The sequence below is a fragment of the Acanthochromis polyacanthus genome, chromosome 14, assembly GCF_021347895.1.
Source record: "Acanthochromis polyacanthus isolate Apoly-LR-REF ecotype Palm Island chromosome 14, KAUST_Apoly_ChrSc, whole genome shotgun sequence".
NCBI classification, from domain to species: Eukaryota; Metazoa; Chordata; class Actinopteri; family Pomacentridae; genus Acanthochromis; species Acanthochromis polyacanthus.
This window is the reverse complement of record NC_067126.1, coordinates 22,145,604-22,384,970: the sequence shown is the minus strand read 5'-3', so window position 1 is coordinate 22,384,970 and position 239,367 is coordinate 22,145,604. Positions and strand designations below refer to the sequence as shown.

Sequence of the window (239,367 nt, the reverse complement as noted above, 5' to 3'; positions counted from 1 at the left end):
GCACATGACTACATCCAATATTCCAATATGGCTGTAAGAACAAAAAAACAGAGGGAAATTTTCAATATTAAGAGTGTTTATTGATACAATGAGAACAGCCATCCATCCATTCTCTATACATCGCTTTATCCTCACTAGGGTCGCAGGGGGTGCTGGAGCCTATCCCAGCTGACTCGGGCGAAGGCAGGGGACACCCTGGACAGGTCGCCAGTCTGTCGCAAGGCTACATATACAGACAAACCATCACACTCACATTCACACCTACGGACAATTTAGAGTAACCAATTAACCTCAGCATGTTTTTGGACTGTGGGAGGAAGCCGGAGTGCCCGGAGAAAACCCACACATGCACAGGGAGAACATGCAAACTCCATGCAGAAAGATCCCAGGCCAGGATTTGAACCAGGGATCTTCTTGCTGCAAGGTGAAAGTGGAAACCACTACGCCCACTGTGCAGCACTGCAATGAGACCAATAGAACAATTTTTAAGCAACCTTCTGGGTTCTCCTGTTGATCTTTAACAGATCGGGATTGCTATTGCCTCATTCACGCCACTCTGGGGGGAAAAAAAGAAAGGAGGGAGAAGGAAAAGGAGGAGGAATAGTGGCCACTAAGCAGAGGAGGAGGAGTTCTTTCACATAGTTGTTGTTGTTTGTCCCTTTTTTATACGGCACAACGAGGAATCCTCTGTCATTTTCCAAAGCAGTGAGTTCTCAGTTCAGAGAACTGACTGGCTGGTTTAAAGATCCCCAACTGTCTCTGTGCTCTATACTAGACAGAGGAGAGAGGAGAGATCACACACCACCAGGCTACGCATTACAGAGAAGTAGAATGAAGTTTTCCAACCATCATGGCTAATGTTTCTGTAATAACAGTGTTTGTTCTTTCAGGATTCAATGAAACAGTGAACCACAGATCTATTATCTTCTTTCTCAGCTTGCTGTGTTACTGCACAATACTTCTGGCGAATGTTTCTCTGATTGTGATCATCATCTTGGATAACAGCCTCCATGAACCAATGTATATTCTGCTGTGTGCTTTTTGCATGAATGGACTTTATGGAACGACAGGTTTCTACCCCAAATTTCTCTGGGATCTGCTCTCTCCAGTTCATGTTATCTCTTATTCTGGATGTCTTGTTCAGGCTCTGGTCATGTACTCTTTTGTCTGCAGTGATCTGTCCATTCTTGCTGTCATGGCCTATGACAGGTATCTGGCTATATGTCGACCACTGGAGTACCACTCTGTCATGTCCAAGAACAGAGTCACTAAGTTAGCATTTTTCTCTTGGTTTACACCTTTCTGCATTATAGCAACAAACATCTATCTAACATCCAGGGTAAAGTTGTGCAGCTCAAATATTGGCAGACTGTTTTGTGTGAACTGGAGCATTGTTCAACTGGCATGTTTTCCAGAAGAGACCACCATTAATGGCATAGTTACAAACATTACAGTAATCATTTATGTGCTTCATGGTCTTTTCATAGTGTGGTCCTACTTGTATCTCATCAAAACTTGCATCAGTTCTTTAGAAAACAGAGCAAAGTTCATGCAGACATGTGTACCACATTTAACCTCCTTACTCACTTTTCTTTTCACTGTGCTCTTTGATGCTATGACTTTGCGACTTGCTTCAAAAGATTTCCCTCAAATGCTTTTAAACTTCATGTCGATAGAATTTCTCATCATACCTCCCATTATGAATCCTCTTATCTATGGTTTTAAATTGACCAAAATTAGAAACAAATTTGTTGGTGTGGTTTATTTTAAAATGAATGTAAAGTAGTATTTTATTACATTCAAATTAGTGATTTATTTTGAATTTCATGCTTTTTTAACGATGTGTTAAACTAGATGTATACATTGTACAATATATTTTTGTACTAAATGTTTTAGTATGTAAGGTGACTTGCCTGAAAATTGTTTTGCATTTAGAAATAAAGTTAATGCAAATATAAAATCTGATATTTATCACATTGTTTTTTGATCATGTCAGATACTTGCAGTGATTTTGCTTTTTAAATGGACTGGACATGCACAAGGAACAAAAGACAGGCAGACCCAAAACCTGTCCAATAACATGTAGGAGGACTATCTGAAACAAAAACAGTCCACTAGAGGACTCTAGTGGCATAATGAAAGATTCAACATGAGCCATTTTTCACACAAAGAAAAAAAGATTTTCTTCAGCATGTATACATTCTAAAGAGTGCAACTGTGTTGTATAACATTTTTTTGTGTCACTTAGACATGGGAGCTCTTAGCGGAGTTTCTCTCTGACATATAACTTGGTCCTTCGAGCCGGATCTTTTTTAACAGCGTTTGGGCTGGTTGTCCTTCAGCATGCTCAGAAATGTCATAAGTCCAGTAATAATGTAGGGGTCTTTTGCCCTGCATTATATTGAGTCCGCCATCTTCACTAGAGACAACAGCTGAAGTCATTCCTTTTTTTGTAGGAATAACACAGATTTTTAATGCTGTCATTACATCTCTGTCCAATAGGTTGACTGGGCAATTGTGATCCACCAGAATTGCTGAGGTGGTTTACACTCCCGTTTGTTTATCCCGTATATTGACCGGGTTAGAGAGTGGATAATGACCCAATTCACCGTTCGCTGTTTTAATTAGGACTCCTTTGGTTGAGAATTTTACTCCAGGAGGTGATTCTTTTAGGACTGTTCCACAGGCTCCTGTATCACATAAACAGTTAAATTCTTGGCCATTTATAATCAATCTTCAATAGGGCAAATCTTCATTTGCAGCTAATGCTTGTAGTGCTGCGAAAACATCTACTTCTGGTGTGTCTGTGGTCGGTTGTATCATAGTTTGATTTTTATTTCCTTCGTGGGAGGTGTCAACCCCTTCCTCTTTTGGCTCCAAGGAGCTTGTGACTGGTTGTTAATTTTGTGTACTACTTAGATTATCTACACGCTTTCCTGTACGGCAATTGCGTGCAAAGTGGCCTAGCTTGCCACATATATAGCATGCGTCACCTGAGGTGGTGGGGTCTACCTACTCTACCCCTGCCTCTACCACGGAACTTTCCTCTACCTCTGAAACCTCCTCTGCCTCTGTACGTTCCATATATTGGATAGTGGAATTAATCAGAAGATTTTAGTTTGGCTACTGGGGAGCAGTGCAGTAAATAAAGACAAACAAGAAAATTAAGTTGCGTGAGATTATACCCGTTAAACTTCAGCGGCCCGTATTCGGGCCGTTTTGAGATGTGCAAAAGAATTTTGCTAAATTGACCCAAGCTGCAAACTCCATGATAGAAACATTATACACCCATGGAAAGCTTAGATTCTCATGAATCCGCCGGTAAACCACTTTCAGATGTGATTACCACAGCGGGTAATATAAACACATTTGTCCAACAAACAACAAATAACGTAAACAGCACAACCCCCCTTTTAAGGCTCATAACTAGTCACAGATGAAAATATTCCACAAGAAACGGCCATAATCCAACCTTGGACATCCAGACAAAACAAGCCAGTAAAATAGTTTGTCCAAAACATGTCTTGAAATCAGTAAATAATCCACAAATAGCTAGTTTTCGTGCATGCGCACCTCGCGCTGCGCATCCCATATCCCCTGTATTTCTCTTCATATCTTTATGTACAAATAAACTAGTAGCGATCTTTTGTTGTCAAAATGGCCGCTGAACTCTAACCTTTTGATTGACACCTCATTTCAACCAATCTCTTAACTTTGGTCGGCCTTCCAGGGCTAAACAGCCAATGTTGACTACAATGACATAATGGGAAACGACCCGTTTCCTTGGTAGTGACTGAGCAAATCACGTTTGAGGAAACTTTTGATTGACAGGTCTTGTCGCCAATGAGCTGCTGAAAAGAACGATATGCCACATGAATGAATTTTTTCAGCAGATCTGTGCGTAACACAGACACATGTATCTAGTTACTGCTGTGCGCCACGTGCATCCTGTGTTACCAATAGTGCTTTAGTTTTTCTAGTTGTTTGAGTGTTTTTTGAGTTGGTTTTGAGTTTTTGGAGTGAAAATGTCCAAACGGACTGAAAAACGAAAATACCATTTTTTATCCAGTGTGCCAAGTTGTGCCAAGGCTGTGCCAGAGTGTGCCAAATGTGCAACGCCTGGGCATAGCCCTACAAAAACATGTGTGAAAGACTCATTTCTTGTAGTATTGCTATGAAATTTTGACCTGAACTAGGCAAGACCTCAGGCTGTTGTACTATTGTATTTTCAAGCTCTCACAGTGCTGCCACACTTATCTTCAGGTGTTGTATTAGGGAAATAATTTAGGCGGAAAACAAATTCAACCTAATTCAGTGTGTTCCAACTAGGGATGAGCGCCACTAGTCGTTTAATCGTTTAACCGCCTACTCATTTATTAAACGTTTAGTATCTTACTAGTCGGTTAAACGCTAGTGTGCCCCCCCGCAGCCATGCAGCTCTATGCTCTGGCGTGCGCCTCACGCTCGTCCTGTCTGGGCTACCTGGTTGATCCTGCCAGTAGCATATGCTTGTCTCTTTTTTCAACCCCCACTATCCCCCTCATCATTAGCGTTTTTTTGACCACTCCAGCTACACCCACCACGTCCCTTCCTGCCACCCCGAAGCAAAGCATCGGCTCCAGTATGTTCTGCTGGTGGACTGTCATGGCGCACCGACCCGCTGCCATTACGCACAGACGCAGCGGCACTTTCTGTCTCAGTGGACGACTGAACATCTTCATCAGAGGGTGAATATTCCTCTTCAGAATATGAGTAAGCCATTACTTGACAAAGTACTTTGTCAGCGTTGACCAGACCTCTCGGTATGGTGAGTTTTCTCACTCTAAAATGCGCCGTCTTGCGCTCTGATACGCTCCGACGGAGAGTCTCGTCTCCTCGGTTTACAAACTCTAAACTCCAAAACTTTGAATGAAAACATGCCCACAACTGATGCTCAGACTGATGCTCAGATTGAAGTTCCAGATGCCCGCCATCTCCTGGTGTACAGTACATGAGGTACACGAGGCAGTATATTTGAAGCTATGGCTTGTTATGTTCAGCAATGTTGCTTGTCGCAATATTGCGACTTTGGCGCTTAAAGGGTTAAATTGCAAGTTTTCCGAACCGACTAGTCGCCAATAAAATTAGCGACTAGTCGGTTCGGAAATTATTCCAAATTCCCATCCCTAGTTCCAACATAGAATACTCTGTCCCAGTAGCACTTAGAGTGATTCTGACTGCACTGGGTGAAAATTCAGGTTGTCAGCTTTCAAATGAGACCAGAACCATACATGTACTCCAAACAGTTCAAGAACAGCATTCAATTTTCTTTGGGTACATCTTCAGTAAAAATTTCAGGCGGAACTGACTGCAGTTAATGGAGTTAAAGTGATTTGACAAAGGAACATAATATTTACAAAGTATAGAAATTTTAAACCAGCAAAATCATATGTGCACAATAAGAAACAGTTCATTCCAGTTCCAGGTTTAAATAAAAACCAAGGTCCGGTACACCTGTCCCATACGAGCGAAGTAGTTATTAAGAAGAGTGTAGTTGGAGGCAGAGCGCTGAATGTTCAGGAAGAGTTGAGTGAATGGGGGAATATGGCTCGATTGAGGAGGTGAGAGAGTTTGAGGAAGGCTGCAGAAGCCTCCTACCAGACCATTAATGGTGGAATTGGGTCAAGTCGTTTCGGGCTTCTGTAGGCTCCTGGCCTTGTTCAAGCTCGCCATCAGTGGTTGGACCGCATGGCAGGGTAAGGCAAAGCAGGGGCACCTGACCTGTACAGACCAAACCACAAAATCAAACAAAGCTAACTGAAGCTAAAGCTAAGCTAACATTAGCATGCCATAATCTATCCAAATTTACCAAAAAGTGAATTCATAAGATGATCACCATTATTATTCACCATAATTAGTATCTTAGCCATACCACGCTAATGTCAGCATGCTAGCATCTAAACTAAAACTAAGGAAAATGAAAAATGCACACATAAAAATGTTCAATAAGCCACATGTTAGCATTAGCATTGAGGCTAAGGGCTAATGCTAACACGAGCAATGACAAAACTCAAATTCAAACTCACCAGTTCAGATAGCAAGAGTGCACACAAAAGAGCAGAAGTCCCCAACGAGCATGTGTTCTGGTTCTAAAGTTCTAGAAATATAAAGCTTAGTCACCAAGACATGATCAGTATTTTGCCAAACAATTTGTTTGAAGGACTGACCTGCAGCTGCTTCCTTCCACCACCATCTTACCTCTTTTATCAGTGACTTTTCTGAACTTTTGTTAATCATACACACCAACTATATCAGAATTTTAATATCTGGTGATTTTAATCTACATGTTGATAATAGCTCTGACTCAATGTCCAAGGAATTTTTAAATCTTTTAAGTTGCATGGATTTTAAACAGCACGTCACACAGCCGACTCACAATAGAGGACACACCCTGGACCTGGTCATAACCTATGGCCTGTCCACTGGTGTGTCCTCTGTCGTAGACCTGGCTGTGTCTGACCACTACTGTGTGTATTTTAACATCACCACTTTTAACCACCAGGTGGCCCCAGTGGGAATGGTGAGGAAACGCTACATTACTTCTGAAGTGGCTGCAAATTTTATGGAGACTTTAAAGAGCACTCCTGCCGAAATTTTACCTGCATCTTGTGATTTTATTGTTGACAATTTTAACAGCAAACTGAAAACAACACTGGACTCAGTTGCTCCACTTTTAACCAAAACCATAAAAACAAAACCTACACCACCGTGGAGAAATAATGACGAAATCAAAAAACTCAAAAGAAATTGCAGGAGTGCAGAGAGGAGGTGGAGAAAAAACAAGCTGACAATTCACTATGAAATATTACGTGAACAACTGAAAATCTATAATAACACAGTCAAATTGGCACGAATCTCTCATTTCTCAAGACTCATTACAGACCACAAAAATAACACCAAATTCCTGTTCTCCACCATCGATCTTTTAACAAATAGTAATTTTAAAAAATCTTACAAACCCCCATCAGATGCCCTCTGTGAGGACTTTGCAGACCACTTCAGAAGTAAAATCGATAATATCAGATTCAGTCTTTTACCTCAACAGAATTCATTTTTTAACATGCCTGTACCACCACTTTTACCTGAGGAAACACTGGAGAGTTTTGCCCTGGTGGACACTAGGACACTTGGTCGAGTTTTCTCCCAAGTACACCCAACAACCTGCCTTTTAGACCCAATTCCCACATCACTTTTAAAAAAATTTTATGGCTTCTTTGAGGAACAGATTTTAAATATTGTAAATTGCTCTCTTCAGACGGGTGTCTTCCCCGCCGCCTTTAAAACATCAGTGGTGAAGCCCCTTCTGAAGAAGAGTAATTTAGACCCCAACATTTTAATAACTACAGACCTGTGTCCAACTTACCATTTTTAAGTAAAATATTAGACTAGCTGGTTTTTAATCAAGTAAATGATTTTTTTAAATAGTATCAATATTTTAGAGAAATACCAATCTGGTTTTAGGATGAACCACAGTACAGAGACAGCCCTTTTAAAGATTTTAAATGACATTAGGTATAACACAGATTCACAAAAAGTTACAGTCTTGGTACTACTGGATCTAAGTGCTGCCTTTGACACAGTAGATCACCACATTTTATTAAACAGACTGAGAAACCTTGTCGGCCTCTCTGGTACTGTTTTTAACTGGTTCAGCTCCTATCTCACAGATCGATATTTCCGTGTAAGTTTGGACACATGTTCCTCCAGAACTCATAAAATAAATTGTGGGGTGCCCCAAGGGTCAATTTTAGGTCCAATTCTTTTTAATCTATATATGCTTCCCCTTGGGGACGTCATCAGGGGACACGGCATCAGCTTCCACAGTTACGCAGATGATACACAGCTGTACATCGCCGTGTCTCCTGAAGACACAGGGCCAATTGATGCTCTTTTTAAGTGTATTTTAGATATTAATTCATGGATGGCAGAGAATTTCCTACAGCTCAACCAGGACAAAACAGAGGTCTTAGTCATTGGTCCTGAAGGCAAGAGAGAGAAACTTATACCAAAACTACAAGATTTTAAACCAACACAATGTGTAAAGAACCTGGGCGTCATTTTTGACTCTGAGCTGAATTTTATTCCACATATTAAAAATGTAACAAAAATAGGTTTTTATCATCTTAAGAATATAGCCAGAATCCGCCCATTTCTCTCTCAAGCTAACACGGAGGTGCTGATGCATGCTTTTATCTATTGTCGTTTAGACTATTGCAATGCCCTGCTCTCTGGTCTCCCCAAAAAGACCATTTCTAATCTGCAGTTACTACAGAACTCAGCCGCACGTGTGCTGACGAAGACCAGAGGGCGGGCTCACATTACACCGATTTTAAAATCGCTGCATTGGCTCCCCGTGTGCTTCAGGATCGATTTTAAGGTTCTTTTATTAGTTTTTAAATGTCTTAATGGTCTTGGGCCCTCTTATTTATCTGACCTGCTTTTATCATATCAACCCTCGCGGGTCCTGAGGTCCTCCGGCACTGGACTTTTAATTATTCCTAGAGTCAATACAAAAACCCACGGGGAGGCTGCTTTCAGCCATTATGGCCCTCGACTATGGAATAGCCTGCCGGACAGCATCAGGACTGCAGAGACTGTTGATGTTTTTAAAAGGAGGCTCAAGACTCACCTTTTTGGTTTGGCTTTTAACTAATTTCTTTTAAACTTTTAATTCTTCTATTATGTTATTTTTACTTCTTATATTCTTATAGCTCTTCTGCACTTCTGCATTTTATCAGTATTATATCTTATAACCTTATTATTATTATTGTTTATTATTTACTATTTATTTTTATTTACTATTTATTATTTATTTATTTGTCTATTTTATCTCTACATTTTTAACTTTCTTAAAGCTTTTAATTTTTATGCATTATACCTTCTTTTTTTTTTTCCCGTTAGTCTTTTAGTTTTTAGCTTCAGTGTTTCCTCATGGGAGGCCTCCACACTGGGATGTATGTCCGGTCTGCCCACGGGGGGCGTTGCCCTGGAGGCCTCCTGGGCCCGCGGGGCTGGGGCGGCTCTGCATTCAGTGCGGGGTCTGCCCCTGCCCATCGGCGTCTGGGTGGTCTCTGTGGCGGCACTCTCTGTGGGCTGTGGCGCATATCGGTGTGGAGGGCTCCCATAGGTGTTTCCCCACATGGTTCCTCAGTGCCCTGCCGTGTCTCAGCACCGTGTTATGTGTATGTGTGTGTGTGTGTGTGTGTGTTTTGTGAGTGGGTGTGTGAGCGCATGTGTATATACATTGTATGTTGTGTATGTGTATGTGTATATATATATATATATATATATATATATATATATATGTGTGTGTATGTATATATGTATATATATATGTGTGTGTGTGTGTGTGTATATATATGTATATATATTGTTGGTTACACTATGTTTTTTATTCTGTCTGTTGTTTTATTCTTTTATTTTGTGAAGCACTTCGTGTTGCATTTTAAATGGATGAAAGGTGCTATATAAATAAAGTTTGATTTGATTTGATTTGATTTGATTCCTTGCTTCTCTCCCAACAACTGAGGATGAGAGGAACAAGGGGAGCTTCAATATGCTCTGGTGGCACAAGATTGACTCCCATGGTCATGTGGGTGTGTCACATGACCTGGTGAGTTCAGGGTCTTAAAAAGTGTGGGGAAGACAAAAGTTTGGGGAAAATAGTGTGACGTTTACCCCCTGTTACATGAAGCTGAGCAAAAGAGATGAACCTCTATATGAGATGGAAATCCAGAGACATCTACACGAAAACCGGAAAGAAGGAAGCATTTCCAGAGGACCAACTAAATAATTACGCAAAGCCATGCTGGAACTGCAAGCTTCTGACAACGCTGCAAAGAGACAGCCAGCGATGGCATACCAAAAAGACTGGGACAGCTTGAAACTTTAATGATCCAGATGAAAAGAATAAAATGGACCAATCCCATTTTAATCACACCATCAAATACAGACCCACAAGGTGTCTACTAATTCTTAGACCTTACACCAAGTAGACAAGGTGTACAAGTACATAGAGTTAGGTTCCTTAGCAAACCATAATCTGCTACCAAAGTAAAAAGCAAGTAAATACCAGACTGGTGTCATTAAAGATTTAAAAATTTGACTTGAGGGTACACATGAAGGCTACGCTGCCTATACCATGTCATATCTTCTCTAATTCCAATTTTCTGGTTGGTTATACCACCCCTGTTAGCTGTTTGATGGTGTTATGCACAGTCTGTGGGCATCCATACACAGGAATGAACTGAACAGCTTAAATCAGAACATTTAGGAAAAGCAGCATCACTGGAGTGACTCTGACACCAGGTTGATCAGGACCAGTATGGAAGAAGAACACATCGAATCTGAAGTATTTGTGGAAGATGCACACACATGATACACAAACACCCTCCTTCTCCAAAACATCAGTCCAAGCTATGCCAGAACTACTGTAGGAAAAAGGAACAAGATGGAGTGGTCAAGCACAGCCTCCAGACTTCAACCCCATGGAGCTGGTTTGGGATGAACTGGACAGAAGAGTGAAAGCAAAGCAACCAGCTACAAGTGCCACACATTTATGGGAACTTCTGTAACAGAGTTGGGAAGAACTTTCTGAAGAATATTTGATTTCCATTGTGGAAAGAATCCCACGAGTGTGTTCAGCTGTTATATCTACCAAAGAAGGCTACTTTGATGAGTCAAAAGTTTAGAAAGCATTTTGTTTTGAAAATAGTTTTTTTTTTGTTTAACTTCATTTGTTTATTTGTTCTATGCTTTCATTTCAGAGTACAATGAGACCTGAACATGCAAAATATCCAATAAAAAAATGGAAAAATCGAGGTGTTCTAAAACTTTTGACTGGTAGTGTATGTACGATAAATATTCTTGATATACCATCTCTAAATGATTGAAATGTTTGTGCTGCTTGGACTGCAGCATATCTGATTCAGTTTCTGATGCTTCTGAAAACCGAGTATTTGAAGATGGCAGTGAACTGCTTTGATTCCAGCATGTTTTAGGCCTCCCTCTTTTTTTAATGTTTGTCTGCTACTGTACCGGTATCATGAAAATTGGCTGTAGAACTTTGATCTTTGGTGTCAATCTAATTCTAAAATGTATGAACTGAAAATTGTGTGGTATTACATAGCAAAGGAACCAGTCTACTAAAATGTATTTGTGATGCTGGAATAAGTTTTTGTTCTCTCCTAATGCTTATTTCTGTAGAAGGGTTCTAACCTGCCTTAGGTGGTCATCTGCACATGACTACATCCAATATGTATGTATTAACACAAAAAAAACAGAGAGAAATATTCAGTATTAAGGGTTTTTGTTGATACTATAAGAACAACAGAAGACTTTTTAAGCAACCTTCTGGGTTCTTCTGTTGTTCTTTAACAGATCAGGATTGCTATTGCCTCATTCAAGTCACTCTGGGGAAAAAAGAGAAAGGAGGGAGAAGGAAAAGGAGGAGAAATGTCTGCCACTAAGCAGAGGAGGTGGAGTTCTTTCACATAGTTGGTGTTGTTTGTCCTTTTATTATACGGAGAGGATTCTCCAGTTAAAATGGAGAATCCTCTGTCATTTTCCAAAGCAATGAGTTCTCAGTTCAGAGAACTGACTGGCTGGTTTAAAGATCTCCAACTGTCTCTGTGCTCTATACTAGACAGAGGAGAGAGGAGAGATCACACACCACCAGGCTACGCATTACAGAGAAGTAGAATGAAGTTTTCCAACCATCATGGCTAATGTTTCTGTAATAACAGTGTTTGTTCTTTCAGGATTCAATGAAACAGTGAACCACAGATCTATTATCTTCTTTCTCAGCTTGCTGTGTTACTGCACAATACTTCTGGTGAATGTTTCTCTGATTGTGATCATCATCTTGGATAACAGCCTCCATGAACCAATGTATATTCTGCTGTGTGCTTTTTGCATGAATGGACTTTATGGAACGACAGGTTTCTACCCCAAATTTCTCTGGGATCTGCTCTCTCCTGTTCATGTTATCTCTTATTCTGGATGTCTTGTTCAGGCTCTGGTCTTGTACTCTTTTGCCTGCAGTGATCTGTCCATTCTTGCTGTCATGGCCTATGACAGGTATCTGGCTATATGTCGACCACTGGAGTACCACTCTGTCATGTCCAAGAACAGAGTCACTAAGTTAGCATTTTTCTCTTGGTTTACACCTTTCTGCATTATAGCAGGAAGCATCTATCTAACGTCCAGGGTAAAGTTATGCAGCTCACATATTGACAAACTGTTTTGTGTGAACTGGAGCATTGTTCAACTGGCATGTTTTCCAGAAGAGACTGCCATTAATGGCATAGTTACAAACATTACAGTAATCATTTATGGGTTTCATGGTCTTTTCATAGTTTGGTCCTACTTGTATCTCATCAAAACTTGCATCAGTTCTTTAGAAAACAGAGCAAAGTTCATGCAGACATGTGTACCACATTTGATCTCCTTATTCACATTTATTTTCACTTTGTTCTTTGATTTTATAGCTTTGCGACTTGCTTCAAAAGATTTCCCTCAAATGCTTTTAAACTTCATGTTGATAGAATTTCTCATCATACCTCCTATTATGAATCCTCTCATCTATGGTTTTAAACTGACCAAAATTAGGAACAAAATTTCTGGTGTGGTTTATTTTCAAATGAATGTAAAGCAGCATTTTATGACATCAAATTAGTGATTTATTTTGAATTTTAGGCATTTTTTAATGATATACCTTTAACCAAATGTATATATTGTACAATATTTGCACTAAATGTTTTTCAGATGGTCATTTGCCTGAAAATTGTTTAGCAATCAGAAATAAAAGGATGTAAATATGAAATTTGATATTCGTCATTATGTTTTTGATCATGTCAGATACTTGCAGTGATTTTGCTTTTTGAATGGACTGGACATGCACAAAGGACAAAAGACAAGCAGGCCCAACACCTGTGGAATAACATGTAGGAGGACTATCTGAAACAAAAACAGTCCACTAGAGGACTCTAGTGGCTCATTGGGAGATTCAACATGTGACATTTATCACACAGAAAAGGAGAATTTTTACAGCATGTATGCATTCTAAAGACTGTAACTGTGTTGTATAACATTTTTTTCTGTCATTTTGAGACTTTATGGACATGTCTTTGTCTGATGATCACCAGAACTATGATTTTACTGATTGTAATTTGTTGCTGATAATTATAAGCAATAATTTCTACACTGATGAGATCCTCAGTTTTAAATATGTTGGCTGAAACCCAATATTATTTCTTCATTTTATCTCCTGAGTTTGACAGCTACTGTTTTCACTGTTTTTTCGGAAAATCATTTTAAGATATTTCCGTCTTAAAAAGTTCACCTCAAAGAGAATTAACACTGTAAATTTCAGCATTTTTTTTTTTTTTAGCAATTTTAGAGGTGTGTTCTATGTGTCAAATGAGTTAAAAGATCTGAAATCCTTCAATTTATCAGGATTCAGTTCCACTTCTATCTATTTTTCTTAAACAAGTATTTTACTTGTTTAAACTAAAGCTGTGTTGAGCTCATTGGAGTGTTTTCCTGGTTGAAATTGCCTGTGATATTTGCATTTCTTCATTTCTTCAATGGCTGTGCAAAGTTGCTGATATTGGTGGCAACTGGTACACGCTGTCGTATACGCTGATCCAGAGCATCTCAAACATGCTCAATGGGTGATATGTCTGGTGAGTATGCTGGCCATGCAAGAACTGGGACGTTTTCAGCTTCCAAGAATTGTGTATAGATCCTTGCAACATGGGGCCGTGCATTATCCTGCTGCAACATGAGGTGATGTTCTTGGAAATATGGCACAAAAATGGACCTCAGGATCTCGTCACAGTATCTCTGTGCATTCAAAATGCCATCAATAAAATGCACCTGTGTTCTTTTTTCATAACAGACGCCTGCCCATACCATAACCCCGCCGCCACCATGGGCCACTCCATCCACAACACTGACATCAGAAAACCGCTCACCTACACGACACCACACACACTGTCTGCCATCTGCCCTGAACAGTGTAAACTGGGATTCGTCCGTGAAGAGAACACCTCTCCAACGTGCCAGAGCATTTGCCCAGTCAAGTTGGCTACGACGACGAACTGGAGTCAGGTCGAGACCCTGATGAGGATGACGAGCATGCAGATGAGCTTTCCTGAGACGGTTTCTGACAGTTTGTGCAGAAATTCTTTGGCTATGCAAACCGATTGTTTCAGCAGCTGTCCGAGTGGCTGATCTCAGATGATCTTGGAGGTGAACATGCTGGATGTGGAGGTCCTGGGCTGGTGTGGTTACACGTGGTCTGCGATTGTGAGGCTGGTTGGATGCATTGACAAATTCTCTGAAATGCCTTTAGAGATGCCTTATGGTAGAGAAATGAACATTCAATACATGAGCAACAGCTCTGGTTGACATTCCTGCTGTCAGCATGCCAATTGCACGCTCCCTCAAATCTTGCCACATCTGTGGGATTGTGCTATGTGATAAAACTGCACCTTTCAGAGTGGCCTTTTATTTTTTTTTAAACTTTATTTTTTATTTTTGACAGAGAAAATAAAATAATAAAAAAAAATAATAATAATTTAAAAAAATTGGGCATTCACAATGTAAAGGAAACATAAATAGCAAAACAATTCGCAGGTACACATTCACATCTTGTCAATGTCTTTATCGGAATGTTGTATATAACTGTCCCATTTTCCCCAATATTTTCCTGCCTTGTGTAGTTGTAGGCGGAGTCTGAAGGTCATGAACTCCATTGTTCTTATGTCTTTGACAGTTTGAATCAGAAGGGCTATTGAGGGAGTATCTCTTTTGAGCCAACATTTTGTGATTGCTTTTTTTGCAGCAACAAGAATTATCCTGAATAAGTATGCATCCCTTTGACTGATTTCCTCAGGGGGTATACAAAGAAACAACACAGAAAAAGAAAATTCCAATCGAATACCAATCACAGAATACATTAGATTTATCACCTTCTTCCAAAAGTCAGTTATACCTGGGCATGACCAAAATATATGGACCTGATCCGCCTGGGCAGATCCGCACTCTCTCCAGCAGGGAAACTGGATGGCCAGAAGTTTAGATTTTCGTACAGGAATCATAAAAAAACGGGTCAGGCTTTTCCAACAAAAGTCTCTCCAGGTAAGCGAGTTAGTGGTACGGCTCTGAGATTTCCATCCCTCCAACCAATGCTCTTCTGGTATATCAACTTTCAGATCTTTCTCCCATTGTTTTTTCACATGGAGGTACATTTTATTATCAAGCAAGTTTGAAACCTTATATATTTTACCAACAATTTTTTTGTTACTAGATCCTTTATAGACATCCAGAAAAATTTGAACAAGGTTAGAGGGGGTTTGAGTCAGGGCTCCTTGTATTTCCTTAACAAAATAATATCTGAGTTGGAGGTACCTGAAGAAATCATGTTTTTCAAGTCCAAATTTAAGCGAGAGATTTTGAAAGCTGTCTATTTGACCTTTTGATATTATACTACCACATGTTGTTATACCCAAGTGTGACCATTGTTTAAATCTGGTATCATGTACTGCTGGTTGAAAGTGCGGATCACGCACAGGCCAGCTCAGTATTCTGACCTGCCCATGGAGGCCAAACATCTTGATAACTTGTAGCCATATTCGGATAGAAGTACTCAAACAGAAATTCCCAGATTGTAGAATTGATTTGGCGCAATTTACACACCCAAGTACTGACTGTAACGGCACTTCAGTTTGGGAAAGTTCCAAACCTTTCCATTTAGCCTCATAAGACTCATCACACCATAGGATAAGTGGTCTTAACTGGGAAGCAATATAATAGTGTCTAAGACAAGGTAAAGCCATGCCCCCCCTGTCCCTCGGCAACTGGAGGATACTGTATTTAATTCGTGGTTTCTTTGATTTCCACACAAACCTAGATATGGATTTGTCCCAATCTCTGAATTGTTTCAAAGGTATCTCAACAGGTAGCGCATTGAATAGATACAACAGTTTAGGTAAAATAACCATTTTAATTGACCTAATCCTGTCACCAATGTCCAGGGGAAGCAGAGCCCACCCGTCCATATCCTTATTTATTTTCCTTGTGATATTTTCATAGTTAATAGCAAAAAGAGAAGAAAGGTCCTTTGGTATGAATACCCCCAGATATTGGATATGGGACAGGTTCCAGTTAAAATCATATTTCTTTACCATTTCTGGGGGGGGGGGGGCAAAATTGAATAAAAGTGCTTGGGTCTTATTGGCGTTGAGAGAGTATCCAGAAAGAGAGCCGAACATATCAAGGGCATTCATAAGCAAAGGTACACTAGAGCCTGGGTTTAGGAGGGTAACCAATACATCATCGGCGTACAAGCCAATTTTATACTCAGTACCATGTATAGTTATACCTTTAATATTGTTTTCCTGTCTGATCATTTGAGCCAAGGGCTCAATAAACAAATTAAACAAAAATGGGCTAAGGGGACAACCCTGCCGACAACCTCTTTGAAGTTTTATTGGGCTAGACAAGCTACCATTTATTTTAATCATTGCAGTTGGAGATATGTACAATGCCCCAATACACTGTATGAACTGTTCTGAGAAACCAAAACGACCCATTGTTTGGTACAGAAACTGCCAACTAACCGAGTCGAAGGCCTTCTCTGCGTCTAAACTGAGAAGGACGGCACTGGATTTTGTTTTGGAGATATGGTCAACAATATGAATGGTTCGACGTATATTGTCATGTGTTTGACGATCTTTAATAAAACCGGTTTGGTCTTCATCTATGAGAAATGACATGGCCTCTTCCATTCTCCTAGCCAGAATGGAAGCAAAAAGTTTATACTCAACGTTAAGAACACTAATAGGTCTATAAGATTTACAGTCTAATTTGTTTTTGCCTTCTTTGTGGATTACCAAAATAAATGCCTCCTTCCATGAGGGTGGAGGAGTTCCACCCCTCATGATATTGTTAAAACACTCTTTCAGCAGAGGGAGAAGTGGTTCTCTCATCACCTTGTACCACTCTGCTGGATATCCATCCATCCCAGGAGATTTGCTTGTTTTTAGGGCCGAGATTGATTTATTAATTTCCATGTCTGAAATTTCAGCAGCAAGGATGTCATTATGATTCTTACCAAGGGATGGAAGATCTAATGAATTCAAAAATTGATCAATTTTGTCATTGTTGGCTTCCCCTTTTTGTGTGTAGAGTAACTTATAATATTTTTCGAATGAATTATGGATGTTGTTTAATTTGGTTCTCAGCTTATTTGTAATTGGATCCCTGATTTTATGAATTGCTCTCTCTTCTTGTTGTTTACGGAGTCTCCATGCTAATACTTTTGCGGCCTTCGGCCCGGCCTCATAATACCTCTGCTTCATGTACCTTATATTTTTCTCTATGTTTTCACCGTAAATTTTATCTATCTCCTGTTTGATGGGTCGCATTTGGGTAAGCAGTAAAGGATCTTTCTTTTGGCTATGTAATTTTTCTAGAGTTTTGAGCCTATTTTCCAAATTGTTGAGACGTTCAGATTTTGTTTTTTTTTGGAATGCAGCTTGAGCTATAAGCTTGCCCCGAAGATATGCCTTAGCTGTGTCCCATAAAATGGATGCATTGACTTCCCCATTGTCATTTGTGGATAGAAAATCCTTGTATTCATCTATTATAGTTTTTTTATTTGCCTCATTGTTTAACATACCAATGTTCAATCTCCAGTTTGTTTTCTTTGTGCCTTCGTCCAAATGTAATTTTAAAAAGAGACCTGCATGGTCAGAGAGATCCCTTTGTTCAATTTTACAGTATTTCACTCTGTCAAGCTCACTTTTAAACATTAAATAGTAATCAATTCTCGAGTGGATATTATGGCGAGCTGAGTAAAAAGTGTAGTCTTTCTCTCGGCCATGCAAGTCTCGCCATACATCCGTCAGACCCAAAAGCCCAATGGTCTTATTTACCCAAATTTCAGTGGGGTTCTTTTTCCTTTTTTGATTGGTTGTGTCGAGAATAGGATTCATCAGTAAGTTAAAGTCCCCTGCGCATATCATAGTGCCACACCTCTCTAAAGCTAATAAGTCAAAAACCTTTTTAAAAAAGGAGATTGGACTTCCCGGAGGAGCATATATATTGAATAAAGTTATTTGTTTACCCTCTATTTTACCCTTGACAAACGTAAATCTACCTTTTTTATCTTGGATTTCAGAAATTAATTCAAAGTTAACTTTATTTGAAATTAATATGGCAACACCTCTCTTATTACCTGATTTATGTGACGAATAGAAGGTATTACAAAAACCAAACTTTTTGAGCTTCTCATGTTCAGTATGTGACAAATGGGTTTCTTGCCAAAAAGCGATATGAACTTTCTCCCTTCTCAGTTTTGCTATCATCTTGCTTCGTTTTATGGGACTGTTTAAACCATTTGCATTTAATGACAAAAAATTATAGTACTGAAACATTTTCCTGTAAGTGTGTCTTTGGTACCTGTTACGTGTACTATTTTGCCCTTCAACATAAAAAGAAAATGAAACTCAAAATGTTTGTGTCCATAACAATAAGAACCAACAAATGTCTCAGAACTGAGCATTACTTCCAACAGAGAGGAAAAACTCACTCCTCTATATAAAAAAAAGAGGGGGTGCGGCCACCAGGTGGGGCCCCTCCGCAGCTTACTCTAAGTAAGACAGAAACTGGGTAAATATCCCAGAAAATGGGTGGCTGATGGAAAACGCTCTGCAACAGCCTTGTTTACTAAATTCTTAACGTCACGGGAAACTTACTAATAACAGATCAATATTATGGTAGGGTATTTTCTGATTGATCGTGATTCATAGCCCTTATTAAGCAACAGTTCTATACTCACGTATCCAGTAAGGACATAGGAGAGAGAAAAAATAAACCAAAACTTTCCCGTCGAGAAAAAAAACAAAAAAACAGCACTTCAATCTTCCATTGCGGTGTCCTCTCGGTCGACTCTTCTAAACTCCTGCAGACGCTCTCTGATGGTCTCCTGGTATTCGTTGTGGGACCGGCGGGTCCCTCCTGCCACACGCCACGGTAGGAGCTGAGATAGGGTCTCCGCGTTGTGTTCAGCTGGCCTTTTCGTTCGTATTGGTCCTACCGGGAAGCCTCGTTTCTCCATCTCTGCAGCAGCTTCATGAGCGTCGTTGCAGGTGACGGTCCCGTTGTGGAAGTGTATTCGCATCTTAGTCACAGTGTTTGGAAGCGGATGTGGTTCTCTTTCAGCACTTTCTTAATCGGGGTGTATTCTTTTCTTTTCTGCAGTGTGTCTGCTGCATAATCGTGGTCAAAGAAAATACGCTTGTTCTGCTCATGCACCTGTTTTTTCCATGCTGCTTTGAGAACATTTTCTTTTGTAGTGAACTTCAAAAAGCGGACCACAATGGAGCGTGGTGATGCCTCCTTGGGCGGTCGGGGTCCCAATGCTCGGTGCGCCCGCTCGATTCCAAGGTCTGCTCCCCGTTGGATATTCAGACTGTCGCCTAGCTCAGTCATTATTAAGTTCTCAACAAACGATGTAACGGAGGAGCCCTCGGGGATCCCGCTCTCTGGTACCCCGTGTAGCCGGATGTTGTTGTGGCGCGACCGGCTTTCCTGGTCCGACAACTTGTTCTGTAGTATACGCTGGTTATTCATAAGGTCTAGCAGAACGTCCTTCACGGCCAGGTCCCATTTTTCTCTCCCGGTCTCATTTTTCTCGATCTCCTCTAGGCGTTGCGTAACCTCCTCAATCTGACCAGTGGCAGTTTGTATTTTCTGGTTGATAGAAGTGCTTAATTCGTCCATTTGGGCCTTCATGTCGTCTTTGATTATCTCCCGAAAGTCGGAAAGATCCTTCTTCATTTGTGATTTTAGTTCGTCCAGCCCCTTAGCCATAACTTCGCTTACCACAGAGCGGATTGTGCTACTTGTGGCTACTAAGTTAGCTTCTTCGGGGTCGTTGCTATCGTCCGAGCTAGCTAGGCTAGCATGGCTGGCTTCTTGTTAAAACTCATATCAGTTTTCTTGTCCTTCGTCCCGGACCTCAGTAATCTATCCCCGTTCATCTTCGATGTGTTTTCAGTGCGAGTTTTAGTAGAAAGCCCTCGAGTTTGGGGGGTTTAAAAGGCTAATTTCAGAGCAACGTTTCTAAGCGTCCATCTTGTTCGCTGCACCGGAAGCTCCTCCTCAGAGTGGCCTTTTATTGTGGGCAGTCTAAGGCACACCTGTGCACTAATCATGGTGTCTAATCAGCATCTTGATATGGCACACCTGTGAGGTGGGATGGATTATCTCAGCAAAGGAGAAGTGCTCACTATCACAGATTTAGACAGATTTGTGAACAATATTTGAGAGAAATGGTGATATTGTGTATGTGGAAAAAGTTTTAGATCTTTGAGTTCATCTCATAAAAAAATGGGAGCAAAAACAAAAGTGTTGCTTTCATATTCATGTTGAGTGTAATTAGCTCTAGTGATGGTGCCGACCTCAGATGTAAATATCTGTTTGTTTTGTCTGTTCTCTGTAAAATCAGTGTCTAGCCATAATGTGAAGCTGTGAAAACACACCATATTTATTAGCATCTATTACGATGTGCTGAAAGGATTTAAAATTCTCTTTACATCTAGCCTGTTTGTTTTAGTGAGAACTGCTTCAGTTGATCTTACAGCAACTTAGTTTGAAATGTGAAGTAATCAAAAACATGTTCGGTCTTAGGTTTACTTCAGGATATTTTTTTAAAAGTATCAGCTATCTACAAGTGAAGAGGTTGAAAAGTAACTGAACAGGTAGTCTACCAGCAGTTGAAAAAGAATCCTTCACTTCACAAGTACAAATGCAACACTATGAAAATTCTCCACTACAAATTTAAATATCTGTCATCAATATATTTAAAATTATTATATCAAGTATCAATATTAAACACAGTCATTGTGCAGTAAAAGGTTCCCTGTCAGATTTCTGATTAATAGTACTGCTACAGATGTTGCATTTTCAAGTCAAAGATGTTTAAAGTTATGCTTGTTTTAACTACTTTCTACACTAATGGGTAGGTTCATCAACAGCAATGTACCATATTATAAATGATCATCACATATTTGTGGAGTTGCTGCCTTTTGAGAACCACGTGTCTCTAAAAAATCTGCTCTTTATGAGCTCAGAGAAACACCCATTTTCAGCTTTGTGACATTGGTGCATTTTCCAACTAATCTAAGGTTTAAATAGTTTATTTAGCTGACGCAGTGGGACAATTTAGTCAAGCCTATAAAAATGTATTAAATCCTTCAGTTGACCACAGATTTTCAAAATCACCACCTTGGAAGTTTATCTCCAGAAAGAAAAGGCATGGAATGTCACTGGCAACGAATACTACCAGGCAAATGTAATGGAGTACAATATGGGCCTCTCTGAAATAAGGATTAGAAGTCTCAAGTTGCAGAACATGAAATTACTTAAGTAAAATTAAAGTGCAGTGCCTAAAAAAGTATTCACCCTTACTGGAATTTTTTCCCCTTTTCATTGCTTTTTAACATTTAAACATGGTCGATTTAATTTGGCTTTTTTTTTCTTTTACGAGAATGCACAAAAAGACTACTTCATGTCAAAGTAAAAACAGATTTGTACAAAGTAATTTCAATAAATTCAAAATATAAAATGCATAATACGTGACTGCATCAGTATACACCACCTTCAAGTCAGGGTTAGGGTTGAAGTGTGTGTGTGTGTAAGTATCTATGTATATGTGCACTATCATTCAAAAGTTTGGGGTCACCAAGACAATTTCATGTTTTCCTCACACTTTCATGTGCTAACATAATTGCACAAGGGTTCTCTAATCATTAATTGGCTTTTCAATATGATTAGCTAACACAATGTAGGACTAGAACAGTGATGGTTGCTGGAAATGTAGATAATCCATTAAAGATCAGCCGTTTCCAGCTAGAATAGTCATTCACCACATTAACAATGTCTAGACTGTGATTCTGATTCATTCAATGTTATCTTTCAAAAGTAAGGACATTCATAAGTGACCCCAATCTTTTGAATGGGAGTGCATGTGTGCGTGTGTGTATGTATGTATGTACACACATACACATAAGCACATATTATGTTGGCCCTAAGCACCAGTAGAATTAAATCAGAATAAAACTCAGCTGGAGTTCCTAAACTATGTTGTGATATCATGCATATAAGAAGTTCACGATCCTGCAGGTTTCTGTATGGACCAGCTGAGACTTCCACCAGTATTTGGACTCCCTGTGGTAAAAATGCTCACATTCCCTCCTGCACCGACCAACTCAGATTTGCCCCTCCGAGTCAACAAATTGCTGGCAAAATACAGTGAAATTAGGAATTAAATATCATCATCAGCATTGTTGAGGCACCATATTGAAATTATTTTTATTTAAATAACACACACACACACACACACACACACACACACACACACACACACACACACACACACACACACTGTGTTTTTCTATGATTGTGGGGATATACCATTGACTGCCATTCATATCTAACCCCTAACCCTTACCCTAACCTTAACCAACACCAAAACAATGCCTAACCCTAAAGAAACGTTTTTGCACTTTCACTTTTTTCAGTAACAACAACATGGCCAAGAAAACAATGTTTCCCCTCATGGGGACCCAAATGAGGTCCCCACAAATGACATTTCTTTTGGTTTTCCTATTGTTGTGGGGACATTAGGTCCCCACAACAATAGCCACCACCTGATCACACACACACGCACGCACGCACACACACACACACACACACACACACATAGACATATATATATATATAATATCACTCATTCAATCTGATGAAGTGATGCCATTCTGTCATTCTGACAATTTTCTATTAATGCTCCCTGTTTCATTCAGACATACCCACGTCAGTGATGGAGACAGCCATACACAACATTTGTACACATGCAAGACTGAACAATAAACCAAGTAATGAATGATCCATTACAATGCAAGCCCCACAGTTGCGATTGAGCTTAGGACTGAGAGAACCAGAGAACAGCTGCTATGTAACAAATGATTGAACTGCAGCTACGAACTGTGACTCTGTGTGTAGGAGCTCACTTGTCCGAGGGACAAAAATTCCACAGTGTGACTTGCCGCTAGGTCGTGACCCAGACTTATCCGATCTCCAAGTCAAGGATTTATAGGTAATCAATGAATTCGCTGCCACGGTTGCTTCACATGCATAAATATGGGCAGCTCTCTCTCTTTGGCGATGCATATAGTGATCCTGTTTGATGCTGCATATATTTAACAAAGTCAGAGGAAAACCTCCTACAAATAACTGGAAACAACAACTTCAGCTCCTTTAGTAAAAATATAAAAATTAAAAAAAATCATGAACATTCATTGTTGGTGAGTCTTATTAATCTGACTTGGTAAAGATTATTTTCAATGTAGTAAAATGCTATTTTTATAAAAATTTTAGTTTGCCACTAATACATCTGACATTGTAGAGTAAAGTCAATAACAAAACTGGTTTATTACCTAGCTATCAGGCAATGTTCATGCCACATTGTCTAAAATTAATAACAAGTTCTTCTAATGTTTTAAAGAAAACGTTTTATCTTCTGATCCAAAGCACCGTGTTGGTCCAGTTGCATTGTTACTCAATGTAAACTCATTTTTTTGTACGGCAATAGAAAGTCCAGAAGACCAGTAGAAACAACTCAGAATGTCTTTTGTGGAGTATGGCATAGTTATAATGTAATAAATCATAAACTGACAAACAAAAGCCAAATCTCTTTATTTATTTTACAAAATAAAGAAGAAAAAACCCCAGAAAGGATTCAGCATTTAAAATATTCTTCATCTGTTACCAATGTGTGAAAAGAAAAATTGTGGCTTTACACAATATAGATATTTTACTAAATTATTTTTGTTGCTTTCATTCTTGTCTTTTCTCTGATCTGTGGAAACACAGTCTCCTGAATTTTTGTCATGTTAGTTGCAACTGAGTCAATCATGGCTGCGTGATTGCACTGCAGAGTGTAGTTTTTAGTTTTTAAAAAAAAAGTTTTTTACAAACTTTATTTAATGCAAATAAATTATTGTTCTTGCAATAATTTAAATGAGACACGTAAAATAAAGTGACTTTCATGACAAGCTGAGATTCGGTTAATTTTTTTTTTCCAGAATGCCACGATTCATTCAAGGACTGCCAGACAACTGACAATTCATTCTGTTTTTCTAGTCTGAATGGCCACCAGCCTCGTTTTCTTTCAGTTTAGTGGGTTATACTGTTATTCAAGGATATTTATCATTTTAAAAAATCCTTGTCAGGTTCAAAGTTAACAGAGACACAGTATTTGAACGTCAACATTCAGAGGATGTAGAGGATGCACAATTCATATTCCGTGACAACAAAAGAACTACATTCTCAAAAAGACATTCAAAAAAATGTTTTCATGTTTTAATATGATGTCTGTTGATTTGAACAAAATGTTAGTGAAAACTGATATCTTAGCAAACATAGAAGCTTTTCCCTGCAATATTCTGCAATTGTTTTATTTTACTCAAACGAGGTAAAATGTTGCAGAATATTTTTCTGACAAAGTTACACAACATTATTTTGTAACAAAAGAAGGACTCAATGTAACATTGTAACAATGGTTTAATAATGCGACGGCAGAATGGCGTGACAGAGACATCACGAAACATTCGGAGAAGAGAAAAAAACAACAACAAAACTTTGTTTCAAACAAGAAAAATGTTTCAAACAAGGAAAATGTTGTGATAATATTTAAAGTTTGCTAAGTCTTCAATTTGGCCACATTTGGGATGTTGTCAAGGCTGTCCCATTGTGCTACATGATGATGAAAGAAGAACATTTTCAAACCAACATTCAGGAGTTTATCTATAGTTATAATAGTTTAATAGACCCTTTAATGACCCACGTCACGAATGACGTCACAGCTTTAGCTGGAGGCAAAAGAGGAAGCCCGCGGCCGTGACCGAAAGGCGAAAGACTGAGGGACTACAAATGACGACACGCTGGCGTCTCCCATCAACTTTTCTAAAATGTCCTGCTGTGTTTTTGGATGCCAGAATAGGAAGAATGACATTGGCGAACGCAAATTAAAGTTTTATAGGATTCCACCGAACACTCGTGCTCAGAGGAAACGCAGACAGTTGTGGTTAAATGCACTGAGGCGAAAAGACTGGACAGAGACGATCAGCTGCAGTCAATTCCAGCCATTTTCAGTACAAAAAATCGCTAATATTCTATTTGTAAATAAAAAAATATTCAATTCAATTCAGTTCAGCTTTATTCCAGACACTGGGTCCAAATACACACACCATAAGAACAAGGACACAACAAGACACAGAAAAAATACAATCAAAAACAATAACCCGTTAAATATGACGACAAATACAGGGAATATTGGACGCGCATCGCGAGGTGCATTTCCTTGAAAACGACCGATTCGTGGATTATATACCGACTTCAAGACATGTTTTGGACAAAATAATTTACTGGCTTGTGTCGTCTGGATGTCCAAGGTTGGATTATGGCCGTTTTTTGTGGAATATTTTCATCTGTGTGTAATAATGAACCCGGAAATGTGAGTCGCGCTGTGTACGTTAAAGCCGCGTACAGAGAAAGGATGGATGGATATTCGTTGTTTGTCGGACAAATGTGTTTATATTACCCGCTGTGGTAATCACATCTGAAAGTGGTTTATACCGGCGGATTCATGAGAATCTAAGCTTTCCATCGGCGTATATGTTTATATAATCGCGTTTGCAGCCTTCGGACATTCTTTAAATTCCTATGCAAATTAGTAAGTGTACCGCCGGCGGTACACTGAAGTTTAACGGGTTAAAAATGCTCGAGTTTGCAGCGCAAACTCCCAGCGCAAACTATATAGACCTTTTTCCGAAACGTCATCATCGAACGTCACCGCCGGTCACCGGCCCTAGCAACGTGATTCCGCCATTTTAAGAGGGGTATGCTTTGCCTTGACGACCATTACTTTCCCACGTTTCCCTCCCGATTTGAACGACCAAAAGCAGATATGCCCAAAACCTGCGCTGTTTTTGGCTGTAGTTCTCAGTCATGGAGCAACAAGAACATTTCCTTTTACAGGATTCCGACTGAAAAGGGCCAGAAAAGGAGTTTATGGCTCACAGCATTGAGGCGGATAAACAATAATGGAACCACATGGAGCCCACAGTCAAAATGGTCCTATGTTTGCAGTCAGCATTTCGTCAATGGTATGTTGTGTTTCATGAAATTATTACCCCTTAACTGATTTTCTGAAATTATTAATTAATAAGCTTAACCAGTTGCGCTTCAGTGTCCCGCCCGTGGTACACTTTGAAATCTGCATAAGCAATTTGCTAAATGTCTGAAACTGCAAACGCGATTATACAAACACTATACGCCGATGGAAAGCTTAGATTCTCATGAATCCGCCGATATAAACCACTTTCAGATGTGATTACCACAGTGGGTAATATAAACACATTTGTCCGACAAACAACGAATATCCATCCATCCGTTCTCTATACCCAGCTTCAACATACACAGCGTGACTCACATTTCCGGATTCATTATTACACACAGATGAAAATATTCCACAAAAAACGGCCATAATCCAACCTTGGACATCCAGACGAAACAAGCCAGTAACATATTTTGTCCAAAACATGTCTTGAAGTCGGTATATAATCCACGAATCGGTCGTTTTCAAGGAAATGCACCTCGCGATGCGCGTCCAATATTCCCTGTATTTCTCATCATATTTTTATTTACAAATAGAATATTAGCGATTTTTTTGTACTGAAAGTGGCTGGAATTGACTGCAGCTTATGATGTCTATAATTATCTGAAATGTTGAGGGCTAGCTACTTAGCTTAGGCTAGTGCTAGCTGTGCTTCCCACAAAAAGTCAGGGGTCTTTCTACTCACACTGCTATTTTTAAACCTTCTCTCCTCCCTTTCGTTCTGCTAACTACTATGCTGTAATCAGCAGCATTGTCCTCATTATTGTTAGCACCTCATACCCTTGGGCCTGGGTGGGTAGAGCTCATTTACAGGTATCTGACTCTTAGTTTTGATAATGCACATCTAACTAATATACGTACACTACTTCCACTTGAAATTAAAAGGTGTAATGGCTCACCCCGTTAGCTTAACTTTAGCCTAGCATAGCGGAGCTGGTGTAGCCGTATCTTACAAGGCATTTATCATTCTGACATTGACCTGTATGCACAAAAACGTATAAATATAAGCATACCTCAAAGAAAACGTATGAGTCCAGGCTTTTATAAGTCTTCACCTTCTCCATTGTGTGGATGCCTGGGCTGTTGATAAGGTACTCGTAAATGGAGTGCCAATGAAGATCTGGACACGTAGTAGGGTCGTTTTCCCATGATCCCAGTGCAATTTGGTACGGACATGACTGCAAACCAACCAGTTCTATTTTTTCTTTATACCGTAGCTTGGCTTTTGGCTCAAGATTTCCGAAATAATCACCAGACGTTCTTCTCCGGGTCAAAACCGCGTGGTTTCGGTGGTCAAATCACGGTTGCTAGTGACTTTGTTGCCCCCTCTTAAAATGGCGGCGTGCGTTGCTAAGGAAGGTATGGTCACATGTCCCAGACTCTGACGTCACTGCGAAAAGGTTTATTCACCTTATTCAGGAAGTGAGGCAGGGCGGCGCCATTTTTGAGAGCGACTTCCGGTTGACCGTCTTCGCACTACAACAACATTGAGTCCTCTCGCTACTGTAGCTACTTTTAACTGTTCTTTTAAGCGATTTTAACATGTTTGGCATCAATTGCACTGTCCGTGGGTGCCACAACAACTGGGGAAAGATGAAGCTTTCTCTCTCTCATAATTGTTTAGAGCACGGAAAGGTTAGATCTGAATGCTGCGGACCAGCTCATGGCTATGTAAACACACAGCTTGCATTGGTCACTGTCAGCGCAGCTACAGCGATTCTACCAAAGTTCAGTTTCCACTAAAGACCTAGCTATGCCATCAGTGAGGTAAAAAGCTATTTTGAAACGTTGTTATGACTGCAGTTTGGTCAGAATCAGTTTTTTGTTGCTCCAGGGAATTAGCATTAGCTTGTGACAGGGCTAATAACACAGTAAACCGCAGGAGCTGTTTCAGAAATGACAATAACAACCTCCGTTTGCACAACCATATCGTATATACCTGAATCAAATTAAGTTTTATTCAAATCAACATACCTTCCATAATATCGCAGCAGCGTGACTGCAGGACCGTCCCAACCCAGCGATACAGGAGCATCCCGTGGTCTCCACCACTCCATCAGCTGTCACCAGCACCCACGCCATGTGTGAAGAGGTACTAGACTGACTTGGGCTGACATTAGCTTTAAGAAACGTATATTCCCGTTCTTGATGTAACAGAACAGGGCCGACTTTACCACTGTGCAAATATTGATAGGCTTCAGTGCTCTTATAATTCCTCATAGCTGAGCGATCAACGCCAAGAGACAACACGAAATAGTTAAAAAATATCGCCATACATGACTTGTGGCCACTTTTTCATGTCATCCTCCCACTCTGTAATAAGTCGCGGATGAGGCAGACTTGATCCATTTCTGTTTTTTAAAGAGGTTTTCGTTTCTTCCCACATCACTTTCTCAGTTGTAAACGCCGCCATGACCGAGTTACCGGAAGTGCTACTCAAAACAGGAAGTCCCGCCCGTTGGAAAATGGGCGGAGCTGAATAAGGTGAATACTCCCTGGCTGAATCCCAAACCGCCCCCTACACACTATCCCTACACACTACCCCTCCGTTTGCGCGTTCCTGCGGAGGGTCCTCCATATTAAGGGCCGTCCCAAACCGCGTAGTGCGGAGGGGGAGTGGACTGTTCAGCCCTTAAATAGCGAGTCTGCATCGATGCTCACTCTGGACATCTTTTTCAGGAAGTGCAACGTCGAAATGGAGGAGGAAACAAACATATTGATGCGAGTTCCATATTCGTCCATTATTTCTCCCACGCCTTTTTTACACTAACAGAACATCACAAAAAGAGTGGTGAAAAAAGATAAATCAAAAGAAACAAATCTTCTTCTCCGCTGACGTTTGATTTAATTGTGCACCCCCTGACACCTTAAAATTTGAACACAACTGACAGAATTCATTTATTCATTTGTTGGATTTGAAATGCCAGATAATAGGACTGGAAAACATGTGAGTGAAAGAAAAGTGGGATGCTTTCGTCTTCTGGAAGCAGCAGCGATCCTTGTTAGTTGCAACCTGTGCCACAGCGCTACAGCCGTGACAGTAGGCGTCTTTGTGTTACCATGGCGATGACGTCTTCCGTTTTCCGGTGAGGCGACAGGGCATCCCATTCCTGACGATCGTATTTATACCCTCCCCCTTCAATAATAGGTGCCCTCCACAGCTGCGAGTGTGACTTCTTTTGGAGTGACACTCGGTAGTGGAGGGGGAGTGTGTAGGGGGCGGTTTGGGATTCAGCCCATGTCACTACCCGATCCGTCCCGGAAACCTGATTTGTACTGCGCATGTGCGCAAATTACGTCACTTCCGCTACTCCCGAAAAAAAAAGAATTTTTTGTCAATTACTTAATGATTCAAGAATTATAGGGTTAAGCTAGTAGTAGGAACCTTTAGTAGTGAAACTGGGCGCCATCCTCCTCACTACAGCGATCTGCTTCTGTCAGAGGAATCACTCCGTTAAACTGCGGCCAAGTGAGCCGCTGGGCGTTGCGCGGCTATTCTGCGTAATACCGTAATGTTATCACAGGCGCTGAGCAGCCAGGCTGACAGACGTCCGCTGCAAATACATGCTGTTATTCAGATTTTGACTTTCAATATCTTCAAATCCTGAGGCGGTGACAAAGATCTCTCACTATGGCCTTGTCAGGGGTCATCCCAGCTAGCACCTGCACAGTATCACCTGATTTTACTGTAAAATTTTAGAGAAAATTAATGTCAAAGTATGCTGAAATTTCAATCGTCCGGCTGGCCAACGGCAGATGGGCTGGCCCGTATGAGAGAGGTTCTGCTTAAGGTTTCTCCCTGTTAAAAAGGAGTTTTTCATTGCCACTGTCGTCTGAGGGCTTCCTCTGGGGGTTTCAGGCCATATGGGTTTGTAAAGCGTCTTGAAACATTTTAATTGTAATTGGTGCTATATAAATAAATTTAAATTGAACTGAATTGAATTGAGAATCAGCCATTATGCATCAACACAACTGAAATTTCAGCATACTTTGACATTAATTTTCTCTAAAATTTTACAGTAAAATCAGGTGATACTGTGCAGGTGCTAGCTGGGATGACCCCTGACAAGGCCATAGTGAGAGATCTTTGTCACCGCCTCAGGATTTGAAGATATTGAAAGTCAAAATCTGAATAACAGCATGTATTTGCAGCGGACGTCTGTCAGCCTGGCTGCTCAGCGCCTGTGATAACATTACGGTATTACGCAGAATAGCCGCGCAACGCCCAGCGGCTCACTTGGCCGCAGTTTAACGGAGTGATTCCTCTGACAGAAGCAGATCGCTGTAGTGAGGAGGATGGCGCCCAGTTTCACTACTAAAGGTTCCTACTACTAGCTTAACCCTATAATTCTTGAATCATTAAGTAATTGACAGAAAATTCAATTTTTTTCGGGTTAAAGGTTAAAATGCTGTAAAATGCATGGAAAAACGAGTAGCGGAAGTGACGTACTTTTCGCACATGCGCAGTACAAATCGGGTTTCCGGGACGGATCGGGTAGCGACAGCGACACTCCCAGTCCCGCTTGACTTCTCGCTCCGCTTTTGCCTCCAACATAAGCCCCGCCCACATAAAACGTCACAATGTTTGTAAACAAATAAAGGGTCTATAGTAAGAATATATTTTTTGTCCTAGTCTCATTATTTTCTACATTAATGGGCCATAAGTTTAAAAAATGTTAAAAGTTGTAGTTTGTCTGATTTAATTAGCTTTTAAATGTGCTCATTTAAGCATAATTCTTGAATTCATAATATATTAAACATATTAACTGTGTAAAATAGACATCTTAAGATTCTTAAGACAGACGTCTTCACCGGGTTTACATGTTGTTAACTTTAAGTGAAAACAGCTATTGAAAGTGTTTATAGCGGATGTCCTTGAACCTCTCATGCTTCGTGTTTCACATTGACTATTCTCCATTTCATTTTTGGGCTGTTCGTGTCTACTGGTTTTATTTTTATTTTTATTACACTTACTGCAGCTTGTCGGTGTTGCCTGGCTGCTGGGGGAGAGCAGCTCTGTCCGACCGGCTGCGGCTCCGCACCGCTCGGCGGCAGTAAACGCAGCGTTTCTTCGGAGCGCCGCCGACCAAAAGCGAAGCCGAAGAAGGGGGTCGACAGCAGGCTGTGGACACTGCAGTACATGCGACCGTGCAACCGCTCTCAGCCTGTGTTCGCTTTTCTCCAACATCAGCGACGACACGAAGGAAAACAGACCTCCGTGTTTTCATTTTCAAGTGGCGGAGAAGATTTCAGCGTCTCCGGACACCACAACTTTCCGTCCCCGCCAACCGTGAGTAGCTTTTTCTGTGTTATTTTGGGGCTGCAGTGGCAGAAACATGCTAATGTGATTTGGGTTCCGGTTGTGTTTATATAATATTAGACTGGTAATCCTCCGGAGCAGAGGCAGACGTCAGGACTCACCGGTACAAAAAAATAAAAAAAAATGACATGAATGGTTCACCAAAATGTGTCCGTCTCTCTCTCTCTCTCTCTCTCTCTCTGTGTGTGTGTGTGTGTGTGAACGCTGTCAAGCGGGCTCGCTTGTGTGGGATTTATGGCTGTTCTGGTACCTCAGCTTTACCCGGTCAGCGGTGCCTGTGAAGGTCTAGTCAGGAGACCGCATCCTGTACAATTAACAGCGGCACCGTGATATTAAAGCTATGCTAGCTGCTGCAACACACTGAGGTGTTGTGCTGGTGTGCGCTCAAATCTGCGCTCGTCTTTGCACGCATGTTTGCGGTGGACGGCGAGGAGAGGAGCGAGACAAACATGTCATGTAGGCTACAGACAGCACAGTGCGATGTAAAAGTGCCCCTCTACACGCTGCTGTCTTGTACAAGTAATTTATGCATAACGCTGTAATACCTGCATAATTGAAAAGTCCCACTGTTATTTACCTTCAAAGACAGTAAAACTAGCAGAACATTAATAACACGAACTGCACATTGCTATGATTCTGCACACACTTTGTCCAAGTGATGCATTAGGAGTGTGGATTTTTTTTTTTTGAATGGCAGTGCCGCATGTCTGTTTAGTGTGTGAAAGCAATCAGAGCAACTTTTCAGTCTTTTTTCTCAGTGCACGTCTTCCTCGGGTATTTTATTGAGCTGCTGCTTTCATCCTGACCCGTTGCTCACCTCACAGGCAGAGGAAGCCACCGGTTTTTATTGAAGTGGCGGTTGTCCAGCTGAAATTCTCCAAGCAGTTGTGTGTGACAAAGCTCCACACAGTCCTTATTTTTTGTTGATTAAAGCCAGATGGATAATTAAACGATTACCATTTGTAGAATTTATTGGGTTATAATTACTTCACGCTGCCAGCATAAACCATTATTCTGGTTTTTACTGTTAAAAGAACTTAAAGTCTATTTCCTATTTTTGAAGAAAGAGTAGCAGTGGGTTCTGAATTATTCACTTGTGGCCTGAAGGCACATGCATGATGGAAAGTTTAAGTAAAATCCATTTGAACTGTTAGCGAAAACAGGACAGAGTTACTGCACGGTTTTGGTGTGTGTGTTTGCATGTTTTTCATGTCACCGCTGCCCTAAACAAAGACAGCTTAAGTGAGTGTCTGGTTTGTGGTCATATTCATTCATATATGAGGAACATACTGGCGTATGGCGTAAACATTTATATTGAGCCAAGTGGTTTTGCCCTTTAAAGGTAGCCCATTCCCAAAGGTATATTAGCGGTGGTTTGCAAGATTTGGCTTACATGACTCACATTTTCCTTGAAACAATGCAGCACAGGTTGGATTTATTTTTTATTTTTTTCACAGAACAGCATTGCAGGAGAAGCCTTTTGCTGACAAACACTTGTTTTTGTTTAAAGAAATGATGTGGAATCTATTTGCAGCTGTGTGGGGAAAGGCAATTTTGCTGATTTGCTGAGTTAAAAGGAGCAATTGAGGTTTTTGCAAAATCCGGCTGCAGCAGTCAGCTAAAAGAGGGCACTCGCAGGGCAACCTTAGCAAATACTGATCAAAGCTGTGTTGAGGGGCTGACTACATGAGGCCTTACTCTACATTTTGTAAAACTGCTGCGGTACTGCTCCACTTGCTGAGGTGACAGGTTTAAAGAGGAGGGAGGGGAAAAAAAGAAGCTTAGACCAGGTACTGAGGCTGCTGGACCAAACTGACCACGTGGCTAAGTGCGTGCGAGTGTATGTGAGCAAAGTTCTGCTGCATTGTGCCCTCTTAGGAAAGCTGCATGCAGCGGAGACACTGCGCTGGCTCTGTGTAAGTGGGCCCATGCAGCAGCAGCAGCAGAAAAGAGGCTGCTGCTACTTGTGCTAATAAATCATCGCTGTCTTTGAGCATGCTCTCCTTTCTTTCTCCTGTAATGCAAACCCAGAGGCAACAGAGAGGGTACCCATCACCTTCACACAGCCCTATGTGGACATAGCAACCTCTGTCATCGATCCATATGTTCCCTGCCCTGTGGACATTGTTGTATGAGCCCTGATGAACGCACCATTGCTCATCGTGGGGATAACGCACTATAAAAAGACAGCGCATTTCCTCAGGATTCGCAGGCTCATGGGTGCTGATGAAGATACACATTTGAAGAAAACCACAGGGGCTCAGTATCGGTTGAGGAAAGCTGCCGCATGCTACTCTGCTTCTCATATTCTAGTTCACCTTCAGCAGTTCTAATCCTACATAAAATACACGATAGATGATTTAAACATGAGCTCTAAAACTGATAACGAACACTCAGAGAAACAGCATGTTCTGTAAGTTAGCGCTGCCTTCTTTAAACTGCTTTGGTGTTTTATTAAAAGCCACACTCCCACGGACTCTGTTTTTTTGCAGTACAAATAAACCTGCCAAGCACCAAATCTGGGCAAATCGTCCCCATAGCGAGAGGAGCACCTGCTAGACTGGCTAGTAATTGTTTGCAAGCAAAATATTTGAATGCATAGGCTGGATGAAACTGAATCTCTCTGGATGTCTTCCTGAATATATTTAATTTGCCCAGCAGGAGAGTGTTAGCACTGCAAAAGCACATCAGTCTTATTGTAGGATTGATCTGACAAAGTTAAGTTAGCCTGACTTATCTTACTTAAGGGGCGATTATACAACGTGCCACGAACAATTTTATAAATACTAGTGTAAACGAAAAGAGGCTGTCTGTCTGCAGGGAGATAAATGGTTCTCCAGATAACAGTGTTCTAATTACAAGGGGGGGATTTCCTCATACTGCTATTGAACATTGTTTCAGATATTTTTAGTCTGAAAGCATTTCGAGCTGTTTGAAATGAATACGTCTCTTAATGGAGGGGACTGCTCTTAACTTCCCTGCTACTCCTTATCAGGCTTTTACTACTGTTCGTCCTTTGTCCTGTGCACTTTTCCTGAAACACACCAGGCATCCTGTTTTCTTCTGTCTCACTTGGTTATTGATTGAAGTAAACAGCAGCTGGTATTTTTTTCAGAATCAGAAAAAAACTTTATTCGTCCCCACAGGTTATCACTTGCCTTGCAACAGTTGCTTAAGATTGTGGACAAAACGTCTTGAACAGAAAGAGGAGGAATTGTATCGCTGGATGGGCACAGGAAGGAAGGACCTCTTGTGATGTTCAGTGGAGCATTTAGTAATCCTTAGTCTCTGGCCAAATGTGCTCTACTGGATAACCAGAACGCTGTGTAGATGGTGGGAGATGTTATCGATGATGGATGGAGTTTTGACAAACTCCACTTCTCTGCGACCGGAGGCCATGACTTTCCTGGTTTTGCTTCACCAAGTCAGTCCTTCCCTACCTCTTTTGTTTTGAGTTTCCCAATGACAACTATACGAACTCTTCTTCTGACATGAGTTGAGAATAAAGGCGCCTTAAGCTGTAAATGGCAGGCTTGACAGTGCGAGCCAACCGTATACTTGTAAAGGTCGAAGTTCTAGTGAGAAGGTCTGCTGGGTCTGTTGTGGAGGAGGCACAGAGCAGTCACGGACTTGTTAATACCATCCAAATCCAATAGAACAGGCAGTGTGTTTGCTCAGACAGCCAGAAAAGTCTTTTGAACAAATACTTAGTTTGAACCAGTTTTTCAGAAGTCCAATCTGGAAATAAAAATGGAATTGAGTACACTAAAGGGACGTACACGCAGGAAGAGACCAGCACCGATGTGTTGACCAGAGACCATGGAATGTCAAAGAAATTGGGCTAACAGTTGGCCGCATGAAGGGATGGGGGATTACGGAGTTCAATTAATTAAAACTTTAGGTGATGCAGGTGTGGTGACTAGCACTGGGAGCAAAGGATACCACCGATTAACATGTGACAATGTCCCAGAGTTCCTTCCACAAGGAAACAACTTCCACTACTTTGGTTCCTGCCACTATAACCACATCCAAACGGAAGAGCAGCTCATCATTGTTCTCTCTTCGGTTAATAATACGACTGCACCCACAACACATAAGTCACTATTATGGAAGAACCAAAAGCAGCTAAATATGACTGACTCGTTGCTCAGGGCTGAAGTATAACAGGTATAACAGGTTAAAACTGAACTGTTGAAGCTCTGCAGTTTGTACTGCAACAAATGTAGAAAATGTACATGTGCAGGAGACAGTCTGGGTAATAACTTGTTCACAGAAACCCATTTGACACACTTGACTGATAAACCTGAGATTACAATAATTTGCATCCAGTAATTACTAGATAGGAGTTCAGATTTGTCGTTGTCTGGTCTTATTAAATTTATCTGTGCACGTTTATCACAGCTGAGTGGTTTGCACGCGACACTACGTTTAGTTAAGACTGCTTTTGGATATGTATGCTGAAACAGGGAAACTGAGGTGATACTGGATGCATTTTATAGCTGCTCGTACTGAACGCTCACTGTCACGTTCACGGCTGACTGGTAAGCTGACTCCACTCTGACAGCCGGCGTACCTGGCTTTCTTATTGCCGCCACATCATCCCTCGGTGTCTGCCCCACACACATGCACTGGGCGCTCGCTACTTCTCTTATCTGATGGCTTCTCTGCTATTTTCTGATAGCAGTTCCATTTAGATTTGGTTTGGTCCCAACATGACAAACATGACATCTCTTTCCCGTTCTTCCTCAAGTTCACCCATGCAGTAAGACTAGACAGGAATAATATAGGACAACCCCCACCCCTCCCACTGCCGCGGCATTTATTGTGAACTTGTGCGTCCAGCCGTCCTGCTGTATTTGAAATGAACTTCTTGATTCACCGCCAAAATAATGAATAGCTTTTCTGTTTCACACAGGCATTAGTTCCAGTACATTTCATTGAGATAATAAGGTACTTTGCTTCATGCAAAATTAAAGAAGAGACCAGAGCAAAATTATTTTCATTTATTGACAGTTAATCAATTCAAGTACAGCTCAACAATTCTTGCTGTCAAAATTCTTCTGAATGTATTTACTATTAAATGATAATAATAATAATATGTTTCAACCATGAAGGCACATTTTGTTAAAAAAAAAAATCAGCGCTTAATCATTTTAATTCTAAATGTTATCATCAGACTCCTCACTGTTTACAGGCAAGTGATAGTTATATGTATTCTGTGAAGACCTGACACTACCATTCCTCTGGTAGGCTAGTGGTTTTTGCCGGGTTAGGGTCAGATTAAAATGTCAGGGTCAGAGCCAGAGGCAGGATGGGCAGAGTCTTTAGGGAATATGGGTGGGAAAAATAACAAGCTGTGTGTCAGTCTTCATTTACGCGTGTCGGACCGTAGCGTGCCTGCCTGAACCACATAGCATCCATTTGACGAGAGAGAATAAACAGCTCTAGAAAGTTGCAGTCCGCTCTGATAAAATAAAACTGATTGACACCATTTGTCACATAATCTGATAGCCACGCCTTTTATATCCTAAATTGCAGCCTCTGCGATTTGCTAATTCCATTGTTTCAAATTAAGACTTTGATTTGAAATCGATCAATTGCTGGATAACCTTCCAAGATTAGTCGCCAAATGCAAAATGTAGTGGCATTTTGTGGGTGTTCATTTTGGACTCTGCCTTTATGTGTCTCCCATATTTGTGCACTAAAGCAGGACAGAAAATAAACTACAGTATCATTTCTCGTTGATCATACTTTGGTTACTGTTCTTTTATGTGAATTCTGCAGCGGCAGTGATGTCTGTGATTAATTGAGAGGCTTTATAAAGCGTTCTGTTCTACTCACCTTGATAATCAGAGTATGAAAACAGCATGTGTATCATGCAGTCTATGTGCATTTCTCATTTTGCCACACAATAATGAGGCCACAGATGACCTTGCGGTTTGACTGCAGCTGTCACAAATGCTGTTGTACCTTGCCCAGGTCAAATTAGAATTGAAATTGATTTTTGGCTTAATTTTACATGAATGACCAGTCAATCAATTAATCACCCTGTGTGAAACAGACCTCTGATAGATACTGTTTGCTCACGGCTACTGTTACTAACTACAAGCTCACAATTCCAAAGAGACTCCTGGAGAGGCATGAAGCGGGTGATATTTAGTATTTGTCTGTACATCTTCACTTTAAAGTCAGTCGTTCATGCTTGTGTGCACAGTGCATGAAGATGCACATTATGACATTTTTTAGATTGTTGTTAGACAGGCAGTTGTAGCTGCCTTTCATTAATTTCAATTACAAACTGCAAACTACCACTGGAAATTAATTGTTCAGAAGTATAATTTTATTTATGGTGTCTTGCACAGATATAATGATGGTTTGAACAAAGCCATCTGTGAGGCTTTGTGTTCCCATCGTACTGTAGAATTGCTAGCTTCAGGTTAATTTAGGACAAGATTTAGTTTTTCCATAATAGTGCTGAATCAATGGCATAATTTTGGTATAAATAGCAAAAGCCTATACATTTTAGTTACAAAAACACTGGAGTTCATTTTCTGCCATGCCGTTTGTCCATGCAAAATGTACTAAAGCAGCGTATTCCTTCCTCTAACTTCCCCTTGACCTGCAAGGCATACCACATTAAGTGCACTTTGCATTTCAGAAAATAAAACAAAAAATGCTTCATGCGCAGATGTGTTCACCCTTTCCACCTTATAGTCTCAAGCACTCTCAGCATTTTGTGGATCACATGGGAATTGGGGTCAGGACACGGTCTTTCAGAACTGCCTCTTAAGACACGCTCTCCGACTGCATCAGGGAGAAAATGTGTTTACAGTCATTTTGAGCGAAAATCCCACCGTCACCGAGCGGGATACCTGAGTTCATTTAAAAATGGCAATAATTGTACACATTTTGAGATGATCTCTCCATTGAGACATTGACAGAGTTGTATTCCATTGAAAAAATGTAGATAGTTAGATACTTTATTAATGAAGTGGGAAATTCAAGTGAAATAAGGTGCCACAAACAGGTAAGTAACAAAAGAAAAGTACAAACCCAGCCGCTCACCTCCACACAGCTGGCCAATCACAGTGTAAAGAGGGTGTCAATGACGATGTGGACGATGGACAACATCGTCACTCTAGTCTGATGTCAGATGTCTTTATGCCATAATCCACTGTGGAGCTACATCAAACCACCAAACTATGCCAAGTAGGCACAGAGTAGTTTAGAGTTTTCAGCATAAGAAGCAAAAGTCTAAATAGGGGATTTGTGTGTATCAGATTCTTTAGCTCACCGACGAGCACATTTCAACAAATGACAACAGGCTGTGTTTTTTTTTTTTTTTTTTTTGGAGGCTGGAGTGATGCTGGTGTGGGGTAGGGGTTTGTGCAAATAAAGCAGCATGACCCTGGCTTTCATGACTGAGACATTCTGTGCTACCCCGAGGGGTGCCACATCACTGCCGCTCCATCAACCCATCACAAAATTCAGTTAATGTATTAACACTTGTTAATACATGATTTGCAATGCTGTTTACGTTTGGCAAAGCAGTAACCTTTAAAGGTGAGGTGTTGGGGTATGCACTGTTGTGAGTGTGCACGGACAGCTCCCAGGTGAACTTCAGGACACTCTGCACCTTTTGTAAAGGAATTTTGTAACCTCTTTTTGCTTTCACTGAAGATGAGTTCTCAGTGAAAATAGAAGAAAGGGCTAATGCACATGCCAGACATGGTTAGCATCAGAGCGTGAATGTGACATTACAGTCAATGCCGTACACACATGCATGTTAGCACTACAAAGGGCAGGACAAGGCCTCCGTGCAGCCACCAGGACTGCGGCTGGTCATCGTCGACTGGAAGACTCACTGCAAAAAATGCTACACAGGCTCACATACAGATTATCAACAGATATCAGCTACAATCATCGCATTTTTTCTTGGACAATGTATGTAACAATATTTTATGTAATTTTTCTTTAAATGCCTAAAGGAAATACTCAATTCCACTGAAAAGAAATGCAAGTTTACAGGCTGATGTGTTGATGTAGAAATAATAAGCATATGGCACAGCATATTTCCAGATATAATATTTGCATCTTGATAAAAATGTTCCTACAGGGTTGAGCGTTATGTGTGTCCTGCTTGTGACACCATGTTGTTTGAGTGTGTGACTGATTTATCAGTACCATTTTGGTTGCTTTGTTGGAGTCTTGCACTGAATGCTGCCATGAAGCAGCATTGAAATGAGGTGATGTGAATGAATCCAGCTAAATATAGCAAGACTATCTTATGCAATAGTATCACGAGAAACAAAAAAGTGTTTGGCTTGTGGATGGGTCAGAATGTTTATTCATGTACTTTAACCTTTGCTGCTGCGTGTGTCTAACTGAATATTTATGCTCTCTCTTAGCTGTACATCACATTTAAATGGTTTCACTCATTCATAGCTACAGGCTTCCCACTTCAGCCATAACTATGGAGCTACATACTGTAGCTGCTCCAGCAGAGTAGGGGAGAGTGTGTGTAATGTATTTTAATGGTATTACTTAATGAAAAGTGAAGCATAGTAGTTATAGCGATGGTTTGTATTGGTAAATGATCGCTCCTGTACATTTTTAAAATTAATTTACATGTAAGGTCATCAGGGACAATGTTTGTATGTCTAATTCTTTATTATTCATGGCATCATGGGTCATCAGTTTTCATGATGTCAGTGTAAACCAGGTTTTGTCAGAAAACTACTTTGTTTTCCATGGTGATTTGTTTAGTTTAAGAGCAGAAGAAACAGGTTTTAGTGGATAATTTACTAAAGTGTAGGATTATCCCAAATGCCATTTTGGAGCTTCGAAGCTTTGGTGAGAATTATGGCATGACCAAGAGAGAAGATGGATGCATCTATCTACAATAACATGGTTGGTAAACTTCATTTATAACCCTTAATTTTGCTCCTTTGTGGACGTACACAGATGTTGACACACTGATGCACAGTCATGTCCAGTTTTAAGCTCTTTTGCTAAAGTTGTTGTAGATTTCTGACATTGTCATTTTGAACGATAAACTGGATGCAGATGGCTGTTTTTTTTTTTTTTTTTTTTTACATTTTTCTAGTTGTAACTTGTGAGTCTGTGATGTTAATGTTACATAGCAACTAAGATTAAATGTTCTTATCTGAGAATAACTAATAGCACTTAATGTTGATGAAAAATTAATAATGTTGGATTACCTTTGCTTATTTCATGGGTTGTTTGAAAATTTTGTGGGGATGCAGGGCTGTACAGTGCGAGCGTTTCACTCGCATATGCGCCTAAAAATAGATCGGTGCGAGTAGAAAATATAAAAAGGGAGCACGCGTGCGAGTACAGATGTCAACCCTATTATTCGCATTTGCTCCTAAAATAAATCCACACAAAGTGGATCAAACTAAAAGTCATAGCCTACACCTTCTTCTTCAACAACTTTTTTTTCCACATCGGCAAGCTACAACATGACATGGTCAGAAAAACCGTGAGCTCCTCTCGACTCTCAGGCCGTCTCCCCCACACAGTACCGAGCATCACACAGACCGGCGCACTTTCTTAAAGCGACAGGCTCCTATTTTTGTCTTTAGCTTTTATGAACACATTAACTTAAAATAACCAAATACTGTCTGTCTAAATTATAATAATGCAAATGACACTAAATTAAGCATGTAAAAAAGTTTAAATACCATAAAGTAATAACTGAACTAAAATTGTCATCAGTTAACACAATCTATGCATTCTGCACCTATAATCAGACTCCCCTACAAATGCAAGATATGGCATCAAAATATGTCTGGTATTTATGTATAAAGTCTTTAATATAAGTATAGTTCTTAAGTATAAAGTTATTTGTAATTGTTATTTTTATTGGGCCAGTTAACAATATATAATAGAATTGAAGTTCTTTAATCCCACACCTGGGAAATTATTTGCTACAACAGCTACAACACCAAATCACAAAAGTTTTTTTTTTTTTTTTTAAAAAAACTAGTAAATTACAGTCTGTAAGAACAGAATAATACATAAGGGGCTAAATGATCACAGTATGGCAGATTAAGAACAGAGAGACTATTTCAAAACTAGGACTTTAATAGAAATATGCAGGTTGAGTTAACTGTGCAGATTGTATGATATGAAATCAAATCTGGAATCAGAATTTATTGGGCCACTTAACAAAATATGACTCCCCTATTGTTTTGGGAATGCAAGAAGTGTCAACCTCCAAACTTTCTCAGCTACAACATCTGTACCTCTGCTGCTGTTGTATAAGGTCTTGTGTACATGGTGGCTTCCACCGAGTTTTTTGCTTGGAAACTGGAAAAATGTAACATAATGCCATCTGAGTGATAATGGAAAATATGACAAAAGAAAGAAGTCAGTAGACCAATCACACTCCAAATGAAAGGAAGCCATATTGGTGAAAGTTTTGTTTTCTTTTGTGAGAACAAAATCAATACTTCTTTACAAACTAATTACAAAATGCACATACATATGTACACCTCCTTTTATGAGAACAAAATCAAACATAATTCTTTGCCAACTATTTACAAAATACACACACACACTCTAAACATGGGCTTTGGTGTTTCCTTGTGACGGCTGTAGTATAGATGTCCATCTGTAAAAAATACATTGGTTTATTAGTTCACAAAGTCCTGAGGACCAATGAAGCTGATGTATCTGACACTGGTGAGGGATGATAATCTATTTTGTGGGAGAAGCTTTGTTTGTGCAATGTCACTGTTAGAACTGCATCCATTTATTTGACCACCACCGAAGACCTCATTAGGATCAGCTTGGAGGGGCCATGGCTTGAGGACTTTGATCCAAGTCCTGCTGTGGACCACTGGATGAACTTAGCCAAGCGTGCCAGGCGACTTGAATACAAAAAGATGTGGGACAGGGATGTTCTCTGTGTTAAATAACTGAGCCTACTGCTTGGCTTGTTGTGTGAATGTTAATAATAAAATTGTGTGATTCATAGTGAAAATTCATAGTGCTCCTAAATTTTTTTCTGTGCTCCTAAATTTTTTCATTTAGGACCACCTGTGCTCCTAGTGAAAAAGCTAAGCGTACAGCCCTGGGATGCATATATAAATATAAAGAAACCCCAAACATTCAAGTAATGATTCGGAGGCTGATTACCATGGCATTGAATGGGGGCATTTAAGAATTCTGGTCATTTCTGCTTGAGTGTTGCCAAGATCATTGTGAACCTGGAACCCAAGTTGTTTTTTTGAACTCAGTAGAAAGAAAAAAATGTCTGCAAACATGCATTGATAATTTAGATAAATGAAAATGAAATAAAAGGGTCACCATGTATGAAACTTAATGGTTGAGTGCAACTGAAATGGCTATTCTGACCTTGAAAAAGAGCAGCTCAATGTAGATTTTAGAGCCACAGAGAGTTAGTCAATTAGTCCGTTGACAGATAATTAATCTGCAGCTATTGATTGTCAATGTGTTCTAGTTTTCCTGGTTTCAGCCTCTCAAATGACAATCATTCCTTTGTTATATGACGTTTATTGAATACTTGGGGATTTGGACAAATTGAAGACATTAATGTGTAAGAAATAGTGAACAGTATTATTTTGTAGTTTAAAAAAAACATTTAGTAGGTTCACAAAGAGCTCTGACCTTACCTTGGATAGTACTTCATGCTTTGTCCATTCACACCATGTACCTTGTTTTCTTACTGGAAGTAGGTTGCCTTTTTACTCAATCTTTTTAGTCTTAAGTTCAAATGGCATTTTTGAGAAGTATTTAGAGCTGATACTCCTGCTCTCCACCTTTCTCAGATGCTTACACTCTAGACAGAAATGTACCTGTCATTGCCTTTATGTGAGCTTTCAGTAGCTCTCCAGCGTACTGGAGAAAAAGCCATATTGCCTTAGGGTATGGCTATAGTGGGCAGCTGTGTGTGTGTGTGTATGAGTGCAACCACTGTACGCTATCCTGAGCAGGCTTCGTGAGCTTATGCACAGGAACAGGCATTCACACAAAGGTTCACGTCATAGCAGTTCACTGTGTGTATCACCCCCGAAAACATGGATTGTGTCATCATGTGGCCGTACATGTATTCACAGTGGATTAGGTTAAGCCCATCAATAATGCAGGCCACATGGAGTAGCTGTGAAAACACTTTTTTCTTGTTTTATAAGCTTTTGTCTGCTTCCTGGCCTTCAATAGAAGGTACAGTCAGACAGTAAATCCTCCGCTCACGAAAGACGTGTTGGTTAAACTTTTGAATGTCTAGGAGAATCTGCAGCTGGATGGATTAATGAATGAAGCACCCCTCTCTGTCCTGTTCGTATTCATCAACCGTCTCCTTTTCTGTCTTGTCTTCCATATTCTATGGCGCTCTGCAGAGCCCTTGGTGATATGTCTATATATAGAACGAAAAGGAGGAGCAAGATTAAGAAAAATAGAGTGCCTTTTAGTGTGCTGTCCTGAGGAGCTCGCTTCAGTGCTCCTGTTTGAAAGGGTTAATGATGCACACATATAGGCAGTAGATTGTTTTTGTGTGTGCTGGACTGACTCGGGGTGAAGAGGTTGACCCTCAGCAGTCTGAGACAGACTTCCTCAATTAACCACAGCACCTTCTGGCTAAATGCCCTTTGTGAAAGGACAGCCTTTCCAGCACCTTCGTTACTATGGCAATGAAGTTTCAGTACTGAGCAAAAACTGTTTTCTTACAGAGGATTTTGTGGTATTTTTTTTCCCTGTTAGGACTAATGGAAGACTCAATCAGTGCTCCATTAAAGTCCCATATCCCACATGTAAATTGCCTGTGTGTCTTTCATCAGCTACTGTTGATTTTTTTTAAGCTTTTGCAGCAAACGCAGGTAGTTAATAAGGTGCTCATTTGGAAGTAACACTCATGGCTAATTACTAATGTAGATAGTAGACCGATAGCCTGGCGTGATAACGATTGCACCAGAGGCTAGAGCTAAAAAAAAAAAAACACAGTTTAATTCATTCCTTACACTTAGAGTCATAGACTCAAGGCTTTGGAAATGCAATTAAAAAGACCTTCTACAGCTTCATGCATTCTGCTTTGACATGTGAAAACAATCTACAGGGAAACTTGTCAAGCCTGTTGCGCCTGGTTACATTTGCTAAACTATGATAAAACGATGCTGTTAGAGGGAGGGGTTTAGCCGGAAAACTGTTAATTAATGCCTGTGTCAGTTCTTAAAATCTGCTAGCCATGCTGATGAGCGCCTAAGACAGGTAGCGTCTCTGGTCAGGCGGTGGTAGAACTGATAGAGATGCTACGGTGAGGCTAAACATGGTCCAGAGAAATGGGGGTGGGGGGTTGCTGGGAGCAGAGCGTAGCAGGTGCTGCCACTCCATGGGGGCATATTTGTGTACTCTGCTCACTCAGTGGGAACATTTTAATTTGATCCCTTTGTTTCTATAAAACAGGTCAGGATTTGCTCTACCCCTTGGCAATTTGTGTCAGTGCTTGTACAGAAACTGTTGCAGTGATGCACGAGCAGTGTGTTGTCAGAAACAGCCATCAAAACTCAGGCTCAGTTTTCAGAATTTCTTAATAAGGTGCTTTGTATAATTGGTTTGGTCACATAGGAGGTGTTTAGCTTGTTATTTATGCTCCATTTGCACTATATCACACAGTTTGAGCCAATAGAAGGCAGTAGTTGGATTTGTCTTACCTGTTACTGAAGAAGTGTGAAGTGCCACACAGAAGACATCTTCCTTTGGTGACCATGATATGAATCTGAAGTGTATTCTTTATTCCCATAGTAATTAAACAAGCCTTTCCATTGGTGGAACTGTTTCTGCATGCAGCCTGTGTTTCGCACTGATAATGACAGTATTGTTTTTGTTTTTTTCCAGAGATGGAAAATCCACATACGTCACCGTGGAATGTTCTGTTTTCTTTACATGCCTAAAGTTGCAGGTCATGTGTTCTCCTAGCTAAGTCCTTACGACAAATTATTGGATTTTATTACTCCATACCACAGCAGGTATCCATTTTATATGAAAAAGAAACCTAAAGTTTGGATCCCAGTAATTGTATGCAGATTGATTGCATGGCTTTGGACACATCTGCACGGTCATGTTGGATTAGGTCTGTTTTCCTTTTAGAAATGTTTTTGGAAATTTGGATATGTGCACAGTTCTGTTGCGATTTCCTGCCAGTGACAGCCACAGTGAGAGGTTTCCCTCTAATTAATAGACCAGACCAGTGGGTATAGATGTTCTCAGACAATCAGTATGATAAGAGCTGATACTCATGATTGGTTCTAAAGTCTTTATGATCAGCACAGTCTCTACTGATTACTGATTTAGAGTTTGCTTTGAAGAATCCAAACTGAATGTTTTACAGACCTAGCCAAAGCCTCTTCTGAGCTTGTACCGTTTTACTCATGTTATTTGCAAAGTTTAACTCCAATATATTAATGTGTCTGTTCACACAAATAGTTGCTGTCCCACATTGGACAGTGAAGAACTTGCAGTTTTCCTACCTTCAGAGTTCCCCTATGATCAGTAGGGCTCATGATTCTCATTGTTATATTCTCATTGCCGATTAATCCCTCACTCATTTTCTCAATTATCCAATAAGTTGTTCGGTCTGCTTGGTTTCCTGTGGCACAATATGACATCCTCAAATCTGTTCTTTTGTCCACAACCCAAATATGTTAAGTTTACTGTAACAGAGGAGTAAAGAAAATAGACAATATTCAAATTTAAGGAGCTGAAATAGTTCGAGAGAAGTCAGCATTTTGTGGTTAGTCCATTCCTTTGGTCCAATTTGAAATAATGTAAGTTGAGATTTGATATTCTAACATGTCAACAACAATCAAAGTCTCAGTGTAAAATCTACAAAGATTCCTATCTCTATTCATGTGGTTTGGTTGATTTTCTTTGTTCACACATCTGCTGTGTATGGTCTGCAGAATGTGTGTCCTTGTCTGCATGAGATGACTTTGTTTTTACAGGTTTTGTCAGTTTTGGGTTTGCTGTGCTGTAAGACCACCGCTCTGCCTTGCTGTCATTCATTCGGTGCGTGTGTGTGGAATTTGCAAAAGCAGCATTCATCCTGCTTGACAGTTTGACACACATCTTCTGTAGAAGTATCCACATAGCTGCTCCTTTTTGATGAAAATTGCCATTTTATTGCGTGAAAAATAGTCAAAACTTGTGAAACATGTAGATCCATCTGGGCAGACACATTGCACTTAAAGCAGAAGCCTCATGTTTGTACAGAAACTATTCTTGGGTGCTGAAATGTGGCTGTTTAATTGAGCCACAGTAACTTAACCTTGTCCGAGTGAGCTGAAAGGGTAACTGCAAATTCATGCAATGCCACAGCTCTCCCTCCAGGGATATTTAAAAATGCATCATAGGAGTGAGGAGCATTAACTGCAGGAGGTGTGGCCTTGCGGCTGTGTAGTGTGTCAGGGGACATGGGGGAGACTGACTGACCATCGCTCAGTGTTGCGTGGACAGCAGTGTGGAGCTGCTAGTGTCAGACTCTCTGTGTCTATGCTGGAAAGACAAGGAGTCCCATGGAGCTCTGACAGTCACTGGAAGGATTTATGGCTCTTTGTGGAAGTCATTGTGTGAGTACCTCAGTTGTACCTGTGCTAACAGCTGCACTGTGAGAGGCTCTCCAGTGTGTCTGTGAGTACATATCCATAGTCTGACTGTTCATTGCATTACTGTCTGTCAGCCCTAAATGTATTGTTATCCTCTGAATATAGCGCAGTTATCAGAAGGTCCATGCATCTGGTTATGTGACACTGCAGAAGAATATTTACCATTTAGGTAGAATACTGTTTTGCCGCAATCATTTTTCAGTCACTATCATATTTTTTTCAAGCAATTAATCTGTTGACAATTTTACTCATTGTCAGTTAAAAGAATTGCTTTAGGATTTTGACAAGCTGCTTTGCCATTATTTAATGCAACACAGCACAAAATGTAGACAATAGCTGCGTTTCCATTACCCTTAGATATGCGCAAAATGTGAATAGCGCAATAAAAAAACTGGTAATGGAAACACCTGAATTTCGAAAAAGGACTAAAATATCGCTGAAAAGTTTTTACGCTCTCACGAGGTGGTTTTTCAGACGTTTCAATATTGAAAAATATCGCAAAAGCGCAATGGAAACACTTTTTCCACAATTATACGTCATCGGACGTGACGTACCTGGTCACATGACCAGTTCTCTCGGAGTAAACATGGCGCGGTACATGTGGACAGAAGAGGAGACCGAGACTTTTCTTGCCATTATTCTTGAGAAAAACATCACTGCCATACTAGACAGCAAACAGCAGAGGAATGCAGAGTGTTATAAGGAGATAGAAGCGGAAATGATTGAGAAAGGGTTCGAAATCTCGCGGGATGATATTTTACGAGAGCTACGATGCTTCTGCCCAGAACAGCCTTCAATGGAAACACGTTCAAAGCGCAAATATACTGTCGAAATTTTAGAAATATCGCTTGTATTTTGCGAAAAACTGTAATGGAAACCCAGCTAATGTTTACAAATTAAAGTGCAAAACTATATTTTAACTAGCAGCTTCAACATGATTAAAGTACGTAAGAGGACTCATTATTGAAGCTCAAAAGATTCATATGATTCTATTAAACACCTTTACAACATGAGAAAATAACATTTGAATTTTAAACACAGTGTAGTTGAAGTTGGAAAAAAGGATATGAAAATATTGTTGATGCATTTTCAGCACCAGTGCCATTAATTGTCATTTTTATTCTATATTCTGCTTTTTATGCTTGATCGTTTGGATTTGGTCACAGTTGAGGAGATGGCAGGAGAACCGTCTGGTCCAAACTTTCAAATCAAATCAGACAAATTCACTCTTATTTTAAGCATAACAATTTTATCTTTTGACACAGTGTGAATTCTGCTTGAATAAATTCACTTTATCAACATCGTACAGAGTTTAGACATGGGTTTGCAGTAAAGTGACTCTGCTGAATTCACATCTAGGCATGATAAAAGGGGAATCTTCACAAAGTCATTACACTCCCAGGGTGGCCTTTCTGTTGAGTAGGTTTGGGTGAATGCCTGCTATGTTGTCAGTTCAGCTCTGGCTCTCAGCCTTTGACTGCTCATCTGACAAGTGTGTCAGTAGTAAGATCACATTAAAGTTCATCACTTGCAGTCAAATGAGACGCTTTTACTCTGATATTTCTCTTTATTTCTTGTGTTGGTGCTTCTTCAGTGGAGCCAATAATTGAAAATAAAACATGGATGTTATTTTTGAATCACATGAATCATTGGTGCTTTTTTGTTCCTCTCTGTTTAGGAGGCTCCTGTTGTGTCACTTTAGCTCTTTCCTTCTGTCAGTTTTTCATCTGCTTGCATGCCTAAGAGGCATCTCTCTGTGGGCAATCGCATGCGCGATAACAGACACACGTTCTCCTTTTTATTCCCAGGGTTGAGAGGTTTTCTCTCCAGGCAACATGCTCTCTCACTCTGACCAAGTGGTGATGAAAGATGTGGCTAAATTAGGATGTTCTGCTGTACTAGGGCAGGTGTGACTTTTTAGCACCTCTTCCAAATCTTGCACTTTTCAAATGTACGCTGCATGGTGCTGAACTTTTTCATTAGCAGCTTTTTTTTCCCTATAGAAAGAGGCTTATATTTCCATCAACACCTTGAATTGCAGTGTGTGATTAAGCCTGTCAGCATGTTCTTCGAGTACGTTTGCACATAGCTTTTGTTTTTCTTAAGTGAAAATCTTCGTCTTCGGTTTCCTCGAGAGTATTAGCAAGTATTAAATTAAAGTCTTATCCAATGGGTTAGGAGAATAGTCAGTGATGTATGTGATTTCATGCAGTGGTGAAACAAATACACTGTAAGTCCTCAAATTCTTTAATTTACCTTAATAGCAGAGAGAACCAGGTCTTTTGAAACAACTTTATTGTAGAGACAGTCTTTCTCCAAATGTTTGCTTCTCAGTTATTCCAAATATAAAACTTGCCTCATGTTTGTCTGTTGTCTTGATAAATTCAGTGTCATTTCCATTCTAGCCGAAATACCGTCTTCAGTCACCAGTTAATCATAGTTCTTTTGCCAAGGAACACTGGGGAGTTATGTGACGGTCGACGTATGTTTGTCAGTCCATACGTGCGCAACATTACTCAAAAACGGACTTCCAGATTTGGATTCAATTTTCAGGGAAGGTCAGAAATGACACAAGGACCACCTCAATAGTTTTTAGCAGTCATGCAGCTTATAGTCTGGATCCACAGATTTTTCTAAAGATGTCGGTATCATTGCAAGATAGCGGCCCGGCTTCACTTTAACTATGACTACAAGTGAACGCCACGTCAGCTGCCTTGGCCAAATACTGCGCTCTCCGAGTGCTTTTCTTGTTTTGTTTCTGTTCCTTCCAGCCAGTATTAAAGTTAAAGAAAATACAACTCAACACTTCCAGAAAATGTTTTCATTGAACACATTTAAGGATATACCAGTTCTAGTTTTGTCTGAATTGAGAAGAAGGAAAAAGTGGCACAGTTGATTGAAGTGGCAGATGAAACAGGTATTTCTGTCCAAGTGGTATCGCAAAGCAGCAAGTTGTTGTTTCGATGGAATTATTACTTTGGAGCATGATACTAAATTGTTTATGTAGTGGTATTTAGTCGTACTAGTAGAGCAGAGTATTGGCTTGACCCTGAATTAGATCAGAATTTACTCCAAATGTATTTTATTTCCAGATATCAGCCCCAATGATTACAAATAAATGGTCATGATCCTGATAAGACATTACTGGTCAAGCGCTACACAACAGTATCCCAAAGGCATGTCTTATTTGTCTGACAGCGCTCAAATAATATTGTGTAATGTTTCGTGCTGACGCAGTACTTTTTGCAAAATGCCTTTACGAGAATGCCTGTCTCTTATTGAGCTGAAATGATTTCGCTGTGTCGTAACCCTGATGACCCAAATGGACACAGTGGAGTGAAGGGCTGTGAGGCACTGACAATGACCCCCTCACACACACACGCATGCATATGAAGTGCTGTGCTGCCTTTAAATGGCTGTGTAACAGTAGGGGCATGTGAAAGTCCGGGAACACTTCAGTAACACTGGTTTGTTTGGGATTAGTGGGGCAGATGGCTGCTTCTGTGTGCTACTTCCATTTAAATTACATTTTTGGCAGTTTGCTGATCCCGTTTGTCTGAAGACACTTACAGCGAGTACAACAGTGAAATAAACAGCCATTACTTAAGAGAGCAGCGGCCAAAGCCACAGCAGGCGATTGCTATTACAAATATTCCTCTGTTGGGATTTTCTGGAAAAATAGTTTAAAGAAGGGCGGCGGAACAGAATCAGAGCTAAGGAGTAATGCTGCTTAGCCGTCAAACCTGCCATGAATATACAAAGACTGCTCCAATGAGACCTTCAGAAAGAGATGTTTAGTCTTAAGTACCAGGAATGTGTGCTGCTTGCTGTTTGGGTACTTCTGTTTTTTTGTCATGCACTGAGCAGCTTTTGTTGCAACTCGTCCTCTTGCTTTGGTAAACACAAAGATCTTTGTTTGAATTTGATGACCAGCCATCACACAGTTCCCATCCACAGCTATGTGACTGTCTGTTCACCTCTCATAAACAAAGGATTATTTTATTTTTTTGAACTGAAACCATTTGTTCAGTCATTGGCTTTTCCATAATTTAACTAACATAAGCCAATTTTGCAAACCACAGAGAGCCCACTTGCTGTATTATATAAACTTCTTAGTGAAATATGAATTATAGTTGCCATAATTGGGCTGTGTACAGAAAGTTAAAATGCAGTAATTTAGAGCAAGAATGCCAAACACACATGTTTACATGGTCTCACATGCCATGATTTTATGCTCGATTTTGTCACATCTGATTATATTTGGGTTTTTGAGAGCTGGTTGGAAAAACAGGAACAGCAAATGTAAAACCTTTCATCTTATGTAGGGCGTTGTATTTTTGTTCAGATATTCTTGTGAAAAGAGAATGGATGTGAACACTTCTGATACTAAAATAATTAATTTAGTCATTCTGTGGAGGTGAAATGTAAAAAAAAACTCCTCTAGTTCCAATTGTTTAAATGTAAATATTTTTGTAGATATTTTTCATCTTTTGTGATAAAATAATGTGAGATGTAAACTGTTGACAGGACAGGGTAATTCATTAAAGATTCCTACTAATGAAAATAATTATTTGCACTCTTAATGTACAGAGAAAGCCTATACCACTTATGAAATGGTTCAGATATTTCGAGAGCGATTTGGCTCAGACATTCCCAGAGAGCTCATGCCATTTAGTCTTAAGTGGGTATCGACAAAGTGATGAAAGACAGCTTTCTTAAGGTTTATTAAATCAGTCCTTATGCTACAAATTTCAAATCATACCCCTCACCAGGCTAATTTGCAGCATTAGCTGTTGATATATTAGTCATAATATGATCCGTTGTGCTGTGAATGCTCTCTGTAACGAACATCCATAGTCTCTGAACTGATGGTACACCCGCAGTCTGTTCAGTAACAAGACCTCTTCATATTCATCAAAAGCATGTCACATTAAGACTGGCTGCTGCATTCATCGGTTCATATCAAGGAGGTGTTTTTATCCCACAGAGGGGCTTTGCCTTCTCACAGTTTGCTAAAGGCTGCAGAGCAGAGTGTTGCACACTCCAGTGGAATGTGTCAGCAGGCAGGCAGGCAGCGCTAGTGGTTTTTGGAAGGAAGATGTAGCAGCCCTATTACTCACCTCTGTAGCTGGGATAGTGCTGTGTTGTGCCTCCCAGGGGTTCTGTTCAATCATTGGTGCACACTTTATTACCTTGTTCTGTGGAGGTGTGTGAGTGTGTGTGTGTGTGTGTGTTAGTGTGTGCATTTGCTGCAGAGCCCTCTGCTCTTAACTTGCGTACTGCACAGGGATTTGTTTTTTTTATTTAGACAAGCATTTGTGCTGTTTGAGGTATATTTTTTGTGTGTATCAACTTCTAAAAATGCTCCTGTGTGTTTTAAATAAATAACTGCCTTTGCCACGGGTTGTGTATGCATGTCAGGCTTCATCTTTCTGCTCTCCTTCTCCGACACCAGCGCCGTGATGCTGCTGCTGCAGCGTTCTTGCTGCATTTGCCACAGATGCTGTTATGACCTCAGTGGACAAAACAGATTTTCTCGTAATTATTTGAACAACATCTGGGCACGAGGCAGAGAGGCGGCAGAGGGGGACGTTTGTCCTGGAGGGCGGTCGCCCATAATCGAACCGTAAATAAGACATGGCTCAGGGGATGTGGGATGCTTGAGCAAGCAAGCGTGGGTTTGTATGTGGGAGAGAGGCCATTTCAATAGAGTGTGCAGCAGGGCAGGGGGAGGGGAAGAGGTGGAAGCTGCCATATGGATGAGAGAGAAAGACAAAAGGAAAAAATAAAAGGGAGGAGAGGAGGAAGTAGAAAAGGGGGAGACTCAGTGGCCCACGTCAACTCACTTAATGCTCCCTGCTGGCCCTGGGGATGCTGACAGCACAGTTTTGTTGATTCATCCCCCCTCTCCAACTAGTTCCCCGTCTTTTACAGTCACTCTCTATCCCTGTTGCCCTTGTGCTGCTCTCTTTGTAACGCTCCCCGATCTGTCTCCTCGTCCTCTAGCATGACCTTGCAAAACTGAAGCCCTCCCTGTCACATCGTCAGGTCTTTTGATGCATATGCCTAATGCCACAATGCGTCTGTGTCTTCTGCTAAAACTGTGTGCATTATATAATCTTCCCCGTCGGTTGGGAGGTGAAGGGTAAAGCCTGTGTGCCACAGCGATGAGTTACAAAAAGCTGATGGACTGATGTGATTGCTCTAAGTAGGAAGTGTCCTTTCTTGCAGACAGTGCTCTCACATTTAACACTAAAACTGCACTGACTACGTATATTCAAGATCTGCCACAGGGTCATCTTGACACCCATAGACGCGAAATGATTTTTCTTACAGGAAAATGAGTGTGGCATAGTGACACTACATAATTTGTCAGTGGAACTAGACGGACTGGTGAAAATGTGCCCCCTCACTTTAATCAGTGAGCCGCTTAGTTCCAGTGTCAGCAGCACTTTTCAGCAAATTCTAGTACGAGAATAGGAAAATGTGCATGAATGTTGGAAACGTTGCTATTAAATGTAAGCATGTTGTGCAGAGGCGTCAACATGTTGTGTGTGGTGTTTATTAAATATTAAGCATTTGCATGCCTCTGGTTGCACCAGCTCTTTGTCAGTTCAAATTTAGCCTCACTGTAATGTGTTTACCAAGTGAAGATTTCTGTATCATGTATTGCATTGTGATGTGTTATTACAAAAAACAATGAGTATTAGGAAAAATCCACAGTAGCACACTCACTGGCATGCTTGGCATTTTTCTTTGTATATGGCCTATTTGATGGGTATTAAAGTCGAAGTATCTTGGAGGTTTTTCATTGAATTTTAACAGAGCATGTCCTTCATTTTGATCTGTGTATCTAAATGATCTCACATTATATCTAAAAATACATGTAAATGTTGAAACTTGGCCTGCTGCCATCTGTTTGGATCAACCACCCAGGACATTTTCTGCAGGGAAAACACAGTTATGAACACTTAACAGGCTTTCTTTATGCTGAACCTATCTATTAGGAGATGGCAGTGGAGGGAAATCCCCTCTCAAGGTTATTAGATGGCTTTTGATCCAGATTCCACTTGTAAAGGGATGATAGTGTGCAAACGCAGACAACCCCCCACTAGTGCTTTCATGTAATCTCATGTTCCTCTTTCCATTGACAACCCATCCTTTCATATTAGGTTTGCCTCATATTTTGGATTTTTTGTTCATTTTTATTTCAACAACAGATTACATGTTGAAAAAGTTCATAATGGCAGCTTCACTCCTTTTTTTTTATAAAAACAGAACAGATCATATTTGCTTAAACTGGAGCATAGAGCGCTCAGCAGGGAGGCTGTTTTTAAGCGGGTCATAGGAGGTATGAAGTCAAGGTGACATTGTAAAGGTGTTTTAGTGCTGGATCATTCAACCAATTGTCACTCTGGCTCAGCTAATTTGTGAGTCAGACACCCACTATAAAACGAACCTCTTGAAATCATTTACTGAGCAATGCATGCCTGTCCACAAGAACAGTAAAAGGACTGAAAATGAGTTACCATATTCCAATTTTTTTGAATGCACACATGGTTGTTCAAAAATCAAGCTTGTTCTAAGGGAGAGATGCTGCTTTGCATTTACAAAACAAACAATAGTACGGTATTTAGTCCTTATGATATAAATTCTAATCTCATTTAGGTTGATTAAAGATAGCAAACAGGTGACATTTTCTTGGTCACGGTATTAACAGGGATTTGCAGTTTGCATGTTTGATCAAAGAGCCTGATTTTAATTAAGCTGTGAAGTGGGAACCAGTCTTTCAGCGACTGAAGGCCACTTGCATTATAAGTCTATAGAGGAAAGGAATAAGCCTTTCACGGGACTTTAACTGATCGAGTATCAAGTGTTGCCGCAACAGCATCTCTCAGAGCTTTAAGAACTGCAAATTATGGCTCCAGCTACAAGTAAATCAGAGCTGGCTTTGTTGCTTCAAGACTGCGTGAGGCAAAGAAGCACTTGAGATGTTTCCAAACACTAGCTTGGGTTAACTGCCACTCGGTGAATAGAGAAATCAGCTGTAATGACTGTCCATTACCGATGAGGCAATGATGAGGGGGGATGTGGGGCACCCCCTGTCCTCCAGTGCTCCCATTGTTATGTGTGTGGCGAGTGGAGAGGAATGCGCTGCAATTGTTGTTGTATGCAGTCGTTTGACTCCCTTTTTTTTGTGGCAGTTGTTGCATAATAGGGCATTAAAGTGAAGGGCCTTCGACTGTTCTGTTGTCAAGTCCGCACAAGTGGTTCCTATATCAAAGGCACTCATTTCTTTCATGAGCCCGTGTAATAGGGAAGGCAAAAAGGCGAAGCGATAACAAGCAACAGCAAATAAACAGATTATTCAACAGATATCCGGGTAGGCAATGCAGCCAAAAATGTTCACAAATAGAAAAAAAAATTATGTTTGAGATGCCGTGTGATCTGACTGCCAGTTCGTTGAGATCAGCCTGCGTTTCTGATGCTCACTGGTCTGTACCTTAGTGTGTGTGAGCTGTCAGAATTACAAACTTGATTTGCGGAGAAAGCAGAGGATACAGTCCTGTTCTGTGCCTACAGTTCCTCACACGAATGTCCTGAGTTGACTGGGCTGATGCCAGGTAATCCCTCCAGAATTTTGGAACCAATCTGAGGCTGATATCCAGCTCATCCCCAGCTCACATAGAGAGTCAAGTCCTTTACTGCTAGCTGCTCATATTTACAACAGAATAGCTGAGAGAGCTCTTTTTGAACTCACTTTTTTTGTTGTTGCAATTCTCAGTTATTGAGCATTACTAGACTATGCAAAAAGGATATCATATCTTTACACAGAACACACAAAATGGGTCACACAAAATGGTATTTTCAATTTAAGCTGATTTCTATTGTGGAGAAGTTATTAGTTTCCATTTAACTTTTTATTTTATTTTATTTTTGGGAGGGATTTGCAACAATTACTGCTTTATTTTCCTGTATTTAGTTGGTTAAGTTAAATGCTTTTTCTCTGATAGTACACTTCCTGGTGCTCTCAGGGGAAAAAAACAATTAAAACCTTACATTTCTATTTCCTTAAGGAGTTAAAGCTAGTCTCCAATATTCAGAGCTATATTGGAAGGTTCTTTCACTTTCACTGGTATTCTCACTGTAAAGCTGGTGTCCTTGGTTCTTGTAAAAGTAGGTAGGTCATGTAGAACAAGGTTTGAGATACATGGACAGTTTGAAAAATATGTCTTGTGGTTTCGCAAAGTTTGGGAGCACAGAAGCCTTTCTGGGTTTTCTTAAGTATAACGTGAGGAATCATTTTCTTACTCTTGTTTACTACTTACTAATATTAGTAATACAAATACAAACTGCTCATTAGGATATTTAATGCCCTGATCACGTAAACACTTTGTGTTTGCATGAGAACAGCTCCACTTTCTATAATTGAATTTTAATCACTTGTTCGCTCAAGTTCTTTTCTGTGAACGGCATAGGTCTGTCAGGTTTAATGGAAAATGTAAAAGAAAATGATCTGATGGATATGAGGCCATTTACATCAACAAAATGGGAACTGAGGAGATGAATGGCAAAAAAAAGAAAGAAAAGCCAGTAAGAGAACAAAAATCTGCGTTCTCATCAAATAGGCTTTTTGTAATGCCACACACATCCTCCCTTTATCTGATTTTATGCAGCAAACCGGGGAATTCCTTGTCTGTTTTGAAATGCTTCCAGTATTCAGATGATTGAGTTGCTTAACTGACACTGGTGATGATTTATCCTCTACTAAATGTAAAATTCGGCTGTTCTTTTCCATGGCCACATTGTTATTTATTCTTTTTTAAGGGGAAACTCTGGTGCTTCCTGACAAGCCCGAACGCATTCTTCCCCCACCCACTAAATTAGACTTTACTACAGAATTTCTGAGTGTTCATCAAATTTGGTGCTGACTCATTGTACTGTACAATCACTGAGAAGTACACGCGTCACTCTTTAGGCCTCACTGTAATTCATACAGTCGAATTGAAGTCACTTGCTGTCCATTTGACCCATTCTTCTTTGCTCAACTTGAATCAAGTGATGAGACCTTTTTACATTAAGGATGACTTTTAATTAAAATGACAGGGGCATAACATTATGGCGTAGCTTCTGCCTTCTGCAGGCCATAATCATCGTGTTTTTTCCCAATCTCTTCCACATGTGTTTCCTTCACTAATCAACATCATGACTGCATGCACTTCCTCAAGACAGACCGTGCTCTTCAATTCTTCAATGACATATTTCTTAACAATATTTACGTCAGCTGAATTGTTAGATTTAATTCCAAAAATTAAGGCCAAACTTACTCTAAGATACATTTTCATGCACATTGTTGAAGTTAGATCTTGTTTCTAATCATAAAATTTGCCACAACTGATACATGATGACAAATAGATCATTATCCCTTTAAATGAGGCTGGGCGTCTGTTCATCTGCCTGGCTTGACTGTCAGTAAATCTCCAATCAGATTTGTTCCCAGCAGTTGGAAAAGATAGATCATCAAGTGTAGCATGTCATATGTCAAAAGAAAGAATATTTAGCAAGCACTAAGCCTGAGTAATGACAGTGCTTGGTTTTCTATGGTACTATAGATGCTGTGGTGCTGGAGATAATGACAACAGTATGTGGAATGGAGATAATAACAGCAGTATGTGGAATGGTAGTGGCAAACGCAGGTGCACCGCTGGTTGCAGGAAATAAGCAGATGCCAAGGGTTGTGCAGTCAGATATTTTGCATAGGATTTGGATTAGGGTCAAGGATCAAGGATATCTTTATTATCCCTGAGGGACAAATCATTTGTACAGTCAGTGCAGGCAGCAGGAACCACATAATCCAGACAATAATAGGGCAAGTTATACAATAGGCAACCACAAGCCGTTATGCAAACAGTGCAGAAGAGAATTTCAAACAATAGGTGGAAGCGCCTTATCTAACGTTACTGAACAGCAGCATTCAGCATTTCAGAATATGACGTTGTACATTTGTGCGTGTGCTCCTCTAAAAATCCATTCTTTTATTATTAAGTTATGTTTTCTAAAGCTTCAGATTTGTTGTTAAGGAATGTGGCACTTTCATGGCACTTGTAGCAACTTGTAGCAGATTTCTGGTATTGTGACCTTGTTTTGTCGAAATATCATCAATATCTCCTAAACTGTTATAGCAGTTTTATTAAATATGTAAGAGCATGCACTTGTGGTAAGACATCTGGATTTTACAACGAGGAACGTTGGTTTCTCTCAAGAATGAAGTACAAGTAAGAAAACTTTCATTTGATTTACGAAGAGTCCGTACGCAGATTTGTTTCTATGACTACGTGCAAAGCGTTGTGAATCACTTGTCTTGTTGTTTGGCTGCTGGTAACGTGTCATATGGCATACATACGCCAACATGGAAGGTATTGAAAGTGTGCAACAGAAGAGGATAGTATCAGTCAGGGCACAGAGATTCTCCCGCAACAAGAGAAAGCTGCACTGAGAAAGGTCACATTGTCTGCTCTGCCTGCAGTAACAGTGGGTAGACAGTCACAGAGAAGTGTAGATCCTCACAGCCCAAGTATGTCACTAGTGCTCACATGTTTGTGCTATGATTAGGGCACATTGACTAATTGTTTTCTTAATTAGTCTGCAAAATGCCCTCCCCGCAACAGACTTTTACAAATCAATAAACACGGATTCCCCTGAACACACAGATTTTTTTAGCGACACGCTCACAACCGTCGTCATTTTCGTCACGCCTCCCCTGACCTCCGATGCACGTTTGAACGGTGTATGAGCGTAAAGACCACAGAGAATGAAATATTTATTTTGGTGACACTGGCTGAGGTCTGACTCACACGCACAGTGAGTGGCTCCAATAATATTAATTTTCCCTCCATTTGTTTGCAGTCTGCGGACAACTTAACAGGAGCACAGACAATGATGACAGCATTTATGATTTATGAGGCCAGTGTTTGATTGCTGTGTCGCTGAGATAAATGGCATTGCGGTTATTCAGCCGCCGAGCCCGGCATGTGAACCCCCACCCCACCGCCGCCACAGCTACATTCATACATGAAGCTTTGAGTGTAGCCATCGTAGACGCCAAGACAAAAGCTTTGGATTGATTGCTCAGTGACAGTTATATGTCCTTTATCATCAGTGCGCTGGTTATCGCCCAGTGATTGATTACATGTGTGCCGGGCCGATGAATCAGTGAGGTGTGACCGAGCATCCCTGCTCACAAGGCTGCTGTCATTTTTGTGTCCTTGAGACACCAAAGTTTGGAAGTGTTACGGCTGCTTGGGCAAAGAAAAAAAAGAAAATCATACCTTTTTTTCTCTTATGTATATTAACAGACATGCTTTGCTCCCTTAAGACTGTTTTTTTAAACCTACAGTTAATTTGATTTTTGTCCGGATCAGTCACTGAGTAAACTTGCTGCATTTTGCCATTGGTTTGCTTTCTTTTCTGCTTTTCTGCTTTTGAGAATGTAGATCCAGGAAGAAGGTTCTGCAAATTATACATCTACATACAGCAGAAGTAGGCAGCATAATTCATTCCTAGTTTAGACCAGATCTTAAAACGTTCTCTGGTACGTGCTACCTACTTTTGATGTTGCTCCTTTGCATCCTGATTTGTGAAATGCATGGGGAATGTTTTTCTTTGGCCTGTATTTGTTTATGTGTTAGAGAATTGGCATCATTCTGTATGCTGAATCTAGTATTAGTAATTTCTGTTTTCATTCTTCTCATGGATATACAGACTTTACTGGATTATCTTTATACTGACGGAATCTGAAAAAATGTGATCATTTTCAGGCAATCTCTGGAGTTGTAAAGTATGTTTCTGATTTAGATTCATGGGCTATTGTTTGCAATGCACATCAAAGAAGGTTATTCGTTTATATCCTTTGAAAATGAAAAAAAATGTGCATGTCACATCTATGTGTTCAGCTTTGACTCAGTTATGACTGCGTCTTTAGATGTGCTGAGATGAGTTGTATCAAAGGTGAAAAGGATACAGACCTACTGAATCAATCACCGTCTATCTGAAACAACACGCTTAGATTCTACTGTATTCTAAGGACAAGTTCTTGTGTAATTTAAGAGGATGTACTGGAACAATTTGTGCACGTTTTGCTGCAAAATAAAGATAGGAAAGGGGGGAAAAACAACAGTGGTGATTCAGTCACAAATGACGCTGCTACTAATGCAGGGTATGATGAAAACATTTTTAAATTCTGTTGTGAATTGTTTTTGATATATAGTTAATGATAATGTTTAGGTCATATTTAACCTCCCTCAAATGAAAGAAAATGTATTTTACTCTGTCAGATCTGTGCTGGCTGTGGTGAGCCAGGTACATTATTATTCAGCTATGGTACTGCCCTGCACTAAAAATACCCTGAGCTGAGATAATGCGTTTTCTAAGTCATATGCAGCACATAAATATTCATTTATGTCCTGTAGTATGCCTTTTGGCCTGCAATGTAAATGGAATAGCATCATGGGTGATGCAACAGCTAATTGGTATAATTGGTTCAGGGTAACATTTCTGCAGGAATCTGTGTGGATTAACAGTCTCACAGGTGCTTGGACTGTTAGCAGCTTATCGCTGAATCATTTTTATGTCAGTTCGGTCATTTATCAATGTTCAGACACTGGTAATAGTAGTACAACCAAAGCAAACAAAAACAACAATGCAAGGGCTCATGTAAGGCAGTTCAGTTCATTCCATGATCTGCATCTGTTTGAAATTGCTGAGCAAAGGACACCTATGAAAGTAAAACAAAAGCAAAAAATTTAATGATAGGATGGTGTAAAGAGACCATTCAACGAAGCAAAAATGTAATACGTTTAGTTAAAGATGTTCCCACTTTTACTTGGTTTTGGTGTTTTTGGTAAATGTGTGACCCAAAACAAATACAGTGTTCCCGTGTTCTGCTCAAAAAATGTAGTTATGCTTTATACACTACCGTTCAAAAGTTTGGGGTCACGCAGAAATGTCCTTCGTTTTGAAAGAAAAGCAGTTTCAATGAAGATCAAGAATCTTAATTGTCATTGTGTTTCCACACAGCAAAATTATGATTGGTGACTCCCAGCCATAGGTAAAAGAGTAGAAAAAGGCACACTATATACAAATAAGATTAAAAAATCCTAAAAGATATAAACATGTAAACAGAGTTAGTGCACATGAGCAGTAGGATGAGTGTAAAAGATAACACTGAATGAATCAGAAATACAGTCTAGAAATTGTTAACGTGGTAAATAACTATTCTAGCTGGAAAACAAAATTATTTTTAATAGAATATCTACATAGGGGTGCAGAGGAACATTTCCAACAACCGTCACTCCTGCGTTCGTGAAATTGCCTGGATGACCCCAAACATATGAACAGTAGTGTAACAACTTCTCATTCACATTTGTACATTTCATACATTATTGCTGCAAGCTTCGGTAGTTGGGTACTATCCAAGAATTCCAATTACCCAGTCATGCGTAGCTCATGAATCCTTGCAACCTACTCCAGATAGTGCCAATGTTAATGGACACATTTTTCATGTTGTTTTAATAGACCTGAGAACAGAGATGCTGCTTTGAAGTCCAAATTGAAGTTCTGTATGTCACTGGCTCCTTGCCAGTTGGGTGAACCCAACATTTCGCTAATTGATATTATTTGTAACTGATTTATTTATCATGCATGTGTTTACACTCAAGACACGACACAATGTTGTGCCTGTCACAACCCACAATTGGGATGCCTTCCTTGAGAATGACTGTTGGATAGGGTCTGGTGGTTTTTCTAATTTGAATTTCGATTAGAATTTTCCCAAAATTATGAAACAAAACAATTGACACAAGAAAAATTATTGTGCCGCATTCCATCTGGCAATGCTTCTTTTGTTTTGTCTTGTATTACAAGTGCTTTTGCCCGTACACAAGCCCAGGCTCTCACCAAGGGTTGGATTTTCCTCTCACTCATAAGCAGCTGGAGTTAAACTGTCATGACACCTTTTACTGTTGATGTGTTGTTGCAGTAATTCTCAATAATACAGAAATCACAGGTTCAGATATTTGATTTGTGTGTCTGGCTGAGAAGCAAATTAGTGCTTCAGTCTGTGGAATTATGAATGAACACCTGGAAGTCAGAATCTTGACAGTACTGCTGAGCTTTGTTTTGTCTCTAATAGCTGTCTCTGGCCTGTACAGAGGGGCATCTGCTCTCACATGTCTGTGTAGCATGTGGTACTAAATCCCTTGCAGACAACCAGGTTAATCTCTTTCTTTAGCGTTTATTTTTGTAATTATGTTTTAAGTTCAAGGAAATTCACTGTCGCAAGGGAAAGAAATGCATGGTGTTTCTAAAGTAAAACAACAATCGTGTTTAAAAGAAAATAGCAATCTCTGGATTAACCAAAATTGTCGTGATTGTGATTTTTGCCATAATCAAGCAGCCCTGCTGGACGTAAATGACTAATAATGCGTTGCGTTGTAGTGGTACATTTTCCTCTGAGGGAGCCATCAGTCATTTGCCTCTCCTCTCCTTCCATCTTCTGTGCCACAGCTTTCATTTTCCTTATTCCAGTTATAGTCACACTGTCAGTCATTGCCGTGTTGTTTTATTCAATTTGCTGTCATTTTTAGAACTAAATTGTCTTCCTTTGTTCTCATTTGTTATGATCTTATTGATTATATGTTAATTGTATGTATGTGGACTAATATTCTTTACCACTCTATCCTAGCATTTTCACAATTACACCAATTGGCCCAAGGGTGTTCTTCATTGTTTGTCCATGTGTCACAAGTGATATCTCAGACATGGCTGACTTAACTTTGAAAGCACTCGGAGGAATGATGTGTTTTATCATTGCATGTTAGGATTTACAAAAGCCTCTGGCCATAATAGGAGAAGGGTTTGAAACATTCCTATACCATGTGATTGCTCTTTCTCAGCAACTCCTCTTGTACTGCTATGCACATTTCCTGCATAAGGTCACTGAGTATCAGAAGATTTTTACAGTATTTCCCACTTTTAAATGCTCATCTGTAGCAGGGTCGAGTGTCTGAAGGCCAGCAGAGCATTACTGATTGGCCTCTCTGATCTGAAGCCTCTCTGCTGGTTTTGATGCTTTATCCACAACTTTGATTACATTTAATCCGTCTCATTCTTTTGCTAACATTTATTTTAGTGTTTTATTTTAGGTACAGTTGTACTCCTAAGTTTACATACGCTGGCAGAATTTATGAGAATGTGAATGATAACAGAAACTTGTCATTCACTCATGGTTAATGGTTGGGTGAAGCCATTTATTCTCAAACAGCCGTGTTTACTCTTTTTAAATCATACTGACAACAGAAACCCAAATGACCCTGATCAAAAGTTTACATACCCCAGTTCTTAATACCATGTTTTGCCCCCTTTAACATCAATGACAGCTTGAAGTCTTTTGTGGTAGTGGATGAGGTTCTTTATTTCTCAGATGGTAAAGCTGCCTATTCTTCTTGGCAAAAAGCCTCTGGTTCCTGTAAATTCCTGGGCTGTCTTGCATGAACTGCATGTTTGAGATCTCCCCAGAGTGGCTCAGTGATACAGAGACTAAGATGGCCACTCCAGAACCTACTTATTCTACTGTAGCCAATGATGGGTTGACTTGGCTTTGTGTTTTGGAATGTTGTCATGTTGGAATGTCCAAGTACGTCCCATGCACGGCTTCCAGGATGAGTGCAAATTTTCCTTCAGTATTTTCTGATAACATGTTTCATTCATCTTACCATCAATTTTGACTAAGTTTCCTGTGCCTCTGTAGCTCACACATCCACAAAACATCAGCGATCCACCTCTGTGTTTCACACTAGGAATGGTGAACCTTTCATCACAGGCCTTGTTTGCTCCTCTGCAGATGTAGTAAGGGCTTTCTTCTGGCGACTTGACCATGCAGCCCATTTTTCTTCAAGTGCCTCCTTATTGTGCATCTTTAAACAGCCACACCACTTTTTTCAGAGGGTCCTGTATTTCAGATGAAGTTATATGCAAGTTTTTCTTTGCATCCTGAACAATTTTCCTGGCAGTTGTGGCTGAAAGTGTTGTTGATTTACCTGACCATGGTTTGGTTTCAACACAGTCCCTCATTTTCCACTTCTTAATCAGAGTTTAAACACTGCTGATTGGCATTCTTAATTCCTTGGACATCTTTTTATATCCTTTTCCTGTTCCATACACTTCAATTGCCTTTTTCCGCAGATCCTTTGACAATTCTTTTGCTTCCCCAATGACTCAGAATCCAGAAACGCCAGTGCAGCACTGGATGAAAGATGCAAGGGTCTGTTAAGAGTCCAGAAACTCACTGACCTTTTATGCACACACACTGATTACAAGCAAACAGATCACAAGTGAGGATGGTTACCTTTAGTAACCACTGAAACCTGTTTGTGTCAACTTGTGTGCTTGCATGTTATCAGGCCAAAATCAAGTGTGTAAAGTTTTGATCAGGGTCATTTGGGTAGTTTCTGTTGTCAATATGATTTAAAAAAAAAAAAAGTAAACACAGTTGTTTGACAATAAATGGCTTCACCCAACCACTACTCATGGGTGAAAGAAATGTTTCTCTCATCATTCATACTCTCTGAAAAGTGGCCAAAAAAAATCACAAATTCTGCCAGGTTATGTAAAGTTATGAGCACAACTGTATAGGCAGGACGTTTGTATGATTTTCCAACCCAGACGTGCCGAGCTCAGTTCTGTCAGATCACAAACAGCTCATGGTTCATGTTTGCCATGCTCCTTTTATACAAACGTGTACCTGCCAAAATGAAACAGAAATCACCAATGTCTCCAGATTACTTAAAATAAAACTGTTGACTGTTTTTCAAAAACAAAATGTGTTTTTATGAGCGGCCACCAATTTTGATCTGCTTTTACCTACACTTTGTGAAGGGGGATGAAAATAGGTGCACATATGGTACTTCAACCACAACAATGACAACAAACAGAAATGTGGCAGCCAGGGAATGACTCAGACAGAAGGGGGCTTTGTTTCACAGATTTCCGAGTTCAGATATTGTAGGATGCAAAGTTTGGGATAAACAGTCTAAAAATAAACAGTACCTTGGCAATGGCAAGATTGTGTTTCTTTGTCTCTCCGCACACACTATAGCGGGGAAATACTTATTAAAAGAAGAACATTAGTACAGCCTATTGAGAAAGAAAGCAAGCAGTTCACGATTATTTTGCACCTTTGGATGGAGACCCTTAAGCTTGGTGTCATTTTTCTTTAAATAATTTTGTAGTTCTTTGAAATTGGTGCGTGCCACATAAGCATCCAAGCAAACTAGTCGGTTGACCTGCTCTAGCCAAGCCTGGCCATTCCTAGAGGGGTTGAAGGAAACACATTTTGCTTCAAAAAGTGGGTGACATTCCCCTTTAAGCTACTGAATCATCAACACTCTTTGCTGAATCACTGAGTTCCCATTCATGGGCAGCAAAATATAGCTGAGTAGAGTACGGCACTCAGTTACAGAACCGTAATTCAGGACCACAATGAATTAGATGTAGGAAAATCTTCCCTCAGCAGCTGGTGACTTTGATATCATGCAGCAAATTAGACTGTTAAAAAATGCACACATACACGCTCACACACACAGACCGAGGCGAACACTTGAGCAGCCTGAACAAGGAAAGCTTTTTCTGCTGTGTGAATGAGAAGCCATGGCTGAATGGTTGAGTGTGTCCTCTGTGTCTCTGAGGTCGACAGCCCAGGGAAGATTAGGAGGAAGCACATCAAATGAATGAGAAAGAAAGGAGGAAAAATTGAGAAGGGAAAAAGCTGACGGCTCAGGAAAACCCGCCGCATTACACTTGCTTTAAGAGAATTATCTCAGCGGGGTCTTGAAAGTGGACATGCACACACACGCATGTGCACAAAATATCAACTGACTTAACTATCTCATTAAAGCTACATTGATCTGATTAGCTCCGTCTCTGTGCAGATCCAGATTTCTTCATCTGCTGTCGTATTTCTGTGTTATCCAATACTAGTCGTTTTTGTGCCTTGAGTATGCTGCATGGATGGCATACATAAAGACTCTTTTTCTCCAATTTGTGTTCTCACACATTTTGGCACTTGTGAAATCACTGTAAAGCTGTGAATAATTACAAAGAGTCTGTTGTTGACTGGCTGTGGGACCCTGGTTAAGAGAGTCTGTGTCACTAACGGGTGGCCGGTGCGGTTGGCAAGAGAAGGCATGGGTGGGGTTGAGTTGTAAAAGGAAGCTGTTTGAAAATAGTCAGCCTCCCAGACGTGCGTCACCACAGCCAGGCCACAACACATCTCCCTGCTCCGTCTCTCTTACTGGTTTCCATATGTTCGGTTGGCACCATTCTCACTTCGCTGTAACACTGTGTAGATGATGAAATTTCCTCTCGGTGCCACGAGATTCTGAACAAATGTTCCATAATCAGAATAATCAGTCACTGGATTGGATTTGCCACGATCAGTTCCACAATCACATATGGAGTTCTTTACCAGAAGTTCAGTGTGATTCACTGTAAAACAACAATAATCAGTATTTTTTATATTAATCATAAAAAATGAAAGCTTGTGTTGCATTGTACATCTATATTAGTAATCTATCGCGATACCCTTCACTTAAAAACAATACTGTTTCCCATTTTAGTAGTACTTTAAGAATGACGGTGGTTTAATAGAAGCCGTGTTTCCTGAGTTGCCTTGATTTACGACATCAGGGCTGTGTGTGTGTGTGTGTGTGTGTGTGTGTGTGTGTGTGTGTGTGTGTGTGTGTGTGTGTGTGTGTGTGTGTGTGTGTGTGTGTGTGTGTGTGTGTGTGTGTGTGTGTGTGGCGCTCTGCTTCCACTCTGCAGGCATAGTGGAAACGACATCTGCTTTTTTCTTCTTTAATAAGCAAAGTGCATCTCTCGTGGTGATGAGAGGAATGGCACGTACGGCAAGTTGTTGATTGTCCGTGGACTGTCTGCAAAAGCAGACGCACAGAGAAAAATATGGCATTAATTCCCATACGGCTGTCAGTCAGGGCGAGCACATGGACACCACAAAGCCGCTCTGTAAAAGATGTTTCCAGCCTAGACCGAGGAAGCCAACACGCACATCTTGACAAAGTTTCTTTACAACAAATATAACAAATTCAGCATGCAGCAGGTCAGAGAATGTGTGATATATAACATCATTTCATCATGCACCTGTTTACAAATACAGTTTGAGCAAGTGTTACTTCTTTTGTGACCAGCAAACTGTTATCATTATCATCAGAGCTTTGTGAGGCAATTGTGGGTGAACAGTGATGCCCACTTAACTTAGCTTTGTCGTTTAAGCTACCTGTACAATATAACAAACTTTTCTTTATGTAAACACACCGTTCACATTAATAACTTCAACTCACGTTACTGCAAGCTGCTAAAAATTAGTTGTTCACTTGTAGGCAAATCAACCACACCAGAGATGATACAGAGATGTGAATGTGTATATAGATGATCCTAATTAAGAGTTTTGCCAGCTCTGATTGGATATGAAAATATATGAAGATGCTATTTTACAAAAATTCTCCCCTTTTGCTTTATGGCTTCTTTTCACATTATCCATGGGCTTTCATCAAGAGTGTCCAAAATTTGTGCGTTTTTTTTCTTAAATAAAAATCAACAACTTTTGAATTTCATATTCTCTCATACATTACTGCATTGAAGGAAACAGGCGACGTCAGATGACAATGGCTAGTGTTGTTAAGAATTTCGCAACCAGATATCACAAGGTGGTGGAGGCCAAAAAGAAAGCCAATATTTTAATAACCAATAGGGCAGAGGTGTCCAACTCATTTTAGTTCAGGGGCCACATTTAGTCCAATTTGATCTAAAGTGGGCCGGACTAGTAAACTCCCAGCATACTAACCTATAAATAACCACAACTCCAAATTTTTCCTTTGTTTTAGTGCAAAAAAGTACATTCTGAAAATGTTCACATTGAATGAACTTTTTTTTTTTTTTTTTACAAACATTGTGAAATAATAAAATTTGTTAACACAAATAAATTTAATTTCATCAACATTAAGCCCCACTTTATCATTTACACATTATAACTTACAGACCAATTTATCTACAAAAGCACAAAACATTTAGTCACAGGTAACTGGAACTGAATGATATAGTATTTTACTTTCAAAACAAGACGAAAAATTACAAAAATGAAACACAAAACATCAAAATTGAGACACAGAACGACAAAAATGAGAAGCAAAATGACAAAAAAATGGACAAACGAGACAAAAATATTACACAAATTACATAAACGAGACGAAAAATGACAAAAGCATGAAACAAAACGACAAAAATGATACACAAAACAATGAATAAAGCAAAACACAATGACAAAAATAACACAAAACACTCAAGCAAGTAACAAAACGACAAAAGTCAGACAAAAAGACAACAAAACAAGACAAAATGAGACACAAAATGACAAACAAACAATGAGCAAGATAATATTTTACTTTTTGATGAAAACAACTTGTCATGGTTGAGAAACTATTTAAATTTATACTTTTGCAAATTTAAAATTTGCAGTTAATTTCTCCTCTGTACGGGCCGGATTGGACCTTCTGGTGGGCTGGTTTTGGTCCGCGGGCCACATGTTTGACACCCCTGCAGTAGGGAATTAATATGAAAACAAGTAAACAAAAAGGTGACACAAATGACACACATCTCTGCAAGTATAATAAAAGATCAAGATGGGCAGTGTCATATTTTTCTTAACCTTCAATGATCTGATTTAATATATATTTCAGATGTTTTAGTTTTGTGCAAAGGGGTGAGGGTATATAAGTACTAAGTACTTCTACTTACTCCTTTTCGAATATGTAAGAAGGTGAAGTGACTAAAAGTGTTGGTCACTTCATATTTGATGTTCGAAATAAATAAATAAATAAATAAATCTGTCCACATTATACATGTTGTTCTTTGTAAAAGAAACCTTCAGACCTTTCTTTCAAAATCTAGCAATGCAAATATCAGAGCTGATTTGTTTGGTTTGTTGTTTTTCCCCTTTATGAGTCAGCTCCTCCCGTTGCGTGCATTCACTCCTCAGTGGCTCTGCGTCCCCTCAGGGAGACCCATACCCCAGTTTGCCAATCACTAAGTTACGCTGTCTGTTATGAGAGGATGTGCATACTAGTGTTGGTTGGAATGATGCAGTTGAGGATAGGATTAATGCGATGATGGGATTTTTGCTGTCGATGTACAGTTTCAAAGGACACAGTTTGCATTAGCTTTTCCTCAAAAGCTTCCCATATATCCGCCCCCCTGTATCTACCTCGGGGAACAGCTTGCGTTATAAATTGTGCAGTTACAAGTTTTGATCTATCACATCAGGTTTTAGGTTCAGTACTGTCAGATTGTTAAAAAAACAACACACTGAACCATGCCCTCTACTCACTGATATTTGTGCTGACCTGTAACTTCAGAACGCTGTTCAATCGCAACTCATGCTCTTGGCTTTTGGCAGCCTCCCAGAGTTAAGCATTTAGAAAAGCCATCGACAATACAAGTAAGTTACTGTGCATTTGTGATTTAATACATTTAAGCCAACTCTGCCTTATTTGAGCTGATGTGGGTGGGGGAAGGTAAAAATACAATTCCTGGAGGGTATTGAGGTTGTTTTCACAGCAGTAGATGCACTCAGACCTTCATACTCTTTGACAACATAAATCAGCATTCTCATGCACAGCTGCTTAAACATATTCCTTATTATGGTGGATTTGTGTAGAACTGGGCAAATATAAGCAATTGATCTTCCCAGAGTGAAGGAATTGGAGAAGGTAAAGTAAGAGGAAGACAGAGAGAAGTGTCCCCTAATTACAGCTTGAATACATTATGCAAGCATTGTTTATCACAGTCTGCTGCACAGAACTCTGTCTCCACACTGCTCACAATAAACCTCTCCTCATACTCTGGCTCTTCTGAAAAGTCAATTGCTCCTGCGTCCACTGTGGATGATTTCTTTCTTCTTTTTTTTAGTTTAGCTCACCTGGTCTGCACAAAGCACACTAAGCAAATGTTTGTCTTGAGGTTCACTGCAGTCACACATTATAGATGCAGTGATGGGTTGTGATGAGGACATTCCTTTCTGGAGAGTTGTGTCATCTGGAAAAAGTGATGGCTGAATAAAATATGTCAAAATTAAATCCATTTGAAGCAGGTTTCAGCCCTTCACCATTTGACATGCTAGTGTTGCACTTAGTAAGTCAAGCTTCAGCAAAGTAAATCATTAAGCCATAATAAATATTACAGTTTACAACACATCCTTATCACATGGACACATAGACTCATTCAAACTGTTCCTGCTACCTTGCCTAAAGTACTTTATATTTTTGGTTTTGCACATTATGGTTAATGTTTGCTCAGGCAGCCTTATAGATTGTCCCCAGGTTTTTACCTGATTGACCTGATTTACACTTGATTTAGGTCAAGACCTTGATTGTGTGTGTGTTTACATGTGGCACAAGTGCAGGAAGCATGAGTGCTAAACCCTGCAGGCCACAGAGGATGTTGGCTAACTTAACCCAGCTGTTGTACTTGCCAAGTATACACCATGTTAATCAGAAAGTTATTGACTTGGAGTCAGAACAAATTTTAGTATTTAAATTTAAAATAGAAGTGCTACTTTTAGACAGGCAATCACAGCATTGCATGCTGCTGTTAGTGTTTCACTCAAGGCTCAAGCATGCCCTCGCAAAGCCACTAGCATGACAACAGACCAATAATGGGAAGAGGGATGGGATTTTGTCAACTTCTCACCATGCTGATTTTATTCATCAGGAAGTCGTACGACAAGCACATCTAGTTGTTTACCACACTTACCTACCAGCCAAGCTGCAGTCTTGAAAGCAAAATGTAAGTACTTGTACTTGACCTGGTAAAAAGTGGTATTTGTACACCCTTTGTTCAGATATTTTGTACTTGTGAAGTACTGCTGTCTGCTGCACATTTGTCAGCCGACAATCCTTGATTGATATTTTCATCCTTTAATTATTTGCAACTGAAGGTGGTGGAGCTGCTCTAAGAATTAAGGCTGAAAATTTTAAGCAGCTTTATGAAGCGATACTTAAGCACAGTTTCAATAATCATTACAAAGAATGAAGTAGAGTAGACATTTTGTTTTAATCAACAAACCATTTTTGACCTCAGACACGTTGCCTTTGCTCTAAAAAGCAGCTCAGTACATTATCCAGTCAAATATAGGCCTTACCAACATGAACTGCCCACAGTCCAAGAGACCACCTCCTTCAGTCACTACAATATTAAACACAGCAAACAGATTAAATAGTAGGAGGCTCCATCAGGTGCTACAGCTAGTTTACAATGGATTTTAGGACATGAATGTCATTCCTCTTCTGCCTTGGCGGTTCATATGTTTTTAGTAAATTAAATTATTAAAGGATAATCATGAGCATTCCTACTAAGGATATATCCCTACTACTCCCTCCAGCTGACTGTCATTTTGATCTTTTCCTCACGCCTTTCCTTTCCGTCTGAGCCAAAGCCAGAAGCTCCCTTGCTCTGCCTCATATGCCAAGACCTTAAGTACCTTCTTCAGCCTGAAGCCAGTAATTCCAAGGGACTACAGGAAGCACTGAATGGATGTTCCGATGAAGCCTTTGCAGCCGACTTCCACATGATAGATGATTTCCCTTCCTATCCTGCTTCTCCACAGCTGCCGGCTCTGTGTACTGCTTCTTCTTCTCAAAGGCAGCCTCCATTCATTTCTCCCATGGAGCAGTCACTGTGATCATTGTCTTAGCAGAAGCAGACCTGAGGATGGTATCTGTCTGTAGAAGGGTTGTGGTGATCTCTGGAAACTCAAGCTAACCGTTGATGTCGACTATCCACTCACATCCCGGATCAGCTCCTGCAATGATACAAATCTGGTCCTGTTTGCTAGTAGTGTAGGTGCCTTTAAGATCTCTGCTAACCTAACTCTGGTGGGTCTGGACATCTTTATCAGGCTTGTGCTGTTGCGAGACTGAGTTGTGGTTGTCACAGAGCCATACCAAATTATGGTGATAATGCTGAAGATTCTTTTGTTATTTAACAGTGTCAACCATTACAACCACACGGTTCAGCTGGCGGTGCATTGTTCATCTTCAAATGAATTTGGGCATATTACACATTGATAAAGTGCAGAACTCTAAATCTAAAGAGGACTAGTTTTGTGTGTGTGTGTACCTCACTACCAGCTGCCTCTAGTATAGTGCACAATTATGGCTCCAACAAAGATTCTGAAATGAACACGGGTAAAAGCATGTTGCATAACTGACGGCTAATATCCAGATACTAGGCTGAAAGCAAAACACGTCGGTCTTGTCAATGCCATTAGCAGATGACATGTATATGCATGTGAAGACACAGACACACACACACATTTTTGCCCACGGTGACACCATAAGGTCATAATGTATGTGATGGGTTCAGTCAAATGAGAATGACCTCTTTTAATGCAGTAGCTCTGTTTAGTTGGCCTCTAATGAGCGACGATGACTCATAATCTATACTGTGTACTAAAGCCGAAAGGTTAATCAGCCTGATAGCGTGTCTGCGCATTGTTGTGTGTACAGTATGTGTTGCCCATGTCAAGTTGGGTTTTGCAAAGTGCCTCTCAGACATAATTTCATATGAAGGGGTGACAATTATTTATGAAGTCTCTGTGTTTTCCGCTGGCAGTCGTCTTTTTGCCTTTTGTAGTCATGTCAAGAGTCAGTCTTTTATATTAAGGCATACTTGTGGGTGTTTTTGGACACTTGAAGCAGAGATGCACTTTACCTGTTTGCTATTATTTTAACAAAATCCAATGAAATTACGAAATTTATAAAAATGAACTGTTTAGCTTTGTGATGTGTCTTGAAAAAGAGACAATTTCACCTCGTCATCGGTCAATAAACTGATTTATATATTGTTCTGGTATTGCACCTTATCTGCAGTGGTGATGCATGAAGATTTATTGAGCTGTCATATTTTTGAATGTTGGCCTTAAACGTTGCCGTTTTGTCGAGGATCAGCTGAAAATGAAAGCGCTGTAGCTTCTCATTGGGTTTGAACTGAAATGTTTTCCTGTTTTGTACGCTGGAGACAGGCACAAAGCTGTCAACAGAAGTGTCACAAAAGTCAAAAGTTTTCCTCTGAGCAAGCAAGAAAAAACAGATGGGTCGAGAAAAAGACAGGGCGTGGGTAGAGGGTTGGACGGGAGGAAGAAACAAGATAGACATTCGAGCGCTAACTGCTTTGAACACACACTGATATTGTATTTAAAAGCATGGATTTGATTTTCTCATGCATCATTTACTTTAGCCTTAGGGTGGTTTGTTTCTGTTAAAGAAATACTTTGCTTTGTACTTGTGTTGTTTATATATTTGAGTATGACTTACTCCTGACATCAAATTTGAAACCAGTGTTGCATCAGTGTTGCGTTCATGTCAGAGCAGCTTTGATCGCATGCCTCTAATTCAAAGGATGGAAGGTTTTAGCCAGCTACATTTATCAAAAAATGCTGACCATGTGTGCGCGTCTTAACATTCACTCAGCGGCTCACATTTATAGCCATCAGCTACGGGCCGCTGAGCAGCTCCACTGGGGAGACGAGATGTTAATGTGTTTAAGATACCTTTGCAGCAGCATTTGGAGTAACGGAGAGTGAGTCATTCACTTCTCCCTCGCAAACCTCCTCAGAATGTGACTTCCATCCTAATCCCCGACTTCAGTTTTCACAAGTGAAGGCTTTTTTGGCAGCGAACAGCCTCAAAAAGCCATCAGCTGTCACACCATCTGCATAATGACGCTGACGCATGTGGAAGTTTGTTGCAGTCATCTATCACCTTCACAGCATCATCTGGCTTGTCAGTTTGAGCAGCAATAATTTGCAACAATGTCACGTTCAGTAGCATGTTTCAATGAGGCTGAAACACAGAATGAACCAGAGCAGGAATTATTGCAGGTTATGCAAATGGCATGTAGAGGATAATCACTTCAACAAATAGTTGTGAGTAGTGAACAGTATCTGCCACTTGCACTCGAAGGTCGGTGAGAGAGGTCATTTAAAATTAAAGGATGTTTACCCCTTCCAACTTCAGCTGTCATTCATCATTAATTGTAACTGAAGGCTGTTGTTTGTTTGCTTGTGCACTCCCCAATTGACTTGTTAGCTCAGTAACGCTGGCTGTTAGGAAGGAGTTTCAGGGTTTTAAGGAAGGAAGGACACTGGGGTGCTGCTTTTCAGGCAGAGTGCGGTAGGGTAGCATGAAGAAATAAACCTACCTTTGAGTGGCTCTGCAGTAATATATTTTTATGTATGACAAGCTTTTCTGCTGAAAATTTCTTGCTTTTGCTCCATTTCAGGAGATTTGGGTGTAATCTTGAAGCACTTATCTCTTCAAAAAATAAAAAACATAAAAAGGTTATTCATTACATTGTATTAAGTCCGAACTGATACATTCTATGGTTACTCCTTTGTCAACGAAACAGCAAAAGATTTAAAAAAAATAATGTTACTTGGTACATACGGTATGTTTATATAGATGTGTGGTTCTTTTTTTAAATTCAATAGAATACCATTGCTAATTCCTAAAAATGCCATGTCATTTCTATGGGAGACGCCAGTGTTTACAAACAGTGACGTCACGAAGTCACGTGATTACCGCGCTGGTTGGCAAGAGGAACCAGAGGAACAATGGCTGATGATAACAATGCGAACTATCCTTTCGTGAAATTGTCCGATTAGGGCTGAGTACCGAACTTCGGTTCTTTAATGGCACCGACCGAAATGTTTCGGTACTAAGGAGTATCGAAATAAGCCTCGTCTTTCGGTTCCATGTTCCGGTACTTATCACGTGATTATGATAAAGCAAACCTGTGATTGGCTGTAACATTACACGTGATTGCGGCAAGCCGGAAAAAAGCATGCTGCCCGTTCACAGACAGGTTTCACGTTAAGTACATTGAATTTACTGCAGTTGTTTAGCATGTCGTCGAAGTGGGAAAAGATGCCTCTGAGGTCTAAAACGTGGCTCTACTTTTGTAAAATGGACGCTGTAACAGGAGAACCTGTCTGCGGCTCTGCTCAGCACAATAACCACGGCAGTTCGGCCAATGCAGACAAAGTCTTTTATTCACCACACCGTCTCAATGTAAATAAAACAGTCTCTCTTCCTTGCCCGGCGCTACACCGGACCTCGTCCGGTAAACAGTCTCAACGTCCGCCGGTTCTCCTCCGGTAAACAGTCTCAGCGTCAGCCGGATCTCCACAGGATCTCGTTCGATAAGCTGCCCGCTCCACCGGACCTCGTCCTGTCCGCTGTCCTCCACTCGTCCGTTCCCCCGTCCTCTCTGTCCGTCTGTCTTTTGTCCTCTGCTTCAGTCTGTTACTGCCGAGAGAATCAGGTGAGTCTAATTGGTGCCAGCTGCGCTAATTAACCTGACGCTGGTTCCACACACTCTCCTCCACACCTCTCCCCTCTGCAGCTGAGCTCTCCCACGCCCATCGCCACAGACGCCAATAGTGCGCGGTGCAGTATATGCCAAAGCGGGTGGTAAACTCCATCTAAGGCTAAATACCGGCACGAGACCGATAGTCGACAAGTACCTTAAGGGAAAGTTGACAAGAACTTTGAAGAGAGAGTTCAAGAGGGTGTGAAACCGTTAAGAGGTAAACGGGTGGGGTCCGCGCAGTCCGCCCGGGAGATTCAACTCGGCGGGCCAGGGGCGGCCGCTCGGTGCGGGAGGATCCCCTCGCGGGACCTCTCACCGGGTGCGGGCCGTCCCCCGCCTGGCGCATTTCCTCCGCGGCGGTGCGCCGCGACCGGCTCCGGGTCGGCCAGGAAGGGTCCGGGGCCGAAGGTGGCTCAGAATGTACTGAACTGTACATTGCTTGCAAATGTTCTTTTGCACTGGAAATCACTGGAAAATTAAACTCAAGATGTGAAAAGTAATGTGTAATGCAATTTTCATTCTGTTAGAGTATATATTGTAAAACTGGTATCGAAAAAAGTATCGTTTAGGAACCGGTATCGAAGTGAAGGTATCGGAATTGGTACCGGTATCGAAACTTTTAGATTGATACCCAGCCCTATGTCCGATTATGCTCAATCCTTATCACCTGAGGCCCGACAAATATACGCGAGTAAGCTGAGATATCAGGGAAACAGTAAAACCTTGCCAGATCCCTATAATTTGAAGACTGAGTGGGTTGACGATCCTTCATTGTGGCCGGACAGTTCCTTCACCGACATTTATTTTTAATTGATTGACACCGCTGGGCAGTTCACCCACCCAAAAATATATAATTATGAATTAAAAATAATATATCTTCTGTTATTCTTCAACAAGATGTCAAAGAAACGTCAAGAAGTTGCTGTATTTTTTGTCTGCAGTATGGCTTCTATGTAACAGTAACAGACCCACAGCATTGGTGATCGAAAATAGGACAATTCTAAAAAAACGATCGCTAGACGCATACAGAAACAAATATGGTTACAAATAGGAGGCTGCTGGCTTAAGGAGATGTTATTGAATATGCTTCATTCGACTTTAGTATACTTTCATTGCCTAAAAAGTGATCGGTAACACATGACAACACTGAACCAAACCGAAAGTGTAGAGATCGCTTCACGCAAAGGATGCGACACTAAATCAATATCTTTTGGTAAATAAGCTCAAAGTTGGACATACTAAACATGCTAAACTGTTGAATAGTTTACCTGAAAAAAAGTGGGAGCCACAAACACGATCTCTGCTGCTTACTGGGGTACAATTTTTCCTGTTGATGGACTGAAGCCACCGCCATCTTCTCTCTCCTGACATCGGTATTCAGTGAAATTTCAAGCCTGATCCTTTCTCAAAACGCTTCGTACAACCAACAACTACACACGCTATTACCATTGTGGTAAATACATGTGCAATTTCATTCATGAAAAGCGATAACTTTACGTATTTGTTTCAAACCCGATACCGTTCTCGTAGCAAGCCGTTATGTTACTGCCGGTTCTTGCCAACCAGTAGCAGTCTTGTACCACGTGACCATAGCAAATGACGACACGCTGGCATCTCCCATTGTGGAACTGATTGCATTTCCAAGTAACAGGACTGAATTCTACATATGAATGAACCAAAAAGTCTTTCTTCACTGAACTGTGCTGTGAAGAAGACACTCAGGAACAAGCATTGTAACACTAGCTGCATTTGTATCAGTTTGGTCTGCAGATATGCAACATGAAATATTTAGCTCTCCACAAGATAATACACTATGTATGAGGCTGGGTTTGTTAGGTTTTCTCAACACAGAAAAAGGGATGAATGAGCCCTAACCACTGTCTAAACTCAGAATGCAGATGTTTTAGGATGAAGGGTGAAAGCGCTGATGAACTAATCTTACAGCCCAGTCTGCTTTTCTCATTTGTCGCCGTTTCTCTCCTTAACTAATTGAAAGAAATAAGCAGAGATCATTGAACACTGTTTTGCCTTTCTTGCCTCCGGTAAATGTGATGTTACGACACAAGTGAACCGTTTCTCGCTGCAGAAACAGGGTTAATTGCACTGTGTTTGAAAGTTTGAATTGGCTCAGGGCAGACTTCATTAACAGCAGTTGCCGCTTTAAAATTGTTTTGTCTTTGGGTTTCATAAAATTCGAAGCGCCGTGATGCGCTGAGCTCATTTAGGAATCGGCAACCTAAGCGTTTTGTTCATGATTCATTAGCATGAAATTGCTTACCAGTTGTTGTCTTTAATTTATCTCGATTGACATCTGCCGCCGTGTTGGGCTGCTCCAGTGCAAACTGCAGGCGTCGTTTCTAAGAATGCAGAGTCTGTGCTAAAAAACACTGAATCAGGAGCTGTTTCCAATAAGATCTACAGCTGCTGTGGATTTTGTGACAGACTTATCACAGTGGAAAAAAAAACAACAAAAAAACGGCTGTCAGGATGAACCACATAATGCAGATTCCCCGGTACTGCAAGGAGCTGGAGAGAAAGGGTCATTTTAAGATATCAGCCTTTATTTCACTGAGATTTCACTGTCTTGTTTTTCACATCCTCATAATTCAAAAGCAAACAACATTCTCTGTGCTGTCACTTGTTTCCCTCTGCTCTTCATAGTTAGTGGATGAGGCAAGACAGCGTCCCCAGAGCAGATAGTAGCAGTAGCTGAATGTCCTTACGCTCAAATTGATGCTTTCGCTACTGCTAAATTAGCAGTAGCGTGCCCTGAGAGACGAGGCAGTGTAAGTGCTCGTGTAGCCTGTCGTCCTTTGTTGCGCTACTTGGTCATAAGACATGAGAGGGAGGAAACACAAGGTGACTCACGGCTGACTTATGTAACAAATCTTGCACTGTATTAACTAAAAAATACAACCAGAGCTCTTGTACATGCAGAACATGGATGTTGTAGTTTTAGTGCTAACTTCTTGCTTTGTCTGCACACCATTGTTGCATTTATCTCACATCAAACCATACGGCTGGCACATGCTGTGTACTGCTGGTACATATAAGGAGAGGCCATTGCTTATTTATTGGTACAGTCACTGAACATTTCCAAGGCTTTTATGTAAAAAGCCAGTTTTCTCTACACTGAATAAATGCTGGGTGCTGTGGGTCAGATACAGATTTGACATATTATTATAAGTGTAGAGAACATATGCGTGAATTTGCAACATAAGTGTGTTTCAGTATTTGATTTGAGGGCTATATTAAATAGGAACAACATGAAGCTTGCAGGAATTTATTAAAATGTATTGAACAACTGGCCTACAGTGCACTATGTGTTTAAATATATGAGATAAATATACTCTTGGTCACATTTTCGAGACTTGTTTTATACCTGGAAAACGATATATGCACATTAACATGCCCAAGCATGTGTTACATTGAAAAATATGTAAATGAAGGCAAACTTTAAGGAAGGTGGCTCTTGTGCCAGAAGTCCTTGTGGCAGCTCAGAGAGGTGTAAAGCACCTTGGTGGATGTGTTGAATACAGATGATGGAGACACGCACACATTAACAGGATGGTGAAGGAAGGTGAGCCTTTTTTTTCCAACCAAATTCCCCCAAGCAGATACCATATGGTCTGTAATAGAAGCCCCAAAGCCCTAAAAAAAAAAAAAAAAATAGATGGACCAGCCCTCCCTTCTCAATGTTACACTGCTCTGTTAGTGAATGAGATGAAAGTTTAAGCTTTAAGAATCTAATTTGTTTGAGGAGGATCATGAACTTCAGCATGTTGTTGTTTGACTGTTCATGATAATACTGCTGTATGATTTTGAATTGAATATCTGCTTACTGGTATCAGCAATGAATGTTTTACTTGTGCAACTTGATGCATGAACTTGTATTGCTTGCTCTTTTCTCAGTTTGTTGCTGCTGAAGGACAGGTTGGTTGGGCAGAGTGAGACAAGTAACTTGATTTTAATTTACTTAGAAGCCTGCCACTCAGTTTCAGTCCATGCTAAACCTTGCCAGTGTCACCTCCGTTTTTTTTGTTTTCAAGATACCCTTCCGTCCTTGTGCCTGTGAGGGTGGAATCACAGGCACTAATGTGATTGGACAATGGGGCAACATCTGCTCCCTTTTCCCATGCCTCCTCGCATGTCTTGGCTGTTTGCTGCCACCCTTTGTCAGCGCCGTGGTGCTGTGGTATTGCTGCCGTTGCTGCTGGTCAGAGTTGAGCTGCCTGGGGCAGGGTCAGCGGGGGGCTGACCAGTAGTTTCTTCGCATGCAAGGGTGATCCGTGACATTATATTTGGTGGCCAAAGAGATTCTTGGCTCTGGTTTGTTTGCTTTAGGTTGATTTTTAAAGCATATCTTCAAAAAAGATCATGTCGACTCCTTTTAAGAAATGATAGGGTGTGTGCATGACACCAGTTACGTCTTATTATAGCACGACACTGAAAAGGCTATCCCTGTTCACTGGGCACAGGATCCTTTAAAAGCAGACTCCCATTAACTAATTTATTAAAAATTTTGATGAAAACCAATCAAATAACCCCTCTTGTACGTATGTATTTATTTGTATTGTTTGGGATTATGTAATATGTATTTTAAGATATTATCATGGCACTGATAACTTGACTCTGTATGAATTTGTTATTTCATCTATAGAGCCACACCACACATGTATTAATCTACTTGTTTCTGTGTTTTTTTTCTGCAGGTGCGGTGTGTGACATTTGGAAACGGCGAAGGACTTGGTAAATAAAACTGCTGTCTGACTGAGTACTCAGTGGAACGGTGAGTTCAGAACTGTGACATTTGACATTTAACCCCTGCCTGTCTCTGACTACACTGAATGCGTAATGTTTGAGGATCATTCATGGAGTGACTGCTGCTGCACTACACTTCCACCATAATCCATGAAACAGACGTTTAAGCAGCGCATGAGTGTTGTCTGTGCACAAGGGAGATCTATGCTGCGTGTAAAAATAAACCCATTTGCTGTTTATATTTGTGTGAGGTGTGCATGGTCCTTTAACACAGAAACAGGTTATAAAGGGTCTGATTTATGTTTTTATCGAACTACCAGTATACAGGAAATGACTACCTTCTGTATAAAAGGGCATTCGCTTTAGGGTCTTGATCACCCGGTTGGCATTCATTTGCCAGTACCAGCTGACAGATGCTTAGCAACCTAATTCCCTGCAATCTGTTATAGTCTTTATGTCAACTTATCCATATTCCACAAACTTGTTCAAAAATGAATTCCGCAGCATATCAACTCAGTAAATGTTCTCCGATTGGCAGAATCTAGTCATGTCAACAGAAACTCACGAAATATTCAGTATCACATGCAAGTTGGAGTCTGCTGACTTTATGACTCAGACCTGGAGTTACTCCAGTGACTGATGGCCAAATGAGGGGTAGCATTACCAGTCATTCAGAAATGAAGAGGCTTCATGTTAAGCCCGAGACAGAGTTCATAAACAGTGGTGTAATTTATATGAGCACCTGATGCCAACACACATCACCGAGTGTTCAGCTTTACAATGGAGGGATGTATGCAGGTTGTGCTCTCTTTTTCATTGTCTGTGTTTTTGAGGAATACAATACTGGATATCAGCATTGGCGTGGATATTTTTAGAATTGCTCAAATATCAGGGAATTTTACACTCTTCCTCCAACCCTCTGAGCGTGTTTCATCCATTTACCCCCAATTCAGTTGAATGTCAGAACCTTTGATCTTTTGTGTAAAGATAATTAATTGTAGGGCATGGAAACAGATTTATGTAAAGTATACATAGTCTGTACACATATCCTTTTGTCCCTTTATGTAGTGGTGAGTAATTTAGACAAGATGAAAAGCACTCTAATCATCACTGGGAGTACGGTGCAGCCCATGAAAACAAAAGTGTAATGTCTCCTGTTTTTTGAAAAGAAAAAGCAAACAAACCAAAAAAAATGATAAAGTCATTGTCATATCACTAGGGTTATGCCTACTTGGGTCTAAAGTTTGAACTACACAGTTAAGTTTGAAAGATGTAGATGTTTACCAGGCAGGGACGGTGTAATGAAAGTTTCTGCCGCATTGCATTATAGGAAATGTAGGCTCCTGTTTTCTTTGGGCTTAATTCACCGTAGGGACTAAAAGTTTTGATGTTTTAGTTTCTGCTGCCCCAGGTTTGACCAATAAATGTCCCTTTCAAATATCCAACTTTCATGTAGTTGATATTGCTGAAGTATCCCTTAATATACAACATTATATGTTAGGTTGAAAAGAGCCAGTATTGTGACTCCTGAGAGCAAGGGATAGCTCAGACACAGGTGGTGTTATTGACAAGAGGAGACATTTACTGTTCTCCTCGCACGTTTCTTAAATGGTCTCCATTTTCCTGCTGGGTGCTAGGGGGGAGGAACTGTCAGGTGGAGAAGGAGGGCCGCCTTGAGAAGATTCTGATCACCACAGGTTGCTGCATCAGGGCTGCGCCCAGTGGGGCTCAGGTGATGGCACCATGCTGTCCTCATAAGGACTTTTTTCATTTCTCCCAGGGTAAATGTAGAGAAAAAAAAGTAAAGAAAGGCATAAAACACTGCTGTCAGCTCTGTCTGGCTTCCTCACCCTCCACTGCTGCACAATAGACACTCATAAACCACAAAACGTTCCACCTCACAGTGTGACAAACACCTGTGTCAACCACAAACACACAAACGGCACGCATTCCACATCTGGCGACACAAGCACATATTTGTTTGCTTACATCTTCTAATTGAAAAACAGCCCCTTGCATACAGACTTTCAAGCCAACCCTGCTGTTAATTTCCATTATTTGTAATGGTAAAGTTTTAGCCAGTGCCCTGTTCCGTGTGTGCTGACATTTGCGTGTTTATGGCAGCAGCATTCCTGTAGCCTGTGCAGTTGGAAGCACAACCTGTAGTATCGTGCCCTCCAGCTTCCACCTCGCCTCCATTATAGTAATGAATATTTAGTGCAGTGTTGGCAGGATAGCTACCACTCCGACCAGAATGTGATGTGATGTGCTGCTGCAGGATAAGTAAGATAAGCATTTAACAGCTTTTGGCACTCCAGAACTATATCGTGATCCACAACTCGGTGAGCTTTCAGTGAGCTGGTGATTCACAACGTGATCACAGATTTAAAGAGGAAAGGTGCAATATTTTCATTTTTGTGGTGAAAAGGATTTTGTCAAAGTGTCATAAATATGCAGAATTTAAAAAGATATAATTAGGGGAGGACAGTGGAAAAAATGCTTTTCTGGTAAGAGTAATTTTTGAGATAAATTTGAACGTCCACCTCAAAAGCCCTTAGGTCTTCACTGTCTGTGCACGAGCACATTTTGTGTCAGTGTCATGCTGCAGATACAGTCCCTTCAGAAAGTATTCAGACCTCTTCAATTCATGTGTGCTTTATGTTGTACATTTATTTTGAATAAGTAAATGTGGCATTTTGCCCATCAGTCTGCACTCAGTGACCCACTGGCACAAAGCAAGCAAGTTTATAAAAATAATTTCATATTTATTGAAACATCTAAAACTAGATATTCATACAAAAATATTCAGAACCCTTAACACTTTAATTCAACAGAATCTTGTTTGGCAGCCCACGGCGTCGAGGCTTCTTGGGTAAGGCTCTGCAGGATTTGCACATCTGGATTTGGGCTGTTTATCCCATTCTTCCTGGCATATCCTGTAAAGCTTCATCAGATTGGCTGGGCGGCATCTGTGAACTGAACACAGATTTTCAATGGGGTTTAAGTCTGGGTTTTAGCTGGGACAGTCAAGGACAGTCACAGACTTGTCCCGAAGCCACTCGAGTGTTGTCTTGGCTGTGTGCTCTGGTTCACTGTTGTGCTGAGCGGTGAACCGTCGCCTCCACTCTGAAGCAGGTTTTCCTCAAGTACCTCTCTTTTTGAGACTGCATTCATCCTTCCTTTGCTTCTGACCTATCTCCCTGCCTCTGCTGAGAAACAGCCCCATAGTGTGATGCTGCTACCACCAGGTTTCACTGTAATGATGGTATTAGTAGGTGATGAGCAGAGCCTGGTGTTCACCAGACTTAATGATTTGAGTTATGACCTAAAAGATCAGTTTTTGTCTGAGATCCTCAGAGTATCTTCTCTCTCATGCTGTTAGAATCCTTTAAATACAGCTTGTCAAACCCTAAGTGGGCTGTTGTGCGTTTTACTCAATTCTGCCATGAAGGCCAGACTGATGGACTGCTGCTGAAATGGTTAGCCTTTTGGGCGACTCTCTCATCTCTGCGAAGAACTTCCGATACTGTATTGGACTATTGGATCCCAGGTCACCTCCCTGACCAAGGACCGTTAAGCTCGGCTGCTCAGTGTGGCCAGGAGGCCAACTCTATTATTGAGGCCCCTGTTCTGCTGTGAACACTCAAAGCTTTAGAATTGATTTATTCTCTTGCCCTCATCTACACGTCCCTACAGTTTTTAAAAGGAGGTCTGTCGCGAGTGCCATGAACTTCATGTCTCTGTCTGTTGACATGCAGTGTCAATGGTGAAATCTAATATCCACTGGTGTATGTCTCTCCCAACTATGTCTAGTCCCTCTGTCTATTCAGTTTGTCACAGATGGACTCCAGTCAAGTTGTAGACATATCTAAGAGCAAACAGGATGCATTCTGAAAAGATGTATGCTCTGTCATCATGTCTTTAGTGTAGGTGGACGGAGGAAATCTAATTTCTGCCGTTTAAAATCAAATTTACAACACAAAGCAGTGCAAAAACTATTTCTTTTAATGCTTTCTGAAGCAACTGTATTTTGATGGCTATAATGCATCGCATGATACAGTATCAGGTTTTCAGTTTGTAAGTGAAGTGGAGAGCTGTGCACATTAATAACACACCTCATTTAATCATTTTCCCCCTTGTTGTTTCTGCAAGGATTGCTGCCTCAGTTGATTTCATCTTTATGGCAAAAGGAGCTGGGCTTGCCTTGCTTCATCAGGTCGTGAGCCCACAGTTTTTGTGTGCGTCTTCTGTGCAAATGAAAGGGGAACTACTGGAAGGGTTAGCAGTGGTCCAACAGCTGGGATCTGCAAGTCTGGATAGTGTGTTATGGCATCACGGTGTCACAAAAACCTGTTAATGTAAATACATAGAAAAGGTTGTGGCTGCATGAGTCAGCATGATGAATTGCGTTTAGTGTCCTCATTTTTTCCCCTGCTTCAAAACACACATTAGCACAAACACAGACATGTACACAGTAGCACATGTATACACGCTATATTTACTTGTAACGACACACGTTATGAACCACCAAGGTTTAATGCTCCATCATCATCAGTAGTGTTACTAAATTTTAAGCCTTTGTTAGCAAACAAAGGTAAATACTTAACACAGCTGCCTTAATCTGTGCCAAAACAATAATAAATAGTAGCACCAGGTTTTTGAGCACTTAGGAACTAGAACATTGACAGGTCTGGTATGTTAGCATTAGTTATGAGGAATTTACATTGTTGATGGCAGGTTATAAAGAAAGAAGAAGTCTACTTGACAAGATTATTGAGAGGACAGGGAGAAAAAAAAGTGCTCCTGCCCAGCAGTATTTTGGGGCTGCTCAGAAGTACCTGTTTGGGCAAAGAAACTTTCTTTCCCCGCCATCAGCAGCCGTGAAAGAGCTTCTACATTTGCGGTTCTTGCGGTTTGAACACACACAAATGTTCGGGCTGCCCCAAAACGGCCCTCAAGTTCATGCAGTTCAAGACAGCTTTTAGTCTCTCAATTTAGTTGAAACATTTCAAGCCGAGGCATTTCAAAATACCACGCCAGAGAAATCCCCCGCTTGTATATTAATTCCTCAGCTAACCCTCTGGTCAGTAATATGGTGATTCTGTTGCAGTTTTGATATTAAACCTGCATTAGTGAGCAGCCATTAAAACTGCTGCCCACATTGTTCAGGATTCTATTACTGAATGTTTCTTTGAGTTTCAGCACCCTGAGATGATTACAGGAACGATCTAATTTGCAGCAACAAAACCCTGATCCCAACACCCCCATCTTTTCTCTAATACAATTCATCTTAACTTCTGAACATGAATATTATGACACTATGTGAAGTTACAAGGAGCATCTTTTTTATCTAATTTCTTGAAAATTCATGGCTGTTAACTGTAATTTCATCTAAAACAAATGTACCCTTGGAAAGTGTTAAATCTAAAAATATGTATGCATCATATCTGCATATCTGTGTGCTTAGATTAGACTGTGATCTGGAATTACTGCAGTTTTTAATCAAATTTGGTTTTTACAGTACCTTATTTCCCCCATGGTTTGTGTGTCAAAGCCACTGCTGCAGCTCCAAGTGCTGACTGTGTTCATAAGTGGCCCAAATCAACAGGACAAATACTAAAAGCTAACTTCTGCAGCATCTGTACCTCAGTTGCTCTTCTTGCACATCCCCGCTGAAACTCTCTCTCGCCTCATAGTTTGAAAACTTCTGTTCTGACCGACCGATCTAGCACTGGCCGGATACTGCAGATCAGATGACCACTTGTTTTTGTGTTCTTAGTTAAAAGCAGAAAGCAAGTCCATGGACTGTTTGGCTAGCTCACAAAATGGATTGACTGTACGTTTTCTCAGAGGACTTCAAACAAGGACAGGAGAAAATAGACGTTTTTCGATTTTTGGCCTTTACACGGAGCAGCTTGACAGGCACGCACCAGCAGATTTACCTGAAAGTATGATCACCACACATCCAGAGAAAGAAACAAGTTACTGCGTCAAAGGTGACGGAAAGCTGTGATGGTTTTAGGTTTACTGGTAGAAAGGACTACGCTTTAATTTGGCTTCTGTCCAAAATTTCCTCCAACATCTATCCTCTCTTGCCACATTCTCATCCTCCTAAGTCATTTCCCTCTGATGTTGCTTTTGGAAAGCTGCTGATTATGTCTCTTTTCAGTGGTGTGTGTGAAGAGCAACATCAGCATTCTAAAGTATCATAAAATAAACACTGCCGTATTTTTTGATAGGTCTTTTACTCTATTTGGCTTGTCTCTCTTTAGATGCTCTAAGAACATATGTTCTGTGTGATCCAGCAGCCTGAGTGGTTCAAAACACGATGATTAACATGTATTTATATGTGAAGAATCCATCTGGCGACTACCTGCTTTCTTTCACACTTAGCACCCACACCCTGTTGATGCGTTTCTCACTTTCACTCAGTTGGTTTTTACCCTCGCTAGCTGTCATACAACGACATATTTTACATGTATGCTGCTTTGAATGCATTCATGCCTGTGACCAGACAGGAGATGGAAGGCTCCCGTTTCAAAGCCCACATTTGTTTTGGAACCTGGGAGCGGGAGCAGCGACCAGATGCGAAAACAATGTAGTCATTCAGGCAAATCTGCAATAACGGCTGCTGTCACTGATAGCGTAGATCCGACCCTGCAGAGTCAGTCTGCTTAGTGTTTCAGTGACATCTGTTTTCCACTGTACAAACTGCAGATACGTCTTTACACAGTGATTGAACTTCTTATTACTGCAATGGAAGAGTTGTGTTTACATGTCTTTAAACTAACATCAGCTCTGTATACTTCGAAGATAAATGAGGAGCCGGGCATTATTATGTAGTGCTGACACATTGTGTACATAACCAGTGCTGGTATGATTATACACTTGTGGCATTTTACTATGTGACAAACAGAGTATCCAATAGAGCCTGACAGATAAAGAATATGTGAAGACATTAAAATTACCAATATTTTTCAAATTTTAAGAGATTACTTGTAAAACCAAAATGCATACGAGTACTTGGCTACATCATGACTGGACAATTCCTTGAAATATCAAAATTGCATTAGTGCAATGTTCAAATCACAGCAGCTGCAGGTTATATATATATATATATATATGTGTGTGTATGTATGTATGTATGTATATAGATATAGTATATAAGATGTGTCACAGCATACCTTTATAAATAAGCATTGTGGTGCTATAGAAATGCCCCGGCCTACAAATCATTTTCTTCAAAAGTAAGGATACATGCCCTTTGCCAATATCTGATCCTGGATGCTGGATGTATTATCAGTGTACAGGAGAGCATTTGAAAAGAAAAATGCATTACTGCAGTGTATTTATGTCTTTATGTAAGTATGAAGCGTCTGCAGCTGGTGCAAAATGTGACTGTTTGTTGTCTTACAGGAAAAAGAAAGTGTGATCTCGTAACACCAGTATTGGCCTCCCTCAACTTGCTTCCTGTCCTTTTTAGGATTTGAGATGCTATTGTTTGTTTTTAGGCCAAGAAGACTGAGATCAGCCAATTAGGTGGTCTTGGATGTTCTGAGATCTGGGCACAAAAACAGGCAATTAACCCATTACTTGTGTTGGCTGCCCCTAATCTATGGAGCTGTTTACTTTTTCATGTAAGAACTCTCCACACTAAAGAAACGTTCAAGTCACTGCAAGAACTCACCTTTACTCGATGGCTTTCTGTTTAAGTATATCTTGTCATCGTGACTTTCCTTAATTTTTTATCTTATTTAGCTGCTATGCTGGAATTGAGTTTTTATTTAAGGAAAGGCAAATTCGTACGTTGTAAGACAGCTACATTCTTGCAAGATTCGCAAGATCACAATCACAAGAGAATCCATCTTGGCCAGACTGCAAGGTATGCACCTGTGGCAAATCCACAGTTGGTTGGACCAATCAGCGTCCTATGAGGAACTACTGGCAGCTACGGGTACGCTTTAGGTGTGAGTTAGCCCGTAAAGATGGTGATAGACAGATGGTTCATTTAATCACCTGCCAAGTGCTTTTTGAAAGTGCCTGCCCTTTTCCAAAGAGTTTCCAAGGACAACTTCTGTGATGGTTTGTGCAACAAACCGTCTGGTGCGTCAGAGTAGACATATTCCCCATTAATGTAAACAGTCACTGCTCGGTCTTTCCCCTTGGATGAATTAGGTGCAGAGCTGACTCCTAGATCTATAACCAGCATAACAATATAGCATGTTTAGTCTTCTCTTCTTTATCTGCTGTATATTTTAACTCAGCGCTCTAAGGATTAACATGCACACATTCACGTACGCATGCTTTCTTGTATTGACTTTCAACAGAATATGTTGCTGCAAATTAACACCTGCTTGGCACGATGATTACAGATTAGTCTACCTCTGATCAGCCAATCTGATCTGACAGACAATTCACACAATAATTACAGACAGGCTCACAGATAAAAACAGAACAGTGCTACTCAGGGAAGCACTCCACAGCAATAAAAATCCATCACACGTGCCTGTGTTAGTTATCTGGTGTACTAAGCATCGCTGTCTGTGGATGATTTCAAATGTAGACAAAAGTCTGTCCTCGGTCAGCCGTACACGGAGAGATGGGAGCGCACAGAGCTGCACCCGTTTGAAAATATTGCACTGAAATTCAAATATGATCACAGAACAATAGCAAACAGTCTGTGTTAGTGGAGAGCGCTAACACAGACTACATAACAGACCCGGGAATATCCGATTACGTTTGCGCAGACCAAACAGAGCACGGTGGTTACCCGTCTGGCTTATCACCTTCAGACTGTCATCTAATCTAGTTTGGACGTATATGTAAAAAACTAAATTAATGAGGATTTCATCACACTCATGTAGAGTTTATTATACCAACAGTCTACCCCACACAAAACGTAATAAGAAACATCCAATCTGATTGGAAAAACATTGGAATACAAATAGCTTCAGTTTGTTTCTCTGTTTTCATCTTTTATATCAGCTAATGCTGTAGTAGAAATATGTCAGTAATTCTCATATTTTTCTGTCTCTGGTCTAAACCATGTTGAAAATATGCTGGATACGCTTGAAATGCATTCAGTTTCTTTATAAGATACGAGGAACGCTTCGTTATTGAAGCAATAAACGCTCAAGTTGACAGTGAATGGTTTACCCAAAAATACACACAAAACCCGGCCAAACATTGTCAGTCAACTACATAGTTTTTTTTTACTGCTGTACGAGACTTGGCAACCAATACTCATGGTTTCTGTGTAGTTCTAAAACATATACTTGATCTTAAATTAATAAATTCAATTTAGCAGCCACAGTGGCCTGCAGACAAATAGAAGAGATAGTTTTATTTACACGCCTGCTTGTGCTATGCTCCACTAATCAGCTACCTTACTGAGTCAAATCAGATTGTTTTGGTTTAAACCAATTTTCTTTACAGCCTCGCTCCTGCCACCCTCGCTGACATTCCCGAGCAAGCTAACGGGAGAGAAAGCCTGTGATTTGATCTTCCTCACCTTGATCAGATTACACATCGGAATTAGTATAATTACAGCTGTCACTGATTAATGGGCAAGCTATAATTAGCACCCTGGGTATAGGGAGGAGACTTTGTGTGTGTGTGTGTATGTCTGTGTGATGAAAAAAAGAAAGGTTTTGCAATGGATGAGATGTTTATGTTTATGTATGGGACTCTGTACATAAATGTGCATTCCAAAGACTGTAGATAAGATGGACAAATCCTGTGTGATGCCACCCATCCTGAATAGAGGTCTTGGCAGTGACTGAATCCTGGGTAATCCATAAAGGGGGGAAAAAATTGGAGCATAAGTGAAGCTGAAAAGGGCCATGAAGTGTCCGATGACGATGCCCACCTGTCACTCAAAGCAGTCCCGCCCTTGACTGTGTTTAACTTTAAGCCTTATTACAATTTAAACAGGTAAGTTGCATTAAAATTCATCCACGTATAGTTATCATGAACTCAGAAATTAGCTATATTGTAGACACTAAAACTGTTTACTGCAACGCACTGTAAACATGTACATTTATGCTGTTGGCCATTTTAATCAGGGGCTCTGTGGGGATTGACTCAAGCAGAAATTCTAGGAGCTACAGGTTTTGGCACTTTGCGTCGGCTTGTCAGCAGCAGAGATAGCCGCCTGGTACATTTTCATCTTCATTTGTGAACGTGTGTGTGTGTTTAAACGGCCGTGGTTGACGGCAGTAGAGATGACTCAGACCTATAAAATAATAATACTCGGCTCATTATCACTAAAATCCCCAGAGAATCAGGACGTGTGTTCAAACGGTAATGAACATCAGAAGAAACAGGGTGGTGTGCATATCAGAGTGGAAGAGTAAGGAAACCCATCTTCAAGACACAGGCATTTCATTTTTTATTGACGTTATTCAGAAGAGCATTTACTGTTTTAGGCGTGGGACTGTGATTGACGTGTAACTTGGCTTAGGGTTTCAGCATAGCTACGGATTTTCACTATCTCTTTAGTGTTTTCCTGTTTTATTTATCCTTTTCCTACATGACTTGGGGCTCATCAGTTGAGTTTGATGACTTGCTTGTCTTTTTTAAGTTTGTGTGTTATTGGTTTTGAAAGGGGAACAAATATTTTCTCTGCTGAATGCCGACTGACAGTAGCTGCATTCTTGAGTGGGCAACATGTTTGCAGCTTTTTATCCATCAATAACATCAGTAGAGGCCTTCGTGCAATGGTAATGAAAAAAACAGCTTTTCAAATACCCTGGTATACCGTATTGCAGGATGGCCTTCGACCCTCGTTGTCATGACAAAGCAGTACGTTAACACCCGTGAACCCTGACAATATGAATTCTGCTTGCGCTGCACTTTAGAAAGCATTTAGCAACCATATTCTGAGATTTTCTGTAAGTTTATGCTTAAATGAATCAGAGTGAAGCAGCAGTCAGTACGAACCAGATGGATTGTATGGTGCTGCTCTAAGAGGAGCAGAGGGAGAGAAGGGGAGCGATAAGAGATTGAGCTGCAGGGTTTCAAATATTAATAGAGATGGAGTGTATATCAGACATCGTGCATGCATGAGCTGTTTGTGTCCACTCCAGGTTTTCAACAAGCTAAGCACCCCCCTACCACCCCATGGCAGACCTCTCAGTCAGTGAACAGTGGTAGCCAAGCAGAATGGAAGAGCAGGGAAATGGACAGAAGGACTAAGATAGATTACGCAGATGGTACCGCTACCCTGGTGACAGGGCTGTGGTAAACACTGTATTAGCTCAATGTTTTTATCGTGAGCCCACAAGAGTGATTACAAATGGATGGATGGACCTATGCCTCCGTAATGAATGTGTTGTTTCTGTCTCACAGAGGGTTTCGTACATAACGTGGACCTGTGCCCACAGAGTGCAATGTTTGAAATGTAGGCTCACCAATACTGTGCACCATCAGCTCTGGAAATGTGACTTACAGTGTTCATGGCGAACACAGCAAGAAAAAAAATGTGATTTCACTAAGTATAATCACAGATCTGCATTACTTTCACATAATTAGAATCAGATAAAATAATGCAGTTGCTTGTTTTTGAGGTCCTCCCACAGTTCTTAAAATCTACAGAGGGTGAGAAGAATAGCCAGGCAGCAGCCAAGTTTTCTTTTCTTCTTGTTTGCCAAATGAGAGAAATCACACTCTCCTACGACTGAGTAAATTTGCTGGCCATTTTCTTTATAGCCAGTGAAATGAATGCCTGCTGACTTAAAGTTTAACATTCTACAGTTTGTCAAAGATAACATTGTGTTCTTTGTGATTTTAAAACTGCACTCAGTAGTGGACAATTAACAGCCAGACTTTGTTGCCTACAGGAATGTTTAAGCCGTAGGGTTTTCAGTTCAAGTTATATACACTGAAAAGTAGAAAGAATGCAAACATACAGAATAAAAAAAGACTCCTGGATAACTGCTAACTACTTAGCTGTTAATTCAACACTTTATTATTTGATGTAGCAAGTTTCAGATAATGTCATCTGCGAAATTCAAGTCCACTTTGCAAGTGGATAGCATTAGTTCTGTCTTTTTGAGACTGTCCTTGGCAGTGGACATGCTCAGTCATGTCATTGACTGCTGCCTTCACTCAGTGTGCGTCTTTTAACACATCAAAAATACCGCTTGTTAACAAGGTAAAAAACTCAATTTTCATGGGAGGAGGTCTTTAAACCTTCAATGTGCAGGAATCTGGAGAAAGCAAAAAAAATCTCACCAAAACTTTAATACATCTAGCCCTCTTCCTCATCCTACCAGACGAGCTTGACAAGCAAAGGCATTCAAGCTAAAAGTTAACATTGAATTGCGGATTCACCCTGGAATTAAAGCCTGATCTCCTACATGAAAGTCCTCCATCTAACCGCCTTCTACATGACATCCTAATCTGACAGATAAAAAGACCTGTGATTGAATAAAATCTCCCAACATGGGACAGATTTTCTAAAGTCTAAAAACAGAGCCAAGAGGAGGCACAGACATCTAGTTTCCTTTCAGGCTTAAACTGAAATATTCTGAAAGGTTAGTATGGAGTTTTTGTCCAGTAGTGCCAAAAAAATAAGAGCCTCCCCCAGTTTTAAGATGGTCTAAAAAAATGAAATAGAGATGCAGCCGTCTTAGCTTTAGACTGGCAGAGAAAACGCCATCCTTACACCATGGCAGATTGCTCTCGATGGGTGATGGTGAATCACGGAGTGCCTCAAATAACATGATTCACTGTCCCTCACTGTCATTCGCTCCCCCTCCCTTGCTCTGTCTCACAAAGCCAAACAGCCTACTTCAGTGATGCGAGTGTTAGAAAACAGATTTCCACTGCAATGAATTTGTTTTAGTGGATTTTTTTTTCAATGATCTAGTTTTAATGCCAAATTTTGACTTTTCATTTTAAAAACAAAATTAGTTGGTCCGTTCCCATGCCTTTGATTGGGAAACATCCAAGAAGTGTCAAACTTTTGAAATCGTCTGTACTCAGTTTTGGTAAAAAAGCAAAACTTTTACTATTGGAACTGTTGAGACAAATTTTTCCCCTGCAAAAACAGAATTATTAAATATTCTTTAAGAAAAACCGAGCACAGGTAAATATAAAAGGCAGGGAAACCTTTTACAGTGCTGCATGTAGGGTACTTTCAAAAGATTTGTTTGTTGTTTCAGCGGTCTGTGTTGGGAGTGCTAAAATGCAAGTGTGTGCTTGCGTGCATTTCATTGCCTCAATTCAGCGAGTAACATTCGTGATCTGTGGCGATGTTGTTTTCTCCCTGCGGCTGTGGGCCCTTTCAACATGACTGCGTCATGGCATGAGCTTGCTGTCACATTTTTCTGGAATGATCTGCATTATGTAAGATGTCTAATAAGTAGAATAGCTATGCCAAATTGACATACTGCTACACACATGCACATGCAGTTGGCTGGCACCGTAGTCAGAGCCGTACTGTTTGGACAAGACGCTTACCAATATGTTGTGTCCTTAATAGCAAAGTTCATTATTTTAGAACTAGTGTGGATAGAAGAAATAAGGTATAGGCAGGTGAGCTCACAGTAAAAGCCTCAGTGCTCACATTTAGTCCTGCTTTAAAGGATGTCACTTTTCATAGTGTCTTATTCTGTCTCTGATTGCTGCTGCCACAAGGAGTTAACTTGAATAAAGCACCACATGGACACAGATATATGGTGTTCTTTCTTCCAATCATCAGTGGAGCTGTGATCACAGAAAAAAAATGTATTTTACTTCAAAGGGTGTCGACATTTCAGCGCACAGACAACACAGCAGTTCTTTGACAGTGTGACCATGTTGGTGTTAAGCGTCATGCTGTTCACCCATTCTGCCATAGCAAGGTTTCTTCAAGCCTGCGAAGTTTGCTGATAAAATTAGCACAGCAAATTAGCAATGATGAGTCACTCATTATCATCCTTGTGTATGTTGGCAGGAGGTGGGTGGTTGTGGGCTGCTTTGCTTGATCAGGTCTTCTATTTACAAGAAAGCAAATGCCCTACAAAAGCAAATATATATGTGAAATTTCAGTTTGTTTTCATGATGAGCAGACGGTTTGTGGTCATAATTATTCTTCACAGCTTTCGGCATCTAGTTTGCTGCCTATATGGCCGACTGACTGTGAATACAGGAAATACAGCCAGATTTGCTCTTATGGTTTCTCCTGTTTTTCTCTGTGGAGAGGACTGTCATTCTTGAAGCATTTTGGCAGAATTTCAGTCAACAGGAATACTTGAGGTTTGCTCCCTGCAACAGAGGAAAATGCAGCAGAACAGCTATTTAGTTCCTCAAAGCAGCTCTGCTCATTTTGTCTCGTCTTTAATTGAAACTGCCTCCTGCCGTTTATTTGTTTGTGTTGTGCCTCACTTGGAGTGCTGCGCATTAGGAAAATGTTCAGAGGTTTTTAACAGAAAACTATTGGGAAGAATTGACAGCTGTTTTACCTGGAACCCCATGGGTTACAATAGCAAAAGATCAAAACGGTTCAGCTTTATATAACTGTTAGAGGCGAATTCATACATGCCTTGATCAGCCCTGCTACTGACATTTAAAGCTGCACAATTAATCAAATATTAATCATGATCATGAATTAGGCTTTCCACAATTAAATATACATGATCAACTGCAATACTAGTGATTGAAATGTGTTTTTGCTTATAGGATAACATGATTTCAGCTTGAGTAAATATGACATTAGAAGACCTTCCACCAGTGAAGCAGCTGAGTAGAGACTAGAAACAGTCGACAACGCGGAAATGACAGCACAACTCTGTTTATTAAAATTTGATGTTGCAATCAAAATGTCCATCCATCCATTGTCTATACACCGCTTTATCCTCACTAGGGTCGCGGAGGGTGCTGGAGTCTATCCCAGCTGACTCGGGCGAAGGCAGGGGACACCCTGGACAGGTCGCCAGTCTGTCACAGGGCTACATATACAGACAGACAATCACACGCACAGTCACACCTGCGGGCAACTTAGAGTTTTCAGTTAACCTCAGCATGTTTTTGGACTGTGGGAGGAAGCTGGAGTGCCCGGAGAAAACCCACGTATGCACGGAGAGAACATGCAAACTCCATGCAGAAAGATCCCAGGCCCACCCCGGGATTCGAACCAGGGATCTTCTTGCTGCAAGGTGAAAGTGCTAACCACTACGCCCACTGTGCAGCCCGCAATCAAAATGTCCTTCCCGAAAATCAGTGAATTAATTGTTGATCAAAATCATCCGGATGATCATTTCACTTGGCATCAGCCCATTAAATGACAGATCATTCACACTTGTATTGGCCACCAGGGACTTTTTTCACCTTAATTCAGTAGGTTATTACCACCCCATGTAATGGTGGTGGAACTGTTATTTTGCTCTTATGAATAGGAACAAAAGTTGGCATCTGGAGATCGGAGGAGATGTTGGAGGCAGAAGTTAGTGGAGGATGAGGAGATTTGGTTTGAGTCTACTCTCCAGTCTTTCTTATGGCATTACATTTTTTCACTTGAGTCGCGTTTTGACTTTTACATGCTATTTTCAGTGTTTGGTTGTATTTAACTTGTTTGGTTTAGATAAGGGCCAGGGTTTGGATTATTACACCCTCTCTCTGCATTTACCACAAAGCTTGTTTTTGTACGTAATGACTCCACCAGACATTTGACACGCACTTATTCACACAACCACAGAATGTCGCTGACGTTCTCATTTACTGCTTATCAGTGATCATAATGGGTGATAATGAGCCTACTGGAGGGTTGAGGACGTCCCTATTGGCCCATATGTATGGCAATATATGCTCTGATAACGACTGTTTAGTGGACTGATAACGCTTGAATCGACTGATAATTTGTGGTCGTATACATGCAGCCCTCATGATATATTACCGTATTTTGAGTTCTTTGGAAAATGAGTGTTTAGCTTTTGGAGAAATGCCTGGAGAAGTTTTTAATTTTGAACTGAGGTGCCTAACATTTGTGTGGTAATATTTTAAAATAATAATAATACTTGGGCTAATTATGGCAACTTTACTTTGCCACAGTAACTCTTTGGCTCAGATTTAAACATACGTACTGTACTATGCTAGATGTCGTGATGTAGTTGAAAGCCCGTCCATTTGTGACTGCTCAGTCAATATATAAAAATTTAATACGATAAAACGACAAATGGCCTCTTCTTGAATGTTTCATGTAAAAAACGACATAAATTTGCTGGCATGTTTAAGTGCACTTTGAAGCAGTCAGATTGTATTATGTACCATTGGCTGACTGTTGATGTAAACATGATCATAATGCAACCGTGGACTTGTTCCTCTGCCCTTTATTTCCTTCGTCGTTTCAGTGCCGTGTCATCCTCCTCTGAGCACAGTAGATGACTGCATCTTCCTTCCTCTTCTCTCCTGTGCCATTTAAAAAAAAAGAAAAAAAAAAATCTCCTCCGGGTCAGAGCTGCTGTGTTTTTGTCTGCTACACTGGAGTGAGCATCATTACCTCAGTGTCTCCTTGGGTGATAGAGGACTAGATAGAGAGGGGATGAAAACATTCGGAACAGAGCTCGTTGGTATCAAGCGATCGCCACCAAACATCCTGGGGTGAGCCATTATCAATGAGACTAAAGCTATGCTCCAGTTGGGTGCTGTCAAAGGCTGGGTGAGTAGTAACAAGAGCCACAACAACAAAAAACAGCCTTGGCAGTTTGTGACCTCATTGTCTGTTCACGTCAAAAATGCTGCTGCCAACCGTGTGTTTGCCTCTGCTTGTTTCTGCCACAGCTCACCTTTTACATGTCGGTTTGTCCCATTATGTCATGTCATTTCAACTGTTCCACTCCACCTCTCTGTCACTGTGTTGTAATTACAAACACCATTTGTATGTGTTGATATAAACTGTCTATCACGCACGTACTCCCTAGCCTGAGGACTTTAATGCCATAAATCACCTTATTCAGCTATTCAGCATTTAAGCCTTTCAACTTCAGTTTGTTTTTTTTCCGCTCGCTGCTGCCTCTTGTTCTATTGTGTCATCGTTACAGAATGAGTGTGACCCATTCCCATGTTAGGAAACTAGTTACATAAAGATGGCCGAGGGCAATTTACCATACCAGTGCCAGCCTGTTACTAGCCCTACAGAGTACACTCTGTTCAACCTCTGCGCCGCTTTTCATTCAGAATTTGGGATTAATAGTGTAAGTAAACAAACATTTACATTGTGACTCCGTGCTTTACCCAGAACAGCTTTGCTTTTTTAGTAAAGGTGAGTCAGACCATCCTAGCAAAGTGTGACCCAGAAGATCAAGGCTACCTAAAAAAGAAAAGTGCATGTCAGTAGAAAACAGAACATTGTGTCATTGAAGTCCACTCAAGTTCAATGACAGCAAATACCCATAATGCTTTGGAACACACCAGAGAGCGTCTCTCGGGGCTCCAAATTACCTCTCACATCTGCTGCTACTCTGTGCCACGAATAACCCAACACCACACACACACACACACACACACACACACACACACACACACACACACACACACACACACACACACACACACACACTCGACTCACACACGAGCACCGAATGCCAAGAGAGGGCCTGTTTGAATTGATTAGACTGTCATAAGTGAAGTGATGATGTGCTTAAACAGAGATGATGGAGGAAGTTTTTCTAATTGATTGTGCTGTCAGTCCAGTGAATATGGCTTGCATGCAAATTATTATGTAAAAATGTTACATATTTTAAGCACAATGAAGAGTGAGGGCTCAAGAGAGACAAGATATTTCAGAAATATACAGCATCTTTTCCCTGTTACACAAATTCAGAAGCACGTTCACTGAAGCGACCCGATTCCTTTTTCAAATGATTAAAGATGCTGGAGTGGCAGCTCAAACACTGAAGTGAAATATTTAAACATCAATCACCAGGAGTCATGTAACATCATATGAGATGTCAGGCCAGATTACTTCACACCAAAGCGAACCAGACAGGAGAAGGAAACAAAAAGTCAGCTTAGGTGAGTCCAGGAGCTCACTAGCTGCTGTTCAGGAGACGGTGTGTTCTGAGGGTGTTGTTTCCTTTCGGCACTGGAGCGTCCATGCCTGACAAAAGAATTTGGAGCAAATGGGCCGAATTTCCAGAGACTCCGTCAAGAAGGGCGAGCCTCTCCGCTACAACCCTAATGTAGTTTATAAGGTGCACTTTGCAGATTTAGTCAAAGTGATTCTCATAAACACATCAGTAAAAATTAAACATTATGGCTGGTGTGTTTTTATATTTTTTAAAGTAATTAAGTACTGGGAGGTCTCTAAAAGCACCTGAACCTTTTGTGTGATGTTACTCCTCATGTGTCCATATTAACACACACACATCTTTTATTACAACTTTGTGGAATGGAAAAAAAAAATGATTGAAAATAATGCAAAGCTGAGCAACACTGTGGGCCAAACAGATTTTTTTTATTTTTTAAATTAAGAACCAAAAAAGTTGCATTTGCCCTAGTAATTGACATCAATGAAAGACTTAAATGAAACTATTTATGTTAGAACTTCTTGCATTTTATAGTTATATAATAAATTCACATATGACCTCATTTACTAAAAAAACTCTGCAGGTCATGTTTGATTTTTCACAACCCATCCCCCTCACTTTAGGAACCACTGTTTTTGCTGTCACTTCTCCAATAGTATTGATAAGAGTCATTCAATATGTTTTTATAGGCCACTGCTAATGCAGGCTATCAATAATCAAAGAGCTCCATAACTGATACTTGGAACTCATCCATATTTGGAATAAAGATGAATAACACAAACTCCAACACAAATCTTTGCTGAAATGCCTTTAATTGTGGTTTGCAAGTTTAATTATAGGAGCTTCAACATTTATTCTTCAGTGTCGATTGGCTTTTATTTGTGAGATGTAAGCGATCAGATGCTGTGGGCATCAGTGTCAACATAACACATTTTAAAATAAATGTATTTTAATGTCAGTGTCAGTTGGTTAAAAACAAAGATAACAGTGCTGGTCATTGGAAAAAATCTGATTATCGGCTCTGTAAATAGGCTAGGCTGAATGTCGGTAGAGTAGTGTCAAGTCCTTTGAAATCTCTGGCAACAACCTCTTGTAACAACACACCTCTTTGTGCTTTTACATCATTTGCCACTTAGTCGGGTCATTGAACTTAATTGTAGTAAGTGCTGTAGGTCTGAATTTCGAGTGTTTTAATGATCCGTTGGTATGCATTGAGTTGCATTTCTTTAACAGTAATAAAACAAATGCAAAAGGTTCACAAAGCTTATATGCTGGTAGATTGTTTTTCAGTTGTTTCACCTTTCACTCTCTGCATCCATTAAACACTCTTATTTTACATTTTGATTTGCTCCTGCTGCCATATCCACTCTGTCGCCAGCTCTCTGCCTTTGTTGTTGTCTCTGCTGATTATCTGCCCCCTCATCCTCTCTATCTGTGTCTCTGCTTTACCTTGAATGACCAAATGGGCAAATGACATTGAAACTCTCCTTAGTCAGCATGTTGGGATCACACTGAATCATTAGTCCTTCGGCCCACTGCGTAGCTCTCCACCAAAGCAGATGACAGTGCCTTGCAGTTATTAATTAAACCCAAGGCTGTTTCTGTGGACTTTAAGTGTCAGAAGCTGAATAAAATGCTTAAGTATAGGAGACACTAAAGAAACAATCATTATACTGTTGGTAATAAATAAGACAGGCTACATTTTTACCCTTGTAGGTCTGTTTCAATAGGGATAAAAATTCACAAATCAATAAATAAAAGGGGGGGGGGGCGATATTAAAACTTGAATATAGTCTCTAAGCATCTTTTTATTCAAATGCTGCACTTTTCAAAGTGCCCATTACAGATGCAGTACCGGCTGAAATCTGTTTGGTCCTTCCATCAGAGGCACGTTGGTTGGCAAACTAAAATAGTAACCCTTATGTAACTGTGGCCTTTACCCGGTGAAAGGAGATGTCAAATGCAGTTCTGCAGCATAATATCTTTAAATCTAACTCAGACTGCAGCAACTAAATAGACAGAGAACAGATGATAAGAGCAAAAAGGGCTGGTGCTTTTAGCGGTAGCATAAAATCCCCAAAAATACTATCCTCATAGCTAAAGGTTAAGAGAAAGTGAGCAGAGTTGAATTAGTGTTACATTATATGTGATTCCAGGAACTGATTTCAAGTTGGAATAAATTGGACATTTAGATGAAAGGATGGCACAGTACCGGCACAATATTTTTCCCTGAAAGCTCATTAGTCGATGATGTGTGTCTTCTTTGAAGGCTTTCTACCTCAAAAAGAAGGCCTTGCAGCATCTTGTGTTTTTGGAAATTGCAGTTTTCAGCATCTCCGTTTTTTGCCAATTGCCAATATCTACTGGCAGTCATACAGTGAGCAAAAAAAATCTCAGGCTAACATGTAGACAGATAGAAAGCAGGCACTTGTCAGAGCAGCTTTGTTCACCGGTCCATAGTAGAGCAGGCTTTGGCCGGCCGTGGCCAGAGAGCAATCCCAGAAAGATGTTTCGCCATCCAACCTGACTGACACTGACTCACTGCTTACAGCTTATATATGCTGTACCGGAGAGGCAGTCTTCATCCTCCTGTTTATAGATAGTCTTTCAGCGGAAGACTTCACTTACAGTAGTGTTACTCTGTACACATGAGAGCTGCCCGGTCCGACCACAGCCTTCAACTGGGGCCAAAGCATTCAGTCATTTAGAACTTACATACACGGCATTAAAAGCGTCCACTAAAACCATGTTTGTTTGCGTTTGTCTGACAGATTGAAGACTTTAAAGAGGAGAGGGGGAAAAGTGGCTAGCAAGGGAGTGGGGGGAAGGGATGCCTGGCAGAGGGAAAGAGCCCAGACGCCACAGGCACATCTGCCCATGCCTCATTTGCCCTCTGTGCTATCTGGCCTGACATATTGACACCAACAGCAATGCACCAGAATAGTGTCAGTTCATTGTATTTGCTGGTCTTTTTTCCCAAGACTATTTTATGTGTTTTGGCTTAATATTTTTTGAATTTGTTGTCTCCTTCTGCATCAGATGAACACTTCAAAGCCCAACGCTCAAATTAGCAGCTGAAAAATTCGACAGAGTTCCAGGTTAAATAGACCTCTCTCAGTTACTGTGTTTCTGTGGTGTATTTTTAAGCATAATTTCAAGTATCTAATTAGAGACAGTTCATACAAACTTCAAAAAGCCTCCTTAGTTTTTACACTGGCTTGAGGTGGTTTCAACTTTAAAAAGAGGTAATGCACTTCACAGGAGATAGAAACACCTTTTTTGACTGTGGTCCATAAATATTTAACTCAAATGACTGGTCAGCTGTTCCCACCTGGTTCATTGCTTTCTCCTCTGAACAACATGAAACACCACCAATACCAGATGACATGAAGAATAATGTAGTGTTTCAGATTGAAAGGAATTTCCTAGCTTTTCTCTTATAGAGGGCCAAAATTTATTTCTTTTTTTAAATTCTCTTTCTCCTGGGTTTTTAGGGAGTTGGCAAAATAGCCGGTCTTGTTTCCTCTTTTTCCTCTGCTTTTTACAGGCATGTGTAATACAGCTGTACCACCACCCTCTGATGACACTACACAGCCTCCTTTATTCACTTCAAAGTAGTTCATGGAAACAAACCTAATTTCCTTTTTCATCTTTTTTTTTTTTTCAGAAGTTCACTTCAAATTAACTTGACAGTTATGTAAAAACACAGCTAGTGGTTCCATTCCAGGGAATAAGACTGTTGCCAAACTGTTGTGGAATTGACCACCATTCTTAAACTGTTTGATGGCTTTGTTACATCACATCGCCATTTATTCCCCGGAGTGTACGATGGAAAATGGAGGCTATATCACTATGAATGGAATAGCTGTCATGCACCACAGACCCATTCCAGGAAAAGCAGCTGGCGCTGAGATGTAGCACCTGTGAAGAAAAATATGTCCTTGGACTCTGGATACTCTCTCCACACACCTTTCTAGCTACATTTCACTGAAGTGAATTTTCAAACCTTACCTTCTGATGGCATCTTGCAGTAAACGTTTGAATGCATTTTTCTGTTTGTGATTCAGTTTTGTCCTCATTTTTCATCCTCCCTGTCCTTAAACCAACTGGTTATTACAAAGTTTCCACTCAGTTTTTTTTTCCAGTTTCACCTCCAAATGCTGCACTTCAATTAAATTTTTACAGACAACTGAAGGCATGTCACATTGAAAGATGAAGCCACTGTATGAAGCTATAAAATGTCAGAAAACTATTCCTTGCCTGAAGAAATTGAACGCTGCATGCATCCTAAGTGTGTTTTTGTGTATTTGCTTTTTGCAAAATTTGCTGGTCCTCCAGAAGCAGGACTTCCCACAAATGGTTCTCATTTTACCAGGTGTAAGCTTTAACCTACTTTGCTGGATACCAAGATTTTATAGTGTCATCTCATGCGATGTAAGACACACACACTCACACGCACACACAAATGTGAACACAACATGCTGTGGCCTACTTTTTGAGTACCCCTGTTGTAATCCTATCTGCGACCAGTGAATAGAAGCGGTGTGGGAAAGCCTGAACTACCATTGTACAGCAGAAAGGGCGAAAGAAAAGGAGGCTGGAGAGGCTCTGCGGGCTGGATTTAGTCTCCATCTTGGAAGTGGTTAATTAGCTTGAACTCCACATTCCTATCCAGTGAGATTGAACAGTGTCGGAGTACCAGCTAAGTGTATGGAAACGTACATAAACACGCTAACATGCTTTTACACATCCCCCCGTAATTACAGTCAGTTAAATTCTCAAGCATTTTGCCCTAACACAGACCCACACACATAATGCCTTCTCTTTCACTTCTCCACTCCAATAGATTGTAATGAGGTCTCAGGTGGGGGGCAGTGAAGGTTTGTTGTGGGCAGTGGCAATGCAGATGTTACCTGGTGGCTTTACGATTTCCTCTGTGTGTGTGTGTGTGTGTTTGTTTTTGTGTGCCAGCTGTGATGGCCAGCTGCCCACTTTGCCAGGGCCTTGGCAAATCCCCAGATAGTTGACCCAGATAGACACACCAAGAGAGGAGAGGGACACCTACAGGCACTCTCTCTGATGCGCACACCTGCATTAGCACCCTTCGCAAAGAGATGCTTGCGTAGTTCCACCAGAGCAGGTGAAGTAGGCAAGGGAGAGTTGTTATTGCCTATATGTGGAACGACCTCAAAGTTTCCTGATGCAGCAAAGTTTCGTCACAACGTGATTCTATGTTGCTAAAAGCTGCTCTACATAGCACTAGTGAGAAGTTATGAGTTTGTTCAGCGACTTCCAATCTCGCAACAGTTTGCACATTGTATAAAAAACTTAAGTAACTGTTGACAGATTTTCTACTTTTCTTCTGATAAGTGTGTCAGTTGCATGGGCAACATCAATGTCAAGAGAAAGGAGCGTGCACACACTTAATAGATGCTCTCCTAAATATGATTTATTAAGCACAATTATGATGTTTGACATCCTGGAAATAGTAAAAGTGTTGAGTTGAGTCAATATAAAATGTCAAGCTGTCATTCATCAGTATTAATATGCCAGATCCCCACTGACTGACTCTGTGAATTTTCTCATTTCAAAAGCCGTGGCTATTTGTTCAAACTCTAAAAATAGCGAGTTTCCCAGATAAGTAGTCTCTTGTGGTTGTGCAGGTAATGACTGTTTCGTCTAAATGATGCTGTTGTACCATGAACCATCCTAAGATAGAGATTTGAACTGATGGTTGGTTATCTTTCCACCAACAGCCTTTTTTTTCTTTCTGTGTTTAATCCTGACCGTGTTAAAAACCTAAAACCTGCCCAAGTAACTTTAGTTCCCCACGTTTAACAAACTAAACTGCACCACAGTTTTTTTTTTTACCAAATCATCAAATGACAGATGACAAATCCACAGAAAATTACCTCAGCCCTGCAGTTCCTCTCCATTTCTCACATGGAGGTTTTTTTTTTGTCTTTCTTATTTTTGGCATTTTTAGCAAATTGGTTTAGTTTTTCAGCCTGCTGCTCCACTTTAATCAGCCACAAGCAGTGCTTTTTTTCAGTGAAAAAGATTGTACGTTGTTTGTTGTACCAATCCCCGAGAGCGCTTTGTTGTCTTCGGTATCACTATGTAATTGTGATATCATGACGTCAGCCGTCAAGTGCCCTCAGTGCTACCATTTTAAATGTTAGCAGCGACAACAGAGTGCGGCTCACTTTATTATTAAAGATTACAAAGACATAAGGTTTCTAATGTGTGGTAGCACTACACGTCATCACAGAACAAAAATGTGATTTGTACACTGCAAAGCTTTGGTGGCATAACTCGATAGCCCATTTTTCATCTGTTTACTTCTCTCCTGCTCTCTGTGCTCACATTTACTGAATTTCAAACAAAACTGTTCTTCATTTACATTTTCATATGCCGTCTGACAGTGGTATGAGTGTGAAATAGTGACTGAAACGCGGCTCTTTAAGACGAATTGTTAACCTGAAGCCACATCGAAGCTGCCATAAATTTTGCTGTATTTTCATAGAATCTTCAGCTATTACTAAAGTCGACTAATGATTGAACAATAAGTAGGAAAGTGGCTACTTTCACTGCTCTGTGCTTGTAAAATACCCATTGTTTATGTTGCACTTTGTTTAATGTACAGTAACACTTTTTATTTTGACTAGTGCTTGAGTAGAAACTTGTTTCTTTAAGAGATGCACTATTGACTTAAATACCAAGACATCTTTTTTGTTTATTTTTATCATGATATAGATTGCAATTTACTTTGTTACAGTTTGAACTGTAATTAACTCATATCAAATGGTCTTTAACTTTCTTTGAATGAAAATTTATTCTTCAGATAAATTGACTAATTTGTAAAGTAGTCCATAGTTTAGCCATTATAGAAATAACAGGTAGTGGCAGCCCTAGAGGTTATAAATGCAGCACAGATAATTAAAGACCACAGGTAAATTGTGTTATATATTGTTGCAAGTGCTGTCACAACAAATTGAAGTGGACCTGAAAATATATTAATACAGCCTTAACCACATGTGGTGTGAAATGAAAAAGTCAGAAAATACCACATACAGTTTAGTCCCATAAGAAAAAGACCCCAATGTTTTTTTTTAACTGCATTGGGACTAAAAATTCCCTTTACACTGTGGGTGACATGGCTGCCCACCTTGACTTTTCTTTGTAAATCTGTAGGTGTTTTTCTGCAGTCACTTGAGCGTGTGTGTGTGTGTGTTTGTGTGTGTGTGAGTGAGTGAGTGTGCGTGTGTGTGAGAGAGAGAGAGAGCAGTCATTATCCTCAATGTCACACTGCATTGCAGTGCAGTAAAAACCTTTTGCATGAGTGTGTGTGTGCAAGTGTGTGTTATATAGTCAGCCCACCACTATCAGCTTTGCTACCACTCATTGGTGTTTCGCTATCTGATGGACGTGCTGACATTAAAATTCAGTTGTGATTTTGTAATTTTGTGTAAACACATTTTTTGGTTATATCGGTCTTTTTCTCCAGTCTGCCTCATTCCACCTCAGTACATCTGTCCTTGCCTTGATAATTAAAACCCCCCTTTTTCCCTGTCCTTTCCCCCTCTGTGCCCATCTATTTATTTTACTGTGGCCTGAAGTTTTTCCCCCTTCCTCCTGAACACAGGAAATGGAAGGTTGTGCCGTCAGCATGGGCACACAGCGGGGTAGAAAGATAAATTGGCTGTGAAAAGTGACTCATTCGTCATAGGAGAAAATGCTGACGTCTGTATTGTAACATATAATAAAGGGAGGGCCTATTCAAGTGAAAAGAAATGTACTTTGGTTCAGCATGATTGGAAACAGGCCAGATGCCTTGTTCTCGGTTATGAGCAGCTTACTTATATGTGTTTTCTTGTTTGCGGGGGCAGACAGCATGCGTGGATAGCTGCACTGCTCATCATCGCATCAATTTATTGCAGAAACGTCCTTGAGCCTCCTTTAAAGGATCCACTAATCATTGTCAGTTGTTCTGAATTACAGTGTCACAGAATTTGCAGTCCTCCTGGCCTGAGTATGTGTCATGCTCGCATTTAAGTGGGAGCATCTGAACTCTGTTTACTACAACAAAAAGATAAGCATTTCTTTCACTACATTGATCTGAATGTTATAAAATCACATTCACATACAGCCTACCTGCAACTGGAACTTGAACAACCAACTTGGACTTTTTCAGTGTTGCTATGACAACATGCAAATCTTTTAGGATTTTCCAGAGATTGTTGTCAAAATGTTGCCTGCAGCAGCTCAGCTGAGCCAGATTTGACATGAGGAAGAGCATAACAACTCTGGAATGAAATCAAAATAGCTCAGCTTTATTTGAATTCAGTGGAGCACCTTATTTAAACTATATTAAACTGGAGAAGTGTGCAAGTTAGAAGACACATGATATATTTTGGAATGGCTTCTTTGATGTGTAATGACATCCTTCGCTGTGTGTATTGGTATTATATATAAGTTAAATGCTATAAAGTGTAGTATAGGGTGTAGACCTTCATAAACAATCTGCACTATGGCTCACAGTCTGCTGCCCTTCTCCCACCCTTCCCTCTTACTGCATGCTGGCTGTGCCCTTCAGGTGTATATTGTATCTTGCCATAGGGACAAACACAGAGCTACCCATTGTTCTCACAGTTGCGTGGAAAACACACACACACACACACACACACACACACACACACACACACACACACACACACACACACACACACGAGCATATAGCGCACACCACTGCAGGTCAGCCACAAGCCACAGGCAGCGGAGTGGATACGTCCCAGGCGGAGAGCTGGAGGGTTGGTTAAAGAGGGGACCACACCCAGTAGTGGGAGCTGATGGTCGGCTTGGGAACCAAAAGAAACTCCCATAGGAAGAATTAAGTCATTCCTATTTACAGGCCCTCTTACTAAGAACAGAGTCAGACTTCTGTTTAGAGAGATGAACAGTAAATATAGCAGCTGAATGATGTAAAATAAGCTGCGAGGTTGCCGAAATGAAGTGGATAATCAAATTTTTGGAAGCTACTAGAAGTCACAAGATTATTTTGGCAGTCTGGTTTGTTTATAGATAATTCTTGGATGGTTGTGTGGTATTTTGTATATGTGTGTGTGTGCTTCTTTGTGTGTATTCCCTCACATTTGAGTCTAATTTTAGACAAGGCAACCACCCTCTTGTTTTGCTTTTCTCTCTCTTCACCACATTGAATTCACTACAGCTTAATACTATCTAGCAAATGGCCTGTATGTGCAGTTTGTCAAATTAGATTTTTTTTAATCATTTAGATTATTGCAGTGTTTTCTACCTGAATTTGCAATTTTTCCACCCAATGCCATTTTTTGTCACTACCAGCTCTCACTGTTGGTGAGGGTGTAGAAGCCATGTGTCTTCTCTGATGCACATGGAGCCACCAGCTGCTTCTTCACCTGCTGCAGTTGGACCTCATCAGGAGCCCACAACAAATGTGAAAGTTCACACTGTCCCCTGCATAGACAGCATCCTTTCACATAGCTCTAACCAGCCAACATCAGGAAAGCTCCATGACATGGTCACTCACAGGTGACTGGCACTATTAGGTGTGTTTGGTGGAGTCCTGTGCTCTCTATGATGCTAACCCATGAAGTGGATCATTTTTAGAGTTAACTTTCAGGACCTTCAGTGGTTGATCTGCAGGTTGTGTCTACACAGGGCAGATTAGAGACAAGTATGGAAACAAAGATCAAGACTGAAGTAGTAAAATATCTATAGTATGTGAAGTCACCATTTTTTCCAGTATTGTGGCCACTTGGAAATATGTTGCAGGGCTCCAGACTAATGTTTTTCCTAGGAGCACAGTTGCCCCTAACTTAAAATTTTAGGAGCGCAAGCAGAAAATTTAGGGGCGAGTTAATGAAAATGACCGTGTGCTGAGTACAGGCATGTGTTATGCATGTGCACATTATGTATTTATACCAAATCACGTGTAAATTACTCTGATAAAGGTCTGTTGATCAGTTCATCAATTTTAGAAAGCCTTTGTTTTGGTAGTATTAAAATAACTGTTCCCTCCAGGCCTTTATTTTGAAGGCATAGTCTTAATGCTACGGACTTTTATTTTGTGACCAATTCAGCCCACAGGAAGTGGTTCGCTAAGAAGAGGTTTCTTGACATGATGAAGACTGCCGAAAAGTCTGAAAATGAAAAAGATCAAAGAAAATGGTTCCACGCTGTTGCTGTCTAGCAAAGGATGTGTCTAAACTTAGAAGCAGCTGGAATGAGGACAAGAAAGGAGTGAAGGACAGAAAGGTGAATTTATGTTCAAAATAAGGCTGAACGTAAATACAGGTTTTGTGAAACATCAGGAGCTTCTCTCGCTCGCCTTCTTCTTCTTTGGTGTTCGTCTTCTTTCTTCTTCTTTTGGAGTTAATGTGGGTTGGTAAACCAGCTCATTTGCGCATTACTGTCTTCCAGGCTGAAGTGTGGAACAGAAGTTTGTAAGCAACAAAAAATATTCAATAGTAATTTAAAAAGTCGACAGATTTACTGATCGCACATGTGCGAGTAGATGAAAAAATTAGTCGCACTCACTCAAACGTTTGGTCGCAAAATGCGACCATTTAGTCGCAGTCTGGAGCCCTGTGTTGTACATGTTGATTTTAAAATTTTTAAACATTTTTATGAAGTGAGTAATCCAAGAAATGTAACTTTTGTTTGTTTTTGTTATGATGTATGGCATTTGAACTGTGTCTGCAATAAAAAATGAGTGAAAATGTATCAGGAGAAAAGAACGCCCAGAAACTGCTTAGGTTTCAGAGGGTCAACAAAGCAGAGGAGTCTGTAGACACTTTGACATTCCTTTCTCCTCTTGGTGACACAACATCCTTCAAACTCTGCACAAATAGGACCGCAAATGTATAGCGACTTTATACTCCTTGCATTTTAAATGCTACCCATCACCTAAATGCTTACAGTACTGAAATATGCAGTCTACTGAGGCTTCTTTGAGTCAGCATCACCAAGCCCTCCCCTAAAAGCGGTGCTCAGATTGTGGATCTGAATACAGAAAAGTACTGTAGGGAAATCACAGAACCAAGCGGACAGCCAAACTCCACCTAGCACCCATACTAAAAGCCTTTCTGGTAACATTTCTGTTAAAAAAAAAATCTCTTCAGTCAAATTTCACAGACTTGACAATACAATATTAAAAATGCCCCAAAAATGTTTATTTCAGAAAGCATGTGGGCAGGTGGTTGGCGTCTTATTTCAAAACTGCCGAAGCAATGTGGCTTTTTATTTGGAGCACTGGCAGTTGTCTTGTGTGTGTACAGTTTGCGTGCTTGATCTGATGTGTTCTCTTAGTCAGCACCTTCTGCTCTGGCTTGTGCCTAGTTAGCTCAAATGTGTCATTATTTTTGCACTTCCACACACTGACACCGTGGACAATGCAACCCCCATGTGTTGGGCAGTTGATGTAAGTAAGGAAAAGACATGTCATCCATTTAGAGATTTGACTTTCTTTGAGTTTAAAGACAGATCAGAAAAAAGACACGGGTTGATTTATAGCAGTAAAATTGGACCAAAATATGCAAGCAGATAGATAAACAACCACTATCGCATGTGTACATGGAGCATAATGTGAATTATCTTGTAGCGGTGCTGCCCTCTGCTGGATAAATGTGGGTAAAACAAAAACATTACCAGACAATCATGAGACTCCATGGAGACAAACTGTACATGGTGATCCAGTTTCTATCTCTCAAGGATTTCACACACACATGCAATCAATCAGAAAGCAATCACACACACATTTAATTAAATGCATTAATTAAAATTGTGTCCCTGTGTGTGGATGTTTGAAAAAGGTAGGTCAAGGGGAGGGGTAGTGCTTAATGGCTTATCAGGACCCTGGCTAGCCTGTGTGATTGTGTGTGATGGTTTGTGTGTGTGTGTGTGTGTGTGTGTGTGTGTGTGTGTGTGTGTGTGTGTGTGTGTGTGTGTGTGTGTGTGTGTGTGTGTGTGTGTGTGTGTGTGTGGCCAGTAGTTACTCAGCCATTGGCCTAATTTTTGGCTGAAGACCGGTAGTCGGAGTCTACAGTCATGCACTCCGTCTATCACGCACAGCTGGGCGACTTTGTGTTTCTCTTTCATGATCCTTCTTTTTCATAATCAGCCTCTCAGACTTCATTATTGTCCGGTCTGGTATCAGAAGGCCTTTTTTACTTCTCTGCTGTTTTTCTCATCACTCCTGTCAAGTTTATTGAACCGCCTTGTGTTACTCCCCATTCACCTACTGCCCCCCTCCACTCCAGCATTCAGAGAGCTAAGAGGAGGTCCGCAAAGGCTCTCCCCGTCTGTCTCTCTTAATCTCTCACACACAATCTCTCCCTCGCTCTCTTGCCAAACTCGGCACACAAGATGAGGTTCAGAGAGTGTTGCTTTAGGAACGTGACTTCCTCACAAGGCAATGAAACTCCGCTGCTGCCTGGACATTTTTCATCTGCCTTCATATTCAGGTATTCAGGCGCTGCAGAACACGCTAATATCGGCATGTCGGTTCTCTGCAGCGGCGTGAGATAGTTACTTCAGCATGAGGCTTAAACACACAAGCGATTTCTTTTTTTTTAATAGAGGCAAATGAGGCTTTTTCTCAAAAAATCATCAGCATCTAAGGGCACCCTCTGAGGTTTGTGTTTTCTGTTCTTCTGCAGATGTTGGTTGTTTAGTTTTTCCTCGCTTCGAAGTAGCTTGTTAGCTTGATGGATTTTAGTGTGCAGCCCCCCAGTTTTTAATGAGGCATGCTCATAAATGCTAATGAGCATACAGCATTAACATAGCGTGTAAGTGAGAATGGAAGTAGCTTTTGACCCCTTATTGGTCTGTCTGCGTATGTCTGTAAATGCACTGTCGATTTTTTTAAATAGATTTCATGTTAGTTAGCAAGTCAAATCTCCAAAGCCGCTGCTTGTAAACCATGGTTTAATCATCAGCTATACTAATGCAGAGCTCTTAAAATGCTACATCTCTGAAACTGGCTCTTAAATTCAGATGAACTGTTTTAGAAAGTCTTGGGGAAAAAAAACAAACAAAAAATTTAAATCTGTTCCCACTGTGTCTATTTTTAGATTGTTGTGCTTTTTAGTTGAAGTACATCAATGGACTAACAGATGGGCTCACCACAGTAGCCTGGATTTCATCCCTGTAAAACTGTTTAAGAGGTTGTTTTTGTCAATGATTGTGCTTCTCTGTCAAACCACGGCAAAGGCCACCAGGAGTTTAGCTGTTATTTGAGTCTGGAATGTCTTTAAATTCAGCCCGGGTAACCACAGAGTATTGGCTGCCTAACCACAGCCTCTTTCCTCTTGTCCATTCAGTATGTGTTGAAAATGCCAAGAGAAAGAGTAGTGGGTGAGATCTGTGCCTGTGGAACAACATGTGCCTCTGTGGAGCAGAGTCTATTCTCGCCTGTCTGCTGCTGTTGCACCGTCTCTATAAATCAGAATACTGAAAGCAGTGGACTGACTGGTCTTGCTCAGAAAACAAAGCAAAACAAAAAACAGTCACCCAGCCAAGGCAGTTGTGATGACTCTTGGCCAGCAGCAGTTATGGTTGGCTTGTACACAGAAGCATGAATGAATTTGCGTCTGGAGTATATTTACACTCACCATCTCTTTTCTCATGCTGACTTCTCGGCCCCACAACGCTTATTCTGAATCTGTTTTTCTTCTTCTGCCTTCTTTCTTCAGCGTTCCTCTCTGGTGGGACTTATTCACATTTGCTGTCTTGTTTTATTTCTCTTTCTTTTTTTTTTCTGTGAAGTTTGTGTCAACCCAAAAACCTCTAGCTTGCATTTCAGGAACACTTTATATCACGCTGTGGGAATAGAGCTGAGGAAGAGATGGGCAGCAGTGAGCAGCCTCACTGACCTTAAACGACTCCACGGGTTAGAGATCCTACTTTGGGATCAAGACAGCTCTTGGGTATTATGTGGGAACGTTTTCCCTGTTTTTTCTTACCGAACTCATCATCTGACCTCTCTTCATTTCTACGTCTCTGGACCACTTTGCCTCATGTCTTTATCTTACGTTCTCACTCATGGGCTTTTCTCTATATCCCGGCTCTTTTTTCTTTTACCCTTCTCAAGCTTTTGTGTGTCCATTTCTTCTTTTCTTCCTTTTCTATCATCTCTGTCCTCAGCTGCTGTATCTAACAGACAGGCTACAAAGCTTGAAGACGTTGTTTTCCACACTTTTTTTTTTAGGCCGGTCGACTTCTAGTAATTTTTCTTGCATTTTCCCATGCCACAATCAGAAATACAATATTTACAGAGCCTTTGTTTGTGTTTGTAGACTCTCTTACCTCCACGCATGATGATATACTGGCACATATGGGAAAGATTTTGCAGCACAAAGTGTTTCAGGGTAGGAGGGATATACAGCACATTGTAAACACAACCTAGCAAACTACATACCTTCCATCATTGCTGTTATCACACCACGTTACAGTATGTGTCATGTTCATGTGAGAAGCAGCAGGCTGCAGGGTCATTAATTTAACCTTCATATAAACATCCGTCTAGTCTAAAGTTGAGGTGTTACACAGCATACTGTAGAACGTGAAGTTCACTTGGGATTTTGGAAAAATACTTACAAACTCTAATCCCTACATAATTGCTTACTTCCCTGTGCTCTGGCTTTAAACACTGTAATAAGGAAAACATGTTAAAAATTCAGCCTTTCAAGACAAAAGTAATGCTGCTGGGTGTATTCACAGACAGGTTTGTTGACAGGAGTAGTCTTAAAGTTGGATTTCTACTTGTTATAATTGATGCAGGGAGTTAATGATGAGCCTACCATAGATACTTCCTGTTTTTTTTGTTTATAGTTCAGTGTTGCATTCCTCTCTTTCTGACACCCTGGAAACAGTAGACTGATCACACTATACTGTGATCTTCGTTATTTAACTCGGTGTAAGTGTAGGGGCTTTAATGGTGGGAAGGTCCTTATCTCAGTGCTAAGTAGGAGACTTTTCCATGCAGTCACTGTTCACACATTCACATTGCGTCATTCACTGTGGAGTCAGTGCATAGAAGGCTTTGCCAGTTGCGTGTCACTGTGTTTTCTTTACAACCGGTTTTAGAAACGTTTGAATGTGAAACACAAACATAAGCATACAATGCTGGCCAATTACAGTTCTTGCGATCCACATATTTGTAGTGACATTTTTTAGGAGGTGCATGACAGTTGTGGTGTGGTGGAGCCAGGGATGTACAACGTTGCACAAATTGAGACAAAGTTGTGCAGAGAACACCAAGTTTCTCCTGTAGTGGATTCAATTAACTATTATACTTTCTCTTATCAGTAAGACGTACTGACAGACATGTAACACTTTCTCAAATGTACACAATCACTGGGCGAAAGAAGTAAACTTCTACAACTTAAACATGCCATTTTTATATTTATGTAACATCTAAACACAGACAGATGTGATCGTCATGTCAGTGTTCATCAAGCTTTTATCAGCTCATATTGATGCCGATTTCATTATGAATTCCTTTACATTGCAGAGCCAACGGGCCTGCCATAGGTAGTAGCTAGGTAACGCAGAAAACGCATGAATGAATGAAGCTTCAGCTCTAGGATCCAGCGTTTAGTAATATCTATATTTAATCTTTGGAAGCCGTTCTGTTTTGTTTATCTAACTGCCTACAGAAACCTACAGATCACATTTCTTCTTAGTGTTGTGTTGTTGTGCCAAATAAAAATGTTTACAGCTAGGCTTTTAAATAGCACAATAATTGAGAACAGCTAAATTAATAAATGTAGTCACTTAAACCCATGTCCTGTTAGTTCAAACAGTGGCCATCCAGAATCACCAGTTATTGGAACACTTCAGTCAGCGGATGACTTGGAAAGATCAGCTCATGTGGAAACATGGCTAAATAAGATCATGAGCCCAGTGAGCATACCTTACCCTGACCCTGGTATCCACCACTAGTTTGGTTACACCGTGTCCCCAAAAGTGTTTTACTTGGTGTATTTCTGGTCTTTGACAGACTTCTCTCTGAGCCAAAATCTGTTCTGACTTGGAAATTATTTTCTTTCTGTCCGACAGGTTTTTCCGATCACAGACATTCAACAGACCCAAAGGTGAGTATTTTTTTCTACTTTTTCCACTTCCATTCCTTTTCTCTTGTATTTCTCTGGACACATAAAACATTTGTTGTATTTATAGATCTTTTCTATGCCCTTTTACAAAAGAACAAACAGAACTTTCAATTACAATCATAAGTCAACACAGTTGACAGACAGTAAACATAGTTTTAGGCTTTGGCTGACGCACTATGCAAGAAAATTTGTTGTTTGGCACACAAAGTCTGATTTGGTCCCATCGCTAATGCAATTGCAGATGATCACCACTAGAGGGAGGCAGAGTATTTCTCAGAGTTGCCTCACCATTGCATTTGGCTGCCTTATTACTTACAGAGAGAATATGAACACAACGAGCAGCAATATGAAAGACGGAATAAGAGGGGTATGATGAGAAATGATTTCAAATTGTAATTTTTATTTTTTAAGTAGTGGGTTTGAATTTTGTGTGTGTGTCTGTGTGTGTGATGGAGAGCACTGGAGTTGTATTAAGCGTAGACACAGGTTTTCAGTGTAAAAACAACAGAGTTAAAGATATGTCTTTTCTGCAATTATACAGCATGGAATCCTGGGATGAACTCGGAAGCTTATTTTCAGAAGCTGTAGGTGCACGAGGTTGTTTTAGCTTGTTGCTGATGTCACTTGCTTCAAAAGAGGATTAGACAGATGTGGAGTTTGCTCCTTGAGTCTCCATCTGAAAACACGAGTCTCTCTCCCCAGCTAGTCCCCTCCTTCTTTTTCACACTCCACTCCATCGCCTCCCCCTCTCTGACTACTGATAGGGCAGACATGGAGTCAACAGTGGAGAGAAGCAGCGAGAGGAGGAGGAAAGGGAGGGAGGGATGGAAAGAGAGTTCGGTTATGAGGGACGGACTAAAGTAGAAACAAAGAAACGCTGCAGGTGTGTGGAGTTGAGCATTGGCATCACAAGCTGGACAAGTGTGAGAGCGTGGCTGTCAGAAGTAGTGAAGGGCAGGTAGACCACGTGCATGTGCTCACTGTGAGACTGCAGCAGCTCAAGTTTTATTTGGTCCAGGTTTGCTCAAAGCTCAGCTACACAGCGGTTTAGTTCATTTTATCAAGTGTAGACCAAGCCATGGCCCTTCTTACCAACGGCGCGCAGAACCTTGGCTCCTATTACTGCCTGATCCGACGCAGATTCAAGAGGAGGCGCAAGAAACGCTCCGAACGCAAAGGTAACCCTCAGAGTGGAAGTTCACAGATTGAGATGGATGCTGAGCTGGCTTGTTGAAGATGAGGCGAGGCACAAGAAATTTGCACTTGCTGTAATAAAACCATTTGTTTCACTTCTCTGTCAATTTTCAGTTTGTTAACAGCATCTGCAGCCTGCTGTGAGATCTGTTCTTGTTTCTGTGTGCAAGCAATTAGGGTGCAAGATCCAGTTTAAAAGCTCTTGATTGTTCACAGTATGCATTTGTTTCTTCTGTGTGTGTGTGTGAGTGTGAGTGTGTGTGCGCACGCATTATTAGTAAGGCTGAATATTTACACTGAACCTTAAACACCTCAACTTGTTTATTTTCTGCATGTTGTTGACTTTATATGTGAAGAAATTTTCACATGGCAAAAACAAAAATCCAGTTTCCACAAAAAACAATACAAATTGAAAAAATACTTTTAAGGTATTATGAAAAGCAATGTGTCATCACTAGACAATTGAGTCAAAAATCTGATTCTGAAATAGCTTCAATTTGAATTTCTTTATACATATATACATTTATTTTCTTTATTTGTTGTAGAAGTATAAGAATGTGTTCTTAAACTAAGTAAAAGTTGGTAAAGATGTTTAGTCTTCTGTTACTTTACAAGCCAATCAATAAATGATTGACCATATATGTTGCATGTTACATATGTAACTGAAGAAATGTCACCGTTCCATATTTAAAATAAATATTATATCAAAATTACATTAAACTGTACATCATCAGAAAACATTTTTCTGTGTTTTCGCCTTTTTCTGTGGCTAAAGCAGATTAGACCGTATTAGACAACATTAGGAGAGAGCGAGCATGCTGCAAATCGACTTTTTGCTGTTCAATGTTGTGACTTTCCTCTTCTTTATGTTTCAAGAATTTCTGTTCTACATTAAACGCTTCATGAAAACCAAAATGCAAAAGCTAATGTTTCAAAAAAAGTCCAGATCTAAAGCTCTATAATTTCATTAAATAAGCATTTTTGTACAATTGAGCTTGCTGCTTCGTCCTTAAGTTTATAGACCAGTTTTTTGAGGAATTATTTAAATCTGTTCTGAGTAGAGAGATGGTTTCCTCTTTGCCCCCGCTCTCTCTGAGTTAGACAGGTCCGGGTCTCTGTGTAATTGAAGTCGAGTGACGGGAGCTCCACAGAGACTCTAAGCTTTTCTCTCCTGAGTTTGCTGCTCTGCTCTGGGGATTAGCCTAACAGCAAAGGTAGTAATTACTTAGGTGGCCACAGCTCACTGGCAGTATTAGCCATGTCTCAGCCACTTGCTTTGACACCCACCACCCTCCATACCTCCGCTCCCGTAGTGTCGAGTCCATTCATCCAAGTAAATCCACCACTGCTGATGCTGCATTTTTAGCCTTCGATTTGCACACTCGGGCCCTGCTCACTCAGAGAGTGACTACGTCCATCAGCATTACACAGGTCTGTTTCCCGCCTTTTCACTCTCCCTTATCACCATGGGAATGAAAGTGGCACTTTTTCACCATACTGAGAAAAAGCGGTGAGTAAGCGGGACTTTGGGCTAATGTTGCTCTGCTTGCTCTCTCGGCCGCTTTAATGCCCTCCACTGGAACCCTCCCGATAAGTTGCTTAGCACTTGAGTTGGACAGAGAGCCTGGTGGGTTAACAGCTAATGCTAGCTGAGATGATGAGGTCATATACTTAAGACAGTCATCAGAAGAATAATTCGACACTGAAAATTCTCTTTGCTCAGTTTCCTCAACAGTGAGGGCAGAGTCGGCTCCGCACCACTGGACTGGAGAGTCCATTAAGTGTAGATCAGTGTCTTCCACAAGGACACTACAACATGTCGATACAAGGGTTGTCTAGGGTCAGCAGTTTTAGCAGCCGTCTCTCCATAGCCACTAATCCACACTGCAGTTCTCAACTACTAGCTCTGTTGTTTCGACCATGCTCGGTTCATTTCATGGAGAAGTACATCAGCTTGTTTCGCGAATGAGTTTTTAGGGTTTTGTGTGTCTAGTGTCTACAGAAGAGTAATGAATTTTAACACGGAGGCTGTGTGTTGAACAAAGATGATGATTCCAGCGATTTGACGATTAGATGGATATTTTGCTGACATTACACTTAATGCAAAAAAAAAAAAATGTCTGCGTCTAAGTATGTGGGTGTAATTTGTCTTCTAGTCCAGTCATTCGCTACTTGACAGCAAACATTTGGACTTGTCACAGTAGGAAAAGCACAGGTGTGTCTAATGACATTAACAATGGCTCAGTTCTGTTCCCAGTTAACCATGACAGTGAGCCAACACGCACAATGCCAGGACCCTGAACCTGAAACTGCTAAATTGAATTTAGCCAGCATTAATTTTATTATTTACACCTGTGCTTTCCCTACTACGACATGCCTTAGTGTGATCTCGAAAAACCTTAATTTAGGAGGACTTAAACACCCATATACAGTTCCTTTTGATTTCTGTCTGATTGGAGCTCTGCTTAAGTTAAAGGTGTTTAACTCTGTGGTGGGGATTTTGTCAGGACTCGGTGAAACAATAAGAAGGAAAAAGTGGCATTTTGTCCCATCCTAACAGGTGCAATAAAGCTAATTGGAGACTAGATGCCAGTCATGCATGGTGTGTGTGCACCAATGCTGATCTGAGAAATGGATAATTGGACAAAACATATGAAAACACTCATATGGTTGGAAATAGTGTTCAGCTGTGCAGGTCTATTTATTGTAAATTGGGTCCAGGTTCAAACGAGGGGATTATAGAGCTTTTGTTGTAGTTTTTAAAGTTAAGGGATTAGTGTGTTAGCAGCTTTGTGATGTAAAACAGGATGGAGTTGAAACTACTGTTGACTGCTTTGTTATGCTATTAGTCCTGTTCTAGACACTGATCTGAGTCAGGGAAGAAACTTGTAAGTAACACTTTTAGTCACAATATTTCCCTTAAAATCACATTATAAATGTAAAATAGTAAAAAGTAAGTACATTAAAAATGTGTCACATTTATTATGTCTTCTATCCTGATTTTTGTTCTTAAAATCACCTGGAAATGAATCAACTGATTTCCTTAAGACGTGTATAATTCCATGTAGCGGTGCAACTTTCAGGTTCCTAGTAAGATTCACAGTATCAGAAATTTAGTATTATTTCCAATATCCCTTAATTTAAACATTGATACAAACTTCTATTCCAAAATGATAAATGAGTCAAAGTAAAGCATTTCAAACTAGAAAGGCACTCAGAGAGCACAGTACTCTGTCAAGGCTGCTCAGTCGTCGTATCGTTTCCGATGGGTGAAACTTTTAAAGAATTCGTGGATCCAGACAACAAGCTGCATCACTGCCAAAATCTATTCAGTTGGTTCTTGTGTCACTTCTGACCTTCCCTGAAAATTTCATCAAAATTTCTTAATCCATTTTTCAGTAATGTTGCTGATAGACAGACGGGGTGGCTGTGGCTCAGGTTGTAGAGCGGGTCGTCCAATGCTCAAAGGGTCGGCAGTTCGATTCCCACTCTCGCCTAGTCATGTGCTATTGCGTCCTTGGGCAAGACACTTTTACCCGCCTTGCCTCCAGTGCTCCCACACTGGTGTTTGAATGTTGGTGGTGGTGGTTGGAGGGGCCATAGGCGCGGATTGGCAGGCGCGGATTGGCAGCCACGCTTCCATCAGTCTGCCCCAGGGCAGCTGTGGCTACAAATGTAGCTTGCTACCACCAGAGTGAGAATGTGTGAGTGAATGAATAATGGATCCATTGTGAAGCGCTTTGAGTGGCCAAAAAAGCGCTATATAAATCTAATTCATTATTATTATTATTACAGACAGACGCCGATAATCTCATAATGCTCCAAAGCTCCGCCTCCTTGGCAGAGTAAATATGGTACTGTTTGTATTCTGGCTTTTGGTTGTCTATAACCCATCACTGACTCCACACTAAATGGCTTTATACCAAACACATCCCGTTTTTTTCCCACAAGTCACAGCAGAACTTCTGCTGCACTGACATTCCCCATGCTGTTATTGTCCAGTATCTCGAGGACTTACAGCATCTGTGGTTGTCTTTGGGACCATAAGAAATAATTATAGAGAAGTTTCAAAATTTTGACGCTGTGTTTGATTCCAAACTATCAGCTCTTGGTGATGTTGTTAGGTCCTGGTATTAATCACAAATGCTCATTATCATATGGTCATGGTGTATTGGAACATTTAATAGAACACTTACATTGTTAATATTATTTTAAACTGTTGTGCTTTTGCTACAGTGACAGATCAAAATGTCTGCAGTGATAAAAGCCCAGTTTAATAGAATCGGTTTTTCACTTTATAGCTTACTGTTCTGTGTTGTTATTAATAATTAGGATAAATAATGTCAATGAATACCATTTTGTCTCTTCTTATTATTGTTTTTTTTATACGTTTTCTGATATTTAGTAACTTGCCCTTTAATTTATACACTGTGGCACTGATATTTATAGATGGCGCTACCTCCAGCTATTTACCATGCAAATAGTCATAATTTACCTTTGCTTTGTAAGTGAATTACCATCCAGTGCAGAGTGACTTTCAAAATGCTGAACTTAAGCATATCTTCCAAGTGATAAGTTCTTCAATGCATCTCTCATAAATGTGCCAAGCCCTGACACTCGCAGACGATGCTTTCCAATGGGCCGTAGATGAAATATGGAAAATGGGGAACAGAGGCCTTTTCTGCCATGCCAGCAAAATCTTCAAAATGAGCTTTTGCAACTTGAATAGGGGGGCAGAGAGGGGGATCTGCACTGCCTGACGCTTACAATCCATCGTTGGGGAAGAGACTTTGCCTGCAACAAGACTAGCTTTTCAGATTCTATCCTCTCTGATAACCTGACATCCTTTCTGATATAATCCCTCTTTCACTCCCTCTCCATTTCTCCCAAACCCGTCGACTCTTTTCCTGCTTTTCTTTTTCTTTATTGACTTATTCATGCATTTATATATTAGTTGTCATAAAATTGATTTTATAATGTTAATTGTAATGTGTAGAAATCTATACCATGCCTGCATGCAGTTTCTTTATCATTTTGCTGTTTCCCTTTAGAATAGCTTAAGCTGCTGCATCTAGACACGAATAATAGATTTACAGTCTCTGAAAAAGCTCCGACAAGCCAATTAACATTTGACAACAGTACCAAATGAAAATCAAATAGAAAACACGGTCGCGTTCATTTACCTAACAACAAAAAAACTGTTGGTTATGAGCAGTGCCTCATTTAGCACCGCAAACACAGCAGCACTCTGTCATGATAAGAAATGAGTTGTGTCTGCCTGTCTCAGTGTAATTAGCTGTGATTAGCATGCTGCTAATGACTGTAACAGACCTACAGAGGGGGGGGGGGAACCATTGTAGCGAGACTGCACAAACCGCCGAGGTGTGTTTAGCTCCTAGAGAGACACTACATAACCCTAGAGATGTATGCAGGGATTCGTGTCGGCCCTTTCATCACCACCGAGATAGACATCATTAGTATAGATTCAGCATCTCTGTGGATTCAAATGGATATGGATATTAAAATGTTTTGCTCTTGCAGCTGGTTATTCCGCTGCTTTCATGTCGTAGGTGTAGAGGAATTTCTTTTGAGGTAATGGAACAAGACATATAGTGATGAAAAATTTGCTTTTCCCCCCAAATGTGTTACATTGGACCCGTTGCCAGCAATGCAGAGGAAAGCTGAATTTTTAATGTTAGAAAATCACGGCTCATATTGCTTTCCGTAATGTAGTGCAGCACTTGGACTGTATATCTGTCCTCCCACCACCAACTTTCGGGGTGTATGAACACTTTCTCCCTTCCTCCATCAGCTGCCACGACCTTTTTCATCCGGCAGAGGTTTCCTATGCCGTCCTCTCCCAGCTGTCCATCAGTGCTACCTCTCTGTCTGACAATGGCAAAGGCACGAGGTGTGAAATTCGACTCCTGGATGACAGTATCTCAGGCGGAGGCGTACAGGAACCTACATGGACGCAGTCATGTCCTTGCACAGCTTTTATTCTCAGACATCTCCACCCCCATACGTACACACAATCACATTCGAGCATATGCACACATCCCTCTCTGGGGTCCCAGTGCATCTAATCTGGCCTTGAATGTGACAAACGGTGTTAGGTGTGAGACTGTAGGCATCCAGGCGAGGAGAGGAGAAGGACAGAGGAGAGGATTGTGTGATGTGGTTAGATGGACGGAGGGAAGTAGAGGGAAAAAAAGACTGATAAACTTCAAAACAGCTACAGAGATAAAAGACACTATGCATGCACTCAAGGGCTCCCAAGGCTCTGTAGACTCCTGTAAGATTTCCTTTTGCTTTAGATGGCGGCTTTTATCCAGTTTTTCTCCAAAACAACACAGCTGTAATACAACACTATTCAGCCCTTTGGGAAAATGTCCACAGACCAGTAAAAAATACAATTGTCAGGCACCGACAGTCACAAAACTTCAATACCGTGTGAAATTTAATGATTTAGACTTTTCTGGTACGCAGATGTTTCAGTCTTACCACAGGGTTGCAACTGACTGTTGTTTTTTCAGTCTATTAATTAACTGATTGTTTGTTTGTTTTTTGATTCAGCAATAAGTTGTTTTGTCCATTAAAGGTCAGAAAATGGTTTTGAAAAGTTTCTCAACCCCCGTGAAGAAGCATCTGTTCAGTCCACAACACAATTATATTTTATTCTGCTGTGGAAAGAAACCAGAAACTATTCACGTTTCCAAAGCTGGAGTCACGCAGTTTAAACTTTGCTTCTTATAGGACTACTCAAAACAATTAATCCTTAATTCAACAGTTCACAGCGCATCAGTTATCAAATCAGTCATGTCAGCTCTAGTTCTTACTGTTTATACGGTATTAATGCTGGTTCTTTTGATGCTGGTGTGTCTGTGCGTTGAATGACAGGTAAACAGCACACAGACCTGGATATGTTTGTGTGCACATATAGGTTTTCGGGAGTTCCCAGCCTGTGTGCTCTGTTGGGTGCTTGAACATTGAGCACAGCAGCGGTGGTCCTCTGTGAGCCGGGCACGCTCGCACACCCACACACTCCCACACTTCCAAACACACTCAAACATACACTATTTTCCCCCACAGGCGCTCGGTGCCTGTGCCGTGTCATAAATCTGAGCTGTCAAATAGATTTTACAGCTCCTAGTGAAAGGAGGAGAAGCAGCCACCCAACAACCTTGAAAAGATGGAAGAAAGCAAAAGTAGAGGAGTTTTATTAGCATCAAACCTGATACCTGAACCTGTGGAATCTGGAAAGACGGGCAGGACATTTTTTAATGAGTGTAGAAGTTCCTACCCAGCATTCTGCAAAGAACAAAAAAATTACACAAATCCCCCCCCCCCCCCCAAAAAAAAAAAAAAAAACAATAAATCTGACAACAGTGTATTGTTTCCAGCATTCAGATCTTCTGTATGATTTAATGATTTTATTTCCAAATGCAGTGCAGCCATGATACTGTCACATGTAACTGATTACTGAGCACAACACACTTAACACAAACTGTACAATCAAATATCATTACTGTCCGTGTTCTGTAAGTCACATGATGTGGATACAGTCAGACTTTAGGTTACCAGCCCTATGACAGATTGGATTCTGTGCTTGGTGAAAATTTCATTGGAGCTGTAGAAATGAACCGTGACATATCAGGAGAGACTAATCCAGGAAATGAAGTAAAAATATACGATAAGCATCTGTGTGAAAACAGATGTCCACTCTTTTAGAGCCCATGTTTACCACTGCTGCTGCTGATTGAAACTGAGAAAATTCATTTATTCTAGTCACATTTTATTTACAAATGTACTGCACATAGATACACTGAATCCTCACGGTGACTGAATCAAATTACGTTGAACAGACCCTGAATTGGTGTGCACTGGAACGTTACAATTTCATCTATATAATTTTTTGCATGTGATGGTGGACTGTAGAGCTTCATATATGTACAGTGTGATTTTGCTTTTTGGTTTTGATATTTATTGTTGCGTTAGCCTCTGTAGCAAGTGTTGTTGAGGAAGTTGATTGAAGACTTGTTCAGTATGGCAATAAGTTACATCCATATTTATGACTTGGCTGGTCTTAAATGACTTTCTCGATGTTCTCTGATCTGGCTTTGAACAAGGTACAATATAAAACATCAATAAGGCGTCAAGTCTGAATCACAGTATCTCAAAATAATAACACATTCCCTGGAAAATTACATTTAAAATCATTAAGCTATGAGAATTTCATTAACATAAAACTGGCATATAGTAAAATGCTTACAATTCTGAATATTTTTTTATCGAAAACAATAGGGCTAAATAATTGATTGATTATAAATTAAATTTCAATTTGAAATAAATAAAGCTTTCCCCCCTATAGGTTTATTAAATATTAAAATAAGCATTATGTTAAATCTAATAATTGTATCCTATTTACAATGTTATTTAACCCTGCATTCAATTCACATTGCTGTGGATATTTACAGTTGCCATAGCCACAAGTGAAAAATGCCGTTATTATTTTAACAACCGCACAATCACAATTCAGCATATCCAAACAAGCACCACTACAACTGTTAATACTCACAGTCCTCACAGCTCCAGCCAGTGATTGTCGACACTACAAGTGACAGCTTCAATCACAGAGGAGTTTGCACATTAGTGATGGCTAATGATATTCTGGCCACATTTACCCTTGAAAGATACCAAATAAATGTAAAAAATTTAATAATTTAATAAAGTGCACACACTGAACGCCCTACAGATCTAGATTTCTTTGGCTAATGGTCTGAAAGAGTGGTGCCCAGAATTTTCAGCAAAGAGCCATTTTCTTTAGTCCCTTTTATTGTGAGACCAATGGTGTTTTATGATCGTATGACCTCGTATTTCTAAAGGCATATTTCTTTTCTGTCAGTTGTGCCAGACAGCTTTGCACGTCCATTAATTGGATGTTTGATTCTTATCTAAAAACTCTGAGGGAAACATAAAGTCCATTTTTATTAAGGGTTCATTGTCTCAGATAGCTTCCTTGTCCGAGTGCATAAATTCACTGATTGGACGGAGCTCACAGGATGTCAGTGTGTGAACGGCTGCCTCTTAATATGCAGAGCAGAAGAAAGCATGTACATCCAACAGTAGGGCTCAGAAGGCAAATCGCTTCTGGCAGCCTAATTCAGTGGTCATTAGAAGGGCCAAATTGAATAATGGACTCTGAGATAAGGTGTGTATGTATGTGTGTCCACGTGTGAGTGTGTCTGATGAGGCAGGGAGGGCCATGTTGGGTGGCCGTACTCTGCGGCCCCCTTACCTTGGCCCATCAGTTTCAATCAGGCAGGACGACAGGCACTCCCCTTTCTGCCACAACCCCTCTCCATTAGGCCACCGGCGCCCACACGTGTACTCCATTACGCTGCATTACCTGGTCAGTGCCTGGAGACATCACCTCAGGAAGAAGGAGAGGAAGGGGGCTCGAGCTTTACAAAAAAGAGCCGATCCCATTTCTATTAAGATTCTTCCTCTCTCGCACTTTCTTCAGGTAATCACTGAGCTGCCAAAGCCTTATTGGGGAAAGTAATGGGATTGCGGAATGGCGACAGTAGCACTCACTTATCTAACTGCATACATGGACAGTTAACAATGATCCTTGCAGTCCTCCTTGTCTTTATTTTCTATTTTACTCTGTTCTTCTCTGCTTTTAAGCCTCATTTCTGCATCTATTGCTATTTACTCTTCCGTTCATTACTAAAATCCTGCGGCCTACTGCGGTCCTTTACTACAATACGTGCCTGTAGATCATAGTCAACATCTGAAAATTACTGGAACATCTTGGCACAGACAGGATTATGAAATGCATGCCTTTAATTACAGAGATGAGTCAAAATGTAATTTTTTTTGCTCCGGATGTTTTGGAGGATACAGATCTAATTAGGAGTCAGCAGAGTGGAGGGACCATTCAGAGGAGAGAGGAGTCCTGCCTACACTAAAAGACAACTTAAAACATGTTTGTTACCTCGTTATTTGCCAGTGAAAGTGAGAAATGTTCATGGTTGTGTACCATAACAGCATTGACTAACAAGAAACACACAGAAAAACAAAAGATTTTGTTTAGTTTTCTAATTCTAGAAAATAGTAGCACATTCCATCCCTGTCCTAGTAGCACATTCTGGTGAGTAGGCTAACCCTGATATGGGATGAAATGTGATGTATCTAAATATTTTTTTAAATAAACCCAGAATCAGACAGAAATGGAATGGACTGGGGTGGTGGCGCTGCCTGGTGGGCCTATCAGTCTGTGTTAGGGCTGCTGAGAGGGCTGTCTCATAGGCCGACTCTGCTGCACCAACCATTTCCCATGGCCATTTGTCTCTGTCCACTTTCTTCCCCTTCCCTTGCCCCTTTTTTTCCCTTTCATCTCCTCCTCCCCCTCATCTTCGATTACTCATTTTGGACTCTCAGTCTCGTTCGATCCGTTTCCCCTCTCTTTTCTCTATGGTTCTCTGCTTTTGTTCCCAACACAACTCTCCCGTTTTCCCTCGTTTCCATCTCTTCCTAAGTTGTTTTAGCAACAAAAACAGTAACTGCGGTAATATGCCTAACAGCAAATTCAATTCTTTGAAAGACCCCTTTCAGCTACTTTCTCTGTCGTTGAGTTCATCACCTTTTTTCTGTTGAATACTTGATTGTAATTGACAATCAGTAATTGCTTTCTTTTGTTTTCTTTCGGGGTTTCTCTGGCCTGCTACTCTTGTCATCATGTGGCTTTTCAGAAACAGTGACCCTTTTGAACACTTTTAATGTTAAACAGAGTGTTTTATTTACGTCAGAACAATATGCCTGTTGCATATTAGCAGCTTGTAACTTTATTGCCCCCTAATAAATATCATGCTCTGAAAAAGTTAGTGTAAAAATGATACCAGTGCCTCATATGGCTCACAAGCTACATCACTTATTATTTTCATCAAGGACCATATTGTATAGTTAACATACTGCCATTGCTGCTGCATATACCATATCATTCACATATCATTCACACAAAAGTGGTTTTAAGTTGGGGATGGCTTTATTTTATTGTAAACTATCACTATCAAGTGCTGGACCTGACCAGCAGATGATTAGCGATAAGGCTGCCTAATACATATGCAGCATAAGAGCTGTTATTTCTATAAGTCATCTCATCCTTCTGCAATGTATACGGTCTCACAAATCTCACACGTGTGGGCATTTTCTGTCTTCATTTTTTTAATCTTTTCCTGGATTTTGCAAAGTCAAGGCTGGTTTATTTGTACAAGCACATTATGGCAGTTCAAAGAGCTTTACATGATACATAGAAATGTTTGAAAAGAAAGAAAAATGCTTTATAATGTTCAAATTGAAATTAAAAGAAACTTTTAAAGATAAAATATAAAAGACATAAAAGCCCAGACAAGCTTAAACCAGACTGTATAGAAATACAGTGGACGAAAGAAGTCTTAAGCTCGCTACGGTTGGGGTGTATCTTTGTTCTAATGGGAGCTGATTGCATCAAAATGAATTAAAGCCATTTCATTGTGTCTTGTCTGAACTGACCAGTCCCTGCAGACCTGATAGACCTACAAGGCAGTTAATATAACTATTATATATTTTGGAACCAGACCACTAAGACACTTAAACACAGTAAGCAGCGACTTATACCAAATTTTATTTTTAACTAGAGGCCACTGCAGGGATCTATTAATTGAAGTGATGTGCTTTCTCTTTGTAGAGTTTTTTTTTCTTCTTTTTTTCAGTATTCTAGCAGCAGCAGCGGCATTTTGAATGAGTTGCTAATTTCAAATTTTCTTTTTCGGAAGGCCAGTTAGAAGTCTGTGGCAGCAGTCCACTCTACAACAAATAAAAGCATAAATTAGTTATTCTATGTCCTGCTTAAACATAAAGTTTCTCATTTAAGCAGTGTTTTTAAGATGCAATCATGATTACTTAATCGCAGCTTTGATTCTTGATTACACCAAACTTCCTTTCTGTGAGATTTAGTTGGCAATGCCCCAGACTCAAGGTAAGCACTGACATTTCAAATGGAGACACTGAGGATTTTATGTTTAATTGGCTGTCATGCTTAGCAGCTTTGTTCTCTGAATTTGTGTACGTCAGAGTTCAAATCTGATTTTTTTAAAATTGCATTAAAACATCTTTTTCACTTTGGTTGGAGCTCAAGTGGGCCGGACCAGTGAAATCACAACATAGTAACCTACAAATAACCACAGCTCCAAATGTTTCCGTTTGTTTTCGTGCCAAAAAATGGATTCTTAAAACGTTCAGAGAAGATAAGAAAAGAAAGCTTTACTGTCATTATACACAATGCACAATGAAATTCCAGATGACTTTCTCCCTTTTAAACATACAGGAAAATAAGTTAAGAAAATAAAATAAGAATAAAACATAACTAAATAGTAGAGTAAAAGTCATAAATTAAAACTTTTACAAAAAATTTACAAAACCTGTGCAAGTGGCAGCAGATAACCAAAGAACAGAGCATTGAAAAAATGATACAGTGGCAGAACATGATGAACTACCTGAAATTTGTGCAGAAATTTTTTTCTAAAAGTTCAGTTTCAACAATATTATGCCTCAGTTTATCATATACACATTACAACTTACAGAGCACAGTGTGTCTACAACAGCAGTGTAAACAGAAGACAAAATGCCGAAGAGGGAGATATCCACTCTAACATGGTAATGCCAATGCTGCCGGCGTCTGACGATGAACTCCTCCGGAGCCCAGAAATTGCTATTCAGACCAGCACTGCAAAAATGAGACGCAAAATGACAAAAACAGCACATAAAACAACAAAAATGAGACAAACGACACGAAACAAAACAAAATAGAGACAAAAAAGTTTACAAAATGACAAAAAACATGACAAAAGACAAAACCAAGACAGTTACTCAAATGACACAAGACCAAAAAGGACAAATACGAGACACAAAACAAGAAAAAGTAAACAACACAAGCGAGACGAAGAAAAAACATTAGATGACACAAACGTTGCACAAAACAATGAATGAAGCAAACACACAATGACAAAATTAAGACAACAAACACAAGTCAGACAAAAAGGAAACACAAAATGAGAAACCAAACAGCAAAAACATGAGATAAAAAGTCAAACAAAAAACAACAAAACAAGATAAATATTACAAAGATGAGACACAAAATGACAAAAGAACAATAATAAATATAGCATTTTACTTTATGATCAGCACAAACTTGTCATGGTCTAGGAATTGTATCAACTGTATAGTTTTACAAATTTACAACTTGCAGTTAATGTCTTCTCTGTAATTTTTACACTATAAAGTCATCCTGTGGGCCGGATTAGACCCTCTGGCAGGCCGGTTTTGGCCCTCAGGCCGTATGTTTGACATCCCTGCTGTATAACGTACTGTGGGTTGGTTTCAGAGCAACACAGCACTTTGCACAATATCTGATATGCTGTTAATTATGACTTACTCAGCAAGCTTTCCAATCTGTTCCTATGATAGTATTATGCCAGACCACAACACAGTTATCTAATCGTTCCGGCATTCACTTCACTATGTGTCAAAGTCTGCACCATGTGTGACCACACAGCTGAAAACAGACCATATAAAGCCATTTCAAGCAGATGTTTACGTCTGGTTTCCTTGGAGGTGGACGTTCTTGGTAGCCACCTCATCCTACACCTTATCTTGTGCTGGTGCGCTGTAATTACACTGGTTTAAATAACATTTTATAGAGAGTTTAATAAAGTGAACGCAAGCCGTTAAAGTGCGATCAAAACAAAAACTTAGCCAGCAAGAACATATGTCAAAGAAAAGCAGAATAGAAGCTGGGCTGGGATTTCCAGCTGCATCAAATATCATTGGTACGTTCATGACAATAGCCTGCTTTGTTGTAATTATTGGATTATTAATAGTCCATATAAATGTGACTAAACTGACTGAGAATTAGAGCTAGTGGGGAAAAATCAGATGGACCTCGCAAAATACTTCACCGTTGTGGCATTTTTTCCTTCTTTTCTTTTGTATCTGGCTACCTGTGTGTGTGTGTGTGAGAGAGAGAGTATCTGTCTATTTGCTCATCTAAAATGTGTTTTTGTGTCACTGATGTCAGCCGTCTAAAATGCGTCGTGCCCAGAGGTTGAGCGCTGGGTCCTATTGGCCTTGATGGACACAGAAAGCAAGGGCAGCCATTTAACTGCAGCCTCCTCTCAGGTCCACCAGCCCTGCTGCTGCTCGAGGGAATCATAGCCACTCACTCTGATGATTTATGACCACACCTGGAGTCAGCCTAGAAAGTTTGCATTATGTGTTTGTGTGTGTTTTTGTGAAATTGTTGGAGGGAGAAAAGAGGAAACAAGTAAGAAAGAGTCTCTACTGTTTGTATATGTGTGTGTGTGTGTGTGAGAGAGAGAGAGAGAAATAAGGGCATGATTGTAAAAATCAATGTGTGTGTGGTTCACAGAAACAAAAGATGGAAAATGCATTAGGGAGTTTGAGTGTTTAAATTTGAGGTGCCATGTTTTGGGGCTTTGTGTTTACATCTTTTTTATGCATGTGGTGGAGAATAGAATATAGCATGTTGCAAACAGAAGTGTGTGTGTGTGTGTGTGTGTGCGTGCGTGCGTGCGTGCGTGCGTGCGTGCGTGCGTGCGTGCGTGCGTGCGTGCGTGTGTGTGTGCATGTGTGCGCACGCGTTCTTCATGTGCAGGGACACCATTATGTGTTGCCTGGGCTTTATGACTTGGCCTCTCTTGCTTTCATTCTCTCTCTCTCTATGAACCTTGACTCTGCCAGCCTTCTGAAATGCAACCCCCATAAAATCCATCAAATAAAAAATTCATATTGATACTCTGTGCCTCTGTTTTCTCCACCTTCCTCTACTCTCACCATCAGCAGTCCATGATGATAAACAACTGACTGTCAGATATTAAAGTCTGGAAACACAATAAAAGGTTCAGTCGCTCCTTTTTCTTCACCTTTCCATCCCTGCTGTTCTGTTTTCTCAGTTGACATTTTTTTATGCTTAAGGGAAACAGAAGATCGTTGTACTTGCATTGTAGTCATTCAGCACAGCTATTTTATTTTAAAATGTGCGTAGATAAGCATTACCGTTGCACGTCATAAGCTGGTAATCATACCTGGCTTCATATTTTATGTCCACTCTGTCATTGTCAATTAGTTATTTTTTAATTGTCAGAAAGCAACTGACAGAAATGAACCTTTTCAGCTGTGACAGTTGTGACAGTTTTCTTTGCAAGGGAACACATCAAAATTGAATTTCAACAGTGGACCTCTGAATTAGCTCTGCCACAGGGGCTTGAGTGATAGCGGGTTGTGCAAGGGCAGCGCCCATTTTTCCCTCTTAACTCCCAGCTGAGCTTCTGTATTGGTCCATTACCCAGCAAGTCCTGGCATTCTCTTGCAAACAACAATGCCACCGCAGAGAGTCTGTCGGACCTCGGCAGTCAGTTAAACAGTCTGCCGGCCAAGCGAGTCGTTGGCTGTAAATGACCAAAAGTGTGATGCTGTGGATATGAAGGTGACAGAAACGTGGGACGTTTAAGTTTTTACCTCTAGCGTTGTCCACAAAAATAATCAGTTTGATCTATATTTGCATGACTTTTCCTAGCTTTTATTCCAATAAGATTAAAGATAAAAGTGTAGATTTCAAAGCAATGGTAGGCTTAATACCCAACTTTCCTATACCTCTTAGTATATGAATGTAATTCGTCCTATATTTATATTTTTCAAGCGAACTCATACAAGCTGTCTTTGCAGATTAGTGTCAAGTAAAATGGTGCACAGTGGGACGCTGAAGTATCCCTGTGCAGCTTTCATTCACTGTATAAATCTTTAATGAATGTTCCATAACACTTTAATGCAGTCATAAGAAGCACTTATAAGCGGTTAAGTATAGAATTATTTATGCATTAATAAATAAACAGCCTGTGTAAAATGATAGTAAAAGATATATTCACTGTCTTACTATACGCTAGGCAAAATATAAATCCTTCGGAAAAGAAGCAGAACCTAAGAAAAAGCAATAATTAAAATGATATAGGCCTTGACTGTCAGTTTAGGAATTGCAAACTTGCAGCAAATCACATTGCAATTAAATGTCTGCACCAAATAACCCGGTGAAATGATTTAAAGCGAATTAAAAATGTGTTTTCTGCAGAAGGGGCTCTTCAGTGTAAGATTTGTAAAGGTCAGAGTCCAATTCCATTCTGTTGTCTCCGTTTGTTTAAAATTTCTTTTTCTCTTTGCATAAAATAGAAGATTTTCCTTGAAGTGCTCCTTGGCTATTCATTCACGAGGCATTTTAATCTTCTTTTGCAACACATTCTAACTATGTCAATACTTCAATTTTCCAACATGCTTGCTTCTTGGGTTTGTTTGACAAAATGACACGAGGTTTGATCATTCCAAAACATCTTGATCTGCTAAAATTTAAAGAACCCCACGCAGGCAGCACAGTACGACAGGATGAGGACGTTTCCCTTGCAAGTTCTCCAATATCGTCACGCCCTGCAGACCTGAATTTACCTTTCAGAGATGTAATTAAAAAAAAAAAGAAAAGATATTATCAAGAAAGCGATAGCACTTATGAGAAAAACACATTCATCTTTGCTTTTTCAGAGCAAACAATTTAGCCTTGCACATCAATTACTGTGCGTTCAGATGATACAATATTCAGCCATATTTCACTGAAAAAGAGAGAATTTGTTCTATTAAAAAAAAATCTGCACGTCAAATTAATGTGAAACGCTGAAAAACGAAGGTAAATAATAGCAGGAAAATCATTAGAATTAATCTAGCCTGCAGGTATAATTCTTGAGAGTGAGGAATCTTTTTGTCTGGGTTGCCTTCAGCAGCATGGAGAGGAGTACGTGCATTGCTGTATTTGTGCAGGGATGCATGCTTTTTCTCTGTCTGCTGGTGACAGGAGCTAAGTGGGGGCTGTTTTTGGAGCATGTCTTAGTCCTGTCAACACAGCAGCATGTCGGGCTGCTGAAAGTTTGAAGGAGGAAGCTTTTGACTTTTAATATGCTGCTAATGTAGTCTTGGTGACAGTAGTAGATATCCTCAGTGGGCCAAAGCATTCGGCGGTGTCACTGACGCTCACTGCCGGCACTGCAGACTGAAAAATTGTGCGAGGCAATAAGTACAATTGCTTTCAAGTAATTTCATCCATCAAAAACAGCAAGATACAACCTATCTCTTTTTTTATTAGGTTTAGTGTTATAAGGTTCTGTCTGTGTTTAACGCTGACTTTTTTGATGTAATTAAATCATTTTATTTAATTTTACTTTTTCATACTGTCAGATGTTGCCATTTAGTGCCAAAGATGCCGTGTATTTGTAGAGTTTTCTTGAAACTAGTTTGTTTCACATAGTTTGAGTGAAAGATGAAAGTAAAAGTAAAAGGAAAGGAGATAAGTGCTTTCAAAGGCCGAGCACTGTTCGTCGTGTGTATAATCAAATGGAAGTGCAGGCCTTTTCTGTGAGATGACAGTAGAAACAGGAGTTTACAGTCAGACCAATCAGAGGCCATCATCTTGTCGAGGGACCAATTAGAAGCTATCGTCCCATCAGTGGGCCAATTGCCGTGTCATCATCGATACAAATTGCAACTGTGTCGTCTTGTGTCCTTCTTGGTTGCATCGTGTGTACAAATTTTTTGCTGTTGTCGTTGGGTTTCTTTACATGTAAACAGTCTGTGTCCTCATAAAGGAAGGTGCATTGTTTGCTGGAGTCTTTACGATTTCAAATGTATAAAATACAAACCTTTAATCCTGGGATTCGATGATCTTTAGTGGCATGGACAAGTTTGGACGTGAACTTGAGCGATGATGAGTGGTTGCTGTGCCGCTAAGTGGAGAAGTTTCGCCTCAGCCATTTCGATCAAAAGCAAGACAGAAGCCATGTTTCCTTATGATTGTCAAGCCAATTTGAAGTGAACTTTTGAAATGTTGCAAAAACTCCCTAATATAAAAATAAGACTTGGATTGCAAGTATTTAATAATCTTAGAGGAAAAACTCTCTCTCTGATAAGTTTGGTTGAATATTGGTGCTGAAAAGTGGAAAAGGACTACCCTTAATCACTTCACACAGCTCTGAAGTACTGCTGCTTGTGCGTGTCTAACCATTAATGCGACTGGGTGCAGTTTAGACTTGTGCTGTGCTGAAAGTGATGCGGGAATGTTACGAGGTCTGACCCTGTAAGATTGCAACTTTAACAGAAGAGTGACCAGACATGAAGCCGACACGTTTGGTTGCCATCAAATTAATGGAAACGCAGCTAATGATGTTGTTTACTGCTGTGCTGAATGTAATACAGCATCAATTAGGAATCAGGTACAGAATTCAGTGTTGCCCTCGAAAATTATAGCATTACTATCGCTGTAATTGACAGACATGATGTAAGGAAAACAGAGGGTCAAGTAAGAATTGTGTGCATAGGTTGTCGCAGAATTATAGATAGGAATAGACACACCATGCTCCCTAATTTACTGTCATTGTAAAGACATGCTGTGTCAGAAATGCGGAGAAAAGTTGCGAGGCTGCTCAGAGAGTACACAGAAACAAATGTGGAAAAAGTCACCTAATATTGCCACTAAGCATGTTAGTAAAGGACTTGAGTCGGTCACCAATACAACAGCAGTTATATGGTGATAGATACACAGAAAACAATTAAATCATAAAAAATCTGTGTTACAGTCAAGCTACTATAGAAGCATATGCCAGAATAGATGATTAAACATACAAAAAGGTGAATAACTTAAATCATATAAAGGCACTTTAAAGCTATTTAGTGTTCTGAAAGCTGTAGCTCTATGCTGCCTGTGACAATAGCGTGGGGTGATGTACCAGCCTGGAGTGGATGGAACTGGCCTCACAAATTCAAGCTGACTGGCCACCAAATAAAGAGGCTGAGTGCAGAGACCAGAATCTAAAGCAATACAAGAGACTGGAAAGAGGCACTCAGAGTTCTGGTACACACTCTGTAAAAGCTCCCCTCCTAGAGAGGCAGATCCGTGTCCTAAGCATTTTAAGAGCCCACACTTACCATTTGCAGTGAAAGGTCAGGTAGATAAGGTACTACAGAGACCAGAAAAGGCAGGACTTACTGGATGAGGAGAGAATATCCTAAATAATGCTATTATGCCACTGAGACCGAAGGCTAAGGTTATGTGGGGATGTTGATGAATTGTTAGTAAAGTATTAAAGAGTTGAATGATATTCCCTATCAAAAACAAAAGCTACTACTGCCTCATTGTATAACGCATGATGTTAGGAGAGGCTATAAAACAAGTAGGACTTCTTTAGCTTTTTTTTTTTTTTTTTGGAGAAATTCAGGGAAAATATGATTAAAGATGCTCATGTTGTTGTTTATGTGGGTCAGTGCCAGAGATGGGCTGAATGTGAACCAGGAAAACTTACAAAACTTGGAGAGTTGCAGAAAGAATCACTCCAGGATGGATTCAGTATATCCACAGATCTAGTGCATCAGATATGTGCATTTCAAGAGTAAGTAATGCCCAGTATGATAAAGTATACTTCCTTCATTGTTTTTAAGATTTGAGGTTGATATGATATTTTTTTGATGGAAAATCTTCTTAGACTTGCCTTCAAAGGCAGTTTGCTTTAGACGGTTTGAACCCCACAGCCTGCCAAGGGCAGACCTTTCCATCTCCTTCTGTTTTAAAGGAGATAATGATTCTCTTTTACTTGGAATAGGATTGCATTTTCTATCTCTCTTGTCCTCCATCGCTCACTCACCTTTACCTTTCCATCCCCCTGCCCCACCTCCTCCCATCAGTGGGCCACTGCCGGTACTCCCTCCACGGTGGCGACGCTCTATCGCTCCGTCACAGCGCAAGCGAGGGATGAGAGACAAATCAAAACCACCTTATTTCCCCTCAGTCCCTCTCACCGTGCCAGATTGAATTTGAGGGTTTTCATCTTCTTTCTCATCTTTCTCTCTTCCCTGCCTCCCTTGGCGTCCACTCAGAATTACCTGGAACCACGCCGTCTCACAACTTGATGACGCACCATCGTTTATGCATGTGGAGGCAGATAGATGGCAGCGCTCCGCTTCAATTCTTTTGGCTCACTTTAAACCCTTTACTTTGGCTGCTACGTGCGTTCAAAAGTGGTCAAAACCAAAATCTATCAGGGATTCTGCTTTGCATTTACTAGCGCCTTATAAATTCTTATGCATGCAAATGTCTAATTTAGTTTTGTGAGCTTTAATGTCCAAAAATGTCTGATCTTTAAAGAAAAATGTTGAAACGCCATGAGAAAATGTTTAAATGCTGTTTACCTAGTATGTCCTGAACAATTTCGTCTCCTCTTAGCGTGAATGCCTTCAATCCCAAGATAATAAACCATGATGTTTCTCTAAATTAAATGTGTGGGCAAAACATGTTCCTAGCTCACACACCACAATACATGTCTGTCATTTAATCATATTCAAAGTGCATAGTTGCCATTTGGTGTCAACCAATACATGAAAAATCTACGATAGAAGTTGTATGTGTGATGACAGGAATAGAATATATAGTGTTGTGCTGAGTATTTATTGGGCCGATGACCATATTACAGAATAAAATAAATACCCACAATACCTAAAATCAAAATAATACCCAGGACAATCAGGCAACAGACCATATGAACGATAATATTGCTGCCTTTTAAGCTTAATAGATACGCATGACTCAATATGTAATGCATTTACCTTCATTAACCAGACAGCTTTGAATTACTCCAATTTGTCATTTTTGCTCTGCATGTGGCTGAACGTACTGTGGAGTCTGGAGATATATTTACCTGCACATCCACAAACTCCCACGCAGCATATTATACACACATTTAGCCCAATAGCGATATACCCTACTAACCATGCATCTCTATTATATTGGTTCTGAGAATTGAGAGTGCCCCGATTTTCTCCCTGGTGTATTTTTTTTTTTTTGAATCTCACTCAATACAAAAATAAAAGCTTTCTTTTTAGGTAACAGAATGCTGTGGCCATGTTTTTTTATGAAGCGCGGTGCCCTTTAGGACTGCGTAGAGATCTAGTTTTCACGACACACATCCACAAACACACCGCACATCCACTTCATGAATTCTTTGTGGAGCTCTCGCAGCTTATTTCAACCACATTCATGTTTTCAAACTAGTTTCATGCTTTAGATAAATTGTCTCTAATTCATTTACCCAATAATTAAACGTCCGCCGCCATAAAATCCTACCGCATCATGCACTGCTGGAGTAACAGTTCAAAAGATGTGGTGCTGAGTTTCTGGATGTGTGTGTGGGGGGGCTTGGAGGGGGGGGGGGCAGACTCCCACCCATCCTCCCTTCACCCCACCTTTTCATTTTCAATTATGGTTTGGAATATGAATCTTTAATAGGGTGATAATTGTGCTAGCATATTTGCTGTCACCCACCATTAGCCCAGATTAATTAGCCCATTTAGTTTAGCTTAAGAAAGTGTCTGGCTGAGGAATGGGGGCACTGATGGAAGGCGGATAGAGGGAGAGAGTAGAATCAGCACAATCTGTTCTGTATCATGGTGCCATCTTTTTCCTGCTTTCTCTGTGTCTCTTTGTGTTGTTCGTTCTCTGTCTTCTCCCTCTTTGCTACTTTAACTCTCTTTTTCCTCGTCTAGCTTCGTCTGTTAGTCTGTTTCATCAGTCTGCGCTCATCTGCTGCGCCCGCTCTCAGCAATATTTTTTGTCGCTCTGTGGCTTTTCAAGTGGTCGGTGGGGAGGCTGATGGGAGATTCGTGTTGTGCAGTCCAAACTTTCACAACTGTTAATTCTGTAATTAGAAGCATAGCGCAAGTCAGTGATGTAACTGTTCAACAAAGTAAATTTTCTAAAATTACATTTTCTAGAGATCATGAAAGTTGATTTAATTCATGCTAAGCAGGGTTAAATGATTATTTAAAAATACATTTTTTTATTTTTGATCATCAGCAACAATGTAATTGAATAATTGTGCATTTTTTTATTTAATAATGTCAACTATTTTGATGCCATTTTTTCATCAACAAGTAGTTATGGCGATACAGACATTATGTTCAGTATAATAAATGTGATCTGCTTCTTTAGATTCTACATACAACACCTAAAATAATTAAGCAGAGTATATAATATTTTATATGAACTGTAAGCTGTGAAATGACTACATTTATATAAAAATAAAGTGCTTGATGTGAGAAACCCACAGAGAAATATGAATTCCCTTCAGCGCTCTAAACATTTTAGCATCTTCTTACTTTTGTTGTTTTATGGCCCGAGGCACTCTCACATAACCTTGTTTACAGCTGCAACAGCCAACTATTTCCACCGGAAAAGTTCTAATAAATCTATGTACTACTTCCTGCTCAGTACTAAAACAGTACACAAAGTTTACACGAAGCAGGATTTGGGTTCAGTGAGGTAACTTTGTGTTTGGTCCTGGGTTTTAAGGGAAGTGATGGTGGTTCAGTAGCATGGTCACTGACGCTGCACATATAACCTGCTCCAGATTACATCATGTTCAAGATAACATGTATTAAAGTACCGTCTGCTGACCAGTCAACTTTTTAGGGAAATGGCATCATCATTCCTCGAGGATCCCGTGCAGCTCGGTGTGCAGATAGTGAGAGAGTCTTTTAGCAGGGCAGGCTTTTTTAAAGGGCATCTGAGAGCACAGATATGAGAGATGTAGATTTTTATTTGAGGGAACTCCAGTCTTCCTAGCTTTTTTTTTTCTTCTGTTGACTGCTAGTAATTTCAAAGCCATTTTATTGTTTTATAGGCCTTTGTGTAGTGATATAATCCTAACACAGAGACGGATTACAGCACTGAAGCCCTGTACTTAAGCAATTTCCCCTCCGGGATCAATAAAAGAATTTCTGATTCTGATACTTACTTGCCTTAGAAGATTATCAGTAAGCCTACTTTCTGCTTTGCGTTATGTTTTTACGTTTGTTCTTTACTCGGTTCCAAGACTGTTGAACACCTCCAAGATACAGCTAAAAGAATAAGGATAAAATGAACTTACATGCCATAAGAATAGGTTACATCTAAGCAACATGTTCAATAGAATACACACTTGTAACTTATAGTCAAATCTACTTGTGTCTTAAAGATGAGACAGTGATACTGATAAGCCCTTTAACTCACCCGTTCACACAGTCTGTTGTTTCTTATTCTCTTTTCTTTCTGGTCTTGACTGCAGCAGCTGTGTTTCTTTGGGTCTGTGTTATGTTTTCAGTTTCCTTATACTGGTTTAGGACTATAGTTTGTTCTCCTGGTGAGAATCATAAAAATAGATCCTGAGTATGTTGAACTTGCTTTGTTGTACAGGCCTGTAGTGAACATACAGTAAGGAAAGATTTAGCTGGTGGAGGCCAAAACAGAGCTAAAAGCAGAGAGATTATTGACTTTGCATTTTTCAGATGACCAGAAACACAGCTCTAACTGAATTCTCTTTGCAGAAGCAAACACCACAACTCTTCAAAAATAGATAATAGTTATATCCGTATTGTGTTTGTATTTGCGTGTATAAATGGATGACATAGTTTTCCACTGACCAAAATTTTCGAGAATGCTAAGAGGATAATGTCTCTCTCTCCACATTTCTTAATGGGTCACTCATTTGTGGCTTTGGAGCCGGCCAGTCAAAACACAGCAAAGTGATCATTGCAGAAAACTGACTTTAAAAAAAAAAATCTGTAATGACCTAACAATTTGGTGTTCATTGTCAGTATGAATGAAAGTTTCAGATTGCAAGAAATCATTTAATTCAATGTTGGTGTGAAAAGTATTGCTTAATGGAGCTTAAATCGCACTCTCCACCTTGAGATAAGTCGTGTGTGTGTGTGACAGTGGAGTGACTTGGCCATGTCACTCGCTGTATATCTCTCAGCAGGCAGTGGGAAATGAGGTCTAATCGGAGGGATATTAAAGTCACAATAGACTGCTCCTGCTATTAAGGCCTGTCAGCCTTGGCCTCCTCTCTCACCCTGATATCTCTCGGTCTCTGAATATTTATATGCCTACCCCAGGGGCTACTTGCACAGTCCTATGTTTCTTTGTGTGTGTGCGTGCGCTTGTGCATCAAGCAAGAAATTTTTCATTGCTGTCGCTACTCAAGCACTTTGAATATGTTTATGAGCACGTGTATCATTCTGTCTGTGCTCATGAGGTCCACCTTTCTGTCCTCTAATCTCCAGGTGCAGTGGGGGCGAGGTTGCTCTCCGGTCAGAACAAACCCGTCACCATGGATGTGGATGAGGAAGAGAATATGAGTGAGTCCACTCTAATTCTTCTCATTTGTCTTTCTGTCTGTCAGTCTTCCTGTCTGTGCAATACCTGGTCTCTACATTTAAGCGTCTGCCTGTACTTACTGTATGTTTCCCTCCTTTCTGTCTGCACGCATGTCTTCTTTTGTGTGTCCTCCTGTCTTTCTCTGCTGTGTAATCAGTGTGAACAGATTGTGCTTGCTTTTATTATGCAAGTATTTCCATACTGCTTAACCAGCATTTAATAAAAAATCATGTGCAACACAAGGCGGAATAGATTCAAATCGAACATATAAATATGTTTTGAAAAATGTGTCTGTAAAAACAAAAATACTGTTCACCTGCTGGGCCATGAAGTCACGTTTAAAGGCTCCATCTGTCAAATTCTGTCCGAGGATGGCGCTATGATTTGTCCTCACCTGCATTGCGTGCACACCCAAATACACTGTGCTGATGTTACAGAAACTTTCTAGAGAATCATTACATCTGAGTTCCTTCAGGTCAAATTTCAGATTTCCTCCACCTTGATTTTTCTCTTCAAAAACTCCTCTCCGCTCCAGCTTTTTGAAATTTAATTAGACACTTTGGTTTGAACTCAGTAACTGAGGCTCAGAAGCCACAGAAAGACACGACAGAATGTATTTCCTCACACCTCCAACAATTTTGAACCCACATTCAAAAGTAGCTGTCATTCCAGCAGTGCCCTAACCTGGAATACAAACCAGCAGTTCTAATTATAGTGCCATATTTTGTGTTTTTGCTCTGTAGAAAGTATGTTTTATGTGTAAGCTCAAATAAGCCATTGCAAAATAGGCTTTGTTGTCTTTCAAAGCTTCTGAAGCCTCTTTCGCACATTTTTACTGGCAGTCAAAAGATATATTTGAAGATAAAACGCAGTCCAAGCTTACACAAGCCAGTTTCTTTAATACTAAGGGAACACCAGAGGAAAACATGAAAGAACTTTTAACTTTTATGTGACAACCTTAGCAGCTCTTGAAATTCTTTAATCGCAAAAATCATCCCAAATCAAAACCCCAGCAAACAAGTCCCACTTAAAATGAAGTTGTGATAAAAGACTTTTTTTTTTCCGGCAGTATTTGGTTCATGCAGCCCCCACAGGGGATTTTAACTCAGAAAGATCCAAGCGTATGGAGTGTTGTTGTTTTTTTTTGTCTTTGTGTAAATAATGGATGCTGATTACACAAAACTGGGCATGATAATGACCACAAATGCATGTGTGCCATAGTTCAGTGCATGGCTGTTGCTCTGTGGCTTTTGTCCTCTGATCTGGTCCTAGGCTCTTGAGTTCTACTGGATATCCATCCTGCAAATTCATTATACTGTAAAGTATATAGGATTAATTTGAAGCCTTTAGGCAAAATGTACATTTGGTGTATTGAATAATTAATTTTGGAATGGAGAAAGGGAGCTCCAGATTTTTCTGTGTGCCATTTTATTCACTGTATTTGTGTAGCATGCCAGAGTTTTCAATATGCGTTTCCTTTTTTTAAATTGGCTTCTTTCTTACAAGAAAACATGTATATTAAAATATGTGCAACAACTTCAACGAAAACACCAAAATTACAGTAGTTTGGTGCTTGAACCACAACACGACATACTGTATATTTTGAAATTATAGATTTGTAATGACAGTATGATTCCCTGTTGTCCACCACAGCTAAATCTCTAAACTACAGTATCAGTGGTGGTTAAAGGTCATTGGTGATGACAGTGCCCCTGTCAAATCCAAAAATTTCACCTGTCAGCATTCCGATAGGTGACGGTTCTTTTTGGCTACTCGTAAGTTTGTTTGCCAACACAAATACCAATTTGCAGAATGCATGAACACACAAAAAGTATTGCATGTATTCAGCTCATAAACTGAAGGATGTGCAGTTTGTGTTTGTGATCTTAGAAACAAATGCTTTTTTTCTTGCCTTGAGACATGTCAGTTGCACAATGCAGATAGTAATGGCATGTCAGTACGTTTTGCAACCTAAAACACTGTGTTCTCTGACAAGCTCCATGGGGGGATCTCAGAGGCGCAGGGTCTTATGAATGGCACCTCATTAGAAACAGTTTTTTTATTCTGATTTTCCTCATTTTAAATACGACAGTCATTCTTTTAAAAACTTGATGTAAAAGGAGTAAACAACATTTTAGCCTCCCACCGTGTCACCAGTCAAGCCTTTAGGATCCTGCAGTAGGTGGAGTCTTCTCCTTCTGCCTCTTTGATGTACTCTCCTTTTTGCCTGGTCCTCAGCTCCTCTCCCTGCACTACTCCCCTGCACTCCCTCAACCCAACCTACAATCCCACTCATGCACACTGCGGCCTCTCTTTCTCCTGAGTACCGCAAGGAGTAACCTATCAAGCCTTTGCTGAAGGATGTTATAAATGAAAATTTTTGCCAATATTCCATCCACTTTGTTAACTGGATTCAGTGATATGTGTTCCCCAGTACAGTGTATTTCAGAACTTGCGGTTTAAACGGAACATTTACTATGTTCTCTATAGGCATTCAAGCTATTTAAAACTAATTGAGTGGAAGAAGAACAGTTCTGTTTGTGCACGTATGAGCGAGTGAGTGAGTGAGTGAGTATGTGTGAGCGTGTGTATGTGTGTGCGCATGTCTATGTTGAGCGTTGATATGTGTGCTCATATCTACGTGCATTTATGTTTGAGACCTACAACACTGTGTAACCTGTAAAGTGTACACTAGTTGTTTTACTTGAAAAGACATTTCTCCCACTTTCCCTTGACTCTCAAAATAACAAGCCTTTCTAACTACAACTTTAATTTCGAACATGTATTAAGAGTTTAATATCAAAATTAAATACAACTTGACCCCAAAAATCCTCAACAATGCTTAGAATATTGGCAAATAATACTTCTGGTAACATACCATCTCTAAAAAGGACAATACATGTGTTGATGTTCTGCGATTTATAGTAATATCGACAGACTGTAGGTAATATGTTCAAAAATAATTAAAAGCCAACTTCTCTTGCCTTGATAAAGGAACACAAATCATTGGTTCAGTTCCAAAGAGTGATAAAGGAATCTATAAATTTTGCATTTACAAGATCCTGCAACGAAGGCGTTGTAAGTTACTCTTTCTGGGCACCGCAGGTTCAAGCAGCACCGACGTTAAGGAAAACCGAAACCTGGACAACGTGTCCTGCAAAGACGGGGTGGGAGTGGCTGAGCAGCTCCCCAATGGAAGTGGCCTGGGCAGTCGAAAGCGTCCCTTAGAAGAGGGAAACAATGGCCACACACATTCCAAGTTCCGAGCCAAGAAACGCAAGAAAACACCAGGGCCAGTCCTGCCCAAGAACGCTCTGATGCAGCTGAATGAAATCAAACCAGGTCTACAGTACAAACTGCTGTCTCAGACAGGACCAGTCCATGCACCGGTTTTTGTCATGACTGTGGAGGTCAACGGACAGATGTTTGAGGGCATGGGCCCAACCAAGAAGAAAGCTAAACTGAATGCAGCTGAGAAAGCACTGCGTTCCTTTGTCCAGTTCCCCAATGCATCTGAGGCACACCTGGCCATGGGCCGAACGCTGACAGTGAACACAGACTTTACATCTGACCAAGCTGACTTCCCAGACATGCTCTTCAATGGCTTTGAGACACCAGCCGCACCTGAAGAATCCTTCTATCTAGGCTCCAATGGTAGCAGCTCCCTAAACTCACTAGGGGAGTACCCACTGCCCACACCACCCGGCAGCAACCTTGTCCAAGCCCCATTGCCCCCTCCATCTGCTTTCAGCTCGCCCTCCAGTGGCAAAAACCCAGTCATGATCCTCAATGAGCTCAGGCCAGGCCTCAAATATGACTTTGTCTCAGAGAGCGGTGAGAGTCACGCCAAGAATTTTGTGATGTCAGTAACGGTGGATACACAGACGTTTGAAGGCTCAGGGCGCAACAAGAAGCTAGCTAAAGCCCGGGCAGCACAAGCCGCCCTGTCTGCTCTGTTCAACATGCAGCTAGACCAGACACCATCCCGGCAACCCATTCCACGAGAGGGATTGCAGCTTCACCTACCCCAGGTAAGATATTTCTTTGATCGGCCAGAGAAGCCCTTATTTTACCAGTTGTGTACTTGAGGATGTATCACAATTTTCTCAGTGTATTACAAATAACCAACAATTATCTTTGCAATAATAAAAATTAGTACAATGATAAAATAATAAAATAGAAAACTTACTGGAATAGTTCTACTTCTAAAAGCAGAAATCTACATAATCATACTTTTCATCACAGTCCATGAAGTTTTGAGGTACACCTATGGGTACTTTGAATGGCTGGTAAATAGGACTGTTTTATAATGCATAGGGATATACAAAGCACTTGTGCTTTCTCACAACACTGTTGTATTGAGTATCTATTTTAGGCATGATATAATGAGTGTGTAGATACAATACAGAGCTTTTAATTTGAAGGCTGTCAATGGTCAATATGTGACACATTGAATTGACTTTCCTAGTCTTATAAGAAATTCTAAACACTAAAATGGAAGTATCTGAAAGGTATGCAAATCCCTGATCAGTCTGTAAATCTCATTACATTGCTTTTTAAAGAATGCAGTGGCATTTGTGCCTTCATTAAAGCTGTTATTGGATGACTTGCATGAATCATGCATTGCCCTGAAACAGATTTAGAAAGAGTCAAGAATGACAGAATTAAAAAGACTTAGATGCACCTTCTAAACAGATGGAGCTATAAGGTTTTAAAAGACATCTTTTTAGACACTGCATTGGATTCTAATAATCATTATCATGCAGATAATCAAGATGAGATCTTACTTACCGACTGTCCAGGTTACTAACACTTTTCTTTTTGATAATGCACAAACCTTCAGATGACTTATGGCATTCTCTATAATGAATAATAATTCCAGAATGAATAGCTGCTGATGAAATAAAGTCATCATACTGAGCTCTGATCAAAGATGTGGCCAGAACCTTCAAGGAAAGCACTCCTTTGGACCTTTTATTAGTTGCAAAAAGGGCTGACTCCAAGCTACTTCACCTGTCAAACTCTGCTGTTGTACTAGGTTATCATTAAAATCTCATTCACATCAGGTTAGCAGGCACTGAGGGAAGGTGGTACCTTTAGATGCCACAGTAGAGGTGACTGGCAGTGTGTGAAGAGAGATAACACAGCCAGCAAAGCTAATCAGCTCGACACACTGTCAACAGTCCCTCCCCTAAGCCTTTTCTTTTCTCTTTACTCACTCTCTCCACTTGTCAGCTGATTTATTCAGCAAGCACCCCATTTTAATGATAGCACCCCCTCTAATTGCTCTATTAATTCTGTGTCACTTGATATTTAATTTCTGCAGCCTGTTTCCATCTGGCAAGGCAATAATGGGGCAGAATGAGTCCACTGCTGTCGTAAAAAAAAAAAAAAAAAACTAAAGATTTTTGTTTTCGAGCTTGAATTTGTTTTTTAATGCTTTACCCCAAAAAACAATTTTCAAGGAAAATGGTATAGTGCAGTACAGAGTAGCAGTAGTACAGAAAAAAGAATTCTTTTGCACATCACAGAACAGTTTTGGGCATATGTAAGAACAAAAGCGATCTGTATTTTTGCACCCCTAGAGAATAAAAGTCATAAATGACCTTGGCATTGGAAAGTCAAATGATCTGGCTATGAGTGGGTGACTCTGAAGTAGCAGGGAAGTAATATTGGACTAATCTCTTTAATTTGTGATCATCCAGCCGTCATCTCTCCTCCTGGTTGTCGTCATTTTCCATCACATTAGCAATGGATAAAGAGCCAGCTAGGGGAGCTGGCTGTCCAAGAACAAAAGATGTGTGAAGTTCACTTGAGTTTCCCCCAGAATCTGAACTGGAGTTTTAAAACCTTGTGGACTATCAATGAGCGCTTTGTTCGCAGCTGTTCCTCAGGCTTACTTGTTTGTTTTTTGCTTTGCCTGTGATTCACTGTCAGAGGGGAGACGGTAAATTATAACTGTCATGCCCAACTCAAACAGCGTTGCTTGAAAGATGGTTAGGTATACCTCAGGGGGTCAACCCAGTTTCACTTGTTGCTGTTTCAACGCACTGACTCTTGTTTGAAGCTGAATGCGAAGACTGTGACAGATACATAGTGCTCTTGGGGAGGATAACATCAGACATGCTTTGTAAGCTGACATATCTGACACAAGCTCGTGTTTGTGCGGCTGCGTGTGTGTGTGTGTGTACGTGTGTCCTCCTGTTGTGTGTCTGCATGCCTGTCTGTGCTGTATGTGTGATTCCAGGTTCTGGCTGATGCCGTGTCTCGCTTGGTGGTGGATAAGTTCAGTGAGCTGACGGACAACTTCACCTCCCCCCATGCACGACGAAAAGTCCTAGCAGGGGTCGTCATGACAACAGGTAGAATTGGAGGAAGAGATGGTTGGTGCTTTTATGCTTAAATAATACAGACTACAGTCAGATTTTGATTATTCTGCAAAGGAAAACTCAGGGATAGATAGATAGATAGATAGATAGATAGATAGATAGATAGATAGATAGATAGAATCATTAGTTAGCCTTTCAACGCCATTAGCTAACACAATGTAGCATTAGAACAAAGGAATGATGGTTGCTCAAAATGTTCCTCTGTACCCCTATGGAGATTTTCCTTTAAAAATCAGCTTTTTCCAGCTAGAATGGTCATTTACGACATTAACAATGTCTAGACTGGATTTCTGATTAATTTAATGTTATCTTCATGGGAAAAAAAGCTTGTCTTTCAAAAATAAGAACATTTCTAAGTGACCCCAAACTTTTGAAAGGCAGTGTAGATAGAAATACATTTATATTTCTACTTTGCAGAACATTTTTTACATGCAAAATATATGATGAGCTTCACAAATATGTAGAATACAACAGCAATAAATAGCATGTAGTATATAGGATAAAATGCACAGTATTTGCATTAACTTGACCAGCTGGGCAGTAAAATGTGTTTTAGCCATTACTGCATCAGGATTAAATAATCTAATACATAGAACAGCAAAATGCTCATAGTTGTCATCATTCTGCATTTCATAATTTCAAACTGGAACTGTAAATGCATTTTATTATCATTTTTTAACTTTTTAAAAAAATGCAGGACATTTACTTTACAGACTATTTTTGTACAGAGTGATATTGCTATTTTTGCTTGATATTTATATGATAAATATGCAATAAATGACGATATGAAAGCAATGTGACAATGTAAGTGGGGTCATTAATAATGATGAACCCACAGTCTGTTATCACCTAAATCCGTAGTGCCCGAATGCAATTTTTGTAGCCTCTCAAAAGCCGTAAAAACATAATTTAGACCACATGTGCAGTATGCACTTTAACAGCGCGTGTTCATTTGCCTTTGTTCCCTTTCGACCTCCAACAGGGACAGATGTGAAGGAAGCACAGGTCATTTGTGTCTCCACGGGAACCAAATGCATCAACGGTGAGTACATGAGCGACCGCGGCCTGGCTCTCAATGACTGCCACGCTGAGATAATCGCCCGACGCTCGCTCATCAGGTACCTCTACACTCAGCTGGAGTTCTTCCTCAGGTCAGTGAACGATGTAAAATTAGTTTTCTTCAAGCTCACTTTATTGTCTTGCTCATTGTGTTCGGATGTTGCTTGAATTGATAATTATACCTTGCTGCAACTGCTTTCGGTTCTATGTAATTGTATCTATTTTATGTCCCTTTAAATAAGCTGTAGGTAAAAATCATGTAAATATAGGTTCTGTGCTGTTCATTTTTTTAATTTGCCATTGGCCTGTTGTCATTGCAGCAATAAAGAGGACCACCAGAAGTCAATATTTGTGCAGTGTGACAAGGGAGGCTACAGGTTAAAGGACAACGTTCAGTTCCACTTGTACATCAGCACCTCGCCTTGTGGAGATGCCAGGATTTTCTCTCCACACGAGGCCGGAGTGGAAGGTACTCATACTGCCTCTCAACAGCATCTTGTCTCCTCAGCTCAGCTGACGTGTTTTTTAATTTGATCTCATTTTTGCCTAGAATTCACTTTCCACAACAGTTTATTTTATTTAATTAAATTTGTAGGTTTTCCTCTTATGCTTCGTTTCATTTAATTAGAATTTTACTCCAGTGTCCAAATACGCATTACAGACACATTTAAACAAGCTGCTAGTAATTAGAGCTTTTTGTCATTCTCTGTCTGCCTCTATCAGTCTTTCCCCCACCCAGCCCACCCACACTGTCTGTCTGATTAACCTCTCTCTTACTCTTGTCAGAGTGCTTTCCGTTGCACATGGCAGACTGAATAGAAAACAGCCACATTCAATTAGTCACTGAATAGATGGCGCCTGCTGGTGGAACAACAGAAAACTTTGATAGCATAATAATAAATAATAGGTCATGTTGTGTGGAAGCCATTTTTTGGTGTTCTTGAAATCACCGACTGTGTCCAAAATCTCTTCTGTTTACGATATTGTGCAATATATTTACCCGCCGCAATTTTATTTCAGTGTCCAAATTCTTAGTGTGCAAAAATGTTCACAGAAAAATGCCATTCATTTTCGGCTAGCAAAGCGCTGCATTTATAGACACAAAAATGAGGATTACGCCAAAGTGTCACAATGTACTGCTCACCATCAAGAGTGTTACACAGAGAGGTTTTCAGACACAGCGTCAGGTTTCTCATGTTGAGGAGAGATTTTTGTAAATATTTGACTTTTGATGGAGATTAAAAAAAACTGAATAGAGCTGATCATATTAGTCTGACCCATTTGTCTTTCCATAGTAAGCTAGACGGTGATCTCCTCTAAAGGTTTGTGATTTGATGTGCGTGTCCCTCCTTTTTTTTTTTACTCTTCCTTTGGCAATGAAGACCAAGGAGACAGACATCCAAACCGGAAAGCACGGGGCCAGCTGAGGACCAAAATTGAGTCGGGGGAGGGCACCATCCCTGTGAGGTCCAGCAACACCATCCAGACCTGGGACGGTGTGCTGCAAGGAGAGAGGCTACTCACCATGTCCTGCAGTGACAAGATTGCGAGGTAATTTGGTTCAAATTCAGTTCATTTACATCTCTTACGGCTTAAGTTATAACTTGAGACTAAGCAAATATAATAACCGAAATATCAAACTACAAGATTTAGACTTGGCTGTCATCCCTGTCCATGCCTACCTGGAAATCCACTTATGTAAAAGTGTCACCATCTGTGACTGATACTTCTGTACTGTGTTTTTGGAAGACAAAGAAGTTGTAGGATGCTAAATCCAACGAGTATGGCAGGTGAGGACTGAAAGTTGTGTTGTGGCCAAAAATGTTGCTCAGTGCATTAGAGCACCGACGTGTCATTGCACCACAGTTCAGCTCGTCTGCACCAAATGTTCTCCCTCTGACACCTCAGAGCATTACAGTAAAACTCTGCCTTGACAGTCCAATCGTGGGGCACTAAGTCCTGGTTCACAACCCACCTGACTGCTGAAGAAAGCAAAGAGTATGCTCCTGCTGTGCTCCTCTCCAGACACTCTGCCTGGTTTTGAACACTGCTGTTTCTTCCCTCAGTGGTATTGTCACCAGTGATTATCCTCGACACGAAGGTTTGATCATGTCAGGCTGCTGACTGACCTAAAATGTTGTTTTCTTCTCTGCTCCAGTTTGCGTTCCATGGAGGAATCGCAAATGTGAAACCTACCAGTGGTCACAAAAGCATGTGTAACACAGGTCCTGCTGTTGTTAGTGCAGTGTCACACATTCTCCCGACTTTTGACAGTCACCGCTCGCACATGTTGCAAGATCACGACACAGTGCTTGCACGCACACCACGAACACGACCAAAACCTTTTGATCATCCCTCATATATTTTAAAACAGAATTTACATTTTTTGTGTGTGAGAACTAAATGTTCAGTTCTCTTATTTTAGCTATCAGGAGTAACCCAAAGATGATTTCACTTCCTTCAAAAGAGGAAAATATTAAAATTGGGTGAAAAATTTTTTTTGGTAAAATCAATCAGGAGACTTTCTACATTTGTAGTGCAGCTTAACCAAACCCGAGCTTTGGTTTGGTTTGCATTTTAGTTTTTTTCTACTTACTTGGAATAAGGAGTAACCAATAAATATAATAATAACTGGATAATATCTAATATCTGATTATTATGTTTATTACATTTACATTATATATATATATATATATATATATATATATATATATATATATATATATATATATATTACTAGATTTACGTTGTTATTACTGTTATTATTATTATTTGTAGTAGTAGTAGTAGTAGTAGTAGAAACAGTAATATTAGTATTATTATTAGTATTAACAATATGCCCTGTTGGAAAAAAAGAAAAATCAAAAAACAAAAACATGTCCACATATGTGGACAGCAGGTCTCAAGAGGTGAAAGCAGAAGACACAGCTGCTAGTCTTAGCCACAGTAGCAACAGCATTTAATCGGTTAATTAAACCAACCAACAATTTCCTGCTATCCCAGGTGACCTTAAGTGTTAAACTATATTACTAGTAGTTGTTATATACAGCTGAGAAGTATGCGTAGACTAGAATGTCAATGTCAATAAATTAATGTTGTACTTTTATAAGTCTTAAAAGAAGTAATTAGCACTTTCACAAACCCCAAACTTCATACTTCAGCCCTAATTAACCACATCTCATGACGCCATTTTCATGCTTTTTATTTACTGGCACTACAGTCTACTGTATAGTGCTATATCCTCACTTTTTTGAGCCACTTTGTCATTTCAAGCCCATGATTTCCTTCGGAGAGTGTCAGGGACAGCTGAATTGATAGATCCTCTGTCCCTGGGGGCTTTTTTTTTTTTTTGCAGGCAGATCATAGAGTCTTTAGTCTCTGTCCATGTTCAAGGCAACAGTGTGCCTCTCTTGTGATGAACGATAAAACTTCTCCATAACTTGTCTTACGAGCCCTCCTCCTCCTCCTCGTCTTCCTTCTCTGTTCAGGATCGCGGTACTTTGGCTGAGCGCACAGAATGATTGAATGCTGAGTGTGTATTTGATTAGGGACATGTCTACTGAGTAGCAAATGCCGTTTGCTCTGTGTGAGAGGTGTTGTTGCCCTTTCAGAGTGTCAGCGCTGGTACTGGTGATTTAGATTTTGTGTGGTTGTCCAATGTCGAAGGATACGAGTCAGTAGAGTGCAAAATAAGGTTGAAGACCGCATATATATCCATGTGGGGTTTTTTTTTCATGGCCAGGTCTTACTAGATAACAAGGAAGAATGCGAAATATTTTAGATTTCACAGTTCTGGGTTGATGTGGAGTAACGTAGAAATAAGTTGTTGTTGTGAAGCAATTAAGGTGTTAATGAGGATCTCTCTGTGAGAAACCATTAGGCGTGACTTCCCGCTCTGCCATGACACAGCTATTAGTCAGGTCAGAAATCTGTTACCCACCTGCTTCTATCCCTTTGTGAGTGATTGTTAGCCACGGGGCTGCGATATAATACACCCACTGGCTGGCACACGTTGACCAGGCCCTCAGTGTTCCCTGCTCATGCATTGTTTTCACTCCTCTCATTTTCCTTTGATTACATGCCCGGCCCCACAGCTTCAGTGTGAAAAAGCACTTCTCTGCCTCGTGTTCCTTCAAACTATTTGAATGAGATCACTGGCAAAAAGGCAAAGCTCTTATTGGTTCTTTCTCTCTGTTTGTCTTGTTTTCTCATCTCGTTATTTCTTTCACAGCTCATCATTTGTGCTTTCTTATGTGCTCTGTCTTTATTCATATGTGAGTGTATGTGTGTGGGGAAAAAAATCGCATATCTCTACACGTGTATGATATTTTTAATTTCATGGTTCTCTTGTTTTTGAAGAAAAAAGAGAGGAATTTAAATTGCTTTCAGGTGCTACAGCTTGTAAATATTACAAGAATTATAATTTCTATTATATTCTTGCATTATGTTGAAAATATTTTTAGGTGGAAGTTTTCCACTTCACAGATAATCACTTTTCTTAATGTTGGATTTATTTTATGCTGTGATTAATCCTGGTGTTTCATTCTGTATAATATGATGAATATTCAGGACTTTTAAAATACCCTGTGCAATATTTTTTGTATAAATATACTAGCAGGACATACGCTACATAGGTGTTGTTCTACTGTAGCAAGACTGCAAAGGCTCTGGAATTCCTGAGCTGATCAAAACTCAGATAAGCTGAATATGGTGGGATAGACAGATCGTGTTTTGCGCGTTTAATATCATATTTTAATCCATTCTGGACTCCTCTTTCTTCTCTACTCTGTGAGAACAAAGAGATTCCAAATTCCACCAGACTCGCGCCTAAAAGTTCTCTCTCTCCGCCCAGGTCCTCCCCTTAGCTGGACCCACAGATAAATTCAGCCGTAGCCCACATCATCCCTCTTCTTCTCTCTTGCGTCTTACCCCTCTCTTCCTCATCTGGCCCTGAGAGGCCAACCAAAGTCTCTCTCATTATTTTCTTACCTAAAGCGCGTTTTTCCTATCTTTGAAATTCCCTCACCATCTAAGTTTGTTAACTATTTATCTTTTAATGTTTTTGTAACTTAAGGAGACATTTTGCTCGTTATTCGTTTTAATCTGAAGAACCGATTCAGAACCAGCATTTATTTTTCTTACTGTTGACAATTTTTCATCAACACCCATTTTTCTTGGCTAAAGCCTGAGAACCATCATTTTTAAGCCAAGCAAACTCAGCTGAGAACTCCGGAGACCTATTGGACCAGGTCCATTTGCATAGAACCGATCAACCCGCGGCAGGACATCCAGGCGGCCATAATGACGACACACCGCTCCGAACCTGCCCGTCCAGACCGTGTGCATAATCTGAAGGCCCCGCAAGTCCCAGCCCCATGACGGTTCACTTCAATAACTCCAGCTGAGTTTGCTCTGATTCCATTCTATGGGTGATGTACTAACCGCTTGGTCAATTAATTCATTTAATCAATTTATTCTTTTACAAATCATTAGAATTCTTAATCCAAATTACCGATTACCTCGTCAGGTTAGCTCTGGCTAATCCTCACCATATTTCCTTCTCTCTCGCACCTACTTCCACATCCCTCACACATGCACACACACCACACACACACTCCCACATTCCACGCACACACGTAGTCCTGCACGCACACACACACACCATATCTACATTGTACATAGTTCACTTGTCATTATTTTCATAGAATAGTTAATAAATACCTCATTTTAGATCAAACTACAGTCTTGTGTTTCTTTGTGTAGAATGTGGTCAATTTAAACGAGGATTCAAGACTTTTTGATATGAGATTGATCAAAATTTTTATGAATATTAATTTTTTATTAAAATTAATATTTTTCCCTAGAGATCTAGGGTGGTGCCCCAATTATTAATAACGAGAGCTATAAATCATAATGTAGTATCGCTACACTACTTAAATAAAATCTGTGCAATATCAATAATAATTTGTGCAATATTAATACGTATGTCCGTATTTCCATTCATGAAAGAATCTGTGCAACACTATAGGCATGTGCGGTAGTGTATCTCTTGTTTTATTTGGGGGGGTTTTTGCAGTATTTTTTGTACTACATTTCCAAAGTGTTTACACTATCTTTGCTGCTGCAACAATGCAAATTTCCCCACTGTGAAATTAATAAAGGCTCATCTTATCTTAGCTTACCTTAGTTTAGCTTATCTTGGCTCAGCTTGGCTTGCATTAGCTTATCTGAGCTTAGCTTAGTTTAGTATCTTAGCTTAGCTCACCTTAGCTTAGCTAAAACACTTTTATTCCAAATATTTGCTCTGAATCTTGAGAGTCTGAGTGAGTCAGTGTTGAGCCTTTGGTTTATAAAGACTCACAGTGAGAAAAGAAGCTGCTGCACTGAGACTAAAGCCAACAGTTTTTATGTTTCAACCCAAAAATGTAACAATTTACCTGTATAGCACTGAATCCAACCAAATGTCTGCAGAAATACACAGAAGAATTTACAAAAAACTAGATTCTTTCATGTCAAAGCGAAGACAGATGTCAACAACATAATGTCAGTTAATATACACTATAAAAGGTCAAATTAGTGATTGCATAAGTATTCACCCCATTCACACCAATGTGTAGTAGATGCATCTTTGGCTGGATGGAAAGTTCTTTTATCTGTAAATTCTTGTGCAAGAAAAAATAAATCAATGTGTTCTACGGTGTGCGGGTGCACATAACCTGTATGAGTGTAGATACACAAAGCATGATGATAAATAAAGTCACAGCAAAAAAACTACCGTGACGTTTGACAGGAATGAAATTGAATGCCTCTGAAAACATACCTCTAAATGTGCGGGTTCGCTTTTTTGTGGTTCTTTTTCTACAGCACACGTGTCCTTCAGAGTTGCATATGTTGTGTTGAAACTGCGTGTGTGAATGACTGCAGTTTGTGCATGACACAGAATATTATGAAGCTGTTTGACTGTACTGAATGTATGCTTTACTGCCTGCAGCTATGAATTCAAAGATTTTATTTTACCTTCCCTCTATTTCACACACACAGACTCACACACATATACACAGGGAATATTGCATATGGAAACAATGAGCCCTCTGCATAGCCCGGGGTCTCGTGCTTGCATATTGCTCATTGTTCTGGGTTGATGTTGGTAATTTCACACACTCCCAGTCTGCCTGAAGTGAAAAGAAGAATAAGAACAGTTTGTGAATATGTTTTCACTGTCACATTTATGCTGTTTGGAGAATCAGTATTTTTTCCTAATACCAACAAATACAACATAAAGACTAAAACCAAACTAAAATAAACACTTCGTCTGCCTTCATTTTGTTCAAACAGATGGCTAAAAAATTGAACAAAATTCGCAGACAGCATTTCGCAAAACACAACCTGTTCAGAACAGGCAGGAATTTTGAATTGATACTTGTAGTTTAAGGAGATTTTGATGATTCTCTTAAGTTTACCAACCGAGCCACATTTTACAACTGATTAGTTCACGTGACAGGGAAAGTTGAAATTCCAGTGATTCTTTGGAGAGTTAATATGCTGCAAATACTACCTGTTTATGTTTATTTTTAATTCAGATTGGCTAGTAAGGCTAGCAGGAGCAATACACTCCACATGTAACTTGCAATTTTTTCATTGTCCTGTGATTTGTTGGCTGAAGAGTAGGTACAGTTTTAATCAATCCAAATTTTCTTTGGTTAACTATAACCTAAGTGCTTGTGTCATGCTACATATTCAGGGTACTTATAGCTAAAAACTGCTCAGAACCATAGACTGTATATAAAGTACATAGTATAAAGTTTATATACAGTCTATGCACAAAACATGGGCTGCAGCACTGCATTGGAGGACAAATTCCTGTACTTCCATACATAGAGGCAGTATGATTTCTTTTTGTGTAAACCCCCACACACTGTCCTGTTGATGGAAATACACAACCAGTGCAAGTGTACCATTTTCTATGGTTGGAGTATTAAGCCATTGAACAAAAAAATGAAAGTATGTATTCATGAACTCTTGTTAAAGATTTATGCCTCAGCATTGAATGTGACTGGGGCTGAATGCCACATACAGGGTCTGAGAAGGTACTGAGAAACTCATTATAGCTTTTGAGTGTTTCATAGAATTTGTTGGCAGTACGAAATAGAAAATAACACCAACCTCAGCTTTGAAGTCCTTCACCTCTTTCTAACAGCTGCTTTCTTTCTGTTTACTCTTTATTTCTTATTTGCTCTCCCTCACACTCCTACTGACTATTTCTCCATTTCTGCCCCCTCCTGCCCATGTCTCTAACACCCCTCTCTCTCTCTGTGAGGTGGGCAGGCACCGCTTCACAGAGCATGTCAATGGGAAAATGACTTGGGAGAGATGGCTAATGACGCAGCATAGAAATACACAGAAGTTTGGAAAAAATGAAATTGGATACTTCAGAGTGTACACAACTGTAGGATTATATGTGACTCTGTGTGGTAGATGGCATTTGCTGGTTATGTACTAATATTTGGCCTGTGCTCTTGTGTGTATGTGCTCGCCACTTCCACACTACGCTATTCTAATCAGTCAATAAACGTTACAATAGTGAAGGACACTTTAGGCTGATCACAATGATCTCTGCATGTGTAAAGCATCACGGTTAAGAAGTAGATGACAAACTGTCAGTTTCTAGGAACAATTTTATGGAAAATGGTGAAAATGTCATTTCAAATGTCAAAAAGATATTTTTCTTTTTCTTTTGTAAGGCACAGGTACATTAAATGTTTAACAATCATTTTCACACTGTTAGCTGATTGGCATTTTAGTCGACAACACACATTAACAAGAGCTGAAGTTTTATTTGTTGCTTCCAGCTGTTTGTAGGACTTTTTCCTCTGAGTTTGTTAAATACCTGCAGCATCAGACAGCAGCAGGATCCATATGAGGGTCTTCAAACAGACAGAATTGTGCTCATTTATGCACACAATTCAACTAAGCGATAACTTTATCAATTACAGTCGTCCCTCGGCATATCGCGGTTCACTTTTCGCGGTCTCGCTGTATTTTTAAATTCTATATATATAATTTTGTATTCAGATTTTTCACTATATTGCAGAATTTTGCAGTATTTAGGTATTTTGATATATTTATTATTATTATTATTTTGCAGTAAAATATATTTAAAAAATATTAAATTGAAATAAGTTGAGCTTGTTTTATGCTTGCTGCGTCTGCAAGGTCCGTGCGACTCCGTGCAGACAAATTATGTCATTTTAGCAGCCATGCCCCCTCACACGGCCCTTCTCAAGCAGAAAATTTGCGCGTCGCACACCTCCACATTTTTCTAACTACACGGATAGAGACACACAGAAAGCTGGCGGAAGAACAGGAGCTCCTAGCAGCAGAAGTTCACAGATACAGGCATTTATATGATTCATCACACAAAAATCACCGTGACAACCGGGTTATGAACAATTCATGGTGTGAAATAAAACTAACTGCTAAAATGCAACTATTCTGTAAAATGCGATGTTGTAAGTGGTGTTAACAATGTCAAACTTCTTCTACTCTAGTTTAGTACTCGAGTAGACTAAGTAGACGTGTGTTTGCAATACACTGCCCCCTGGAGTTTGGGAGCAGACGCCGCATGGAGTATGAAGTCACACGGTCTCACGAGCACATTTCCGAGCGTCGCATTTCCACGTGGCTCATTTGCATGGAAAGCATAACCCAGCCTTAACAGTGGCATCAGTCTCCTCCGTCTCCTGTGTATAGCACGTCTTCAGCATCTCACCTTGTCCAGTTCACATCGATGTCTGATCGCTGCACATAGTGTTGCATTTTTGTGAAATTTTCAAAAAAATTATTAAATTATTTTGAGCCTCACGATGTCAGTCAGACGTTCTGCGCCTTTTAAGGTTTCTGGCACCGAACTCAGGCACCAGAGGAAGATGCTTACCATCACAGAAAAGGTGGAACTCCTTAAAATATATCTAAATAATAAAATAAATATAAGGTCGCCGCTTTGCGGTTTTTTGGTGTCCAAGGATGGTGTCCATTTCAGTTGAATGTAATTGAAGGTTTGAGGTGTTTATGATTGTAAATGATGTTTTGTGAAATGACCCGAGGCATTTGGTTTGGTCTGACATGAATGTTTAACTGTCTTCGTCCTTAAACTGTCCTTGCTGTTAAGTGAAGATAGGCCTGTTTCAGATGGCAAAGTGCTTCCAGAATCACATTGTGGAAAAAAAAAATATTTTCATCAAATATGCTCCAGTTCCAGACTGTCTAACGCATGAGTGTTTTTCGTCTGCAGGTGGAACGTGGTGGGCATCCAGGGCTCTTTGATGAGCTACTTTACAGAGCCGATCTACTTCTCCAGCATCATCCTTGGCAGCCTTTACCACGCCGACCACCTCTCCAGGGCCATGTACCAACGCATTGCAGATATCGAGGACCTGCCGCAGCAGTTCACCCTCAACAGGCCTCTACTCAGTGGTGAGAGTCCTCTTTGATGTGGAGTAGATGGGAAAATAACAAAACAACATCAAAAAATAAATCTCTTCTGAAAATCCTGTATGTTTTAGCATGGTCACACTTAGATTTTTATTGCTTTGAAAATATGAGTGTGACGTCCCCTCGTTAATCTTTGCCAATTAGCTCCAGCTGTCTAAATATCAAGGAGGGAGATTTTAATCCTGAGCAGTAAACACATTTCACATTCACCTCATTGGTCAGTCCCACTTGAGCGGCAAGACAGTTATTGCTTTTCTCCTCTGTTTGATCTGAGCTGACATTTACCTAGTTGCTGCAGAATTTGAATAGCTTCATCATTTTGTGTAAATTGTCAGCATTGGCTTGACCTTTTAAAAAGGCCCTATAGACCTGGACTTGTTTGGGAGGACTTTCCATTTTTAGATTCAGTGCATTGTCTTTGTCCTTTGGATGTTCAGAGGACTTATGATACAAGATTTCACTGCAAGCAATGCTAGATTTGCTAAACATTTTTCACCAACTACACTTTGTTTTTCATTCTATTTTGCCTGTTGCCATTTGCCCTCTTTTTTTCTTTATGTTTTTACTTTTTGACACTGCTGTATAATTTTGTATTTCTGTCACACTCATTTCCTCTCCTTCTTATATTTACTTCGCCAAGCAATGCGGTGGAGTTCTGTGATGATTGGCATATGTTTGTCTGTCTGTCTGTTGGCAACATTACTCAAAAACAAACCAATAGATTTGGATGAAATGTTTAGGGAAGGTCAGGAGTGACACAAAGACCAATTGATTGGATTTTGGCAGCTTACAGTCTGCATCCATTGATTTGTTAAAGATTTCTGTATTGAGATAGCATCACGGCATCACTGTAGCTATGATAACCAGGGAACACTACATCAGCTGCCTGCTGAAGGCACATGATTACGATCCGACTACAAATCGATCGTTGTGAACTTATTGGGACGTATCTGTCCGAAATGATAAAAGCAACAATTGATTTAATTGTAGGGATGTTTCCAAGTCCCATCAATTCCCACCAGCCGCTACATATTTAGGTCACGCGATTCGGTATCCATAAATAACGTACACATGCATAACACACGCCTGTCCTCACTGGCAATCTTAAATTAAAGATTTAATCCACTGGAAATGAAACAACAACTGAGCAACATTGGCAGACTGCTGCATTCTCTGAGTGTGTTTCGTGTTTATATCAGATGATATATAGAATCTTGTACATTTGCTACAGACATTGCCAAAATATGATGCTTCAGTAAAAATCCTGATTTTTTTAAATATATAACTGCTTGGTCCAGTCACACTAATTTACTCCTTCTACCAGTCTTTCTGTCCTCTTACTGCACACATGCAGTTTACACTGATGACAGATTCACCAGTTTTAATTCTTAGTGATTTTTGATACAATGGGTCTTTGATATTCAACAAAGTAGAAGTGGTAAGAAACAGCGGCGGGTTTCTTGTTGACAGCTGGCAGCTGTTTACTTCACTGGCATTGCTGCTGAGTGACCTTTAAATGTTTAAAAGCTGACTCATTTCACATGGAGAATCTTTTTAAGGGGTCTTGAACATGTACTTGATGACCCCAGCAAAACTCATTTTAGCTGGCTGCTGCCTTGTTACTGTTTCCCAAAAGTATGTGTTCACTCTCAATGTTCCAAGTAAAACGGCTGTTTGGAAGATGACTAACCGATGCAATTGGGAAATATATTGCTACCATGGGTATTGATATGTGAAGTTGTTGAAAGAGTGTACTTCCCCAGATCTGAGAACAGGACAGAGCTACTAATGTCAGCATAAACTGATAGTATGCAGCACCAGCTTCAGGTCAGTGGGAAAATAATACACGGTAGATGTGCTGGTTGAGAACAGGGCTTTTTCTTTTTTCCTACAAGCTAGTGTAGTTAAGTAACACTTAGTTAAACCAGTTAATACAATAGAAAATACACTAGTTAGCCAGACATGCTAACAATTTCAACAGCTTCCTCCATTGCTATGCTTCTATATCTTCTATATATTATAGTTCCCTTGTATTTTTGGTTTTGGAAAGGGAAAAAGGAGGATAAAAAATGAAAAAGCAGAATGCTAAAGTTTAACTGCCCTGTTTTGACAAGCTATTTTTGCAGAGTTATAATTGCTAAGCTGTGGTTGGACAGTTAATAGTTGAGTAAGTGGTTTTAACAAGTTATCAGTCACAGTGATAAGCAAAAACGCTAACAAGCTGTGACAGATAAAAGCTATTTCAATATTTTCTCCTATTTAAATCTCACAAATAAAAGGATTAAGTGCACAGTGTAAATGTCACAAAGCACACCTGCTACTTTGGTTTGTGTTTGTGCAGCAGAACAATGTGTAAAAAGTTGTGAGGAATATAGGTCAGTCATTCACGTCACTGGTTTCATTGCTCTGAAACACTCAACCAATCACAGGAACACGACAAATGAAAAGAAAATTATGTTGTCATATAATTGTGCAGAGTGGCACGATGTGAACGCACAGCACCACAAATCTGCAGCATTGTTTACCGGAAAAAGAACAACTAATGAACCTATTTAATTTTTTTTTTTTGTTGAGGTTTTAAGGTTACGATGCATCCCAGTTAATGAGATCCAGTAATCCAGTGTCTCCTGCATAAACAGCATAATGTCAAGTCATAACCGACCAGTCTGATGTGTTTACAAGTGTGTGTGATTATTCTGTAGCAGCCTGGTGTCATTTTCAGGAGATTTAATGAATGTAAACACAGTGAACTCTCCTAAGTAATACCACTGTGCTCTGGGGTGGCAATTTTTGAATATGAGTAGACAGCAGATACTGGTAAAAATCATTTTACTGTATAACTTAGAAAGGCCTGCAGACTGTTTGTCTGGCTTAAACCACATTATGCATTATGTTTCACTGATTTAAACACATCACTCACCTAGGGAATGTTTGATTCAAATTGCTTAATTACATTTTAAGTGTTATTGTACTATTGCTGCATATTTGCTTCAATTATTTTGTTTGCCTTTGTTAATAAAATCAGCATCATTAATTCTCAGTACAAAGGATAATACACATTTCCACCCAAACAATTTCTAATAACAATCTGCTTTGTGCTGCCTCATTCTAATGAACTTCCCACCTGTTGTTTTCTCTCATCCACCTGTTAACTGAGCACCAAAATACCACATAAACCAGGGGTGTCAAACATACGGTCCTTGGGCCAAACTAACCCATGACGAGATGACTTTGCAAATTACGGAGAAGACACTAACTTCAAATTGTAAATTTGTAAAACTGGAAGTTTAAAATAATTTCTAGATCTTGACAAGTTGCTTTGATCGTACTGGAAAATGCTCTTATCCTTCAGTTCCAGATACCTGTGACTAAATGTTTTGCACTGTTGTAGATAAACTGTGATCTGTCAGCTGTAATGTGTAAATGATAAACTGAGGCATAATGCTGGTGAAATTTCACTTATTTTTCTTCAGACATTTCAGGTTGTTCATAATGTTTTGTGAGAAGATAGATTATTAAATTCAAACATCTTCAGAATGTACTTCTTTGCTCTTAAAGGGGAAAATTTGGGGTTGTCGTTATTTCTAGGTTATTATGCTGTGATTTTACTGATGGCCCAGCTGAGATCAACTGGCCTGTATGTCACCCATGAACTAAAATGAGTTTGATACCCTTGACATAAATGATCAAAACAGGTTTAAAAGTCAAGAAAATATCAAACTGTTTGCACTGGTCATTTTGCTGCCATGTGAACGGGGTGAAATGAGGGTGAGTGACACTGGTCATTTTGTTTAGATCCTTGTGGCTGACATGCGCTGTCACATCACAGAGCCTGGACATACGTGCTGCCCCCCCTGCTCCTCCTCTCTGGTTGCTCTCTAAATGGCGGGTAAAGGAGATAATAGTAGGGGGTTATTAACCTTTTCCGCTTTAGAGAGTTTTCAGCGGTGAAGGGCTGTGGTGTTAGAGCACTGAGGATTTCATCCCCTTTAAATCATCTTCTGCCACAAGTGCTGCCAAATGGAACCAAGGAGCTTAATACACACCCACGCACACATACACACACTAAGAGCAAGACACGGGGATTTATGACATCCATATATCTCCCATTTGTGCTTGAGATACAGTGGAGGCCAAAGCTCTGTAGTGTGCTTGAAGAGAGCGGGCCCTGTCCTCACAGTCCCCTCACGTGGATGGTAGTGTTTGTCTCCACTGCCTAAATCAAAATAAAATGAAAAAAAGTTTTAAAAAATGTGCTGTTTAAAGATATTGCAGCTGTGGGAGCAGCTGTCATTTGAAGGAATGGGCTGCCAGGTTTGGAAACCTCATCCATTGTTTAATGCATCTGTGCAGCGAGGTAGCAGGAGGCTTTGCTGCTGTGGGCACCTGTTGGTGTGGTGCCAATAATTATCTCATTACTGATATATTTTCCACTTGAAAGCCTGAAGTTATCTTTTTTTAGCAATCTGAAGCATTTTCAAAATTCTGAGAAAACATTTTTCCCTTGTGGACAGTGCTTGTTAATATCAATCTGTTTTAGCTTTTTAGCCTGTTGTGCTGCTCAGCCCTTTAACCCTGCTTGTTTGCAATGTCAGGCATAAGTAATGCTGAAGCCAGGCAGCCGGGCAAGGCACCAAACTTCAGTGTGAACTGGACGGTGGGTGACCAAGCCCTGGAGGTGATCAATGCAACTACAGGCAAGGACGACATGGGCCGAGCTTCACGTCTCTGCAAACACGCCCTCTACAGCCGCTGGGTCCGCCTGCACTCCAAGGTAGAGAGGACTGAGCTCACACACACACTGTCACGCCACCAGACACACTCCACAATACTGTGTATTGAAGTGTTTAGTTCAGTACGGCAGACTAAATGAAAAGAACTAAAACACTGCACACAAATTTTAGAATGTTTGTGAAATATTTTGTTTGCTTCATTCAGCCACAAGTTGTTAACATTGACGCATGAGATATACACATCTCATGACCAACATGATTCTCATTATTTACATCCTAGCACAGCAATGAAAAATAAAATGTTCCTTCTGTTTAAGAGAGATCTGGTTTAGTATTTAAACCATAACCATAAAAGTGATAGTAAATCTACTCTTATGTACTCTAAGTATGAGTGGATCTTCTGGACTGGGTCAGTGGTCAGACATGTATTGAAAAATCTGAGATTTATACTGTGGAGGAAAAATGAGTCACTACCGCTTAAACAAACCTTGAGATTTGAGCGACGAGAGTCACTCTAGCTGAATGAATTCATGCTTTGTGATATTAGCTTTGAGTGAGAAACCTTCCAGAGGTAAAAGTTCCTCACTTGTGAACAACACTCAGAGCATCAGCTAGGAGAAAACAAAGCTATTTTAACAGGTTTCCCACATTTCCTGAAAAAGTCCTGAAGGGCATTGATTTCATTAATCTAAAAATACGGCCTTCATTCATATTGAACCGTCTTAAATCAGTTTTAGTCTCAAAAAATGAGATCGCAGATGACATCAGGAAGAAGTATGGAGTAGGGCTGTTGTTTTTTTGCGTCAAAAGAAGTTAGTTGGGGTGGTTTGATCATCTAATAAGAATACCTTAGCTACCTTAGGCGCCTTGTTTCTGAGGTTTTACACACTCTTTCAACTGGTAGGAGGCCCCAGAGTAGATGCAGAAATTGCTGGAGGGATTACAGATATCATCTGGCCTGGGAACACCAGCCATTTGGAGGTGGAAAATGTTGATGTTAAATGGATTTCTGGAATTATTGCATGTCCTGCTGCCCCCGCAGCCCGACTCTTAATAAATAGATAAAAATAAATGGATGGATAAAAAAATAGCACAGTCAACAGTCTTAAACATGCCTAAACATAGGAAGTAGGATTTATTATTAGTTTTTAAGCAGTTGGTAACATAACGTGCTGAAAGCCTTGCATTTAAAGTCATGCAGATCAGAATAGCAGAACCAGCAATACAACAAACATCCTGTTTTATTTGGGGACATGGGGAAGTGCAAACTCAATTAGAGTAGTTCACAGCGTCGCTGAAACTAGTACCGGGCAATTTATTTCGTGCACAAAGTATTTCAGACTCAGCGCAGCAGGAATCGTGGCAGTGGACTCCCACATGCAGAGTAAGAAACCCAGAACTGCCAAGTCAGCAGATGCTGGGTATTGGCTGTTCTGTTCGAGCCTCGTCTCCACCACGCCTCCACCCCATCTTTAAAACGAGCACCAGGGAGAGCAGATCTCTCGATGATGTTTGGGTGGATGCCTACACTGAAAGCAGAGGCGCTGCGGTGTCTGATCACAGTGACAAAACAACAATCTCTGAAGTTGGCCACATGTTTAAATCTCCAGCAAGACAGCCTGCATCAGCAAGTCTGGATGAGCCCCGTATGTCTCAGATCAGCTGGTTGCATGAAACCAAACAACACGTCCACTAATGGTTTGCAGGCCATGTCCAGTCCAGATCTATAGTATTAAATTTCATTCTGAGTGGCAGTAGAAAAGGCTTAACCCTCGTGTCGTTCTGCGGGTCAAAATTGACCCGGTCTACAGTTTGAAAATGTGGAAAAAATATAGATTTTCACAATGAAACTTCTGATGTCCACATTTTCAACATTTTTGGGAAATTTTTGAACATGTTTTGGTAGACAAAAGGAAATGTTAAAAATTTTTCTTCAGAAAGTTCACAAAAAATCAAAATCAATGATTTTCTTGTGAATGTTCTGAAAGAAAATAGAAGTTTTACTGATATATATGTAATAATTTTAGTCAGTGTATATTTTTGTTAAAACATAGAGAACCTATTTGAAATGTTTTTAAAATTGGCAGTTCTTGTGTGACCCTGTTGATTATGTGCTAACTTTGTGCTCCTCTACTCCATTTCCGTCTCCTCTTCCTCCTCAGCTTTCATCCGTCCTGCGGATCAAAGTGCTGAAGCCCAGCTCCTACCATGAAGCCAAGCAGGCAGCCACAGAGTACCACTCCGCCAAGCAGGCGCTCATCAAGGCCTTCCACAAGGCCGGCCTGGGGGCCTGGGTCAAAAAGCCCATCGAGCAAGACCAGTTCACCCTCAGCTCCTGAGGGAGTCAGAGGACCAAGGGGTTCCTAAACCACCCACTCTTCCCTCCCTGACCCAGGCCTGGCAGCAAGAGATCCCCTTATTAACAACCAGACACCTAACTTCCGTCCCATGTGTCGGCTCCCACGTGCACTTTGTGCTTGTGAAAATAAGCGTGTGTAGTTTCACCATCCATCCATAGTTCATCATTCTCATTCCTCTGTGGACCTCATGTCTTTTCTCATCATGTTGATTTTACTTCTTTTTATTTTGATTTTATTGGGTGGTGTTTTCCATCTTGTTTTCTGTTTTAAAACTGGAATTCATGTGTGTTTTTTCCACCACTGAGTTGTTTATGTTTCCCAGAGAGTTCATGTTCTTATGCTGTAGATGTGGAAGTTGAGGTTATACAGTTTTGTCTTATTGATCAGTGAGTGTAGCCAGTTTAGGGTGAAATGTAGCCGAGAAACAGGATCTTTGTGAACTAAAACCAACGTGTATGGACCTAAAAATATATATACTTGCTAAAATTAACGACTATGATGACCTTTAATTTAATGATGCATCGATCTTCAGGATGTAAATCTAGTGCTGCGAAGCCAACATAAATAGTTTTAACATTTAATATGTGTTATTTGGTCCGTTCCTTAGATGAGACTACATGTCCTTAGCCCCTGTATTAAAGATGAAATTGTTACAAAATATCGTCGCCCTGTTTGATTCACTGACTGAAAGAAGATATTAGGCAGGTGTGACAGCAGATTAGCACACTTTTGTTGATTTTTGTCTCTTGTTCATTCATTCGTGCATGTGTTCTGTAACTTATTTTGTCTCACTCTCATGTCATACTTGAACGGTGGGGAGGGGTCATGTTGACTCCTCTCGCCTGGGTCTTGGGACAAGCTTTGGGAGGTGCTGCACGTTGTATTTTTTTCCTTGATCTAAGCCATGGCTTTGCATGGAAACTGAACTGAGAGGCCTGCAGAGCAGAAAACATGCGATGGGGAGCCCCGTGCGTCCATCAGTGAATGATTTTTGAATGAATGCCAGCATCTTCCTCCACAGGCAGCTTTGAATCTTTGTCTCTATTTTCTAGATTTCCTGTGATTGATTGTTTGTTTGGTTTTGGGGGGGCGGCGGGTTGTGGGGACAGTCCTTTTTGTTTGTTTTGTTCAGTTTCTTTGTTGTTTTTATTAAGACTAGGCATTTAAGGAGTGGGGATAATACTGCAGTGAAAATAGTGATGTAACCGACCTCTCAGACCTTGTAACTATGTCACTTTGTGGCAGGGATCCATGATAGCTGTCACATCAACTATTAATAGATGGCATGGTTGATGTACTGTAGTGGCACATACAGTACCGTATATGAAGTTATATTCACTAGATGCCACATTATGCCAGTCTGTGGTGATTGTTTGAGATGCAAATATGTCCTTCCAGATAACTCTCTGGAAACTTGTAGATGAACAGCGAAGTGACATGCAATCCCTGCATGAACCGACTCATATGCTAATATCTGATAAACTCTGCCAGTAGATTACAACCAAATGTATCACAGTGTGATGTCATGTCCATCCTCCTCTCTTCTACATCTATACGACGACACGTTAGTTGCATCTTTCAAGAGGACCTTTGTGAATTGACTCCTGTACACCCTGAGTGCATCGGTGTCCTCACGTTTTCGATTTGTAACCGAGGACACATTTCCAAGTCACTGCAGTGAATTCCTATTTCCAGCTGTAGGAACAATATGTGTGTGTGTGCGTGCAATTTATGTGTGTGCTCAGGTGTCTTCTAGCATTCTCTGTCAAACCTTCACCAAAGATGACGATGTCCATGTGTGTGTTTCTGCCCCAGTATTTTCCTTATGGAGATTTTTTTGGAATATGTCATGCATATTGGCATCGACCCTTTACTGTCTGGTTTTTGTACATCTACGCAACAATGTACTTTTTGCTTTGTACAAAAATGATGTATTCAATTCCGTATGGGCGGGAAATTCAATTGTCAGGCTTCTTTAGTGCATCCGTAGCTGTCGGTGACCACATGTATATTGTGACCTGCGATCATTATTGCTGCAATATAGTAGTTCTGTGTATATAAGGAACAACGAACATGACAGAAATTTCTTCCCTGTACAATCAAGTCATCCTAAAAACTGTTCTGATCCTTACTTTGTTGCTGGGATTGTGACAATGTTCCTAATAAGTATTTGTGGTTCTGTGTGACTCACTGGGCACCGTAAAGCATGGCACTAACACTGCCGGGGTTAACATGCTTCATCCCCATTGTAGCCACCCGTGTGTAAAAAAAAATATATATATGCACTGTAAAGTGCCTCAGCTAAAAGTGGCATCCACCAGCTGGCACGTGTGATGTCAAATATGTACGTTTTTCACTTATATTCGGTTGTTTTTTGAAATCTGGTTTAAAAAAAAAAGTCACAGAAAACGGGGGGATCCGGTCGTCCCAGACAGAAAGCCCAGACCAAAGTCACGAGCAATACTCCTGATGTCTCCTTTAATGTCAGCCCATCTCTAACAGGAGTCTGAATGAAGTTTCCCTCCCCCCTCTGCTCCTCCAGTCTTCTTCTTTTATTCTATTCTCTCTCTAAAAGCTGTCTGAGGATTTTTATTTGTATATTTCCCTTAAAAACTGCCTGCTAACTAGAGTTTTGTTTTTCTTTTGACTGCACTAAAGATGTCAACTGATGATGTCATGATAAGAAAAAAAAAAAAACCCCACACACATCCCCGTTTGGATTGGATTGAACTATCACAGCAAGAACTGAAATCTGCTTCCGCTTAACCCTTTGTGAATCCTCGATGATGGTCAGTGCACCCCACCCAGCCCCACCCCACCCCCCTCGTCCTGCTGCAGCTGCGCCCACTGTGGGGTGATATTTTTGGGGGTTTTGTTTGGTGACCTCCCCAGAGTGGTCGCTGTTGGTTCACTCTGGGTTTCAGAGCCACCAATCTCTGTTCTCCCCTCTCTCTCTCTCTCTCTCTCTCTCTCCCTCTCTCTCTCTCTCTCTTGCTCTCTCTCCAGCTGTCCAATGTGTGAAATCCTCCACCAACAAAAACCACAACCTTGCATGTACTACCAACACTGAAGCTGCACCTAGCATGATGACAAACTTTTAAAGGACTCGTGTAGAAAAAAAAAAGTTAACAGCTAAAGATAGATATATAAAATGAACAAAAAAGAATAAAAGAGTTCTTAGTTTACTTTTGCACATGGTTGGGATTCTTTCTTATCGCTCTGGTGGTGTTTGCTCTGTGTGTCTGTGAAATGATATCAGGAATCACTGCAGTTTGGATGTTGGCAGTTTCATCTTAAGATCCTTGGGTGTTTGTGGGCCACATTTATTAACCATTTTGTGAGAACCAAATGAAGAAAGCATGTTGTGTTTACATACAGTTTCTACCAATCTACACAGCACAAACTCATTTAACCAGTCACTTTCAAACCAAAGATGAAACTAAAAAGCAAGTAGTTGCAGTTTTGGTCAATCAGATTCCTTTCTGACAGGTATACATCAGTTAGCCACAACATTAAAATCGCCTGCCTAATAATGTGTGCATCCCCCTCATCCTGCCACAATCACTCAGACCCTTCAGGACCTGACGGTGTCCTGTGATAATCTGGCACTAGGACGATGTCAGCAGATCCTTTGGGTCCTGCAGGTTGTGTGGTGTTGCCCCAGTGAATGGGGTTGTTGCACTGCATCCCAAAGATACGCAGCCAAATTAGGATCTAAGGAATTTAGAGGCTGGGTCATGCTTGTCATGTTCCTCAAGCTGTTCTTCAGCAATTTTTGCTAGTAGTCCTGTTAAGGGAAAGATGCTGCCATCAGACAATACTGTAGCAGGATGTACTTCATAAACCAGGACCCAGCAGAACACTGCACTGCATCAAGATGACCAGTGTCATATACTTCACCTGTTAGTGGTAATGTTGTGGCTGAACAGTGTAGAGTTACCCAGTTTGATACTCTCCACTGAGAGGCCAGGCCTCAGGATTCATGAGATACGAAACAAGAAGCAACAAGATTCTTTTTTTTTCATTTTCCTCCAATCTCTAATGTGTTTGTTGTGTCTCTCTGTGTCTGAAACTGTTCTCTATGTTGACATTTGAGATGAGCGAAGCTTTTTATGTAAGGGATCACACCTGGTTTGATTGAAACCAAAGTGGTGTAATTTTATTAGGTTATCCAATGGACTGTAGAGTCCTAATCTGATATTTACTAGTAAGTATAAGTATAGCTGCTGGATAAATGCGTATGGGCATAAAAATGCAATATATTCCTCTGAAACCTAAACACCTAAATGTATCATGCAGTTCAAACTCTTAAGTTTGTGGACATTCAGCACATTTAATTTAGAATACAGTAATGGAAAACAAATTAAAGTGCCAAGTCCCAGCTTTAATACCACTTTTGTTTTAGCTGTGTGGCATATGTACGCAGTTCTTTTAAAACAGTACCCAATTTGCAATGGTTAACGTTTTTGGACAATTTTCTTTCTTTCTTTCAAGTTTATTTGAAAAAGGACAGCGTGCAGTTACATTAAAAAGATGGCTGCACCAGATTTAGCATCATGCTAATTTCCATCTGTAGTCCTTGGTCCAATTTGCTTGTAACAGATACTTGTTTACCACTAGATTATGCTCAGAAGAGCTCAGAGTTGCAAGTTGCCCTTTAGATTGAGTCAAAATTGTCTGTTAATATCAGGAGCAAAGAGGTGACCATGCAAGTGAAGGAAGTAATAATGGTGTTTTAAAAAATGCAGAAATCTTTTAAACACAAAGGTAGTTGGCTTGTCGCAATCAACAGTTGGGTACATTCTTAAAAAGTAGGTGCACTAGAAATCCACAAAAGGGCAAACAACAAAAGCCCCATGTCTGACTGTTCAGCAATCAAGCAGTCAGGAATGCTCTCTGGGATGCATGTCTCCATGCTGCAGGGCATACACCTGATCAAAAGGAGCCCTGATCACCATAACCTCAGAGGATTCACTGAAAGAAAACTCCTGGAAAGCCTCAGAAACAGAAAGCCCAGGTTACAGTTGCAAAAAAAAAAGAAAGCAATAGAGTTGTGAAACAAAGTTTTATGGACCACTGCAACAAAAATCAGCCTCTATCAAAATGATGGAAGAAAGAGCGGGGAGAAAAAGGAGCGGCTGCCTCTGTTATGGCTTGGCCATGTATGGCTGCCAGTGGAACTGGCACGTTGACATTTATTGATGATTTTGCTGTTGACGGGAGCAACAGGATGAAAGCAGAGGTGTACAGGAGCTTTCTGTGTGCTCTGATTCTGCCAAATGCACCATTGGATGGCATTTGTTCATTAAGCAGGACACCAATCCACAACATAAGTCCAAATCTACCAAAGCTTTTTAGGGTAAAGAGGTGGAATATCCTGAACTGGCCGAGTTGATTTCAATCATTCCACTTATTAAGACCCCACAACAAGCAATGCAGTGAAACTGTAGCCTACGTGCTGCAGTAGAAGACAACTGAACTGTTTAGGTTCTGGAAAATATTTTACTTCTCATGCTAGAGACTTCTGCAGTTCTAACTGACTGATGAGGAGCCCAGGTATTTATTCTCACCACCAAATTGCGCAGCTCAAGGCCCAGTGAAACATCTTCAAGATCCAAAACAGAGAAGTCCAGTCATCTTCTACTGAAGATGATCTGAATGACTAACAATATACACAGATATGAAATAGCCCGCTGGGTTAAAAAAAAACCTATGTAGCCTCTGACTGCAAAGACTTTTCCACAAACTATTAAATACAATGATTTTGTTTAACTTCATGAGTCTAGTTGCTTTAGAACCCCTAAATTGTAGGTGTTATAAAGGTTATATCTCCTGTGCAATTCTTTCTATGCTGATGTAAATCCTCTCATACTAAAGCAGAGAGTTGGCATTTTAATGTTGTGTCTGTTATTTAAATTCAAACTGAAAGTGCTGAAACATAGGCCTTGAAGAGCATAAAACCTGTGACCATATTCTTAGAGGATCCTGCCTGTACAGTACTTGACTTTCTGGTGGTGGATGTTCTTACACATGCACAGAGCAGATCAGAACAAACCTACGGAGATGATGCAACTATGTGGCCACTGTGGATTGGACATAAAATGAACAAAGCTCTGCTCTGTGAATACTGCACTTAAAAACATGAACACATGTGATCTATGCTTTATAGGATACTTAACATTGATGTCACTCTGTCTGCCTTTAGTTATACACTCCGTCTGTGGATCTCTAACTGCACCAGCGATTCAATTATAAAACAAACATCATCATTATTAAATTGCAGCCTTTGTAATATTAACGTCATTTTTTGTAAAAAAAAGCTGCAGCATCTTGCATCATTTGTGTAAAACATTGGTTTAATGGCACAAGTGATCATCCCGACATGTTTAAACTACATATTTAGAACTTATTTCGAGTCATATTCCACCATTAGTAGCTTGTTTTGCTCGCCGAGAGGGAAATTTCAGCGGACACAAATTGCTATGGAGTTCGGCGTCAATCAGACTGAGGTTGAGGCTGGATTAGTCAGACAGCAGCGTCTCATGCATTTTACTGCTGCGTTTAATCTTCAGGTCACACAGGGGGTGAAGTCAGGTTCATCAGGTTCTCTCTGTGTGTTTTACAGTAGCTGTAAGAAGCACTGTAGCTTGGGATTTTTTCACACTTCATGTTTGGTTAAGAAGGGGAAAAAAAACAGATGTCAACGCAAGCATCTTCACATTATAATATATTTAAATGCTAGCCATCATTCTTACTTAGCATACTAACCTGTAAACAACTGTCAAATTAAGTCAATGAATTAAAATGTGGGGGAAAGTCTGGAATTTTGAACAGGAAGCGTAGAAATCAGAGAGCATCCAGTCAGTAGAAAAATAATTCCCAAATGCAGGGTGAGTTTGTGGTTCTGTGCAGTGTTCTAGTCGACTCTTCCATCCCATCAATAATAAATCACACATTGCTGCTTTAAACGCCAAAGCCCCTTGTGGTCTGTCGACATGATGAAAGCTCAAAAGGCAGATTCAGTCAATCATTACAGGTAAATGCATCCCAGACCAGAACATGGCAGACACTCTCTGTTCTTCAAAGATGCAGAACCCATCTGCTGAGTCTTAACTACCCTGCTGCTGTTTACATAGACGTCGATGTTACCACACCCACCCGTCAGAATACAAGCAGTGCAATTTAGGTTTCTTTCTAGCATAGCCGTGAGCCATGTACAGTTAAGACAAACATTGTTCTTGTCCATGCAATATTTTGATTTGTAGTGATTCTTTAATAGATTAGTTCTGGTTAGAAAATGACAAACAAGGGACAAAAGACAGCCAAACATCATGTTAAAGATGTTAAGAACAGAATCTTACCTTTTTTTTTTTTTTTTTTTTTTACATGATTACAAAAATGCACTTCAAAAAAGTTTTCATACCCCTCAAAACTGTCTACATTTTTTCAGAAAATTTCTAGCTATTTTACGCATTCCCAAATGACCCTGGTAATTTATACCACGTGCAATATTCTGATACACTTTAAACAGAGAACAGCTATCACAGTAGTTCCACAATCAGTTGGTGGTCATTTCCAAGGCAAGAGCTTGGTGAAATTAATATTAGTGCTCATCAGTGAGACAGAGCCGAACGTTGTGGATGCTCACAAGACGTTAAAAACTGTAAAGCCATGTCCAAGTGTTTTCAAGTGCCAGTGGCCACAGCTCAAAGTATCATCAAAATGTACAAGGAGTTTAAAAGAAAATCTCAAAAGGCGGATGGCCTTGGAAGATCACCAAGGTCCTCCTGATGAATCCTAGCAGATCTGCTACCAACATCCCAAAGTAAACATTCCACCAGACCTTGTACAAGGCCAGTCTCCATAGATGCAAACCATGCTTTTGAGGGGCTACATTAAGAATCTGGAGGAAAACATTCAAAAATCTACAGAAAAAAATCACCTTGGGCTGCATTGGACCTTCTAACAAGACAGTAATGTAAAAAAAAAAAATATGGCCAAAGTGGTCAGGAAATAGCTTAAACAAAACAACATGAACATGTTGAAGTGGTTGAGCCAGAGAGAATCTGTGGAGGGAACTGAAGACCAGAGTGATGTGAAGAAACCTTTAACCTCAGAGACCTGGAGATCTCCTCTAGCATGTTGGCATGTTGGCATTTATAGGAGCAGTTTGATTGCTGCAGTGCCAAATAGAGGAATTCACCCCTGATAACTGAGAAAGAGTGTGAGTCAGTTTGGACATGGCTTTGTGTTTGGGGTCATCCAGACAATTTCATGTGTTCCATGAAAATTCACACTTGTATTCATGTGCTACCATAACTGCACAAGGGTTTTCTAATCATCAATTAGCCTTTGAACACCATTAGCTAACACAATGTAGCATTAGAACAAAGGACTGATGGTTGCTGGAAATTAACATCTGTACCTACCTCTATCTAGATATTCCATTAAAAATCAGCCGTTCCCAGCTAGAATAGTCATTTACCACATTAACAATGTCTAGACTGTATTTCTGATTCATTTAATGTTATCTTTATTGAAAAAGAATGCCTTTCTTTCCAAAATAAAGACATTTCTAAGTCACCCCAAACTTTGGAACGGTAGTGTATGCAATAAAAACATAACAGAAATAGTCCACATTCATCATTAATGTCTCTAATTTAACACCTTACCATCTTATTTATTGACGTCATTTCCAGGAGACAAAACTTATTGGTCAAATAAAAATTCACTTAAGTCAAAAGTTTTGTAAAAGTATGAATAATTCTGAGCTTAGTGTACATATTAAAATAATAATGCCAAATAGTGTAGTAACTTCGAAGGCAGGAAGTCAATACTACTCTCTGCATGTGTAGAGAAAATCATGACTTCACCAGCAGTACTGACACTTGATAAACCTTTAAGTCATGTTAAAAGTATTCACGGGTTTTATTAGAATTAGACAATGACCAGAACACCTTCTCATGCTGCAGAGTTAAACACAGAGCCCAGATGTGTGACTAACACATGGTTGTAGCACATAGAATACATAAAGTGGAGGCCGGTGAGGGTGCTCAGCCTCTGGTGCAGTCTGAGTGTGAGGGAGAGGGCAGCAGCTTGTGCCCCTGAGAGAAATGACTAATCATTAGCTCTGGTCCAGGGGTAAATGGGAGCCACACTCTTCCAAGGCCCACATTTCCATTTCAATTTTCTGCTCAACAGAGTTGATGTATGTGGCGAATCACATGGCAAGACCAGTCTCCACCTCGGCCGGCTCCATCCTCCTGTTATTCACTAGTTAGAGTACGTCTGTGACCTTGTGTCTCTGGGTGTGTGTGTGTGGGTGTGTGTGTGCTTTATCCGGCAATGGCACTAACTCATCGTCGCTGAATCTGAAGCAAAGAGACAAGTGAGGGGAGTCTCTGGATGGAAGTGTGTTTGTAAAAGAAGAATGAAATCGATGTCTGTCGAGGAGGAGCATGTTTCATCATATGAGCCGACACTGAAGAATGAAGTGGTCTGTAGAATGGAAGCTTTGCCTATAACTGGCAGTCTAGAGAGTGCATACAGTACAGCTGGATAGAGGTGGCAAACAGTAAACCGTTGAACGAGGAAATGATATGCTGATCCGGATGTACTGCATTGGCAAAAATGCTTGCAGAAATGGCATGACGGCCACAACAATAGAGAACTTAGTAGAAAACTGTGGCTCGGCCTGTTTTCCCAGCAGTAGCTCTCCAAATATGAGCTCTTGTCTGAGAGTTTGGTCATAAAAAAGTGTCAGAAAATACTTAAGAAAAACAGGAAAGAGCATGACTAATGAGGGCCAAATAATGTAGTCTGAAGACAGATGGATGCTGCCTGCCATGAAGTGAGAGAGGGACATAATGAGCTGCAGAGGGACCTCAGACTGCAGCACATTTAGACCTGATGCCCCCACAGTTACAATCATGATGCTGCAGACGAAACTGCATTTCAAGACGGCAGAAAATCCAGGATGTTTTTCTTTATAGTACACATGTAATAATACCTCAATCAAAATGTTACAATTTAAATACTGTCTTTTAATCACAACTGGGGAATTGTTTTTTACGGGCAGAGATAAATCACAGAGTGAATGAAAACAACAAATTACAGCTCCAGTGTCTGGATTGGAAAGAAAAAAATTAATCAAAGGTGGAAGTGTTTTTTATGTTATTGTTTTTTGTTTGTTTTTTTTAATTATGTCTAAAGGGAATGGTGCTGATAGTTTTAGATTACGACTTCAGGAAATAAGTGAAGTCTTTGGGCAATAATGTCTAAATTTTAGAAGTCGTTTCAGGGAAAATTGGAGAAATAACTCCAAGATCCGGCCTTCAACTGGAACCAACAAATTAAAATATCTTTAATACCTGCAGGATTAATGAGAATGAAATGCATTTAAAATGCCAGAAAACGTTGTGAAAATATGTTAAGAAAAGAACATTTCTCAGGTCAGTCTCACAGCACAGCACAGAATGTCAGTGGTAGAAGACATATTCAGATTCCTTACTTAAAATACTCCATTACAAATAACTTGACAACACCTTATGACCACATAAGTCATCTCAGGGAAATGTACATATGAAGGTTAAGACCCGAAAACACTATATGATGAAGAGAAACTCAAGACAGATTAATTTGGAGCAGATCTTTGACAACTTTGGAAAGAAAACCTTCCCTTTTCAGCAGAACCAGGATCTGGGAGGACAGAGGGCCTTGACCAGTTAGGGTGAGGTAGAGTTGAGAGAAAATAATCGTAGATTGAAGCAGACAAGCAAAAATAGGAGAACAAAAAAAAAAAAGTAGGAGACCAGAAACCGCAGAACACGTAACTCTAGAGCCAGAGATGCCACGTGTGAAGTTTACAGAGATCAGAAGTTTCTTCAAAGATATGTTGTTTTAAAAATTTGTAACGTCATCTGTTGTGTAAATTCTTCATATTAAAACTAATGTAGGGGAGTGGAAGTATGTAGAAGCAGAAAATGGAAACACTCAAGTAAAATATTGAAAAAGTGTACTTAAGTACAGTTTTAATGACATTTGCAGTTCTTCCACTGGTTGGAGTGGATCAGTAAGTTGGTACTGCTGTGTGATCAGAACCATAACTGGACTTGTGACAATGCATCAGCTGAGTTTTCAAAATGAGCTAACAAGACGATGCCCCACAGCGTAAATTAATTGACTCCACATCCCCAGCCAGACTGTAATTGCCAAAGCATCTCCGTGGCCCCCTGCTCGTAGTGATACATTGTAATTTACTCTGAGGTAATGCTAAGTGTCGCTGTGTGTGAGAGGAGTGTAGATAGGCTAAGTATGGAGAAGAAAGTGTCAAGAGGAGACGCAGATTGAGCTTATCTGTGAGCTCAGGCCTTCCTTTGTCAGGACCGTACCTTTCTGATGAAGACTCTTTGAACCTGACAGAATAATTAAAATGAAGGAGAAAAAGCTGACATTTGCAATTTGACCTTTTTGACTTACGTGGCGAAAATTGGAAGCGTTTCCTCCAGATCACCATTATAATATCGCTCTGCCCTTCTATGTGAGACGTGTGTGTGCACGTGTGTGTGCATGTGTAAAACTGTGTGTTTGAGTGCGCGTTTAAGAGTGCATATGCATAGGAGTACATAATGTCTCTGTATGCGTACAGGCGGTGTGTATTTATGTGTGTGTGGGAAAGAATAAAGGAATAGGTTTATGGCATATTACCCAGCCATCTCTTCATTAAGGAGCTGTTTTCCAGTAAGCGGGCTCTATTTGAATAGCTAAATTGTCCAAGCAGTGTGCAAACGAGGACTAATAGCCCAGTGCCCTTGTCACTGCCAAAGTCAAACTGAAGATCCTCAGACCAGTGTGTGTGTCTCTACATCTGGCTGCATGGTCAGCAGCGATAACTGATAATTCAAGTATTCTCGCTTTGGTTTTATTCTCTCCAACATGATGTGACTGCAGTAGTAATGTGATAGTAAACTACAGGAACTACAGTACAGTATATTGATCCTAACACTGTGACTATGGCACCATGTGTAACTTATAGGCCTGATTCTGGTTATTATGCATTAAAGTTATGTGACGATCGGCGTCTGTTTGTCTGTCTGTCTGTTAGCAGCATTACTCAAAAATGAACCAATGGATTTGGATGAAGTTTTCAGGGAAGGTCAGAAATGGCACAAGGACCAAGTGATTCCATTTTGGCCGTGATGCAGCTCATAGTCTGGATCCACGAATTTGTTAAAGATTTCTGTATCATTGTGAGATAGTGGCATGGTGTCACTGTAACTCTGACAACATGTGAACACGACATGAGCTGCCTGCTGACGATCACATGATTGCGATCGTACTACAAATCGACGGTTGCGGACTTATTGGGATTTATCCATTAAAAATCATACAGAAAATAAGTGATTAAATTGTTGGGGTGTTTCCGAGTCCCATCAATTCCCACCGCCTGCTACATACATGATTCGGTATCTTTACATAACGTACACATACATGTGCTGAACACAAGGTCATTTTGTTTGCGGGTACATCTATATTAAATGGCCACATTCTGTAGTGCAGTGATTTCTGACAAAATATTTCAAGATTTCAGCCGTGGGAAATGATACAGCGACTGAGCAGCCTTGGTGGAAAACTGCACTCTCTGAGTGCTTTTCTTGTTTCTGGTTTGTGAGAGTTAGTGGTACAATCCAAGTGCTTTTACCTTTCTTAGGGTTTGATTGATGGGAGTCAACCCATGAAAGTGATCATGAATAACTGTAGATACTTAAATTAGGTCAGACTTCCCCAATCAAGTTAAACTGAACAGTCAACACAATAAAACCACCTGCCTAATATAATGTGCCTTGTTGTACCAGCAGCTCTGATCTTTCAGGGAATGGACCTCTGAAGAGTGTCTTGTGGTGGCTGGTACCAGAGACATTGGCAGTAAATCCTTTGGGTCGTGTGTGTGTGGCGCTTCCATGGATCAGACTTCTACCAGCTCATTCTGTGGATGCTTGATCAGATTGGGATCTGTAAAGTTTGGAAGCCACCTGTCATCGCTGCCGTTAGGGAGTGTTGTTGCCATGGCAGAGGTGTGCTCTGACTGGAACAATGTTTATGTGGGTGTCAAATCAGCATGCACATAAATTCCAGTTTCCCAGCGGAACGTTGTATTTGTAATGAGATGATCAGTGTTATTCAGGATTAAATAAACTAAATGTAATGTTTGTTGTCCTGGTGGGTGGATGTTGCTAGGCAAACCTACTGCTGCTGCTGTGGTTACAAACATAATGTAATGAACACAAACAGCATTAGAAAATGTGAATACCTTCAGTTTTCTGATCCTGTGTTCTCAGCTGCAACAAACTGTGCTAATACTTGTTCAAAAGTACATTGCAAAAAGAAACATTTCTGACAGTTTTTAACAGTATTTTCAAAAGCAGTTTAATGATATTGTATAGACTTTCCCTGCTTTGTTAAATGGGAGATTTAAAGAAAAAAAAAAGAGGCCAAATCTGTAATGTTCACATCAAAATCTACATTTTTTCTTAAAAATATGAATTTATTCTTCTACAGTGTGTGACCATAATATTACACAGAACTGCTATATTTAAATCAGCTAAAAATATAAATGTTTACAGACATTAGCTATCCTTTGACTGTAGCTGCCAGATTTTCACTGTGTTTTAATGTTTTGTTTTTTTTCCAGCAATGTAATTTGTCTCAGGTTTGTCTCAAACAGGTGCAAATGGGAAGGAAGGCATTTCTAGATGGCAGAGGAGTGTCTGAGGTGTTGTCCTGCTCCTGAACTTCATCTAAAAAGGTTACCCCTATTATACACATAAAGGCAGACCATGTGTGACCGTACTGAATTTCTTTCTGTCACACCGTCCTTCAGAATGTTTGTGTCTCTAAAGAAATGCTCGCTGTAATCTGACGTCCCACACAGAGTCTCGCTGAGTCATTTGGCCAAGGCTAGCAGTGAAAACACAACACTGGAGGAGTACTTTAGAGTAAACTGAGACCTGCAGGTTTGCAGGAGATTGGATTAACCTTGTGCTCTAGAAGCAACCTCGCCAAGGTTTGTATTGCATGGCCATAAATGTGAGGTGTTTATGGAAAATATCCCTGTGTGTACATTCATTCAGACTCACATGTATGCACTACCGTTTGTTTGGGGTCACTTATAAATGTCCTTATTTCTGAAAGAAAAGCATTTTTTTTCCACTGAAGATACCATTATATTAACAAGAAAAGCACTGCGAGTGGGCAGTACTCCACCAAGGATGCTCAGTTGTGTAATTTTCAGAATCTTGAAAAAATTCATGGCAGAAATCACGGCAACATAGAATGTGGCCATTTAATATAGATGTACCCGCAAATAAAATGACCTTGCGCTCAGCACAGCCATGTGTTATGCTTGTGTTTTATATGGATATTGAATCGCGTGACCAAAACATATCAATTGCTCCTTGTATGATTTCCCATGGTTAAGTTCCGATAAGCTTGCAGTGGTGGATTTGTAGTGGGATCACAATCATATGATCGTCAGCAGGCAGCTGATGAAGTATTCACTTGTAGCCATAGTTGAAGTGACGTCGTGCTGCTATCTCGCAGAGAAACGGAAATCCTTAACAAATCCGTGGATCCAGACTATAAGCCACATCACTGCGAAAATCAAATCACTTGGTCCTTGTGTCATTTCTAACTTTCCATGAAAATTTCATCCAAATCCATTATTATGTTTTTGAGTAATGTTCCACACAGACAGACAGACAGACAGACAGACAGATAGATTCACAAATGGAAAGGAGTACACTGATCATCACATCAGTTGTTCCTCGGTGGAGTAATCAGAAACACAGTCTAGACTTTGTTAATGTGGTAAATGACTATTCTAGCTGGAAACAGCTGATTTTTAATGGAATATCTACATATGGGTGCAGAGGAACATTTTCAGCAACCATCACTCCTGTGTTCTAATGTTACATTGTGTTAGCTAATGGTGTTTAAAGGCTAACTGATGATTAGAAAACCCTTGTGCTAACCCTTGTTAGCACATGAATAAAAGTGTGAGTTTTCATGGAACACATGAAATTGCCTGGGTGACCCTAAACTTTTGAACGGTAGTGTATATACATAAGCATACACTACATATATTTCCTCGGGTGTTTTAAACGTGCATGTTCATCACCAGTGGTTCAGTATGTTATATAGCCATTGCATCACTATTAAATATCTCATACTTAGAAAGCTTGACAATTATCTTCAAATTCAAATCTCCCACACCTAATTTTTCCACTTACACCAAATAATTCTCCCTTTTTGTGAAGTAATGCTGGAGATACTTTATATTCCTAAAGCAATATGACAGTTTTTGGAGGTGCTGGAGAGGATTCTCAGAGCCGGGTTTCTCTCTCAGAGCACTGCAGTGATCCAGAGAGGGAATTGTCAGACCCAGGATAAAGGAAACTCTGAGCAGAAAACACATTTGTTATGACCCCAGGAGTGTAAGCTTATGAAACCTGTTTCTTAAGAAAAGAAGTAGGGGCGAGGGGAATATATGGAAAATCTCAAGAGTTCCTGATGAATCATCTCGGGTCCATCGGAGACACAGAAAACTGAAAAAAACATGAAAGAAAAGCAGACACACAATTGTTTCAGACTTCCATGCTGACTCTGAAAAGAAGAGAACAAATGCAACAGAAGTGTGAATAATTTAATCGTTTCCCAGTGATCAGTTCTTTCAGTAGATGTTAAGAAAAAAATAATAATATTGAGGAATGAAACTTACTGACCCATTTACAATGCTCCTCTGTCTTCAGCTTTCCTCTGAATTTAGAGAAAATGCATAATGAATGGGTCTTCAAGATGCATCCTATCCATTAGAGCAGATGTCTGAGTGTGTGTTGACACTAATGCTGGCTTGTAACACTATGACTTCTGCTGATCTGTGTCTGCACCTTTCCACATCCTTTTCCTTAAAAAGTTGAAGGCACCACAGTGGAGCCATAACAATTAAAAACAGCTCATTAATCCAAGCTGTGACAGTGGAAAACTGCATCTGGGCTATTTGTGGCAAAGCAGCATGGTCCCATTCTGTCTAGGCCTGAGTTATTTAGATTTTTTTTTCTGCAGTTGTTTTTGCTGTTGTCAGGGAGGACCATTTAACAAGAGAGACAGAGCCTGAGCCCGAATGCAAGAATTGTCCAGGAGCTATTGCATACTGCAGATAACGTCATAACTGCATTTGCAACAATAAAGAGCTGTTGATCTTCAAAGGGGAAAGCTCATGTAGTGATACATTTTGGGAGCCATGCAGTAGAATATATAATACTGAGCCTCTATGATACAAATGAGATTATTATAAAATGGATTATTTATATGTGATATATCATCAAGACATATGTAACTACTATCAAGTAAAGTTTAACTTATGCATTTAAATCAGACATATCTCCAAATTAGAGTGTAATGTTTAGAATAAACCGGAGTTTGGTGAAAAAAGTCCCAGATGTATAAGACTTTTAGGCATCTGTATTATACTGCCACCTAGTGGTAAAAGGTGGCTCTAGCTGCTATTATTGTTATTCTGAGTTTATTTAAGAAGGGACCATGTACAATATTAAACATAAATGTTTCCATTCGATGCATTGTACCAGAGATAGCTTTAAGCTAATTTTCATCTGCAGTCCCCCAGCAAGTCACAATAAAACATCACAACATTACGTTATAAAAAGTACATAACCAGTTAACAAATTATCTAGCTGTGAGATAATTCATTTATTTCCAGGTTCAATCCAGTGAGAATCAATTATTTTCCTCTTATTACATGGAAAAACACCTCACACAGCATTTTAGTAGTGGAATATTTCTTTTGCTTTATGATTTTTGTATGTATGTACACTACCAGTCAAAAGTTTGGACACACCTTCTCATTAAGTACATTGTATTTATTTGTATTATTTTCTAGATTTATACTGAAGATTAACACTTTTTTGTTTACAACATAATTCCATGTGTATTCTTTTATAGTTTTGATGTCTTCAGTATTAATCTGCAATGTATAAAATAATTAAATGAAAATCCTTTAATGAGAAGGTGTGTCCAAACTTTTGACTGGTACTGTATGTAGACATATATCTATGCATATATAATATCGATTCCTTATTTTCTTGATATTTGACTTTACATATTCACAGGGCCGGCCCTAGGACTTTGGTGGCCCTAAGCAAGATTTTTTTTGTGGCCCCAAAAACATGCACGGCCCTTCTCCATTTACATAGCCAATACAGTATCCATGCCTGATTGTTGCCTAGCTTGTTGCCTCCTACTAGAGCAGCAACCGTGTCACCATCCTAAGGCTGCTCAAAAGCTGTCGACATTATTGCATAGCAATACCAAAATCAAGGCAGGCTACCCAAACGACGCCTAAGGCCATTTGTATTTGCTAACTAAAAGATTTGAAATGTTTAATTTTCTGTGACAGCCATGCTGTGCGAGGTTGGAGAGTTTAGGCTTCTTGCATTAGAACACGTTGATGGGGCACTGCACGCGCTTGAGTGAGAGAGCGAGTGAGAGAGATTGTATCGGAAAGATTTGTGTGAAGTCGAGTGACATTATAACCTTTATCTCGGGCTCTTCTTTCCATCTCCATCTTCTTCTTTTTTCGTCCTTCAGCACCGCTCCTGAACTTCCTTTTTGGAGTCATGATGCCATCTCTAGTGCTACTGCTTTTCCATCTGTGGCTTCTCCAGACCAGTGTAATCGATCAAGTTTGAAACGGTGCCGTGGTGTCACTGTAGCCTAACTTACGCACGAAGCATGGAGTCACCAACTGACTGCTGGTTTATTTTTCTTTCCTGTATTTTTCCCGTACAGTTTTCTAATAAGCCAGTTTAAATTGATATGTTACCATGATGATTTATGTTTTATTGGAATAAAGACAGGGACAAAATGCGAATCACACACTTATTGTGGTGTGGCCCCCTCTAGTGGATGTGGCTATAAACAACGGCACAGACTGTTTATGCCAGCGGCCGGCCTTATATTCAAAATAAATATCTCTCCATCTCAATCTTAAAAAAGCTTGAGAAAGTTAATAGGTCTTTAATCAAGTGTAATGTAATATGATTCCTTTTGGGGAAATACTGTATTTTTAAATTGTAAAATAAAATGACAATATGTAAGTTTAATTAAGCAGACACTATACTTTCTTCTCATGTATTTAGTTTTTTATTGAGCTCTTAGAAACATTTAAAGCAGTCAGTGCTGACCACTGAACAGGCAGAGCTGGAAGATGCAGCGACACAGAGTCACATCAGAGTTCGGTTTTCAGCAGGACTTTGGCTTTCCTCATGTTGTCGGCCACTGTCGAGAAAGCAAAGCACAGATCAGAACAACGAGCAGCCACAGCGCTTATTGCTGATGCAGGCGATGCTCAAATTTTAATGGAGGTCGCAGCTTTGCAAGCAAATCTTGGATGTTTACTGAAGTCTAGAGTTAGCTAGTAAACGAGTTAACTACTCTGCTCACCTTTAAAGAATCTGATATCCTTTTTCCTCTTTTTCTCAAAACTGCAGTTTAAGTTCACTTGTTAATTGTCACACGAAAAAATATTATTTTAATATTGTTTGGCAAAAAAATGTTTGTCTCCAACGTGAGTAAGCACAATTTATGGACTGAGCGTTTTTAATATACACTACCATTCAAAAGTTTGGGGTCACTCAGTTTCATGTTTTCCATGAAAAAACTCACACTTTTATTGATGTACTAACATAACTGCACAAGGGTTTTCTAATCATCAATTATACTTTCAACACCATTAGCTAACACAATGTAGCATTAGAACACGGGAGTGATGGTTGCTGGAAATGTTCCTCTGTACCCCTATGGAGATATTCTATTAAAAATTAGTCGTTTCCAGCTAGAATAGTCATTTACCACATTAACAAAGTCTAGACTGTATTCTTGATTAATTTAATCTTATTTCCATTGGAAAACACAATACTTTTATTTAAAAATAAAGACATTTCTCAGTGACCCCAAACTTTTGAATGGTACTGTATATAGACACAGACTATGAAATCCAAATATGAATAAAGGTTAGGCTCCTGCAACTAGAATTACACAATTTTATTTTGAAATTGCTCTTAGATTGATTCATACAAACACTATGCATGTAAATTAAACTGTAATTACCTATTCCTCCAGACAAAAGACTGTACAGTATCTCTGACCAAAATACAGTTGCGGGATTCTTTAATAAATACAACGATCACACCTGAACCCACTTCACATTGTTGCAGTCAAGAATACTGGTGCTTTAAATATGTTTTTCGTTCTTTTCTAGCTTATCCCCCCAAGGGCAGAGTCATTAATATTTCGTTAATTATGCTACCACTGTCTCAAAAACGTCTGCCTTCTATTTTTGTAGCTCAAACCGAACTGTGTGCAGTGCAGTTGTAAAACATCTCCCTGTCCTTCTCCAGCCTTCTGCTAAACCTAAAACCTGCGAAACTCTCACTAACATCCTTATGAGGCATCGTTCTTTCTGTGAGAACCAAAGTTCACCATTTCTATCAAGTTACTGAGGAATGGAAAAGAGTATAAAAGTGAAGACAGCAGGGTTCAGATGCTGCAGACTGTCATTAGAGACAGCGGACAGTCACTCACAGATTCCCATGTCTTCAGGTCCGTAGGCGAACATTTGCTCATACTGTCCTATAATGTCGTTTCGCACAGCCTTCCTTGGATCTGAAAAACACACATTACACACACATGGTAGACAGAGTGTAAATGCAGTAAACAAAATTATCTGGAATTATCTTACAGACAAATGACTGCATGTTAAAAACAGAATATCCAGTCCTACTTTCCCCACCATCATTAAAAATGCATTAATAATAGCCTTTGTTCTTTTTCTTCTCATCAGCACAATATCTATGACAAGTGTTAAGCTCCAGTCCCTCTTCAAACAAGAAGTTCGGGTCCAGCGTGAGATGATCGTTAGATTAGAATAAATTAGATCTGATTAAATTTGTTATAAAGTTATGTTTCTGATGCAGATTGAATTTTTTAAAAGCTTCAAATTCGGATGAATGTTGTTAATACTCACCAACAAAGACAATTCTGGGAACATAGTAGCCATCAAGTGCCAGGTTTGGGTCCCCAGTCTCTTCCTGTGAAATAAATAAAACTCTTATAAATTATGCATGAGTGCATATTAATGGAAATTGCTGAATGAAACTTCATATAAATTAACGTCATACTAAAAATAGAGAAAATCTGTATCAAATCCGATTTGATGCGATTTAATATTTTATCAGTGATTGCTGAAGTTTCTACATTTGCATACTGTATTTTAGTAACATTTTCTCATTACCACCACGTTGAGCATGATGAAACCCTCTCTGGCCATTTTCTGGACGGTCTTGTCAGCAGCAAATACCTTCTTCAGCGCTGTTGAAATGATTCTGTTTAGTTTCATATGTTTGCTGGCTTTAAAGTAGTGTGATAGTACTGTATGTTCTGAAAAAAAAAATGTCACAGAGTAAATTTTAAAAAGGTGCACATGTTAGTTCTGGCCCATGCCCTGAACACTTTCACTTCATGACAGGTTGCCGGGCAGGTTAGGAACAAGTTTCACAGGTAGGGCCTAGTATGTATGAAAAGCTAATTGAGCTGTGATTTAAACTTCAGAGCAATGAGATTTTCTCACAAAGTGCTGCTATGTTCAAACATTCAAAGGCAGGCTGCAGAAATACTTTGCTTTTGTTGCTCAAACCAAGCAAAAGTCAAAAGTGAAAGCCAGACTTTGCTCTGCAGGTGGTCTTTATTGTTTATGTGTTAAGAGATGCCGGCTTCCAGGAAACCAGCTGAGTGATTTATGAATATAATTCCCACCTACTTGACTGGCTGCTCTGCGGGTGTTAAGGAATGCAACGATTGTTTTCCCCATGAAACCAAGCCCAAACCAGGCGAGGAAGGGCAGGACAGGATTTGCATTGCAAGTCTGTGTTTTTACGGTCAATATTTCTTTAATAAACCAAAGTTAGCAGCATACCTTGAGAGTGTGGACAGTCTTCTCGATGATGAATGACCATCAGAGGTTTCTGACTGCAACAGAAACACCACAGAGAAGCAGCTCAACACATTCCTCAGCACAGTTAGCACATTAATGGGTGTGAATGCAAGATTACATAATAACATCTCTGAGAAGTCAGTCTTTGCACTGGATGAATGAATTAAATGGCAGATTTTGCTTACTTATGGGATAGTAATGGAGCTGTATTCATGCAGTAACAGAACAGCTGATGTAGTCTCACCTCTTCTCCATTTTTGACAGACCATCTTCATAAGTTTTGACCCAGTTAATAGTATTCCCCCATCCTGCAGGGAAATAAACAGTCATGAAGTCAACAAGAATCAGACACACTGCTCTGTGGTTCTATTACGCCCCTTCAAAAGCAAAACTTCGACAAATCAAACTGACAGAGTCGTCGTTGCAAATGATTGTTATAGAGATTACCTAGATCTTGACAAAAAGAGAATCACCCACCTCTTGACAAGGACACAGGAGGGTTCCCTGTCTTTTTTTTCTCTTCTCCGGCACTTGCACAAATACCAACAAGCAAAGCAAACGAGACCCAGCGAAGCATCCTCTCCTGGCCTTTGTGACAACTGTAGTGACAGATGGCAATAAAGCAGGAGGAAATTCACAGTTCATTGAAAAGATAAAGCCATTTCGACCTTATTAACAGCTTCATTAGCTACCTTGTTAAAATACTTATTACTTGTGAGCTATAATTATATACATGGCAATTACACATGCTTTTGTTTTTTCTGATTGTATATTAACAAAAAAAAATTGTCCATATATCACCTAATCATGACTAGAATTTTAACATTTCAAATACTAGACATAAAACAATCGCAGAAAAGACAGTCCAAAGTTCATACGAGGTGTATATCTTACCTTGCATGAAGCACCAAGTATCTGCATCTGCTCTTACCTTCCTGAATGCGCTCCCTTTTGTGAGGCGATTCTTTTCAACTGAACTCACCAAACTGGTATGTCATAGTGGTATACTATAAATACAGAAGGCCATGACCTACTGAAAAAACACCCATACAGTACACAGATTTCATACACAATACCTAAAACATTTCTTTCACCTCACCCTTAACTGTTTAACAGTGAGGCTGCTGGCCTGAACCAGTCAGAGACCGATATCAAGCGATTTCAAGACATCTGACCTCAAATGTTAATACGCAAGAATTCCTTATACTCATCTCTCATGTCAGTTTTCTTTCTGCTATAACATGTCAGCCTAAAAATAAAGTTTTTCTGTCCCTTCATGAAAATCAAGTTTTTTTCAACTTTGTAAACAAATACATGCATACAGTGCTTTTTCTTAATATGGTGGAAGACGAATTATTAGTAAAACACACAGTATACTGTGCAGTATTCTGCGATGACTGAGGATTTCCACTTGAAATTGAAATCAACTGATGACACTCCAAAACACAGATTGTTGTATTTAGTGTGTAACAATCCAACAGAACCAATCCATCAACCAGCAGAATGAGACTTTCTGTATAACTCTTCTTCTTCATATTCTGTTTTCATTTGGTATACAGACACTTCCATTCAAAAGTGTAGGGTCGCCCAGGCAATTTCGTGTTTCCATCAAAACTCACACTTTCTTCAAGTGCAAACATAATTGCACAAGGTGTTTCTAATCAGCAATTAGCCTTTCAACTCCATTAGCTAACACAATGTAGCATTAGAACACAGGAGTGATGGTTGCTGAAAATGTTCCTCTGTACCCCTATGTAGATATTCCATTAAAAATCAGCCGTTTCCAGCTAGAATGGTCATTTACCACATTAACAATGTCTAGATTATATTTCCGATTAACTTAATTTAATTTTCATGAAAAAGAAACAGTTTTTCTTTCAAAATTAGGGCCATTTCTAAGTAACCCCAAACTTTTGAAGGGTAGTATATATAGCTGAATTGGTTCAGTATAACAACTTGCCATTGTATACAGTGAAGTAGTTTAACAGCATCATAGGTGATCCTGCAAGTGTGGAAGGAGTGGGTGGAGATAGAGGCGAGGCTTTTGCAGATTTGCATATTCTAAAGGAAGCAACTGTGTTGAGTTACATTTCAGCCACTTCAGCATAAGGAGATTATATTTTCTCTGAAGCAAAACTTTATAAATGTGTAACTTTGATAATAGAAAATATTTTTAGAGGTTTAGTCAGTGACTGCATTTTGTGACTTTATTTCTGTAAATATAGAGTTTAAATATATTTTTTAAATCTTCTACACTGTTATATTCTCTTTGTGCACCTAGCTACACTTTGCAATAACCCTCCACTCTATCCCAGAGTAAACCAAGTGATATTTTACCCACTTTTGCTCTTGAATGTTGAGCAATAATATGACACAGGCTATGGAAGCTATCCATCTACTTCTATTTGAATCTCTTTCATAACCAGAACCAAGGAACACAAGCACCTCCCTTTTGTTTTAGTCTCTTTTTGGTATGTTTTAGGTTAGATTTTAAGATTTTACTGAATGTGCTTTATGGTCTCTCACCTGGTTTTGTTTCTCATCTTTTCAGTACATACCAGTGCATATTTTGAAGTCCTGTTGTCTGTTACAGGGGCCTGGCTGAAGACTAAAAGGGCACACAGTATTTGCAGTCACTGCCCCTGAAAGCATTTGGTGACTTTATTTGACTTTAAATCCCTTTGAACTGTCATTTAATTCTTTCACTAATGTTTTACCTTACACTTTGTTTGTCTATCTATCTATCTATCTATCTATCTATCTATCTATCTATCTATCTATCTATCTATCTATCTATCTATCTATCTATCTATCTATCTATCTATCTATCTATCTATCTATCTATCTATCTATCTATCTATCTGCTCTTTGCAGCTTTGTTGCTGATTGTTAACTGTTGCTATGGTCAAAAAGAGTGCTTAGCAACCATAAGCCCTAAGCGCATGCGCATTATTCATTAATGATGCACTGTGGGATTGCAGGATATTGACATAGCAACCAGGCGAGAGAGCTGCTGAAAATTTCAATTCCGAGTAGCTTCTGGCTTATCTTCCGAGTTAACAACACTTAGCTTTACTTTTCACTGCTGCCATGAATGCGGCAGTAGTAAAAAAGACCCAGGACACGCTGGGCAAAGTGATAAAGAAACCGCCTCTCACGGAGAAACTGCTAAGCAAGCCGCCGTTTCGGTACCTGCACGACATCTTCAGTGAGGTGAGACTCAACTCACGGTATAATAATGTTGGCAAGCTGACGTTCAGCTGGCGCCATGGGACTCTTTTAATCGTATTTATTAACAGGCTAACTCCAGCTGGAGTTGTGTCTTTTAAAAATGCAGTCATGGGAACCCGTTAGCTGGCTAACATTAGCATGACCCAAGCTAACAAAGTAAGTTAGCGAACATTAAGCAACATTTCTGCTCAAGGAAATTATCAGCCGTAGCACAAATGATGCTGGTGTTCAAGCAGTTAAACCACTCGTCCATTTCCAGCCAACCACTAGCGAACACCCTTTAGCAACTAGCCTAAATGTTATGTTGCCCATTAAGTTTATATCGTGGGTTAGCTAGTTAGCTAGCGATACCAACAGCGTCGTGTAGTTGCTAGGCACGATCAGAGCCAACACAAGGATCAACAAACCAATATGTCCTCTATTGGCTGAGAGCTTGCACCTGTTGGATAAGTTGGATAATTTCGTCTGCTCTGTCGAACCCGTCACGTTGAGTACACGGATGTTGTGAGCTGCGTTGTGCTGTAATTGCGAAACAGTGTTACTGATCTTGGATTCAGTTTGGGTTCTTCGTAGCAGCTTGAAAAACAAGTAACGGTGCACACATATGATAACGTTATACTTAGAAACTTTCTAGATTATTTTAGGAGGATCTGACTATAGTAGTCTATTGATGAACGTAGTAAAATGTCTGATTTCTTGGTAGCTAAGATCATTCACCACCCCACAGCTGCTACTCTCAGGTGAAGAGTACAGACCATGATACAGATATGGTACAGACATAATGATACAAAATTTATCTGAACAACACAAAACGACACAGGAAGGACTACATGAGCTCCATGGGAAATTCTGTTCTGTTGTGACTGATACATTAGTAACTTATTTTGATCGAATTTGTCAGTTTAAATATTTGTAATAATATGTCAAATCAAAGCCTGCCTTTTCTGAACTTGTTTTTCTCTCCTTTGACATGAGGTGTAAAGCAGAGTAAAATCTGTTTCACTGTTATAAACAGAGGTGAGATCTTATTCTCACTCTCCACCTGTTAGGTAGTCTTATGTTTCATTGTAAGTTCATGTATATTTGATAAAGGGAAGTGTGTTGGTATGCGTGACTCCTTTGCTCCGATTAGCACTGTGTCTGTGTCTGAATTCAGGAATTAAATTGGTGAAGCCACAATGTTATTTTCAAACTTTTGAACTTATTTTCAATCATAGTACTACTTTCAAGTTCAAAGTGTTAGAGCACTTCCACTACTACTACTACTACTACTACTACATGTATTGTAATTATATAAATAGATTTCAGAATTGTGAACTTATTTCACAGAGCTGATGCTTACATATGGGTGTAGTTTGCAATGTGTGTTTTTAGGTTTCAGGAATATGGAATAGTCAGTAGTAAAAACCATCTGACTTTACTGTTAAACCCTTTGTTCTCCCCACTTTTAGGTCATCAGGACCACTGGTTTTCTGAAAGGCTTGTATGAAGAGACTGAAATGAAGTCTGATAGTGTAAAGGTAAGGTGATCATTCCGTGTATGTTTGACTTTTTTTAACCTCTGGCCTTCTGCTGAACCAAGCTGGTGTCATTGTTGTTTAGTTCCATAATGTTCTCCCATTTTCATTTCCCTTTGTTAATGTGCTTTTTATGTCCTAAAAAGCAGCCTTGTTTATGAGATCACCTGTGCATTACATGGGACAGTCTGAGTGTCTGTGTGTGTGGAGGGGTAACTCTACACGCTGCCTGTATAACACCCTTTGAGTGAGAGGACCTGGCAGGACATGACTGAGAGGCTTTCTCAAGGTGTCACAACTCAAGTCTGCTGTTTGTGAACTGCTGCACTGACTCAGGCATGGTGTGGTGAAGCTGTGTGCATACATACTATAAATGTAACTATTGAGGGGGAAAACGCATACTAAACTTTAATTTGGGGATGCTTGTAAGCATATTTTTGTACGATTTGGCTGATGATTTTATGCAGTCAGGGATCCAGTTACTGTCAAAATCACAGTTATGGCTCTCTCTCTGTTCATTTAGACAGGGGTCTTGTTTTGTTAGCATGAGGTAACTATCCAGGGGCATTACCGAGATGACTGCTGATTGGCAAGACCTGCCTATCAGGACTGTAGATCTTATCTAGGAGGTACAAGTTGATTGATATGTCTACGCATGTATTGAGCAGAGGCATTTACAGTATCAAATGCTCTCTTAAACATGCTGCTATTTTCATAATCATAATCACGCAATGGTATTATAGAACAATATGTTAATGTGTGGTTAATTTGTTAAATATTTTGACATTCATATATCCTGATAATGATAGCTCATCAAGGACGATACAAGCCCTCTTAGAGATTGTTTTCAATTACAGAAAAGCTTAGAAATGATCACTGAATGTAGTCGTGCATTAGATAATAGAAAGATGCAAAAATACAAGGCCATGTAGGGTATTATACTATGAACTTTTTCATCTGTCAATTCTGTTTTAGCTAACATGTAGCATTTTTTTGTACCTAAGCATTACAACAGTAAAGCCTGTAGGAACAGACACGCCATTGGTAATCTTAGACACAATATTTTTGATAACTTACCTACTACTGTTTCTCGCCAATGCTTCAATTATGTATCTTATTACGTGCCTTGAAAGCTCCTGTGCAAGAGCGTGTTACTCAATAGGAATTTCATAAAGGGATTATCACTGAAAAGGCCATCCTATTATCAGATGTTACACAGAAGGGCCAGGTGCTTGCACCAGATACATGTCCTTATGTTGCACAGTTGGCAGGATTCTCACTTGCAGCAGGCTGACAGACTAGAGGTACTGCTTAGCCGGGTCATTAGTCTAGAATAAGGTCTGTTTTATTTACATGGATACAAGAAGGCAAGGATTTAACCAAGAGAGAGGTGGATACAGTCCTTGTTATATATCCAAATTTTTTCAGTTTGTCTTTCGCGCTGCCCCAAATGTTAGTCACTGGACCTTTGAGATGCATGATTTTACTTTGAATTGCTACATTTCATGTTCAGAACTATCCATTACACCATCCAGACATTTCAGTTACATTTATCATGTGTAGCAATTTAAGATTCACACCCTGCAAAGTAAAACATAGTTTGTTAATTTTAACAGCCTGGTCAAGAAAGGAGAGGAATAAGACTTAAGTGGTGGACACAGTTTGTGACTATTAGTCCAACTATAGTTAAAAATACAATGCAGTCTGTGTAGAATTTCAGCATTAAAAGACTAACTTGTGCTGAATTAACAAATGTGCATGTCTGGAGGGTTTATCTTTTGAAACGATGGTAGACAATAATCTCACTGAAATTCTTGACTTTCTCTCTTGTGCACTGACCTAATTACCAAAACATCTTTTTTCTTTCCAGGATAAGGAGTCTAAAATAGTCTTCCTTCAGAAAGCAATAGATGTGGTGATGCTGGTGAGTGGTGAACCCCTGGCAGCAAAGCCAGCACGCATCGTTGCCGGCCATGAGCCTGAGAAAACCAATGAGCTGCTGCAGGCCATCGCCAAGTGCTGCCTCAACAAGGTCCGTGTCAGTGGGAGGGTTCACACACCCGCTTAAAAGCCGATTTGAAAAAATTCACACACCAGTGTCTCCAGTTTATTTATTGTTTATGTTGTGTCTGTTACACTGGAGACCCAAAGTAAGTGATGGCGCTACATAAAAAGAAGTCTGTGTTATTTTTCACGTCAAAATAATATACTCTTGGGAAAACTGTCGAGCTGCCTCAGGGAAAACTTTGAAATATTTTAATCGAACCCCAGAGATTAAGTGTAAACAGATGAGCTGATGCCTGGGGGATAGTTGCTGTTCACACTGTATGTAAACTATTCTTGTCGATTTGAATGTATTCCTCTCAGCTTATGTAGTGTTGCTTTTATGTTTTGAAGGCATGTGGTTACAATTGCAAAACTATTTCTGAGTTTTCAGCTTGTATGAATCTCATTAAAACTTAACAACCTTGAGAATGCCATAAACGTAAGGTTAGCTCTGACTGAAGGCAATTTGAAGTCTGACAATGATTACGATGAGCAGGCGTAGTCAGGAAAGGCAGCTTAGCAGATACATCATCACTTAGTAATCTAACAAAATGGCAAAATGTAAATGTATTACTAAAGTTCTTCTCTCATCTTTACAGAGTTGATTTAAACACGAGACACTTGTGCTCCAACTGTGGCACATATTATATGCACGGCAGTTTTTTAGTGCTAGTTTATGACCTTTTGTCTTCCTCATTCCACATGGAGATCAGTTACCGGTAATCTCCAAACTGTCCCTTTTTAAAGGTTGCAGTTAGAATTTTGCTTAAGGACACTTTAGTAGAGGAATGCGCTTTGAGGCCAGTCTTTTACACATTTTTGTACCCTTCTTGTTAAATATCTCAGATTTTTGCTGCATGAGATGGCATTACTCTCTTGCTCTGCAGTTGTCCAGTGATGATGCAGTTAAGCGAGTGCTCGCAGGAGAAAAGGTGGACATCAAGACCAAAGCCAGCACCTCCAGGTCCCAGGACAAGGAGAACAGGGAGGGACGTGAACGCCATCCAGATAGAGAGGTGATAGTCTTCAGCCCACTAAAATTGCGCAATTTTAAATTCATATCACAATACTCAATCCTAGATGCACTGTAAAATGTTTTTTCTATGTTAAAATTTTACTTGCGGATGTGATGACTTTGCTCAAATAATCAGCGTTCCAACATGTTATTTTGGCTGTCAGTGAATCCTTATCCACTGTGTTGGTAAAAAAAAAAAAACAATTTCAGGAGAAGAAAAAGATTACAGAGCGCAGTGGCAGCCGCGACCAGAAGGACCCAGACCAGCCCAAAGAGCAGGAGAGTCGACGCAGAGATGGAGAGAAAGAACACCACCGTGACAGGGAGCGCGGCGACAAGCCCCACCGCACTGAACAGGACCACCACGCCAAAGACAGAGACAAAGACAAGAGTCGAGACCGAGAGCGAGACAAGGATAGAGACAAAGGACGAGTCAGGGACAGGGACAAGGAGAAGGACAGGGAACGAGAAAGGGAAAAAGACAAAGACAGAGAAAGGACAAGAGAGAGAGATTCTCACAGAGACCGAGAAAGAGACAAGGACAAACGAAGAGATCGAGAGAAAGAGAGACACAGAGATGCAGATGAAAGACACAAAAATGGAGAGAGTGGCAATAACAAGGTATGCCATCTAACCCCACTCACATATTCTCAGATAGTAATTCCTGGCAACACGGTGTATTTACATTCAGTGTGTGTGTTTGTGATCAGGCGAGAGTATCAGAGGAGCCACAGCAAAAACCCAGCCCTGAAGAGCCTAGCAAAACAGCCAAAACTGTGCCAGCAGTAAGTTTTAACTTTTCACAGATAACTGAAACATAATATAATATCTGTTTTTGTAACGATGATTCATTAAATTCAAGGAACAGAGTTGATTACTGATTTTCGAAAAATGTATCTTGACATTTTAGACAGGTTGAAAGAAATTCAAATGTATTTTTCCAATGTTGTGCCTTTTGTCCTTGCAAGGAACCAAACCCAGTTGAAGAGGTATTCATGCCTGCAGAAGTGATCCATAGAAAATAGTTTGTACATAGCTGACAATTTAATGCTTGAATATGGTGACCATTGCAATGGCCTTGGGGTGGCTAGATGCTTGATTAGGTGCTAGATTGAGCTATAGAGTAGAGCAGACATGAGGTCATGTTTGCTATTATTACCTGCATAACTGATATGTGTGATGACTGGGAGGATGATGTAATGCTGTGTTCTTTGCCTGTACAGCCCACAGAGGCAGTTGAGAACCAGGTAAGACTTTAATTAGTTGTAATGGTAGAGAGGGTAGCACTTTTTCATTTCACATACTGTTTCATCAAGGCTCTGTCAGTGCAATTACAGTCTACTCGAATTTTTTTCCTGTTCCTGTAACTGTTAGCTTGGGTCACTGTTGCAATGCAACACCTTTATCCAGTGTGCTCTGAGACTCATTAATGATGTAAGACTAATGTTTCACTTCATGAGTTAGCTGTACAACAACTAAGGTCACTAATGTGCTTGTTCAGATGTGGGATAACCATTTCAAAGATGAAATGTAGGTTTACTGGTGTGTAGTGAGGCCTTCAATTATGCATAAAACCAACCTGTTGTGTAACACAGAAGGGAGTTGGTTGCCCAACAAAATTAATTCACAATGGTCTCCATTTCTAACTTTGCTTTGTTGCTATTTGTGGCCGTTTCTTAGTAGTCAGTCTTACACCCCTTTGATACTGTGGCTGTTCTTGCCTCTCTAGTGCATTTCACGTTCAGTGGATTATTTTGCTTGACACCTATGGATATATTGAATGTCTGGTGCTTCCAGTGCTTAATCTGCCTATCACAGCAGTCATGTTGCATTCTGTCATTTTGCTCTTTCTAAAGGAAGCTGCCCTTGCTTGTTTGCTATGTGAGAATGTTTCACATATAAACTATGTGCTGTGTTTTTTTTTGTTTTTTTTTACAATGACACTTACTGACACATAGTGGTTGTATTTGTTTTAAATCCCAATTATTTTCTACTAACAACTGATTTCATATGTTTAACTGTTTATTTAAACCGTATATTTAACCATAGGTGCAGTCCCTCCTTGGTTTAAATATTTGTTAAGAAAATGACAGATAACACAAAGAGAGTTGTACTCAAGACGACATCAATGCATGTTGCTGCTCAGTGCTTGCCTTTCTGAAGATGTCTGCTTTCTTGTCTTTCCTCCGCTTACAGTCTGACAGTCCAGCTAGAATACCTCGGCCTTCATCTGCCAAAGGACAAAGGCGAAGACCCAAAATTGGGGGTCAAGGTAACACCTAGGCGTCACCTCATTCTACCCCCATCACGCTATTTCAATCGTCTGTTCTAATAAGTTCACACAGACGTTTAAAAATGCTCTTGGCTGCATTTTAATCATTAACAGAAGGGCTTTTTAGTACATCCAAATTGATTTTACAGTTGAAAGCCTTCCATTAACACTCCACTAATACAATCATTGACAAGTTCCCTGGGTGGGAGATGGGAGTGATTCAGTAAGATTACTGTTATGTTGGCAGAAGCAGTAAAGATTCATCTAACTGACATTAATTAAAACTTTTAAAGAAAGGCATTCTTTGTTAGATATATCAAAGATACACAGCCCATTGATTTATCTGTTTTTCTTAGTCCACATTTAACATGTCACATTGCTCTTTAGTGTTTTTTGTGTTTTGATTAGAGACTGCCCTAACAGTGCATTGTTTTTTTCCTAACAGATGAGTCTGATAGTGAGGGAGGTAAGTGTACTCCCTCTGTCTCTTTTATGTGTTCCCATGTGGGGATGATAATCATTAACATTTAACAGAACTGCTAATCTTACTCTTATTTTTAGAGAATAATTGAAACAAAGTAGCAACAGAATTAACATTGTTTTTTTTCTCTCTGTATTAAGAACATCCTCGTTCATTATTCACTTTTAGGTCAGGACTGAATGCAGGGAATTTTATTTGGCCATATTGTTTTATGTGCAGCATAGTTTTACTCAAGATAGCAGAGCACCCCACTGCCTACACCAGCATTTAGTGGAAGAAAATAAATCGAGGCATTTTGCAAATAGCAGAACTTTGTCGTCATTCTAAAACAAAGATTGTACGCTAAAATGTGCAATGTCAAAATAATAAATATAAAACTATTTTCTTAATGCCTTCAGTACCAGTAGCATAATCACAAATCCTGGAGTTTATTGGTCCTCTGGCATTCAATAATTTAGTTTCTGGACTTGTTTGATACTCTGCTTCTGTACCATGCAAATAAGAACATGTAATGTTTTTTTTTCTTTCAATGAACATGAGCTTTTCTCTTGTGGAAGCAGGAGTCAGCGTCTCAGGAGAATTGCACTTATCCTCATATGCATTTTGAGGATAGTTGTGATAAACTGCAGTGATCAAGATGGACTGTTTTAACACTGATCACGTCCACTAATAAACTAAACAACCTACACTTACTGATACCCACAACAAAATACTTGAGTCAATTTTCTAGTCTGCCTCAGGGTAAGGTGGCAATGAAATGTTCTCCCAAAATGTCAGAATGCTAATTTGGATTCAGGCCTTACACTGATCCAGACAGTCAGTCCAGTATGACTCACCTGAATGAGTCACTCAATTATTAAAATCTGTGATATTCATTGTTAAAGCATCTGAGCAAGTCAGTCTAGTTTATTTCTAATTCCTGGTATTAGATACACCGTTTAAATGAGCTTGACAGGTATGCATTAGCAGTGGTTCCTGACCCAACCTAAACTCACTCTGGTATGCAGTAGTATAGGAGGCATGTCTGGGGAAGAAGTTTCTTCTATTCAGTTCAGTTTCATTTTAGTTCCAATTCAGAACCTAAGTTATCTTAGGACATGTTACATAGCAAGGTCAAGACTATTATTTTATATATCCAATGAATCCCTTTAACCAAGCACTTGGCTGCAGGGGATGAAGACGTGCAGAAATAAACCAAAGGCTGTAATGGTTTGTAGAGAACAATGTTTGCTCATTTATCAAAAGCAAGTGGAGCCACCAAGGTAACAACAATGGCATTGTAAGGGGATATTCAATCTGGGGGTAAAAAAGCTGCCTCCCTACTCAGATTTGAAAGACTATTGAAATGAAGATTCTTTGACAGGCACGCCACCAGAATTTTATCATAGAGGTGGCTAGATGGGGCCACTGAAAATCTTATGCTGTTGCAATATACAGCTTAGTGAAACATTGTGTACACATAAGAGTGAAGAAACACACTGATATACTTTGGTTTCATACTTTACAATGACAGTTTCCAATTATCTGATTTGCATAGACTAATCCAGGAACAGTTCACTTTTAGGTTATTTGGGTTATTTAGGTGACCCTCGCTCAAAATAGTCCAGGAGAAGAGATACTGCAAAGTATTAGAGGGGGGAAAGTTTACCTATGATCAAGAAATCCATGAATTATTTACAATTTCTTTGCTTAAAATTCTGCAAGTGTGTTGATAGTTTATCAATCCACAGCAATTGATGGTGCCATAAACTGTGTATTCATTGTACTCTACCTTTTGGCTCCATTTCATGAATAATTTATGATTTATAGTAAATAATTAACTTGCCACTGTCTGGTGTTGTGTATAAATGCACACAGCTCTGTCTTTCTTTGGAGACACTCATGTGGATCCTGCTGCTGTCAACTGCAGGCATTTATTAGTCAGAGGAAAGAGTCTTACAAACAGCTGGAAGCAACAAGCTAAACCTTAGCTTCTGTTGAGACCTTTGTGTGCTGCTACAGTCATCTAATTCTGTTTTCAATGCACTCAGACACAATAGTTGCATTCACTGAAACTTGGACGTCAAAGTTTCACCCTCTTCCTTTGAGTCACCTCTGTTCTTTGGTTGGACATAAAAAAAAAAAAAAAATTCCTACCACATGGCTTATTGTAGTTGGGTATGGTCAGATATGTGTTCCATTGCATCTGCAACCACATTCAGTGATGTTGTCATAGGATCTTTAAGTTACTTGTACATTACTCCATTCAGGAGAGGAATTAAGCTGTTGGAGGTCTACAAAAACAAGATTTCCAGTTGGCGTGAACATTTATAGCACATGAAGGATTATAGGTAGTTTTATTTTGGAGCAGTCACTACTGGAGCACATCCTCAAGCAGAAAATGTATCTGAGAAGATAGTGGGAATTATATAACATAAAACAATTTTGCATTTTCAGAATGGTACCATTCAAGAAAGAGAGGAGCATATTGGTCCATACTTGTTCAAGCAGTGTTTTGCTAAGGATAGGTGTGATCTTTGCTCCATAATGTGACGAGAATCACGCGGGATTGTTTTTTAATTCACAGATGGAGATGCTCAGTTAGCTCACAGACCTGTCCCCCAGGAAAATGGAGACGCTGGAGGATCCTCAGCGCCATCTGACGTGACCTCCAGGTCTGTCAACACTAAACCATATATAATAATGTGGTTAGTTTTGCTTTTGAAAGGTTGCCCAGGGCTCGATCCAAGATCAGTTAAAGTAAATTTCAGTTTGGATAATCAAGAAAGTTCTGCTTTTCAAAGGACTAATCTGTTGTGATTGGTTGGTCGGGCAGCTGCGATACTGCGGCTGTTACCAATATTGGGAATATTGTCCAGAACAACAATTATCCTCCTGAAATCTGAATGACTCAGGGTGGCTGTCACAAAGTAGACATTTGGCAAATCTCAGAGAGCTGTTAACGCTTTTTTTTTTTTTTTGCTTTCGACAGCAGCAAACGAATAGCACGGCCAAGCAGTGCTCGCCCAGCACCTCCTCGAGTGAAGAGACAAGAAAGCTACAGTGATGTGACCCCAGCTGAGAGGTGACTTCATCATTTATATTGACTAATGTTGCATTTACACTATCCATGACTAGAGATTCCTCTGCTTTGTGAAATAATTAGTCTTGTCTCGTCTCTGCTAGTTGTATGCATTGATTACTATTGATCAAACCAGACAGAGTAAATTCAATGGATGAAAGCAGTGTTTGGAAGAGTTCTAAGGGGCAAAATATTCCTCAGGATGTCCTGCGTTTTGTGTACATACAAATTTATTATCCACAAGGAGATCCCTTCACTGAAGAGGTCAAGAGTTCGAGGTTTTCCTCCAAGGTGTCGCCCACCTCTGTCTGCAAAATACAATTTCAGCTCAGGCTCTGTGTTTGTATTTTAGGCTATCTAGTGCCAAGCCCTCAGCACCTGTCATCCTGGATGGGAAGAGGCTGTCTGAGGATGAGGAGGATGAAGATGAGCAATTTCTTGTGGAGGAGACAGTCCCTCCACCCTCAGAAGCTCCAGAAATAGAGGTGGTAAGTGACTTGACCAGTGAGCTCACAGAAAAACATAAGGCTGAAATAGTTACATATGTATTTGTCTCCGTTATAGGATCCTGCACAGGTACTGGACACTGAAGAGAAACACGGTACATTTCTTTATTTTCATTATTTTATATTCTTATCAAGTGTTTTCTTGAAAAGCTCCATAAAGCCACAACTTCTCCTAATTCTTGCCCTTGCTGAAATGGTGAATGACTTAGTTGTTTGTGGAAATAATTATTTCACTTTCCTTCTCACTTTTTCTCCTGCTGTAGGTGGTCTTGTGAAAAAGATCCTTGAGACCAAGAAAGACTATGAGTTGTCACCATCCTCTCCCAAATCTAAAGAACAGGTATGTGTTGTCTCTAGTATTTCGTTTTGTCTCCACTAGAGGGCACAATCACCCTAGTTCTGTCCAAATGATCGGTATCAGTGACTTGGAGCCCAATTTAAACATCTCCACCACTTCTATCAGCAGTTCTTTTTGGAAGGTTTGCTCCTAGGGAACACATTTTGACCGCACAGAACCGCCAGTGCAGCTCTGGTTATTATCAAAAGAAAGATATAAACAAATGGAATGGGGAGGTGTAATTGCACTGCCTGAAAACCACAAAAATGTTCCCCTCCAGTGAAGCTGACGGGCTAATAATCAGACAAGCAAGTATGGCCCTTAACAGTACACACACAATTGATACACACATCAAGATGTCTGGAGCAAAATGAGCGTGTTTTCTTTGGTTGCTCAATATTTTAGGTATGCTTAATTTATTTTGGTTACAGTCTCTGTTCTGTGCACAGTTAAAAGGCATCTGCCATCTTGGGGACCAGCTCTTGATCTTGTTTTCTATTCAGACTTTTACCAGTGGGAGTCAGGCATACCAGTAACATTTCTTTTCCCCTCCCATCTCCTTTTTGATTTAGACATCATAGACTATTTTTTGAGGTTACATGTTCCCGCTTTTGCTCATGGATTCCCTCCTGTCCGCCTGTTTATCAGCCAGAGAGAGCGGTCTTTCATCAATATTTGGGGTATGAAACAGTGTGAAGCTTACAGTTTGGTCTGCACTCCGTGGTGTGAGGTGGTGTATGCTGTCTGCTTTGGGTGGTCCGCTTCACCGAAGCATACTCTCCCTGCATCCCTTCCTAGCTGACCACCCTGACTCTGATTGATGCACTGTTTTGGAATGTCACTCAAGCAGAAAGGTCCCCGATCTATCTCCTCCTAGCTGCGGCCTGAGACATCATCCCTCATAACTCACACCTGAAGTTGTCGTAGCTTAACCAGAAGTAAACTGAAATAGCTTAGCAGGAGTCTGTAGGCCCAGCATTTAACAAACTTTGTGTGTTAAATATAGTCACAGATATTCACAGGCAAACCATCCAAAACAGCAGAGCTCTTAGTGCAACCTGAGCATAGCCTTGCAGAGTTTATCCTAATTTTCTTAATGCAGCCTCCTCCATTTTCACGGGCTCCCGACCCTCATTTCAAAGCATCCTGTACGATCTGCAGGGCCAGTTAAGTGCAGGTATGTCTGCAAATAGGAACTGTGAACTGTTCAGTCCACCCTTCCATCATTATTGGCCTTGCCTCGTCAGCTGTATAAAGAACTATAATGACTTCCTTCCTGACATGAAAGGATGTAGAGGGCAGCTTAATGGAGTGTTTTTTTAATAATTTTTCTTTTATTGTAATCATGGTAAAACACGCAGTGACAAAAATGTAAATATTGAGCTTCCTCATTCTATGTGGTTTGCATGGGTTGAAATTACAGCTGTTGCAATTCATTTTTTTATGCTAGTGTTCATCAGAACAGATACTGACTAACTCACAATCCCTTCTGATGAAGGAACGAGGACAAACATGCTGGCCTGTGTAACTTTTCACATATTTTATGGAGATTAAGGTTTTATTTAATCCCAATTGTAATTTCTGTCCGTTCATGAATTGTGCTCTTGCAGTACAGATGGAAATAAAGGGAACTCTTAAACAGTCAAGTGACTGTACTTTGCTGTGATCCACTGGTGTGTGTGTATTTGCTGTATATTTATGAGGATGACCTTCCTCATGACCCGCCGGCGGCTTTGTATATTATTCCAAGATACTGCTCTTTTTATTTAGACAGAATCTGCCCCTTGCAACAGCTGCGTTTTCATAAGAATTTTTGTGTACTCCTTTCCCCCATTTCTTTACCCCCATCAAATTAGCCTTGATGAAGGTTTGTAATGTATAAATAAACCCTGTGGCATACAAATGGATGGCTGTTGAGTGAGAGTCATGGAGGAGAAGGTTCAGAATACTCTCTGCAGAATTGTCAAGAAAATAAATACTACTCTCTGCAGACCTCTGTGTCTTCATAAACATCCAGCGTTTTTTTTTTTTTTTCTTTTTTGTGGAAACATAAGGAAATGACCCTGTGGCATACCATTAGTCGGATTACTTTTGTAGCCGTCAGATTGACTTGTTGGAAGAATTTTGTTGGGTTTCTGAGTACTTACCTGAAGGCCGCAAACATTTGTTTTTTGACCACATCACAATCTCAACAACATATTGCATACCTTAAAACCTTTCAAAACTACCATTCCTCTCTATGACAACATTTTAAAGATTAAGGACCCTTTTGAAATACAGTTTCCTTTTTATTTTACTGCAGTATAGCCTGTGGTCCCTTGAAAGTTTCCTTTTAGTTCACCCCATACCCCAGGGTGGCGATCTCCCTTGTCTTCCCAAGGGGCTACAGTGACCTTATAACAACATCCTGTAACCTCATCGCTTTTCTCCTCACCTCACTGACTCCAAGCTATTTTTATGATCTAGCAAGACTTTTGAATAGCACTTCATGCAAAATCACAAGGAAACCCTTAAACAATGTCCAGAACCAGTTCTCATCCTATGCTTACTCTCCAGCTCACTTCTCAGTCATTCTGCAGAAGCACACAGTAAAAACCTTCATGATCTCCAAAGGGAGATCAGAGGCCTGCACTACGAAGCAGGATTTGTGAGGTAACTTTAGGTTTACCCTTTAGATTTCAGTAATAGTGAGAAAGTCATTGAAGAGGGCAGGAGTTTTCAGAGCTGCAAGCATTTTCCAAGTAATTTCAATGTCCTATATGTCTTTGTGTTGCAGTATTATTCTGAGGCAGGCTGGTTTGTGCTTGTTGGTCTTATAAGATTTGCAGTTGGCCTCCTTACTGGTTTGAGCTTTTTTTTTTTTTTTTTTAATGTTTGTTCCTTACTTGATTCCAAGATTGTTTCACATGATCAGGTTTTCAGCTAAAAGAGTAAGACTAAAATTGTCTTTCATTTAAGCAATACATTAACAAAATTGAAAATACTATATGATGATGGTCAGATCTCTTCCTGTCTTATATTGGGCAGTGATATTGATAAGCCTGTTAATGTATGCATTCACACAGCTAGCTTTTTTGCCTGTTTCCCCACTGACTTTGACTGTAGCAACTGTGAATGTATTAGTTATATTTTAATTTCCTCATATTGGTTTAGGATTGGCTTTCTCCAGGTACTTTGGCTTTCTTCCACAGTTCAAAAACATGCTGAGGTTAGGTGATTCAAAATTGTCCATTGCTGTGAATGTGAGTGTGATTGTAGCCCTGTGATAGACTGGTGACCTGTCCAGAGGGTTCCCTGCCTTCACTCTAAGTCAGTATAGACTCCAGCCCCCCCTCGACCCTAATGAGGATTAAGCAGTGTATAGACGATGGATGGATGGATGGATGGATGGATGGATGGATGGATGGATGGTTGGTTTAGGATTATAGTTTGTTCTTCTTGTATGAAATATGGCTCTTAACCTGTCCATGTTTGACATTGGTTATCTGGTGCCAGCACCTGCCATTTTAGGTTCAGAAAGTCTGGGTTGACTTTACAAACTGATAACCAGCGTCATGTCACTGCTTAGCCTGCCTGTGGTTATTAGGTTTAATGAAGCTAAATAACAAAAAGATATCCTGAGTATGCAAACTAGCTTCATAGTACAGGCCCCACTACCCAGGAGAATTTTCCCCAGAAGCTCTGAAATTGTCATATATGGTCGTCAATTATCTACGACTTCCTTACAAAGCTTCTTTTATTTCTGAATTGTATTGGTGATGATCTGAATTACTTCCCTTGAATTCATAAAGATTCTTCAGCATTTGAGCTTGCTGTGTCACAGCTTACTATAGCCACCTTCATTTATATTTAATTCGACTCAACTTGATTGTGGGCGTTGCAGAAATGCTTTTACATTTGCTTCCAATCTTTTTTGACCAGATTTAATCAGATAAATCAACAGTAATGAATGAGGTTACAGGAAACAGGTTTACCGTCTTTGTAAGAAAAGCTGATCACTTGCCTTCAACTGGACAGCTAGTGTCTAAATCATTGTTTTCCCAGTTAATGACACCCCAAAGGTTTCTATGGCTCTGACAGGTTCTGTGCTTGCATGCCATTTGTCTTGTCAGAAGGTATTTTGAAGAATGTTTTTCTCTAGAAAATCCCCACAAGCAGTCCATAAATCACATTTTTGCACGCATTTCCTAATTAAGCTGATTAGGCATGTGATGACTGGGTGAATTTCACACTGAACTGTATGCTGTAGAGTTAAAGTATATTTTCATTCTCTGGAACCTCCTTTGAAGGCAACCTAAGCACTGAGTTCATAGTTAAAGTAAAGAATTCACGCCTACAAGCAGTTTGCTGTCAAACATCAAATAAAAGGCTGATGAAACAAGATAATATTTCGCATTATAGAGATATGTCCATATGTAGGAAAATCTTTTACTCATTAACTCAGACTTCAGTCTTAGCTTCTTTCTCTTATTAATCCATTTCCACTCTTCTAGCAGCAGCCAAAGCTGTGTCTTCCCCAGTTCCTGAGGCTTTCATCGCTGTCTAAGATAATGGGAAAACCTGTCCCCCTCCCTCCTCTCTCACCCCCCACTCCTCTGTGGTCACCACGTCTAAATATTGTTCTGTGATCTGGGTGAGAAAAAGGAAAACTAGGAGCACACAGGTCCCGTAGACCCTGACAGAGACCTCCATAAAGCTGTGATTTATATCTGCCCAGGCAGAGTGCACATGAACAAGGGGTCATGTTTTCACGCCAAGTTTTTTATTTTCCAACAGAGAAGGAGTAGGAGGGGGCTGAGGTAGCAAGGGGACGGCAAATAGAAAGAAGCCATGGGTTCTGTCTGGGCTATGCAGACTAAACCGCAGCCAGGCAGGCCGAATGAGCCATAGAGTATTTGTCTAGCTGCAGGGTTCATGACGCCCAGTGGAAAGCCACCCACCTTGCTGAGGGACCACGGGGCCAAGGCATTTCAACCTTCACACTCTCGAGCCACTACAAACGGGGAACAGACTGAGGCTGTCAGAAATTTGTGCTTACTTCCTGACAAGAAATGGTGGTAAACACTGATGTTTGATGTCATTCCTGCAGTGTGGTCTTGTCTAGTCAAGCTACCTTTCCAAATTACTAATTACTTGGCTCTTTGTGGTTTGTTTAAAGAGATGGCTTGATAAGACAAATGCTGTATGCGCCAGCTATGCCAAGCATATGCGGCCTGCTACCCGAGCGGGCTCTGTGACAGATTGTGTGTTTTTAAGAGGAAGCTGTCATTTAGTTTACACTCTGTTGCGAGTACGAATTGTGCTGCTTCGTGAAGGCAGGTGCTCCGGTCTGTGGAGCCAAATAGTATAATTTGGGCCCAGAGTTGAACTTGAAAGGAGGCATAAGTGTAGTAGTTGTTACTCAATACTGTAGTAAAATAACCCCACTGCCACAGCCTGTTACTAAAATAAACAAGACTTAAAGACCAAGATTGCGGGTGGGGGTGATGTGTGTTCGCTGTATGCTTTGACTGATCCTCTGGTTGGTGTTTGTAGGTGTGTGTGTGTGGCTTTAGGGTTGCAATACTGAGTGCTTTCACCGTCACACGCGCAGGCCTTGCGAAGCCCAGCTGAGCAAACATCCTTGGGTTTGCTCCTTGCCAAGGGAGGTCCTTCCCTGATACCTTCCCCTCCTTTTTGTCATCAAGGGACTGAATGTAATTGGGATATAGCGAACCCCCTTCAGCCGCACACCATAAACTGAAAGCCTTCACCAGCCATCCTGCCAGTCCCCCTACTTTGGCCAACACAATTCAGCAGCATGTTTGATCTTTATATATACAGCTAGGTTGGTAGAATTCCTGCCTAACATTTTTAGCCTTGAAATCCTAAACCACTAAATGCAGCCTTGCTCTGGTTCTGGGCATTTGAGACTTTGCTGGAAAAGGTGGAATTCCTAAAGAGAGTTTATTATGTTTTGGTCTAGGGACGCTCAAGTGATTTTTGTGTGTGTTTTATGTGTTCTTACAGCTGTTTGATATAGTGCAGAGTGCTAAATCATGCGGATCATATAAAAACTTACTTTCTTTACTTGTTATGACTTTGTTCTTGAACCTGTTCATGAAATTCTGCAAGTTCCCTTTAATCATTCCTCAAATAGCAACATGCACACTCACAGAATGCAATGTTTGCCTGCTTTGACGGTTCAATCGTCATGCAACCTTCACTTTCAGAACTTGGTGTCTGAAGGAGCGCGGAAGAAGGAGCGGGACATGGTAACGAGGGAGATTGAGCGGCTTCGCTCGTCCATTCAGATGGTGTGCCGAAGTTCCCTACCTTTAGGTAAGATCATGGACTACATCCAGGAAGACATGGATGCCATGCAGGCTGAACTGCACACCTGGCGGAAAGAGAACAAGGAGCACGCTCAGGCCCTGCTGCAGGAGCAGAGGTGGGATTGACATACACAGCATGCATTCAGCTTTGTGTTGCTCAATACAGTTTACCCAGTATCCAACACTAGTTCATATACAGACTCGTCTTTTTATGCCAGAGTGAATTTTTTTTTTCCAGTCACCTAATATTCAGTACTTCCAAGATACTCTACCATTTAAAAGTTTGGGGTCAAACAGTTTCATGTTTTCCATGAAAATGCACACTTTTATTCATGTGCTTACATAATCGCCAAGGGTTTTCTACTCATCATTTAGCCTTTCAAAACCATTAGCTAACACAATGTAGCATTAGAACACAGGAGTGATGGTTGCTGGAAATGTTCCTCTGTACCCCTATGTAGATATTCCATTAAAAAATAACTGTTTACAGCTAGAATAGCCATTGACCACATGAACAATTATTAGACTGTATTTCTGATTAATGTTATTTTCACTGAAAAAAGAGATTCCCTTTCAAAAATGAGGACATTTCTAAGTGACCCCGAACTTTTCAACAGTAGTGTATATGGACATATACACACGTGGACAAAATTGTTGGTACCCCTCAGTTAAAGAAGGAAAAACCCACAATTCTCACTGAAATCACTTGAAACTCACAAAAGTAACAATAAATAAAAATTTATTGAAAATTAAATAATCAAAAACAGCCATTAATTTTGAATTGTTGATTAACATAATTATTTAAAAAAACAAACTAATGAAACAGGTCTGGACAAAAATGATGGTACCTCTATAAAAGATTGAAAACTATTTGACCAGAGTGACATGATTAACTCAGGTGTGTCATTTAATTGACATCACAGGTGTTTCCAAACTCATAATCAGTCAGTCTGCCTATTTAAAGGGAGACAAGTAGTCACCCTGCTGTTTGGTGAAAAGGTGTGTACCACACTGAACATGGACAACAGAAAGCGAAGGAGAGAATTGTCCCAGGACATCCGAAAAAAAATTATAGACAAACATCTTAAAGGTAAAGGCTATAAGACCATCTCTAAACAGCTTGAAGTTCCTGTGACAACAGTGGCTCATATTATTCAGAAGTTCAAGACCCACGGGACAGTAGCCAACCTCCCTGGACGTGGCCGCAAGAGGAAAATTGATGACAAATTGAAGAGACGGATCGTTCGAATTGTATCCAAAGAGCCCAGAGCAACCTCCAAAGAAATTAAAGGTGAACTCCAAGGCCAAGGTACATCAGTGTCAGATCGCACCATTCGTCGTTGTTTGAGCCAAAGTGGACTTCATGGGAGACGACCAAGGAGAACACCACTGCTGAAAAAAACTCATAAAAAAGCGAGACTGGAATTTGCAAAAATGCATGTTGACAAGCCACAAAGCTTCTGGGAGAATGTCCTTTGGACAGATGAGACCAAACTGGAGCTTTTTGGTAAGGCACATCAACTCTATGTTCATAGACTCAAAAACCAAGCATACGAAGAAAAGAACACTGTCCCTACGGTGAAACATGGAGGAGGCTCAGTAATGTTTTGGGGCTGCTTTGCTGCATCTGGCACAGGGTGTCTTGAAAGTGTGCAAGGTACGATGAAATCTGAAGACTATCATGGCATTCTGGAGAGAAATGTGCTGCCTAGTGTCAGAAAGCTTGGTCTCAGTCGCAGGTCATGGGTCTTCCAACAGGACAACGATCCAAAACACACAGCCAAAAACACCCAAGAATGGCTGAGAGAAAAGCGTTGGACTATTCTAAAGTGGCCTTCTATGAGCCCAGATCTGAATCCCATTGAACATATGTGGAAGGAGCTGAAACATGCCATTTGGAGAAGACACCCATCAAACCTGAGACAACTGGAGCTGTTTGCTGATGAGGAGTGGGCCAAAATACCTGTTGACAGCTGCAGAACGCTCATTGACAAATACAGAAATCGTTTAATTGCAGTGATTGCCTCAAAAGGTTGTGCAACAAAATATTAAGTTATGGGTACCATCATTTTTGTCCAGCCCTATTTCATTAGTTTGTTTTTTTAAATAATTATGTTAATCAACAATTCAAAAGTGATGGCTGATTTTGATTATTTAATTTTCAATAAATTTTTATTTATTGTTACTTTTGTGAGTTTCAAGTGATTTCAGTGAGAATTGTGGGTTTTTCCTTCTTTAACTGAGGGGTACCAACAATTTTGTCCACGTGTGTATGTTGCCTTGCTGTTTTGAAAGACAGAAATATAAACACTTCACATGCATTTCTTCACATGTCAATCTTAAACCTTTTTCTCTCTTAGAAGCTGATGCGTTAATGTAATCACTGCTATACTTATCTTGAATTCAAAGTGGTAAACAACTCTGACAGCTCTTTCAGCATGAGAACCTATCAGTAACAACTCTGTTATTCTGGACAGTTTCTCTAGTTGTTTTTATGTAATTTGTTGTAATTAGTGTGTGTGCTTGCTTGTCTATTCTGTAGAGCGACAGACCATGCAGTGGAGCCTCTTAAAGCAGAACTAGCTGAGCTGGAGCAGCTCATCAAAGACCAGCAAGACAAGATTTGTGCTGTCAGGTCCAACATACTGAAGAATGAAGAGAAGATCCAAAAGATGGTGACAGGAATCAACTTTTCATCCCGAACCTGAATGGCAAACAAGGTCTTCAAAGAAAAAAACTCAAAAAAATGCACTAAATATTTAGGCATTTGCAGTTTCTAATACAGAATATTGGCAAGGCCTGTTGTCATGGAGATGATGTGGGATGGGACCAAACACTGCACTTTTAGGTTTTCCTGTCAGAACAGGAGATGGACCCACATGTTCTCCTGCATATCAAGGGCGGGAAATATCGGTAAGATATCGGTAAATGAAACAGCCACTCAGTGGTTGAGAGGTCTGACACAAGTCAAGAATACTTGGATGATGGCTTTGAAAAAAACAATGGTGATGTTGGAGATGTACCAGCTGATAAAGCTGACGGATGAATGAATAAAATCATCTTCCTTGGCCCTTGTTCTGTAACGGTGCCTTTCAGGAATGAGCCAGAGCCCAGCTCATGATCTGGATATTAGATAGTTGTGTTTGATGCTTGGTTAGCTACATATTCAGCGACGATTAGACCACATTTAAAATGTGTTTTCTTGGTGTCTTAATCACCAAGTAACAATGCAGTTTTTTAGGTTGTGACACAACCAGCAGTGTTTCCTTGTGGTGAGAACTGAGAACTTGTAAAAGTACTGAGTCATAAGCAGTCTTGCTTTCTGATACTGCTAGTTTTCCATGATGCTAATTGCACCTGATATAATGCTGTTGGACACAACAACAATTAAACAAACTCATGACATGTTCAGCTGATTGAAAACAAGAGAAAAGTTAAAATACATTTTCTGCATCTTTGCTACCGAAAACTAGGATTTAACTGAAGGATCCTGGGGGCCTAATCGACTGAAATGTATGTTACATGACTGTGGTGTCTTGGTTTAAATTTGTCTTAGAACTTTTGCTTTCACATGCTGATCTTTCCTCCTTCACAGTTAGTGTTTGTTACATTATTCACTCTTCCACTTTTTAAGCACTGCTGCACTTTGAGAAACATGATTACAGGAGGTTTTTCTTTTTTAGAAAATGCTTTTTCGCAACTAAACTGCTAGGATTCTTCCTTCTCTCTCCTATGCCTAGCTTTCAGAAATATAATAGACACACTAATTTTATGTACTTTCAGGGAAACCATTCAAACATATATTCTCCTTACAGTGAGCATGCAGGAAGCCACCATCTTGGACACCCTTCTTATCTATTTGTACTGTAGAATTTTCTAAACTGTTCCTGTTTTAGGACAGAGGCAACGTTTGGTCAGATGTGACTTTGTGAACGTTCTATATAAATTCCAAAAAATATAAGACAATATTTTGCTATCTCATTTTGCTGTCTAAAAGAAATGTACTTTACACATGTAGCTAGTACTAAAACATGAAGCAATACCAGACTGATAATTATAGTAGGAGACATGAGAATGAAGGTAGCCGCTTACAAATGTTTCCTCAAGTTTCCCGGAGTGTAGATATGTCATTGTATTCCAGGGGTAAATTAAATACAAATGTTTCCTGGCATAGTGGCCTATCACACGCTGAATGATGAAGATGCAGTTACCACATTTAAGTTATGTCATTTTACACTGTCCTTGACACTTGTACACTTGCAGTTGGTTTTAGTGAACACTTGCCTCCCAGAAGACTTGGACTGACAGCATTTACAGAAAACTTGTTTTTTTGTTTTTAAAGTGACACTTGCTGTGAATGCCTGGTTAGACTGGTGAATGTAATCTATTATTTTACTCAGATTTTTTTCCGTAGAAACCAGTGATTGCAGTTATAACAGAGCAAGTTCAATGCTTTCATGTGTGAATGTGATGACCATACATGCTTCACCTTGACTGCTTTATCTTTTCTACCATAGATTATACCATCAATTTTTTTTCTGCCCAGACTGGGGTTTCCAATCCCACTGCATTGTCAGACCATTGGCTTACTAAAGGTTCAATTGATGCAACATCCATGCTAAGAACATGAATACATTCTCTGATGCTACTGATATCATAGCCTGGTCTAATTGAAGAATTGTGTGGGCAGTATAAACCCTGCACGTTTCTGAAATTGTTTGTACGGCAGAAATGTTTAGCTTCTAAAAGGCAAATTTTGTGAGTTTAGACGCATTCATGGACGTTAATGGCTTTAAGAAAAACTATTTTTACTAATGTCTTAAAAAAAAAGGAGCACAGTGCTGTAAGAGCTATTTATTATAGGGATTCAGTATTCAACACATACTATCATTTATTCTAATTTTACTCCATTTTCATAGCAGTATTCTGTTAGTCAAACATCATTTGGAAATCGTAATCGACTGAAAAATGCCATTTCAAAAGCAAAACTGGAAAAGTGAAAACCTGCATGCTCATATGTTGAAAAGGGCCGTTTAAACTGTACATTATTTGTATCATATCCTCAGTTTGTCTTTAAACTGTATATTTTGTATATGTGAAGACTGTATCATAGTCCAAATAATTATATAATTTTGTAGTGGAGTGAAATAAATGGTTACATTTCAATAAACATTTGTCTCTGCTTTATGTTTTTAACAGTTGGGAGCAGTGACTTGTTGAGTAAAGAGAAAAGTACAGACTTCAAGTTAAGTTCGCCTTAAAATTGGCAATTTAATGAGAGGTCTTTATTGCTCAAGTTACATTATAAGTGAAATGATAATAACCCTGGTTTGTAATTTTTCATGTGAGACTCATGTGAAGTCCTCGTGGTGAATGGCCACGCTTTCAAGGAGGCTTTCTTCTCTTGAAGCTTTGCCCGACATAACTGAAGTAAAACAATTTTTTGAAGAACCTCAACTAGCACGAGCAGCAACTTTTCTCTGGCAGGCCATGAAACAGCTGCAACACACAAAACATCTAACGATGATTAAGCAAGATTTGAACGGAACATTTGTGATGCGAATTGGAGATTTAGCTGAAGGCCCCTCGCAGAAGGCATGACACCTGCTTTCAGCAAATACACTGGACCCAGTCTCAACAGGTGGATTAAAAAAAAAAGACTTCAGCACAATCTAAAGAAAAGAAGGCTCAACTGTCCATCTGCGTTTCCCTTTTAACAGCAGGGCTCCACAAAGCAGAAGACATGACTGCCGCTTTAGTGGTAAACTGCTGATTATAGCCTTTGAATTTCACAATGGTTTGTGCTGCTAATGAGTGACCGAACCTTTTACTTTCACGGTCTGCAGTTTCCCACTAATCCTCAAGTGAGGTCAAACTAAGAGGCCCAATCACTTTTGCGACTTTAATCCTGAGATTTAACTGCGCCGCTCTAAATGATTGTTAAATGGTTATTGTTCAGTGTGTTTCACTCAGTGGGCGAACCTGTGCATTGTGTTTCCTGGTCTTGTCATATTATGGGCTACGGTGAGCTACTGTCAAAATCGATAGACTCGCTTAACTTGAATCCTTCAACAATGCATTTCTTTTCTACCACAAACAGCCTTTTAAGTACTGAGCTCAAAGCCTGTGAGCAAAATGTCCACTTATGGGGACACATGTCTCTGTTGACCTGTCATTTATTTTTAGAGCACCACCAGGATCTCAGTGTCTGTCATCAGGCAGCGCAGAGCCATGCCTGCATGCCTCCCTGGTGTATGTTACCCACCCAAAAACTACTCAGCACGCACCGATAGTTAAAAGAGAGTTGGCGGTACATTTTAGGTACTCATTTTGCACTTACCCAGAATACCTACTCTACTATCAGCCAAACAGAACGTCTTCCTCACGGACACTCATAAACTTGGACATATAATACAGTGCAAAGTGCAGACCTGAGCATGTCTTTGGATCAGCCTTTTGAACTCGTCTTCAGCCTTTTAAATGCTCTTCTTGGATTTAAGAAGAGCAGCACCCTGAACATGCATCCTATTAAGCCTCAGATTTATGGAATACTTTGTGTCTAACTTTCTCCGAATACTCTGACACATCATACTTTCAGACTCAGCATAATTAAATTTGACGGCTTTTAGGCCAGCAATGGGCAAATAGAAAGTTGGGCTGAGATCATTACTCACACTAGGGTAGCACAGGAACTGATACCTCTTTTTTATTTTTTACATTTCAAATCCCCATCGGCCAAACAGTCAATTCCCTCTGATCATTTTATGATTCGTTTATGCGTGACTGTCATGTAGAAGTGCACCATGAAGACTCATACATAATAAGATTTTAATATAACCTTCAGTTAATTTTTAAAAATCTGGAACACATGTTCCAAATTATTCTTCCTCAGTTGTTGATATTATTTTCGTGATTACATTACGGTATAACTGCAGGTCTATGCTGTCCCTCTAGGGCTGATGCTATACTTTCTGTGAGTACACAAAGCTCTGACTGATGTACATTTTACATCTCTCCATGTTAGCTAGAGTTCATGCAGACTCCTCTGTGGACGTCTGCATGCAGCCCAGAATTTGTGTCCGCATCACTAAACTGTAAGGATAATAGTGTGCATGCACGGAAAACTTAGATCTGACCTACAGTGCAGTTATGCAACAGAGTTTTCAAACACATGAGAAAAGTAGTATAACAACAACTACATGTCTGTGTGTGTGCAGCTGCACTAAAGTATAATCAAGGCTTTATGAGCATCACTATTGGTTCTGTGGGGTGACATGAGATGAGAGATGAACTTTATTGACCCGATGGAAATTTGTTTTGGGCTAAAAGTGCTGGCTGCACATACACAACAAATACATAACTAGCACAAAACAGCCAAATACCATAAATCAGTCACCAAAAGGTGCTGCAAAGGTTAAGAACAACGTACTGCACAGAACAGAATTGCACATGATCATATGCACATATAGCACAGGGTAAAATACAATAAAATAAATAAAACTCCAAATCAGAGCTGCATAGTAACTTGGTGGTGAACTTTCACCTTGCAGCTAGAAGATCCCTGGTTTGTGTCCTGCCTTTCCGGGATCTTTCTGCATGAAGTTTGCATTTTCTCATTGTGCATGCGTGGGTTTTCTCCAGGTATTCTGGTTTCCTCCCACAGTCCAAAAACAAGCTGAGGTGAATTAGTAGCTCTAAATTGTCCGTAGGTGTGAATGTGAGTTTGCTTGTTTATCCCTCTGTGTTGCCCTGTGATAGACTGGTGACCTGTTCAGGGTGTCCCCTGTCTTTTAAGTCAGCTGGGATAGACTCCAGTCCCTCATGACCCTAATGAGGAATTGCAAATCAGATCATAAGAGTAGGGTGGCCTAACTTTAGTCTGAGGTAGCCACCCAGAACCACATCTTGGCTCCGGCCCTGCCAGGCAGTGTGGAGAAGGATTTAAAAATTTCATTTTGTCAACCTGAACGAATGATTAGAAACATTTATTTTTCTCTGCCTGATAATATTTCATGAACACTTGGAATTTAAAATCTTTACTAGTTTTATTATTGCATTAGACTATTTTATATGTTTCTTTTTTATAAGGACACGTGTCGAATTATTGTTTGAATCCTTAGATCTTTGTTTATCATGTCCATTAGTGTTGTTCTGTCTTATATAAACCGTCGTGCAGCCACAGACCCAGTCAGTCCCAGTGAACTGCAGCGGCTCTTTAAACAGCGTTTCCCCTTTAAATGAGCTGAGCGCAGGCAGGAAGTATCGCAGTGAAGTGAGCAGACGCCTTCATCCTCACAGTCACGTTTGTTTATTTTCATGGCTCTCGCCTGATCCAGATCGTCGGTTGTCTCCTGTTCGGGGTGTTCGTGTCGACGTACTGCCGCAGCCCAGTCGCAGGTCGGTGGGTGACATTAGAGCAGCATGGCGGACGGACCAGAGGCTGATGGTGACGACCCGCCCAGTATCAATTTCCCTCCGCTCATCACCGTGTCTGATCTGCCCAGTGCGACTGCTGCAGGTAGGAGCCACCATGATTCATCATGTATCCTCCAAACAGCCAGCAGACAACAGGACAGATGTGCTGCTGTAATGAGGTGTGGCCTCTGGATTCAGAAAGTATTCCTATCCCAACTGTTGGAATATGCCTACAGTGTTGCCGATGTCTCATTGCTATTATTTGTTCTCATAATATAAGGAAAGGAAAGGCAAGTTTATTTGTATAGCACAATTCAACACCAGGTAATTCAAAGTGCTTTACATAAACATTAAAAACAGCAAGACAGTAATAAATTTGTAAAAAAAAAAAAAAAAAAAGAAAAAAAGAAAAAATTTAAAAAATACAAAAATTGAAATAGAAATATATAAAAAGTAAAAGCAATAGAGCATAACATATAGCAATACTACCTACTTGCTACACAGTGGCGTATAACAAGTAGGTAGTATTTTAATCTACAAGTATGCTGCAGTGAACAATAGTGTTTTACATAAATATAATCTAATATAAACACAATGGGTTGATGTGACCATGAGATCAGGCATAGAAAGAGCTCTAGAAAGGGTGGACACAATAATAGGAACATCTGCAAATCATAGTGCAATTTGACTCTACTGATCTTTAATATATTTACGAAGCTACAACTCTTGTCTGTCTGTGGGTCTCAGCAGGAGACAGTAGAAGAGAGGAGTTTGACAGAAAGTCACTACAGGATCACTGTTTCTGCTACGGGTTTACTGATTATCCACCTGGCTGATTATTGTACCCGATGTTAAGCATTTTTCCAATTCTCAGCCGCCTACTGTTAGTTTTATTTAACAGTCCCACATTTAATCCATCCATCCATCCATTATCTATACACCACCCAATCCTCATTAGGGTCGCAGGGAGTCTATCCCAGCTGACTTAAGGCGAAGGCGTTTACACTCTGAGCAGGTCACTGGTCTATCACAGGGCTACACATAGAGACAAACAAGCAGAGTCACATTAGAGTTACCAGTTAACCTCAGCATGTTTTTGGACTGTGGAAGGAAGCTGGAGTGTGGATTTTGAGAAAATCCACACATGGACAGGGAGAAACTCCTTGCAGAAAGACCCCAGCAAAGCTGGGATGCGAACCAGGGATCTTCTAGCTGCAAGCCACTGTGCTACATTATTTGCAAATTATGCTTCTTCTCTCTGATGCAGCTGCTTCTCTATCTGTAGTCATCACTCTGCCGTCTCAAACAGTGACTCGCTCACAGCTCCATGTGACTGGATCCACATCAACAGGACCAGTCTATCAACACTTTCCTGTTGGAGTTTGTGTTATTCAAAATTTTGACACCAAGATTTGCATTATTACAGGAAATGTACAGAATATACCGTGTCCCAAACATTTGTTCTCCAAACTGGACAACATGTTTGATTGTTTGCAACCAAAATGGGTTAAACCTGGTCAATCAGGTACTGTTTGGTTATTCGTCTGGTCAAATTGTCAGGTCCCAGAATATAAATTTCTTGCTCGACCAAAATGCATTATATTACACTCACGATCACATTTTGGAAGCGTTGTTACCATGGCCAAGAGTAAGGGTGGAAAAACTACTATTTTAGAGTCTGAGATTCGTACACACATCATCACTCTTCAAAATGCAAGAAAAACTCATCAGCAGGTATTTCAAGCTCCTGGCAGAAGTATCCGCAGGGTACAGAAGTGGTGGCAAAGGTACAACAAAGGAGGATCCTTCAAAGACTTGAGTTGCTCTTGAGTCTCCATCTGGTTGAACTGCAAGAGCAAAGAATCTGATGAGAAAGGTCAAGAGTAAAAGTCACCAGTCATGGGAAGATGTTTCTAAATGCACTGTGCATCGTTATTTAATAGAAACATTGGGGCTGAAAGCTCACAAGAGGCAACGTGCCCCACGGCTCACCAAACTACAAAAGAAGAAGAGGCTGGCTCTCACAAAGCATTACATAAGTCTGACTCAAAAGACTGGGAGAACTGGATGAATGCCCTCTCTACTTATTTCCGACAGCCAGAACAACCATATCTTACAGATGATGGTGAAAACGTACCATCTTCTGAGCAAGTGAAAGTCAGTGCCCATAGTATAGTTTGAGGGGCTACAGTATGTCCACTTCAGGTCTGTCAGACAATATTATACCAGCAACATTCTAGAAAAGGTGCTGCTTCCAGTTTTGACCAGGAGGAAAAAATCGAGGCCTGTGACTGAATGGAAAATATTGAACAGTGGTTCATAACTGGAAAGATGTTGACTATATGACTCCGCAATGGTGTTCTGAGCATCTGCCTGATTTTCTGCGTGAGGAGGAATGAAACTCCCCTGACCTCAAGCCAACTGAAAACCGTTGATCAGTCCTGAACAGTTGCATCTTTACCAGTCCACCACCGACCACCATGAAACAGCTCAACTCTAGTGGGGGAAGACAGAACCATCCACACTCAGAACCTCGTACATTCCGTGCCTGAAAGACTGAAAACTGTGATTATAATGGAAGGGGGAAATACTGGTTATTGAATAAACTGATTATATTGCATATTCAGTCTTTGAGATGTGTTTGTCTGTGGAGAATGAACTTTTGGGACACGGTGTTTATGTTGTCGGTTTTCTTGATTACTGATCATCAGTATCAGCCCCTAAAAAGCAGGACTATCTAATTGAATATTTTCTGTAAAATCTTAAACTAAGGGGTCTATACATAGGAAGGTGATTGTGTATGAAGCATATATCAGCTTCTATAAAGATATGGTGATGCTTGCTTCATCACATTTTGTTATTCATTGTTCTGTGCCCTCACCAGGTCGTAACCTGAAGGAATGGCTGCAGGAACAGTTCTGCGACAAACCCCTGGAGCAGGATGACATGAGGCTCCACAATGCAGCGTACGTCGGAGATCTGGACACCCTGAGGAACCTGCTGCAGGAAGAAAGCTTCAGACGGTGAGGCAGAGTCATAATTATATTAGAAGGCTGCATAGCACTTGAGTTAACAAGGTTAGAATGTGCTTGGACGAAGATGAAGTAAAACGTCTGTGTAAAATTTCATCTGAAACATTGTAGACCCAAGAGCTTCAGTAGAAGACAACCAGACTTCTTGTTTTCGATTTTTTTTTAATCAAAAAGAGAAGTCCAGTCCTAGCCTAGCCACGCTAGACAACCCACGGCAACAAATTTAATTCTCTGCCAGGGTGGGTCTAGTTACCCTCCATAAGGCTCGAGGCTGGATTCTCCTAAAACTGGCCGGACCAATCACCGTGAAGTGTAGAGTCAGAAGGCGGGCGTAACGAAGTGACGACAGAGGCGTGACGATTCTGACAGAAACAACCGGCACACAATAAACCGTTATCTTTCGACTCGGCTTTGGCCACAGCCCTTAAAGATTTGAAGCTAAAATTCAACTTGAAAGATAAACAAAGGACGGCACTTAAGTGTTTCATTGAGAAGAAAGACGTATTTGGACTTATGCCGACGGGATATGGTAAATCCTTAATATACCAGTTGGCTCCGCAGCTCCGCTGGTTGGGAAGCTAATGGGACTTAGCCACAATCCGCCGGTGGTCTCGGAACTACGTCAGCCTATTCATTGCGTTGATTGGTTGTATACCTACCCAATTGCTGCAGAGGGATTTGATAGACAACCTTTTAGCCCGCCTCCCTCCCTGTCGAGCTTCCCTAGACCCTTGTGCCGTCAGAAACATGGGTGTAGCATGGCTAGGCTAGTCCAGTCCAGGAATAAAGCAAAATACAGAAGGCCCAGACAAACAGATAAGGAAACAAACCATGAAGATACACAATCTGCATGATGAATGATGGGACTGTACAGTACTGCAAGTAAAGAGATGACACAGTTAAGGAGAGAAAAGGTAGTATTTTGCTTTTGTTTTAGAGTTTAAAATAGAAATCAGGCAGTTTTTTGTCCAGTCTGTTAATATCAATGGGTACCTCATGAGGTTCTGGGGAGGAAAACAGCTCTAGAGCACTGCTGGAGTGTCTTATGTTAGTGCTGGGGCTGCACAGTATTTGAAAAACAGCATTGGAATATTTAGTTTCTGTGCAATATATTTTGAAATATGAAAAGATGTAGGAAGTGTCAGGGCGATTAGTATCAAGTAGGGTGATTTTCCATGCAAAAACTGAACACAGCAATCGCAATTTTTCTTATATAGTCTAACACTAGCATCAGATTCAGAATAGTTTTGCTTTGAATGTCATTCAGATCTTTGCACTTGTTATACCAAGCTTTGTGCTGCTGATTGAAATAGTCAAACAAATTAGTCATGTTGCTGCAACAACTGGTGGACTCTACCGATAGAGGACCTGTTTCTGGTCAGTGTCATCCTTTCTGTGGCTGAAATATTTCTGTTTGCAACCATTTCTTCCTTTCCGGTGTGCCTCTCCTGATCTTCTCTCATTTTGCTGTGTACATGTGGAGCTGCATTTCAACAAACCTGTTGTATTATTAAAGAAGTTAAAACACACTCAGCTTGTCCAAAAGCCAAAGACCGGCTTGTAGATCAGTCATGGAAAACTGAGAACCTTTCAACCTTTCCTTTTGACCAAAGTAGCAAAACAGTTGTAGCTGGATGTGTTGGAGTTAATGTTTGTTGCTGTGCATTGCTTCTTCTGCTGTGAGGATGGTACTGCCCATGTGCACATCAGTGTCAATGCTGAGATTCTATATTATATAGACCTAGTCCTTTCCTACAGCGAGAGCCTAGGATGCATACAAAACCACATCATAGTAGTTTTGTATGAATTTAACTCCAGTAGCACAGTGGTTGTATGCAGCCATCGACCTTGCTTCATGTCTCCACGCTCAGCCAACCCATTATCCTAACGCAGCGGAGGCAGCAATGGTAAAAGCAGCTTGTTTTAGCAGACAGCTGTTGCACATGTTTGATTTGTACTGACTTGACCGGAGTTATGGTATTATTTGATGTGTTTTTGTGCTCATTGCCCTGCTTTCATTCCACAACAACTCCTAGAAAGCTTCACAAGTGCTACTGTGCAATATATTGGACCACTCCATTCTTTTCTTTGATGCCAGGCGTATCAATGAGAAGTCAGTGTGGTGCTGTGGCTGTCTGCCTTGCACCCCTCTGAGGATCGCAGCCACAGCAGGACACGCTGCATCCGTGGCCTATCTGATCGCCCAGGGTGCCGAGGTGGACCTAGTGGATGTGAAAGGCCAGACAGCTCTGTACGTAGCGGTGGTTAACGGTCACCTAGACTGTGTCCGGATCCTCCTGGAAGCAGGAGCTGATCCCAACGGGAGCCGCCACCACCGCAGTACCCCTCTGTACCACGCTGCCCGGGTGGGGAGGCTGGACATACTGCAGGAGCTCATCAGGTGAGGCTTTGAAAGGAATGGATCCGAATAAAACCTATATGAGACGTGTGAAACAACCACACTTCTCATATACAGGTTGAATGTGTATCTTCACACTGATTTCTGCCAGTAAGATGTGTTTTCTCACCTCACCCACTGTTGAAGATTGGTGACTAATGCTGCGGAGGTACTCTCATGCCTAGCCAGTCCATCATTCAGCCTTCACTTATTTTTTATTACTTTTTTTTTTAAACAACAGTGGTTTATTATTTTTTCATGCTCTGCTTTTTCTGTGGGCTCTGCATTTCCGATAAACTGATAACTGTGTAGTGCAATATTTGCCACTGCTTCAGGCAGCAGTTACTTCCTGACTTTATGAAACGGCTTCTTTCACCATAGACAGACAGACAGACAGACAGACAGATTCTTTATTGTCATTGCATATTCCTATCCAATGAAATTTCGTTTGACAGCTGTTCTCGTCACAGCAGCATATCAAATAGTGTAAACAATAGACATAAAATATAAATAATAAATGATGAAAAGGAATACAAACACTAAAAGAGACAAATGGACAGGAGTAAAACACACAGGTGTAATGTATAATTCCTAAAATGCACAGAAATAAACATTCTTAGTCACAGAGTCCCACACTTTTCCAACTGCGTCCTACATTGCACATTTTCACACCATAACAGAAAGGCTAAAGACTAAAAAAAGCAAACATTGTCATTTTTACCCACAATTTTTAGACATGTACCTTGTTGCATGCAGAAGTCTGATCACCGATATGTGTTTGCAGCAAAGGAAAGAAGTAATACCATCCCATATTTTTTTAAATCACTCAATTTTTCAGGCATTGAAAGACACAAACAGTATCCATGGTTTGCTCCTTCCCAGGTTCAATGCTGACGTTGACATGGACCACCAGCTGGGTCCTCGGCTCCTCCTTAGCGCTCGCACCCTCAACACTCTGGTGGTGTGTCCTCTGTACATCAGTGCAGCCTACCACCACCTCCACTGTTTCCAGCTGCTGCTCCAGGCTGGCGCTCAGCCCGATTTCAACTACACTGGGCCTGTCTGCCATGAGGCTCTGACCCGCGGTCTGGCCTCCTGCCTGCTGGATGCAGTGCTGCGACATGGATGTGAGGTGGCCTTCATCCACCTGCTGCTGGACCACGGAGCCAACCCGGCCCTCGTGCCCTGGGACGAGTCTGAGCTGGAGACTCCGAACCGGAGGAAGGTGGATCCAGAGGCGCTCAGGGTCTTCCTGGAAGAGAGGAGTGAGTAAAATAATGTGTGGGGAAAAAATCTGGGGATATGAAAATATCAGTGAGGAGAACTATATTCCTAAGATGGACTTGTTTAGGGAATAGCTTTAGGCAGAGCTAGAGGTAAGTAGGAGGTTGAAACACAAGCAGGAGTATTTCTGGCTGATAACTGATAACAAAAATAGATTTAGTTTTTTTTAGGAAATTAGTTTTGATTGTTAAATGAACTTTTGAGTGGTGTCAAACTCAAGATTCTGTCACACACAGTAAAGAATTGTAATACAGTATTTTCTCTCTTTGGCTCTAAACTTCAAAAGCAGAGCTAAAATAACAGTTTTTCACATGGGAATTCTATTTGTTGTTGCCTTATTTTTCCCAGGCCACCTGTTGGTATTTTAGCCTTAGTTTCGTCCCAGTCTCTCACCCTTGGAGACTGACCATCTATAAATCATAATAATAGGAAGAATGCGATCAGAATGCATCTGACACGAGCAGACTACAGTTTACTTATAATGGCTCTGCTGTTCTAAACAAACAGGTTTTGAGTTGTGATGTGAACAGTACAATAGAGTCCAGCTGACAGATGTGTGGTGGTAGTGAGTTCCAAAGTCATGGTGCGGCGCTGCTGAAGGCTCTGGCAGCCACGGTGTTGAGTCTAAAAAACACAGACAGAAGAGCAGCAGAGGAAGATTTCAAATAATGGAGAGGGTGAAAAGGTACGAGCCAAGTTAAGGAGGGCCATAGACCCTCAGAACATGTGTTGATGAACAGTGGAGCTGAATGAGAAGGGGGTGATCTGGTCAGTGGACTTTGTGCCAGTGATGATCCTAACAGCGGAGTTTAGAATGATTTGAAGCCGATGAAAATGCTTCATGAAAAAACAGAGTGTGAGAAGCAGGGTGTGAGATGCGACCAGGGCAGGTATGGGAACTTGACAGAGCTGTGTTTAGAGAGAGTCTAGAAATATTGCAAAGGAGAAAATAAGTAAATGTTATTGATGTATACTGTACACTATGCAGTATGACACCCACACATACCCCACTGGTCACTCAGTAAATATACAATGTTTAGTATTAGTGGGGCTGCATTTGGTGGTTAGCTCCGTCGCCTTGCAGCTAGAAGATCCTCGGTTTGTGTCCTGACCTGGGTCTGGGATCTTTCTGTGTGGAGTTAGCATGTTCTCCTTGTGCTTGTGTGGGTTTTCTCCAGGTACTCCAGCTTCCTCCCACAGTCCAAAAATATGATGAGGTTATTCTGAATGGTCCAATTAAAAAAAAAAAAAAATGTGTTTAAGCTTTTTTTTTTTTTTTTAAACAGATAAAAGACCCATTTGACATTGAGACCACTTTCACAAAGGTGCCCTGGCCAAGAATGGCAGTAGTAAATGTCATAGTAAACAAAAACAGACAGATAACAATAACAACAAACATTAAAATATGAAATACAAGCAATTAGATACATAAAGTACAGGAATTATTTTTGCAGTAACAATTTAAGAACACAGGCGCTGTTCGAGGGATTTCCGTTGTCGATTTCTTAAGATAGAGCAGAAGGCTTCTAATGAAAGAAATTCTGACCATTTCAGTTCAGATCGGAGGGCATTTCAAGCAGAGGGGGCAGAGTAACTGAAAGCTTTATTTCCCTGTTTCAATTCAAACACGAGGTATGAATGTAAGTGATACACCAGTGATAGACTGGTGACCTGTGCAGAGTGTTCCCAGCCTTCACCATAAGTCAGCTGGGATCGCTCCAGCTCCCCTGCTGCCCTAATAAGGATTGAGCGGTGTATAGATAATGGATGGATCTTTATTGTTAATATCGGTATACATTGTATGCTTTCTGCAAGACAAACCATTTTATAAATCTAAAAAGTACCGTCATAGAACTGTCAACAATGATGTGTAAGTGCCTGAAGCTTAAATTTAATGCCCTCTACAGAGTAAACTGCTGGTTATAGCTGGTGTAATGAAAGAGTGAACTAGGCCGTGGTTTCTGACACAGCACTGGTACTGTGCCGGCCGTCTCACTGTCATGACTCATGGCTGAGACGCTCCAGCAGAATGAAGCCAACATTAATGTTTTAGCAACACCTGTATTTTTCCTCCTGGCACACTGGCAGTGGTTGTTGACTTTTATAGTTTACTGCCTTTTGGTTTGAGCATTGCAGCTCATAAATTTTCACAGTAAATCTGTTTCATCAAGTTAAAACATAACGGCCGTTACATGGCACCTCTCAGTGCGTGCAAGAATTACACAGTCATCGTCTCTGACAGCTGGCACAGTCGGAGCTGAGGAACATAAATTACAAAAGAAAATGTGAAAAACGTTAGAGTTATTTTAGTGAAAATGAGAAAACTTATGGCTTGTCTGTAGCTTATCATCATGGCCTACTGGATTCTGTACTTTGATTCATTTGCGGCCGCCTTTGCTTTTTCTCTCCTCAGGACGCCCTCGTCGGCTGACTCACTTGTGTCGCATCAGGATCCGCAAAGCGATGGGCAAGCACCGTCTGAACCACATACCTTCACTACCGCTACCAGAACCTATCAAGAACTTCCTGCTTCACCAAAACTGACCACCATCCTCCTCCCTGTCTTGTATAGTGCTCATCCAATCCAGTCCTTGAAACGCCCTAAGTCAGTCCCAAAGAAAAGCCACAAGATAGAGCATTTTGTGAACCCAATTAGCTAACTGCTTATTATTTTCTATCAATATACAGGTAACAATATTGTTTTCCAAATGTTTGGAACTCAGCTGTTATGTTATAGTCCTATCTACCTGCCACTGTAATAATGATTTAACATTGCTTCTTAACTTATCAGAGAAGCCATAGTCATGTCTTGACTTGTGTGTAATGTTTGCCTTGTGACCCTCCAAATCACTGGGATGTGTTGTGGTTCTACTTCAGGTAGCACTTCTTCGCTTAACAGTGAGAATGGCATTCGGTTTGAGACAACGAGTTAAACTTGCCATGTAATCAGCAGCTCGTTGATAGGCGGAGGGACATTGTTCAGATCCAGCTCCTTGAATTGCTCGCATGTAAACCTGGATTGCAACCCAGCATTCTTAAATTGACACTGTAGATTATCAGTGATGTCCGGTGCAAAGCTAAAAGGTTTCAGGTCTAATTCTGCTTCTTTTCATCCATTTGGCACTTTTATTGGGCTAGAAGTATGAGGGATGGAATGTGGGCCGGCAAACTACTACCACTGTTCTGTGTCTCGGCTGAATGCTGGGTGGTGATGAATTCTTTTTAAGCCATATGTCTTAGCTCTGAGTTTTGGAAAAATGGCTTTAAACACTGATCAGACCAGAGTGACTGAAGATAAACCAGACTACAGAAGTATTGAATTCCAGATGTTTTTAATGGAAAACAACGTTTTATAAATAGATGAGCAATTTCAAGGCCCTGGATCCTGACTGGTAGCCGAACGTTTTACATTTTGGGTCTCATTACTAATGTACATGTAAGCATAGAACATCTAGTGGAAACTTTTTAGATACCTGTTTAAGCAAGATTAATGACACTCCTTTTCTGTGACACTGACAATCTGTGAAATAGTGAATGAAATCTATTTATGATAAACAATAAGTTTGTATTTATTAGCCAGAAAGCTGCCTTCTTTGTGAGTCTATTGCACCTTCTGTGCATGTGTGTTGCACAGCTTTTTTGTCCTGAAACGTCATCATGTAAATAATGACCGTGTTGAAATGCCAGTGTGTTTTGCTTTCCATACCTATAGCTTTATTTGCATTCAGTAAATGTAACCTAACTGTACATTTTCTTCCTGTAGTTATTTTAATGCCTCTGCGCTGGAGACGCATCCGTCGAATGTGATCTCTCAGGAACATCTTGAGGTCACTTCTGCCCTCAGGTCCAGTTCTAAACATCCACGCATACTGACCATCTTGCCTTTCAGCCTGTATCTTACAGATAGTCTGTGCAACAGCTTTTCTGCTGAAAGTAAAAAGAAGCATCTCCAAATATGGGAAAACGGTGTAATATTAACATGGGCAACAAAAAAGGTAAAAATGTTTTGTTTCTGGCTTTTACCCAACTGAATTCAACTTGTCAGAGAGGGTGTTGACTGTCAACACACATTTGAATGTACAGACTAATATATTTATTGTGAGAAGCGCAAGAATACAACTGAAAGAAGTTGTATTGCTAACATAAGAGGTTAAGCATGAACAAAGCTGCTAGCCAGTGTGGTTTTCTTACTAGATGATAGCATAATCCAGCGCATGATTACAGCAGCAGCGTTGCATCCGACTAGTGTCCGAAACTACAATGAAAACTGCTCCCTCCTACCTGAACTCTCATTCAGGTCTGCACTCCTTCCTGCTCTCTCTGCTCAGCCAACATCAGGCATTTGATTCAACCACCACAGCAGAGCTGGTTGATAGCTAGACTCATCTCCTCTGTAGTTCTCCAGTGGTGGAACGAGTTACCAAACTTTCAATTTGCAGACTACAATCCAAGCTCTTCACTGAACACCTTTGCACTTGACAGACTGCAAAAAACAACAAAAAAAAGCCAATCCTGCAATGTCTGCTCTGCCTGTAAACACCACGGTCCTATTATCACACTTGTTTTATGGCACTTTTCCAGGTTGTTTTCTCCTGACTAGATCCTTGCTTGTGTTGTATCTTCTCTCAGATGTACGTCGCTTTGGATTAAAGCGTCTATTAAATGAATTTGTAGAACTGTAGAAGCCAGCCAACCGATGTATCTCTTGGTAAGTCATCCACATAGCAAACACCATATATGGATTGAGTGAATTCAAGCACAGCTTTGGACTTAAAAATGAACTGATGAGGTCACAGGTTGATGTGTCGTCACAGAACACATTTTTGCATATAATTCATGAATTCATACTTTAATTATGACAAAATTTTGCACATACACTACCAGTCAAAGGTTCGGGATCACCCAGACAATTTCTTGTTTTCTATGAAAACTCACACTTTTATTTATGTGCTAGCATCATTGCACAAGGTGTTTCTAATCATCGATTAGCCTTTCAACACCATTAGCTAACACAGTGTAGCATTCAAACACAGGAGTGATGGTTGCTGGAAATGTTCCTCTGTGCCACTATGTAGATAATCCTTTAAAAATCAGACATTTCCCGCTAGAATAGTCATTTACTACATTACTGATGTCTACACTGTATTTCTAAATAACTTAATGTTATCTTCATTGAAAACAATGTTTTCTTTCAAAAATTAGGACATTTCTAAGTGACCCTGAACTTTTGACTGGTAGTCTGTGTCCAACAGGATTAAATGATGAAGTCATGCCATTTTTTATCCAAAAACTAAAAGCTTAACTTCACTGCCATACAAATGTTTTGCAAAAACATTTTTCTAACCATGTTTTTTTTTAAAAAAAAACTCCATCCCACATACTGGATTCTGAGTCTTGTGTGTCCACCCTGAAGCTGCACTGATTTGAAGCTGCATCTGCTGTCAAGGCTACAAGCTGGTGTTCTATTAGAATCAGCTTTATTGGCCAGACATGTGAACACATACAAGGAATCTGACTCTGTGTTTTGTTTCTGTCAGTGAACTTACACACATCAAAGACATGGATGTAAACTGCAGCTTGACTTTTTTGCATACAATACAGCCACAAGACAGTAATTCTGCTTAAATATCTTAAACTATATGGGAGGGTTTTGCAGGGCAGAGTGATTCTTTAAAAGGAAGACCACTTTCTTGTCTTCCTGGTCTGTCTTCCAGTGTAAGAATTATTTCTCCACCTTTCCTCATAACTCTTTTATAAGACCATAAGATCCTTAAGTCCAAAATATCTGGACTTTAGGTTTGGTTCAATCCGGTGAGACAGATCATCCCTAGATATAGGGGCGATGCAGCCCACAGATGGTGTGGGGATTTGATCCAGTAATGCACAGAATTATTATGCTCTTGAGGAAAATGCTTCATATAGACTGTATATTATTGTTATTTATCCCTTTTACGGGTTTGCACTTGGGTCGCACATGAGCTGCTATTGCTGACAGGACTGAATCCCACTACATGTGTTTATTTCTATTGATGCTTTTATTACACATTACCAATCTGGAGATACATAAAGACACACTTTAAAAACAAAAAATCAAATGGAAATTTAAAAAAAAAAAGAACATGGAAGGCAAAGAGTCCAGTAATTATAAGCATGAATCAAGAAGCAATTAGAAAGTCCTGATCTGACATAATGAGACTCACATGAGACATTTTGGAAGACCTGGACCAAAAGTTTGAAGCAGCAGTCTGGATTGCAGGCCTTCCAAAGAAATCTTTAAGCACTCTTTGGATAATTAATTTTAGGATTTTGATTTTAGTTTTCAAATCTTAATGGAGTAGTTTCTGACCATTTCTCTGATTTTTTGGTTGCATATGCTCCTTCTAGATCCCTAAGATCCTCTAACAGTTAAATGTTCCCCAGAATGAAACTAAGACGTATAGAAAAGGCACATTTTGTGTCATCAGCCTTTGCCTCTGGAATATCTATTCAGGTAAGAGATCAGAGTATCTATTTCAGTAGATATCTTCAAGTTAAATCTGTAAATGCATACTTTAAGGCTGTGTTTAAGGGTTTTTTGTGTATTTTAATGTAATTTGCTGGTATCAGACCATATATTCTGGGCTTTTGTGTTTTATTTTCTTATGTTTTATCACTAATATTGTATTATTTTTCATACTTTTGCTCTTTACTTGAAACCCTATGAGATACACTTTGTTACGGCCACCAGTATTGGTGTCCTGTTTGGTTTCTGGGTGGTTATGTGTTGGGCCTTTGTGTGGGGAAAATTGCATGTGTGGGTTCAGCTGTGGCTGTGCCTGAGTCTCCCCAGCATCCCCAGCTGCCAGCCATTCCAGCCAATGAGTCAGGAGTTGATGACCTGCACTGCAGCCCTGTTCTCCCCTCCTTCTGACATCTCTGATTGGGCCACCCTCCAGCTCCCCTCCTCCTAACCAATCGGACCAGCCATCACCACACCTGCAGAGTGTATATATCTGCCAGCATGTTCTTGGTCTGGGTGGCTGGTATTTGTGACCAGTCCATCCTGGCACCTCTGTGTGTGATCATTTGTTTGTATTTTGATGAGTTTTGGTCTGTAGGTACATGTGGTTGGGTTGGTGGGTACCGCAGACCACTTCGGTCTGTAGACACTCACGGTGAGTGCTACAGACAGTTTGGGCTTAGTGAAGAAGCCATTCGAGTTTTGAGTCTTCATTACCTGTGTGGTCAAATGTGTGAATGTGAGGCACCAGTTTTGTTTAGTTTGTTTTTGCACAATTGTATTAGTTTTTGTTACTGGTGGTGGGTGTTGCTGATGTAATTATGTTATGTCCATTGTTGTCACTTTTATGTTCCATTTACCACTAAGCAATAAATCCTTTCACCTAAACCAATAACATTCTGGTTAGTTTTGTTACATCCAGCCAACCCCTAGAGGTTGGATCGTAACACACTTGCTAAATAAAATAAAATCTTAAGTTATTATTATTGTTGTTGTTTTAATGGACACCAACATAACTAACAGCTAATCATGTTTCTTCTCTCATGGCTGCAGTCTGTTTCTCTCTCTGGCCTTACCTAACTTGAAACTCATGACATCCTTCTGGGAAAGTAATAACATAACGGGACAGCATCCTACATGGGGACATTTGTTAGTATTGCAAGGCTGATAAATGATCCAGGATGTCACGGTGATTGAGAAAACTGCACTTTGAAGACAACATCAGTGGCCCAGGGGAAGATTCACAGCCTGGGAACCCTGAGTGGAAGCAGCAGGGATCAGCACAGCTGAGGGAGATGAAGGCTCTCACTCCAAAAAAGTTCTGGCAAAGACCTGAGAAGATGGACTGGGATGCTTTCTGGTAAACTCTGGGCAGAAATAAAGACTTCCTGCAAACATATTTTAAGAATTCTTTCAGTTTGAAAGCAAATCAGGTGTTTTGCTTAATCTTTATTAAACTGGATATTGTGAAAAAAAAAACATGGTTAATCAATCACTGAAATATGTGACAAAACTAACACTCTTTACCCTGATAAAGGTGAAAAACAGACAGTGGAGTTTAGTGTGGATGGAAATAATCTACCAGGCTTGTGGACAACGATGCACAGCTGTTGCATGAGGTCTCTAGATGGCACTGTCTTCCTTTCAAGCATGGCAGACATCAGTGTCTCATGCGCTTACGTCTTCTTTCCTTGCATTTCTGCTTTCTTCCCTCATCCCTGCCATTGTGTGTCTTTCTATCTTTATCTTCTTCTCGTATCTCCCTCCATCTACCCTCCGTTTTCCTCTCCTGACTCAGTTTGCTGCGGAGGATTTAGCTGCAGACCTCAGCATGTGTCGTCAAGAGCTTCATCCTTTCAGACCTCATAAAAGCAAGTCTTTCATTAACAGAGCACACACACAGACACAGAATGAGGCCCTCTGCACCAGCGAAGAAGAGACCGGACAGTTTGGTAAGCCACCATCTTCCTGTGGGGAACTTCCATTGCAAGAGTGTTCTCTTTCAAGTCAGGCTTCTATTTTTCTTCTTCTTTTTTTTTTACGTCACACTTTATTTAGGAAGGCATCCTGCTGTGTTCACTGTAGATAGATTGTGTTATGAAAAGGGTTTCACATAAAAAGATTTATTTGAGAGTGGGATATCACATAAACTGAAAAATGAAAGCATATGATCAAGATCAGTGTTCTTTTGAAGGCTAAAATGCTAAACACCAGGAAATTATATTTTATTGGTGGCTGCTTCAGACATAAAAACTTCAGATCATGATTGGCATTAACAGCATTTGAACGTTTAAAGCGAGTCCTTTGGTCGTGTAGCTGCAACAAAAGAGAAACAGAGACGGTAAATGGTTTATTTCCTCTGAAAATCACTAGGAGCCTGGAAAAGCTGAATGGTGTTGTTCATTCCTGAGTTTATTTGCACCACAAACTGCAATCAAAGTCTCAACAGCCTCTGCTAATATCACCGCAGTGTTCCGCTTCAACTGGGTACCAGCATGCAAGGCCATGCTGAATGCAGTGCAGCTCACTTCATTAGCCGACCTCAACTCTTAGATATGGATTAACGCTGTTTCCACGGATTTGGTGTTTCCATATAAAAACCCCGTTGGTGTGCGTGTATATGGGCTTCATGAATGAGTCGAGCGTGTTTGTTTAACACTTATGAACTTGCTTTGGATCCAGACTCACCTGTAACCTGTTACCCAGCGCCCACATCTTTATCAGGCGGCCTGCTCTCCTGCACTTGCACTGGAGAGTAGCCATTTGGTAATTGCCACGCACTTTAATTTGGATGATCTCACTCCTCAGGCGTTCCGGAACTCTGAGTTTCTTTCAGTGACCACATCACTGTGTGTTTACCGCTGCTGTACACACACACACACACACACACACACACACACACACACACACACACACACACACACACACACACACACACACACACACACACACATATAGGTATTCTGCCTGTGACGAAGTGCAGTACAAGCTTCTCTGAGCTCCTTTTGCTGCCGCACAGCGAGAGCAGCGGTCTGAAAACCTAAAGCACTTCAGTGTGACTCACACAGATGACATGAAACTGAGTGTGTCATTTAACGGTCCAAGAAAAGCAGCCTTTTCCGTTTCAGCTCATGCCCAATCGGTTGTACAGGAAAGCCTGTACAACCGATGAATGAGCCTGAAGATATTGATCATTTTTCATTTTTGTGTCATTGTGTAACACAGCACATGTGGGTTACAACTGCACGTCCGGAAGCACTTTTCCTCTATTTAGGCCGTCTTGCTCTATAAACTACTCAATCAGGGCTCAAGCACAGCACATACAGGGACTTCCTTCAGCTTTATTGATATAATTAAGCAGTATATGGTTAGAAATATCGAAGGAATCTTTAGTAATAAAAGTGTGTTTTAATTAAAAACCTCAGAGGGGCTTAATGAGTCTTAATTTGACTGCTTTTACAAAGGAGCCGGTAGTTGTGAAATGTGGCGAGGGCAGGAAGGATGTGAAGTGATTGCTTCTGTAATTACTGTCACAGTCTGTAACTTGGGCTCCATTAATTAGTTCCCTCTCATTTGGGGGATGTTTAGCTATCACAAGCTTGCCTTATAAAGTCTGCCTTTCAGGAACAATGAAGCCATAGAAAGCACAAAGAAAAGTCTGAAAGCTGCGGGTGTAAGTGTAAAGTTTAAGGATGTCTTGGACAAAAAAAAAGAAGAAAAACAAGCATATCGTATTTAACTCATATTAGCCACATTCACTCATTAGCAGTGATGATGAGAAATGAGTGAGTGGACTGCTGTGGAAAACAGACCCATAATTGACTGTTACAGCTCTATTATGTTACTTACCTTTAGGATTGGCTAACTAGGCTTTATAAAGTATCATTAGCTAATGAATGTTCACCAGAATCAGAGTGCAGTGAAAAATGTGTAGGTTCACCATGTAATCTAACAACTGTATAGTTATATTCCAATTTCAAAGACATAAAAATTGGGGAGAAAAAATGTATTTATGTTTAGGAGCCTGTAGTTGTTGTTTTTGTTTGTCAAACAAGTACGGTAACTCTGTGAACCTCGTTTATTAGCTATTCCCGAGATGGTCGTGAAATTTGGTGTCCACTTTTACTCTCAGGAAAATTGTAAATAAATTCATTACCCTCAAGTTCTATGTAGCATGATCATCTCTTGAAAAAATGACTTACTCCAAGAGTTTAATTCATAACTCAATAAATATTAATAAATACAAAGCTTAAATTTAAAGATGTAAAAAATAAACAACACATGAGATGACAGTGGTTATTCTGTATCGTTTTTTTTAAGCTTTCAGCTCTGTGAAGTGAATCAAATGAAAAATGAGTTTGAATCAACCTTCTTTCAGTCACTTCACACATCTGTAATTTTTCTCATAGTTCAATTTTAAGGTATTAAAACTTAGGTTGCTCCTTTCGAATTTCAGTTTTGAAAAAAAAAAAAAAAAGCAGATCCAATCGTGCAACCAAATTATATGACCTATCCTGTGTATCTGACCATACAATAATCTACTAGTTGTACTATATGTTAGACAATACATTGCTTATATCATTTAATATTGATAATATTGTGTCTTTACTTTTACTTGTTTCTTTATTCATGTACATAATTGTGCATTGTGCATGTTATCATTACATGCACACACTCAGTTGTAGTGGTTCGGGTTTTGCAGTTGTGCAGAGAGTCAGACTCAATAAAGTATTTGAAGGCTGCTGCACTATGTTTAATCTGATCAGCAGGAAAAAACAGCACGTTTCAGTCCATGAGTAACGTTTATGTGCGCCTCCAAAAATCCCAGAATAGGGAAGTCGATAAATGAATACATGGTCAGATGCTACTTAGGCCTGCTCACATCTGTGCTACTGGGTCCATACATAATGGTACAGTCCAACCACAAGCACAAAACACAAACTGAAAATTATGAAAATGATGAGTCATTTTTCATTTCTATTAAAAAAACTGAATTCTGAAGCTACAACCCAAATGTGAACACGTGAGAGATGATTTTTCCTCTGATGAAGCTGAAAAGTGAAAGTTTCAAGCTCATTTTCTGTTTAGTTGATGCTAAACAAACACTCCAGTGCCTTTCTATCATTCATGTCTGTCTTCCTTTTTTTTAAACTGAAAAGCAAAACTCAACAAAAAAAGTGATACAGATGCAATGAACCTGCTAAATGCTCTCCTCCCACCTAGAAAGAACAGAAAACCTCAACTGATTGTTGTCTGTTGAATGTCAAAACGGAACATTTTAGAACAATCGTCTCTTTTTGTCCAGCAGTACTGACATTCTGCTGGGTATCTGAGTTGGGGACTCTAGGGATCAGTTAATGGCAGCATGACATTGTCCATTATACCAAACTACCCATGTTTAATTACTTCCGTAGAGCTGGACTACTCATGGGAAGGATTTTCCACCACTAAGAAGATCCCTGTGGCTGCGAGTAGGGGGGTGTTGGATGGGGAACAAAGCTGTGGAGCTGCCATGGACGGTAGGATGGAGGGACTGCGGTTGGGGGTGGGGATGGGTGGGTTGTGGGGTCCCCTCTCTCCCCCTCCTCCTCCTCCTTTCCCTCCTTCTTCTGGTCCCCCCTCACAAACTGAACCAGCAACCAATGGGCAGCTTCCCAAACCACTGGCTGACAACATGGGCAAGAAGAAACCCCAGTTAAACAGAAGTGGGGAGAAGAGGAAGAGAGTCATTCGGTGGCCACCACTGTGGGAATGTTGTAAACTGTGCTTTCCTGAGGCCTTGGGAATCCCACACCAGAGCTGGAACCTGCGGGCATGGAAAACGGGGCCTGCATCCCCCGAGAGAGGAGATGTCAGATAGAGAACAACATCACTTGATCACTTGGTGTGGGGGAGCTGGCAGTGACGCACTTTCAGTGCTGTGGATGTGGGGGGGCAGAGTGACAGAAAAGAACATCTAAACATTATAATACTGAGGACGAATGGTTTGTTTAGGGACATATAGAGAACAACCACTGACACATCACTGCTTTACTATGCACTTGACTAGTCAGTGAATTGTTCTTTCACTTGTAAACCATGTACTCTTAATTCCTACAATCCACTTTGACAACTTAACTTTCTGGATAAAAGGCTAGATCACGATCTGTTGTGCATTTATTAAGCACCTGCAGCACAGTATAAACTGACACAAAAAGGCTTCAAGTTGTCCATGCGACTTATCGATAGCCTTAGGACCTGCCTTGCAAAGGGGCCCTGTATCGAAATCCAGTTTTAATACCTTTATTGTAGCTGCTGATATAGTACCATTGAGTAAATGTTGATAAACGCAGCACCACAAACAGAGATTTGAGTAAAAAATTATAAAATGGCCATATAGAAAGGCTGCTAAATAGCTTAACTTTGTCCTTAGAGCCCCCAATAGATTAAAACCACTGATAACAAGGGCTGAACATCCATCCATTCATCCATCATCTAGACACTGCCAGACACTTGACAGATATTGCAACAGAAATCTTGACATTCCTTCAAAATGTTGTTTTTTCTAATTCTTTTTATTGAAAAAAAAAGTAACAATAATGATGTTATTCCAAACAAGCATGTTCCTTGATGTTTGGAGAACATGATTTTGTGTCATGACATCTCTGTAGCACCTCAGGGCTTCATTTAAAATGACACATTTTGCCTTTGTCAAAAAATGCAGCTAAAGCAACATCAATACTATTTCAATTAACCGTTCAGCCCTACATAGATTGCCTGTCATTCACTGATGCAAATGCTGGGGTTCTTTTAGAAATGCAAGTACAAAGAAAAGGCCTCAGTGTACATGAAACAAACTGGATGTGTTATACAAGAACATAGCAGAAGTATTTTTATCTGCTCCAAACGGCCACACTTGGCAGCGTGAATGCTTCGCTGTCAGAGCCTTCTTGTGGGTTCATCACTCTGCCTCCTTGATCCGCTTCCAAGAACTATGTATTTTTGTACTCTCAAACTGATGTATCATAAAAAAAAAAAATGTTGCTTTTAGATTGTGCAACGACAATAACTTCCTTTCATGTAGATGATGAGATGAATACATGGCGAGTCATACACTACCATTCGTTCAGAATTTTGGGGTCACCCAGGCAATTTCATGTTTTCCATGAAAACTCGCACTTTTACTCATGTGCTAACATAATTACACAAGAGTTTTCTGATCATCAATTAGCCTTTCAACACCATTAGCTAGCACAGGAGTGATGGTTGTTGTAAATGTTCCCCTGTACCCCTATGTAGATATTCCATTAAAAATCAACCATTTCCAGCTACAACAGTCATTTACCACTTTAACAATGTCTAGACTGTATTTTTGATTAGCTAAACGTTAGTGTAAGTGCTGGATTGTGTAGAAATTGAAGGAGGTAGAGGAACATCAGCTCAGGTTGTCCTTCTGTGAGTATCCGTCACTGTCACAGTTTTCCTGCATTTGTCTTGTACTTCTCACTTTTACATGGCCTTTATCTTCGCACCTCACTGGTAAAGTTGGAGTTCCTGTATGATTGTGTCCTTTTAAACTGTTGCAGAAAATTGTTCTGTGAGCTTCTGTGAGAAAGAGAACTTCAGATGCATGATGAACAATGCAACCTTTACTTTTCTGGTAAATTTAATTTTGTGACTTATGGTTTCACAGTTAACTCATGCAACTGAGCTCAGTGGAATTATTATAGACGCATATAAAAACAGAGGCTACACAAATCATCCTCATCAGCATGGAAATAACAAGCATTGGCCCCAATGGGATCTTTAGTGGTATTTTGAAAAAAAACAAAACAACAAGCAACCAATAAGAAATCAAACGTGTAGCTGCGTGCAAAGTCTTCACAATACTTGTTTATCACCATCGTAAAATGATTCATGACTACCTTGGAGAATTGAACTAAAATCTAAAAATGTGAAAATCAACCAATGAAAAGGAAAATGCTGCTACTAAAATAGAAGCCCGTAAATAGAAGCATGCACATGCATGTTTGTCTCGCTGTAAAGGTTCAGCTGCGAGGCCTCCGTGGAACACCACATAAAATCGACCATTTCCTCTGATAAGCAGCTTCCCAGATTTGCGAGAAAGAGCAGTTTGAAAAGCACATTTAGGGAAATGGTTTTGGCAATTCAGTCTGTTGCTAAAACATAAAATATGGTCTAGCTTGAATAAGTGAAGCATTCTCCATACTGCACGGTGTGAGACATTTCCATTTTTGCACAGCATGTTATGAGAACTTTGTGAAGCCACTGACAAATTCTTAAATAGAAGAATTAAAGTAGGTTATCCCACTCAAATGCAGTCACATTTTTTGTATGGTGATGTTCACAAATATTTGTCAAAATGGATATTTTCCCTGTGTGTCGATGTTTCATTCACATTGCAAATTACAATCCTCCCTATACAATTGTCTAATGATCTCAGTGTCATAAAACCCAGAAATCTAAACTCTGTTAAATCTAGACTGGTTGCCTTATTCTTTGGTTCTGATTGTTTAATCATTTCAATTGTTTGCAGCTCCTTGCCCTTTTGGATTTTTCTTTTTTGCATTGTTTTACACAGTGAATCAGCATTTCTCCCTGAGCTATTCTCAGTATTCCCAAAAGTAAATCACAGACACAAACAAAAAACACGGCCACACATGTAAAACACTTGCATTGAACAAAAAGACAATTGTGTTGCTAATTATAAAACGTACGAGAAAACAGAATCTCATTTTTATTCTGGCGAGCTCGATGTGGCTGCACAATCCCACACTTTATTATTACGATTGCAATAACAAGTCCTCGATCCGCTTTGGCAGCCTTCAGCAGTTGATACAGATGCATGTCGATATAATGTGTGGTGGGAATACAGAGTGTAGGCTGAGATGAGTGCAGCATTGCGTGACCGTGAAGCCAACATCCTGTCCTCAGTGAATTCCATGGAGGAGTGTGCGGCTCCTTTGGTTTTCGGTGCTTTTTCTAGAGTCCCAGTAAACGACGAGTGTGTACGAGCGTGTGTGTTTGGAGGAGTGTGACTTGATTTATGTTTCTAGAAGTCATCTTTTGCACTGTACATTCCGCCGAGATTAAACTGAGAGGATATGGCAGTGTTTGACCTGAAAGGCACTTGTAGTGTTTTACTAACACTCAGGAACTGATGTAACTGCTGCTGCTGATATTAAACTAAGGTGTGTGTGCACTAATATTTGGATGTAATGTTACAGAAAAGGTGGATGGACAAACACAAGACGGTCAAGTCAAACACCTTCAGCAAGCTACACAGTAAATTTCAGTCCAAAAGCACATATTTCAATGTAATGCTTTTGGAAATCCCCACAAAAAAATGAATAAATAACAGCAATTTTTTAAAAAATAGTGTAGGGAGGTTTCTTTCACATTCATATAGAAGTATAAATAATACAATGAATGTATTTCATTTAGTTTTAAACATTTTGACTTTTCAAATCAGTGCTGATTAACTAATTGAATCAAAGATGCTCTGTTTCCCGAGCAACAGCTCCTTTATCCTCTTTGGTTCAGCAGCTGTTCTGGAGGAAAACAAATAATAGAACTGTTTTATTTTGTCATTGCGGCTGCATAGATACAAATAAATCATAATTGATAAAGTCAGGCCAAATAAATATGGCATATTATTCAAATATTCCATGGATTAGACATGTAAAAAAAAGAAAAAAGAAAAGAAAGGAAAGTCAGAGAGCTCCAGGTGAGATTTTTCAAGCAAGTGGAAATGATTTGCTACACATGGTATAACCAGCAGTTCCCACTGTTCATAACAAATAATTACTATGAATGAGGGACCACTGTGCCAAGTTATAATCAAAATGATAGATGACAGTGTTAAACCCAAGAAACAAAATCATATTTCTACAAGTAATTAAATCTGCATTAATGCATCAATTTACACTAACTGTGCATTTTTTAAACAGTCATTAATTATTTAAAAAAAAAACAATTTACAAATATAACTTTGATTTATGGTCAGCTAAATGACTGTAATTCATTTTGTACTCTTCAGATGGCAGTGGGGTGTTGTCAAGTTAGAGCAAAATCTCTGAGTTTCAATCAGACTCTGGAACTGGAAATTATCTCATGCGGCACTTTTTAATATGACAAAGCACACCTGTGCTTTAAACAACATTAGTATACATTAAAATTGCTCATTCAATCAGTTATTTTGGCCAAAGATTTTGATTCCTAAACTTTAGCACAGTAAGGTTTTTTAATCAGTGCTTCTTTGTTGGAACATCTCATACGGATTTGTGCAGGATTAAGGATCACACCAGAATGATGTCATTGTCAGTAGGTTGGATCTGTCCCTGCAGTTAATGCAAAAATTATACTGATTACTAAAGTGTTCGCTTACAGGAATGCAAGTTAGAGGTGCTGCAGTTATTACTCATTACTGATTATGAGACTGACAGTTGGAAAACATTACTCTACCTGACTGGATAATAAATGAATGAAGTTATTCAATCATTTAGATTTTGACCAGCAGAGTTCAAAATTAAAAATAGATATGGCCTAAATAATGATTACATTTAAAAAAAAACATAACATTTTAAGTTTTGAGTTTTGAAAAGAATCAACTTCCACAAATGATTTCCATGTAAATCCACTGCTGATACAACTCTGCATCTGAC

The 239,367-nt window shown here is 40.1% G+C and overlaps 6 protein-coding genes across 11 annotated transcripts; 5 read left to right on the top strand and 1 right to left on the bottom strand.

Annotated features, from left to right (window-relative positions):
- The first annotated feature begins 698 nt into the window (after positions 1 to 698).
- Positions 699 to 1,786, top strand: LOC127537024 (olfactory receptor 1019-like). Its single transcript, XM_051958631.1, has one exon. It carries the CDS (start codon positions 851 to 853, stop codon positions 1,784 to 1,786), a length of 936 nt encoding a protein of 311 aa, XP_051814591.1. The 5' UTR covers positions 699 to 850.
- A 9,915-nt stretch (positions 1,787 to 11,701) lies between these two features.
- LOC127537276 (olfactory receptor 6C1-like) lies at positions 11,702 to 12,715 on the top strand. The gene has a single exon (XM_051959434.1). It carries the CDS (start codon positions 11,759 to 11,761, stop codon positions 12,713 to 12,715), a length of 957 nt encoding a protein of 318 aa, XP_051815394.1. The 5' UTR covers positions 11,702 to 11,758.
- An 18,663-nt stretch (positions 12,716 to 31,378) lies between these two features.
- On the top strand, positions 31,379 to 168,416 carry adarb1b (adenosine deaminase RNA specific B1b). Of its 3 annotated transcripts, none has more exons than XM_051958629.1 (12): positions 31,379 to 31,577; positions 80,492 to 80,537; positions 114,619 to 114,653; positions 140,106 to 140,180; positions 143,305 to 144,230; positions 146,447 to 146,561; positions 147,571 to 147,739; positions 147,968 to 148,116; positions 149,030 to 149,198; positions 157,939 to 158,120; positions 162,734 to 162,912; positions 165,034 to 168,416. In XM_051958629.1, the coding sequence occupies exons 4-12, from the start codon at positions 140,153 to 140,155 to the stop codon at positions 165,208 to 165,210; spliced, it is 2,094 nt and encodes a 697-aa protein (XP_051814589.1). In that variant the 5' UTR covers positions 31,379 to 31,577; positions 80,492 to 80,537; positions 114,619 to 114,653; positions 140,106 to 140,152; the 3' UTR covers positions 165,211 to 168,416. The 3 variants fall into 3 exon arrangements, with proteins under 3 accessions (XP_051814589.1, XP_051814588.1, XP_051814587.1); XM_051958628.1 differs by having other exon boundaries at positions 80,461 to 80,537; XM_051958627.1 differs by lacking the exons at positions 31,379 to 31,577; positions 80,492 to 80,537; positions 114,619 to 114,653 and adding an exon at positions 115,481 to 115,849.
- Positions 168,417 to 183,411: 14,995 nt separating this feature from the next.
- agr1 (anterior gradient 1) lies at positions 183,412 to 187,478 on the bottom strand. The gene is made up of 8 exons (XM_022216803.2): positions 187,190 to 187,478; positions 186,773 to 186,894; positions 186,540 to 186,603; positions 186,278 to 186,330; positions 185,597 to 185,673; positions 185,330 to 185,393; positions 184,888 to 184,968; positions 183,412 to 183,582 (listed from the first exon to the last, which is right to left on the bottom strand). Exons 2-8 carry the CDS (start codon positions 186,870 to 186,872, stop codon positions 183,533 to 183,535), a joined length of 489 nt encoding a protein of 162 aa, XP_022072495.1. The 5' UTR covers positions 186,873 to 186,894; positions 187,190 to 187,478; the 3' UTR covers positions 183,412 to 183,532.
- Positions 187,479 to 189,237: 1,759 nt separating this feature from the next.
- On the top strand, positions 189,238 to 212,245 carry traf3ip1 (TNF receptor-associated factor 3 interacting protein 1). Of its 4 annotated transcripts, none has more exons than XM_022216797.2 (16): positions 189,238 to 189,508; positions 190,978 to 191,046; positions 192,914 to 193,075; positions 193,977 to 194,105; positions 194,315 to 194,725; positions 194,815 to 194,889; positions 195,328 to 195,351; positions 196,301 to 196,376; positions 196,822 to 196,842; positions 199,424 to 199,511; positions 199,832 to 199,921; positions 200,271 to 200,406; positions 200,483 to 200,519; positions 200,688 to 200,764; positions 206,974 to 207,191; positions 209,618 to 212,245. In XM_022216797.2, the coding sequence occupies exons 1-16, from the start codon at positions 189,386 to 189,388 to the stop codon at positions 209,781 to 209,783; spliced, it is 1,902 nt and encodes a 633-aa protein (XP_022072489.2). In that variant the 5' UTR covers positions 189,238 to 189,385; the 3' UTR covers positions 209,784 to 212,245. The 4 variants fall into 4 exon arrangements, with proteins under 4 accessions (XP_022072489.2, XP_022072487.2, XP_022072490.2 ...); XM_022216795.2 differs by having other exon boundaries at positions 199,829 to 199,921; XM_051958660.1 differs by lacking the exon at positions 189,238 to 189,508 and adding an exon at positions 190,525 to 190,543 and having other exon boundaries at positions 199,829 to 199,921.
- A 3,016-nt stretch (positions 212,246 to 215,261) lies between these two features.
- On the top strand, positions 215,262 to 225,951 carry asb1 (ankyrin repeat and SOCS box containing 1). Its single transcript, XM_022216802.2, has 5 exons — positions 215,262 to 215,593; positions 218,375 to 218,513; positions 220,621 to 220,923; positions 221,803 to 222,185; positions 224,618 to 225,951. Exons 1-5 carry the CDS (start codon positions 215,497 to 215,499, stop codon positions 224,746 to 224,748), a joined length of 1,053 nt encoding a protein of 350 aa, XP_022072494.1. The 5' UTR covers positions 215,262 to 215,496; the 3' UTR covers positions 224,749 to 225,951.
- Positions 225,952 to 239,367: the final 13,416 nt, after the last annotated feature.

Coding starts and splice junctions, on each gene's coding strand:
- asb1 (XM_022216802.2), top strand. CDS start 215,497: ATGGCGGACGGACCAGAGGCTGATGGTGACGACCCGCCCAGTATCAAT. Junction 215,594..218,374: donor GCCCAGTGCGACTGCTGCAG/GTAGGAGCCACC, acceptor TGCCCTCACCAG/GTCGTAACCTGAAGGAATGG. Junction 222,186..224,617: donor GGTCTTCCTGGAAGAGAGGA/GTGAGTAAAATA, acceptor TTCTCTCCTCAG/GACGCCCTCGTCGGCTGACT.
- agr1 (XM_022216803.2), bottom strand. CDS start 186,872: ATGCTTCGCTGGGTCTCGTTTGCTTTGCTTGTTGGTATTTGTGCAAGT. Junction 186,604..186,772: donor TCCTGTGTCCTTGTCAAGAG/GTGGGTGATTCT, acceptor ATTTCCCTGCAG/GATGGGGGAATACTATTAAC. Junction 186,331..186,539: donor CTGTCAAAAATGGAGAAGAG/GTGAGACTACAT, acceptor TTTCTGTTGCAG/TCAGAAACCTCTGATGGTCA.
- LOC127537024 (XM_051958631.1), top strand. CDS start 851: ATGGCTAATGTTTCTGTAATAACAGTGTTTGTTCTTTCAGGATTCAAT.
- adarb1b (XM_051958627.1), top strand. CDS start 115,750: ATGGCCCTTCTTACCAACGGCGCGCAGAACCTTGGCTCCTATTACTGC. Junction 148,117..149,029: donor ACACGAGGCCGGAGTGGAAG/GTACTCATACTG, acceptor TTGGCAATGAAG/ACCAAGGAGACAGACATCCA. Junction 149,199..157,938: donor TGCAGTGACAAGATTGCGAG/GTAATTTGGTTC, acceptor TTTCGTCTGCAG/GTGGAACGTGGTGGGCATCC.
- LOC127537276 (XM_051959434.1), top strand. CDS start 11,759: ATGGCTAATGTTTCTGTAATAACAGTGTTTGTTCTTTCAGGATTCAAT.
- traf3ip1 (XM_022216795.2), top strand. CDS start 189,386: ATGAATGCGGCAGTAGTAAAAAAGACCCAGGACACGCTGGGCAAAGTG. Junction 199,512..199,828: donor CCATCTGACGTGACCTCCAG/GTCTGTCAACAC, acceptor TGCTTTCGACAG/CAGCAAACGAATAGCACGGC. Junction 200,520..200,687: donor GGACACTGAAGAGAAACACG/GTACATTTCTTT, acceptor CTCCTGCTGTAG/GTGGTCTTGTGAAAAAGATC.